We start from the raw sequence: 288,358 nt of genomic DNA, 5'->3' as shown, positions 1-288,358 counted from the left end.
TACTATATTCACCAGCAACCACAATTTTAAAACATTTTCATCATCCTGAAAAACAATCCTATACTCATTAGGAGTACATTTCCTCCCAGTCTTCCCTGTCTGGCCTTGACAACCTCTAATCTACTTTCTGTCCAATTTTCCTGTTCTAGACATATAAACATAGATGACAATATACAGTAAATAGGCTTTTGTGAGTGGCTCTAAAAGTTAACATAATGTTTTCAGTGTTCATCCAAATTCCATGTTGTTTATGTGTATTTTCAGACAATAATATTCTTTCATGTAGATATATTTTTAGACATTAATTAGTTGAGAGACATGTGGGTTGTTTCTACTTTTTAGCTATTATGAATGATGCTACTATGGACATTTTGCAAATGTTTTGGGTGAGCATGATTTCATTTCTCTTGAATATACCGAGGAATGGAATTGTTAGGCCATGGTTACTCTATTCTAAATACTGGAAGGAAGCACTAAGCTATTTTCCAATGGGGCTGCCCCAGTTGACCTTCCTACCAGCAGCATATTAGCATTCTAATTTTTCCATCCTTGCCATCACTTGTTATTATTTGTTTCCATCTAAGTAAATATAAATCAGAATCATATTATGGTTTTAATTTTTACTTTCCTAATAACTAATAATGTTGAACATCTTTTTGTGGACTTTTGGTCACTTACCTATTTTCTTTGGGAACATGTCTATTCATATTCTTTCCTTATTTTTTAATTAGTTGACTTTTTGTTGTTGAAGTGTAAGAATTTTATATATTCAAACTGTAAGTTACTTTTTAGATGTATGACTTACTAATATTTTTTCCCATTCTTTTTTTTTTCTTCTCAATTGAGCCTTTCAATTCATGAATATAATTTACCTTTTTAGATCTTCTTTAATTGTTTTCACCATCAACACTTCTTTTTCAAATTTATTCCTGGAGATGGGGTGTATCTTAGTGGTAGAACACTTGCCCAGCTTGTGTAAGCCCTGAATTCGATCCCTTGGCACTGAAAAAAATAATAATAAATAATTATAAATAAATGACTTTATTCCTAAGTGTACTATGCTTTTGGATGCTATTGTAAATGAATTGCTTTTCTTAACTTCATTTTTACATTGTTCCTTGCTAATGTGTAGAAATACTATTGATTGTTATATATTAATCTTGTATCTTGCTGAACTTATTCATGATTATTCCAATTTTTATGAAATTGAAGCAGTATGTTTGGATGTGAAAATCTGCACTCTAATATTTCAAAAGCTGCTGATGACCCGGACTGCATCAAGGACACCAAGTACACTTAGTGTGTACTTTGCTCAGTTTTAAAATGCAAACTGACGTTTTTACCAAACAAAATAATTTTCATGTAAGGGATTACATTAATCCTCAACTAATCTTTTAATGAAAGAACTAAATCAAAATAATAGTACATAAAGGATAAAGCTCCCTGGCACATAGTAAATACTCAATCTTAAAATATTAATTCAATATTAACTAAACATAATTATCATTTTTCTCACAACAGTTTTACTCCAGGAGGTTTCGTTGTTGTTGTTATTTTTAAAATATTTTCTTAGTTGTCGATGGACTCTATTTATTTGTGGTGCTGAGAATGGAACCCAGTGCCTCACACATGCTAGGCAAGTGCTCTATCACTGAGCCCCAGCCCCAGCCCAAGTTGTTGTTTTAAACTCACCTTTATGGTCTATTTCTACCCATACTCCAGATTAGATCTTTAAAAAAAAAAAAGAGGAAATGAATTTTTAAAACATGACTAGTGGGCAATTCCATTAGCAAAGACCATTCAGTTTATTATTACTTCTCTAGTTCATTCTTTTATTTATTTGACCATTTCATAATCATCTATTGTGTGCCTACAACTATGGTTGCAGAAGCAGAGATGAGAAAAAGTTGTTTTCCTTGAAGATCCCCCAGTCTCCTCTCTGGCTGTACCTGCAAACATCAAGATACTATAGCTAATAAGTTTCTAACGTGCATAAATAATCACGAATGTTTGTTGTTTAATATCTCTTAATATTTTAAATAATGTACAGAATATCTAATAATAATATCTCAGCACAATTCCCTGGACATTTGAACTAGAAATTTGGTAAACACAATCCACAAATAAGAAAAAAAAAAGAGTTCATAGAACAATCACATAGCTTTGGAATTGTAATATCATGGGCATTCTCTATAATTGTTTAAATGAAAGAAACAGAAATGACAAGAGGGTCATTCCACCAGGCCATCTAGCAGTAGAAATGGACTTCGAAGAAGGCAGATCTGATTCCATCTGTAGTTTGGCATAATCCAGACAGTAGGACTAAAAGATCCTTTTGAGATTTCCTAAACCTTTGTTTTTCCTCTACATACTATTTTTGTGTATTTTCCTATAGTGAATAGTAATAAAACCCCTAAGTGATAAGAATCATGGAGGAAGAGGAGTACTTTGTTGAGGCTGACCCAAGGGATGTGGTACAATGAACTGGGTTGAGGAGAAGAAGCCAGAGAAAATGTTCTGTGGTTTGCCAGAAAAAAAGAAGGGCAAGGAGGGGATTTAAAGAACCCTAAGACTGTACTCCACTTCCTGAGCTCCTGCCTATTTCCCTTGCATATGTTCCCTTCTCCCAGAGGAAAAATATTTTGGCTTTTCAAGAATGTATTTCCATTACACCCCTTCTCATATATTATGATAAATATATTCTGATAAATTTATGAAAAGCAAGCAAACTCCTTCTTTCCTTATGGAATAGATAACACTGGATTACATACCAAAGGTAAACTCTGATAGAGTGCATATCCTGTACCACTCTGTGTGCCCTCATTTAATCTAAGAGGAACTCTATAACACACACCTTGCAATTAACCTTAAATCACACTTCCGTGCTAGCAGTTTACTCTCCCTATCCTGTAGCCACTCAGTGCTGTGACTGGGAATCACAGGCTCCAAAGTCTTAGATCCTGTACCTGCTTCTTTCACCCTTTACCTAATCCTGTTTTCCTAATGACTGTGCTGTTTACTGAATGCTCAGTACTGCACTTTGTCTTGCTGGTTAATGTGATTTGCACCACAAGTGTTCTCAGCCGTAAACCTCCTGGCTTCTGGTAAAGCATTCATGCCAGGGGACCCATCCGACCCATCGCATCACCAGGCAGCTGTGTTATCTGCTCAGGTCACGAAATCCACGCCACCCCCATCCCCCCTCCCAGGCCTCTGGGAAACTCAGGAGATAGATTTGATTATCTTTGAGCTCCAGGCCTCTGTTGTTGATTTTCCATTCTGGTATAAATTATAGACATCACAGATGCTTCCAGAGTCTAATTGATTTAATCTCACTAGATCATTTTGTTCGTGAGGAAGGTCCAGAAAGATGGTAATGAATGTAAGTTAAAGAAGGGAAAATATGTCTTTTTTACAAATTTACTCTGAGGCAGCTAAGAAAATAAAGACATGAGGCTGAAGAGCAAACATCAATTTTTATGGTTAAAAAAAAACATGTAAGATGTAAAATGTACGTTTTGACCACGGAAGGATACAGATCTATGACATTCAATGCACTCAGACTGCCCTGTGGCCACCACCACCACCATCCTTCTTCCTTTATCTTCTCCACTGAGTTAAGCAGTCATTCCCCAATCCTCCCTTCTCCAGCACCTGGCATCCATATTCTACTTTTTGTCCCCATAAATTTGACTAATTTAGGCATCTCATAGGAATCATACAGTCTTTGTCCTTTTGTGACTGATGTACTTCATTTAGCATAAGATCTTCAAGGTTCATCCATGTTGTAGCATGTATTAAAAATCTCCTTCCCTTTTTAGACTGAATAATATTGTGTGTCTATGCATATGTTGTATGTCTATATATATGTGCCATATTTTGTTTGTTTATTTTTCTGTTGATAAAAACATGCATTTCTCTCTATTTTGGCTATTATAAATAATCCTACTATGAACATGGGAGAGAAACATCTTTTCAAGTTCTTGCTTTTCATTCTTTTTTTTTTTTTTTTTTTTGGTACTGGGGATTGAATCCCTCTGAGCTGCATCCCAAGTCCTTTATTTTTGAGACAGGGTTTTGCTAAGTGGCTAAAGTTCTTGTTGGTTTGCTGAGGCTGGCCTCAAACTTGTGATCCTCTTGCCACAGCATCCCAAGTTGCTGGAGTTGCTAGTGTGTGCCAAGAGAGTCCTTGCTTTTCAATTCTTTGAGGAATATACTAAGTGCAACTGATAATTCTATGTTTAACTTGTTGAGGAACTGCTGTAATATTTTCCACAATGATGGCCATTTTACTTTCACACCAACAACACCCAAGGTTCTTGGTTTCTCTGTGTTTGCCAAGACTTGTTATTTTCTGGGGTTGTTTGTTTGTTTCCCTTTGTTTGAGTAATAGTTATCCTTATGGCTGTCAAGTAGTATCTCTTTGTGGTTTGCATTTCCTTAAGGAATGGTATGTTGAACATCTTTTCGTGGGTTGGTGACAATTTGTAAATCTTCTTTATTATATCAAGTCCTTTACATGTTTTTAAATCATAATCTTATTTTTTTTGAATTGTAGAAATTCTTTATATACTTTAGATATTGTTCCCTTAGGAAATATATGACTTGCAATTTTTTTTTCCATTCAATGTGTGTGTTTTAACTCTGTTGATAAGGTCATTGATATACAAAAAAATTAATTATAATGAAGTTCATTGTGATTGGACATCCAAAAGTAAGAAAAAAACTTTTTTACTCACTTTCTGTTTATTTGGTGTCACATCCAAAACATCATTGCCAAATTTAATGTCACTAAGGTTTTTCTTTTTCTAAGGTTTTCATTGGTAGCTGTGAAATTTAGATCTTTGGTCCATTTTGAGTTAATTTTTGTTTATGGTGTAAGGATCTAATCCAAATTATTCTTTATTTTTATTGTTCACTTATTTTTTTGCATGTAGATTTCCAGTTTTTTTAACATTATTTGTTGAAATGATTATCCTTTTCCCATTGAATGTTCTTGACACAATTTTAAAAAATCTTTGACCATGTAAGAATTTATTTGTGGACTCTATTCTGTTCCAATGGTATATTATCTGTCTTTATGCCAGTACCACACCATATTGATTAGGGTAGCTGTATAGCAAATCTTAAAATCAAGAATTATGAGATATTCAGTTTTCTTTTTCTTTTTCAAGATTTTTCGGGCTATTCAGGAAATGGTAATTTTTAGTGAGGAAATAAACAGACTTACATGTATTACTAAGATAAACATTGTATCAGATGTAATATAAAATAGTTTATATTAAACTGTCTTATCCCTGAATTAATAAATATTCATTGTCAAAGAACTATTTCTTTGGTAGGACAATGAATTCTTAATGAGACTCAAAGTAAAAGAATAATAAAAGAAACTAATAAATAAGCAAATTTCAGGGAATGAGGAATTATTTCTGGTGAAATTAATAAAGAAGTTAATGGAGGAGGTACAATTTGAAATGAGTCTTTTTTGAAAGGCTAAGATGGGAAGGTTATATTTGTCATTGATTGGCTCTTCTACCTTATACTTCTACCTTGATTCCATAGACCATGTTGGATGGTTCTAATGTGCTTTTACATTATTTTTAAAGCTGTAGTTAAAAACGAAAACTCAAACTGGGCAAGGTGGTATGAGATAATAATCCCAGCAACTCAGGACACTGAGGCAGAAGGATTGCAAGTCTGAGGCAGCCAGCCTGGAAAATTTAGCAAGACCCTGTACTGAAATTTTAAAAAAGACAAAGGTCAGGGATGTAGCTCAGTGGTAGACCTACTCTGAGTGCAGTCTTGTTATTCCAATATGGGGGTGGGGGAGAAAACTCAACCACTACTTAAGCAATATACTATCATTTGTTCCATTATATACTTTCCACCCTTCAAGGAAGGGCTTCACGAATGTTTCAACATGATTTTAGAACTAATGATTTTAAAGGTCTTATTTTAAAAGGCCTTATTTGAATTTCTGTTTGGGATGATGGAAAAATTCTAGAAATATATAGCAGTAGTGCTTACTCACCTTGTGAATGTATTTAATACCACTGAATTGCACACTTAAAAATGGTTAAAATTATATTTTACCACTGTTTTTCATAAAAGAGAACTTTTTAATGTCTCAGATATAATAAATGTTTACTAGAGAAAACTCTTACAGATTTTTTCCAGAATACACACACACACACACACACACACACACACACACACACACACACACACATCTACATCAACTACCTGCATGGATGTGTGGGAAGTGTGAAACCTATGATAAATGGCATAGAAATGTTGGGTGTATGGTATCAAACTAAAAAGCTTCTTCATAGTAAAGGAAACAATCAAGAGCAAGAAGAGAGAGCCTACAGAAATGGCAGAAAATTTTTGCCACCTGCACCTCAGATTGAGCATTAATCTCCAGGATATACAAAGAATTCAAAACTCTTAACACCAATAAATCAAATAAACCATTCAATAAATGGACAAAGGAACTGAACGGGCACTTCACAAAAGGAATACAATTGGTCAACAAATATATGAAAAAAAATGTTCAATATCAGTAGTAATTAGAGAAATGTAAATTAAAACTACCCTGAGATTCTCTCTTTCTCTCTCCAGTGATAATGGCATTATCAGGAATATAACTAACAATAAATACTGGTGAGAATGTGTGTGTGGGGGAGTTTCATTCATACATTGCTGGTTAGATTGCAAATTGGTGCAACCACTATGAAAATCAGTATGGAGATTCCTCAGAAAACTTGGAATGGAACCACCATTTGAATTAGTTATTGCACTCCTTGGTATATACCCAAAGATCTTAGAATCAGCATACTACAATGACACAACCACATCAATGTTTATAGCAGCTCAATTCACAATAGCTAAGCTATGGAACCAACCTAGGTGCCATTCAACAGATGAATGAAGAATCTGTGATGTATATACACAATGGAATATACACAAATATACACAAATCTCAGCCATAAAGAAGAATGAAATTATTGCATAGGCTGGTAAATGGATGGAACAAGAGACTATCGTGCTAAGTGAAACAAGCTAGTCCCCAAAAGACAAAGGACAAATGTTCTCTCTAATATGTGGATACTAACACACAGTAAGGGGGGTAGGAGAATAGAAGTTCATTGGATTAGACAAAGGGGGATGAAGGGAAGAGAGAGGGATAAGAATAGGAAAGACAGTATTATTAACAAATAACCAGTGTAACTCCACATAATGTACAACCACAAGAATGGGACCCTAATTAGAATAAGTAATACTGCATGTATGTATAATAAGTCAAAATACACTCTATTGTCATGTACATTTAAAAAGAACAAACAAGAAGAAATGTTGGCCATTGTATGGGTTGATTTAAATTCCATGGTAGGTAAACATGTGGTCTTTCAAAGAAACAATAGGGCTGCCAGAAAATTCTGGTAAGTAAAGTGGATGAATTTTTAATTTTAGCACTAAGTTTAAGAGAGAAATGCTCATCTAATTTCTCAGGATAAATTCCAGATGATATACATGAAAGTTGGAAAGTCAAATAGTCCAGGTATATTTAAAGTAAAAATAAAGAAAGAGCACCTAATAGTGCCCTTTCAATTTTTTTTTTCTCTAGAAATCCAGAGGATTAGATAGGAAAGCTCAATTCAGTTCTGGGAGTCCAACCAGAAAGCACCACGGAAATCTGCAGCATCTTCTCACTGGTCAATGTGTCTTCTCTCCCTCATGGCTCCTCTCAAAGAAGAGTGATGGGCCTGTGCAACACATTGCCCTTCCGTGGCAGGCCTCCAAACAAGCATTCTAGATCAAGCATTTAAATCAAGCAATCTAAATCAAACATGTCACAAGAAGCGAGGAAGATACTTGGGTACTTTAAAACAATGCCAGGCTGCTGGAGAGGTTGGAGGCTGGGGCCTCTCATTCCACTCCATGATGGGCCTTCGGAATTTGCTCCTTCACACTCCTTACTGCTGAGGTCCTGATGTGCTCTGGGCTTGACAATATTAAGAGTATACTTATATTTACCAAATATTGGTTAAGCCCTATTTTATGGGTTGAAGGGAAGAAAATGCATAAGATAAAAGGCCACTAAAGGTCTTTCAGCCTAAAAAGGAAAACTGACATAATCAATCTCTGCAACACAGCTCAATGTTAGACTTACGGTATGTTCATTCAATCAGTGATCTCTGACTAAGCACTGCCCGTGACCTCTGATAGTTAAAGGATACCAGATGATCTAGATAATATTGGGCACGTGAGCAATGGAGGAACCCTGGAGGATGGTTGTGATCATGGAACATAACAGAAGCAAGGGCTCTGGATAACATTTAGCATTTGTTGGACTTCCTCATCCATATTCTAGTCACTTTACCAAAAATTTTGCTTTTAACTCATCTAATCCTAATCAAACTTCTTTGAACAGAATTAATAGCCTCATTTTACAATTGCAAGCACTAACGTGTAAAGAGGTTAAGTAATTCACCCTTATAAGTTCATAATTTTCAGTCACAGTATTCCTGTCAAATAAATGCGACCCTTGGGGCTAGGGCGGTAGCTCAGTGGCAGAGTATTTGCCTGGTACATGCGAGGCACTGGGTTCTAGCACATTAAAATAAATAAATAAATATAATAAAGACATTCTGTCAATCTAAAACTGCAAAAAAATTGTTAAATAAAATAAATGCAACCCCTTTAAAAAAATCATCCACCTGATGAAAAATTATTTTATATGAAAAAAGTCAGTATGGTCATTTTTGTAAATATGGTTTCTTCAGGACCGCAAGATAAAAGGTAATTTTTACTCTTTATTTCTTATATGTGATTTTACTATTTTTATTACAACTATCAGGCATTATTTTGTAATAAAAATGTTTTGTTGGAGGCAGAGTTCAAACCCTGAGTTATCTAACTGCAAATATTATACTCAGGCACCATTTTGTTTTGCAACCCATGTTCAGTATAAAGAGAAGTCTTTACCCCTCACAGCCAACCTCGTGGGACAATTCTGCCTTCTCTCTCATGTGTACTTGTTTGTTTGTTTGTGGTGCTTGGGATCCAACCCATAGCCTCACACTTGCTAAGCAAGTGCTTTACCTCTGAGCTATATCCCCAGCTCTTTTTAATTTTTATTTTGAGACAGGGTCTCACCAATTTTGCCCAGGCTGACTTCCGGCTTGCTATGCTCCTGCCTCAGCTTCCCAAATAGCTGGGATTATGGGTATGCACCACTGTGCCTGACTCTCTTTTGTAGTTCTTAAGAAGAGTAGTTGAACCTGCTGGGAAAGCAACACCCTGAAGTGCAGGAGAGCTGGCTGGAACACCTGGCCTCTGATCCAGCCCCGGAGAATGGTTGGTCCAGGTAGCTTTCATTACAGTGAATTCTGGCCTTCCATTGTTCCTTGGGGCTCCTCTGTGAGCAACAAACCAGATTCAGGTAACTTGCATGAGTGGGTGTTCTAGCTCATCAAACTCAAGACACGTTACATAGGCTTAGTGAATCTGCTTGACACCCCTTTTGGAATAATTCATCAGAGAAACGCTTCAGGCCCCTATTTGACCACAAAGAAACCCTGTTTGTTGAAAACAAAGGAGAAAGTTCTTAGTCATGTTCAACCATGTCCAAATGCGCCCACTGAGCCTCCAAGACCTCTGGTTGTGGAGAAGATTCTACCTTTTAAGAGACAGTGTGGACATTATGGTCTGAGTGACATCACGCACGGTGTCTCTTTTGTTGTTTATGGTTTGGTTTGGTTTTCTTGACATTAGGAAACAATCTACATAATTCTCAGGGAATTATTTGCAATCACTTCAGAAATAAGAGAGACCTAGAAAAGAAGAAAACAAACATAGCAAGAAACTTTACATTTGCAGAATTACGCCCTCTGTACAAAAACAGATGGCTGTTTCTTTTGTCTCCTCCATCTAAGCTAGGTTAGAATCATCTTCCCTTAGAAGTTAAAATAATGGGGGAAATCAAACAATTAGCATACGATTGCAGAGAAAAAAATAAATATATGAGAAATCCTTTCGTTGGTGCTACCATAAAGTCATTCTTTTTCTCTCTTCAGTTGCTGAAGAAGGATTTTCATTGGACACAAAGAAACTATCCAGAGAAAAAGGTTTATTAATGGTAAAAGCCAAGCTAGAGGATTCAGGGTTCAGGATGTGACTCAAAAACAGTCATAATATCGTTCTTTCATGGTAAACTTTTTAATGCATTTATAAGCTTAGAATTATAATATTGTAGCCTAACTTCTATTCAGTGTCCTTTCTTGGCTCAAGTAAAAGCGATCAGTACATCCATTTTCTCTTTCCCTTGAGCTTGCCTTCCCTAATTAGGGGAGATAGTAATGGCACTTGGATTTCATCTCATCTGGCTTTAGGTAATTATGGTTCATTGCAGCAATTACAAGTTACATTTATAATGAACAGTAAAGGGAAAACCTTTCAAGTGCTGTTTATCGGGCTTTGAAAACCCGCAACAGAATGAACACTCCAAATATATTTACTGGGCAATCAAATTCTTTAGTGAAAATGTTGAATCCTGTCTAAGAATTCACATCCGTAGCTCTCTTTACACTGTAACTCCCAAACCATTTCCTCCTCAATCCTCCACTAATTAACCCTAAAATAGCACAGCCATTCTCATGCTTCCCGGGCATTCCACATGGACAATCTACAATATTAATTTGTATAATACGGTCCTTTTAAATATTTCATGCTTTTTTTTGGAATAGTCTTTCCACTTATATGTAAGTTCTGTGAGGGCAGAAATTACCACCTTTAATTTTTTTTTTCTTTTTGCAGATCTGTGCCATCTTTCTTGTCCCTTTACTTTTCCTCACTGGGACCCTTGGTCATCTCAGAATCCAACTAGGACCCTATTCCTTTCCTCCTGACCATTCTAAGACCAGCAATTTCTTCTACTAATTACCCACATGCCTTAATCTACTGCTTATTTTCTCTTATAATATATTGTCTAGTGTTATTAAAAGTTGTAGTTACTTAAAAAGAAAAATATTTTTCTTTCGCTTATCTGCCCTGTCATGAATTATCCAACCTTGCCCATCCATTAAAAGAGCATTAAATTTGTATGCCAATCTTGGACTCCAATCTTTTCATGCTAGACTTTGTATCTGGCATAATCTTATATAATTTAAATCTTTATCTACCATCTATAGGCCATCACCTTCCAATGACCTCTGTTCGGATCTTTCTTAAAAGATACACACACACACACACACACACACACACACACACATACACACACACATATTCACATATACATATATATTACATATATACACATAGGTATGTAGTTTACTCTCAGTATTTTCAGTTGAATATTCCATGAACATATGAAATTTAACCAATCAAAAACTGAAGTAATCATCTCTGCCTGCTCTATACATCCATCTCATTGTTCAAGTTAGAAACTCAAGATTCAACTATCACTTCATCTGTCCTGTTGTTTGACCAAACATATCCAAATCTGACTAACCTGTCCCAGAATTTCCCTTTTTTTTCTTTACATCTGCTACTGCTTTAACCCAGGGAATCAATATCTCAGACAAACTACTATCATAGATCCCTAACTCTTCTACCTCAGAAATATATAAAGATCAGCATCCTTAAAAGACCCTATAGCTGGGCAGAGTGGCACATGCCTATAATCCCAGCAACTCAGGAGGCTGAGGCAGGAGGATTGTGAGCTTAAAGCCAGCCTCATTAATTTAGTGAGGCACTAAGCAACTCAGTGAGAACCTGTCTCTAAATAAAATACAAAATTGTGGCTAAGTGCTCTGAGTTCAATCCCCAGTACCTCCTGCCCCCCCACCAAAAAAATGCCCTATAAAAAACCTCAGGTGACCACACCCTTTCCTACCTTTCTAACCCAGTTTTTGTCACTCTCTCCTTTTATAATTGTTGTCTAGCCTCCTTGGACTCTAATAAGCTTGGTCCTTCCCAGCCCAGAGTTTTCCACATGCTAGTTCCATACCTGGAAAGTTCTTCTTCCCCTCTGCTCACTGAGCTGGCTCTGTGAATGTATTCAGCTCAACATTCTCCCACACTAGGTTATTCCCTCATTGGACACTTGCTAATGCTTCATGGTACCTATCATATTTGATATTATATATTTGTCTATTTCTCTCTTCTTCACTGAGGACCAAAAAGCATGGCTATGTAGCTCACTGCCATATCCCCAAGCCTCAAAAAGTGCCCAGCAAGTAAGAAGGGTTCTATAAGCATTTTCTGAGTCATTAGTTAATAAGTTAACCAACTATTTGATAATTTAATACTATATCTGCTATTTTCTGTGTTCCCCAAAAGTTGTATGTTGAGACTTAGTAATTGGTGTTATAGTCGTCAGAGGCAGGGCCTGTACAAGACAATGGAGTAGTAATGGTACAACCTCATGAACTGGATAAAGGGCCTTAAAAATGAAGTGTGCCAATCTGCCCCCCCAAAAAACAAATTCTGAGTGTTTTCTTTGATTTAAGGAGGTTGACTCATAGTGAGGTAGGGAGGGAGAGCATGGGAGGAACAGATGAATTCTAGATAGGGCAGAGGGGTGGGAGGAAAAGAGTAGGGAAGGGGATTAGCAAGGATGGTGGAAAGTGATGGACATCACTATACAAAGGACAGGTATGAAGACTTGAATTGGGTGTCAACATACTTTATATACAAATATAGATGCAAAAATTGTGGTATATATGTGTATTAAGAATTGTAATGCAAAAAAATGTACATGTATAAAGGCATAAATTGATGTGATCATACCTTATACAGAGATACAAAAAAAATTGTGCTCTATTTGTGTAATAAGAATTGTAATGCATTCCACTGTTGTTGTATATTTTTAAAAAATAATAAAAATCAATAAAAAAGAATTTTAATGCAAAAAAAGTACACGTATAAAGGCAAAAATTTTAAAAAAAAAGAGTAGCATAATCTTAGATTACCTTAGATTAGGTAGAGGGAAGTGAAAGGAGGGGAAGGCAGGGGATGTGGAGATAAGGAAGATAGAAGAATGAAACAGACATTATTACTTTATGTAGGTAGGTGACTGTATAAGCAATGTGATTCTACAATATGTATAATCAGAAAAATGAGAAATTATATCACATCTATGTATGATATATCAAAGTATATAAGTGCATTCTACTGTCATGTATAACTAATTAAAACATAAAAATTTTAAAAATAAAATTACTCACTTAAAAAAATAATGAAGTGCGAGGGTGCCCTTCTTCCCTTTGCCTAGCCATCCTTTCCACCCTACATGATGCCATCTGTAAGGAGTGGACCTTCACCAGACACCAGACTTACTGGTACCTTGATCTTGAACTTCTCAACTTGTGGAACTGTGAGGTATACTTTTCTTTTTTGGGGGGAAGGGAGACTGGGGATTGAATTCCGGGGCACTCAACCACTGAGCCACATCCCCAGCCCTATTTTCTATTTTATTTAGCGACAGGATCTCACTGAGTTGCTTAGCACCTCGCTTTTGCTGAGGTTGGCTTTGAACTTGCGATCCTCCTGCCTCAGCCTCCTGAGTTGCTTGGATTACAGGTCTGTGCCACCACACCCCGCAAAAGATACTTTTATATTGTTTTTAAATAGCCCATGTATCCCAGACTTGGTTTCAGCAGTATAAATGAACATTGATAATACCCTTTAATTCTTTTTATCAACCTCATCAACAAAATGCAGCCAAAAATAGTTGCTAATGCAGGGTGTTGTAGTGAACAATACCTGCCCCATATAAGCACTGTGTGTCAGCTCATGTTTACTACTAATGTTTATTTTATATATATTAAAAAAAGAACAAGAGTTGTTTTGAGTATTTTAATCTAAACTTGGCCACTTTTTAGACACCTAACTTAGGCAGATATTCAATTTTTCTATTCATAGATGGATGATTGATTGCACATGGTGACTCTTTATAAAATTATGTCTGAGTCCTACTATTTTCAATATTTTTTGTGCTCAGTACTCTTAGCATGAGTTCTACTCCTTTTACAACGTTTAAGGAAATAATACAGTACAGCTAGCCACAGAAACAATGTTATACAGAAGAATTCCAAAATTAACCATCTTGCATAACTGAAAGTTTATATTCATTGTTAAAAGATCAGATTTGGCATATTAAATTTTAAAAATGTTTACTTGAGCCGACAAGACTCATGAATTGGAAAGCTCCAAAGTGAAAGTGTTCAGGGGGTCTGCCAGTGAGGCAGGAGGGGAGGTCTTTTATAGTGTGAACACAGTAGCAAGACAAAGAAAGCATTTGATTCATCTGCTGATGCTGAGTTGGGTTTCCACTGTAGGAATCCAGGGCATTGGAGTTAGCTAATTGTCTCTCAGGTATTTGAACACCACTTAACAGCAATTCCTTGTGTTCCTCTGCTCCTGTCTCTGGTAAGTACCATTCTACCCTGTTTCTATGAGCTTGACCACTTTAGAGAACTCATGAGAATGGAGGCATGCAATATTTAATCTCCCATGTCTACATTGTTCCATTTATCGTAATGTCCTATAGGTTCATCGGTGTCGCTGAACAGTATTCCATGGTTTGCATGCACCACATTTTCTTTATCCAAAATTTTACATAAATTCCTGAATCATAAATTTAAGCTCTGAGTGAAGCATTATACTAGGAATCTCTTCAGCACTTTGCCTATTATTTTGCAAATATCTCAAAATTGATGAGTAAACTTCTGAAATTGTTCTAGTAAAATTTTTCTGCAGTATATTTAAATCATTACTGTGCTATCCACAAGAAAGTATAGTTTAGTATTTTCTGTCTCTACTATATGTTCTCCTGCCAAAATATTGTTTTTCATTTTTTATATTAAACATAGTTTAAGGAACAATGTGTTAGATGCCATCTGTTTGGGGCAAAATTTGGCTCTGGTTTTGAAATTTGCAACTAAGATATTTATCTTTTCCTACCCTTACATGCCAAGAACTCACCAAAATCTTATATCTTGGTACAAAGCTATCCCTATTTTTCAAAGATTAACATCTTTGTTAATTAAGAGATATAGCTTTATTATGGCAGCTGGTTATTGATTGAATGAAATGAGAATATGCCACCCTGTAACATGCCACTTTGGCAAAAGATTACATTAAGCTGTAGGCAACTGGGAATCAACAAATACTGAAAAGAAACCTTCTGCTTCCCTTATCTGACCAAAAGCTGCAAGCGCTAGAAAATAAATTCCTACAGATTCCCTCTTCAAGGTGGATCTAATTACAGAAGGAATGAAGTAAATAAAATCTATCCCAAAACCCTTTCTTGAAAGAAGTCTATATCCCTAGTGAGGGAAAGACTACTCATACATGTATAGACAAATGTTATCGCAAATGTTTTTATTTCTAGTTTGTTCTCCTAAAATCCATTTGTCTTTCAAAAAAAAAAAAAAAACCCTTTTGTGTTCTCATGAGTGTATTTTCTTCCCCCACCTTCCCACCTTTCACCTACTAAACTAGGTATAAAAGTCTCTAACCTTAATCATTTTGTGAGCTGACTACTTCTTTGATGGCTCCTTTCTGCCTACTAATAACTCTCACCTTCCTGTTAATCTGTCTTTTGTCAGTTTGATTCATGGACCCCCAGGAAACAAGCATAATAGGATAAAGAAAAAAAATTGTTTTCTTTTCCTGTAAAAAAAATATTGTTACATTGTCAAATAATAAAGCCAGAGACTTGTAGTCGTGCTGACCTCTTAAGCCTTACCAAGTGACCTTCTTTTAGGAGAAATCACTTAAGAAATCACTTAAAAACTAAATCCGTCTATCTGACCCATCAACAGATGTATTAACAAAGTACTCCTGGATAAGGCCCGACATTAATCAGTGAGATCAAAGTCTGTTCTGTGCAGGAAATGTTAACACGGCCGTCCTGATATCTCTTTTAGAAATGTGGTGCTGAGGTAGGAAGGTCTGTGTGATGGCCTCGCTCAAGGCTGTGCCTGGGAGATGTGTCTGGCAAGTGCTCCCTCTTTTTAAAGCAGACCATGCTCTGCCTACCCTCCCTCACCAAGTTTCTGCTGTTTCTTTAGCCACCATCCTCACCCACCTTCAAACATGCACTCAGTCTTGTTAACCTATTTCCTTTTACATGTTTAATGCCCCCAGAGATCTAATAAATGACAAGTATCCTTTGAACATATTTGACTTTTAACTCGTTTGGCCTCTCAAGCGAGTTAATATCATGACAGATTTTGCAGATCAATTAGGGAAAATTTGTTTTTTTACAGTTCTAGGTAGCATTTCCCTCTTTCTTCCTGTCTGAGAAGGGAAATTTTACAATAAACAGTGTTAACTTACTCCTGTTAATTAGGTCTTTTTTTGTATTCTATGAAATTAGTGCTTCAAACACCAAATATTTGGGCTTGAATGTGCTGTGTTTTGTAATATTAAAGAGGCAGAATCAAAATTAAATGTGAAAAAGAACTCCTGAAAAGCATCATAAAGAAGTCTTATTTCATTATTTTCTTGGGCACAGGAGCGGGCAGGGTTTGGCATTAAACCCAGGAGTGCTCTACCACTGAGCCATATCCCCAGCCCTTTTTATTTTTTTGAGACAGGGCCTTGCTAAGTTGCTTAGGTTCTTTCAAAGTGCTGAGGGTGGTCTTGAACTTACAATCCTCCTGCTTCAGTCTCACAAGTTGCTGGACTTATAGCCTTGGGCACCATGACTGGCTTCTGTTAAATTCCAACAGCACAATCATTTTGGCGATGGTTTGGGACTGCTTATATGATATGACTTCAGTAGGATTTACCTACGAGGCAAATTGTCAAATGATGAAAATAAATGACTTTAATAAATAAAGCATCCTTAAACCTGTAAGATATTTTTGAAATTTTAGTCTTGCAAATGTAAATTTTTTCATCTTTTATTGACTTTATTCTTTTTAATGCATGACAGCAGTGGAATGCATTACAATTTTTATTACACATATAGAGCACAATTTTTCGTATCTCTGTATATAAAGTATGTTCATGCCAATTTATGCCTTTATACATGTACTGTTTTTTTTGCATTACAATTCTTAATACACATATATATACCACAATTTTTCACATATCTGTTTTTATATAAAGTATGTTGACACCAAATTCAAGTCTTCATACATGTACTTTGTAAAATACATTGAAATTTTTATTACCCTCCTACTTTCAAAGAAATAAAAGGACTTGTATCAACCTATGTCATACAACAAAATTGTTCATCACTTTTCTATCAAGAATCCTTTGATTTTCAGTTAATAAGAAGATATTTCTTCAATCACTATTATTTTACTCACAGCATAGCTAGTCATGCAGAGAATCATTCCTTGGGGCCCCAAATTCCAGTCCTCCTGATAGGATAATATGATTTGAAAGTTGGTGTCCCCTTCAAACTCCATATTGAAACTTAATCCCCGATACAACAGTATGAAAAGATGTGAGGCTTAGAAGTTTATTAGTCCATGAGGGCTTTGCTCTCGTGGATGGAATTAGTCCTCATAAGAAAAATGGAGGAAGTTGGGCCTTTTGCCCTAGCTTGTACAAGAATATAGCAGGAAGGTCCTCATCAGACACTGAATGCTGGTGCCTTGATCTTGGACGCCCCAGCATTCAGAACTGTAAAAAAAGAATTTCTATTCTTTGTCAATTAGCCTCGGGTATTTTGTTTTAGTAACACCAACAGAGTAAGATAAAGGCGCACTAAATTGCAGTCTGACTCAATCTTGGCCTTTCATTCTCTTTCCTTGCTTTGTTTTGTTTGTTTTGTTTTTTAATTCCTCATGAATTAAGATTCCTAGAAGTCATCCTATGAGCTCACATGCACCTTGCTGGACATCGGTGTGCATGTCCCTCAGGAAGAGAGTCTAGTTTCTATAAAATTTCATTATATCTAACCTAGGACACATTTATATAATACACTGACATTTGTACTTATATCCACTGGTTTTATAATTCCATTCAAAAACAAGAGCTGAGAACTTTTGTACAAAGTGTGCTTGCAGTAAATGCTTTAGAAGTAAAACAAACGGGTCCCACACTCAATTGCCTGTGTCCTGCCAGTGTAGAACAGAGAAGGAGAGCATGCCTGGCGGTGCTGAGGTACAGCAAACCTCACAACGGGGGTTTCTTTTGAAATGTGGGGGGGCTGCGTTTTGCTCTGCAATCTTAAATACCCTGCAGAAGGTCAGGCTCTCATTTGCCAGCCTTTCATACCAGGGTAATTTGAAGCATGCCTCTCCCAGTCCTCCCTTCCCCCCATGCAATGACTTTTAGCCCACAGAGCAGATTTCCCTGAGACAGGGACGTCTGTAGCTCTGCCATTACCCAGGCGTCACCTCAGCATTTCTTTCTACCTACCAAAAACTTTTTGAAAAAGGAATTCATTTAATCCCTTCTTAATGTGACCCAATATGTTTTCACAAACGGGAGATTTTCTCAAAAGTGGCTTTCATAACCGTCTGCGTGGTTTTATGTGGCATGAGTAAATCAAACAGGGACCTCACCATTTTGACAGTCTGATTTAACTGGACCATTTTTAACGCACTGTGAGTGGCAAGAGCAAACAGACACAATGACCAAGGAATTTTTAAGCTGGCCCAGTTGAACCACATATTTGTTCACACAGACAACCTCGATCACCTGAAAAACTCTGAATTTAATTATATCCCATGATTTTAGGGATTTCATTAGAGATTTTAAAGACAAGATTTTACTCTGTGCCCTACCAAAAGAAATATTGTGGTTAGCATGTGCCTGCATGGTCTAGATCCATGGCTCCTACTGCATCATCTTTTCAAAATGCTCCAGAGAACATGTTTGGGCCAATACTATTCATAACTGTTTGGGTAATTCCATACAAAGCTTGATTGAATTTAATTTGAGCCAGTCAACAGGATTGATTTTCTTTTGTCTTAATTGTTTGATTTTAGTTATACATAATAGCATAGTCTATCTTGATATGTTTATACAAGTATAGAATATACCTTATTCTAATTAGAATCCTACCCCTGTAGATGTACACGATGTGGAGATTTACTGTGGTGTATTCATATAAGTACATAAAAAATTATGTCAGATTCATTTCATTGTTTTTTCTATTCCTATTGCTCCTCCCTTCCCTTCATTCTCCTTTGTCTAATCTAATGAACTTCCTGCCCACTCTTATTGTGGGTTAGCATCTGCATATTAGAGAAAACATTCAACTTTTGGTTTTGAGGAACTGGATTATTTCACTTAGCATGATAGTCTCTATGTCCATCCATTTATTAGCAGATGTCATAAAAACATTCTTCTTTATGGCAAAGTAATATTCATATGTATATATACACTACAATTTGTTTATCTGTTCATCTGTTGAAGGGCACCTAGGTTGGTTCCATAACTCAGCTATTATGAATTGTGCTGCAATAATAATTGAGATGGCTGAGTCACTGTAGTATGCTGATTTTTTTTATTGGTTGTTCACAACATTACAAAGCTCTTGACATCTCATATTTCATACATTAGAATCAAGTGGGTTATGAACTCCCATTTTTACCCCAAATACTCCTTTGGATACCGAGGAGTAGGATGACTAGTTAAATGGTGGTTCCATTTCCAGTTTTTTGAGGAATCTCCATACCCATACTGCTTTTCAGAGTGGTTGCACTAATTTACAACCACTCATACACCAGTGAGTGTACCTTTTCCCCTACATCCTCACCAGCATTTATTGTTACTTGTATTCTTGCCACCTGTACCTCAGACAGGACATTAATTTCCAGGATATACACTATTGGTTTTCTATGTAAGCACCAAGAGGCAAATAATTCAGTTGTGTTTTATGTAGAAAAACTAGTTCATACTTTGCTCATTTAAACAGAAGACTGACTTAGACCAGCTTTACCAGGTTGATTCAACCCAAGTGTGTGCAACCTCCATGCCAGTCCTACAATTTGATGACTTTGTATTTGAGGCTACAATTTGTATTGCCAGGACCTAATCCTGTGAAGATGTACTTGGGTCTACTTGAGGACCCCAGAGAAATAATCAAGAACACATGTTCCCTCCAGAAGCCAGTGAGCAATCTTCTGGTTACTTAAGAGAGAGGAGAAATTCTCTAGACCTTCCAGTCAGCTCTTAAAACTTTGTGGTTTATGAAAAGGGAGGAATTAGTTACTGAGAAATCAGTCTTTTTACTGCGGCTATGTGTGCAATAAGGAAATCTATAGATAAATTATGATGAGAAAATGTAGACCTTTCAACTCCATAAAAATACTAAACAAAAAAAAGGAAACTTTGTTGTTTCGTTTTGGGGGAGTGGGGGTATACCAAGGATTGAACTTAGGGGTACTCAGCCACTGAGCCACATCCCCAGCCCTCTTTTGTATTTTATTTAGAGACAGGGTCTCACTCAATTACTTAGCATCTCACCTTTGCTGAAGCTGGCTTTGAACTCATGATTGTCCTGCCTCAGCTTCCCAAGCCACTGCATTTATAGGCATGCACCACCATGCCCTGCAAAGGAAGGAAACCTTGGACAGAAAAATTAAAAATTACATAGAGGTTAAAAGAAGGATGAACATATTTTACCAAAGGGAAGAAAAGAAAAATCCACTCCAGAAATATTTGATATAGAAGAGAATTCATTTCTTTTACATGTTAGAAATTAGCTTAACGGGAAGCCACAGCAAGAAGAGTTTTTAAACATTGTCCCCTTTTAAGAATCCAGGCCTTTATATTTAAGCATGATATGATTGACTCAATAATAGTTTGGACAATTTTTGCACCAATTAAATATATGTTTTGAAAGGGATTACTATGTGCTCAGTTCTGCTTATCTTTAACAATATATTACATTTTTTCTTTATTCTTTTTAAATATACATGACAGTAGAGTGTATTTTTTTTACCTATGATACATACATGGAGTATAACTCGTTCTAATTAGGATTCCATTCTTGTGGTTGTACATGATGTGGAGTTTCACCCGTCATGTATTCATATATGAACATAGGAAAGTTATGTCCAATTCATTCTACCGTCTCTATTTTCATCTCCCCTCCTTTGCCTTCATTTCCCCTTATCTAATACAATGAACTTCTATTTTTGAAAGTGAAAGTTCTTGTTATCCTATTCCCTGAGAGTTATGATACCTACCTTATGCTTTAGTCCACTTTATACCTATGAGTAGTTATGTCACTTATTTGCCTTGAAATTCCATTTCCTTTATACTGTTTTGGGCTCAGGACCTAAAGCCAATAATACCCAAATTTGAACCCTGTTCTAGATATTTAATACCTCTGTAACTTAAGGCATAATTTTTAATGTTGATAAGTTTCAGTTTCCCCAGCAGCAAATGATGATAATACAATAGTATTTTTTTTTTCTTATACGAAGATTAAATGAAGCAATCCTGGAAAGCCTTTATAAGGTGGAATAAATGCAGTAATGCAAAAGAAATTTTTTGATTCTTATATACAACTAAAAGCATATATGTTTTCATAAAGCTTAGGTTCTGTCCTCAGAGAAGTTATATTTTCATGGACCAATCAGTGGATCACATAATTCCAGGTAGTGAAAAGTCCTGGGAAGAGAAGTAAAACAGGATAACGACATGAGAGTGATGTCAACCTACAGGGTAACAAGTCAGAGTCCTAAGTGGGGTGCAATGTTAGCTATGCTTATATCTGGGAGGAGCCATGGAAAAGCTGAAAGGGCAGGATATAGACTTCAAGGAGGAAATGATCTTGGGGGAAAAGTCCCAGAGTCCACGGTGGAGGAGGAAAGGACTTTGTAGAGGGGTCAGGTGACCTCACAGCCATAGAGGCTTGTTTTACTCAACCTTACAAAGCCATTCTCCTGCTGAGAAAGAACAGGACCTGATCTAAGATGGCTCTGATGACTTCCTTCCTTCCTTAGATTATAAAAGATTATAAAAGACAACTGTATATTTTGGGGTGTTATTTCTTTCATTCTTGTACCTTAATATGTCTTTTCCCAAGCACCTATTTTGTCTCCAAAAAGACCTCTGATTCTGTTCCCAAAACACTATAAAACAAACAAACAAACAAAAAAAAAAAACCCATATTTCTGACTGGGCTATCATGGTCTCAATTCAGTGTGTCTTTAGATGAAATGGTAACTTCTTAGATGAAATATACAAAACTAATGTTTTAAAATGAAACCTGTAATTTTAGTTATGCAAATAAAATCTTTTTCTAAGTTTTCTCCATAGTATCAACAGTATTTACAATCCTTATGAAACTCACATGAATGTATTGATCAGGGTGCTACTGGAAGTAAATTACTATAACTGTGTATGTAAAAATTATGTGTTTTCAAATTAAGATGTTGCAAATTTATAATTGTTTTAACATTAATGCTTAAAGAATCCATTTTTAATGCATACTTTAATACTGTTCAGTTTACTGAGCCTAGATCTAGATCCAAGAAGTCACTTCAACCATGCTAGCTAGCTATGTGACAGAAAGCAAATGTCTTACCCAAATATGACCTTGATTGCCTCATCTACAAAATGAAGACACGAGATATGTAATGTTAGGTTTTTACCCCATGAATGTTTTTCTTAGTAAGTTGTAAACATTTGACTTAGCAATTATTCAGCATGTTTTTTATCCGTTTACTTGGTATCTTAGTTCATTTTTTGCTTCAATAACAGAATACCTGAAGTTGAGAGATTTACTCTGACCTATTCAGAGTCTCACCTTAAGTTTGCAACACATGAACTTGAGGGACACAACGCATTGCACTCCTTTAGTCTTCTCATTTAGTCTAACTTTCCAATGTGTCAGTTAAACTATTCATTATTAAATTTTTATATAGGTTCTTATTTCTTAAGTAATACCTGACTAATTCCATGTCAAGTAAAAATATTTTTTAAAATTAGTATTATTCATTTATGAGTTTTTCTTATATTTCTCCAAAATTAGCTTTCTTGATTTTCCTACATGATAATATATTTCTTATAAATTCTCAATGGAAACTCATTTTGAGCAAATTCTTGAGAAATGATATAATGGTATTCTATCCTCATTGAACTTTTTCTTGTTTGCCTGAACTTAAAAATGTCTTATATGCTATGTTATAAACCCTAAGCAAAGTGACCCATACTTCAAAATACAAAAGAACTAGTATTTTTAAAGTTAAACCTATTTTAATTACTTATATTACAAATCATATATTGAACATCTTAATAGTATGTCTTCAAATCTTGTGCCTGGAAGATTTTTACTGCTGAATTTCTTCTCCTGGAAAGCTGGTCTTAATTTGCATTGAATTTCAATGACTTCCTTAAGCAAACACCTGGAGGTCTTCCAGTCTAATGGAAATGCATGTCCACACAGACAATTCTGCAAACACAGTGAGCTCTTTGGCAGTTTTAGAAAGGTTGAGGGTTGGCCATCTTCCAGACCTCAAGCTGTCCACACTGTTATTCCCAGACAGAAAGGGCTAGCAAGGTACAATATGCCTCTCTTGAGCAAAAGGATTAGAGCCCAGATACTGCTAAAAACAGGTATTTGTACTACAGAGTAGTTCCATTGTTGTGATGGGTAGTGTTCATGTCTTGGGAGGCTCCTAAGCACTAAGCACTGTGCCTCTGGGCCTCTGCCACGTCTCCCCTGAAATGCCACACCTTCCAGAGGTATTTGGGTGGTCTGACTGAAGGACTGTTTAAAGAATGGAAGAACAGAGCACACCCCAAATGCTCTGTTTTTCTGCTCCTATTTAAAAAGCCTAGGTCTAAGGCTATCTAATTTTCTTTCTTCTTCTATAACAGACCAATTCCAAAAGTTAGAGTGCATCCAGAGAAAAACAAGCATTGGTAGTGGATTTAGAAAAAGGAGAATTAATAAGGTTAACTGCTCAATTGCAACCCAAAGGTGAAATAGAGTAATGCTCCAAATGGAGAATGTTCACTGTATGCCTGAAAAATATTAAATGATGCAGAACAATGAGAAGTTTAGATCAAGTTGAAAAAAAAATAAAAGCATAAATCTGGAGAAAAGAAATGGACATAATCAGACTAGATTTTAGATGAACATTTCTCAATTATAACATTCTGTGTCCCATCATGTTACTGAGAATATTCTGGGAACTTCAAAGTACTTTGTGGAGTTCTTTCAAACTTTATAGTGTGTAAAATCATTTCTCTTATAAACACACCTATATAATATTACAATGTGAACACAAGTGAGTAACTTGACAAAATGAGATAAAGTTGGTTCTAAGGAAAATATCAATATATTGTCAAGTACAAAGGATGTTAAAGAAAAGTCATGTGTTTACAGGGATAGGCAATACATTTGCTTGGTAAGCATAAGACAGAGATTCGAGCAGTGAAGATTTTTTCCTCAAAGGCCCAGTTCAGCAAAGGAATCAAATTAACAATGTGGTGGCTACAGATATTTCTAAACTGTGTATTGTTATAAGCATGAATGTTTTTATTGTAAATTTTCCTTATTTGTTTGGAGGCTTTCAATTGTTCAAAAATTCCAGCAATATTTTTGTTTCAAAAGGGTGTCCCAAGTACAAAACAGTTGTGAACTAATGACCTTGATTTTTATTTTTGAATAGGGCAAAGAAGTACCACTCTAGCCCATTTCTGACTCAGCCACCAAGGGACCAGGCTACCAAGACCTTTTGCAAAAGAGTTTACACAGGCTAGAGGAAAAGAACAATTTTTAATTGAAAAAGTCTTTTCTGAAAAATGTTTCTAATTTGTGACCAATTTGATTGTGATTACCTATCCAGTCTTTTAACACATCAAGGAATTGTGTAAAATGAAACTTACGGGATCTCTATACTATATGTTATGGGTATCAAGTTAATAAAAAATAGAAGCCAGTTGTGGTGGTGCATGCCTGTAATCCCAGCAACTCAGGAGGTTGAGGCAAGAGGACAACAAGTTCGAGGCCAGCATCAGCAGCTTAGTGAGGCCCTAAGCAATGTAGTGAAACACTACCTTAAAATAAAAATTAAAAAGGGATAAAGATGTGGGATGTGTTTCAGTAGTAAAGCACCCCAGATTCAATCCCTAGTACCAAAAAGAAAAAGAAATAGAAAAAAAGAAATGAGTATATAAACTATAACTTTTTCCATAATATTGAAAGATAATTTATTTTTGGACTTAATTTTGTTATTTTAGGAGTTACAAAGTTATTAAAATTTATATCAGAGCATTCATTATTTTAAGTTTTGTACTATAATTAACAGATAAGCTTTGTAGAATAAAGTGAATTTCTTTGGGAAGCAAACAAATTATCTGGAATCAGGTGATAAAGGAAGTTTTATTTCAACCAATTTATACTGGGTCTTCTATTTTAAAAAAATTAATTCTGAAAGAGAATTTTTCATGAGGAAAAAGAGAAATGTATTAAAATTGCAAATTTGAACATCCCATGTATCCATACAGATTTATCATCTTTAATTGCTTAATTTGATTACATTCTAGAATACTTTTAAATGATTAACATTGTGAAACTCTCATATTCTGAATGATGAAATGGTATTTTAAAATATTGCCATTCTAAATGAATCTTTTACAAATGTTCAGTGCTTAATAAGGTTTCAAGTAAAGGAAAAACTATACAAGGGGAATGATAATAAGAATGGCTGTTCTGTTGAGAAGTATACATGATCCAATTTAGATAATACAGTGAGTTAGTCTTAATTTGTTCCAACATTCACTTGTATATTAGAATGAACAGCTGGTTAATTTAATAATTTCTGCTATAATTATTTGCTTCTTGGTTATGATTTTCATCTTCCTATTGTTTGTCAGTTAGTACTATGGAAATGTTTAATTCAAAAAAGATTGCCCAAATATTCCCTCTTTTGACAAAAAAAAAGGTGGTTCCTAATATATGGATTCTTCTCATGTGTTTGCAACTCTAAATTAGATTATAATTTTAGATTTCTCAAACAGCCCTGCTAAAAAATACAAAATCGGGAAAAGTCCATTCGATTTGTTTCTACAATTTGAGTTCTAAAACTATGTGCTCATTTTATTTTGTCATTTTGGTAGTGACAAATGTCAAGACAACCCTTTTAAGAAAGCCTCTTCTATTTCTCTGCTGAAACAAGCTCATAATAGTTCTTCTCTTTCCTTTACTCTTTTAAGGTACCTGTTGAAATTCTGACTCTTTCAACACTGAATTATTGAAGGATGAAGTCCTGCATGCTGGAAAGCATACACAAAGTGTGACACATCAAACATGATTGTTTGGAAAAGAACCATGATGAACTTAGACGTAGAGGCACAGAGAAAACACTGCTGTAATCCTGGTGGTCCACATAAGTAATGGGAAACTTAGAAAGTCAGAGCTTGTTAGAAAATGCATATGAGCCCTTTAGAGATATTTCCTGTGGCTACCGCTCTATAGGTTTGCATCTAACTTGTTGAATCAGTAAAATCATGGGTGCCTCTAAGGAAAATCGTTTTTTAAAAAAAATGATTGGCTAACATGAGCTTGCTCATCTACAGTGCAAATTAATATATCTATAATAGATAACAGGTTAATTTTTTAATGTAAATAAACCAATAAGTAGAAGAATGGCCAAAGATCACCATCAGACTATTAAAATGAGAGTTAAAAATAGTGAATAAGCATGCAAAAATATTCAATGCCACTAGTAATTGAAGAATCGTAAGCCACTTGGAAAAGAGAACAAGTTAGTAAATTAAAAGGGCAGGACATTCTCTATTGATTTTGTGAAAAAATGTGTCTATCCTATGTTATGTGGAAATTCTTTTGTCTCCTGTCTTTATAGGAATTAAAATCATTGCTTCAAACTCTCTGTTTTGACTGGTACATTTTGGTCTTTAACAATAAATATAACAGGGATAAAATGAATTGAGAAAGTTTTATTTTGGATTTACTTTCTGCTTTAGTTTTTGAAAATTCTACTAAATATGCTGTGTGTTTCATTTATTAGGCAGTAAAAGAAAAAATATATATAAACATTTCCAGTGAAAATAATTAAGAAATTAGGAAATGATTAAAGGATCTGGCACAGTGGAATGTTTTAAAAAGAAAAGACTGTTCAGCAGACTACGTATCTTAATAGAAAAACTAATTTATTGCTTACATGTTTACATTCAGACTTTCTTCTCCAAGAAATCACAGAATGTTAACTCTCAGTGAGATCATAGAGATCTCAAAGGTTTACTCTTCATCACTTAAACATAAAAACTGAAATCGTGAAGGCTAAGTAATTTGTGCAAATTTTACAACCAGTTCCCCGTCAATTTGGCACTAAAATATCATGGTCTTTTCACTAAACCCCAACTTGATTGGGTTGATTAATTAATTTATTTAAAAAGAGGTGCAATTCTGTTTTGTTTTGTTTTTCACTCATCCCCATGTTCCAATTTTCCAGGAAACCTTGCTTTCCTCCCAGTAAGTCACTCAGGATACCTAGGGTAGGTTTCAATAAACTATGCCTCTCTTCCATCTTATGCTGGAATGGGACTGTCATGAGTTCTGTCTCAGCTCCTTACCTATAAGCATGACATCTCTTCTCTGAGATCTCTTCGGTATCTCCCAGTGAAATATTGCACAACATTCTGGAATGGGAAAAGCGGGGACTCTATGAAAAGGCAAGATAGTGAAAAGTCTCAAGAAAAGAAAATGAATGAAGTGCAAATAAATGGAGAATATCCAGATGCAATTACACTTGAGACCAATAAATATAAGGCAACAGAAATACATTTGTGTGGATGTTCCTTCTGGAAAATCAGGTCAGACAACTTAGTCCATTAAATCACAGTAATTTATTCAATATTTTGCTTGCTAAGGAAGTAAAAGGAATTTTTAATACCAAACACTCAAGCTCTTCCAGAATACTTCGTAATCATGGTTTCAGTAACAATGGTTCTTCTATCCAAATCCTCTGCTCTTACCATTTTTAAAATTCTACCTTCCTTTTTATCCCACTTCCCCACTCCCATACCAAGGGAACATTCTCTTGGTTTTTTTGTTTGTTTGTTTTTATTTTTTTACCTCTCCTGCTTCCCTTCACAATTCTTTGCCAGAATTCTCCACTCTTTTTCTCCATGCTCAGTGTCAGTGAGGGGTTTGCACCATAATTTCATCCCTGGGTTAACAAGTGCCCATACGTCGTGATCCTTACTGCAGAATAATCCCACAATTTTAGGTGTATCGTGAGCCTCTCCTTACATGAATCACCATTAAACAAACAAAATGGAGCTAGGGATGAAGAAGAACAGAGAAGAGCTCTAACCCCAAAGTACTTAAGATGAGCTAGAGATCATAACAAATAGACTGGCAAAGGATGAGAAAACTATAGAAGACATTGGTAGATGATAAATCTTATTTTACTTTATTTTAATTAGAGCATTATATTTGCACATAGTCATTGGGTTCATTTTGACGAAATCATGCAAGCTGGAGTGAGGTTTCAATTCTGTTCTCCACCCCTTTTCTTCTCCTCTCCCCTCCCCTTATTTTCCTTCCTATAATCTACTAAATTTCCTTTCTCTCATTTACTTATTTATTTTGGATTGGCACTTTCTATATATAAACAAAGGTGAAATTTCCTGTGGCATGTGTGTGTATAATGTGATTTTATTAAATTCATTCAACATTTTCTCCCCTTTCCCATTCCTTCTCTTTCCCTCTTAATCTCCTTCTAGTCCACTGATCTCATATCCTTATGATATCCAATCCCCCCAACACTGCCTTTTTTTCCCTTATTTTGCTCTAGCTTCCACCTCTGTGTGAAAACATTTGATCCTTGATTTTCTGAACCTGGCTTATTTCACTTAGCATGGTGTTATCCATTTCCATCTACTTACTAACAAATGCCATGATTTCATTGTTTATAGCTGAATAAAACTCTACATTTTCTTGATCCATTAATTTATTGGTGGGCATCTGGACTGATTCCATAATTTGGGTATCAGGAGTTGTGCTGCTATAAATATCAATATGCCCATATCTATAATATGCTGATTTTAGTTTAGTTTAGAAGTGGGATGGCTGGGTCTTATGGTGGTTCCATTCTAGGTTTTCAAGGAATCTCCATACTGCTTTCCAGAGTAGTTGTACTAACTTGCAGTCCCACCAACTATGAATCAGTGTACCTTTTCCCCACATTCTTGCCAATATTTATTTTTGTTTGTATTTGGATGATAAAATTTGAAAGGTGAGGTCATAAGGCTGAACATGTTCCCAGGACTCTAAATATCAGTGTACGTATAAAGAGGCGATAGAAACAGAATACTGCCTTCTGTCCTTAGTCATTCATTAAACAAATATATTTAAGGCCTACTATACGTGAGACATCTTCTAAGCACCAAGGCTGAATTTATAACAGTAAAGAAAATACAAGCAGTGAAACTTGCATTCAAATGGAAAAGTCAACAAATAAAAATACATAAGATTAAAAAGAGAGAGAGCATCCTTGTCAGTAAGCGCTAGAAATAAAATGACTCTGGCTGACCTGATAGAGGATGACTGAGGAGATTATATTTGGGCTGAGACCTGAATGTGGAGAAGAAAACAGCCATTCATAAATGGGGAGAGGAGAGTGCATTCTAGGAGAAATCAGCAAGTTCAAAGGCCCCAAGGTCGGGATAACCTTGGCATATTGGGGGGAAGAGAAGGCATCTAGAAGTGGAACACAGTGTAGAAGAGAAAGTTGTAAAGTTGAAACAAAATCCAGATCATTTGGTTCTTTGTCCAAATAAGAAAATTGAATATTGATTCAGTGATGACAGTAACTCGATAATACTTTATAACACAGCTACTGAATATGTCAGAAATGAGATAATCAGATAACTAGAGGGGGGATAACAGAGAGAGAGAGAGAGAGAGAGAGAGAGAGAGAGAGAGAGAGAGAGAAATAGAGATAGAAATTCAGAGAAGCACAACATCTATTAATGTTTAACCAGTATTGTTTAAGGTTCAGAAACATGAAGATAGTCATTAGAGAAATGTGTTCTTTACAGACAGGGATACTTCAGCAGAGGTTACGTAAGTAAAATCCAAAGCATCTTTTGATTGAAGCTTCAGTTTTCCAGGGATTTTGATACCAGGAAGGGAGTTTTCTTTGAAAGGGACTATAGCAGTTTGGGGCCTTAGATAGGATCTCCTGGAATTGGGTTCTTTGGATCAAATTACAAATTAATAAGTTGATATTGACTTTTTATTTTTTGCTACTCTGAATTTTCTTATCTACATTTCTTCATGTACTAGGCCAGTTTAAATCGTATTGAATTAACAAAATTTATTCATATATTCTACAAACGTTTATGGCATTTTTTATATGTGACTGTGGCTATGCTACAGACTTGTTTTACAAGACATAAGTGATGACCCTCCTTCAAAGAGATTATGGTCTGATGAGGAAGTGAGATGAGCAAACTATAGTGTCAGAGGTAAGCAGTGAGCACTGAGTGTGGGAATACTAATATAGCTCAAGAACAACTTGAGATCAAGCCAGAAAGAAAAGGGAATATGAGGGAATATTTGCTTAAAGAAACGAATATTTCAACTCCATAAGAAATGTCATTTATTTTCTTAAAACTAAGAACATGTTGCTATTGATAAGCAAAAATAAGCTGTACTAGTCATCTTTGTCACTGTGGCAAAAATACCTGACCAGAATGACTTAGGGTGGATTTTGACTTATGGTTTCAGAAGACTCTAAGGCCACTGCAAAAACACCATGGCAGAAAGGCATGGCAGAAGAAATCTTCTCAGCTCATGGCTGCTAGTAAACAGAAAAAAAAAAAAAAGTGAGGACCAGGGAAAAGAGGGACCCTTCCAGGTTCTGCCTCTCCTAACATACTTCTTTCAATTAAGTCCTGCCTCCCAGTAGCCCATTCAGCTATCACCAGATTAATTCATCAAAGGGGTTAATCCACTTGATGAGATCAGAGCCCCATCCATTGCCTAAAAACCCCACCTCTGAACCTTGCTGCACTGGGGACCGGTCTCTCAACAAATGTACTTTTGGTGGAACATTCCAGATCCAAAACAAAACATAAATGATATCATGTAATTAAAATTTATATTAGCAAATACACATTTGCAGAAGAAGTTATCCTAAAATCAGTGACATCATAGTGAATGTTAGAGTCACTAACCTAAAAGTATTCCACAAGAAAGGCTCTACATCCTCTTTGCTGACTAGTACAATACATGTCATAGGCCTGTGCCATCTGTTCAGAAGATTATTTATTGCCTCCTGGATCAGTTGTCAGATGGTGTAGTCATACGTGAAAAATTCCCTTTCAAAACCATCATCAGGAGTTGCAAAGGTGTAACAATTGACAAAGATTTATATATTGAAAAACAGAATTTATCTCATGCTTTTATGTCTACATTTTTATAGAGAGCCAGGCAGAAGAGGGAGACATGTGTTTCTGGACAATGCCTTTGAGGGGTTCCAAGGTTCTTCTTCGTATGAGAACCTGTTTGGCTACATTTCTCCCAGGCCTGTCTTCTCAAGTTTTGGCATTGCATTAAGACTGAACTTCTATAGATATAAAAAATTAGATCTAGTTTGTACTTTCCTCATCCTTTTTTCATAAAAAAATTATTTTGTCTTTATCTGTAAGTTATTAAAGAATTTGTTGATAATTTTACAGTGATATTAGAATTAGCTTCAAGATTCTAACAATTAATATGAAACTGAATCTTCCCCCCAAGCTAAAGTAGTTGCACTGGATACAAAGAGGCTTCTAAAATACCTTTAAGTAAATTCAACAAAAATTAAAAATAAGCTGAACTTTTAGTTGTGTATATAACATAATTACTAATTAATAATAATCCTAGTTTTGATTTCCCCCTCAATATTTTATTATAAAAGATTTTAAAGAAAATTAAAAAATAATAATAAATCCTCATATACCCACCACCTAGATTCTACCATTAACATTTTACTATCTGTGACTTACTATTCATTTATCTTTCCAACCAGTAACCCATCTTACACTGTTGACACAATTCAAAGTAAATTGCAAATACTTCAGCATGCATATTTAGGGTTCATTTTTGTTTGTTTCTGAGCTTTGATAAATGTGCATCTTAGTATAACCTAAACCGCACTAAGACATTATTATCTCACCAAAATGTTCTTTGTAATTTTTTTTTCAAGGAATCCTCCATTCACCCTCAAAGGCAAGTATAGTTTCTGCTATGTATGTCAATGTGTATATCATTATTTTTTATTTCTGGGTGGTATTCCATTGCACAAATATGCCATGAGTTCTAAAATATATTCCTGTATACCTTCTGTTTGGGGCTAATATGAATTACATTCTCCTGACCACACTTCTACTAGTATTTTTGTAGACATGTTTTTGTTTTACTTGGATAAATACCTAGGATTGGAATCCTTGGGTCCTATGATACGACAATGAATTATACATGTTTACTTTTATAGTCATCTGTTATCAGATGATTTTACATTACCATGCAAGTTTGAGAATTTCATTTGTTCCACTTGTTTGCCAACATTTGTTATCATTATTCAACTTAGAAGTTTTGATTCTATCTATTCTGGTGAATGTGTAGTGATAGCCCCTGGGGTTTCAATCACATTCCCCTAATGACTAATGATGTTTATACTTTTGTGTGTGTGCACATTCATGATTATTATGTCCCTTTTTTTGCATAAAGTTTTCCCTTCAGATTATTTATCCATTTTTATTTGATTGTTTTGATTTTTTTAATTATTGAGTCATAGGAGTTATTTGTATGGGCAGAATACCAGTCTTTTATTATCATATATGTTTTTAAAATATTTTCTCCTTTATACCTCATTTTTATGATTTGGGTATGTCTTTTGATGAATAGGTTTTAAATTTGTGAATTGATTTTATTCTATAGTTTGCCTTTTATCATTTAAAAAACCTTTTCTATGCCCAAGTCACAAAGATATTCTCCTTTGGTTTCCTTAAAATCCCAATGAATTAAGCTCTTGCATTTAGGCCTAAAATATTTCAAATTATTTATTGTCTTTATCATATTACTCAAGGATTTTTGTTAAAAATAAACGACAATATAAAGCATGTGATTATTTGGGGGCATTTACCTTCTCTGTTGCCCTCTTGGTGGACCCTATGCCAATAACACAATGTCTTGATTAGTGTAGATTTGCAGTGAGACATGAAGTCAGGTCATACATGTCCTTCAGCTTTGTTCATCTTCAAGATTGCATTTCAATACAAATTTTTGAATTATCTTGTCAATTCTTAAGAAAAACACAATTGTCTCTGGGGTAATGATTGGTATTTTTATTTTTATTATTTTTTTAGATGTAGATAGACACAATACTTTTTTTTGTTTATTTATTTTTATGTGGTACTGAGGATCAAACCCAATGCTTCACATGTATGACGCAAGCACTCGACTGCTGATCCACAACCCCATCCCCATGACTAGTATTTAATGATGTTAAATTTGATGTAGTACTCGTTGACATCTTTTGTCAAATGTATTGCCATTTATTTTATGTTTCTGACATTATTTAAAAATGATTGTTAATTTCATTATCTAATTGTTGCTAATACATAAAAATACAAAGGATTTTTCATTTTGACTTGTATCTCATGAGATATCCATTACTTCTAAAAGTTTTTAAGAGATTTTGTAGGATTTATAGGATTTTCTTTGTAAATAAAAACATCAGTTTTTGTAACTAATAAGAGCATCTTCTTCCTTTTATGTTATCATCTTCTTTTCCTTACTATACTGGAAAGAACTTCCAATGTAATGTTGAATAGAGATGTGAAGGTGAACCCCTGACTTGTAAGATAGGACATTTCAAAACTGATAAAACAAAAAAGGGCGCAAGGGCCAAGAGCAGAAGAAGGGTGAATGGACCTGTCAATGTGTGATGGATTCATGAGGGAAATAGCACAATAAATCACACTAATGTGCACAGTTAATATGTATTAATAATTATTATTATAATAAAAAGAAAATGGAATAACCTCAGACTAGAAATATATTTCCCAGAAAACAATATCATAATTTTTGCTTTAAACACTTACATGTAGCTTAAAGAATTTAAAGAAATATTTTATACTTACAGTACACAATACCTTTTTTATGTTTTATTTTTAAGACAGGATCTCTCTAAATTGCTGGGGCTGGTCTTGAACTTATGATTCTTCTACCTCAGCCTCCAGAGTTGCTGGGATGTCAGGTTCCTGACAGGGTGTCAGGGCTCATTTTTATTTTTAAAGGATATTGTTTTTATTGGTTATATAATTCTGAGTTGACATTTTTAAAACTGTTTTAAATTGTTGTTTTAACACTTTCAAGAAGTTCTTCCAGTGTCTTTCTGCCTTCATGGTTTCAGATGTCAATAGTTGTTTGAAGCAGTGTTAACCTAATATAATATGTCCTTTTTTTTCTTTTAAAAATATTACCTTATATTTATGGTTTCCAGCAACTTGACTATGATAAGCAGAGGTTAATTTTTCTATACATTCATCCTGCTTGAGGTTTGTTGAAATCTTTTGATTATAAAACTAGGAAGAATTTTGAATATTATTTCCCTAAGTATGTTTCACCTCATGATTTCTCACCTCTCCTTCTGCAAATCTAGTTACTTGCATATCAGATATTTTATTGTTGTATCATAGTTGCCATTTAAAAATATTTCACTCTTTTTCAGATTAAATAATTTGTATTTATCTATCTTCAAGTTTTACCGACTCTTTCCATTCTTTGTCCATATGGTGAATATTTAAATTTCAAGTTTTATGTCTTTCTACTAGGTTCTGTTTTGTAATATCTGTACTTTTGCTGAAATTTTAAAAATTCAGCAACAACAACAAAAAGTACATGTATGAAGACATGAATTGGCATGAACATACTTTATATACAAAGATATGAAAAATTGTGTTCTATATATGTAATAAGAATTGTAATGCATTCCACTATTGTGTATTTAAAAAATAAAATTAAAAGTTTTTTAGAAAAACTAGATAAAAAAAGAGAAAGAGAGAAGATATTTCACTGACCATAAGTATAATGTCTGCTAATTCCAACTTCTGGGTTGTATTGCAGATGCTCTCTGTTGTTTTATCTTCTGAAAATGGATTACATTTTTCTCGTTGTTTACACCAAGCAGTTTTGTATTAAATTCCAGTATAGAAAATAATATGTTGCAGAAACTCTCAATTCTGTACAGTTTTTCCAAATTGTTAATTTATTTTTCTTATCAACTGATTAACCTAACTGGGCTCAAACTATGAATGCTGTCTCTGTGTAGGATTTTGCATCTCATTTTAACTATTATCTCATTAGTGGAGGTGCTTGCAGTCTGCCTTGTGCACATGTGTTTTAAGGTCAGCCAGAGATTTTAGAAGAATCAATACGTAGAATTTGTGGCTTACCCTTCTATTAGGATTTCTTCTTCCCTGTGCAACATAGACCATGCCCTGCCCTCAGGTTAAGCCAATATAAATAGGAGGCAAATTAACAGCTAGTTACATCTTCCAGTGTCAATCCTCTCCTCTCAAGAATTGTATATGTCTGCGTTTTTTCATTGTCTAGAGCTTTCAGATAGTTGGTATGTGTGTGTGTGGGGGGGTGTTATTTGGGGTTTTGAATGAGAGTTTATAGCTGTTATATGAGAGAACTTACATGGCCATAGAATTAGAAAAAAATCAATGTAATGCCTTAAATGTCAAGAAAAGTAAACATGTATTTAGAAAAGTTGTATTTTCTATTGAATTAGATCCTAAATTATTTTCATAAGTTTGGGGAGAGTCATAAAATTTCCTTGCAAAAAATTATTGTAACAGAATATTTCAGACCTCAAAGGTAATTATCTGCAATTTGGCTAGTGTTGACATTTAAAGGTATATGGCTTTATAAATTAGGACAGATTCAAGTGATCTAGGTAAACACTCCAATTTTACATAGAAGAAAATAAAGACCAAATGATTATGTGGTTAAAACATTAAAATACATTACCCTAAGTTTATTAATGGTTCATATCCAGTATGAAGTATTTGGAACATATCCTTGCGATTTTACTCAGAAATGTATCACTCCATATAACTTCTACTTTCTTTCTATTGGGTGTAGTTAGGACCATATGATTTTGTGATCTATGAAGAATCACAGGGTATTCTTCAATACTACACAAAGGTTCATATAACAGGCAATACAGATATTTATTGAGCATCTCAAAATTCTTAATATCTGCATACAAAAGTACACCTAAGAACAATTGATACAAAGGAAATATCTACTAAATACTTGTTCTTCATCTCCTTTTAACTCCTCATTCTTACTATTAATTTTTCATGTCTCAGAAAAAAAATACTAGTACTCTTACCCTTTATTTAGGGGGATGGATCTTTTAATTAGTCTTTAAAGAAAAATTTAAAGTGAAAGGTTTTTAGCTTTTCATTTATATGTAGCTTTGCCTTTTTTTTTTAAATCTGGTAGTAAAGATTATGATACTTGCCTAAGATGGGAAACTTTATCTGTAAAGTGACATGTAATAGATATTTTAGACTTTCTTGGACAAGACTTTGTTGTCTATTCTTGGTTTTATTTTTTTTTTGTTTGTTTGTTTGTTTTTGACAGGTCCTTTAAAATATGCCAATCTTAGCTTAAAGGCCTATACAAAAACAGGCAATGGACTGTAAATTGCCAACTCTATACAGTAGCCATTCCTACTGTGTAATGTGTTGAAAATCCAGATGGGAGAATGCAAGTAAAAACATATTGGAAATCATGCTACAGATATGCAAGATATTTATTATTAATGGAACTAATTAGTCATTGTTATTAGAAGAAGGACACAAAGGCCTGAGGGAATTGAACAAAGCTAATGTAAGTTTAGATGGGGAAAGAATGCAGGAAAATCCTGGATCTTGCCAGACTAATATGGCGAGAGAGAGAATTTTTCACATAGAAAAGTGTGATCCTAGCATGTATACCATGAGGAAAGTAAACACTACTGCACACATTATTTCACATAATTTCTCTAAAGCCAACTTTTATCAAAAAGAATTTGGTTGCTTTGGGACTAGAGGGGGAAAAAAGCCAAAATCAACCAACCATCTTTATCATCTCTAGCTAGGTATACACTATAATTTTTCTTTCTTACAATTGGATCTTAATGTGTAATTTTTCAGTGATTAAAATTCTCCTTCATTTCCTGTTTTTAACTTTTATTTCATAGTCTTTCAAATGAGTATTGTAAATTTAAAAGTAAAGACTCTTATCTAGAGGCTTTCAGTGCTAATTTTTAATAGACAAAAAAAATAAGAATAACTTTTATGTCTGAATTTTAAAATATTATTAACAATGATTCTCTAGGAGGAATACAGAAGCCAGTTTTCTCAAGAATCTGGTCTTATTTAACTTAATTTTACTGACACTAGCTTACCATTGATAACTTTCAAAATCACCCTAATTTTATTCACTCTTCCTATGAATTTAAAATGATTCTTAAAATAATAACATAGCTGCCACAGTCTGGCTGGGCACAAAATCACGAGCTACTCAAGCAGGAACAAACTTTATTTTCAAAACTCCCGCTAATGCCACGCACTCGGCCTTCTCCCAGGACACACCACACCAACAGGAAATCCCTCCTCCGGAATTCCCTCCTACTGCACTTTCCCAACCAATGGGAACTCTCCGGGAGTCCCATGAGAGCTCCAAAGAAGCAGGCCTAGGCAGACAGCAGGGGTCTAATCTCCAATTGAATGCACATCTTAACATAATCATTATCATCTCAATGGCTTGCTGGGGTCACCTTTCAACCAAAAATGCCATGGTCATTCCTACTTGGCTATGGCTGAGCACATAGCATAATCTCTAGAGCAAGAGACTGAGAGGCCTTGCATATTTGTGACTCACTATGACTGTCAGAGATCAGCAGATTCTGTCTTTAATGTGTAGTGGAAGATCTTGCAGCTGCCACTATGAGGAACAAGGAATGCAGGCACCATGCTGGCCGGAGTGTTAGGTGCGGGAAAGCCTATGCTGGTGAAGTTGCAATTTCACAATATCTTTTAGTCATGCCTAAAGTTGGAAGCAAAAAATTAAATAACAAAATCATGCATCATAGAACAAGCTGGATAATCATGTTAAATACACTGACTAATTTTCTAACTTAACTATTAGATGAAAAGATGGGAAAATTAAGTCAACTGATGATGCATAGGCATAACAAGTACATGAAATTAAGAGAAAGGGGGGAAATGCCCTGGAACTTCTAGCTGTGACCTATAGTCAGAATAGTATCAATAGAATGTGTCAGTAGAATAACGACGTACAGATCAGAAGCACAATCTTAAAACAGTGTTTTATGAGTCACACAACCTACTAACATTTTTTTCTCATGGGAACCTAATTTTTATGACTAACATTAGGATTTTAGAATGACATTGGAAATGAAAGAAACTACTTTTCAAATTATAAATCTCAAAAATAACTAAACTGGTTTAGCAAATCTTGCTTTGTAAAACAGGCATTAAAAATTACTTTTATGAGGGCTGGGGTTGTGGCTCAGTGCTAGAGGGCTTGCCTAGCATGAGTGAGGCACTGGGTTTGATCCTCAGCACCGCGTAAAAATAAATAAATTAAATCAAGGTATAAAAGATACAATGACATTAGAAAAAATTTACTTGTATGACATCAGGACTATTCAAGAGAGAGAGGAAATAACCTTGGAATCAGGTTTAATTTCTTCCCTGTCACTCATGACTATATTATATCTATTAGCATACCTTGTAGATTCTATATCTAATGGTGACTACAATTTAATAAATGTGTATTGAGTACCTACTGTATGTCAGGCACATTTTTAACACTTGAAGTTAGAATAGCAATAAAGAGAAAGAGCCCTCGTTTTCATGGAGTTTAAAAATCTAAAAATGGATTAATAACTAATAAATATAAAAATACAAACTTATTGAGTTTGTTGGGTTAGTACTCTAAAGAATAAAACAGAGGAAAGGGAGAGAGGTGATGGTGGATAAGGTGTTGGAGGACAGGTGCTGTTTAGGGAAGATCCCTCTGACAAAGGGAGTTGGGGGACAGGGATGGTCAGCATGTAGGACAGAGAGCAAGGGCACACCAGACAGAGGGAACACAGTCTGTGGAATGACTGGGGAGAAAACAGGCAAAGGGCTGCCAGAGAGAGTGCCATCAGGTGAAAGGACTTAAGGAGACTGAATTTGACTATGGGCCACTGTCAGCCACTGGTGCCACTGGTGCCCCCTCCTACTTCCCACTTCCATCATATCTCAACATAAAAATGTGACATAATAGTGGGTTATCACCTCATATCTTTTTTCCTGAGGCCTCTTTCTCTAATGCCTATTTTTACTTTGCCATAATACCTATTTTTTCTTAAATCCAGAATGGATCTTGATTTTTCTGTTATAATTATCCTACTGTCCAAAACAAAAGCCGGCCAAATAATTTTAAAGGCAATCAAATCTGTACTGTTAAAATCTCTGAAGAAAACAAACTCCATTTAGAAAAGCTTATTAATGGGACCAATTACAAAGTCTGAACAGGGCTTTGGTTTTGCATATGCCATAGTGCAGTACCCTAGGATTAGAAAACATGGGGAACCGTTATGTCCTGACAAGATGAATTGTTTGTGTCTGTTATCTCAAAAGATATGTAAGTCTTAACCCTAAGGACTTCAGAATGTGGATTCATTTGGAATCAGGAATGTTGCAAGTAGAATTTATTCAGATAAGATCTTACTGTTGTAAGATGGGCTCTTAGTCTGATGTGATGGTATCCTTACAAGAATAGGTGAAGAGCAGGGCTTGGTGGGACACATCTGTAATCGCAGCGGCTCCAGGGGCTGAGGCAGGAGATCACAAGTTCAAAACCAGCCTTAGTAATAATGAGGCCCTATGCAACTTGGTGAGACACTGTCTCAAAAAATAAAAAAGGACTAGGGATGTTGCTCAGTGGTTAAGAGCCCCTGGTTCAATCCCTGGTACTAGAAAAAAAAAAAAATAGAAGAACAGACACAGAGACAGATACTCTGGAAAAGGATGCCACGTGATGATAGAGGCGGAGATTCAAGTGCTCCATCAACAAGGCAAGGAATGCCTTAGAAAACACCCAAGACTAGAAGAGACACGGAAATATTTCTTCCAACAGGTTTCCAAGGGGCACAGCCCAGTCAACATCTTGATTTCAGACTTGGAGGCCCCCAAACTACTATGAGGCAACAAATTCTTCTTGTTTTAAGGCATCCAATTTATTTTAACACTTTCAGGCTGTTACTATTTACAATAACCCTAGGAAACAAATACATTTCCCTTTAGCCCAAAGAAAGAAACTCTCAGAACACAGAGATGGTAATACCCATGGCTTTCAATAGAGGACAGAGATAGCCCACAGTGGCCTGGAAGATGAAAAGCTGGAAAAATAAACACCCCAGTCTCTGATCACCCACTCGGGAGGTTCACTGGTTGAAGTGACTCGGAGGATAGCAGGGTATTGGAGCTCTGGATGTGTGTCTCTGTGGGTCAGCTTCCAGGAGCACAGAGGGTAGACCAGTGGAGAGATAGGATCTAGAAGGGCAAATGAAATTCTGCTGCACAAAGTTCCTAAACAAGTGTGTGTGTGTCAGCTTCTCTTTCCTGTCTTCACAAGGGACTAGGACCTGCCATTTCAGGCAGCTGTCACCACATGTTCTGTCACCACATATTTGCTGACATAGTCACTTCTAAATACTGTCTTTAACATCTTCTTCAACTATAAAAATTAAAGTCCCCTGCCAGGCCCTCCGTGAAACTTAATATGACTAACCTAAGTAGAAATCAGCCTTGGGATGCCACTCTCATAGTGCTAAGTTTATAGTTCTAGATTGCACCCACAAAATCTGTCTGGTTAGGATAAAATTATGGTTAGAGATCTGTTGTCTTGACGTGATTGAAGGATTCTTCAAAGCTTGGAATAAGTTACAGTCCTATGTATTTCAAAACCATAGTGCACAAAATAGGGATTAATATGTATTCATTAAATTGAAAATGATCATTTTAGTATTAAAATGAACCCTAAAGTCATCCAGTTTGAGATACCCATTTTACAGAAGTAAAAACCAGGGCCCGGAAAAGTGCAGGTGAATGGATACTCGATGGCAAGACAAGGCTAGAACACAGATGTCCATCTGCTCAATCTGGCACTTTTCCCATAATTATGGAACAAATATAATTCTCATGATGCTAATAGTTGTAAAATATAACTCCAAAATTATATAAATATAAAAAAATACAATGTGAATGAGTTAGAAATATGTGAATAAAAAGCTTTTTAAGATATTTGCATGTTGAGAACATTTTTTAAAGTATTTGAGAAAAATATTTTGAGTTTTATTGATTCCACAGTGTTTAAGAAACAGCTTGTGGTATTCATCATCCCCCAAAGGCAGCTTGGATCTCCCATTCCAACTTGGTAGCAGTATGTTAAAAGATAAATAGATAAAATTATTTGCCTTAATTCTAAAATAAATATTACTGAATGGCTTATGCTGGTGGCTTAAAAACTTTCAGAATCTGATCATCTTGCTAGATTTTGTCACATAAAATGTCATCACTAATTTCAAGTAGACCTCAAATTGAAATGTTCAGTTTCTGATCTGTGTTATCTGAAAAAAAAAATCAACTTTATTTTGTGACAAGAAAAAGGAAATTTGTACTACAGTAACACAGGCATATCAATGTTCATAGCAGCACAATTCACAGTAGCCAAACTATGGAACCAACGTAGATGCCCTACAATAGATAAATGGATAAAGAAATTGTGAGATATAGTGATATATATATATATATATATATATATATACACACACACACACACACACACACACACACACACACACACACACACAATGAAGTATTACTCAGCAATAAAAGAGAATAAAATCATGACATTTGCAGGTAAATGGATAGAGTTAGAGAATATCATGCTAAGCAAAGTAAGCCAATCCCCCCAAACCAAAAGCCAAATGTTTTCTCTGATAAGTGGATGCTAATCCGTAATGAGGCAGGAAGGGGATGAGTGGAGAACCTTTGGATGGGGCAAACGGGAAGGAGGAATGGGGCATGGGGGTAGGAAAGATGGTGAAATGAGATGGACAACATCATCCTATGTACATGTATGATTGCACGAAGGTGTGACCCTACTTTGTGTACAACCAGAGAAGTAAAAAATTGTGTTTTACTTGTGTATAATGAATTGAAGATCATTCTGCTGTAACGTATAACTTAACTGATTAGAACAAATAAATAAATTTTAAAAAAGAAAAAGATAATTCATTTTCTGTTTCCATACTGAATTGTCTTACTCTTGAATTACCAGAAGCCAAACCTTCTCCATGACATCTTACCACTTGGGATAATCAGGCAAATAGAAACTATGAAGGTAATGGACTTGGCTTTCCAAGTGCTATAATTTGGGAAATTCCCAAGACCGCCCTCAATTTCAATTGCTCTCTGGAAGAACTCACAGAACTCAGCAAAGTGGCTTATTTACAGTTATGGTGTATTACAGTGAAAGGACATAGATTAAAATCGACAATAGGAAAAGGTACATAGGGCAGGCTGAGTCCAGGGAGTGCCAGGCACAAAGTCATTGGTTGTCCTTTGCCAGTGAATCTGAGCAGTCCATGCTTATTTCTCTCTGCAATAGTGTGTGACCATATGCACAGATTATTGGCAATAAGAAAATTCACCCAAGCCTTGGTGTCCAGGGTTTTTACTGGGAGTCAATAACATAGACATAGCTGACCACCCACATAGTTGACCTCAGTTTCTGACCCTTCCTGAAGTCAAGCTGATATCACATGACTCAAAGCCCCAACCATAAATCACATTGTTAGCACAGAGTAGATGGCACGGCCAGAAGACCCCAGGTAATACTCACCCAACAGGCCATTCTAATGGCTTAGAGGTTACCTCCCGGGAATTTGAGGCAATGGTCAAAACTTTGTTCGGTCAAGGTTAAAGCTTTATTACACATGTGTCTCCTAAATTTAAATTTTAAGTTTCTAGAAATCAGGGTCTCTACCTCATAGTTTCTACCCTATGCTTGAGATTTTCAACCAGAAACCAACCAAACTTTCTTGGCTTATGATGCCTTGATGTCTCAAGTTATTTTTCACAGAGCTCTTTAAGCCAAAAGAATTGCTCATAGTAATCAGGTCCAAACAGCTTAGCAGTATATTTGTATAGTATTTGAAAGGATGATGTGATTCCTTCAAGAATTTTGAATATCCCATAGTAATCCTACGAGTTTACTACATTTCAGACTACTTTGGTACACAATTTGGAAACTACAGTTCTATATAATGTTTGAGTTATTATAGAATATTTTTTTTTGTTTCCTTTAAAAATATTTTCTTGGGATCTAAATATATGCAGAATGCTAGGTGCTGGGCTTACATATATAGATCACACCTGCTCTGGATAGTTTGAAGTGTTTTATAAATGTTAACATAGTTAACAATAAGGAAAAAACTGGGAGTACAATTATTTTCTCCTTTGAAAAAAATTAAGAAACTCAATTTTCCAGAGCTTGACACAGAATCTAATAGATATTTGAGAAAAGTTTGAATGGAAGTATAACAAGGAAGGAGGACTTATGTACCTTAATTTGTCATGAACATGCATGCAAATAACCATCTTTAATAATTAACCTATTTTTTTGTTCATTGAGTTAAAACTATTTTACTCTTTTAAAAAATCTTCTTTGGGGGCTAGGGTTGTAGCTCAGTAGAGCACTTGCATGAGGCACTGGGTTTGATCCTTAGCACCATATAAAAATAAAATAAAGGTATTGTGTCCACCTACAACTAAAATATTTTTAAAAATCTTTTTTTGTTCATGTCCATTATTATAGCAGAAATGGATAATTTGCATTGGGTGCTTAAAAGTATTAAATGATGATTAAGTTTAATTGATTACAACACAATTGTAATTAGAAGAGATAAAGAAGAAATTCAAAAGAGATGAGAAAGGGATGCTATAAGAATCCTAACCTTAGTAATTGTTGTATTCTGCTACCTTTCCTATCTCCTACTATCCCCCCTCCCCTCCCCTCCCATCTTCTCTCTCTACCCCATCTACTGTAATTCATTTCTCTCCTTGTTTATTTTCCCATTCCCCTCACAACCTCTTATATGTAATTTTGTATAGCAATGAGGGTCTCCCTTCATTTCCATGCAATTTCCCTTTACTCTTCTTTTCCCTAATTGGGCATTATGTAAAATTGTGGATGTGTAACCGACGTGATTCTGCAAACTGCATTTGGGGTAAAATTGGGAGTTCATAACCCACTTCAATCTAATGTATGAAATATGATATGTAAAGAGCTTTGTAATGTTGTGAACAACCAATAAAAAATTAAAAAAATTAAAAAAAATAAAAAAATAAAATAAAAAAAAAAAAGAATCCTAACCTTAGTAACAGAGAACCATTTACATACATGTTAAATTGTAAATAGAGGAGGATTGAGAGTTAATATTAGATTTATCCTTTTTTATTTTAAAAATGTATCCACTGATTAAAATTGTCATATCATGCATAAAACAAATCTCCTTAGAATGATTCAAGTGCTATCTTATATCCACACTATTGATGGGAAAACTCATGATAAGTTTCTGGGATGATATGTATCAAAAGCCTTCCATGTCGTCCACCGTTTTCTGCAGCAATTTAATTGTTAGGACTTTTTTCCTATTGTATATTAAGAATGTGCACAAAGGTTATGTTAGGTTAATATAAAACATTTAAATGACATGAATGTTAAACATTTTATTAAAATTATAAGTGATCTATTTTTAGAACAGTAGAGTTGGTTAAATAAGTTACCACAATAGTGTATATAGTCAGTGTTATATGGTCACAATTCAGGATCATGTACGGGGATATTTGTAGTATGAAAGGGTTCAGGATATAGCACTAAGTAAGAAAAGACAGAAAAGCAGAAGAAAAAGTATTAAAATTTCATATACATTTTATACATACAGATGCAAACATAAGAATGAAACACATCAATGTATTAAGTGGTTTAAACAGTTATTTAGAGTACTGGAGAATAGGTAAAATCCTTCCCCACTCCCAACCTCCCCTTCTCCCTCCCTTCTCTTGCTGCCTCCTCTTCTTCCTCCCTCTTAGTTTCTTCTGTTTCATGAGCATTTGGACATTTGTTACTTTTAGATTCTGAACAAATTACACTTCTTTGTCAGAGTAACTTTTCCATAAATTTTGCTGTTTGGATTTTTCTTCGTGATTTGGGTGGAAAATAAAGTGAAATGGTATGTTCTCTCTTCCACTTCTTTTGGGATTCCAGGTTTTCTTCTTCCTCAGAAGAAGCCTGGGGAAAAGGAGAGGAGGACTTTTCAGAAGTAGGCCCAGAAGCCATTCTGCTCCTTTATTCCTCTTCAGAACACAGATTTCTTTTAATTAAAGCATTTCTGTTTCTTTTTGCATGTTCTGATAATTGAGGGACTGTTGTGGACAGATAAGTCAGATATTTTCTATACAATGTTTCATGGTCTTAAAATGTTGAGTATTCCTTCTCCTCAACAGTTAATAAGAAATTCATTTTAGCTTTAACATGAAAAAGTAAAATGATTCATAGCTTCTCATACGTCATATCATTTTTCTAAAAGTTAATAAAAATCTAGGCTTTTTAATTGTCTAGTTAATTTTTGCATAAAAAAATATTAAGGGGCCAAAACCAAGCTATGTTTAAAAGCCAAGATAAGAAAGGTGGCAGCAGAAAAAATAGCATTCAATAATGATCAAAAGCAATTGCCTGTCACTTCTAAAACTGACAATTCTAGATCTGAGGTAATCTTCTGATATTGAAGTCTACATAGTTCATTGCAGATTAGGACGTGCTGAGAAACTGGTAGGGGCAGAACGTTATTGAGAGTTGCTATACTAACATTTTATAGAGCCTGCCATCAAACACATTGTTCAAGTTTTGAGAACATTAAGTTTGTGGGAGGTAAGTGGAGTTTTTACTACAGTAACTCTATCTTCAGTCAATCCTTTTTGTTTGTTTGGTATCAGGGATTGAACCCAGGGGTACTTAGCCACTGAGCAACATTCCCAGCCCTTTATTATTTTTATTTTGAGATAGGGCCTTGCTGAGGCTAGCCTCCAACTTGAGATCCTCCTGCATTGGCATTCTGGGTTGCTGGGATTACGGGTGTGCACCACAGATCCCATAAATGCAATCATCACTGGTGCTTTGTGCATTCTAAAGAAACTGATGTTAGAACCACCTTTTTGACCTTATGTCTTTCAACTAATTTCTCCACTTTTGGGATTCTGCATGGCCCAAACTGGATGTCAGGGGTGCTGGGTTCTAAATTCACTGCTGGGTCTACTTGAAGGGTGAAGATAGGGAACAGCATGGTTTTATTTTCACAAAGGGCAGCTAAATCCTGTAGGAGAGAAGTCATGGCAATGAAAAGGGGAGTCCATTGAAACTGAAGTTATTGGCAGCATTCAGGAATCCCAACAATGACTTATAGTTGGTTACGTGTCAAGAGAAGCCACTTCCAGAGAGCTGAAACCTATGGGATAAAGAACAAAGTGGATACTGGAAGATCAAGTTCTCAGAACTCCAGTGACAAGTGTGTGTGGGAGGGAGACACAAAATTATGGGATTTTGAGCGGTTTGATTTTTACAGATGTTGGGAAACATACATTTTTGTATCTATTATTGTTACTCTGGCCTTATTCTCAGCCTGTTCTCATCTGGAAAACGGATTTTTAAAAAAATGTCCATTTGGAAAGAGCAGGGAGAAACGTTTATGACATAGCACAAACAAAAGGTACACCATGTAACTGGGCTTCTTATCTCTATGTTATGGTTTAAATGTGAGGTATCCCCTTAAAATTCATGTGCGAAATAATGCAAGAAGCTTAGATGTGAAAGGATTGGGTTATAAGAACCTAAAACTAATTAGTGCATTAACTCTCTGATAGAGATTTACTGGGTTTTAACTGCAGACAGGTAGGGTGTGGCTGAAAAAGGTAGGTCATTGGGGGCATACCCCAGGAATCTCTCGGCTTCCTGGTGCCATGTTCTGAATTGCTTCCCTTTGCCACACTCTTCTGCCCTAATGTTCTGCCTCACCTGGGGCCTAGAGTGATGGAGTCAGCCATGTATGGACTGAGACCATTGAAATGGTGAGCCCCCAAATAACCTTTTTTTTTTTTGTCTCTAAAGTTGTTCTATTCAGGTCTTTTGGTCACGGCAATGAAAACGTTTACAAAAATAAACAATAAGCACTGGGGACTAAGGGCATGTTTCAGAGAAACACAACAGTTATGAGGAAATCATTGACCAAAGATGGAAAAAAATATTTTCATCTTCAAAATAAGAATTCGCCATTCATGTGTCAGACCAATAAATGACATGGCACTTGGAGTGATCAAATTTATCCCTTCCAGGTGCACCTGAGCATTGGATACATATGATGGAAATGTTCTTTGTACTGTACATTGCTTTATTAGTACTGTACAGCTAGTCACCTTGATGACATCTGCATCTAATTTGGAAAATATTTTTAAAAAAACCAATAACAACTTCAAGATAGAATAAAAAATTCTACACACCTAACAGCTCCTTCCTATCACATGAATGTGTAAATTGAATTCCTTCCCAAGACAAAGTTAAAAAAAAAAAAACAAGACAAAACAAAAAAACTCCCAAAGATTGGTTTCCCAAAAATGTTTTCATTGGCTTTAGGGAACTAAAATACACCAGTGTATGGGTGACTAATACTTCCTGTATAATAAAGATAGATCAACACATAATTAAGTTCTGGCTCAAATATAATTGTTGTCCTGGAAACAGTTTTGGGGATGAATATGGTTATGTTAATGAAACTCCTCACGATTTCCACCAATGATCCAATTTATTAATTAGGCCAAATCATATAGTTACCTTGTGCTGCCCATTTAAAAAAGGTTTAGGAAAAAAAATCAAAGAAACACACATACAAAATTTCCTGAGAGAACACTGGGGAGAGAGAGAGAAAAAAAAAAGGAATAAATCGCTGATCAGTTATTAGCCCTTGTCCTTACTTCCAGCTGAAGTAGATTGAAAGTGCTTCTTGGATTTCTTGTGGGTTTCAAAGATCCTTCTTGCCTCACTGGGCAGAAAACAGTAGTATATAACAGCATTTTGAATAATCCTTAGCATTGTGTCTTCCAACCCAACATCCTTAAGCAGTCAGGGTTTTCTAGTTCCAGCTTGCAATATTGAGTAGTTTGGTAGGAAGTTCTACTTTATGTGTAGCCCAAAGGGGAGTCTGCCTGACCTGAAGGGTTTTGTTGAGACCCAGTGTGAACTCTGGGCGCCAGAGCGCATCTCAGCTCTTTAGATCACACCCACTCGGGTGTGTGAGTGTGTGCGCGGGTGCTTACGCGCGTGTGTACGTGTGGGGAGGTGTGCGCCAGAGGGGTGGGGTGAGGAGTGGCGAGCAGGGCTCTAGGTGAAGCTCGAGGAGAGGGAGGTCGCCCTCTCCGGCCTCTCCCCGGGGGGCCCTGGCGGCAGGCTCCAGCTCCAGCACCTACTGGTGCGCGCAGCCGCGGCGCCACAGGCCCCTGGACTCTCCGACCACTGCCCCCCAGCCCCGCGTCCAGCCGCCGGGACCGGCGATGGCGCGGGACTGACGGCCGCCTCCTCTGGGACTCCTCTGCCCCGCCTGCATGTGGGGCGGGCGCCCCCGCGCCCCGAGCGAGCGGCCCTCCGCGCCCCCGAGGCGGTGCCTGGCAGCGCCGGAGGACGAGAAGGAGGAGCGGCGGGCCGGGCCGGGCTCCCCACGCACCGCGGCCCGGGAGCACGGGCTCCCTGGAGGGAGCTTGGGGCGTCCCAGCCCCGGAGGAGGGACCCGGAAGCAGAAGCGAAGCCGCGAGTGGAGCCGAGCCGCTGCCCCCGCTGCCCGCCGGCGCCGGGTGGGGGTCCCGGCGGCTGGATGGGCAGCGGCGGCGCGGGCCGCGGGCGGCGATGGGCGAGGAGCAGAGCACGGTGAGCGGCGGCGGCGGGCCCCAGGAGGCGCGGGGCCCGGACGGGGGCTCCGCGGGCCACCCTGAGTCCCCGAGGCCGCGGGGGACAGCGCCGGGGCTCCCGGGCCGCGCGGCGACTCCTCGGAGTCGAGCGGCGGCGGCTGCGGAAGCAACTCAAGCTGTGCGGACACCAGCGCCCCAGAGCCCACGAGGAGCCCGGGAGCGCCCGAGTGGAGGAAGAGCCAAGCACTGGGGCAGCCCGCGGGACTGGCACTCACCGGGCCCCTCAATCCCCAGACTTTGCAACTGCAGCTGGAGCGGGAGGAGGAGGAGGAGGAAGCTGGGGACAGAAAAGAGAGAGGGGATGAACAGCAGGAGGCGTCCCCCAGGGAGGAGACGGAGCCCAAGACCCACGCCTTGGCTCCCGATGGAGTGGTCTTGGACGTGCTGGGTCAGCGGCGCCTGCCCCCAGCCAAGAGACAAGTCTTTTGCTCTGTGTACTGCGTGGAGAGCGACCTGCCGGAGGTCCCCACCGCTGAGAAGCTCTCGCTGCTGGCGTCGCCACTTCGGGCTCCGCAGGTGCCCAACACCTCCAACCCCCAGTCCTCCTTCCCCAGCCCCAGGCTGTCACTCCCAGCTGACCCCCTTCCCCCCCCCCCCCATGGCGGCAGCAACAAGCTGGAGTTCTACCTGGCGCCTGAGCCATTCTCTGTGCAGGGCCTGTTAGGAGCTCCACCCTACTCTGGCCTGGGCGGGGTAGGGGATCCCTATGCGCCCCTCACGGTGCTGATGTGCCGGGTGTGCCTGGAAGACAAGCCCAGGAAAGGAAACATCAATCACCCAAAATGCCTATCAATCAGCAGGACCCCTTGGCCAATCCTGGAGTTCAGCCAGCTCCCATGACCAACTCCAGCAGGACAAGGGACCCTAAAAGTCCCCTTTCCTCTCCCAATCCCTTCCCTTCCTGCAGTGAGCCCCATAAAATCCCATTCCAATAGAGCTCCCACCAGGTTTCTCCTCAGACCCTTCTCCTGACCACTCTGTGGTCTGATGGAGTGATATCTCAATAAAGCCTCCTTCGGTGGCCTTTTAAAGTCTGCTTCCTTTGGTGGCTACCTGCCTCGCCTGATCTTACAGTCTTCATTAATGTGTCCTGTCAGCTCTTCCCTTAGTAGGTAGCTTGAAAGGGGACCTCCTTGCCAGAGATTTGAAATGATGAAAGGGAAGCCGAGGGAGTACAAAAAAGGTGACATTACCTGGGAGCTCAGGTAGACTTTGAGGCACTCATAACAAACTTATCTAGGAAGTGTTTCTTTCATGAATTATAAGGGCATCCACCATAGGTGTCAGGCCAGCGCTTACAGGATTTGGTGTATTATGAAGCATAGCATTGCTGAACATAAGTGGGATGAGGTGGCCTGGTTGAATCCAGTAATATTAAGGGTGATGGCCCAATTACAGCCAGTGAAAGGGCAATCGCCTTGACCCATAAACTGAGAGTTGGTGGTGCCATCCTGCTGCCATGTTGCTTGGATGTAGAAGCGCCATCTATGGGTTGGGATAGAAGCTTGAGAGAGATTAATTAGTGATACAAGGAGAGGGTTGGTGAGAAATCCTGAGTTTGGTGGGCCCCAACATGGTGGAAGTCCAGGACTGCACATTTGGAACCGGTGCTTTTTTAAGGCAGGAGACATGGTACCAGGGGGAGTGGCCCAAGAGTTTGGCTGCTGTTGGGATAGCAGGTATGACTGTATGGGGTCCTGTCCAGCGACGTTTCAACAACTGAGGATGGAGCTCTTGAATTAAGACTGTGTCACCCAGTTGAAGAGGGTCCGATTCAATTCCTGATTGTGCTGGGACAGAAGTAACGGATGGTGCAGGAAGACACCCGTCTGCGTGTTCCTTTAGGAGTTTATGTAGAAGTGTGAGATAGGGCAGGGAGGACACAAGGGGAGGAGGAGTGACAGGAAAGTTTTGGTTGATTAAGAAAGGGCACCCATAGAGCAGCTCAAAGGGGCTAAGGCCTGAGGGGGCTCTAGGGGTTGCCTGAATTCGGGTGAGGGCCAACAGCAGGAGATTGGGCCAGGACAGTCTGAGTTCAATAGCAAGTTTAGTGAGATGATCCTTGAGAATGCCGTTAGCCCTCTCAACCTTACCACAGGATTGGGGTCGGTGGGGGATGTGGAGCCTCCAAGTGATGTTGAGGCCTTTGGAAACTAGTTGAACAACCTGAGAATTGAAGGCTGGACCCTTGTCTGACTGAATGGTGGTGGGAAGTCCAAACCTGGGAATGAATTGCTCAATGAGGACGGAGGCGATGGTGTCAGCAGTTTCCCTGGAGGTAGGCAAGCCTTCTGTCCAACCTGAAAAAGTATCAACCAAAGTCAGTAGGTAGCGCAGCTTTTTGTGCCTAGGCATGTGAGTGAAGTAGATCTACCAGTCTTCGACTGGTTGGTGGCCTCTCATCTGATGTGTAGGGAGTTTAGGTTTGATGTCTCCTTGTGGGGATACTGTAGAGCAGACAGAACAAGCCCAGTGGACCTGCTGAGAGTGGTTCTCATTCCTGGGAAGTAGAAGAGGGGTGGTAAAAACTGGAAAAGGGGCTTGGGGTCAATATGAAGAGAGTTATGTATGTCCATCAGTAGGCTGTAAGCTTGCTGTTTAGGGAGGGCAATTTTATCCCCCAGGAAAATCCAGCCATGCTTCCCAAAATGGACACCTTGGGTTATTAGGTCCTGTCGTTCCTGTGGAGGATAGTTAGGCTTAATTGTGGTGGATAAAAATAAGATAGGAGCTGCTGAGAATTTTGTTGTTAGTTTCTATGGCTATAGAGTCTGCTTTGTTGTTGCCTATAGCTATAGGGTCAGAGGGATTTTTATGTCCTCTGCAGTGTATGATGGCCACTCATGATGGCAGTTGTAGTGCCTGTAAGAGCTTGGAGATGAGAGAGGCATTGACCACTAGTGATCCTTTTGTGGTCAAGAATCCTCATTCCTTCCAAATAGCTGAACGAGAATGAGCAATTAGGAAGGCATATTTGTTTGCCTTTGGATAAAGTAAGAGCCCTGATAAGTGAGAAAAGTTCAGCCTTCTGGGAGGTGGTTCCTTCAGGAAGGAAGCCAGCTTCCAGAATTGAGGCAGCAGTGACTACTGCGTATGCAGCTCTACGATGTCTGTCATGACCCATCACTGAACTGCCATCCACAAAAATGGTTAAGTCAGGTGAGGGAAGTGGGTAATCAAAGAGGTCCTCACAGGGTGATCGAAGGGCCGCTAGCACCTGTGGACAGGAATGGTTAGCACTTGAGGGGGGCTGGGATAGTGGGAGGAGTGTGGCTGAATGGAGAGGAGATGAAGAACAGAGGGTAATGGTGGAGTTCTCTATAAAGAGGAGGTGGAATTCTTGAATTCCTGAAGGGCTCAGAAGAGGAAGACACTTATGGTTTAAAAGGTCCTGCAGTTGATGAGTGGAGAATACAGTTATTGGTTGGAGCAAAGTAAGTTTTAGGGCTTCCTTAGTATTTCTGCTGCTGCTGCCAGTGCTCGGAGGAATGGTAGCCATCCCCGAACCACAGAGTCAAGCTGCTTGGAGAGGTATCCCACCATCTTATAGGAGGGTCCAATTGGTTGAGCGAGGAGGCCAGTGGCGATACCCTGTCTTTCATCCATAAAGAGGTGAAAAGGATGGTTAGGGTTAGGAAGAGAAAGAGTAGGAAAAGAAGTAAGAGCATCCCTGAGCTTGTAAAAGGAATTGGCTACTAGGTTAGGGGAGGTAAGGGGCCCGTGAGGAGTCTCCTTAGCTGCCTGGTACAAAGGTTTGGCAAGAAGTGCAAAGTTAGGAACCCAATGCCTGAAAAAACCTGCTAGACCCAGGAAGGAAGGGATGTAGTCCACTGTTTCGGGTGGCTGAAATTCACAGAGAGCTTGAATCCTGTCCGTTTTCAGGCTTTTAGAGGTTGGAGTGAGAAGTACTCCTAAATAGGTAACTCAAGAGGTAGTAAGCTGGGCTTTGGCTGGAGAGACTCTATAGCCTGGGACCCCAGGAAATTGAGGAGCTGAACAGTGTGTTTGGGAAGCCTTAAGTGATTAACTCCATAGGAGGAGGTCATCCACATACTGTAAGAGCGTGCTTACAAGCAGTTAGGTCCCATGCCAAGGCCTGCCCAAAGAGATGGGGACTGTCCCTGAATCCTTGGGGTAGGACTGTCCATGTCGGCTGTTGAGACCTAAAGGATGTAGGGTCTTCCCACCAATGGGAACAATGGGAGAGAGTTTTAGGATTTTCTCTAGCAAGGAAAACTTGGGCAGTAGAACAGATAGAACAGAAGGTGGGACCAGAACAGATGTCCCAAAAAGCCTGAATATAAGGAATTTGTACCCATTTCCCTGTCAGGCTACAGAAGTTATCTAAATCAGTGAGGACTTGAAAGTCAAACGTTCCCCCCGGGGGCCATCTTGACCCATTGTCCAATTCATACTGGGGCCAGACCACAGTAGAATAAAAGACCAGGCGTTTAAGGCGCAGATCTTGAGCAAGGCCTAGTATGGTAAAATTTGTATATAAACATCCCAAAGGGGTTGTGGGATCCAAAGAGGATTTCTTGTTTCCCATGACCTTCCGGGCACCCTTGAGGGTGAGTGGGAACAGAAAAAGAAGTCCCAAATTTGGCTCACACTCACCTGAGGAACGGATAAGGGCTAGGCAGAGGTTGAGGCCTGCCTGCGCCTCCGCGGGCCCAGAAGGCTCTCAGGAGAACTGGGACGTCTCCACAGTTCCCGGAGGAGCCCTGAACAGAACGGGCAGGGCCTATGGCATGTGGGTGACTTATGGATAGACCCGACAGACAGAAAGGGTCTGGAAGGTCAGGGGAAGCGAACTTACCCTACTCCTGTTGGCCCAGAAAGAGCAGCTTAGAAATTTCCCGGTTCGTTTCAAGGGGTAAGGGATGGACTTAATCCCCTGAGGGAGAAGCCCCCAAATCCCTTCCCAAGTGTCAGCACCAGATGTAAGATCACACGAGGCAGGTAGCAACCAAAGGAGGCAGATTTGAAAAGGCCACCGAAGGAGTAGGCTTTATTGAGATATCACTCCCAGGCGGAACTCGATCAGACCACAGAGTGGACAGGAGAAGGGTCTGAGGAGAAACCTCGTGGGAGCTCACCAGCCTGAGATTTTATGGGGCTCACGGTTGGAAGGGAAGGGATTGGGACAGGAAAGGGGATTTTTAGGTTCCCTTGTCCTGCTGCAGTTGGTCAGGGGAGCTGGCTGAACTCCAGGATTGGCCAAGGGGTCCTGCTGATTGACAGGCATTAGTCAGGAGATCCTGCTGATTGACAGGCACTTGATTGATGTTCCTTTCCTGCGCCCGACCTAACAGAGACCTCTATAAAATTTTTATTTCGTAGTTTTTGCTTAAGTGTGTTTGGTTCTCAACGGTTTACTTGACTGGAATTTAACTCTGCTCTGAGCTTCAGGTTTTGGTTGGCATCTGAGGGAGCAAGGTACACAATGAGTTGCCTTCTACTTATTTCTTTTACTACATTGCAAGCAAGAGCTTGCTCAGAGGAGGGCATTGAGACTGCCTCATTGGCCTGATATCCCAGATACTAACAGGCAGTAGGCACAAGATAAACATTTATGGACCCAGTGAAGAAAAGGGTTGGAATTAGTATTTCAGTTCCATGATAACCGATTTCCAAATTGTGTTCCTTTCATATTTTCCAGAAAAGTGAAAGTAAGTATATACATATATTTACTTCTTATATATTTACTTCTTGGCTCTTGTCCACGTTCAGTTTTCTTTTTCTCCAGTGAAGTTGAAGTGCTTTCTTCACTTAAGTTTTAAGCCAGCACAGTACTTGTTTCTTTAAGAGAGAAACAAAACAGAAAGAGCAAAACAAAATAAGAGATTTAACTAAACAAGTACTGGTGGAACTTTCCTTCTCACCTCCTCTTTGAGAGTATGTTTCTTTTCTTGGAAAGCTTGAGAAACAGGGCAGTTTTCCTTTACTGGTGGTGAATGTGTTCTTCCAGCCATTTTCAATTTGTGATGTTGCAGCCAGTGTTTTGCACAATCCATAATGCCCTTTGATCCCGTGTCTGATTGTCCCAGGCCTATTCATCTTTCAAAACCCTGTGTGTTCAGGTGCCAGCTCTTCTGCGAAGCCTTACCTCATCCTCTAAGCCACTGCTTATAGACTTTTCTAAATACTTCTTCCTATCATACATGCACTGAAGTTGTTTTTCACATGTCTGTCTTGCTAGACTGTCTGGACAATGTCTTATAGTTTGAAACTAATAGTTTCATGTGGAGTCCCTTTCACATAGTAGTGTTTAACATTGGTTAAAGTGAACTGAACAGGGTTTCATACAGTGTGGTTTTTCTATGTTTTGTGGTTAGACCATGCCTGGGTTTAGACTGAAAGTGTGTATTCTGCCCAGCTGAAAATGCAGAGGGAAACTTAGACAAAATGGAATGTTACATGAACAGTAACTTGGCCAAACTGCTGAGATTATCCAAAGGCCTATGAGAGACGATGATGTCTCTTTCAGGCTTTATCCACAAACGGATACTTCAAACAGGAGGAATGTCTGCTGCTTGTTGTGGTTGTTTCTATGACATCACCATCAAACAGATATTGCTGCTCTCCACGTGCAAAGCCCTGTGGTGGATTTCAGACATTCCCCAAATACAGGCCTTGCTCCAGAGAAGTCACTGTGAGAGTAGATGTGTACACAATAATAATACAAAGTAGCATATAATGAGATGTCAACAAAATAACAAGGCCAGGTAGCACTTAAATGTTAAATGCAAGATTCAAGTATCAGGGAGTTTAGAAGCTGAAAGGAGGTGGGCGTTGTGGCTTGGGTACTCTGCCAGCCAATTTGATTTACTTGAGGTGGACGTTTTCCTAAAAAAAAAAAAATTGCTTTTTTTTTTTCTTTTTAATCACCCTAAGTTAGCTTTTGGAAGTTAGTTTTTGATTTGTAATGCAGAAGACATGGGCAGGTGAGGGGGGATGTAGCAAGGTGAATCCAGTGGTCATTGCAACAGGTACCCAAAAAAATTCCTTTGAAAGGGCAAAGTATCTGAAACTTGTCTACAGTGTTTATTACATGTATATTCCTGACCTCCTCCCAACACATTTGACAGAAATTTCTATAAAGAAAAATATACATTATCTAAAATAATAAGCAGCAAGTACTGAATACCAGGACTACTTCCACCTCAGGTCTTTTATACTTGCTGCTTCCTGTCCCTAATATGTCCCTCTCTGGTCCCTTTGCTTTCTCTCTCCATCCCTCCCTCCTTTCAACTTTCTTCAAATATCACACCCTGTGGTCTTCACTGACCCTGCACTCACCCCTTATCTCTCTTCCTGATTCTTATTTTCTCCATAGTAGGAATTATGCCCTATCTTGTACTGAAATTAGTCAAGTTCCTTGAGGACAGGAGTTTTCACATGCTTTTTTCACTTTTTTATCTTTAGTATCCACGAGGTTGTCTGGCATATAATAGATGTGCAACTAATAGTTATTGAATTTATGAAGAACCTGAGGTTGCCCCAGAAACCAATGCTGGAAAGTGGTATTCTACCTCTGTACTAAATTCTACCTTGTACTTCTTGATATTTAAGATGATAAGACAAAAACTGAAAGCAGAGAAAATCAGCAGGTTTACTAAATTTGTTTTTTAAATTAGGATTAAAAGTGTTTAGATGATTGGGGCTGGGGATGTGGCTCAAGCGGGAGCGTGCTCGCCTGGCATGCATGCGGCCTGGGTTCGATCCTCAGCACCACATACAAACAAAGATGTGTCCGCCGAAAACTTAAAAATAAATATTAAAAAAATTCTCTCTCTCTCTCTCTCTCCCCTCTCTAAAAAAAATAAAAAATAAAAGAGTTTAGATGAACTTTTGACATAAAAATTAGACTTTTTTAGTTGGATAAAAAGAGGCTTGTGATTTTAAAATTTCTAATTTGACTCAATGCTGAGGTCTCTTAGTATCAAAGGATCTCTATTTCCCTGCCACTTAAACCTTCTATGCCTGAATTTCCTCATCAATGAACTATAATGGCAGGCAATGATCCATAGTAACCTAGGAGCACCAGAGCAAAACAACAACCTCCAACTGCATGGTTGTTTTGCTGCCCTGTTGAACTGAATCAAAGAGGTATGGTGAGCTCTTTCTTTCTCATTATTTTTTTTTTTAAGTTTAACAGAAGCGAATATGTCAATTCTTAATTTTCAAAGTTTTTATGACTGGCATGGGGGTGGGGGATGATAAACTTAAATACCTATTTGACTTTTTTCATTCTTTTGAGTTTGTGCCATGTACTTAATACATTATTTAACATCATTTAAGAAAATAAAGCAGAGTCTCTAGTAAGCATTTAATGCAAACACTTAAAATGCATATTAAATGTGAGTTGGAATATTGCCTGGTTAAATGAATTTCCTTCTAAAAGGAGATGCTGAGTTCTTTGAAAGAAAATATGAACTTGGAAAATAGGAATGCAAAATTTTCAATGATAAAAGTCTATTTCCAGTAGTTCCAGGGACTGACTATATTGTAAAGGTTGATGGGTAGTTGTCATCAATATTTCAGTACAAAGCTAACAGTTGACTTAAATACCTCTGTGCTCTTTTATTTTTTCAAAGCACAAATATTCTCCAGTTATCACTGTGAGTGGAGCTAGGGGAACTTTCCTAGTGGAACGACTTTACACTGCAGTAGTTTCTGATTGCCCCAGTGAAGGGTTGAACTGGTGAATTAAAACTCTGCTGCCACATTAGGTGTTGATTTAGGGGCTACAGTGCATCAAGACAGAGACAGTGGAAGTAACCTTGGTATACATTGCCTTGGAAACATACATCCTTCATACTACAGCCTAGAAATGCATTTCCACAAAAATGGCTGACGCACACAGCCCCAGGAATGTCTGCAGTCTCCTGCAGGTTCCCAAGCTCTCCTGCGGCTGACCTTCTCAGCTGGTGTGGCCTTCCCCACATTCTCTTAGGAAGAATACAGCCTTCTTTGTTCCATAGAATACTATTGCTCTTTTTAGAAATCCTCTGCAAATGTATTTCCTTTTTGAATTTGGTTTAGATAAAAATGTATTTTTAATATGAAATTTTATAATCCATACTTTAGATAAAGGAAAGAACTGAGCATGCTAAAGGGCATGGTAAAGGTAGCAGCTGTTGTGGTTTCACCACTCTGCTTAAAAGTGCCAGGGAATTGGCAGATGGATGTAACTTGGAATGCATACACCTGTCCAATGAGTATTAATAGAGCCGAGCAGAACATTTCTTTTGCAGATTGTGAGCTAAACAGCTGCTGGATGGTAATGTCCTAAAATGACTGCTATTATAGTCACTTCAGAATCAGTGACCTAGGGCCAAAGCTAATATATTCTGTTATTAAGGTCTCTAAGTCATCCAGATCTTCATGCGTAATATGGAGTTTTTTTTTTCACTTCTGTAAACCCTAAAGCAACCTGAATATTTTTAGAAATCATGGCATTCAATACGCATGTGAGTTTATAGATGCTATCATGCCAGGTGTGATTTTGGTAGTCCTAAAAGTGTGAAGAATAAGACTGAAACTTTTTTTAAAGTCACTCTACAAATTTTGGAGGTGAGAATTAAGGTGTACATAAATATATAGTTTTGTGTATAAAATTGATATGTACATGCCTGTGTGTGTGTGTTATGTGTGTGTGTATTGGTCAAGGAGAGAGGTACAGTAACATTTGCTTTTACAACTTCCTTACTCAGGCCACTTTTCCCCCTCTCCTCTCTGTTCTACATTTCTCTTAATAATTCCTTTGCTTTTTTAAAAATCTGGTTTTAATTGGCATTCAATTGCTGCAGAGAAATCCTCTGTGAGCCAGCAGAACTTGATCTTCCTGCTACATGGGATTTCTCTTCCCTACCAGTTGTCTCTTCATGGTACAGAGACACCCTGGTTGTTTCCTAAAAGATTGCAAATTACATCGAAAGTACTACTTACCTAAGGAATCAAATCAATATCTTTAGAGTATGATTTTTTAAAAATTTCTCCCAGAGTAGAGCTGCTTTTATACTTGAAAACTCTTCTAATATTCCTGGTATGGGAGACATAAAAGGAGATCATTAGGACTTGAATTCTCAGCTCTGTATAAAGAGTTTTTGATGGGCAGTGTAGACAGATAGCTGAGGCTAATTATTCATAATTAACTTATTTACTTATTAGTGCACCACTTAGGCATTTAACAAATACTTATTGGGTACAAGTATGTGAACCATCACAAAATACTTTATAACTATATTAAATGTCCTCAAAGAACCATCTTACAGCCTTATTGTAAGTATTTTCCCAGCTTTATCTAAAAAAAGCTTTTCTTAAAGTGAACAGACACCTATTGGATCTCTTTTCTGCTTCCTCTCTGGGAGTTTTTATTAAACCCCTCCTGGGACATCAGCTAACCTTTTATTAAGCACATTGCTTTTCCTCTTAATATGTTTTATCCAAAATAATTAATATGTCCATTCCTCATGTTTTAGTATACATATGGGATGAAGGAAAATGAATTAAGGATAACTTGGGTTTTGAGCCCAAGCAATTAGCAAAATGGGGTCACCATTTCATAGAGTAATATTGTAAGAGGACTAGGATGAGAGGAAGTACAGAGTTTGAAATGCCATTTTAGACATTCACTGGGGGATATTGTAGGTCATCAGTGTTTGGCATTCAGAAGACAGATCTGAATAGAATATATAAATTTGGACATTGATTGCATTTAGATGGAACTTAAAGTCATGAGACTAGATGAGATCACCTTGGGAGTGATAGTAAATAGGGAAGGAGAAATGAGGGTTGAACCTGAGCATATCAGTGTGCACAGATGTGGAATCTGGAATGTATGAAAGAACCAACAAGGTTGGTTAGGAAAAGCAAGAGGGCCAGTTAGGTAAGAAGAGAATGAGATACAGTACTTACCCATAAGTCAAACAAAGGTGGTGTTTCAAAAGGGGAGGAGGAATCTTCTGTGTTCAGTGCTTCTGAGTTCTAACAGGATGAACACTGACATTGGCCAACAGATTCCCCAACAAGGAAGTCATTGGTAACCATGAGCAGGTCTGCTTACATCAGCAGTGTTGGAGCTGGCCTTCTGATTAGAGTGGGTTGAAGGGAGCAGGGACAACTCCATTCTGTATTGTAGGTAGTACAGTGCTATATGAGGAAACTCAAGGCCAGAGACATTCAGTAACCTTCTCAAAGTCACAAAGCTGGGCGACGTCGAAAGTGGGACTTAAATTCAGATCCATTGGCTCTTTTTTACATTTTGGAAATTTATTATAGGAAAGATTAGTATTAATAAACTTCCTTTTCTTTCAAGTTACTGTCTGTATTGTACAAAATCACAAGTCTTCTAATCAGAGCAAGAGAAGAAATTTAATTATGTTTGTCAGAAACTTAATTTCTACCAAACTTAGCCTCATCTAAGAAAATCAACAGAAGTCAAACAGTTTAGAAAAGCATGTTTGGCTTACGGCTCAGGTTTAATGGCAGTATCTGCTCTTGTTTCCTCCTGTACTTTTTGGTTATTATTTCTGTTTTCATTTGAGCTTTCTTAAGAGAAATATGTCTTAAAGTTTGTGTCCAGATGGCCTTATATGCTTTCTTACTTTAAACACTCTTCGTGGGTCATCTCATATTCTCCCATGGTTTTAGATATCACCTGTGAGCCATTGATTCCCAAATCTTCATTTCTAGTTCCATCACCCTCTTTACCTAAGTACCATACAACCATCTCCGATTATGGTTGGATGTCCCACCCACGGACAACTTTAACTTACTTAACCTCTCAAATCTAGTTCCCTCTTCTTCCACACTCCTGAAACCTTTGGGATTTCCTGTTCCTCCTTTGGGATTCCTTGTTGCCACCAGTTTGTACTCAGATCTGAAACCTGGGGTCATCATTGAACTTTTCCTCCATCTCACCACCTGTCTTTCAATTCTGCATCCTAAAAATATTTCTTTATTCTTCTCTACCTTTCTGTCTTTCTGCTGTCATTTCCCTTGCTCAGGCCACCACCACTTCCTGCTTTCTAACAACAACTTCCCCTTTGGTCCAAGTGCTCCAACCTTGACTGTCTCTATTCTGTTCTCCACACTGAAGCCGGAGGTTTCTTTATATAATGCGAGACCATTGTTGGCACTCTTTCTCCTTGCCTTTCACTGTGGGGCTCTGGCTTTGAGGGTAGAATGTAAACTGAACAGCAGTGTTTACATGTCCCTGCGTGATCTGACTCCTTGCACCTCTCCATACTTTGTTTTTCATCAAGTACCCCTCCAGCTTGTAGCTGTTACTCAACTTCTTTTTGTTCTTTGAACACTTCATGACATTCAGAATTATGAGTCTTTCCCTGTGGTGGCATGAACTTCTATCTTAGGGGAATCTTTTTTTTTTTCCTTGTGATTCCAGCTCTTCTTGCCTCTCTATACCTCTTCATTCTTCTAGACTGAACATAAACATTTTTCTGAGAGTTCTCCTTGACCCCCTGTATCCGGATTACACAGGCTTCCTCTGTTCTTGGGTAGCCCTCTTGAGGTTACCAAACAACACAGGAATCTTGCTGTGAGATTCTTTTTATTTCACTGTATGTGAGTGGCTTTTCTTCAGTTCTGTTCTGCATTGTATTCAGAAGCGTGTGTGTGTGTGTGTGTGTGTGTGTGTGTGTGTGTGTGTGTGAATAACTTAGTGGTTTGTTGTTGATGTTGATTAATTTTCTGGCTCTTTGTGTGTTGTAGGTATGGAATGAGTATCGTGGAATGGACTTCTGTTTTCCTTATGTAATTGATACACAGGCTGGTGTTGTCAATATGTAAACTATTGGAGTAGAGAGTGCTGTAGTTTGGATCTTGAATGTCCTCCAAAGGCCCATGTGTTAAAGGCTTGGACACCAGCCTGTGGCAGTGTTGAGGGGTCATGGAACTTTTGGGAGGTGGGACTTAGTGTAAGGAAACTAGACCCTTGGGGGCATGTCCTTCAAGGAAGACTTGGGAACCTGTCCCTTCTCTCTTGCTTCCTCTTCTACTATGAGCTCTAACCATGATGTATTATGCTGCTGCAGGCTCAAAGCAACAGGGCCAAATGACCACACAGTGAAACCTCTGAAACTGTGAACCCAAATAAAACTTTCTTCATTTTAAGTTGATTATCGTAGGTATTTTGTAATACAAAGCCAACACAGATGGCCAAAATGATCAATACTTAATTATCTTGCTTAAAACCCTGTAAGACTTTCCCACTACCTTATCCACACTTCCTACTTCCTAGCGCTGCGGAAAAGACTTGACCTCTGATCCTCTCACTCCCTTCTGGCACTAAAGCTCTCTTTTCTCCAACCACAGTGTGGTAATTGCTCCTCAGCCTTCAGATGTCTTGGATTTAGGTCTCAGGCCTGAACCCGTCCTGCTCTTAATGCTTTTAGAGTCTTTCTTACTCTGTCAGCATTGTATTTTTCGCTTCATGTAATTATATGTTTGGGTGGTGATTGATGTTTGATTAATTTTCTGTGGCACCCCCCTCCCCACTCCATCCGATATTTTCTGAGCTGCTTTCATAGCTAGCATGTAGCACTTAGCCCAGAGCAGAGTTGGTGTTCAGTAAATATTTGTTAAAGACTGAGGGAATGATTAAAAATAAATGAACAGTATGCTTAGGTTGGTAGAAAAAGTAAGGTGAATTATTGAGTATGAACTTGTGACTTCTTATTGCACAGTATATTTCAATTTTGAATGCAATGAAATGTCATGGCTGGAGCCTTTATCCTATAGCATCTCATCTATCCCTGAGGTATGTCTTTAATTATAATCCCTGTTCTGGTACAGTGCCTCCTGTTTAACAAATTCCTTAGGACCGAGGGGCTTAAGGCTACTATTTTATTTTGACCGTGACATTGTGCATAAGGAATCTGGGAAGGGCTCAGCTGGTCCGTTCACGCTTGGGGCTTCTCATGGGGTTGTAGTCAGATGTCCGCTCACTTGCTTGGCTGGCAGCTGATGCTGGCTGTTGTCAGGGACTTCAGCTGTGGCTCTCTACCAGAATGCTGCATGTGGTCTTGCCAGCATGGCAGTCTCTGGCTTCTTCCTTGACACTGGCTTTCCCCGGAGATAGTGACCAAGGGAGCCAGGTGGAAGCTGCATGATCTTTTCTATCTTAACTTGGAAGTCCCTCAGCATCACTTGAGCAGAGCAATCTGCCCAGATTCAAGTGGAAGGACTCTGAACCCCAACTTCTTATGGGCCAAGGGTTCTGGAGCTCTGTTTTAGAACTTCCAATTCAAAACAATAAGGAATGTTGTGGACTTACGTAGTAAAACTTTGAAGCCTTAATTTTGATCTGATTAAAAAATATGTCAATCATTTAGTTGAATGTATTTCCAATTTGTATCATTACACTGTTTAATATACTTTAGTGTTGCATTCTTTTTTGTACTTTACGTTTGAATTATTGTAAGGATTCACTTGGTTTTAAGCAAAGCTTATGTAAAAGCTATTATCTTTTAGAATTAAATGTCTTAGATTATATCATTGTAAATGAAATATATCAGGGTGCCAGTCAGCTTTTAATTATTTTGATTAGCTCCATTTAAAATTATTCTGAACAATACAACTTTCTTTTCATCCTATCAAAATTTTAGCTTAATGGTAGTTAAAATACTATTTTGAAAAATTTAGGAATATTTTCTGCATAAAAAGAGTTGATGTAATGGATTTTTTTTTAAGCACAGGCACATTCTATAGAAAAATGGTATTCCCTTTAATAACACCTTAGAATTGTCCATCCTGGTTAATCTGTTAAATTGAACCGCTGTCGAATTTTTTTTGCTTATGATATTTTAGTTTGTGTGGATGATTTTACCTGTGATTCATGTCTTCTTGAGTAGGTAACTCTTTAAATTTCCACAAGTGTGTAGTTTATACTCAAAAGTTTCTTCCTGATTGAGGATCTGTGAATTCTGAAATAGAGAGGATATATTGCTTTTATGATGTGGGCTTTTTTTTTTTCCCCTTTTCCTTTTTTTCACCTGGCTCAGGTAACTGAATTCTGCTCTAATTCATTTACAAGAATGACTAATCCCTTTTAAAATCTTCCTAAGCCATTTGCCTCAATAATATTCCCTACTATAAGATTCAGAAGCTAATTATAGGCTCCGTAGCAAATTACTTCCCTTTCAGTGGTGCTCATTTTTGGCGTATTTCCTCACGTGATCCTTGCCTGTGCTCATTGTTGGTGAGGCTCATCAGCCCTGAGTTGTATGTGGCAACTTCAGCCACCACATCTTTTCCCACTGGTTGCCTAACAATTTAAAACAGCAGGGAAAATGGAACAATTGACTATAAGCTGTTTTTCCTAATGTTTTGAGTTTAGTTAATCAATAGTTTATGTCTAAGTAAAACTGTTGGAGAAAATCAGAAGAGACTTTGATGTGCCCAGATTGCCATCCCTGCTTTTCTGTATGAATGCGTGACCTAGGTGGAAAATGCAAAGTTTTGTCTCCTGCCAGAGATGCCCTGGTGTTAGGCACAAGCCCAAGAGTTCTCCTTTAACCCTACTTTTAACTAGTTTTTACCCGAAATGTTGATTTTTTTCGCCCTGTGCTATCATTTTTTCCTAAGACTGTTTCTGAAAGAAACACTGAAAATGAAAGGCTCCTAAAATTAAACAAAGAAATATTCTGTGTATGTGTTGGTACTCTAGGTTAAAACTATATGTGTGTACATATGTTTGTGCACACGCACATACACAGGCATTCTTATATATATATGCATACTGTCTGTCTGCCTATCCAGTTTTCAAAGTTATTTGTGTCACAAGAGGAATATTTACTGATGTTGAGTTTTAAAAATCTAAATATATTCATTTCCAATGGAGTTTGTGTTTCAGGTGTAATTTGTATCAACCAAAACAGATAGTCATTGGGTTTACCATTTTCCACATTGTTGTTGTTCTGAGTTTTAATATGTCACTTTGTGAGTCTTTGAGACTTCACCCTGAAGATGAAGAAAGAGTTCAGAAGGAATGCTTGCAAGGAAACACTGAAAGGATAGCATTTTCCCCCTAAGGTTTGCTTGTAATTGTTTTCAAGACTTTAGAACAGAAGTGTTCAGTCATGCTTTTCTCTTTAAAAATCTCTAGCATATCTTAAGACTTCAAAAGCTTGGAAACAGTCTTTTCCTGTTAAAAATCATCCAAATGAAGAACTTCAGAGAGATTTTTAAATCACTTGTATGTAATTTCAAAAGTTAAAAACTATTTTTAGTTGTAAGAGCAGTTGATAATCATCAGGGAAGTTGTGGATCTAGCTGAATTTCAGCAGCAGTCTTTGCATAACTAATAGGTGAGACACAAACATCAGTAGAAGGATTGAGTAAGCATAGGCAACACATGCTGTGTTGCTGTGGCTGTGTGAGGGGTCTTTTCAGTTACAACAGGTGTTAAAACAAATTGTCAAAATAAATATAGAAGCCCAGGATCATGTAATGCTGAACAAAAATTTTCGAAAATAAAAAGCCAGTTCTGTGATGTTGCTTTTACAATGAGTAGTGATAGCAAAATGTTATTATATGACCCGTTAACAAGATGTAATTAAAATTAAGATGCAGAAGAAAATCACTGTAACTTTTGGATTTTTCTTATATTGTTCTTATATCCTTTTGGTGTGTTATAATCTAGATAGATTAAACAGAGCCCAGTTGGTTTGTTCAGGGTGGTAATAAGGCCAAAGTCAAGTAAGCAGTCTGCTTACAGTCTGGGTAACAAATAGCATGCTGATCTGTGGCTGTAGACTATCCCTACCCCCAGCCCCACCCTGCCCATTTCATGAAGTGTCGGCTTTTGATCATAAGACTGTAGGTGAAACATTATGGAGAAATTGCTATTAATCTTCCCACCTTTTCTGGAAAAACAAATTGAAGCACATATTGAATCACTGGTGGTTTGTGAATCACAAACTTGTTACATAGAGAAATCTTTTCTTCCACTAACTGAGACTTACTGTCTTTCACCATAGGCAAGGTTTAGAGAATTGGTTCTTTAATATGCAATTAGTTTAGGGAATTAGAGGGAGGGAGAACTAAAGCATTGTTATTCTATTAAAAATATTTACTGAGCACAAAATATTTGCTTAGCGCCCATTCTAGTTGCCATCAGAAGAGACAGTGTATCTTTACAGAGCAGTAAACTTTCCATCTTCTTGGAAAGTTTTGGTATTGACTATTGATTTAAGTGGTTCTAAGAAGAAAAAGCTGTTTTTGTAGGAGCAGAAAAAGTTGAAACTTGGCTGCCTCTGAAAAGTGCTGATTGCTGTCCAGGGGAGGATAGGAGAAGGGAAGGGAATTGGGGAAGGGAGCTGTCTAAGTAAGTGAGCTGGAGTGAACAAGCACACATAACACACTCAAAACCCACTGGGTGTGCAGGTGATCATGATTAGAGAGGGGTACACATGGTGAGTGTGGCATATACAAATGAAGAGGCAAGTGCTGCCTGGGGAAAGCAAGAGTCAGCAGAACAAAACTCAGTACAGAGCTGAACTCTCCAGGCAGGTAGCTGAGTGTGCAGAGCCCAGAGTGGGCACAGGCATGGGCAGGTTTCAAGAACTGAAGGGACAGTGCAGCTGAAGCGGTGCAGCCCAGCCGATGGAGAGGAGCAGGAGATGGCTTGTGGGGGTTGGTGTGGGTCCGGTTGTATAGCTCCTCTGTAGAATCAATAATTCATTCCAGCTGTGAGGGAAGTCACTGCACATTGTCAGTGTGGCAGAGCTGTAAAATGATCATTAATGCTTTAAAAAGCATTCTGGCTTCAGTGTGGAGAATGAATTGTGTGGAGGGGTGAGAAGGTGTGTTAGAAGGCAGTTGCAATAGACCAGAGCAGAGGCGACAGTGACTTACACCAGAGTTCAAGCAGTAGAGACGTTCTTTCTCACATCCTATTGTTTTCTGGATATTTTGCCTTTAAAAGGTGTTGTCAGGGCACAGCTTCGCTGCAGCAGCAGCAGCAGCACAGCAGTCCTGGCAGCTCTGTATTGTTGGAAGGCCCCAAGTGGGACAGCCACATGCATTGGCTGCAGCCTGCCTTTCAAGCAGCATAGACACAGCATCTTTTCACTTGATTTCTTCTCGAATTTCACCTGTCTGGAATGGATTTATTTTGTTTTGTTTTGTTTTTTAACTGGTTTCAGAGATGCTCATGTGAGGAGTCACTTCTCAAAAAATATGGAAACATCTATTGAAAAGATGTCCATGGATGTTCTTTTACTGATTCCATCAAAAGTAATTTGTCAATAAAGTTGGCCATTTTTCGTGTCACTTTTTTGAAATTTACTTTCTTTTTTTGTTTGTTTGTTTGTTTTTACTGTTTCCTCCATTGGATACAGTTTGCCATGTAGAACAAATGAGTAGGAACTGTCACCTCCCCTTCCCTCAGATAACAAAGGTCTTACTGGCCAGCAACCTTTAGTTCTCAGAGGATGTTATTAGAATTTTTTGGTAATTCTGTTTAGTGCTTGTTCTTACTTTGTTGAATTGTTTTAGTAACTGTCATTTGCTTCCCCGGTTAATTTCTGTTTGATTACGCATATTCCTCTTTTCCTTCTAAATCTTGTTTTTGTAACAGTGTGTCTGAGTTCCACTTCCTCTGCCTTTAGTCACAAAGGCCCTGGGGTCATGGCTTAACTATACAATGGCTGTTTTATTTTGATTGTGGCTATCTTTTTCTTTGTTTTTAGTAAAAGTATAGCAATAAAATAACTACTTAAACAAAGATTTGCTTTGTTGATTTTATGCTGAGTAACTGAGTTGCCCCTCCCTCCCCATGATTTAGTTCATAACTCCTGAAGTTGTTTCCTCTCTTTACATCCGACACTGATCATAAAATCTGTAATATTTCAGGTAGAGGTAATGTCAATGTGATTTTTTTTTAACTTATGAGGAAACCTCAAATATTTATCTAATTTGTCCCATGGTATGTGTTAACTAGATTTTGGAAGAAAATAAATATGTATGTTTGCTTCATGTTTCAGTTTCTCAGCTTTCCTCCATGTAATCCCACTGGAAAATAAGCTAAGGGGAGGTAGTGTTTTGTAAATTGAAAATGCTTTCAAATTAGATGATGCCATCTGTCACAGATTCTAGGTAGTATCCGGAAGTACTTTGGTGTCTTAAATGTATATAATACAATTTGGGGAAAAATAATTTAAAATTTGACTTTAAATTGTTGTTTAGAACATTCATTGAATTTGTAATACCTCCTTCCAGTGCTTTGCAAGGAATTTATGTTTTCCTTTATATTCATCTTTATGTCAAGGATCTTCTCATTTAAAAGGGAAGTCAATGTTTGCAAAAAATTTCTTCATAAGTGTGAATGGATTTAGCTTTTGGATTCCAGCAGCTTAACATTTTACCATAAAAGAAACATTTTTCCTTTATAGAAAAAAAATTTCAGAAGGGTAATACAAGATTTTTTAAAGTGTTTATTTTAACTTTTGATAGATAAAGTACTTTGGTATTTTCTATAACAAAAATGTCATAATTGGTATCTCATGGGAAAATTCAGTAGTCTAAAAACCCACACAAGCCACCAAAAAAAGAAAAGTAGTTTTGCATTTTTTGTGTTTAAATAACACAGTTTATGTAGTAATTTATTATTCATCATTAGTAGGATATTAATATATGAAGCTATGCACAATCCAACATGGAAACAAATTAAACAAATGTTGTACCTTCAGAAGGCTTTTTTAATTTCTAGATGCTATGCAGACACTTGTTTTCTCAATCACCTTTGGTACATCACTGATATACTGATATCATTACTGATATGTATCACTGAATATATATCAAGAAAGCCAAATGTTGACGACTTTCTGGGATGTGAAAGTAAATTACCGAGTTCCTGATGAGAAGATTGAAATGGAATTGCATTACTCATATACTACCTTTGAGCAAAACTGAAAAACTGTGCTGAGAAGTCATTCATCTTTCCTTGGCTGTCAAGTTTGCTGTTAGTTCATGAGAAGATGAGAGAAGGAAAGAAGCAGATATAACTGGTATAGTAAAGGACCACTTTTTAAATAGAAACTTTATTTTAAAAGAAAAGCAGATGTACTATAAGTAGTAGCCCCCCTTTATCTGTGGGAGGTACATTCCAGTGAATGTCTGGAACTATAGGTACTACTAAATTCTTTCTGTACTGTGTTTTTTCCTATACATATGTACCTGTGGTGACTTTTAATTTATAAATTAGGCATAATAAGGTTAACTGTAATAACTCTTAATAAGATTGAAAAATTATAATCACATACTGTAATTAAAATTATGTGTATATAGTCTCTCTCAGTGTACTGCTGTACTATGCTCACTCTTATTGTAATGATTCAAGGTGATGTTGTTTCTGAATGATAAGTAACTGCAAGAAATAAAAAAGCTACAAGAAAAATGATAGTATAGTCCTGTTTGCCTTCTTAATACTAATTTTAAAAATCCTAAATAAAATACTAGCAAATAAAACCCGGCAAATGCATTATAAAGGAAAAAAGAGAACTCCAACATCACAATCAAGGAGAATTTTCAATAAAGTATGCTTTATTTAACATCAACAAAAGATTTCATATTATTTATCACATCAGTAGATTGAGGGAGGAAAATTATATCATCTTAGTAGATGAAGAAAGGCATTCATTTACATATAAAAATAAGAAGATCTGTGGGCTGGGATTGTGGCTCAGTGGTAGAGCGCTTGCCTAGCAAATGTGGGCACTGGGTTTGATCCTCAGCACCACACAAAAAACAATAAATAAAACAGAGGTATTATGTCCATCTACAACTAAAACAAAATTTTTAAAAAGATCCTTTGACTTTTTGAGATGTACTGAAAGATTAATTAAATATTAAACAATATTAAATTAGGAACTTTTCCAATAAATTTAGAAAAAAAATGATTTTTGCTGTCATGGTTTCCGTTTTGCTTTGTTATGGCAGTTCTAGTCAACACAGTATAAGAAAGAAAGACAGACTTGCCGTTTGGAGGGGAATAAAGGGTCATTATTTCCAGAGGATAATACCAAAACCAATTAGAAAAAGAAATTATGTTCAGACATGTTCCTAGAAGTGAATCTAAAGACATAGAAGATGTTTACAAAGAAAATCATGATAAAGGTAAATGAAATAAGATCTGAAATAGTGGAGAGATAGTTTCCATTGAATGGGAAGATGAAATATTATAAAGAGGTGAGTTTTTCTGAATAAATTATAATATAATGCACATATGCAGATTTATTTTTGTGTGCACTAAAGAATGAAATTACAAGATTAACAAAATTCTCTATAAGAAAGTAGGGAAATTTTTCTCTACAAATATAAAGACATGCTTTAAAGTTAAGTGTATCAGTCCATTTTGGGCTGCTGTAACAAAAAGTCCCTAGATGGGATAACTTATAAATAGCAGAAATTTATTACACATAGTTCTGGAGGCTGGGAAGTCCTAGATCAAGATGTCAAGAGATTCTGCGTCTGGTGCAAGTCCATTCTTCATGGATGGTGTCTTCTGTGTTCCCATGTGACAAAAGGGACAAATAATCTCCTTCAAGTCCCTTTTATAAGGATACTAATTCTTCATTTGGCACTTTCCTAGTAATATACCAAAGGTCCCACCTTTTAATTATATTACCTTGGGAATTAGGTTTCAGCATGAATTTTGGGAGGAAACAAATATTCAGACCACAGCTGTGCTAATCAAAATAGTGTAAAATTTTATAGGTATAGGCTGATTACCCCTTATCAAAAGGTGCTTGAACCAGAAGTATTTCAGATTTCAGAGTTTTCAAGAGGTATAGCCTTTAGGAGGTAATTAGGACATGAGGATTTTGTCCTCATGAAAGAGATTGTGCCACTCACTACAAAAGTGGCTTAAGGGAGCTCATCTGCTCCTTCTGGCATATGAGGACACAGGAGGGGGCCACTTGTGAGGAAAAGGCCCTTACCAGACACGAAATCTCCTGGCTCCTCGATCTTCAACTTCCCAGCCAATACAGCCAAAAGAAATGAATGGTATGGGGCATTTTGTCATGTCAGACTAAACAGTCTTAATCCTAAGACAAATACTTTTTATTTTTTAAGTTTTATTTTCAATACTCAACAGGTTCACTTGTAAAGTCAGGGATATGAACACTGTGATCACTAGATTTCTTCCAACTCTAATTTAGTCTATATAATCATCATCCTCACATTGGCTTATTTTGTAAGTAAGCTAGCTTTTTTTTTTCTTTTTACTTGATAGCACACTTTTACAAATCACAGTGTAGCATATTTCAGTAGAGATGGTTGGATTTAAATTCACCATCTTAAGTCTGCTGCTTTCTGAACCTATGACCAATGCTCTGGGGAGTCTCTCCAGTGGAAATTAAGGACAACACTATAAAATTATTCATGTGTGTAATCAGTGCCCTCTGCCTTCAGTTCTTTAATTGCATTTTAAAGCAAATTGAGATAAGTCACAGAAGTAGAAATTGTCATCTCCATTGAGGGAGTTCAATTCAAATTGCATTCCTCAATGACTCCTCTAAGTGCATTTGTTGTTTTCTGCCAGTTTGGCATTATTCTCGATCTTTATTGCTGCTTACCAACTCAAACATGATCATTTATATACATGCTTTCCCTTCTTTTGTAATCTTGTTATTGTCAGGTTGACTTTTCCTCCCAATTTGAGGAGATGCAGTTTCATGGTAGAGGAAGGGGAAGACAAGCATCAGGCAACAGATTTCCTCTGAGGTTATTCTCAAATACTGGTCTAAAGTGTCCTTTAGGTTTTGTACTTTGTCCATGGCTTCTCTTTTAATGCTTCCTCTAGTTGTCCTCAGACTTTCCTTTAAGGTTATTTTGATTATTATACATTGTATATTTGTTCTAGAAATTGTACATTTCAAATAGAATTGTTTAAAGGTCAAATTGAATCATTGGTGCAATAGCTTGCCTATTCAAAAAAAATTTTTTTTTCTAACATCTATTCCTTCTGTGTGCTATTATCAGCAAACATTTCCTGTAAAAGACAAGAGAGTAAATATTTTAGTATTTGCAGGCCAAGAAGCAAAATCACAAATATCACACAGGTAATTACATCATGTCAGAGAAAAGACATAATAAAATTGCACAAATTTTATTAACAAAACTAAAAATCTGATAGTAATACTAACAGAATATTTTCAAATTTACAATGCATCTCTATTAATATATAAAACAATTGTTTCTTTTGAGATAGCATTTTGCTTGATTATAGTTCAGTGCTAGTGTTCCCTATTAATATGGGTTGCAAATATTCATTATATTGATCTGTATTGAAATTTTACATTTTTCATCATGAAAACATCTTTTCACACAGGTAGGTAGGGCTAGATATTGGTAACAATTCGTTGGCTTGTTTGCATATTCATAATTTGAAAGTCCTTCATGGGATACTCTTAGCTGTAGTGTCCCTGTAAAATAAACCAAATGCTTTGCCATCCAATTCTGTAGCCAGATAATCCACACTCCACTCTGTCTTCAAAGCAATTTGTCTTCTTCTTTTGACATATATGTTGATAATAAAAAAAAAATGTGTCACACTCAGCGATATGTGTGGCACTTGAAATGCTGTCAAGTTATAACTGTGTCACTGTGATTCATAGTGAATTGAGCAGTGGTGGGAATCAGTGGTAGGATGTTATATACTAGCTCTGTCATAACAGTTCATCTCTGCTGCTGTAGTACAAAAGCACACATAAGATAGTGAATGAACCATGAGCGTGACTGGGTTCCAGTAAAACTTTATTTGTGGACACGAAGATTTGAAACTGATATGATTTTCATATCATGAACTATTCCTTTGATTTTTTTCTTTTCAGCCACTTGGAAATGAGAAGTAAATTTTACTTCATGGTCTATTAAAAAACAAAAACAAAAAACAAAACAAAATAAAACAAAAACAAGCAATCGGCCGAATTTGGCACTTTGGCCAAATGGTTGCCTGAACTCTGTCCTGTCATTGATTTTTTCTCTTTTATTGGATCTTTCCTATCAGCATACAAACTAGCTCCTATTGCTGTCTTCCTTAAAAAGAAAAGAAAATGTAGACAAAAATTCTTGCTATGGCTTTTTGTTTCCTTGCAGATACAAAACCTTTTCTTAGCTCTCCTTATAATCCAGTTCTGCAAAACTTGGCTGTCCTCCTTCTCATTTCTTCTTTCTATTGTCCCTTGAACCTACTTCAGTTAAGCATTGTCTCTACCTTTCTACTGTGACTATTTTTGTAAAGATCACCATTGATCTTCATGTTACTTAATCAATGCTTAATTTTTGTTTTTATATTACTTGATTTCTCAACAATATTTGACACAATTGATCACTTCCTTCTCCTTGAAATATTTTCTTCAGGTAGCTTCAAGGACACCACAGTCTTTTCCACATTGGATATTTCTCTGTGGTTTTCATTATTAATCCCTTTCTGAGATACTTCTTTAACCTTTATTTTAACCTTAAACATTCTTGGTCCTCTTATCTTTATATGCTTACTACTCTCATGATATTGTTTAATTTCTGTTAAGTATTCTCTATGTGTCACCAACTTTCTAATTGATATCTATATTTAGGTTATTTTATTGAATTCCAGATTTATTAGTCTAAAAAATATATTTCAACTTGGGTGTGTAATATACAACTCTCATTTGACATGTCAAAAACGGAACTGTTTCCATCTCTGTCTGTTCCACCTATGGTGCTACCATCTAAGTTGATAGCTACTCCATTTTTCTAGCTGCTTAGATTAAAATTTCAGAATTGACTCTGACTTTTCTCTTGCTCTTACACCACAGTCCTGTACTTCATGCACGGCTGTTAACACCTTTAAAATATACCCTGAATGAAGCCACTTCTCACTATTTCCACTGTCAACCAAACCACCATCATTTCTCCCCAGGAATTCAGTAAAATCCCAGTCTCCCTGCTTCTGCCCCATGCAGTTGTAGAGTATTGATTGTCTAGAGTAGAGCCCAAGGAACCATTTAAAATTATGTCATGTTTTATATTGACTCTTCAGAGTAAAGATCAAACATCTCACAGTGATCTACGAGGCCTTACATGATACAAGGTGTTGACAGTTTGAATTTGCAGTGTCCCCTAAAGGCTCATGTGTTGAAGGCTTGGTCCTCCATGCAAACAGTGTTCAGAAGTGGATTAATTCACCCATAGCTGAATGGAGAACTGGTAGGTAGAGGAAACTATAGGCAGTGGGGCATCATGGAAGAGTAGGTCACTGGGATATGCCCCAGAAGGGTATTTATTGTCCATGCCCCTCCATCCCTTTACTTATCAGCTGTCATGAGCTGGACAACCTTCCTTTGCCACACCCTTCTGCCATGATATTTTTGCCTCACCTCAGGCCCACAGCAATGGAGCCAGGCTGACCATGGACTGAAACCATGAGCCAAAATAAATCTTTCCTCCTTTAAGATTTTTTTTTCAGGTATTTGTCACAGTGATGAAAACTAACTACGACAATGACCCTATTCCTCCTTTTGTTTCCTTTCTGACCTCTGTGACTCCATCTGCCTTTACTCCTGCCATTGCTCACCAAGAAAATCAGCTTCCTTGGACTCCTTGCTGTTCCTTACTCTGTTCTTCACTCACATCAGGCCTTTGCCCTCATTAGGACTGGTACAGTAGCTATTCGCTCTCCCTGGTGACTCTTTCTGACATTTACATGGCTAACTCCTGCTTGTAGTCCTTGTTCAAATGTCAGATTCTCCTAGTTGTCTCCTTTTAGCATCCCATGTATGAATACTACCAATCTTCATCTGCACACCTGTGATCTTCATTTTCTTTTAATCTGCTCTATTTTTTCCATAGCCTCATTATCTTCAAGTAATGTTGTGTTTTTACTTATAATTCTTTTTATTTTCTTTCTCTGCACCATTGTGAGCTATGATGACAAAGATTTTGATCTGTTTTGTTCAGTCATGAAGGCTGAGTACTAGCCTCATAGTAGGTGCTCAAATAATAATTTAAGTACTCTCTTGAGTACAATTTTAAAAGTCATTTTTCTGTATCTCGAGTTTTGAGACTTTAGAATTGGAAGCGATTTTATATTATAGTCTCTAGACCTGTGTGACTAGCCACATGATGCTATTTAACTATACATTAAAGTTAATTACAATTAAATAAAATTAAAGATGAATTTCTCAGCCCCAGTTGCAACATTTCAGATGCCCCTGTGACTGTGACTGCTACTGTGTTTGATAGCACAGGCAGAGAACTTTTTCATCATCATAGAAAGTTATATTGATTATTATATATGCCTCGCTGTAGGCCCTTGGATTCCACAAAGTCATATAGGTCATAGTCTAGTACTAGCATTGAGCCCAGGGGATCCAAAATGATTTACAAACACTGCAAATCAGCGCTTCTCAAATGAACACACTGGAGGTCTTGTTAAGGTTTCAAATTCAGATTCAGCAATTCTACGATGAAGCCCCAGCTTCTGCATTTCTAAGTCGTTCCAAGATGATGCCAGCCCTGCCAAACTGGGGCATCACACTCTGAGATGCCAGGCTGTGAAGCATTAAAAATGTTAAGGATTACTCTTTTTAGCATTATTTAAGTAGGACATTCTTTTACTCATCTTTATCACAAAGGTGTTCTTTTGTAAGTAGAATAACATTTACTAAGTAAAGCTTCTGATATCTTAAATACTGATCTCCTACAAATTTACATATATTACAACATGTTTCCTATTAAATGAAAACCTCATAATTATAGTGTAGCAAGAGAAAACAAGAAACTGACAGGCTGAGGCTCTGTAACATTCATTTTAAGTATGTACTTGACACAAGATGCTTGATGGTACTTAACGTTTCTATGTAATATGATGTTGTTTTGCTGATTCCTATAGCAAAATAGTGGATGCTGTCTGCTCACTCTAGTTTATAGAATGAAAAGTTTAGAACAGTCAGAGAGAGGGCAGGAGGCTTTTTTGGTTGAAATTGGCTTGGTTTCTTTTGGTAAGAATTTAGTTGTTTAGGAAAGTATTATATTAACTTTTTGATAATAAAATTACATTTGTTGTTCTTCCAAATCTTTGTAAAGAATAATTATTTAGCAGGTCATTATTCTTTGATGTAAAATAATTGGTCAAATTTCAATGTAAAGTAATCGGAATACTTTGGTAAATTACTAATTAGCAAATTTAATAAATTCATCTTTAGTTGCTAATAAAGTTGAAAAGCCATCATTTACCTTCAACAGTTTATTTCTTTGATGATATCATAGTAACATATTATAAAAAGACACTACTGTGGAATCTTCTAATTTCTTCCATTTAATGCACTGCTTGTCCATTTTATGGGCTAAGAAACTAATGTCATTGGATTTGTCTGTGATAGAATTATTGGCAGATTTCTACAGCATCATGATATAACATTAGTTGGCAACAGTGAACTTCAAATTGAACAATGCATATGGTGTCATATAAACTTTCTTTTGCTCTGGACTACTAGGCCAGCTATTCCTAATGTGAGAGACATCTATTAAAAATAGATCTCAAGGTCCTGCCCTGAGAAATTCTGATTCAGTAATTATGGAATGGAGACCAGGAACGTGTAATTTTAAAAGATATCTTGGGTTTTCTGAATAAATGAATTAATATAAATAGAATGTTTAGAACACTAAGGGGCAGATAGGAAATACTAATGAATATTAGTTCTTCTCTTCTCCTTTCTCCCTTTCTAGCACTATGATTTAAATTATCTTTAGACTATCTTAACCAGAATTTGGTTAGTTCTTCTTTGATGAAGAGGCTGAGGAAATATAATAAAATAAGATTATTTGCCACTTGCAAAAACATTCACTTAGGGCTTTTTAGATGCTTCTTGCACTTTTTCTGATCCTGGAAATTCAAAGGTAAACCTGTCCTGTTTCGAAGTCTAGAAATTACCTCTTAGTTAGAGCTACATATAAAAGCACTTGTCTTATAGTATAGTGAGAGCCACGTTGAGTAGGGTGCAGGTTGATGGGTGCAGCATAGACCAAGGACATGGACGCTGTCAGGGAGGGTTTTATGGAGCACCATGAGGCCTCAGGTGAGATATGAATGTAATTAGGAGTTAGCCAGATAAAGAAGGGGCCAAGCCAGATCTGAGAGAACCCTGGCTGCAAGAACATAGCTCCTCTAGTGAATTGAAGTGGCTCAAGAGAAGCAGGGGGAACTCTGAGACATGTGTCAGTATCTGAGCCCTTATTCTATGGCAAGGTGTATGAGCCTTCAGCCAGCCAGCAGTGGGAAGTCAATGAAAGTATAGAAACAACACGTTGCATCTTAGAAAACAGATTACTCTGACTAGAGTGTAAAGAAGGGATTGAAAAGAGGGAAGGTGTCATGCCAAGAAGAGGAGAAAAGAGCCAGTCTAGAAAAAAATTAATTTTGAAATGTTAGGTGAGAGAAAAAAATATATGTTAGCGGTGTGTGTGTGTGTGTGTGTTGTTTCTCCCTTATGCAAAATTTTAAACATGTTTTTAAATTAGCAGAATAGCATGATTCTATCATGCTAAATTGGAGGAGAAAAGTTATTAGTAAGACTTTTTAGATAAGCACAGAATTTTCTATAATCTTCTTTTATATATATACTGAAACTACTATATCTTGAGCTGCCCAGTGTCTTCTGTGCCAGAAATGCTGTATTAGGCAGTTGTATGGTATCATATTTCAAGTTATGCTTTCATCTTTTTAGTAGTAAGAATTATACTTGAAAAACCTTACACCTGTTACTTGACCCTGAGTTTTATAGTTCTGTGTGACTATTGGCAGCCCCAGGGATTTGGAACTCACAGCTTGAAAGAGATAGCCCTGAGATAGTTAAGGATATGATACAAGAATGTTTGATGATCCAGGGGTATACAAGTTCATTTGTAAATTTAGGCTACCAGGACTGTGCTAAAATGGGATGGTGAGTATTCAGTTATTACCAAAAGATAACTTATGATTCCACTTTGAAAGAATTAAAGCAAGATTACTGCTAATTTTTGACTATTGTTAACCTTGAATTGGTTATATGTGGCCTGTCAGTTTGTTATTCAATCACCTTCTTAAATCATAATTTATTAAAAATTGCCTCTCCCTTATCCCTTATTTTTTTTTATTTTGTGAGCTAACATATGTACAAAGAGTATATGGTATATGTAATATCTAGTCAAGAGTTTTTAAAACAATAGTCAAATGAATGCATAACACCACTATTCCTAAGAAATAGAACATTAATTATTTCTGAAAACTATTCCAGTGCCCATCCAAAACATGTCTAGTGTTCTCAGACAGACTTAACCAACATCCTGGATTTTATGAAATCATTTATTAATGTCTGCATTCCTAAATAGTTTTGCTTACTTCAGCCTGATTTTAACTTTATACAAATAAAAAATACATTTGGTATATTCATTTATTGGAAGATTTTTTAAATTCATAGTTGTAAATTTCAGAGATTCATCCCTATTGAAGTATGTGAGAGTTTTCTCATTTTCATTGCTCTTTAGAAGTTGAATAGGCCCCCGTTTCACATAGACCCTGTACTGTTGAAAAACTTGGATTTTTTCTGTTGTTGTTTGCTGTATCCTTCACAGACAGTATATACGCCAGGAGTTTTTATCCAGGAAAGGTATTGCTGCTTCACAAGTCTGTGCATTTTTCATTTAGCTTGGTATTGTCAAATTATTTTCCAAAGTAGTTTTGTCAACTGATGATATTTACTCTCACAGCTAATGAGTGTTCCTTTTGCTCCACAACCTCAATGGCACTTTGTCATACCATACTTTGGTCAATATTCTGGGTAAAAAATGTGTCATGATTTAATATATGCATTTCTATGATTTATAATGAATTTGAATGTTTTTGAAGATGATGAGTCATTTATGTTTACTTTGTTTTTTTCCTGTCTTTAACCTATCCTTTTGTCTGTCTCTTGGATTATCTCTTTTTTTATTGATTCATAGGAGTTCTGTTTTTAATCCCCAGAATACTAAACCTTTGTTAATTTAACCCATTATGTCCCATCATCAAATGTAGAACACCTATGAAAAACAAATTGAGCAATAAACATACCACTTATGGTCACTTTGAAAATAAATATTATGTCTTTAGAGTTCTCTTCTTTTGAGAAAAGTAATGGGTGAATGACTATAGCATTTGAAAATATAGATTTCATGGAAAAAATATATGTGTATATAAATATATATATATAATATATAAGGTATAAATTATAATTTCTAAACAATTTTAATGCACCACTGTCAATATAGTTAAAATATTCAGAGAATCAAAAACATAGAGCTTAATGGGTTAAATATGTTGTAAAGATCATCTTCTGGTTCTCTATTCTTTCTGTGGTGTTCTTTTTATAGCATATGGTGCGGGGGTGCTAGGGATCAGACTCAGGGCCTTATGCAAGCTAAGCATATGCTCTATCACTGAGCTACCCCCAGTCCCTTTTGAAGAGTTTTAATTCTCTTCAATTCATTGTAGTCTGAAGTTCTAACCCATTTCTAGAGATGTCACTCTCCTGAAGTCAACATCTGTAATCTGAAGTAGGTTAGGTTTTTTGTAAATTGAAGCTTCTGTGGTGCAAGAATATTCATTAAGACAAAAATAGGGGCTGGGGACGTGGCCCAAGCGGTAGCGTGCTCGCCTGCCAGGCGTGCAGCCTGGGTTCCATCCTCAGCACCACATACAAACAATGATGTTGTGTCCGCCGAAAGCTAAAAAATAAATATTAAAAAATTCTCTCTCTCTCTTAAAAAGAAAAGATAAAGAATACTGTCATGAATATGAAAATTATGTGTAAAAATAAATTATTAGAATGAGAAAATAAATCATGACAATTAAACATTTAAAAACTGCCAAATGCCATAAATATACTAATTTAAAATATAATATTTCTGTTAACTGCTTTATATGTCTTTATGTTATCTATTACCATTTTTTTTTTACTGTATACAGTCTGATTACATTTGTAAGACAGAAATTTTGTATAGCTTTGAGAGATGGACTACAAGAGGACCAAGATTTAACTCAAATAGTTAAATTATGTTTTAGTAATGATTGTTTACATGTAGGAAACATACCTTCTCACAAAGATTAACTTCTAGTTGTCTTTCAGGTTTGTGTCTTATAAACTCAGACATGCTGATAAATTCTGTTTTCTATAATTTTTTTTAATCAAAACATAATTTTTCTTTTTCTTTCTTTCTTTGGCTTGGTATGTTTTTAATTGTTAATTGTTAAACTGACAGAAGTGAACTTCTGTTTTGACCAGTCATGGAGAAGCAGAGCCTCTTCCTAATTTGTTTTGTGTTGATGACGATTGGAAGGGTTTTTCTACACACAAGTTTTTGGCTGGGTTTCAGACCTTGTTTCTCCTTCAGTGTTCAGAAGCTTCCCACGTGAGCTCTGTGGGACTCATCATGATACAGTCCTTGTACCTTAAGTCGTGACTCCAGACGAGTCAGTACAGAAGGGTACAAGGTATTCCTGGAGCTTATTATCCCTAGGGCTCTGCCAGTTACTTCACTACATCAAAGTGACGTTAAATCACATAGATCCTCAAAACTCAGAGTTAAGACATCCCCACCTCAAATTCTGCTTAGGCAAACCTGAAAAATGCTTCCTCACAGCTGCAGTAATGGCAACCAACACACTGTGGAGGGGAAGTCAGAGCAGAAAATGACCGAGTTTTTGACCAGTTGCAGCTATAACATCTTGCTTCTTAGAAGCCCTCAATGAACACATCCCCAAGTCCCTGGAGAAGCCTATGCAAATGACAGACTCTGCTCCCTCTGAAGCCCTGAAGCACTGCTGTCTTTGTTTGTTTTCTGTACATTCTCTTCATTTTTACTTTCTGTCTTTCCGGAAAGGCCTCTCTTAACCCCATCTTCTCTGTTAATTTATTTCTCCAGTGTCTGTTTTTTGCTTTAATTTTTCTGCCCTGTAAGTACACCTTTCTTTAACTTCATTGATTCCTATCACTTTAGCTGCCCTTATGTGGAGATGATGCCAGAATTTCAATATTTAGCTCTGATGTGTCTCCCAAACTCCAGCAACCCCCTTTTTTTTTTTTTTTTTTGGTGGTGACCAGACATCTCCTAATACACATTCTTCCTTAGATACCTCAGCTATGTCCAAAAGGAAAGCTTTTCTGTTTTCTCCAGGTCTCTCCTCTCTGCCTCCTTTTCTGTTCCTTTCTCAGTTCCCGCCATTTCCATTCTCCCTGCCACTTCCATCTGTCTTGGTTATCTGTGTTGATTCACCATTCTCCATTTTTCTGTGGATTCTACCTTATGTTTCGCTCATACCTGCCTTTCCCCCTCACCTCTTTCCCCCCATTTCAGGCTTCAAGGGACAAACTGCTGTGGGATATGGACAAGAAGAGTGAGGACCAGTTCAATTGGTTTTCTCAAATACTAGTGTAAACCCAAAGTTTAGCTAGATTTTCACTTTGCCCACCACCCCCAAATTCAGAATTCCTTCAAGTACCATTTCCTCCTATACATTGTTCTTACATCAGTCATAACCCTTATCAAATTTGAACTAACCATTTGTCAACATAACAAGACAATGCTTATAAATTTGAAGTGGAAAAGGAATCTATATGCTTATTTTGGTGAAAAACAGTGCCTGACATATAATAGGCACTGAATAAATAGATGATGAATTCATTCCTTCAAAATTGTTTTTTGCTGCTATTTTTTGTTTTCAAATACAGGTTGTGAGCACCCTTAATTTGAAAATCCCAAACTCAAAATACTTCAAAATCCAAAACTTTTTGAGTGCTGACCTGATGTTCAGAAAGTTTTGGGTTTGGGGGCATTTCACATCTCACATTTTCAAATTAGGGATGTTTAAGGTTTATGTAAATACTCTAAAATCCGAAACAAACAAACAAACAAACAAACCTCTGACATCTGAAATACTTCTAGTCCCAAGCATTTAAGACAAGGGATATTCAGTCTCTACGGATATGTCTGTTTATACCTTCCTGTATATTCTAGAGCCTGTAGTTGACTAATGGCAGTATTTGACGTCAAACACAATTTAATCTTTCAAGGTGACTTAGTGCTTCCAATAAATAAGGAATAAATAGTCTTTACTTCGGTGAGGACAAGCAAGGGCTGCCAGGTCTTGTTAGCTCTGGTTCAAAGTCTCCCATTCAAGTTCAGAGAATTGTTGGTCTTGGGATATTTTATTTTAAATTTCCTCTTGCAGGAACATCATTCCCATTTTAGCCTGCTTGTGACATCAGTGGTTAACCGCAGGTGCACGAGGAAGTTGGCACTTGGAGCTGGCAGAGATTCATTTCTTCCTCAGCTGACGCCCCAGCAGATCTCATCTCCAATTTCACTGGATGCTTTCTGTCTTGTGAATACCTTTTAAGTGTATCTCTTCTCTCATTTCTTCTACTTCTTTTTTAGAAAAAGAGCAAAAACTAATGGTCTTTTTTTATCTGTTATTTTTCTAAACTTTTAAAATTGTAGTTCAAATTCATTGTTATGTGTAGTGTGATATTATGGGAAAAGCATTATACTTTAGGTTTACAAATTGCCATTCTGTCAATGCCTAAAGTGTAATTAGAGACCAGTGAGTTAACCCACCTCTGCTCCATTTGCCTAAGCTTGGAAATGCGGTTGAGCCTTATTGGACTCCTCTGGGTAGCAGATAAATGATAAAGACTCCTTTGAAAAGTTTTATGCAGTATTTTTTTTTAATATTGAGAAATGTTCAGACCATCTTTAAAGGGAAAAAAACATACAGATTATCTGGTTTTGACTTAACACTCTAATATACACTAAACATATTTATACTTTTCACATACCTTATGCATATTTCTCTTAAACTGTTATATAGTTATAAAACTGAAACATTTACAAAATATGATAGATCCTAATTATACCACCAACAAATTATCTGCAAATTAACAAGATCAGAGTAATGATGTTTTCTTTTTCCTTCTGAACGTAAATCAGTGCATCAGAGTGTGTCATTGATTGCTGTCATTGATCATGTGATGATTCCTTTGCTCTGAAGTCTCATGTCTGTTTAAGCTACCAAGAACACTTAGTGTATGTAATGGGGTTCATCATTCAGTACTCCCACTCTCCATTTATATCTCTATTCCTTCCTCTTTATTGATTGGCAAAGTATAAAACCTTGCCACATTGTGCCAATATCTTGATCTTAAATAAGTATTTTAATATATTTGAGAATCTAAATGCCAAATATGCATTCTATTTAAATGGTGATAAAAAATGAATAATCACCTGAAAAGTTTCATGTAACTAACTGGTTGAAACAAAAAACCAAAAAAAATGCCTTTGTGACCACAGCTAATTGTCATTATACATTAGAATCTATTTTGAGAAACATGAACCCTTAATGTTATATGATGTGTTATATATAACCCAACATATATAAACACAAGAGCATATGTAACAGATGTCAGATGACAGCTCTGATTTGTTCATCATTCTTTTTATATTAATATAAAATGATGTAAGGAAAAATTTATTAAGTGTTTGAAAATCACAACTGTTCATTCTTTCATTCTTAAATATATAATCTTTCATAATATCCTAAGGAAATTTTGGTCCTTAAGTTAATTAGGTATTCTAGGAAAATGGAATAAATTTCATATTTGTATGCATATTAGAGAAATTGACACTCTAGAATATAATTTATCTAAATTTGTTGCCTGAGATATGTGAGTGTCCGAATGTGTGCATTCTAAGGAAGCTTTTTCTGTTTCTGACTGAGTATTCACACCAGCAGTACACTACATTAATGGAAGGGGGGATAATTCTAAATTGATTACATTAGCAAAAAGATATTTTCAGAATTGAATAAACTCCTTAGTTTTAAAAATAATATACTTATCTTAAGCATCTTTTGTTTTTTATGTTTTATGCCATAAGGTGTTTTCAGGACACCTATACTTAATAGAAGTATAATGTCTAAAAAAATATCTTTGAATTGCATGTTATGAATACAATCTAAAATGAGCTTGGAACATAGAATCTCAATTTTCCAGTGATCAACTCAGAGATTACCTTTTACTTATTGATTTGGCATTTTGCAGAATACTGATTTTTAAATTGGCCTTTTATTTTTTTATTGATTAATATTCACTGACCCCTTATGAGATTTTTTTCATAAGGAAAATAAATGAAGGCAAAAGTATTCTAGGGATTAGAGGTCTATTAGGGAATGGTGACTTCAGTATAATATTAAATTCCATGTAAATTTTCTCATTTTCTTCCTGTTTTTTTTTCTTATCATTCTTGTTGTACCCATATTCCACCACCTTGCCACCATTTATTTTTTAGAGGATACACGTTTGAGGTCAGTGGTGAAGGGAGTTGTGCTTTCAGGCTTGTTGGTCTTAATTTGAGAACTGTAGAATAAAGGGTCCAGTAAAACCTGTGGTGAAGAGTATCCCATATTAATGTTACCCCCATCCGTATCTTATAACTTGGCAGATAAAGATGCAACAGTCAGATTTCTCAACTACTAATTAAAATGTGATAACAAATAAATGGAAATAATTGAGTGGGTTTCTTCCATATAATTCTCAGAAATGTGTCCTTTTCAAGTCTACAATTTTGAACAAAATGTAAGATTTCTCCCCTATGTGATACAAGTACATGGTAATGGAATCCTGCATGCACCACTGCATAGATTTTGTATTATTTGTGCTGAGAGAAGGAAACAGATGATTATGTTCTAATGCTGAGTGGTGTGATTCAAACCAATGATAAGTGAAAAAATTGCACAGCAGCTGAAGAACAAGTGTGACTCCCATCAATTATCCCTGACAGATGGGAGAGCGTGCCAAGGCAGACCTCTAGAATTACTGTTTCCATCCAGGCAGGGTGTGCTCAAGTAGTTTTTAATGTGTAGGTTTGGGTGCTGTTGTATTCTCCATAGGAGACAGGATCTTTAGTTATCGAAACTCTTATAAAGCCCAACTTCCTAATGGATGACACACATTGAATTATTTGGTTTTGTTAAAAGCAAAATACCGGAGAGGCTGCTAATCCCCCCGGTGGCCTACTTTGGTTATCCTCACTGGGACATCTTTCTCTTCTTGTTAAAAGTGTCTTTCTTTCTGGTCTGTTGCTACCAAGTGTTGGGAAGCTTGTTTGGCTGCTGAGGAATTTAGCTTCCACTTTCCAGGCACTGGAACAATGTGCTCATTGGTGGATTAAGTAAACCATGACCTCAACCTTCTAATCCTCCCCATCACAAGTCTCATGGTCTCTAACCGGCCCAAGTCCTTTGAATTACTGTCCTACTTTTGCTTCCATTTCTGAATCTAAATGCTGTCATCGCTTCCCCTTTTCTCCCCTTGAGACTTACAGGAATTGTTTGCTTTTCTGTGCTTTATTTTGGTTTCATTCCTCATTTACTTCCTTTCTTGACTTTCATCCCAAAGGTTATTATTTATCATCGTCCTTCGTTGTTGTTATGACCATGTTATCTACTACGGCTGCCACCCTGTTTTCCTCTGCTTGCTTTTGGTTGTCTGCCTGGGTCTGGCCCTTTTACTTTCTTGTTTGAAGCTTTGCTGATCCCTCCCTCCTCTCCTTTTTCTGCCAGCGTGCACATGACTTTTGTGCCAAAAAAAAAAAAAGTAGCTTAGGAGAAAGTTCATATTCCGTGTTAGAGTGGAACTTTCCCCATGGCATTATTTTTGTAACTAAGTACTAAATGAGTAGTGTGGAATCCATTTGGTTCTCTTATATCTAGGTGAAGGAGAAAGTCCTGTAGTCAAGTGAGAGGAGGCAGGTTGGTATATTATAATGATTCTGGGTCCACAGTAAAAGGCAGAAATATAAACCAGAACAGCCAGGAAGCTGTGAAGTCAGGAAACTTTGATGTAGGAGAAGGGGGAAGTTTTTTAAAAAATTGTAGATGAGATTTAAAGTTGTGATTTTCAACACAAAGCATATGATGTAGTGATTAGCATTGGCTTTTAGTTTACAGTACATTGATTTGAATGAAACTGAATTCTCATGATATATTGTTTTCTTCTCATTTGATTTTTTTTCTGTTTTTGTAACCAAAATGTCCCTTGAGGCACTTAAATACATACCTGTGATTGGCAATTTATGATTTATATTTCTTAAGTGAATTTAAAATGCATAGTTATATGTGATTCAAGTTCAGATCTGTAAGAAGCAGAATGAAGAGGAAACATGTTTCTATAATCTCTGATAAGAAAAGGAGCAAGCATATCATAGTGAAAAACAACATTGGCTCTGGAGTCAGACTGATATGAATTATACACCCAGTACTGCTTCTTGGTGGCCTTGGGAAAAGTTTTTGACTTTTCTAAGCCTCAGAGTCCTCTTGTTCCAATGGAGGGACAGTAACTAGTAGACAACAAAAACTCAGAACTTCTTAGCAACATCACCATTATCATCATCACCCAAGGTGTTAGGGGAATCAGTTTTCAGAATCTACTGCACAGCATGGTTTTAAATTCCAAAATTGCTAAAAGTATAGATTTTAAATATTTTCACCATAAAACATAAGTATATGAAATAATGAATATGTTAATTTTCTTGATTTAATCACTCCATAATATATACATATTTCAAAACATCTCCTTGTTCCCATAATTATATACAGTTATTTTTTTTGTCAAAGGAAACTAAATATAATTGTAGTAAAGGAAAAGGCAAAAAAGTTTTGAATGTCTGTAGCTGTTATCAGATATTGTAGCATGCAGTTTCACTTTTACTGTGTCCTTCAGTCCTTAACATCTCCTTGTGAGGCATGTGGTTTTTGGAAGAGAAACAGGTTCAGAGAATTTACAAAAGGACTGCAATGGGAACTCAAAATGAATTGATTCTAACATCTACGTTTAATTCCATAGCAGCCAAGTGAACCAAGCTCTGCAAAAACAAAACAAACAAAAAAAATCTGCATTTGAAATACCTGTTTTTAAATTAAATTTTTACTCTGATTTCTCTTTTTTAGGATGGTGAATTAAAAGTGTTTTTTAAATTATTATTATTATTATTATTATTTAAAATTCAGTAATCCAATAAGTTTATCTTTCACAGGCAATTCTGAAAAATAAAATGTAGTCAGAATGTTAGACAGTTTCTGGGGCATGCCAGTTATATTCTGCCTTTGACTTGGAGCATGTGTCTAATTTCTAACCTTGTTATAAAGGTACGGTTCAGTTGTGTCCCCAAGGGTCAGCAGACAGCTGGCCCAGGAATGGCTGTCATAGGGTGGTGGCTCCCTCCCTCCCAAGCATTAGCCTTCCAGCTCTAATTGAGTGCCTTTACCTCTGCCCTCCACTGCAGCCTCACCCACTGGCTTCCAATCCGGATAGTTTTGCTGTGGCTGAGGAGTCCCCTGGTTAGGAGGAATGAGGGTGGTTGTTGAGGGGAGATAAGCAGAACAGAGAAAACCTCCCCCTGGGGAGAATAAATGTCTGGCAAATTCAAGATAACCAGAATGATCGTCTTGCCTGGCTAGGGAATTGTCCCCAAAGGCAAGTACAGAAGTGTTCTGAGTCATGATAGCATCATTGGAAGAAGGCAAGGCTCTTAGCCAGGTTCTGGAAAGGCCTAGATCTTTATAAATGGTTGTTCATTGTGTTAACCACTAATCTTTTGTGGAAAGGGAGCAGTAAAATTACAAAGGCAGAAATGTATGCACAAAGGGCAAGGGCCACAGCTCATGGTGAGTCTGATGTTTCTTAATTAATCTTCTTACTCTGTAGTCATACAGAAGCTTAGGTTTTGTTTGTTTGGGTTTTTTTTTTATAGTTGACTTAAGGAGTTAAAAAAACTACTTTATAAAGGCCTATATTGGGATTTATAGCTGCAATAGGACCAATTTTGTGAACTCAGACACAAAGCTTGTGCCTGAAGTCATTTGAGGAAGTCTGAAGCATCTTGACAGTGAAATATCAGCATAGTGAGACTCAAGGGATAAAAAAAAAATTTGTGTGAACATGTTGACTCTGCAATTTGAAGACAGATACATCTTGCATAAGATAAGGGTTCAAGGTGAAACTTCTTAATGCTGATGAGAAAGCAGAAAGACATTCTGTTTTTCAGGCAACAGAATAAACTTGATCTCTGCAGGAATGTCACGATGAAAGCAGATAAATCTAGATTGGATTTTTGGTCACCAAGTGCTCTTGCCTTAAACTTCCTGAAACAGATCTTCAACTATTCATTTGAACCATTTGAGAAATTTTTTCTCTTAAAACTAAATTTTTGAAATTTTGAAGGAACTCTAAATATTTAAGAATTCTTAAGGTATAATGCTAGAAATTTATATGCAACATTACATTCTAAATATAAATGCATTTTTGTTTTTGTTTTTAATTTTTTTAGTCCTCAATGCACCTTTGTTTTATTTATTTACATGCAGTGCTGAGAATCAAACCCAGTGCCACACACATGCTAGGCAAGTGCTCTGCCACTGAGCCCCAGCTCCAGCCCTATTTATTGTTCTTGATTGAACTATATTCATTAAAAAGTTTTAAAGTATAAGTCATAAAGTAACTAAATGTGTTTTTCTATACAAAATTAGGCATTAGAGCTTAGTTAGGCATTACTAGAAATTATTCTTATTTTTATGGGAGATTTGGGCTTGATTTATATCACTCTTTATAGAAATAGCATTTAAAATTCAGGTGAACATCATTTATATCATGTCCTAAAATCTTGAGGAATAGGTTAAAAGTGTTGTCTGTTTGGAAGGACCCAGTAATGGGTTATTAATTCAGTGGTATTGTTTGAAGTGCTGTGCCATCTCTGACAGCTCCTGCAAGTGACAAAGACCTGAGACTGCATATCAAGAGCTCCTACTTTGTCTGAAATGGTTTTGCCCTTAGTGGTGTCATTTAAAGTGTGAATGAAGAGTAGAGCACCACTTGTGTTGGAGATGTTTATGTCAATAAAGAGAAAAGAGCTCAGAAATTTTCACTTAAGATTCCAAGATTCACATTAAAACTGTGATTCAAGAGTTGAAAAATTTCAATTGAAGGTGTTATCTAATGCAGATGATTTAATTAATTCTCTTAACTTCAGTGTAACAGAAAGGACAAGATTTTATAACCTCAATCCCTTAGCATAGTCTCTAGCATCATGTTATTTTGCTTCTAGTTACTTATGTTTTTCTGTGTGTGTTATATAGTTATTATTATTAAACAGAAATTTCCAGCATGCTTTTTCACTTAGATTTATTTCATATACATTTTCTAATGTGCTTTACAGTCTTTCCTTTTCATCAAAGCTTACTATTCAACTAAGTGAATTCATAACAATTTAATAGTCTACTATCAATGGACATTAACATGAGTTCTCAGTTTTGAATTTATTATTAAAATGGTGATGAACATCTTTTACATATACCTTTATCGGTATTTTGCATTTGTTCTGTTATGATACACTGACTTTCCTCATGTTCCAGGTGAGAGAACCATACTGACAAAGAAGCTAAGTGTTAACCAGTCCTGGACAGGTGCAATGCATTGTCATATCTGCCTGGGGTTACAGTGGGGAGTCTCAGGCATCATGAGTATGGACATCTTAGCCATCAGCACTGTCCAGGCTTCTACTTCTTTACCATTGGTCAGGGCTGACACTCTTAATGGGGTATTGTAGTCTGTATCTTGAATGTACCCCCAAAGGTTCATGTGGTGGAACACTTGGTAGGTAACACCAGCCTATGGTGGGACCTTTAAGAGGTGGAGCCTAATCAGGGGAAGTTAGGTCATTGGGGTGTGCCCTTGAAGGAGATATAGGACCCTGGACCCTTCTTATCTCTCCTTGCTTCCCAGCTGCCGTGAGGTGAGTAGGCCTCTGTTGCCATCCACTCCCTGGCTGTGAAGTGTCCCCCAAAAGCTCCAGTGTTAGTATAGAAGGTGAAGTGACAAAATTTTATGAGAGCCGTAACCTCATTAGTAAATTAAGCCATTTGATGGATTAATAATTTGAATGGGTTACTGGGTGGTAGCTATAGGTAGGTGGGGCATTAATGGGGGAAGTAGGTCCCTGGGGGAAACCCTTGGGGATTATGTGTTTTTTCTCTGGCTCATCATGTTCACTGCTTCCTGGCTATCATGAGCTGTGCAGCTTTCTTCTACCATGCCCTGTGCCATGATGTTCTGCCTCACCTCAAACTCAGAGCAATGGAGCCAGCCAACCACAGATCAAACCTCTGAGCCATGAGCTAAAATACATTTTTCCTCCTCTAACTTGCTCAGATATTTTGGTCACAACAACAAAAAGCTTACTAACACATCTAGCATGATTCACTGTGCTGCCACAGGCCCAAAGCAACAGGGTCAACCAACCATGGACTGAAACCCCTGAAACCCTGAGCCAAAAAATATTTCCTCCTTTTTAAATTGATTTTATCAGATATTTTGTCACTGTAATGGAAAGCTGACTAACACAATAGGGTTTTATTTAATCTTGAAAAATGGAGCAACACTTTGTGGCTTTGAGCATTTAACTCAGGTCAAGCCTTCCCTTCCTTGCAGCTGGCCACCTCCTCGCCATGACTTTTTTTTTTTTTTTTGGAGACTTTTCTCTCTTGGTTTCAAGCCTAATTAGGTAGTAAAAAATGTTTTATCTTATTCAGTACTTTGTTTGTGGCTAATGGAGAGATTTTCCTCTAAAATTCAATTCACCATACTGAACTGAAGTTACTAAATACTTTCTCAAAAGGTTTATATTATACTATTAGTAACATATGACAGTATTAATTTTTCTGTATGACATTAGCATTGATTGTTGTCATTTTAAATGGTTCTTTCCCTCTAATTTAATGGTTGAAGATGATACTTTATTATATACATTTCTATATCTCATTATATGCAAGTTGATATCACTCATTCCCAGAGAATAAGGGAGTAGATAGAATGGACCTCCCTGAACAGACACATCAGAAATGTACATGCATACAAGGGGTTTGTTCTTTGATTTGAAACCATTTTTCTATAACTCATATGTGTGAACCTGTTGCTGGTACTTGGGTCAAGGTACAGAATTGGAGAATCAAGACTGTAGTAGAACTGACTTTCTTCTTACCCATCCCCATAAGTCAGTTCCTGAAAGGGATAAGGGCAGGTTTTGCAGAAGGACACACTCACTAGGTTGCAGGAGCCCTTGTGGTTTCTTCAAGACACCTCATAGACATCAAGCCTGGAAAAGCAACTTTTTTTTTTTCTTCTTACTTTTCTTTTCTGGAAGTAGAAGTGATTTTCTTTCAATTGTTGTGATCTCTTTCTAGGAAGAATATAAAAAAGGAGAGGGAGAGAGAAGGAGGAAATAAGAGAATGAAATTTTGCGGTGGATCATGCAGCAGAGTATCATGATGTCTAGGACATCACTGCAGGGCAGCTGATTACTTGTAGTATAATTAGGTATAGGCTTACTTTTCCCTCCCTGCCGCCCCCCCCCTTGCCCTTCCCTTTTTATTTTTCCTTCTATTGTGCAATCCCTCTGAAAGACATGGAGAAATATCAAAGCCTTTGCTTTCTAACTAGTATCAGAGATAAACTGCTGACAAGCTGCATTCCATTTCCATGCACACACAGGGAGAGATTTCTGCAAAAACCATTTAAAGCCTTGCAGTTTTATTTCCAATTGACCTTACCCATGTTCTGTTATAGAATCTTTAAAAAAAATATTTAGATTCCCATGTTTATCTCCCTATATTAAACTAGTTTCATTTAATAGTTTTTTGGTTCATGCTGGTCTTCTTCCACCCCCTTTTGATAATGTGAAGCCAGCTCAGCATTCTTTTTTGCTAAACCTGAGGGTCAGACAAATTTTCAGACTGGCAGGTTTGGCCTTCACAGAGAAAAGAGGAAGAGTAGATGGAGTTGGCAGGCACCCTCTGGGAGTACTGTCTGTTCTCTGCATCTCATCCATTTCACATAATTGAAATTAGCAACATTTTCTTAAGGTATTCTGCTGGAGCATTTGCTGTGAAGGAATGAGGATGGAGTTATTAAGTAGCAGATACACTCTGTTTATTGGGACTAGAAATTGTTTCTTCTTAAGATGGGAACAGCCAGGGCATAATGATTTATAATGATTTTATTTATTCCAGCTTATTAGTATTAAATAAGTCCAACTTTGGTTTCGGTTGAAACTTCTCATTGTATGGTGCTAATCAGCCATAATGCATGAACTGACTTAATTAAGAAGTTATAATAAAACTTTAGATATCTGCATTACTATAATTGTCTTCCAAATAAACGGTTCATGAAATAGCTCAAGGGAACACTGTTTTTTGCAGATTTGAGTGACTGAACCAATTTCTGTTATTGGGATGGAAACTATTTCACATTGAATCTCCAGGAAATGTTGTTCAAAAGTGCTTCAATTAAATTTATTTTAGTCAATAAAAATAGTTCAGGGCTGGGATATAACTAAGTGGTAAAGCGTTTTGACTTGTATACGCAAAGCCCTGGGTTCAATCCCCAGTTTCAAAATAAGAAAAGAAAAGGAAAAAAAACATCAATAAAAATAGTTTGTTATGTAAAAAAAAAAAGTAGACTTTGAGAATTCAAGAAAAAGTACCTGCTTTTGTTTAATATATGTACTTTGACCTAGGCTACTCATTTCTATAAGCAAAATTTAAAGAAAGGGTACTTTGTGTGTTTGGTCCTGACCATCCTTACTTCACAGGTTAGACCAGGGACTTGGAATTCAGTTTCCTTAGTAGTATCCCTGATAAGGCTGTGTCTGATTGCAGTGCAGTGGTTGAGGAACTCAGCAGTGATCTAAATCAGCCAGCTTCAATGACCAGCTCTGCCTAAGGTTCCTAAAACTCTTATATTCAAAATTTCAATATAAGATGTACCTCCAAAAAGATGAAGGGTGAAATTCACCTATAACCTGAACAGGTTAACACACTAAGCCATTGATTGGCTTATCTGACACATTAGCAAACTCTTTAGATTTGATAAATCACTTTAGAAAATGGTAATTTTGAAGGTGGTGTGGTATTGGTATAGGTAACAAAAAACTCAAGAAGTGAATGAAATAAGGATGTTAAAAGGGAAGGAAGCAAAACACCTAAGATAAAATTTTCTTATTTTTAAATTTTTTCTATGACTAACTCCGCAAAAGTGGATCTTCAGGGACAGTAGAAAGCTAAGGACTGAAGTAAATACTGAGTTAACCGGATTGTCACTTCGAATAATATAGATAATAATAACCACCATTTGCCGAGGCTATGTGTCAGGTGTCATCACATTCTCTTACCTTGTGCGAGCATGACAATTTAGGCAATATTATGTTCACCTGAGAAGTCATAAGCCAAAGGCTCCGAAGCTTAATCACTTTCTGGACCAGAATAAGTATTGAGCTGATTTGCAGACCTGGCAAGGTCTGACTTCAGAGCCCCTGGCTTTGCTCCTCTCATTCCATGTATTTCAGTTCTTGATTCATTGTTCTAGTGTGGTTATTGATTTTCATTATGTAATTACTCAAAAGAAAATCACTTGGTTTACAATGTCTTAAAGTTTGTACCAACATTAGTGTGGATGCATCTTCTGTTTAAATAGGTTCAGTAGTTTTACATGAAGAGCAAGGAAGAGTTGGTTCTGAAAAAGTTAACTTTAATTTAAAAAAAAAAACTTAATAGAAATCAAGTATGGTTTCTTTCATGGCATTTTTCTATCTAGTCCTTTACATTTTGTTTTACTTTCCTTTATTCCTTTTCTGTGTATCCACTTCCATCAGTGCTGGCGTTTAAAGACATTCTTTTTGGTAGGATATTAACTGCCAGCCATAGTTTTTAGTGCTGAGTCCTTGACTTTTTCCTTTGTCTTAATAAGCATTTTAGTGTGAGTCAAAGGGTTTACATCAGGAGGTGCTGGCCAAATGCCATTTTTAAATAAAAAACCACTTTCTTCTTTTAAGAGAACAGTCATTGAATAAATATATATTGAATTTAACATGAAGGCCTCATTAAATAAAAGAAGTAGGGAGAGGTGGTTTGGTATCTAGTCATCAAGAGATATAATTAAAAAGAAGCAATAAACTATGAAGGAATAAGAAGGAATTGGGGCATTTTAGATAAGTTCAAATATTTAAAATATAGTAGACATGATACTAAAATAGACCACTTTTCTAAGAGTTACCCTTGTCAGAATAACAATATTTTTCAGTTTGAGTAGCTTACCTGTCAGAATATGAGAAGGGTTTTGGCAAATTAATATTCACTGATAAATATGAGGCAACTACAATGAATATAAGATTTTAAATGTACTCTATAATTTCTTCAGCACATTTTTATTTATCAAGTGTTTTAAAGTTGCATATCCCCATTATGGGTAATGGTTCAAATTGTTTATAAAACTTTTAGTTTTCTATTTAAAATATGTTTTCATAATGATTTTAATTTTACATGGCCCTTATTAATAAAGGTGGATTTACAACTAGGGTATAGTACATATTCCAAATCTTAGTTTTGTATTTTACAGAGATTTATTGTACTCAGATTTTTCATGAATTTGTTTCTCTTTTTCTCTCGGTGATACTTAGCACAATACAGTAGCCCATGGCCTGTGCAATTACTTTCACAGTGTGATGATGTCCTTATAATTGAAATAAATTGCATGTGATGATTTACCTTAATTTGATTTTTGGTTTTATTGGCAATTTTATGACCATAGTTGAATTTCTTATGCATGTACATTATGTTTGTTGATTGTATTCCACTTTCTTTTTAAATCATCTTTCATAAATCCTTAAATTGGAGGTATCATTTCAGAGCCTGAATTAAAATATCTTTGAACCACACAGTGTTTGTCAAGGGTAGTTTTTCAGATACAAAATATTAGTTTTTTTCTGAAAATTATAATTTCTACCTTGATTTTTCTTAAACATTAAAAAGGGAATTAAAAATATTTGAAATATTTAATTTTGGTTTATTTCATTTAGTCTTACTTATTTATGGAGCATCCACTGTGTACAGTATAAACTGTTCATTGTTCTGGGGCCATAGCAAGTAACCAGAATGAGCCCCTACTTTTCAAAGCTTATATTATAGTGGAAAAGAAACAGATAATAAGCAAATATATGTAGCAAGAAAGTAAAAATAATGGTTATTACTAACAGAAGAACAAAAACAAGAGGAAGAAATACTCCTTATTTATTCATCGTATTTCAGCACCATGCACAAGTCATACCATCTGTCTCTGTTTACAGAAGGAGTTCATTTTATTTAAGATTTCTGCTTGTCTGCTTGTTGCTAAATGGGAATGGTTTCTGGACTAAACTCGGGACTAATATGTGCAGAACTTCAGAGGGCACTGTCACCTAGACAGCCCCAGGGAGTTCCATTGGGTTCCCTGGAGTCAGGGGGCAGGGGGTGAAATGGCTGGTCCTAAGTATAAGTGGCTCTTCTCTGCTGTAATCAAAATACTACTGCAGAGAAGGTAGGAAGAGATTGTGAATAACGATTATAGCAGTGACTTACTGAGCTGTGCTGCCTGTACTCAGAGTGCCTTGCATGGTTTGGTTCACTGAATCCTTTGGACAGCACTGTGAGGTGCCTGCAGGTAAGGAAACTGAGGTACACAAGACAAAAATAAAATTATAATTGAGGCAAAGCCCTGATTTCTCCCATATTTAATAATATAATTAAGTTATTTGGTATAGCTATTAATTAAACAATTTTGATGCAGGAACTAGCACAGGAATCCAACTCTGTGCTGATTATCTCTAATGGCAAATGGAATAATTAGCTTCAAGAGGTAACTGAATCTTAGTTATGATCAGAAGCAGTCCAAACTCAAAACACATCAAAGCCCAAGTTTCATTCTTCCAGTGACTCATTCATTTACTGGGGTTAAAATTTTCTGAAGAACCTATTTTGTGGTAAAGGAAAGTTACTTTCTAAATTAAAAATTAATACCATTTTGTGCCAAGTTCATTTCCTACATACTTCATATAGTAATGTTGTTAGGAACTTAGTCTTGTGCTAGATTGAATTTTTGAGCAAATTCAAAGCTGCTTCTTAAGCCATCCTGCTCACAATCTTACTGTTTTAGACCACTGTGAACTGAGATGAAAGGGCTGTGACTATGTGAATATACTAACCACATGTTTTTATTTTCCAAAAAACCCACTATTGTGCCTTTTAGATACTTACCATCTGAAGCATTGCAAACTTTCACCCAACTCATGATAGCCACTTAGTAGTTTTCTTCTCCTCCTTCTTCTTCCTTTATTATTTCAATTTTCTTGGTATCAGTGTGTACACTGTGTAGCTTTTTATTAGAAGATCACCTAAAATTGTTGATATTCTAGAAAGGCAGCAAAGGGACCTATTACTTAAATAGTCCTAAATCACATCTTCATAAAGCTGTAAACCTAGGCTGTGTTGCTTTATTTTCCAAAAAGGAAAAAAAAAAAAAAGCCCTCTTTATAAAATTAGTGTTGATTTTTAAACTAGCCTTTAAAAATACTTATATAACCAGCAACTTTATACTTTTAAGAAAATAATATTATATAATAGGCAAAATGTGGATAGCTGAAATGTTGAATGACAGATTAAATATAGACTGGAACTCATGGGCATTTTAAAATATTTTATAAAAGAAAATTATCGTGATATAATAAATGTAAGTCTCAAGTTAGTACATTTATAGTATGATTCTTGTTTTCCTTACTTTTGTACATAAATGCACTAATCATGTAGAATTATAAATATGGACATTATAAAAGAGTTATAAATATGGATATTGCCATACGTTGTGACATTTTCTTTGTTCTTCAGATTTTCACATGCTTTGAAATAATAATAGTGTCAGAAAGGACATAAGACCTCCAAAAATCATTTATAGAGATGATATTTGGAAACAACCTCACAATGCACCAATAAGAGAATGTATTAACACAATATGGTTTGATAGAATATAATGTAACATGACCACTTGAAAAATTAAACTTTTGCATGTCAGTATTACTAGGTCTCAAAATACAATACAGAACCAGGTATGTAAGTTTTATGTGTGAGTGAATCTTTTGTATAGGAAAGGAAAAGGAGGCTGGCCAAGCTGATGCAGGGGAAGAAGAAATAAGGAGTGAGCAGAAATGGGGCTGGCCAAAGGAGTCTTCAACAGGTAGATTATTAGATGAATAGAAATCTGTAAGCAAATATAGCAACTTGATAGTAGTTAGAGGAATATGCTTCTTTCGTTGTATTCTTTCATTATTTGTGCTTGTGTAGATCTTAAGAAATGTTTCCAAAAACATTGGAATTGAGAAAATAAAGATGAAATATAGAACATTCTTATGAAATTTTATAGTAAAGAAGAGCAGAGGGGGAAAAAAAACCCAGAAGCTTGAGGGGAATAGAGTGTCCATTGAGGAATTTTTTTTTTCTTTTAAAATGGGAGTATAGTAGCTTTATTTTCAAAATGAGTTATGACTCATCAATGGGCTGGCAAATCAACTTAGTGTGTCATTGATACATTTGTTTTTAATGGAATTCATGCAGAAAAATAATTGAGGGGTTGAGACTAGCTATCCTTAGAAAGTCAGACTTGCAGGTTTGGCCCTCAGTCAACATGGAAATATGGCTGGTAAGCTTACAGTGATGTAGTTTTCCCTAAATGGTATGAGTGGTTTGCTGTCTAACTTGTTTGTGTACATGGTATAGTTTATAAGGAAAACTCACCTTTGGGAATCTGGGATTTTGGTGCTTTTTAGGTACAGGAAACTTTTGTGCCCCCCCAAAACTTGGCTTGCTCTTTTCTCTCTCTCTCTCTCTCTCTCTCTCTCTCTCTCTCTCTCTATATATATATATATATATATATATATATATATATATATATATTTTTTTTTTTTTTTTAACATAGGGTCTCGCTAAGTTGCTTAGGGCTTCATTAAGTTGATGAGGCTGGCTTCAAACTTGGGATCCTTCTACCTCAACCTCCAGTCTCTGGTACATGCTAAGCGAACTAAACCAGACCCAGAAAGTCAAGGATCAAATGTTTTCTCTCATATGTGAAAGCTAAACCAAAATGAGAGGGGGAAAAAAGAAAGAAAAAAAGTGTATGTGGACATGGGAGGTTGGGTGTGGGGTGGAGTTCCATGAAAATAGAAGAGAGATCAGTGGAGTAAAGAAAGTAGATTGAAGGGGAAAGAGGAGGGACAGGAAAAGGAAAGAGTGGAATGAATCCTATCAAACTTTCCTATGTACATATATTAATAAACCACAGTGAATTTTACCTTTCTGTATGTATATTCATAATACACTCATTTTTGAAAGTGATAAATAAATAAAGAAACATCAGTAGAGAAAAGGCATGGGCAGTAGGGAGGGAAGAGGAGAAAGAAAAGGGAAATACTGGGGACTGAACTGGAAAAAATTATTTCCCATGCTTGTATAATTATGTTAAAATGAAGCCCAAAGTTATGTTTATCTATAATGAGCTAATAATAATAATAATAATAATAATAAACCCCTTGGGTTCTGCTTCTCCACTGACAACTGTCCTTGGTAGACAGCTCTTCATAGGGCTGTTGCTGGGGGTGTCATGCACATTCTCTGTGCCTCCACTGGGAGAGGACTCCTGGAAACTGGAGCCTGGCTTGACTCCACCCCATGCCCCTTTCCCTTTGCTTATTTTCCCATTTGCAGATCAGTCTTAGATCTGAGTAAGTATAAAATGAAACAAATAAAAAAGACTTGGTCATATGAAAATATGTTTTATAAACTACTTTTGACAACATTGCCTTTCAGGGTATTCAGAGTGTTTTGTATGAAGCATTATGACATTTTCTTTTGAATTTCATGAAGAAAAAAAAAAGTTTCGCTTTCCCAGTGAACTAATGTCCTCTTTGGGACCCAAATGACCACATGACATTGTGTTTTCTATTTGCCTTGGCCCTGGCAGACTGTTAAATGTGGGGATTAATTGGAGTTGTTATCCTTTGCAAGTTTTTTATTCAATAGTATTAGCTCTTTGATGAACTAGCAAGTGTTCTTTTACCTCTGTGTTGCAGCTTTATTATATTTGTCTCTCTTATCATAAGCTGCTATAAGGTTGTTCTGTGGAATTATAAAGTAGGTATAAAAAATGAGCTATACGAACACATAAAATAACAAAGATAACCTATTTCAGGGAAAAAAAGACTTTGTGTATAGGAAATGTTATTATGGGAAGTGTACACATTTCTTTCTCCTTGGTACTAGGATCATATGTTGTATAGGCCTTTAAGCTCAAGTGTATAATCCTGTAATTAAAATAGAGGTTGAATTCCTTCCTTAATTATGTATACTTAAATATCAGTGACTTTGGAGGAACTAATTACATCTTAACTGAGTATATATTTTTACAGTGTGGGCAATAGTCACTTTAATCCTTCTGTCAAATTGCGTTCAGTAGTTATTTTGGCACAAAGATAGTATTATAAGTGCATTAACACATTTGGTGGCAAAGGTTAAAATGAAACCTGTAGAAGTACAAAGCCAGTGTTACAGGAAAGCATTTTTTTTTTTACTTTACAAGTTACCAGATATTTTATTCACTTTACAAAAGAGGTTACTATTTATTTCCATTAATCAGATTTTTTCTCAGGTGCCTTTAAAACATTCTTGGTTACATTCACCCCTCTATTAGTACATAATTGTTTAAATTAGAATTGTTCCAAGTATAACCACTAGCCATCTTTAAGACTGGCTATTCAAAAGTTTGAGCTAAGGTAACATGGAGTTATTCAGATTTATAGAGTTATGGTATGAAGGTGCCTTACTTTGGCATCAACAGAGATTGAAGACGGTATGGAAACATGTAGTGATACTGCTTTACATCTGTATTTTGTACAGCATTTTAATATTTCTTAATCAAACCTCCCACTTTAAATTTCAGGAAAATAATGCTTATCTTTATTTTAATCAGATCAAGTGACATTAAGATCAAATGAAATCCAAGGGGCACTGGTTGAGTGTTTGTTTACAATAATTTCTTTCCAGAATTTGCCTTAATTCAACTCTCATTTTGATACAACGGAATGAGTTCATTTTATTTAAGGGCAGATCTTCTTGAGCATAAGGATTTTCATTGAAAATATAACATCTTGTTTGTTTTTGTTGAAGGCTTTCCAAATACATTAGCATTCATGGAACTTGAATTTAACTTACAGAGACTGTGAAAAAAAAGGGAGAAGACAACAGTAGACCAGAAATCCAGACTTATAATAGGAGAGAAGTAGTTGTAGTGGGATGACTGACTTAACAGAGATATTTAAAACTTACATGATTAAAAATGGAAAACCAAGAAGAAAGGTGTTAGTTCACACCACTGAAGCTCAGAAAGTCTTTGGTATAGATGGTAACAGAATATTTAGGTGAGAGTGGTGAGTTGTGGGGCTAAAAGCAGTAGGATTAGTTGAAAACCTAAATACAGAAAAGGAATGCCATCCCCCATACCTCTCCCTACCTTGCAGAGCTGGGAAGATTACCTCTTTCCCAGAGTAATAAAGACTTGAGGTCTAGCAGGTGGGCTCAGGTACACTGTAATAAGGCATTCTGTAATGAAAATCGGAATTTACAGGAAGTCAATGTAAAGTTGGTAAATTCCCCAAACTCCTTGTGACCACTTGTTCTGGCACCAGCCAATGTACCATTTTATCACAACCATCTGATCAGCCAGTGAGACCAGCTCCCAGATCTTCCAATGACCTTCTTATTACTTCACTCTTAAATAATGGATTTCATGAAAACTCTTCAAGGATCTCCACCAAAAAAGGGGAAATCAATGAAGAGAGTGGAAACATGGAATCCAAGAAGCAGAGGGAAAGTAGCAGGTCTAGCATCAGTCTGAAGACAGAGGCTTCAGAAGGTGTGCTTCAAGAAAGAAAAAGTAGGACTTGATTGACTAATTCATCTAATTTTGTGGGGAAAAAAATCATTTTTAGGTAAATCTTAATTCAATTGGAGGGTCTTAACAAGCATTAGTGATTGGAATATATAAGCTAAAAAGATGGATTAAAAAGTAAATGTTTAACTACTAAGAATGAAATCATAGTAATATAATAAATGTAATGATGATACACTCTCAAGGTAAATAGTTAATATTGCTTATTTAGTCGTTTAATGACCTAGATGTGGATTATTAAGGTATTGGACTATAACTATTAGGAAAATGGATACAAGTAAATAAAATGGCAAGATATGTAAAAGAGATCTAAATTCTAACCTCTAAGAATAAAAATCTAACAGGGGGCTGGGGATGTGGCTCAAGCAGTAGCGCGCTCGCCTGGCATGCACGGGCCACTGGGTTCCAGCCTCTGCACCACATAAAAATAAAAAAATAAAGATGTTGTGTCCACGGAAAACTAACTAACCAACTAAATAAATAAATAAATAAATAAATAATTCTCTCTCTCTCAAAAAAAAAATCCAACAGATAATCTCTAATCTAGGAGCATAAGCACATATGGGAATGAGAAGGTAATACCAAAAGAAGTAGCTAAGAGTTGAAAGTTTTTTTGCCTCTGGGAATAGATGTTAGGATTGGGTCTCTTTTTTATTATCTACTTCTTAAGAAATATTTTGACTTTTAAAAATAATGTACATGTTTAATATCGATAAAAACAGAGTATACAATCACATGTGAATGACCTAAGTTTTAAGTTTCTTAGACACAATTGAATTACTCTGTGACTTTGCTACTTACCTTCTAAAAATCCTTAGTTGTATCATTTGCAAGATGGAGATAATTACAGTAATTATCATAATAAAATAATCCCTAACTAATATTATAAAGAGAAAGCAAAGTGATACATCTAAATCTCTTAGTATAGTGTTTGGTACATCTTACCAGTGTTGGGTATTATTAATATTATTTTGATATTTTTCTTTAAATATATTTGGCACTCTAATGCATTGAATTTTTGTTAGGCTAAGAGAAGTCAAATTATATCTGAATAACACTTATTATCTGTAAAGTAAAAAAATATGTCTTAATATTTAATAAAATTTTCATTAATGGTCCTATCATTACTGCATTTTAATTACAGATTGGTGGATTTAATTGTGACATATTCTCATGTACATAAAAACACAACTTGATAATTTCACCCTCCTATACATTCCCCACCATCCGTCGTTCCCTCCCTCTACACTAATGGGATAACTCTTCTACTTTCATGACATCCCCTTTCCCACCTTTTCTTCCGTCTAACTTCCACCTATGAAGGAAAATGTATGATACCTTTCTCTAAGAGCCTGTCTTATTTCACTCATAATTATGTTTTCTAGTTCCATCCATTTTTCTAAAAATGACAGTTTTGTGCTCATGGCTGAATAAAGCTTCATTGCATACATATACCACATTTCCTTTATCCATTCATCAGTTGATGGATACTTAGGTTGATTCCATGACTTACCTATTGTGAACTGTACTGTGATAAACATGGGTAAGCATGTGTCTCTAAAGTATGCTGACACTAATTCTTTGGGATAAAATAGAAAGGGGTAGTATAGTTGGGTCATACGGTAGTTCTATATTTAGTTTTTGAGGAACTTCTATATTGATTTTTATAGTGGCTATACTAATTTACATTCCCATCAACAATATTGTGTTAGCTTTTCATCACTGTGACCAAATACCTGACAAGAATAACTTAGGAGGTAAAGTTTATTTGGGGCTCAGGATTTCTGAGGTCTCAGTTCATGGTTCAGAAGGCTTCAGAAGGTGACTGATCTCATAGCTCTGGGCTGAGATAAGACAGAAGGATGTGGAGGCAGAAAGCTGCTTGGCTTATGGCAGCCAGGAAACACAGAAAGAGAGCAGGTGAGCAAGGAGCCAGGGCCAAGATATTGTCCCCAAGAGCATGTCCCCAGTGACCTGTTTCTTCTAACCATGACCCACCTGCCTATACTTACCATCCAGTAGTCCATTCAGCTATCAGTGAGTTAATCCAGAAAATGGATTAATCCATTGATAGGGTCAGAGCCCTAATCATTGTCTAAAAGCCCCACCTCTGCACATTGCTGCATTGGGGATTATGCTGTCAAAATATGAGGGTTTTTGGGGGGAAATTCTAGATCCAGATCATAACAAGTGTACAAGAAAAACTCTTCATTGCAAATTTTCTATTTTAAATTGGAGTTAGTTGTATTGCATACTATTTTAAAGTGAGCTTTTAGCTTATGTTTACTTAATAGAATTTCAAAAACTTAATTCTAAGGCAATTTTTAATAATTTCCAGTGTCTTGTGATTTTTTCTTTTTAATCTTGCTTCCTTTTTATCTAGTGCATGGCACAGTGTTTATGCTCATTTGATAGTTAAGAATAGGTGTGCACAGTTACTGCAGTTTCTTTAGCATTGAAAACTCTATTCAGGAGAGGGGTTGTGGCTCAGTGGTAGAGTGCTCGCATAGCATATGCGAGGCCCTGGGTTTGATATTCAGCACCACATAAAAATAAATCAATAAATAAAAGTGTAAAAAATTGTTTAAAAAGAAAAAGAAAATTCTATTCAATTAGTAAAGAGTTTCTCTGTGTTATATATTTGGTAATGCAAAACTTTGGATTATTATGGCTTTTTAGATTGAGTGTGTGATTAATATGATTGTCAAAATCTGTCTCTGAACACTTCTTATGGATATACTAAAGAAAACCACAAGAACATTTAGTGGTAATGTATCTATTTTCTGTAATACTTTTGCTACCTATACTCTGCCTTACATTCCTCAGCTAACTTTTTAGGTGGAATTCTTTATTTCTTCAAGTAAATTAAGAGTATATGGGGGAAAACAAACAAAATAAACAAAATAAAAATACTTGCTGATTTCTGCAAAGAGAAACCTAGGAATGATAAACTAGAAACAATGAAATGGTTAACCAATAGAAGTGTGTGGGATTGAGGTGGAAGGATTGTCTGTATAAATATTGAGTGAACTACATTGAGAAAACTCTGGGTATTCTTTTCATACAGATTTTTTTTAGCGGGAGGGGTACCCAGGGGCACTCAGCCACTGAGCCACATCTCCAGCACTATTTTGTATTTTATTTAGAGACAGGGTCTCACTGAGTTGCTTAGCGCCTTGTTTTTGCTGAGGCTGGCTTTGAACTTGGGATCCTCCTGCCTCAGCCTCCCAAGCTGCTAGGATTACAGATGTGTGCTGCTGCACCCTGCTTATTTTTCATATAGTTTTGATTTTTGAGTCATATTAATGTTTTACTTACAGAAATAAAATGAAATCCAAGTGGAATTTTAAAAAAGGCAAGCCTGAAAATAGAATAAGAACAAACAAAGGAACTAAACTCTTTCTCAAATAGATTGCATAATCAATGAATGAGTTAATTGGGACAACTTTTAGATGTAATGCTTTAACTATGTACTTAGGGAGGTATGTTCTGAGCAGAAAAATAATTTCAAATCTTTATTTTTATGTAATAGTTTTGTTTTGCAAGTTTTCTCATGTGGTAATTATAAAACTTTTATACATATTGGAAAATAAAACAAATAAATAATGTGTTCATATCAGTTTTCTGACTTTTGGAGGAGAGAATTACAAATATGTAATGATGGGAAGTTAAAAATTATACTATTGGGTTAGAATTGGAGGCATATGCCTGAAATTATGATTGAAAATACAGGAAAGTATATAGTTATGTGGACAGGCAGGTAGATAGGTAGGTTCACAAATAGGTAAAATAGCTGTGATCACTGAAAATCCCTAGGGCCATTGTACTCCAGCACAAATAAGTGCATTTCTAAAGCTTTCATCTTGGTTTCAAAATTAAATTTTCCACTTCGATAAATAGGGTTCTATGGAGAATCAGCTGATTATAGCTGTCGGGCAAGGAATTACTCAAGACTAATGCAGACCTGTCAAAAGATGCTAACTTAAAGAGGTCTCCACTGGCCATACTTTGGGGCATAATAAATACCCAAAAAAAAAGGAAATTTAGAGTCTCTAGTAATATTTTTAAAAGTAGCATGAAAAATTTTGCCTTGTGCAAAAGAGTGCCAGTTAATGCAGAAGAAATAGCAGAACCATAAAAACCACCATTATGGATCTGCAGTGCAATGTCTGATGCAGGAAAGACCAGAAATGGATGGTACCGCCACTGGGTAAAGTGTCATTAGTAAACAAGATATGATCCCATCATCAGGTACCAACTGCAGAAACACATGTAATTACAATAGAGACCTGGCAGACCTCACCATGAGAAGTGATCAAGCTTGTCTTGGGCAACAATGAGAGAAAGGAAACATGTGTGCTTCTTGATTGGATATGTGAGAAGGAAACTCATCTCAAAGTGTAACTCGAATTTCATCATGGGGACATAATCAACAAATCCAGATTGTGGGACATTCTACAAAACAACCGGCCTGAACTTTTCAAATTTTTAGTGACAGAATACTTCCTTAAAAGCTGAAGGACTAAAACAGCTGAAAGAGAAATGACAAATGCACTATATGATTCTTGATTGGATTCTAGGTGATTTTTAAAAAAAATCAGCTATAAAGAACATTTTGGAGAACACTGGAGAAATATGAATATGGAATTTATAGAAGGTAAAAATATTTTATCTGTACATAGTTTCCTGATCAGATGATTATATTGTGATTAAATAAAGCAGTCCTACTTTAAATGGCTAGGCAAAAAAGAAAAGAAAAGGTCTTGTGTGTGTATGAGAGAGGGAGATGAAATGTTTCAAAATCTAAAGATGGGAGTAATTTCATAGATAGATTATGGAATCATGACCTTGGTTATGTTGTTGTTCTTTTTTTTTTTCTAAATTCTTTACCAATACAGGGACTTTGTGAAGACTTTTAATTTTGCAAAACAGATATAACTTGGAACTGAAATCAATCAGCGTTTTTCCTAAAGTGTGATCTTATCTAAGTGTTTTGAAAATACACCATTAAATTATTTTGAGAGATTAAAATGAAAATCTAAGTTGTTACTTGTACACTGAAAACTTTGAAACTTTCTTTCTCTTTGGAAATTACCTGTAACTATTTTTTTTTGTGTGTGTGTGGGAGGAGGATGCTAAAATAATATATCTTAAAATAATGTATTGCCATTTTCACATATCAAATTGAAGTTGCAGTTCACCTTATGGCTCCTTCAGCTTACACAGAACAGCCCCACAGGCCTGGGCAAAGGACTATAAGTGGTGTGAAGGCATCCCACCTGCCTTGGAGGACAAGTGCTGTTCTCTCTTCATGGTGTTCTTCTCATGCAGTGCTACTGGTGAGAGTTTGAGACAGAACTATTTATCCTGATGATAAACAGCTCCCAGTACAATTTAGAGACACCCTCTGGCTTGGGGTCAGATGTCTGCCAAGATCTGGATTATTCTATTCCAATTTATTTCAACAAATAAATTCTAAGTGCTGACTGTATGCAGGACAGAATCCTAGTGCTCCCTAGGATACCAAGAAAAATAAAATGTGGTATGTGCCTATGAGAAGCATATAGCCCAAGGAAAGAATGCTGAGACCACTAAATCAATATCTGTTATTAAAAGGTAGAGAATGGAAGTGATTTAAGAGGCAGATAAACAATATGCTGTAAGCACTTGGTATTCAGAGGACTCTTGTCTTTAGTACTATCATGCAGGTCTTTCTCAAAATGGAGGGTTATTTTCCAGTCATCCAGATGGTTTACAGAACCATGATTCATGGATGTGAGATTTGGCTGTATATTTTTTAAATTGCCCTGCTTTCTGATGTTAATTATTACAGCTCAGCTGCCAAATAAACATCTGTTCAGGGTCAGATTCTGGATAAAGACTTGCTGTTTTGGCTTGTCTTGCAGGAAACTCTTCTGACTTTGCATAGAATATTATATAATCTCCATGAATACTTCATAGTGTATTTGAAGCATCAGACTGACAGGTCAACAGATGCTAAAAAATTCACAGAGCAGGGGAAAATACCAAATATACTGATCTATATTGAAGCCTATAATTAGAGAAGTAAACATAAAATAAAATAGTAATATTGCCATTTTTTGCTTGCCAAATAAAAGGCAAATTTTTTGAAGGTTTTCTTATGTTGTTTTTGCTTAGACAGTTGCCTTTTAATGGTAGTTCTTTGCAGAGCAAGATGTGGTAAAATGATCATTGTTATGGAGTATAAGTAAATATGACATTTAGAAAGCATTTTGGCAATACGTGTTAAGAGTCTTGTAATGATCACATACTTTGGCCTAATAATTCCAATTCTGGGAATATATCCTAGGGAAATAATATGAAGTACAGAAAAAGTTTTATAACCAAGTTATTTATTGCACATTATGTAAAATAGTGTTAAATTAGAAGCAGTGTTCATGAAGTTAACTGTGGGTTGTCTACTTTTTGAATATTACACAACATTCAGAAACAGTGACCACACATGGCAATAACATGGAAAAGGCTCACATTGTGTTCCATAGAAAGGCAAGGTAATGAATACAATTTAGAGTACATGCATGATATATTTTGTAAGGAAATACATGAAAATATTCATCTTAATAGTATTTGGATGATAATACAAAGTATGATTTTTCCCCCTTTTCTATTTTCCAAATTTCTTTTATAAAACCATATATCAGCTGTGCAAATAAAAGTTCCCAAATTTTCTCTGTATAACTGAAAAATATGACTAGGAAGATAAAACATTGTGCTGTTGAGTAAATAAGTCTACCTGCCCCCAGGATTGTCATTAAACACTTCCCAATTCTCCAGGCCTCCAATATGCTGGGAATATTTTTTATTTCTAGAGAATGAGACACAAACCAGAACTTTTTGATTTTGACAGGGGCCAGGGAGGGTGTGTTTCTGTTCTCATAAAATGATGAGATTACTCAATAGTTAGATAAAATTTACATAGTTCCATTATGTATGATAGGAATCCAGTCAGGCAGTAAATGTGAAATTAGTGCAGTGATTAAAAAATATTATAACGATCATTTTATTTTCATCTAAGCAGCCTAAAAACACTTCAGGGGAGTTGGACTGGGAAAGACGGCAGACCAATAAAGAGTACTCTTTTCTGTATCTCATCTTTTCCTTTCAGTTAGCATAGTGTATGTGATGGCTGAAGCCGTATTTAGCCAAGAGTGTAGCCATTCCTCTGGGGGCCAAACTTCCAGCATGAGTGAGGTCTTTGTCCTGGTAGCTATGGCCGATTATTTTGTCTTCTTCACAATTACTGATCAAGACCATTTTGACTGTCATCTCTCCCTCCAGAACCCCTTAAAATAGTCTAGAACCCAACACTGACCATTTAACTTACAAGGCCAATGTGTATACAAGGCAAATTCACAAAATCATGTTTTCTCCACTTTAATTGATTTTGTACTTGGACTAGTGGCCTGGTCTCTATTATTCTCATATCTGCCCTCTGTTTGACCTTCACCTTCTCTGGCTAAAGACATATTACCCAGTCATTATGTAGAAAACCTCACACAGGCTATATTAACCTCTTTTTTGAATTTCCACAAATATTAAGAACCTACTCTGCACCATGGGATGAGCAAGGGATTAGACATGTCATAGTAAGTGGTTCCATGCTCAAAGAGCTCACTGGATAATGGGAAAATCAAACAATTATTGAGAAGAGAATAGATAAAATGATAGCACTAAGCATGCATTGCTACAAGAGCACTTATTATTAAGGATCACCTGTTGCAATTTTGAGAGTTTAGGAAAGACCCCCAAAAGGATTTAACATCTAAGCTAGGACCCAAAGGATTTAGGCAAGAAGAATGTGTGTGAAAGAAGTATGTCCTGGGGCTGGGGTTGTGGCTCAGAAGTGGAGTGCTCACCTAGCATGTGCAGAGCCCTGCATTCAATCCTCAGCACTACATAAAAATAAATAAATAAAATAAAAGATATTGTGTCCAACTACAACTAAAAAAATAAATAAATATATATAGGTTCAGATATTCAGTTCATGCTTGGCCAATTCCATAGCTTTTGGGCATGAGGTGAGACAGAACATCACGGCAGAGGAATGTATAGCTCAGGACAGGACAGAAGGTGCACAGAGAGAGTGAGTTCCACTTATGAGGAACAAAATATAAACCCTATAGGCATACACTGAGTGACCTCTTTCCTCTGCCCACACCTTGCCTGCCTCCAGTTACCACACAGTTAACCCATTTTAGTGGATCAAGCCACTGATTAGGTTACAGCTCTCATAATCGAATCATTTCACTTCTGATCATTCTTGCACTGTCTCACACTTGAGCTTTTGCGAAACATGCATATCCAAACTGTAACATTCCACCTCTGTCCCCCCAAACTCATATTCACCTCACAGTGCAAAATATATTTATTTCATTCCCAAGAGACCATAATCTTAACAGTTCTATCGTTTGCCTAAAGTCTAAATACAAAAGTCTCATCTGAGTCGGAAGGCAAACTTAGATTTGAGTCCCTGTAAAGATCAAAGCAAGTAACATATATCCAATATATAATAGCACAAGGTAAACATTTCCATTCTACAAAGGAGAAATAGGGGCATAGAAAGAAGGGACAGTACCAAAGCAAGACCAAAATCCAGCTGGGCAAAGAAATCCCGTGGCTCCATATCCAGCCTGGGCTACATGGCATCGGGATGTTCTCTCGGAAAGTTTTGTTTGCTGGTTTCAGGCCACACGGCCTCTCTCTTTGCTTGTTTCTGCTTGATTTCTGTAGCTTTCCTTGGCAGATGTTCCACATGACTGGCATCTCTTAATCTTGGGAGTCTCCACTTCATCTTTGGCTTTCTTCTCCCATATTCATGAATCACCATCTTAGAAACTGCCTTCAGGGTTGCCAACATTGCTACTCTATTTCTTACCTTCCAGGCTTTCCTTTGAAATCTCAGTGGAAGCCCCCATGACCTCTCAACTTCGGTATCCTGCATTCCTGCAAATCCAACATCATGTTGTTGATTCCAAGGTCTGCTGCAATTTTCAGCCTTAGTCAAGCCTCCTGGGACCATGGCTGCAGCAGCCCTGGAGTGCTTGAGTGGCTCAGCCTAACTTCCTAGGCCCCCCTTTGCAAGCAGAGTGCCCTCATGGTCTCTTCTCAAAGGATGGTTTGTTTTTTCAGCCTTGAGCCTGAGATGGGTTTGGTCTTGCCAATTCCTGAATTATCCTCAAGCAAGCTTTCTTATTGTTTTTAGGTAAAGAACTTCCTTTTAGTGGCTGTAATCTCTTTAACAGCCACACCCTCCTTAACCCCAGTTTTACACTTACTTTTCAGGACAAACTGTTAAGTTTTTTAAATCCTTCAGCTCTGTTTTCTGCTCCTGCTTCTCACAGTAACCTCGCTGAAAGCTTCCAGCAATATCCATGTCGTTTCCTCAATGATGTGCTGCCTTGAACTTTCCTCCACTGAATTAAATAGTCCATTACCTTCAAATTCAGCCTTACAGAAAGTCTCAGGACATGCACAAAATATAGATGATTTCATTGCCAGAATCTTATAAGAACATCCTATAGTCCAGTTTTCAACAGAATCCTCCTCCTCTGGAACCTCACAAGCCCAGTGTTTATTGCCTGAAATCCTATCGGCATTCTGTTCTTCCAAGCTCTCACCAGAATTGTCCATTAAGCTCTGCTTACAACATTCTAAGACTTCTCCAGCCTGCATCTCTAAACCTTTCCAAATTCCTCTCTCAAACCAGTTTGAAAAGTTTCTGAACCACATGGTCAATTAGTCACAACAATGCACCCTCTTTCCAGTACTAATTTCTGTTTTAGTAAGCTTTGCATCACTGTGATCAAAATACCTAACAAGAACAACTTAGAGAAGGAGAAGTTTATTTTGGCTCACAGTTTCAGAGGATCAGTGCATGGTTGGCTGACTCCATAGCTCCGGACCTAGGGTGAAGCAGAACATTATGGCAGATGGGTGTGTCAGAGAAACGCAACTTAGAGCACTGATAAAGCAGAGGGAGAAAGCTCTGCTCACCAGTGACAATATATAAACACTCAAACATGTATCTCCAGAGACCTATTTCCTCCAGCCACACCCTACCTGCCTATATTACCACCCAGTTATTCCTTTTGTGGATCAATCCATTGATTAGGTTACACATCTCTTTTGTTTTGGTGGTGGTAGTGGCGGGGGTTGATCCGAGGAATTGAACTCAGGGGCACTTGACCACTAAAACATATCCCCAGCCATTTTTGTATTTTATTTAGAGACAGAATCTCACTAGTTGCTTAGTGCCTGGACATGGCTGAGGCTGGCTTGGAACTCACAATCCTCCTGCCTTAACCTTCCAAGTCACTGGGATTACAGGCATGCAACACTCTGCCAGGTGAGGTTACACTTCTCAATCAAATCATTTTACCTCTGAACATTTTTGCATTGTCTGACACATGAGCTATTAGAAGATATCACATATCCAAACTATAATACACTGCTTATGCTTATCAAAGTATCATACACAAAAATCTGCCTTTAAAGCATATAAGAATTCTTTGTGGCTGCTAGCAATATGTCATTGTTAGTCCAGGTGGCTAATTTTACAGAGTCTGGGTAGGAATCTGCAGTGGCATAATAGCAATGTGTTCAGGTTCTGGCAGTGACTAGTATGAATTAAGCTTCAGTATGTTCTTTCTAGTAACTGGGGAAGTTACTTGTTATATCCAGGTAGGTCTTGGTCAGGATTAAATGAGATAATTGATGGAAAGTGCTTAGAATAGTGCTTGGTACATATTAAACATTCAGTAAATGTTAGCTGAAGTTACTGTCTTTCAATTCATTGTGACAGTGGCAGAAGTTCTTTTTTTTTTTTAAAGAGAGAGAGAGAATTTTTTAATATTTATTTTTCAGTTTTCAGTGGACACAACATCTTTGTTTGTATGTGGTGCTGAGGATCGAACCCGGGCTGCACGCATGGCAGGCGAGCGCGCTACCACTTGAGCCACATCCTCAGCCCGTGGCAGAAGTTCTTGACAGGTGTATGATTGAACTCTTTAGAGCACTGGAAGCCCAAGGAGATCATCAGATCTGTGGTAGAAAAATGAAAAGTTAAAACTGAAACAAATAGTGAGAAACCTTTCTCTGAGAAAAAGGTATCTGTTATTAATTTTTTTTTCAGTATATGAGGTTTCAGGTTTAGACCCTTCATTCTCCAGAAATCACTCTACTTTCCTGGGTGACCTGTGGCCTCATGGAAGCCAACATGGATGTATGAATGATGTTTCTGCCTGAATATTTCTCCTTTGCTGAGTGAAAAAAAAATGAAAGCAAATGAAATACAACAATGATAAAATCATAGTATGATACTATTATATTTATCATGTAAAGAGTAATAGTGTCTATGACTTAGTGAATATTTATTAAATGGATTTGTTGAATGAACATGCCATCAGCTATCCTATTCTTGGATAGGATAGACTATCCAAGACTAAGTTCATCTATTTATCTTAATCTTCCTTTTTTTGGTTCAGTATCCTTTTAGATATATGATGAAACCTAAGGTTATCTGCCCCCAACAATACAGAGGTGAACAGCACACAGAGATGATTTGAGGACTATAGTTTATGATGTCCTGATATACATACCTGCATTTCTGCGCGCGCACACACACACACACACACCCACTCACACACACACACCTCTTGTTAGTTTTTTATAATGGACCAAAACATCAACATAAACAACTGAAAGGAGAAAAAGTTTATTTTGGCTCATGGTTTTAGACCTTGGTGTACTAGCTTCGTTGCTTTGGGCCTAAGGTAAGGCACAACATCAAGGTGGAAGGCTGTGGTAAAGGAAAGCTGCTCTAGCTCATGGTGGCCAGCAAGCTGAGAGGGTGGGAGAAAGGGGCTGAAGACAAGATCAACCCTTCCAGAGCACTCCCCCAGTGTCCTACTTCCTCCCTAGGTCTCACCTCCCCAAAACCCATGTAAATTATTAAACCATTAAATGGATTAATACACTGATGTTGTTTGAGCCCTCATGAGGCAATCTTCTCCCAAACCCTCACCTCTGGACTTTGGAGACCAAGACTTTAAGTACATGAGTCTTTAGGGGACATTTCAGGTCCAAACTATAACACAGATGTGCACACATGTGCACACACATACAGCATGCTATGCAGTTCCAAAAGGATTTACTTTGTAAGATATGTGTTAAGGAAAACACAACTCAGTATGATAAATGTGGTAAAAGCATAAAATAAAACTGGAAATAATTAATACAAAATTGCAGTATATAAAACACTTAGATTATGTCCTTGTTCTGTCTTTACACTTGTACCTATGTTCACTTACCAGAAAAGGTATGAATTTTTTAAAAAACAACTTAATATTTAGTTTTATTCTCTTGAAATATCAGGTTTCACTGTTCTTTTCCTGTTCATGTAAGTCTAATTATGTTTCTGTTTTATGATGTCCTATATATTTATCTTAGCTAGTTTTGTTAAGTGAATTGTTATTTCAGTGAAGAACCCCACATTTCATCTATCTCAGTTCTAATTCATGAGCAAATATTTATCTTGTTGACCCATAGCAAAGTCAAGAGGTTTTAATTGTATTAGGATCATCCAAAGAAATTACAAAGTTTAGTTACAACAGGGATTTCTAAAATGTATTTACAGTGAATCAGGACATTTTATCCTGAATTTTCTAGTCTGTTTTCCATCTAATCACAGCTTTTCATTTATAGTGTATTCATTCACTACCTATATCTTATTGACACCTTCCTATTACATTCATATTTTGAAGACATTGCTGTACTTCTAGGTTTTCTCCTTACTTTGAAGGCATTAAATTCTCGCATCAAAAGAGAAGACAGTTTAAAAAAAAAAAAAAAAAAAAAACTTTTCTTTTCATGTTTAAGTACACTTTTATTTTGTTCCTGACAGATATTAAGGAAATTTGGTCCTGACCCTCCACTAAACAGTATTTTGTATCTGGAAATAATGAGTAGAAGCCAGGAAGAAGGAAAGTCTGTCATTCTTTAATCTAAAAACTCCAGGTAATGAACAGACTATTCCTAGAACTGGGTGGACGGTGCACAAAAATACTTTGTTTTGGCATGAAAGGCTCTGTTGAAACTGCTGTTTTTAAGTTTAAAAACTATGTTAACTTGGTTTAATGTCTAGGAAAGCATTGATACTTGCCAATTTTTAAAGACCAAAATCTTTAGAGGGAAAAAAAATTGAATAGTTCAGAGTTAAAATATAAAACATGTCTTTTTAAACGTGTCAAACTTGGATTACCTCCAACTTTACAAGTATTATCATAAGGAAAAATTTTGTTGCTCTATTTGTTAAACAAATTGGAAGGACAGTTTTCAGATTTTTTTTAATTAAAAAATTATATTGAAATCAGTTACATAAAAGGCACATTGCTTGCTGTGAATTAGCTGAGATGATGGCATCATTGGGTGGTATTCCCATGGGGGTAAGTCTACTTATGACAGCTGCTTTCTCAGCTGCACCCTAACAAAGGTGGGGACATGGCCCAAAATCCATTGGTACAGAGTCATAGGATATAAACTGAGACCACTGCATATATTTAGAAACAAACTTAAATAATGGTCATAACTTAATTTTAATAAGTGTAATCTGATGATTACTAGTATCTTGTCTTATTTTCAAGATAAATTCAAAGATTTGGTTGCTGGTTTTGCCATCAGTTCTGGATCTATCATAGACTGAGGCCCAGTCTATGATGCCCTTAACACTTAGGCAAAAAGTAAATTGTGCAATCAAAATTTCAACAAAAATGTCAGAACATTAAATAAGAAAAAAATTTTCACATTCTAGAATCAATTTTGAGAGGTTCTTTCTCTCTCAGCTCATGTTTTCTCATATTCTTTTACACTCTTGAAAATATAGCTTTATTATGTTTTCTCATCTAACATTTTTATATTTTTTTTCAAATTTTTTCCACTTAAGACATAAAATTGCCAGATGTTCTCATCAAAATCCTTTTCATTCTTCATGATTTAACTAAAAGCCCTCTTCTTACATGAGCAGTTGTAACGAGTTCTCCTGTGTGTATGCCCAGCCTATGTTATTAATGCCCATATCTGTCTCTCCTGATTAATGGGAAATAACTACAGGGTAGCAGATTAATCATCCTAATATTCCCCATTGTAACTAGTTGGGTGCTTCGCCTTTGGATATTGAATTGAAACTGATCATTTACAGCAAAGTGACTTAGTAAGAAGTTGAAGTAAGAAGTGAGCAAAATCATAGGAGTAAAATGTCAGTGAAAAGAGGGTAAAAGTGGCAGCATTAGTTTCTGATGAAGTAGAAAAATAATTTAAGTGTAAAAACAGCAAATAGGGAGTAGACAATGAAATATGAGTGATAAGCTTGCACGCACTAAACACTGTTGTAATCAAATATATAAACCAAAAATGACTAGAAGTACAAAGATAATTTGAAAAAGTTACAGTAGTAAATTTTAATACTTTTCATTCAGAATCAGATTAAGTCTACAATTTATAAGTGCATAGCAGAATAGACTGAAATAAAAAGTGTGACTTTGAAAACCATCTATATAGCATCTTACACCTCTTTGTTAGAGCTAAAATTTGTAACATCCGGTAAAAAAATTGTTAAAAGGTCATATAATTGGCCAAAAGTAAAGCCTTTTATTTTTTTGTAAATTAAGATTTTATATTATGGTTACCCAATTCATAATCAAATGATGTTGAAAAAAAGATAATGGAAAAAAAGTTAAAAATAAAAAACTTTACCTGCATAGAAATTAACAAACACCTAAGGAGAAAATGAAGACATATTATGAACTTCCCAGAACATAATGAAGAAATGATATTTTATACCCCAGTTTTTTTTTGAACACAGCATAAACTATTCATTGCTAACAAGTAAAAGCAGAAATGAAAGAGACTAAAAAACTATCTAATAAAATGAGAAAAGAATAGAAAAATGAATCAACTGAAAATAGGAAGAGAAATATTTAAGGGTAAAAAAAAGGAAAACAGAAAGAAAAAAGCAATAATACCATGGATAAGCTAGTTCAAAAGCTGGTTACGTGAAGAAATAATCACCCTTAAGAATGAGATTCAATGATTAAAGAAAATAAAAACAGACAAGATGAGTTGAAAAAAGAGAAAACACCAGAGAGAAAAATGGAGGACATCATATTCCATTACAATCATGGTGAAAACTGAGAAAGCAGAAGCTTTCCTTGGAAAAAGATGGGCTCTAATATCTTTGTAGTACTTGGATCACTCAAGTTTTCCACCTCTTCTTGGACTAATTTTGGTAACTTACAATTCCAAGGACCTGTCTTTTCTTTTTCTTTCCATTTTTACCAAGGTTAAAACAGAAAACTTATTTTCCCTCCACTAGTCAGACCACACCTGCACAATGGCTTTGGTTTCTAGTTGTCACATGTATAGAAACCAACTAATCTGAGAAGAAAGACTTAAAATGATATCTAAGAAAAAGTGGGGCTTCACTTTAGTTTGAATTTGAAGTGTCTCCAAAAGACTCATGCTAAAAAGGGATCATCCCTGGCTGTGGCAATGTTGAGAAGTGGTGGACCTTTTTGTATATGGAACCCAGGGGAAGGAAGTTAGGTCATTTGTGGCATGACCTTGAAAAGATATGGAGGCCCTAACCCCTCCTTTCTTTCTCTTTGCTTCTTGGCTGCATATCAGGTATTTGGTCATAGGAAGAAAAAGCTGACTAACACAGGATGTTTACTTTGAAAAGACTGAAGTGGTGTGATAGCTGTCTTCAAGTACTTGAAGCTCCATTACCAAGAAGATGGGGTAAAAACATCTTAGAACACCAAATAGAGAAATTTTAAAAACACCCTGTCATGGGGCTACGGTTGTGGCTCAGTGGTAGAGTGCTTGCCTTCCAAGTGTGAGGCACTGGGTTTGATCCTCAGCACCACATAAAATAAATAAAATAAAATAAAGGTCCATCAACATCTTACAAACATTTAAAAAAACAACAACAAAAAACCACCCTGTCATGAACAGGAAGAGATTTAGAGGAGCTGCTAGATTACTGGCCCAACATGTCTTGTTTTATAATCATTTCCCCTTAATCTGTTACCATCAATGTGCCCATGCTTGAGTCAGTGGTTCTAGTGTGCCTACTTACAAATCCTCGAAACTGCTCTGTATTTACAGAGTTCAATCTCATATTTCCTTGTTCAGAGTTGTTAAGAGAATTTTCTATGACTTTTTCAAAGGTACAGTTATGTTCCATGACTAAACCAATGACTTTCTTTTTTTACACATTGGTGCATTATAATTGTGAATAATGATGGGATTTGTTGTTACGTCTTTGTACGTGCACACAATTTAACAATATAATTTGGCCCATATCATTCCCCAACACGTACTCTATCCCCCCTCCTCCCACTCCCCTGATCCCTTTCCTCTACTGATCTCTCTTTCATTTTCATGAGATCCCTGCCTTTCTTTTCCTTTTTCTTCTGTAGCTTCCACAAATGAGAGAAAACATACAACCCTGGACCTCCTGAGTTTGGCTTATTTTGCTTAACATAATGGTCTCAAGTTCTATCCATTTCCCTGCAAATGAAATAATTTTGGTTTTTTTTATGGCTGAATAAAACTCCATTATTTATATGTACCACATTTCCTTTATCCATTTATCTGTTGATGGACACCTAGGCTGATTCTATAGTTTGGCTGTACTGAATTGTGCTGCTGTAAACATATAAATCAAGGACTTTTACTTTGGGCATTTATAGGATATTTAAACCTATCATAAGGGCCAAGAGAAAGAAACTAATGAAGAAGGAGAGAGAGAGAGAGAGAGAGAGAGATGAGTTGCAGTTTCTTGTGGGTCTATGGAGTCTTTTAAAACTTAAAAGTTGTTTCATGAACTAGTACCTAGCATTTTCATGTGTTCCTATTCACCAAGATTGAACATGTGGGCAAGATGTTTTGTTAAAGCTTTCTTTTCCCACTGAAATGATGTTAATTATTGTTCTGTGGTACTGGTTCAGCTGAAAATATTTCCTATGGTGTACCGTGCTTATTACTGTGCACTATGTAGTTTGTACTTTTGTTTATATGCCTTTAATAATATGCTTTTGGAGGGAGAACACTGAATTATGAATGAGAATACTGAATTATGAATGATTGCAGAATTTAAAATGTTCTCCTAAAATGAGTAATAAGCACAAAAGTGTTTTTAATTTCTAAAATTAATTTTGTGAAATACTTTGTGTAAAATGCCAAGAAAGACAAATCTTTATTTTTACTAAGTATTCCCTATCTACCAGGCACTGTTTTAGGCATTTTACATACATTAGCTCAAGACAGCTCTAATCCTCCCAATTTGGCTGTTTTATTTCCATCCCAGTTTACAAATGCAGATTCTAGTGAAGGAAAGATTAAGGACAGAAGAAGATTAAAAGAGGGTCAGTGCTGGTTTGACTCTGGAATCTATTCTTGTGATTAGATCTTGTGATCTACCTGCAACAGCTTTTTAAGCTAGAGCTAAAGCTTTAGAAGGCTTAAATGCAGTTTTGATTTTGTACTGGACATCTCAAAATTCTTTGATTTTTGAGCTAGAAGGGATGTGTAATAATGAACTAGTCCATCTCTAAGAAAGTTGATTTTTGTGACCCTGGTTATCCAGCACACACAGAACAAAGGCAGCACCAGGACTTTGTGGCTGATTCCCATGTCAGGGTTCTATGAAGAAATGAGCTGTATCATGTCTTTATTTTCAGGTTCTGAGAAATTGGAGTATCTCATTTAGATTAGTGATGCAAAAAAGTATGTAACATTTCAACAAAATGAACTCAAATTTCTTCTTTAAGAAATTTCACCACTCTAAAATGTAACCAAATATCTAGTCTCTTTTTCAAATTCTGCCTTTCAGAAAGTTCATTTTAATCATGGTTGACTATGTACTCATTCCATTTAATCTGAGCACATGCCACACATTCTTGTGTCAGTCTATTTATTTAGTAATTTGCATAAAAATACCCATCATAGTAATATTCTTCATCAATTGCTTAGAATTAGGGAGTTGCCTTCTCAAAGACCCAGTATTTACTCTGAAAAAACAGATTGCTTACCATCTGATAATATATATCATTGTGTTTTCCCCAGAGAAAATTGGATTCTAGTTATGATTCTTTCTAATAATTAAGGAAGAAATGTTTATTGCCCTTTCAATTCTGAATATTAACTTTTTACTCACCTATTAAATAAAACTTTGTAATTTACCTTATTCTTATCATGCCTCTTTACTGTGAGATTTCCAGTTGTTTTTCTTTTTTTTTTTTAAAGAGAGAGTGAGGAGAGAGAGAGGAGAGAGAGAGAGAGAGAGAGAGAGAGAGAGAGAGAGAGAGAGAGAGAGAGAATTTTTAATATTTATTTTTCAGTTTTCGGTGGACACAACATCTTTGTTGGTATGTGGTGCTGAGGATCGAACCCGGGTCGCACACATGCCAGGCGAGCACGCTACCGCTTGAGCCACGGGCCACATCCCCAGCCCCTTTCCAGTTGTTTTAACTGTGCAATGGAAAGCAAGTTAGACCCATTCATTAAAAATACAAACATGATCCTTTGGATCTAGCAATTATGATCTAGAGCAATTCATCTTGTAAAGGTTAAATTTAAGTTTTTCTCTCCTGTTAAGTTTTGCTTTTCTGTAAGTTTAAGTTCTGTCTTCCTGGAACCCGAAACTTATGTAAAAAACAGTTACTTATGTCAAAATGTACCCTGACCCAACACCCCCTGGCAAAACGCATGATTATTCTGTAATGGTTATTTTGTAACAATCCCACTCTCTCGCACCCTAACTGCCATATGAACTTCCCTGTTTAAACACTGTATAAAAACTCTGCTTAAGCTGTACTCGGGGCTCCATTTTCTCTCAGGAGAACTCTGAGCCCCAGCATACTGGTTCCCCCCCCCCCAATAAACCCTTTTCTTTTGCATGAGACAAGTCTCTTGGTGGTCTCTTCCTCCGACGTTTGCCCGACCCTAACAATCTTACTGAAATACTTGTACACATGTGAATAATATATGTATAAATTTATGCATTGCAACATTGTTTGACACAGCAAAATATTGGAACAATCAAAATGTTCATCAAGATAGGAAGGAAGACAGACTGGTTACAGTAAAGTAGAATACTGTAGTAGGCAGTTATTAAAAACAAAAGACAGGAAAACTCATTGTAGGCTGGTATGAAAAATCTCTAAAATATTTTATCAGATAAAGAAAGCAAGGAAAATAATATTTTCAAACTTTATTTTTAGTTTTAGATAGACACAATATCTTTATTTTGTTTTATTTGTTTTTATGTAGTGCTGAAGATCGAACCCAGTGCCTCATATGGGCAAGGCAAATGCTCTACCACTGAGCCCCAACTCCAGCACATCATTTGGGTTTTAAAAAGGACAGAATATATATATGCATGTATATGTGTATGTATGTGTATGTATATGTATATATATATATATATATATATATATATATATATATATATACACATTTGCATTTCTCATATATGCCTTAAAAGTTTCTGGAAGAAAACCCCAATCATTTGTCATGAGTGGGGAAAAGAGAACACTTATAAGACAGACTCACTAATTGTGTATCTACTTTGTACTCTTTGGTATTTGAACTCTGAGAATTTATGATCTTATAAAAAACTGAATTAAAAATTTTAAATGTACATAAGTGTATAAATATTTGAAGCATGATAATTCAGGGTGAGGAAGGGGGAAAATAAGTTTAACAAAAAGGTATGACTGTATGTAGGAAAATACATTTGGACTGGTTGTAGAAAACATTAATACCACATTAATTCTATAGTTATGAACTATTTAAACATTGTTTTGATGAATCTTTAAGTTCTAGGAGAGCTCAATTAATTCATTCCAAATAACATGTCATTGCAGTTTTAATGTGTTTTTGCAGATAAGTCCTGAAGTTGAACACTCTTTCGTGTGTTTACTAGTTTTTTGGGTATTAAAATGCATGTTCAGTCTTGACTGTTTTCCTATCAGGTTAGTTGTCTTCCTTTTTCTTAATATTTTAAAGTTCTTTACATATTCTAGATATGAAAGACTTAGAAGGTATATCAAATACCTTCCCATGCTTTGTATGGGAAGGTATTTTTCACACTCTTGATAGTGTTTGTTGGTGAACAGAGGTTTAAACTCTATTTAGTCTTATTTATCAGTTTGTTATGGTTAGTGTTTCGGTATCATCTTTAAGAAATCTTTTTCTTTCCCAAAGTTTTGAAGATAATTATCTTCATATTCTTCTTGATCATCGCAGAAGTCTTCCTTTTTTCACCTTTAATTCACTTGTACACCTGGTTTGAGGTAGGAATCATGACTGATATTTTTTATGAATATCTAAGAAACCCAGAACAATTTATTTAAAAAAAAGGATCTTCCCCATTGCTCTATAATGTCAATATATCTAATGTCCAAATGTAGGTGGTTTTGTTCTGTACTCTTTTCTGATCCAATGTTGCTTTTTTTTTTTAATAATCTAACCTTGTGCCAGGGTCAAACTATTATAATTATTGTAGCTTTATAATTAGTCGTTTATCTTGTAGAACAAGTTTTACTACTTTTGTTTTTCTAAATCAAGAATGTTATCCTAGTTTATTCAGGCTCCTGCAGCAGAATACCATAAACTGAGTAGCTGCTGTAGTTTGATCTTGAATGTCTCCTAAAGGCCCTTGTGTTGAAAGCTTGGTCCCCACCTTTGGCACTATTTGGGAGTGGTAGAACCTTTAGTAGGTGAAGCCTAATGGAAGAAAGTTAGGGGCATACCCTTTAAGGGGATGTTGGCACGGTAGCCCCTTTCCTTTCCTTTTTTTTTTTCTCCTGCTGGTATTTTTTTGTTTTTTTTTTTTTTTTTTTTTTTTTTTTTGCTGTCATGAAGTAGACAGACCCCTTTTGCCATGTGCCTCAGCCATAATGTACTGCACAGTCCCAAAGCAACAGGGCCAACCTCCTCTCCTCTGTGCACTGAAACCATAAGCCAAAACACACCTTTTATTAAGTTGATTATCTCCAGATATTTTGTAAAAGCAATGGAAAGTTAATGAACACAGTAGCATATAGACAACAAATTTGCTTTTGATAGTTCTGGAGGCTGAGATCAAGACACCAAGAGACTGAGTATCTGGTGAGGATCTCTTCCTCATACACAGCATCTGTATAATGTGTCTTCACATGGTAGAAGGGGTGAGGCAGATCTCCAGGGCCTCTTTTGTAAGGGCACTAATCCATTTATAGGGACTCTAACTTCCTGACATAATCATGTTCCAAAGGCCCAACCTCTAAATACCATTGCATTGGTAATTAGGTTTCAATATAAGAACTTTGGGGAACACATTTAGTCCATAGCAAGAATTATGTCTATCCACGCATATTTTAGAACTGGCTTGTAATTTTGAACCAAATCTTCCTCAAAAATAAAAAAGAGAGGGAGGGAGGGAGGGAGGAAGAGAGAGAGAGAGAGAGAGAGAGAGAGAGAGAGAGAGAGAGAGAGAGGAGAAGGGGGGGAAGAATAGTTGGGTTTACATCTTAGTATAGAATCTACTAATTAAAAAACAAAGAATATCTCTCCATTTATCTGCTGCTTTAATTTCCTCAAAAATATTTCAAGTATTTATATGTGGAGTTATTGAACATCTTGTGTTAGATTTATTCATATTTGATGTGTTTAATATTGTTGTTGACATATTTCTTGTTACTGGTATATAGAAGTACATTTGATGTTTTTATCTTGATCTATTCAACAAATTGGTAAACCTACTTTTAAAAATTCCGATACTTTATCTGTAGATTATTTTGAATTTTCTGCAGATACAATCATGAAGTCTATAAACAATGAGGGATTTTTAAATCCTTGCTTCTAATTGTTTTATTTTCATGTCCTCTTGTCTGCTTGCATTGGCTATGAGCTCTCATCATTGCTGATAATAATGGCAGTTGGCATGATGACCCCATATTTCAGAATTATGATGTTTATTATAGATTTTCTTGTAGAGCCATTTATCCAATGAAGGAAATTTTAATTTGTTCCTATTGTGCTAAAATTTTATCATGAGTTAATTTTAAACATATCAAAAAATTTTTCTGTCTGCTGGGATAATCATGTGGTTTTTCCTTTTATTTTATTAATATATGAGTTATACCAATAGATTTGTAATGTTAAACCAGTCTTGCATTCTTTGTATATAGCCAGATTTATTGTGATATGTTACCTTTTTATGTATTGTTGGCTTTAGATGCTAATATTTTGTTTAGCATTTTTTAGGATTTTTGCATCTGTTTTTATTAAAGAGATTGGTCAGTAATTGTCTTTCATTGTCCTGTGCAGGTTTGCTTACCTTATATAGCAGCTAGTGCAATGGTTTCCTCCTTTGCCTCTTTTTGTCTTTTCTATAAAAGAACTTATGTAATATTGGTGTTATTTCATCCTCAAAACTTGGTAGAATTTACCAGCAATATACCTGGAGCTGAAATTTTCTATTTATAATATGCCTTTTTCTTCTGATTGCTTGTGAATAAGTTTCTGTGTTTGGTATTTGGCACTTTCATGTGGTGCGTCTATGTGTAGCTGTCCCTGTGTTTATCATGCTTAAAATTGACAAAACTTCTGGCCTGATGTTTTTCATCATTCTTTTTTTTTTTAATCAAGGTATATATCACAGGGACCTGTAGTATCTGCTGAGTAGAAAAAAAAGCACATATATCAGTAGAACATCCACCTCCCAATAATCACTGCTGATAAAGTTACAGGGAAAGCTGAACTTGAAAACAAATTTGGCCCTTTGGTGCTTGGCAGAACAATTAGTATGCACTAAGAGCTTGGAGCTGTGCTCTGCATGGGGTAGATGCCATGTGTGTTTCATGTTCATGTTTTTATTGTGGTATTCTCTTTTCCTCTGCCATATGTATATGTTCCATACCTAAGGACAAGAAATCTGAAATCCCTTGGTATTGAGTGAGCAAAAGGCCAAGGAACTATACCTTCTCTTAACCAACCTTATAACCCTGATAAATGTCATACATTATACATTCCACAAAGTGAGTCTTGAGGCCTCAGGTTTATACTTTTCTCTGTCCTTTTCTTTGGAGGATTTAATTAATTAATCTTCCACTTCAGAGGTCCTCTTTACCTGAGTCACTAAATTACTTTGGAGCGCTCCCAAGTTCCAAATTAGCCATCTACCTCAGGTGTTAAGTGGATAATAATGTCTCTTACTGATACCTTGGAGATTGTTTTAGAGTTAAGTAATTTATTCTTACAAGAATGGACATGATTTTGTTCAGCAACTCAGCGTATTTTGCCATAATATAAATAGTGGAATTGATTGGTGAGTGTTCAATCATCAGTTAGCCTTGACCACAACAAAAGTGCAAAATAACTTGGTTTTCAGTATGTTAAGTATGTAAAATTCCTGTAAAAAAGTTAAATAACATGTTTGAAATGTTAATATGGTATTAAAACATTTTGGGAGATATATAGATAGCTTTTTAAAAGACATCTAATTTTTTAAGCCCACATGGAAATACTTATGAATGTGGCATCATGATATCTGGTACCTGCTTCAAAATACTATGATAGGACCAGATGAGTGAGGGCACAGAAAAAATAAGAATGGCTATATATTGACAATTATTAATCTGGAGTATGATTACTTAAGGATTTTAATACTAAACTGCCAACTCTTACATATGTTTATAATTATTTCTAATGAAAGTTTTTTAAAAAATATTAGATAAATATCAAGTAAATTAGTGCCATCAAGTCCCAAGTTGCTAGAAGAGACTACCAAGGCTAATTTAGTTGCTGCATTCTGAGATTCCATGAAGACAAGATTTATGGCATAATATACTTTATATCATGGACTTCTTATATTAACTATCATATTGTAGAAACTCGGTATTTCTTAATACATCAATAATCTTTGTTTCTATTACTATAAAATTGGTTCTGAATCATTTCCAGCAAATATATCCTTGTAAACTGTATTTTATTAGAAGTTTCTCAGTAAGTACCACCTACCAGTCCACAGGCTATTCAAGTCAAAAACCTAAAATTGATTCCTCCCTTTACTTGATTTCTAAATATATATATATACACATATATATACATACATACACACAATATAGTATATATGTGTGTGTTCATGTATATGTATATATAGTATATATATACTATATATATATGTGTATATATATATATATATATATATATACACACACACACTACCATATAGCATATGTATGTGTAGTATATATGGTATACCGTGTATATATATACATGTGTATATATAGATGTATATATATACACACACACACAGGAAATAAAATCAATGTGTACAAGAGAGATTTGCACTTCCATATTCAGTGCACCATTGTTCACAATAGCTAAAATATGAAATTGACCTAAGTGTTCATCATTTAGGATAATAGAAAAAAATGAGTTATTTATGCACAATAGAATAGTAGTCTTTAAAAAGAAAGAAATCCTGTCATTTGTGACAATATGGATGAACCTGGAGGCCATTATGTTGAATAACATAAGCAGAATGATGTCAGAACCATAATTATATTGGAATCTAAAAACATTGAACTCATAAAAACAGGAAGTAAAATGTTAATTACCAGGGGTTTGTTGGGGTGGGTTGGGGAAGATTGGGAGAGGTTGGTCAAAGGATTCATACTTTTACTTAGAAAAAATAAACTTGACAGATCTGTTATACAACATAGTGATTAGTTAATAACAATGTGTTATAAGCTCCCAAGGGTTTTAGTGTTCTCACTAAAAAAGAAAAAAGAAAAGAAAAATAGTGAGATAATGCATATGTTAATTAGCTTAATTTAACCATTTCAACTTCACAATATATACATATTTTAAAACAACTTGTTACATACCATAAATATACAATTTTTATTTGTCAATTTTAAAACATCCCAGTTGGTTCTCTGGGCACCTCTTGCTACCAAGTTCAGTCATCCATTATCTACTACTTGGACAACTGGTGGTAAGAGAGTTAAAATCCGAGAGCCACTATTCTTCCAACCTGCACTTCTGCTCCTGCACAATGCATCCTCCTAGAAGAGCCTGATTCTTTTTTTTTTTAATGTAAATCAAGACATTACTCCTCCCCTTAAAACCTTTGATGATTTATATTGAACTTAGAATACAGTGTAAACTTAATCATTGCCAACCAGGCCTGTGTGATCAGTCTCCGGCCTGACACTCCAGTATCATCTCATGCTGTTCCCTGTCTCACTTAATATGTTTCAGTCACTCTGTTCTTTGCTTTGAGCACAGATATATCAGGCACATTCGGCACCTTTTTCCCTGGGGCCATTGTCTTGGTTTGCTTTGCAGGCAGTGTCTTCCTCTGCATGTCAGGCCCAGACACTTTCCCAGACTCTCTCCCTATGTGTATGTAGTTCATGGTAACACTGGTTACAATCTTTTTGTTTGTTTGTTTACTTATAATGCATTTTCTCCAATGTGATGTTTCTCTCTCCTGCCATCTCACCAGAAGTTCATATCAATGCCTGATCCATAAAAATCACACTTCATTGAAATTTAAAAGATATGATCAATTGTAGGATGCAGTATCATGTTATGTACCACTAAGAAAGTAAAAACAGTGCAAATTAAACTGTGACTAATGACTATTGATTCTGAAACAGTCTTGACTTTTCAGATGTCAAATGATTATTTTAAAGTGCATCTTGAATTAATGGAACACTTATTTGTTGACTAAATAAATGAATGCAATTTGCTTAGTCAAGATTTTTTTGTTTGGCAGTAATCTTTTAAGAAAATTATTTTCTAAAAAAAATACACATATAGAAATGAAGAGATCAGACAGATCATGAATAATACTATGCATGAAAAAGGCATATGAAGAAATATGAGAGATTGAAAATATTATGAGAGTGATTTTTCAGACTGCCAATTATTGGCTTATTGGCAAGAATTCCAACTCTGAAAATGAAATTGTCATTTGTAGGGAAATGGATGGAACTACAGACCATGTTAAAAAAATAATAAGTCAAAAAAAATAATAAGGATTGTATGTTTCTTTCATATGTGGAAGCTAGAGAGAAAGAAGGAAATGGGAGTGGGGGCCAGGGATCTCATGAAAATCAAATTGAGATCAGTAGAGGAAAGGGACCACAGCTGAGAAGTCTGGAGGGTAGGGAGAAGTGCTGGCAATTGACATGGGCCAAATTATTTTCTTATATTGTGTGCATATATGAATATGTAACAAAAAAATTCCATCATATGTACAACTATAATGTACCAGTAAAAAAAAAGTGGAAAGGAAAAAATACTTAAAAAACCCAAAATACAATAATTTCAACCTTGAATATGTAAGGTCTTGAGTCGGCCAAGAAACTTGAATTCTCAACAAACATTTCAAGCAATTTGTATGCAGTTGTCCTGGAAGTAGATTTAGCCTTCCACTATACAAGGTAACAAGGAAGAAAAGATGGGGTCAGAGTTGATACACTGATAAAGCTGGCAGTGGGAAGACAGGAGAATATGCATCTGATTTTTGCATGTTCAATAAAATACTGTATAAGGCTATTGGGTCAATAAGGTAGGATAGTGATTTTGAAAGGAAGAGAAGGTTTGGAATAGTCAATAAAAGAGTATGTAAGTAAAGAGGAATTTTCTATGGGAAATAAAATGAGTTTACAGACAAATTTGATAAACATCAAAATAGAAGACAAGGTACTTGTTGGATGTTGAGTGGTAGGTAGCCCAGTGTGGTTGACGAGCATCCACTGCTGAACGAGTGACAAGGTGGCCTGGTCTCTTGAGCTGCAGAAGATGGTAGTCCCTAAACTACATTCCATTTCCCTAAGACATGACTATTCCCAGATGGCTGTGAAATTGCTGCATCAATGGTTATCATGTATTTAGATAAAATAAATAAACTTATAAGTTGAGGGAGTCAGGATTCGAACCCTGACCTGGGAATTGAGAACTCGTTCTCCAAAACCAATAAAGTATGCTGCTCCCCAATAAAAAGGAGCCCTTAAAGTGACTGAAATGAGCAGTGTGTGTGTGTTTGTGTGTGTGTGTGTGTGGTGTGTAATGAAAAGAAACTCTCATGTGCTACAAATGGAATAGTTTTCTAGTTTTATAGGACAAAATGCAGATTCCCAAGGTAGCGATTCTACTCTCATCCTCTGGTCCAAGTTCATCTGCCCAGCCTCAGCTTTCCGTACTCACACACTCGAGCCATTCTTATTACACATCTTTAATCCCCCTGCTAAGGTGATGATCTCTAAATTCAGATGCATGCCCATGTGCTGTTTAAGTTGATGGGGTTCAGGGATGGGAACAATATGACCATCCCTGTTCTGTGTGCTCTGCTGTATTCCCCAGGCCTCCTTTGTGCTGTTTTTTCCGTCTGTTTGAATGCCTTCATCCTTGCTTGCCAAATCTTACAGATCTTAAGATCTTATCTGGAGCCTCCCTTCTACCCAGAAGCCTCCTCTGAGCCTCCCCAGGCGAGGTTCCCATGCTTCCCCATGCTGCACTCTGACACCTGCACTCATCATGCCAGGTGTTGACACTCACTCTGTCCTCACTGCCTCTTGATCAATGGGCACCTGTGAAGCTTCAGTCCCTAACCCAGTAGGAGGCTCAGGATTGGCCTTCAAAAATGTCAACGGAATGTTGAAGGGGGAAATATTTCATCATTTTTGAATATTTAAGTTATATACTTCACCGAGCCAGACTTCTTGTTTTGTAGTTTTGTCTACATGAAGTCTCTTGAGGACTGCTGTCTTAAAATAATTTAATAAATCATAAATAGAGGCCAGGTGTGGTGGTGCACACCTGTAATCCCAGCAGCTCAAGTGACTGAGGCAGGAGGATCATGAGTTCAAAGCCAGCCTCAGCAACTTAACAAGGACTTAAGCAACTTAGCGAGACCCTGTCTCTAAATAAAATCCAAAACAGGGCTGGGGATGTGGCTCAGTGGTTAATCACCTGTGAGTTCAATACCCAGTACCAAAAAAAAAAAAAAATAGAATCAGTATACCATGAAAGCACCACAATGTAAATAGAAAAATTTGAGTCTGTAAACAAACTCATCAAAAAGAATAAAAAACTGGGTAACTATTTTAAAAACAAAGCTCTTTGGACCACATTTTATACAGTAGTAGCATCAAATAAGTATCATTTTGTACTTTCATCAGATCCGTAATGGTTCAGGGCTTTAATCAAAGTCAGACTCTCTTCCTCAGACCCTTCCATTTTGTATCATTTTTTGCTCATATCCGTCACGGTATTAATTAAACGTGTCATTCTCGTGCACCCTTCACCCTCCAACTTTGTAACTACTTTCCTCAAGTTCGTGCAGTATAAACAGTAAAGTTCAAAGTTACTGTGAATGTAGGCTTTTCAAAGTTTCATTGCTCTTTGTGACGATTTTCTCCCATAGAGCCTGTGGCTTCCTCCCCTTCCTGTCTCGGCCATTAGGGTTTGCCTTTCTCATTCAGGTGGATGTGTTTTTATTTCTCAGAATGTCAGTCACACAAGGGAGAATCATCATTTTCCATGTGGAGTTTTCAGTGCCTGCCTTTGCTATATTAGGAAGGGCAAAGAAGATTATTATGCCATAGAGGAGTTCCTATTCACTAATAAAGGAGAGATTCTAGCCCTTCTTATTTGAAAGTTGTTTATTTCATTCAGCTTTCAAAAATCAGTTGTGTTCACATTTTTGTGCTTTAATATTTTACTGTTATTTTCTACTTTAGCCATATCTAGAATCCTGTACAAAATGCTAAATACATGAGTTCCTCTGAATAAATTCATTTTGTGAATTTCATCAGTAATAGCCGATTTTTAAATTTTATTTTGCACCTTTGTGTTTGATTTACTTTTCTTCCTTGCTCCTGAGCTTCTGGAGACATAGGAGCAAACGTAAAATTAAAATCATAAGTGGAGGCCAGGTGGAAGGATCAGAAAAAAATGTTATTTTTTTGGCAATGATTTTCAAACTACAAGATATATTGCATAATATACTTTACAAAATATCTTCTGTCCTTTTAAAGTAAAATATGCCTAAAATTTAGTGCCGAAATATTCTACAGTAATGACATCTGAAACACCTTGTAGTTGGCACATGGTCTGAATGTGGCTCACCCTGCTGTTCCTATCATTGGCACAGGGTGTGAATGCTGGCTCATCATGGTGTTTCTAGGATGGGGTTGAAGTTTGTTTCGTTGGCAAGCCTGTGGCTTAGGTTCACCAATATGATCAGAGAAAACTAAACATCCAATAATAAATCAGTATGAAAACATAGTGATTATTTTGGAACTGCCTAATACAGGTATCAAAGTGATTGCCCCTCATTTTTAAAAATAATAGACAACCCTTTACTGTAATCAAGATATAACAATATTTAATGCAAGAAAGAGAAAGAAATTTAATAACCAATACCACCTGTTCTTTCACACAGGTACAACTTGGCCAAGTAGAAATCAAATGCCCTATCACAGAGTGCTTTGAATTCCTGGAAGAAACAACTGTTGTCTACAACTTAACACACGAAGACTCCATCAAGTATAAGTACTTCTTGGAACTTGGCCGCATTGATTCCAGCACCAAGCCGTGTCCTCAGTGCAAGCACTTTACAACCTTTAAGAAAAAAGGACATATTCCCACCCCTTCAAGATCAGAAAGCAAATATAAAGTAAGCATGTTCACCAGAGTTGTGGGTTAGAATGTCACATGATGGGAGCAGCCCTATTGGGCCAACTTGTGGTGGGCATTAAGTGGGCTTCCTTCCCTTCCCGGAGCTGAAGGTGAGCATACATTGCCTGTGATTCTGAAAATGTGTGGTCTGGGGAGACTGATGCTAAGATGGCACTCTTGAGGATTTAATTAAAGATTTTTTTATTGACTTTAATCATGTTGAAAATTTATCTGGTAATACAGTTGGAAAGATAATCTTTATTAGAGTAGTACTCATTACTATTACCAATACCAAGTTAATACTAGGGATTTTTTTTAAACTATGAGCTTGATATTGAGTTTCCTAGTGGTCCCAGTGAAAATCTCTTCTAACTCTTTAATGAAGGAAAATAATGTAAAATGTTATTCATTTTTTATTCAACAAATATAGAATACCAGTGTATGCTTGGCATTGTGCTAAGTTTAGGGGACACAAAAGTAAAGGTGACATTGTCCCTGCTTCATAAAATCTAATAAAGATGTGTTAGTCAGTTTTCTGTCAGTATAACAAGTAACTGAGATAGTTGACTTATAGAAAAAATGTTTATTTTGTCTCACAGTTTTGGAGGATTTAGTCCATGACTAACTGGGTCTCTCCTTGTGATTAGGGAGCAAGAGAGAGCTAGGGGAAGGGACCAGGTCACACAATCTCCTTTGAAGGCACAGGCTCAGTGACCTGAAGACCTCCCACTAGTCCTCACCTCCTAAGGCTCTACCAACTCCTACTAGTGCCACCCCGGGAGCCAGCCTTTATTTACCATCCAGGGGATGCTTAAAAATCAAACTATAACAGAAGATAAAAGGAGACATATTCTCTAAAATGACAGTTCACTGTGATTAGAAAAGAACAAATACCATCCCCACCACACACACACACACACACACACACACACACACACACACACACACCTATTCATATAGGGTGCTTTGGGGACACTTGCAGGAAGCTGGGCACTAGGATGTCAGGAATAGCTTCGCTGAGGAGATGGGGTCTGGGCAGAATGGAGAGCATTTCAGAGCTCAGAGCAAGGGGTGAGTAAGAGCTCAGGTGCAGAGGCTGAAGCCAGGCCCTAGGAGGCAGCTTTGCAGAGACAATGAGGAAAGAATAGTGAAGAGCAGTTTGGCAGGTAGATTAGAGCAGTCCTGTGGAGTCTTCCACACTATGCTCAGAAGTTTGAATTTAATTCCATGAGCATTACAAAATATCATTGTGGCAGCATTCAGAGGCTGTCACAGGAGGCCAAGACTGAAGGCTGGGAAACCAAGGCAACAGCTGTGGGAGGAATCTTTGACTCATGGCCCTGACTATTGTAGAACTGCTTGGAGAGTTTTTAAGATGCACAGGTGCCCCCAGGCCTACCCCAGAACAATTGTCTTGCAAAGTTTTGAGCCTCACCAGGTGACTATTAGTCAGAAGAACAGGGAACATTTTCAGTAAATGAAGCAGAAAACTAATGAGGCTGTGGCAGTAGTTTTCATCCTTGTTATTACAGTAAATGGCAGGATGAAGTGGTTTCAAAGGCTGTTTGAAATCATCTCCATTTAAGGTAAGTTTTTGCCCATGTTTTGAGTCTTGGAACCAGTGTTCTGTACATTATTCTTCCTGTGGCTTTGAGGGAACCCTGGTGTGGTTTAGCAAGTACCTTCTTCTGCCATTACAATGATGAGCTGGAGTATTCCTGAGTCAGAGCTTCTTAGTGACTAACTGGTCTTTGCAACTGCTTGACTCTCATGGTTAATATTTTTATTTCTGGTTTTTATGCAAGCTAGTGCCTTTTAGGTATAATTGTTAGGAGAAACCTTTTGATAATTTTCTGTAAGAAATGTCATTATTGACATTACAAAAATGTAAGACTAAAATAACTACCTTACAGTGATATTGACTACTGACTTGATATGAAATACTTTTTTTGTTACTATATGTCTTTATTTATTTACTTATATTCCAATTGTATGTTAATTGATTTTATCAGGAAACTTGTAGTTTTAAAAGTATTTGTTATTTTAGAACATAGGATATTTTACTTTTTTCTAAATTATGTTTAGAATTAGAGATAAGTGAGGTTATTTGTGATATTCAAAATGTACACATAATTGAACCAAAATGGGAATAAATTGAATAATGGCAAAATGCATTGTTCTTATTAAATGAGTCAAAGGATCATTTAGAGACAATTACAGCAGCATAAAATGTTATAAGTCTTATTTCATCTGAAATCATCCTGTAATGAGCATTACTTATCACAGTACACATGTATTGAGAATGAAATATGGAAAAACTGCAAATATAAAATCCTGTATGTGTATGATTTTTGAGTGAACCAAAAGTATCCTGATAACATTTCCCAATGATCATCCCCTGATATCTGTCAGCCGGTTATAGGTTAGGAAGAGAAGCAGGGAGCAAATGGATCAAGATATTAAATCTTGCAGATGCAATTGTTTATTTCTTATAAGCACAGGAAATGTAAAGTTGCTCTGGGAAGAAATTCAATACATAGTAAGTGATAATAAAGCATTTAAAATCCTCAGGGGGTAGTATGGCATAGAAATCTAAATATGTGTTAGTCAACTTTCTGTCATGTGGCAAAATACCTGAAATAATCAACTTACAAGGATATTTCAGGATTTCAGAGGATTCAGTTCTTGTTGGCTGACTTCATTGCTTTTGGGCCTCTGGCCATGCAGATATCATGGAGATGAATGGGTTGTAGAGCAAAGCTGCTCACCTTACAGAGGCCAGAGAGCAGAGAGAGCAGAAGCCAGGATCCCAATGTGCCCTTCAAGGACTTAACTTCCTTTCCCTAGGCTCTCCCTCCTAAAGGTTCCACCACCTCCCATTAATGCCACAGGCTGCTGACCACTCCTTTAGCATATGGGCCTTTGGGAGACACTCCAGATCCAAGCTATAGCACAATGTAAAAAGAAACTATAAAGCCATTTCCAACCAAGTAAAGTTACTACCAAATGTGGGGATAATTCCCCTTTTCTACATTGTACACAGTTATAGGTATGATTCAAACACTTCCTGGGTCTATGATGTATACTGTTTTTAGTGTAACCTTTATATAACGTTTATCATCATTAAACTCTAAGCTCTACATTAACATGACCGGATTTATATGCCCATACCTGTATGGATATTATAGGCAAGGAGGGCTCTGACTCCAGCAAACTCCTGTGATGTTCATGGTTAAAGTATAGTACTCTAAACTGGCACTAAGGTCTTTATTCTTTGTGGTGAACAGATGGACATCTTTCGTTTTGCTGTATTTTTTTTTAATTTTAATTCAGTTTCTCCAGTAATAGAACTCACTTCCAAACTGTTATAGCTTATCATAACTTCAAAAGTAGTGAATTCAAGTACTCAAATGCAACAAGCTGCATCCTAAGGCAACTGCCTTATGTTTGTATCCTTAAGTGGGTTTTGTAACTGTTGATAAATCCCTTGTAATGTTTATCTCAGTTTTACTAGTGCTTTTGTTTTGTTTTGTTTTGTTTGGGGGCAGTGCTAGGGATGGAACTCAGGACCTTGCACATACTGAGCAAGAGCTCTGCCACTGAACTGTATCCCCAGCCCAGTGGTACTGCTTTTGAGTCACTGAGTTACAGTATCTTGTTCTAATGTTATTCTTTGAGCATTTATTATTGTTTTTTTTCCTGAAAATTTAGAAGCACTTAATATAGTAGGCTAAAGTTGTTTGGAAATGTTATGATTGAGTAAATGCTTCTCACATGAAGGTTGAGATCTAAAATATTATATTTGGGGATTTCATTTTCATACATAGCTCTTTGTAAAGACCACTTGTTAATTATCGTGTAATCAGCAGATGGGAAAAGGTTGAACAGAGTACAATCAAGAGGCAGTAACCAGAACTCATTTTCACGTTCATTTATCCTTAGAAGCACTAATTCAGCAACCTCAGCTGGAAAAATTTCGAGTAATAGAGCTTTTCATTGTGTTCTGAACATTGTCAACTCTTACTATATCAAATTAAACAAGTACATTCCTGAATTGAGAGATTTACATTGAGAGAACCTTGCCTCTGGTCAAATCCAATTTTATTCTTTCATTCATAATATTTATGTCTTCTCTCTGAAACTCACGTCATGATGCTAAAAGGTTTTATGATCCCATTTCTACAAGATTGACTTCAATTTCCAATTTGAAATTTAATTTCTAACCTAAATAGTTCCCAAAATTTATTAATGCAACACCAACTGCCCATCAACTTTGAAATACATTAGTAGTGGGAAAATTAAAAAAATTAAAACATAATTGTGACTGTTATGTACTCATATGATGCTTAGAGACAGACATATTATGTTTATGTATCCAAAATTATGTATCCAAAGTGTTTCTCCATAGCAACTATCATCTGGGGTTTTATGGCATATATCTATGCCTATTGCTTTACTAGTCTCTAGGAGGCCAGGACCTGACTTGCTTCATTCCCTACTTCATTTCCATTCACTCTACATACAGTACCATGTCCTGTGGAGTATGCATTCCAAATACCTCTGTTGAAGGAACTAATAAATTGTCCAATGTGTGAATGACATTTGGAACTGTAATGAATGTAGATGGAAAATTCTGAGTGTCTAGGAGAAGAAAGGACGTGGAAGACTGGGAGGACTTCACTGAGGGGCAAACACACTAAGCCTTGAAATGCTGAATTGACCAAGGAGGAACACTGGGTGAGAGCACTGGTTTCAAACTAGATTTAAATTCTCAGCCTGCCACATACTAGCTCTGTAATGTTGAGTACCGTTTTCACATCTTCCAATGGGAACAGTAATGGTATCCATGTCCTAAGAGTATAGTAAGAACATAATGAAGTCACACATATAGAGTGCTTGGCATTGCGACTGACACATAAAGTGCTCAATGCATGCTAAAAATTATAATGCTCATTATCACTTAGGCAAGGGGAGCAAAATGAGCATCCCTGGCTATGGAGAAAAGAGTAAGGGGTCAAAATGAACAGAGATCAGTGCGCAGTGGGAATAAAGCAAGGAAGAAATTGTGTCTGGAGGAAGAAAGGTTTTGGGGAGTGGAAGAAGGTTTGGTTTGAGATATGCTCATGGTGTTAAGTTTGAAGACTTTGGGGGGGCATCAAGAAATAGATGTCATGAAACATCGTTCAGGAGTGACCTGATGGAAGTCATCAACCTTGAGGTGGAAGAAAAGGAATTTTGACAAGGAAGTCATGAAAATGAAGAGCATATGTTTTTCAGGGAAAGAACATTGATGGTTATTCTGTTGTTCTTCGTGGATGAGAGGGGAGGGTAGAGGGTTGCACAGGATTAAAAGCCACTAAGTTATTTCACTCAGGAGTTCACTGCGATAGGTGCAGTTCCAGGTTCCTTTCCCATCCCAAGCGTAGGCTGCTTTGCAGTGAGAGTTGAAGGTCATGCCTCTCCACACAGGAACATGGTGAAGGCAATTCTCTTTATGGTTTCCTTGAGGCAAAACTAATAATAATTCCTCCTGTTCTTCCCACAAATGTTAAGCAGAACTGTCATCATTTACACAAAGGAGCTGTGACTCATCGTAAGGTGGAAGAAAAGAACCAATAAAATATCCCAGAGAAACTCTCTCTGTTCTGACCTTATGTCTTTAGCAGTCTTTTATTCTCTTACAATTACAAGCTCTCAGGGTAGAAATCACATTTTATAAAACTGCACAGATGTATTATTTCCTTGTGTAGTAAAAGAATTTTTCTAAGGGCTTTGAGAACACCATAGAGTCAATAGGTTGTCCTTAATTGGTGTGCTTTACAACGTGATAAAGTTTTCTTTGGTAGAAATGATTTGAGAATTTCTTTTCATATATAGAGATGTGTAATGCTTGCCCATGAAAGTGTGATTAGTGTGCTCCTTTGCTCTTTTGTTTTTCCCTGACACCATCACTTTAAATTGACAGTGTTTACAAATTTGAGAATTGGACCGTGATTCAGCTCTGCAAGGTCAGTCTAGTTTATGACACATGCTGATTTCTCTTGGTATTAATGCATCGTCCGTGTCAGAAACCGATAGAAAACAAGTGTAGTTTGTTAAATGATTGCTGCTGTCATAGATTTATGAGGGAGATAAAATGAGTCGTCTAGTCCACTTAAAGAGGCCAGTTAAACAAAAGGGGTGTTATACTCTTCCTTTGACAAAATGTCTAATGCCCAGCTCTGATGCCGGCCTACTAAATTTTATTAAAGTGCATTTCTCCCTATAGTCACTAATGAGGTTTTTTCTAACCATGTTCTTTGTTTTACACACAAACTGGCCATGATATTTTCAGAGTTTTTGCTTGGGCTTCAACTTCTGTTCATAGCTGAATGTTGGAATACATCTGATATTTTAGCCTATATCTGACTCTTAAAAAAAAAAACTAGATAATTGTAATAATCAAGACCTATAGGTCCTACGTATTGGCCTACAATGTTGAGAACTACTGTTTTTGTTTTGTTTTGTTTTTGATTCATCTTGTTTTCCCTTGAGTCTTCAGCATAAGAGATAAGTGAAGAATCATTTCTCTCTGTTGACTAGCTGGAAAGGGAGTGAAGTTAGCCAGTCAGATTCTCATTATAAAATACTCAGAAGATGTTCTGGAAGAAGGTTGGTCTGTGCACTTTTTGTCTACTACCCTCTGTATTTCTATCTTTATGTAGAATCTGTAGGTGCTTAAAGATGACTCCAGGTGGAATGGTATGAACATTGACTCTCAATTTCAGGGGAGACACTGCAGAGAACCCCATACCCAAGTTCCAACGTGCTGTCCTGGAAGAGCATACCTCTCACTTAAAAATAAAAGCCAGGAGGGTGTATTATGCAATAAATAATGTGTTACATATGTAAATGGAGCTAGGAAAACAATATTGAGGGAGGTCTATAAGATTAATTATATAAGTATTCACTGTAACTTGATATACCTTATCTTGTCATATGTTACCCTGCATTGTTATGTGTGCTTTTGGTCCCCAAACTTTAGAAAAGTGTTTTCTTTCCTTTTTTACCCCAATTTTAGCTGTGCTGTGAGACAGTAACACAAGGGTTACTTGGCCACATCTGGTATCTGTTTTAAGGAACAGTGCCTTGTGGAGCCCATTTGTAACTGTGCTCCTATGCAGGGAGAGATCCCAGGTAGGCACTGGACTCCCAGGGAATAAGAGCAAGGCAGGAAGTTGAGCCCATTTTCCTGTGTGGAGACTCTCCTTTGATGGCTGCGCTTCGACTTTAGGATTTGATATTATAAAGGAACAAATGGCTTCCTTACAGGTTTTTGAAGCTGTGCATCAAGACTCCTTTTCTCATCTCTGGAACACCCTACACTTCTTTCACGTCTTCTCCTGTACAGGAAATGCATCTTCAGTTCTTAAATTTCTTATAACTGTAAGATTTCCAAATCATTTACTGTATTGGTTAGTTTCTTTAGGAAATTAGCCTGATAGCTGTGATTTTTTTTTTTAATACTGAGGAATGGAATCCAGAGGCACTCTCTAGCTGAGCTACATCCCTTGCCCTTTGTATTTTTTTTTTTTTTGAAACAGTTTGTAAGTGTTGAACTTAGGATCCTCCTACCTTAGCTCCAGTGCATTTGAGTTTCCAGGCTTGTAATGCCATGCCCAGCATGACACCTGTAATTTCTACATGGTTCATATAAGAAATTTCTGAATCACAATATATTTTGGCAGACAAGCCCAGACTGTAGGTACTTACTAGACCCTATTTATTGGACACTTCATCAAGGTTCAGAGGTGAGCTGGTAAAGTGATGTCTCTGTTCAGGCTACATTGGAACACTTTTTGTTTACACGTGTGCCCTGAGACCTCTGAGTGGTGACTCATGCTGCACCCTCTGCCCAATGTGTATTTTAATGTGTAGAAAGAGTTAGCACATTAATAAAAATATTTAGTAAACATCATCTGAGAATCTAAGAAATGGTAATGCCATCTCAGCTACTGTTTCTAAGTTAGAGATGTTGTTTTTTCTTTGAATTCATTTAATCTACTTTACAAATAACTTACCGAGGGTCCACCATATGTCAGAGGGTCTGTGTTACTTGACTCAGGAAATACAGAATGAATGTGACCCAGCTTTTGCCCTCAGTAAACTTGTAGACTCTTAAGGAGATTGCACATCTACCTGCCCAACGTAAATTCCCTAAGAGAGAACTGCATCTCATAGGGAGGAATAAGGAAGATATCTTAAAGTAAGAAAAAATTATATTAGGATAAGATTACAGACACAGATTGTGTTAATTGTAGTCTTCCCAGTGATAGGAAGTAGAGATGTGCTGTTTCTTGTCCTGCCTCAATGAGTGAGGTTTGTTGAATGCACCACAGGAAGTGGGAAGGACAGGAAACCAGTCTCAGCAGCCACCCAGGGAGGCCTCATGGAGAAACAGATAGTTCTCTGGTGGCGTGAGAGCCCCTCTGTCATCTCACCACAAGTCAATGCCTAATTCCTTCTCCAGTGATCTTCACTGTGGACACTCAGCTCCTCTCAATGGCAAAGGCAGCATGTATATGTGTCCCTATTGCACTTCTCAGGAGAGAAAAAAAATCTGTTTTGGCTAATCTACATTCAACAATGAGCACCTCTGCTGGGCAAAGCTCATGGCAGAGGCCTCTTAGGCAGTTTGCCAACGTGCCAACCAGAGGATACATGTTTTTTGGCCTTTCCTGATTCAATAAATTGTGTACAGGACAAAACCATGGATCACTTGGTATAGAAGAGTGTATTTCAGACTTCAGCATGCATATGAATCCTGAGGACCTTGTGGAAATGTGCACTCTTAATTCAGTGGTTGTGAGGTTTCAGGAATTCTCTGTTTCTAAGGAGCTCTTAAGCAATGCTGATGTTGCCTCTTCCCCTGCTTCTGTATGAATATGACTGTGCAGAAGGCAAGGCACTCCATGTGGCAGACTTGTGGTTGTGAGGTGGCATTTCATGAGGGGAATAAGTGTGAATAAAAGCGTGGAGGAAGGTGTCGTATTGAGGTCTGTATGTGTTTACATAAGGCCAATTTGGAATATAGTTAAGGTCAATAAGGCGTCTTTAGACCAAAAAGTCAGTATTTAAACAATTCAGATGTAGTTTCTAAATACCAATGTTGTTTAGGTTTGCAGTTACTCTTTTCATAATTTTAATCCAAAGCATGGTAAACAGCTGAGTATGAATTTTCCTTATTCATATTCACTTGAGAGCTTGCTGCATGACTCCTGTCAGTTTGTCACTAGTTCTGTTTTGTTGGTGAGAAGGGTGATAGGACATGCAGTAGGACTTATTTATCACAAGCAGTTGGGAGCCACCATGCCTGGTTTAGACACCAAGCATCAGATTCCTTCATTCTGGTACCTTGGGAGAATTGCACACTTCTCATTATCTTTGTTGGAGATCCAAAGACGTGAGTTCAACATTTGTTCACGAGGATCCTTGAACCATAATAATGTCTGATATTCATAGAATGAGTCCATTTCAAAGTTTTATTTCTACTCATTTCATAAATAAAATCTAAGACTGATTTAAAAACCAAAGAGGCCTTTTACACTTTTATTTAATGATACTAGAGCACAGCAATTTCAAATCATAGATTATATCTAATAGAAGAGAACTGAATTAAGTATTCAAGTCCTCCTGACATATTGGCAGGTACAGGAGGAAAAATGATGTCATTTTTTTCTTTGCATTTTATTCACTGTCTTCAGAAGGAAGGCTCCATTGATAGTGACATCTGTTCTTCAGTGTTCAATGGCATAAGGGAATAAACATAATATTTTATTTTCTGAAACACACCCATTTCAACTCATTCTTTTTTGAAAAATGACTTATTTTAATATTCATGGTCAAAAAAGGCAAAAACAGTTATTTTAAATAACTGAATCATGAGATCTTTTTTTTTCTATCCAAGGAAACTTCCAATTTTTATGAAAATCTTGAAAAGGATTTTCATAGTTCACCTTTCATTGGGATTCATGTAGAATTTTGAATTACTGAATAGTTTAACCACTTAACAATCTTTGACTACTATGTTTTAAGTTGTCAGTTATTAAAGAAGGAACACTGCTCAGTGTGAGCAAGTGTTTCTGCACAGTTAGAAAGTGCTGACTTTGGAGTCAGACAAATGTATATTTAAATCTCTTCTTAACACATACCTGCTATGTTACCTTCATACTTACTTTGTAGGATTATCTTGAAGATAAAAAAAATGTTGCATAATATTTCCGTTTAACAGAATTTTTTTTTAAAAAGACATGAAGATTTTTAATTTAATGACAAATTCTATTGTTTTATCCAAAGTTAAAAACAGAAGTACTTTTGCATTTTCACATTTGTGTAGGAAAGCATTATTTATTCTTGACGTAAGTGAAAACTTCAGTGCTTTGAGTTATAAACAGAAGAGCTGTGATTGTAATTGTCAGTTAATTTATGTAGTGGAATCTCCATTATCAAAACGTGGTGATCCAAAGAAGTAAGTGGTGATATTGTGCACAGTTTACCAAAAGAAATTCAAATTTGGTCTTCAAAACATTAGTACATTCACCTATGCTGCAGTGTCCTAATATGCAGGAGCCTAGAGAAGAAAAGTTATAAATGTCATTCAAAGTGATTCATTTTAATCACTTTAATTCATTCATTCAAAGTGATAATTCATTTTAATCAAATGAGGCTGGAGAAAGTCCATTATATATATATATATTATAAATACTCTGTGAGGGTGGCATACTCCACTGCTATTCAGGTAAAGGAAGACAGATAAAATGTTGACAGATAAAACATATCCATGTCAAGTGGAAGACAAATATTTTCAATGAACATGTACACAGATGCTCATATACACCTCCACATAGTGAAAATATGAAGACCTCTTTTTTTATTTATATATGACAGTGGAATGCATTACAATTCTTATTACTCATATATAGCACAATTTTTCATCTCTGGTTGTATACGTAGTATATGCACACCAATTTGTGTCTTCATACCTGTACTTTGGTAATAATGATCATCATATTCCACCATATTAATAATTCCATACCACCTCCTTTCCCCTCCAAACCCTCTGCCCTATTTGAAGTTTGTCTATTCCTCCCATGCTCCTGCTCCCTATCCCACTATTAATCAGCCTCCTTGTATCAGAGAAAACATTCAGCATTTGGTTTTGGGGGATTGGCTAACTTCACTTAGCATTATCTTCTCTAACTCCATCCATTTACCTGCAAATGCCATTATTTTTTCTCTTTTATTGCTGAGTAATATTCCATTGGTATATATGCTACAATTTTTTATCCATTCATCTGTTGAAGAGCATATAGTTTGGTTCCACAGTTTAGCTATTGTGAATTGTGCTGCTATAAACATTGATATGGCATGAAGACCTCTTTTTGATGGTTTCCTCAATACAAGACACAGGGTCACTATATTGACACATTTCTAGTTATTTTATTCTTTGCATTATTTTTATACCTAGCCTTCCTTATATTGGAAGCAAACCAAGGGTACCCATTATTTTGGATGCTGCTTCACAGAAGATGGTTAGTATAGCAGTGTATTGGTTAGTGTGTTTTTCATGTGATGAAGTATCTGTGGGGCTTTGATTTCATAAAGTGAAGCAAGTCATTGTTATGAAGAGCAATGAAAAACCTGGGAAATTGATGGAAGGGAAAAGAGAGTTAAAGGGAGCAGAAGTGTCTGGATCTGGGGCATTGAGAACCATCAGGTTTTACTCGGTGCTTCCATCTGGAGATGTTCATAAAGGCAATTTGATTTCTACAACTTCCCAAGTTTTGAATTCCAGTGTGGTCTATGAACAGCCACATCATCTTTGCTAAAGCAATTCATTCCTCTTTTAATAACAGAATATTCATGTCTTATTCCATCTCTGATCTTGTTGAAAAGGAGGCATTTTAAATTGTAACACTTTTGCTAACTTCCCAAGCACCTCCATTCTTGTTCTTTCAGTCTGTCTACTAGTACTTAATATTATTTTTCTCTGCACAGATCCAGTGCCCCACTTGCCAATTCATCTGGTGTTTCAAGTGCCACTCTTTTTGGCATGAAGGTGTTAACTGCAAGGAGTACAAAAAAGGAGACAAACTGTTGCATCACTGGGCCAGCGAGATCGAGCATGGGCAGAGGAATGCCCAGAAGTGTCCAAAGTGCAAGGTGAGATGACCATTTGGAAGAAAGGGAAGAAATGTGTACGTCTGAATGTAATTGAATAATATCCACGATATTGAAGTGAATCATATTTATGATTATCTGAACACAGGTATGGAGAAAGAGTATTTGCTGTTTTATTTTAGAAGAGAAATTATATCATGTCTTAAACTTAACATTTTATATATAAACAAGATATATTCTTATGAGTTATTATGTATTTGCATTACATTACAAAATTTAAGGAGACTACTTGAATTAATTTAAAGCATCAAAATCTTTATTTTTTAAAAATTAAGAAGGAAAAGTTAATTTGAAAATGATATAAACGTATCATTTCTAGCTTGCCACACTACTGTAATCCCTTCCCAATTAATTATTCAGGCTTTTAATCCTTACTGTCCTTTGCTTTTCTTGTCCTTTAGCCATTGCATATCACTTTAGGATTACTTTAAATTGATCATTTCATTTCTTTGTATATTTTTGAGATAGACACTAATACTCAAAATCAAGACTTATGGATTTTATGAATCCCACTTTAATTTCCCTCTTATAATCTTTCAAGTAACCAAGAGTTAATAGACATTTGAGCTGAAACCTGGATATTGAAAGTTAGCCATGCGAATAGCAAGGGAAGATCCTCCTAAAGAGAGATCACCAAGTAAATTTAGCCAAAACAATAAACAAACAAACAAAAACAAAACAAAACAAAGGTTCTTATAAGATAGGGATCTGTTGAAGTGTTTTTTTTTAACTTGCTTTAGAAAATTTTATGTGTGTATATATGTACACTCTACTATATGTGGTTTTTATTTGTTGCCAAATTTACTTTTGGTTATCATATCCAAATTGAGCTTAATTTTCTTTTAAGAGTAACTCTGCAATTCCTTCTTTCCTGGAGACTTAAAAGTGAAATTCAAATTATCAGAAATACTTAAAATCTTAATAATTGTGAATATAATTTGAAGTAGTAAAAGTATTTTATAAATCCTATTATTGAGAATAATACTAATATATGGATCTACTATTCCAAATTCACATACTGTTTTATAAATACTGTAAGTAAAATGTATAGCATGAAATGATAATGTTATTTTTGGCAATTGGAAGAAATTTTGAAATAGTTTAATTGAACCAGCTTTGTAAAAAGTGATGTATAGATATGTGTGAGCTAAAGCTTTGTCTGTTTTCCCTGTAGGAGGCAAATTTGTTCAGTTATTTATTTATTTATTTAGGTCTATTTCAGCTCAGTGTATCGATTGTTCAGTACCCTTATATTTTTCATCCCATTGAAAAACAATTTAAAAGGAGGATCTTTTTCTTTTTTCTTGCCTTTTATGTTTATTTGAAGCTACTGCTCAGTTTTAAACCACAGGCTAGTGGGAATTTGAGTGCTGTTAAGTCATTCTACTTAGCACTTTGCTCATAAGTATACTTTATATCTTCCTGGAAAACTGTGAAAAACAATTGCCAGTCAGCAGTTCTGGTTTATTCTCTGAATGAACAATACTGCAGCATTATGCCTTGAGGAAATTCTGATTGAAATGAAGTCATACATAAAAACATACGATTATGACTTTAATCCCTTGATCTAACATTAAATCGACCCTCGTGTGTAAAAGAAAAAGCAATGAAACAAGGAATTTTCTGAGCACACTAATAACCTCCCACAGTTTTGACAAATATAGATAATCAGCTAAAAGAAAGCCTGCATGCTGATTCCCTCTTGTAGAAATAGCTCCATGGTCTGGGCTTTAAGAAGAATTACCTTTTAAATAGAAGAAAGGAAAAGAGCCAGGGAATTCATTTACATGACTACATTGTAGCTGAGAACCTGTTTTCTGGTCAAATTCACATTTATGAAATTTATATTCATCTAAGTCACGATTTATGACGTGTTTTGAATGCAAACTTTTTTTTCTTTTAAGTGCAGCATAAAAGATTTTGTTTATTCTGATTTTTGTTGTTGGACCTTAAAATTATGTTCTCCCCATGAAACATTTCTAAATTTATGATAGAAATTGAGATAAAATTAATGAATTCATGTTTATTTTACTTGCTTAGGCTCTTTCCATAAATATATCTCTTAAAATTTATAAATATAAAAAAGGAAGATGGTAGGAGGGTTGGTAAAACAAAACTTTCATGTATTCTCTTCAGATGGACAAAACCAATGTTATTTATTTTCATATAAATGCTTTTTGGGGGCTGGGGATGTGGCTCAAGCGGTAGCGCGCTTGCCTAGCGTGCGTGCGGCCCAGGTTCGATCCTCAATACCACATACAAACAAAGATGTTGTGTCCGCTGAGAACTAAGAAAAAATAATAAATATTAAAAAAATTCTCTCTCTCTGTCCCCCTCTCTCTCTCACTCTCTCTTTAAAAATAAATAAATAAATAAATAAATGTTTTTAATATTAATAATTAAATATATGTAAAATTTTGTTGTGAGCAAAGTATATTTATATTTTTGTACCCTGCTATAGGTATATTATGTTTTAAATTCAAAATTGTAATGGATTTTTATTTTAAAATAATCATTTTAATTATAAAGGTTATAAAACATATACTGGAATTTGGGCAAAGAGGCAGAGTATTCAGTCCTGGACTTTAATCTACTCACTGTGTCAAATGGGGTTTTTGCCCCATTGGAATTACTTTTTGTAGTGTTTTATCTAAAATATGCCAATAATTTGATACATTAGTTTCTTCACTTAACAGCCCAAACAATTTTAAAGCCTTTTTCAAAACATTTCATTAACTGTGTAATATTTGTGTGAATATTTTACCTTTCTACACCACAGCTGGTTTAGGTTTGTGTCTGTATATAATGTGTTGATGATATTTATCTTGAATGTATCTTTTTTCCGTGTTTTGAACCTCTAAAACATGCATAAAGGTAGACTTATTGGTTAAATATCAGTGCTTTTAGTTTTGGGCATGTACTGCCAATTTGCTTTCTAAAAGGAATAAAACAATTTGTAATTCTATGAGAAAAATTTTGAGGATTTGTTTCTGTGTGAACACTTCTTTAATTCTTTAAATTTAATAGTTTTAAAATGCATTGTTCTCACATTTTCTTAATTACTTATGAACTGAATATAACAATTCTTTTAAAATACAATATGTTTTGAAGTTTATAATGCAACCTTTTTAAAGCTTTCTGTTCATATCCTTTGCCTATTTATGTGGCCTAGGTTGGGGCATAAATTTTATTATCAAATTATGTGAACTATTTATTTGAAAATGTTTTCTGGTGTATTTTATTTACATATTTTCCTTTTTTCTTTTTACTCAGATGATAGTGTTTTTTGTTTGTTTATTTCTTTTTTTTTACTTGATAGTCCTTATTTCTAGGTTAACCCTTATCTTTAGGCTTGCATATATATTTTTGAAATTTTTTCAAATTTTTCTTTTACCATATATACCTTTCTCTTACCTTTTGGACATACACATATTTTTTTATATATTTACAAATCTTTCATACATATTTTTCTTCTAAACTTAATCATTTATTATTCATATGTTTGATTATAAAGGTCTGTTTTCTTCCAGTCTTTAAGCCATTTGATTCCAAATATTTGAACTCTTTAATTGGCCCATAATTTATTTTCCTGATTATTATACATTGAGTACTGAAACTAGTTTTTCCATCTTGGAATGGTTATTAAATAATTCTCCCACCAACTGATTTGTAATTTCTTTCTAAGCACATTTTAAGTTTTGATACATAAGAGTCTCTTTTCTTAGCTACTTAATCTTACTGCTAATTTTTCATGAAATTTATGTATCCATACTGATGAATTTTAAATGATTATGCCTTTGTAAAATCTGCCCATTCGGCTGGGGGTTGTGACTCAGAGGTAGAGCTTTCACCTAGCAGGCATGAGGCACTGGGTTTGATCCTCCACAACACATAAAAATATAGATATTGTGTTCACCTATAACTACAAAATAATTATTTAAAAATTACCCATTCAAGCAGAGTTTGATTATCTAAAAATTCATTTAATTGGTACTCTCAATAGAGTAACTCTTTTCTCTCCTTTACTTCTCCCATAATGAGATTTTTACCTTTTTCTAAAGTGGAAAGACCAATTTAATACTTGGTATGGTATTATTAAGAAATTATTTGTGCTAAGAAGTCAAAATTAGTATTATAATTCATTTTTGAAAGATAATAAGTTTTAAAAGTTTTTTCTCACATTTATTAGAAAATTTTATGTTACTGTATTAAGATCAACTTTGGTTAGCATCTTTATTTGAATGTCATTGCCTTCTAATACAGAATTTTCTTCAGTCAGTTATGAAATACCATTTGTTATCTTACAAATGATTTTTTATAAGATTCTTACTCTACAGAAAACCTGTGCTAATATTGAGTTTCTTTTTTATTTAGTTATCAACAAAACTAAATCTAGTTTATGAAATTTAATGTTTAAAATAAATTTAAAGAAAATAAGGAAATTAAATTTTGTTGAAAATATTAAATATCTGTTCATTTTTACACACACAAAAAAATTCATTTTTAGACTATGTTTGATGAGATAGTACAATCTGAGTTAGATGTACACCTAAAAATAACAGTAATGTACAAGATAAAACTATAAATACCATGTTCATAGCTTTATACATACTTAAACTTTAGCTTTTAATTATTATTGGAGTTATTATTTATTAGTAATTTTTTATGTGTATACTGGACAGTGAATCCAGGGGTGCTTAACCACTGAGCCATATCCCCAAACCTTTTAATATTTTAAATTTTAAGACAGGGTCTTACCAAGTTGCTTTGGGTCTCGATTAATTCCTGAGGCTGGCTTTGAATTGCAATCCTCCTGCCTCAGCCTCTCAAGCCACTGGGAATTTGGGCATATGCCACCATGCTTGATTGAATTTTTTTTTTAATTGTGGAAAATTCAATATTTTTTAAAATCATGGTAAAAATCATGTTATATAACTTAGGCTTACTATTTTCAAATGCAAATATGATTTTTAAAAATTTGTATTTCATTTGAAAATTTTAAAAAATTCCTCAACTAAAGTGCACAGTCATTACAATTGTCTTTAAAAAATATATATGTTTTGGGTCCAGGAGATCTAACCCAGAGACACTTTACCACTGAGATACATCTCCATTCCTTTTTATTTTAAGACGGGATCTTACCAAACTGCTGAGGCTTGCCTCCAACTTGCTATTGTCCTGCCTCAACCTCCTGGGTCACTAGGATTACAGGTGTGTGTGTACCACCTGGCCCAGCCATTTGTAGTTCTTTAAATGATACAGTAATCTACCACTGACTAAACTAAAGGAAAGAAACAAAACAAGTATTTCATTGTTTCCTTTCCAGAAATGGCTGCCACATATAGTTTTATTGTTCAGCATACTTTCTAAGAGAAACTTTTAATGAATATTTATTATTAAATATGTCTCAGGTAGTAGCATATACCCATTGGATGTTTCTAAAGGCTTAATAGTATTGCTCAATATGATAACTATCATGAAAAATAAAAGCAGTTAGGAAACCTTCAAGAATGTGGGTAAGGAATCTTTAAGAATAGTTAATAAGGGCTGGGGCTGTAGCTCAGTGGCAGAGCACTTGCCTAGCACAGGTGAGGGCACTGGGTTCCATCCTCAGAACCATATAAAAATAAACAAATAAAATAAAGGCATTTTGTCCATACATAACTACAAAAGAAATATTTTTTTAAAAAAGAATGGTTAATAAGCCATCCATCTGACTCAAAAGGTTTACTATCAGCTAATTAGTATTTGTTATTCTCCAGTTAGCCAGATTTTGACATCTAGCATACCATGTTTTTCCCTATTGAAGTTTCAAATTGTTAAAACACCATTTTTCCAAAGGCCAGACTTCTGAAATCTCAGTATATATTTTTAACACATGAACTTTTAAAATGCAGGTAAAAAATTCAGGCCCTTTTACCTGATTATGTGAGGCAAGCAAAAGTGTAAAGCAAGCAGGAAGTTACGGTCAAGAAACATTAAATATACAAAGGAAGCATTATACAAAGCAAGAATTATCGCTTCAAAAATATTTCTGAAGCAAATATCTCAATATGTCAACATAATTAAATATGGGTGGTGAGTCCCTATGTAGCTGTTACATTGTTATCTATATATTTTTTAAATGTCTGAAACAGTTCAATATTAAAAATAAAATCTAATCAGGAAACAGGAGGTCCATAACATCACAGCTTTTCCAGAAATGTGGAGCTTACAGAAAGATAACTCTTTCGAGATTTGGCTGCTACACACACACACACACACACACACACACACACACACACACACACACACACACTTTTTTTCCATTCTTCCTTGGGTAAAGTTTAAGTGTTGCTTGGAATACTGAACTTACTAAACCAAGGTTAGGGTTAATGTTTCTCAGAACAGTTTGCTTTTTTATTGATTTGGGAAATTAAAAGGGAATTCATCAAATTCTCTTCTCCAAATTATCTTTTTTCTTAATGTCAGATTAAATAAATATTTATTTAAACATGTATATAATGTTTTAGAAATGTAGTCACAATTGACTAGATTACCTGGAGTTAACCACCTTGATTTTCCTCTTATAAATAATTTCACATCTCTATGTAAAACATTTAACAAGACATTGAGTAGAGATCATTAATTAAGAAATTATACTTTTTTGGTTGGGGACTGTGTACTGGGAATTCAGGGGAGCATTATCATGGAGCCACATCCCTAGCCCTTTTAATTTTTTTATTTTGACACTGGATCTCACTAAGTTGCTTAGGGCCTTACTAAATTGCTGAGGCTGGCTATGAACTCATGATCCTCCTGCTGTAGCTTCCTGTGTTGCTGGGATTATAGGTGTGTGCCACCACACCTTGCTAGGAAATTATACATTTTCTTAGGTTAGTATACAAGTAATGTGATTTATGAATTTAAATTAAGTTATTTATTTTATTCTAGGATCAACACGTTTCTGATTTCTAGGTGACAAGATATTCACTTTTCTGTTATTAAAAGAACATCCATGAGTGAGTTTAGCTCAGTGATAGAGGACTTAACTAGCATATGGGAGGTCTTGGGTTCAAGTGTCAGAACCATTAAAAAAGAAAGAAATGCCAAAATACTATTAGGGGTTGCCAAATTCTGATAAGCCATTTTTATTCCATGTTTACAAAATGTCCTTGTCCAGTGATCTTTTTTTATGGTATTAGCACAGCAATAACACTGTTTAATACCTACTGACATTTACTGTATGTCTGTCTCTATTACAGTTATTATAATTATATTTTCCTCATCAGATCCTCAGGTGTGATAGTAAGATGCTAATTCCAGTATGCTATCAAGATCTTAATCATTACTTGTCTTTTGATAAAATTTTGAGATATTACACAGTAAAAATAACAAGAGAGCCTTAATAGTGTGTATAGTAGTCTAATTTAATTCTCAAAAGAAAGTTGTAAGGATAAAATATTTACCACCATTCTAAGACATAGAGCCAGTTTCAGGTCGATTGAGTAACAACCAAAAAGAGGACTAAGGAAAATAAACTATGCTAATTCACAATTTATTGTGAATTTGCAATTAAGGGAAATTACTTGTAGAGATATTTCTCTTTAGATATTTAACCTCTTAAGTCCTATAATAGGATGCTTTGGGCAAGAATATATTGATTCAGAGGAAATGATTAATGTTCTTCTGTTCACATAAGATTAACACAAAAGCTATGACTTTGGTCATTTATATCTGAGCCATAGCTATGTAGCCTGTGGTTACTGGGGAAAAGGTTGGCATATCCATGTTTGCTCTTATATATATATCCTACAGTTCTTCAGTACTTTATTTACTACTGCAAAAGCATAGGGGCTGAGGGTAGCTTCCAACTAGTACCACTTAGGAAATAAAATAGTTTCCACTGGATCACTGATTTACCATTTTTAATTTTTCATATTGCATGAAATATCTTAGTTTGGAGCAGTGGTTATTACTGCTATTTTCCCGGTGTGCCGAAGGATGAACTGTAGACATGAGAATAGCCTGATTGTTTGACAGCAAAAACTTCCTGGACTTAGATTGTGTTGCCTCTAATGCCCTATTTTTAATGCCAAAAAAATTAATGCTTATTTACTATCCCAAGATTTAAATATATAATATGACCACCTGTTACATTTCCTTCAAAAGTCAGAAAATTCTCCTAGTTTGAATATAATATAGAAATAATTAATATATTATAATATAATATATATCATTGTGTAAATACTTAGGTAACATAAAACAAATAATGATGCAATCAGATTTATACATACCCATGCATTTAAGAAATCTTAAAGTGACATTCAAATTCTATTGATACCTGTCCTTTGGATTTAACATTTTAACATAAAGACAAAAAGAACATTTTTGTACATATATATACATATTTATATGTATTTATATTTATATGTGTATGTAGTTGAAGTACTGGAACTGTGTTTTGGGCTGATATATAAAATGGAGTTATGCTCTAAATGCAGTCAATCTTTCCTCATTTTATACAGTAATAGTGTGACAAAAACTTCATTGTATTTGCAAACTATATAAACATTCTTTTGTGTTTATATGTAAAATAAAGTTAGGTTTCTAAGTTCAGATATTTTTCAAAAGATTTTTACCAACACAAACATCTAATGCATTTAAAAATTTTACAGAAAGAGTCTGATTCTTTACTGTGCAGGACATCCATAATGCCAACACTAGCCACCTGTGTGAGTTAATTATCCCCTGACTAAAAAGAAAAAGAAAAATCTGAAACATCTCCAGGGAGTTGAGTGCCCTGTTGAGTCTGTTATAGTTGATGAGGGCTTCTGAGAAGGATGAAGTCCAGTGAACCATGTCCACAGGGGAACATTTGAGTTAAAAGCTACTTACTCATTTTCCCCTTGGAGTCTTATGGGGCTTTTTTTTTTTTTTTTTTTTTTTTTTTTTTGCTAGGGGATCTTAAGCTCTCTTAGATAATGCATTCATTTCATTTCAAGTTTTAAGAGTTGCCGTCTCTGTCTATAGAGCAAATTCAAACAATTCAAAATAGGGGCACTGGGGTGATTCATTGGTATAGCACATGTTTTGCATGTGCAAGGCCCTAGGTTCTGGCACCAAAAACCAAACACCAATAAAAAAAGGAATTCAAAACAATACAAATTTTGCTGGTGGCAGCAGTTGACATGTCGTAAAGTTTTAGGGAACTGTGGGAAAAGGTGTATATCCAAATACTATGCAGCATCTTCTCTGGGCTCTAATAGACTTCTCAAATGCAATAATAATCTTCTCCCCCAAATAGTTCTTCCCATAACTCCCCATCTTTCTAAATAACCATTTAATCTTCCAGCTGCTTGAGCCAAGAACTCTGTGTCATCCCAACTCTCTTTTATAACTCACTTCTAGTCAATCAATTATCTGATTGAAATTTATTCAGAGTTTGAACTCATACCAGGATTCCATCATCAACAGTCTGGGGCAAGACATCATCTTTCCCTTTCCAGGATTCTTACAATAGACTCCTAACTGTTTTCTCCCACTTTTCAATGTTCTTAACCCAGCACCCAAAATGAGGCTGTTTCACGTGAGACAGTTCACATCACCCCTCTGATCCCTCTGATTCAAACTTTGTGGTTCTCATCTTAAACAACGCAAATGCTAGTCCTATGACAACCATGTGACAGTTCACAGCCTGAACATGCTTCCACCCCATTACTCCTCTAGCTGCATGTACTTCCTTCTCTCTGCCACAGCCATGATGCCCTCCATGCATGCTTCAAAACATCTCAGGGTCTCTGCACTTGTTCTTCCCTCTGTCTAGACGTTCTTTCCCCCAGACATCTACATGGCTAGTTTGTTCACTTCACTGTCTTGGAGTAATATTCAGCTTCCCGATAAGGCCATATAATTTCAAACCTCCTCCCCTTCTTCAGTAGATAATATGGAGCTAAAATAAAGCACATGTCATGTTACTTATCTGTAGCCCTCTATTTCTTACTGTTCTTTAAGGTAATGGATGTATTTTCAGCCATGAGAGTAAGAATTTTTTTTAATTAATTTTGTTCTCTTGAGAGATACTAAAGATACTTCTAGTGTTTATAGCACGTGTTGGGCACTCTATAGCACTAAATAGAGAATTATTGAATAAATGAATTTCATTTTTCATTCTTCTTTATATGGACTTCGAATATGGGTCCTTTATATGCTTTGAAAGATGTGTTCCTTTTTCTCATGGATTCACAGAAGGGAGAGATTGTTGTTAGACTGACAAAGATTAAACACTATTGTATTTCAGTAGGGCTTTGCATAGGATAAGGATGATGACTTTGATTTTGCCTATTTAGCCTGGGAATGCCTACAAAGCATACAGATGTGTGTGACTAGCACACAGTTGCTGTTTGAGTCTGAAGCTTAGGAGCTAGGTCTATAGTGGAGATAAAGAAAAAAGATCCTGTGGAGGGGAGTCAAAGCCAGGTGAATGTGGAAGCAATCACCCAAGGAGATTGTGCAACATGATGCGTGTGGATGGGAATAAGGGATAGGTAAAGGGCTAGCAACCTGGGGGAGATCAGAAGAGAACCTGGAAAAACAATGTCACTAAAGCACAAGTCCATCAGAGGTCTGGAAAGGATGGTGATTGACTGATTAAATAATACTGGAAGCTGTAGTACAATAAAAATTACAAGTGTTTTCATTGAATTTTGGAGTTGGGAGATCCTAGATAATGCTTATTTATTATTTTAATAAATAGTAATTGAGAATATGCTGTATATTGGGACCAATGCAAGGCCCTTTATTAAGGAGTGAAAAAGATATGCATGATCTGGGCCCTTAGAGATTTTCTTCCACCCATTGATTAAGTGGAATCTCTATGAAAATAAAAAAACTATATTCCACTTTTATTTTTTAGATTCTATATGATCATTTTATTAAACTAAATGTAAACAACTTGAGGGAGACTGGTACTATTTTATATATGTTCATATGTGTAATGGTTAATTTCTTATTACTGGTTTTTGGTCTGTGGGATGAAGAATATCATAGGCACAAAAATAAACAGTTGTGTCTTTTTATATCTACTACAATATGAACTTAATATCAGACTCTTACTGAAAAAATTTCTGGCATATTCTGAACATTTCATCTCATGACTTTAAGTGTACAGAGGTATCAGCAACATTTGGGTCATAAGTATTCAGTTCTTTAAGTAGCCATCCTTATCCTGATGGAGTGAAGAAAATGTGTGTGTAATAACAAATCAAGTAGCATTTGGGATGGCTGGGGGTGCAACTCAGTGGCACAGTACTTGCCTGATGTGAGCAAGGCCCTGGTTTCAATGCCCAGTAGCGAGCACACACACATACACACATACACATAACATCCATGGCTTGTGAATACTCAGTTTAAGCTAATGAATTAGAAATGCCTAGTCTATTTCCATCTTTTAAGTAAAAACAGAATTTTGATGCTGAATTGTAGTCACTTGGGTAATTAGTTTATTTTTTAGTGAGCTAAGCTGATGAATGTTTTTTGTTTTGGGGAAAAAATGAACCATATGTGAATATAATTTTAATCTATTTTAAAGCTTTATGTTTCAAAAACAAAGATGGCATTGTTACAAGCATGCCACTCAAAGACATACCCAAGGAACTCATTTAGCATGTGAAATTTATTTCCCACTAAGTGTCAGAAGTTCAAAATTGCAATTTGCTTAACAAATGTAAAAAGTTGTGTGTTCTGTTGTATGCTAACTGATGTCATATCTGTTCATTTCTCTATTGGTATCAAATAATAAAATATTTATATATAATCAAGATATATTCAATCCACAATAGTACTAAAGAAAGCACTGTGTACTTCAGAGTTGGTAAATCATGATACCATTTTCCACAATTAAATCCCTGCCTTTATGTGTGTAAAATATTCAAATTAACCTATAGAACCATATATTCCTACAGTGTACAAAATTACTGAACATCCTTATGAGACCTTACTTTTTCAATTCCTGTGTGGTAGGATCAATAATATTTTAGTTTCATGCTATGTTCAGAATATTATAATATAATAACAATATTAGTACTAAGGAAAAACCTTAAAAGAGAGAATAAAAATAGCAGTTTGGGTATTTAAATGGAATAATAAATAGGCCACATAAAGATTTTAGAACTCAGTGAAGCAATATTATAAACCGATATAAAATGACAGAACTGCATGTAAAATTTTGAGGCATATATACTATAAGTGACAAGTTTAACTTATAAGAACAAGTTGTCCATCAGAAAAAGTTTTGATGCCATTTTGAAGGAAGAGCGTGGATCCAGAGAGCAGCAAAAACTAGCAGAAAATCTTAGAAAAGCAGACGTATTTGTCTCATAACCTCTACTGTGAAGATTACACTGTTGATTAGCAAAGAATATTTTGACCCTCTGGTTTTACCTTTAACTTCACAATAAAAGGTTGCATAGCATAAGAAATTTGAAATTTTTCTCCACTCACTAGGATTGTTATTTCAGCAAATCACTTTTATGAGTACCCATTAAGAATAAGAATGTCAATCTCATGGTGCAGTTTAAAGAGCTAATCTTTGTATGTAGGATGCTTGGCACAAAATAAACTCTAGATATCAGTCCTCTTCCCTTTATAGGCTCCATACAACACTGCTGTCTGATGAGGAAATCTGTTAAGTTGTATCATTTCCATTTTAAGATCAAATGCAAAATATAATCAAAAAGTTGAGTGTAAGATGTTTGAGGTGCATAGCAATTGTCTTCAGATGTGTTTCTTAGTGCCCTGATGGTTTAAAGAATCACGAAAGGTTGAAGGGTGGGTCCAGTAGAACTTTGGCCTAGGTTATACCTTCATGCCATCTACTGTGCTGAATTGATATGGACACACAATCACTAATAAACAGGCACAACCAGGAAAGTGCTGTTTTACTAGGAAGCTAAAAAGCTTGGGCTCTGGAGACCCTTACCTACACAGCCCCCATTTTTGGCCTTGTATCAAATTTTTGTTTGTAATTGCACTCTTTTCTTTAAAGAGGGTCCCTGAAATTAAATAACCTCAGGCCCCATAAAACCTGTATTCACTACAGCAGCACTGTCATATAAAATTTTTTTAAAATCAGTATGACTATAAAGGAATAGGGTGGCCAATAGCAAGAAATGTAGTTTTTGTTGCCAAAATAATCATTTGTTTGTAATCCTTGAGCGCAAATGTTCATTTCCTCTTGACCACAAACACCTTGCCTATCTGCAGGTACTCTAGTCCAGTGTCAGTCCAAGAAAGGGAGAGAGACCACCTGGCAAGGAAGAGGTCTGTAGTTATATTACCTAATTATTTGATTTCTCATATGTTTAGGTGGATAAAGGTAGATGAGAACCCTTTATAATGATCTGACTTGGGTGTGCCAAACAATGGGTTCATGAGAGGAACATCATTAAAACTGAGACTCAGGGGAAGTAAGTGACTTCATTTTAAGTAGCTAGATGAGCTAGTACTGACCCACAGGCCACTGGAAGTCAAATCCCAGGTTCTTTCCGCTTTCCTGTGGGGCTGAGAATTACCTGCCCAGAGTCACTGGAGAGAGCGGGCAGTTAACCTACAATTCACAAAACAATTCTGGATACCTGAGGTCCTGCTGGCCACTCCGCTGACTTTTCTTTTGTGGTTCATTCATTTATCCATGTGTCCAGTGCTTGCCTGTAATAGGCTGCCCTCTACTTACCTATTCTTCAAAATTCTCAGATTCACCTAGAAACTCATTGGTAGGTAGATTAGGATATGATAGATAAATTCACATGTGTGTGTATTTTTCTGATGAAAATTTTATCATTGATATCCATTGTTATTTTAGTCTCATGAGTCCTTTTAAAATTCCTTTAAATTGCAGTTTAATCACAAAACAAATGTGGCATGTGATTGGAGATAACAACTTCCAAAATTTTTATGCTCACACCTATAAAATAAGTTACGTTTTGAAATGAGCAATCATTTTCATCTCTTAGCTTTTTCTTTTCAGAGATCTCTTTTACCTGGATGATTTTATCCCGTCTCTAACATCACTGACCAGCTTTTTAAAAATGTGATTCTAACCCCATTTCTGCTAGTTCAGAGAACTGCAGTGTGCATTAGGGGAAGGAGAGCATAATTTCAGATTAAATGTGTCATGTTGTAGATTGGGATTTAAGCTTTACTGACAGGAGTCAGATAACTCCTGGAGGTTTTGACTCTGGTATGAAGGGTGAAGTTCCCAACTGCATTAAAACATTCACTGACAAACAAATCCCAAAACAACATCATGGATAGAAGCTGATAGTAGTAAAAATGGTAATGGGAACAATTGCAATGAAATTTCTAAGCAAATGACTTTTGTGTGTGGTATATTTCATTTTATATAATGGAATGAGAACCCAGTGCCACCACTGCAAATATATATTAATGAGTTAAGATGGCCCTTGAATGTAGTAAGTGCCTACTCTATGGTGAAACTGTATTTTTAGGTGATCCCATTTTATTCACGAGAGTTAGGCAGTATAATGAAAGTATGTGTCTTTTGATGAAATAATATTGTTGTATATTTAGAGTTTCTTTCATGATGTTTCTCCTAACAGGAAAAGTGGGTAACATTGGAATAAAAGATGGCTCCAGGATCCATGGATACAGGATCCACGAGGACTCAGAGTCCAGTTATACCTAAAAAGATCAATATCTTGATTATAACATGATCTTAAGCACCGAGGAGTGCTTAAAACAGTGACTACACATTGAGTATATGGACTGTCCAAAAATAATGTCCTTGTTACATTATGGGTGAAGCTGTGGCTACACGAAGCTTGACTGCAACAGTAGGAGAAGGTTTGAATTGCATAGAAGGCATTTCACAGTCCTATGAACAACATATTTACAAATAATATTAGGTAGCGAAAGGGTATTGCATACACATGTGTATTTGTTACAATTTCTTTGAGCAAAGAGAAATTTCTGCTCCTTGATATTTATTCACAGAAATTTTTACGTAATCGTTTCTTTTAAGGAAAACTCTCCTGTCTTATTCCCCCTGAGTCACCTTATTCTTGCTGGTCATAGCATAAAATAAAAGATAAAAATACTTTCACAGCATTTTAAATTTTCTCTTGCCCATTGAGTTAGATGTGTGCCTGGAAAGACGAATGAATCTTCTATGGGCAGTGTATGTTTATAGGTTGATCAAAATAAGCCAACAACTTGAGTACCTGAAAAATTATTGAAGTTTCCATACACAAAAGTACTTAGTAACAAATTAAACTTGCAGAGTGTTATTATAAGTAAATTGGATGCCTAAGGGATGCCATGTGACACTTCCAATTTGGTAAAAGCTGTGTTGTTCCAATAAAGGTTGCTAGATTTTACTTTCTAAAAACTTTAAAAATCTTTTCTTCTCTTTGCCTCTTTCTCCAATACAGATCCACATCCAGAGAACTGAAGGATGTGACCACATGACATGTTCACAGTGTAACACTAATTTTTGTTATCGATGTGGGGAGAGATACCGCCAACTCTCCTTATTACCTTCCAAAAATACATTTAAATTCCCATCCTAGTGTGAAGAACAACACAAAATTGTGTATAACTTATTGATATCAAGTTACTTTTATCCAGTTACAAAACATTAAAATGACATAAATACCAACCAAATTGGTTATTTCTATATAAATATGAAGGAGACTATTGCTACAGACAATTCTAATTTGGATAACACCAACTTGGTAAAATGCTCTTCTGAGCTTTACATTTTAAAAGGCATATATTCTTGAAGAACATGAATACATTTAATATGCAGAGAAGCCAGTTATGGCTAGGGTCACAATTACACATGTCTTTTACATTAAAACTCAGACAAGACTCAAACAGTTCTCAGAAATACTCATAAAAGTTGTTTATTTAACTTGTTATAAATTAGTAATTTAAAAGACTTTGAAATAGGTACAATCCCTAATCCTTTCAAGATTTAGTTTCCCTAAGTAAAAAAAAAAAAAAACCTAACAGACACCAGAAATTATCTTGATTGATAAGAGCAGATCAATGTTTTAAGGAGTCCTTGTTATTTCTAATCATTGAGGATTAACATATTAAAGGTTAACCTTAGGGAAAAAAAACTTAAATGACTTTGACTGCTTTACTTATAGCCACCTTAATCATATACAAAAACTTTTTGAGATTTATCTTCCACAAACCTTGTGCAACTTAGACATTCTTTTTTAAAAAATGTATTTTTTTTAGTTGTAGATGCACAACTAAAAGCTTGTCTAATGTATAAAATACTTTCTCATCCAGAAAGATTTTTCTTCTAACTTTCCATACTAAAATGTATTTTCCTACCTATAACTTTCTTATCTCTCTCTTTTATCAATTGCTGACTCTTTCTTAAATTTACATTCTGAAATAATCCTTATAAAATTTCTGAATTTAGACAAGTTAGTTTTTAATAAGCTTTTTACAGCACTTTAATTGAAACACAGCTGAAACTTTTTGTACTCTTTGCATATAGAATCACACCTGTTAGAATTTTAACTCACTAAGCTTGTTTTTAGGTTAAGATCTAGAAACAAGCAATTTTAAATCTTTTAAAAATATATGAAAATACATTTAATAGACCCAAATATATATTACCTTATGGAATTCAAGAAGCCAAGTTATTGAATTTATACTTAGTTGATGTTTTAGTATCTTAACTTTGCAAATTAATCAGATATCTTTTCTCACCAACACATATTTGAAGATTAATCTCATTTATGTTAAAACTAATTTACCCATTTCTAACTTAGATTATTCATGAAAACCAAGGTGTCAGACAAGTTTAGTTAACACTTTAAGTCAGTTATTCCTGCCAAAGAAAAATCCTTAAAAGCAATGGACATTGCACTTTAAATATTTTATAGAAATCAGTGCTGTCTTGATTGGTTGGTTATCTAGAAAACTTGGGAGTAGTCTTAAAGAAACCTTTCCTCAAATCTATTTAACCAATTTAAGTCACATGAACTGAAGGGCATTTGGATCCATTCCTTTTTTAAAAAATTATGAATATGCATTTATTTATATGCTAATTTTGGTTCCATGTACATAATATAGACACAGCACATATGTAGATACAACATATAATATACAAGTGTGCACAGATAATACACAAAACAGTAAACAAGGATTTTATAGCTTTTTACAAAGTATTGAATCCCCAGAGGTAGAAGCCAAAAATGCTATCACATTTAAGCTTTTAGAAATTAAAATAGACCCTGAATGACTCAGACATGGGAAGGCCTGTGCTTTCCATGTTCTTTCCCTGTCCCCAGGTCTAGAATTTTTCCTGGAGATTTCTTGTACACCCCAAACTTCCTGCATGCTCATTGAATCCAAGTTAAACAACAGTGTTTCATCATTTTTGGTTTCTTTTTCCCTTTCATCATAGGATATTATTCCAATATTTTATCAAAAGGCCCAGAGGGATATCTAGGGTTATTCCTGTGTCTTGTTCTCCTGCCAGAATTCTCTTTCTCTAGAGTTTTTATTTGGAGGCTCAACCTCTCTACTGGAGATTTCTTGCACTCTACCCATCCTGTTCTCCTGGGTATGATCTCATGTTTGAGAACAGAGGTTCAACCCTGCTCCCCTTTTGGAGGTTTCTTGTACTCATGTCTCGGTCACACTCACACAATCTTTAGATTGTCCTGACTGCCAAGGAAATACTTCTTTCCTGAGAATAGATTTTCCTTCCTTTGTCCATGCATGGAGTTACCTGGTCACCAAGGTCCTTGCTTGGCCCTTTCCTTGCATTACTGATCCACTTTCAACTTGTGGTCTGTTATTGGCCTCAGAGATTGCAATTTCTTTCCCCCCTCTGAAGTGGCCATGGCAGTGGGCTGCTTCTCCTTTGAGGAGGGAGTCCTCATAACCCCTACACAATGTATGGAGCCCCAGGTTGTGAAAAAAATTGTTAGGAATAACAGGGTCCCTCAAGGAATCAAACACGTTCTCATAAGTAGCTCAGCAAGGCAAACTTTACTTCTACAGAAGGGTGTGCTACTGAACAAAGTCTAGAAAGCAATACCCAGACTTTTCTTTATAGATAATTCCTAGGCTGAATGGCCTTGACCCTCCATATCTATTATGTTGTAACAGTTTTGAAACTCATCTTTCCTTCCCGAGATTTATTTTTTTATTATCTCAATGTCATTCCCTGATGAGCGATTCATTGTTTTGTCAGGTCTAGTTATTGGATTATTAGTTCTTTAATGATGTAACTTTGGTTTTCAGGTTATTTTCATAGCTGTGTAGTGTCTCTTGTGGTCTCATTCTGTTGATTTTAATTTTGCCTTCATACTCTTGATTATTGATTTCATGATATTTTTTAAAAGACATATGTTTTTTTAATTGTAATTGCACATAATACCTTTATTTTTATTTATTTATTTTTATGTAGTGCTGAGGATTGAACCCAGTGCCTTACCTGTGCTTACCACAGAGCCACAACTCTGGCCTTGATTTCATGATTTGATTAAGTTCCTTTAAAGTCCAAATTGGTAGCAGGAAATTTTCATCTAAAATGGGTACAAGGCTATCAGCATGCTGGGTTCCTTCTGCTGTGGTACATTTTTATAATTGTACATATATATAATATATAATTGTGTATATATATATATATATATATATATATATAATTTTCATGTTACTTGGGCAGCTCTCTTCACCTTTTTCTATGATTGAATGGGACTAAATTCTCCTTGACTCCCTTTTCTCTGTAATTGAGATATGTTTTCTCTGTATCTGCAGTTTGGAGGGGCTGGGCTTCTGAAGTGTTTTTTTTTTTAAGAGAGAGAGAGAGAGAATTTTTTAATATTTATTTTTTTTTCAGTTTTCGGTGGACACAACATCTTTATTCTATTTTATGTGGTGCTGAGGATGGAACCCAGCGCCCTGTGCATGCCATGCGAGTGCGCTACCGCTTGAGCCACATCCCCAGCCCACTGAAGTTTTATTCACTTCTCAATTTCCCCAAGAGCACAAGGCAGGAGCTGGGGGGGGAGAGGAGAATCTCCAGGAGCTATAGGCAAGTTCTGCTTGCAGGACCTGGGCTCCGGGCTGTCCTCTGGGATTTGGTGAAGTGCCCTGTTTTGTGTTTGCACCTTCTGGTTATGGTGTGACCATTTCATAGGGATGATGCTACTCACAGGCACCAGATCATCTTTGAAATTCAGCATGGGACTTTGGAAGGCCATTTTCCTCCTCTTGTGAGACCCCAAGTTTCCTCTCTGGGTGGTAGGGGCTTTTATCTTGAGAGTTTTGCTATGATATTTGTTTGGCTTAGCTCTCAGTCTGCATCCAGAATAGAAGTTATTGGAGAAAGTCTTAGAACCTTATCTCACCTTTCCCCCCAATTTTGTTACTGGGAGCTGAGGGTAGCATTAGGTACTGACAGAGTCACATCATAAACTTGATTTATTTCTTGGTCACCATTTTAAAAATCTGTAGATGCTTGTGTGTTGATGATTTTTTTGCTGCCCTTATTTTGATTTATTAATTTTGCATTATTTCATGAGGTAAAAGAGGGGGAAATTATGTCTAGCTTCACTTTTACTCTAAATCTCTGACATACTTTATCCAAAGATGATGATTTCCTTTGAGATTTTGAAATGATGATATAAAGAATATATTTTTTTCAAATAAACTTTTCTAGAAAGTGTAAGAAGGGCCTATTTTTATTCTTCAATTTTGACAAATTCTGAGATATAGTAAAGAGTGGTAAGAATAGAAAACAAAAACCCATAACTTAATAATAGTTATAAAAGAATATTAAACAAAATTAAATACATTCAATGACTTTAATTGAATCCCACAATTGAGCCCAGAGTCAATATTTTCATAGATAGTATCATTTAGTTCTAGATGGGTAATAGCCTCATTTTTCAATTGAGTAAAATGAGATTCAGAGACTTTAAATTACCCTAAAGCATAAGATCACACAGCTAATAAACACCAGAGCTGTACTTTAAATGGAAACTTGTGTTGCTCTAAACCTAAATTTCCTTTTCAGTACTGTTCTAAGAAAGAGTTTTAAAGAATCCTGTATTATTGCTTAAAGACAGTGCAGAAGGGAATTGAGACAACAGCTTTACCAAACAGAGAGGACAGAGGGACAGCTCAATCTGTTAGTAAAAATACCCCATTTTTGATAGTTCCCCAAGGGTCAGGCTTCCTTAAAATTAAAGCATGGTCATCTTTTAGTTTGGATTCCACAGGGAGGCTTAGTAGAATTTTAGGGAGCAGAGTTGGGGATGTTTATGCCAATTGTAGGAGACTGCATCAACAACCTATTGTGTAACAAAACATTCCCAACTCAGTGTCTTCAAACCTTTAATCTCACTGGCGTATGTATCCATCAGCTGAGGTGGGCTAATGGCCGCAGGTTGCAGGGTGGATCCAGGTTTATTCCAGATACCTGTCCTCTTCCTTGCTGCATCAGTGCAAGCAAGCACATTGTTTTTGTTCTAGCCATGTTTGCTAACCTCTCATTGGCCAAAGCAGATCACATGGCTGAGCTAAGGTAAAAGTCCTCTAGTAGTTGGAATTACAAAGTCAGGAGGGGTAAAGAATTGAGGTCAGTAAAATAAAGGACAACGGGGACTAGGAAGATTTTTTTAAAAACTTATAAGAAAAACAGCGCAAAATCCCTGAAAATTAAAGGCATGAAATTGACAAACTTTAATTTTGCTTGGGAGGTTGTCCCAGGAAAGCACAGTATAGACTCTGGGTAACTCAGGACTCACTTATTTGAAACCTGCCATGGAATGAAGTAAGAAATGCAATTTTTAATAAAAATCAGACATGACCTATCATCTCAGGGTTCTATTTGCCTTATACACCATTTTGCTAGGTTGCAATCATAAAGAAAAGAAGGACCATTTCTGTCTCACCCCCCCACACTTTCCTGGCACTTAATTCAGTGCTTGTCACATAATGGGTATCCCACAGTTCTTTACTGAATGAATAAACACGAAATACGGAAGCTCTATTGCAGGGACATTTTAAGTTTTTTCCTTTTCCTGTGGCTTGTATTTAAAAATCTGGATAATTGGGCATTAGCAAGTTAGGGTTGAACTGGGATCCAGTATAAACATTAGTTCAAAATATGCCTCCACTTTTAGATCAGAGACCTCACAGTTTGTTGAGCATTAATCAAGAGTTAACCCAGGAGAAAAATGTGTGGGGAAGGTGTGGTCTCAAACAGATTCAGAGAAGAGTTAAAAAGAAAAAAAATGGATAGCGAGCAACAATTCCAAGCAACTACCCTGGCTCAAATCTTTTGTTGGTTAATTTCTAAAACAATGGCTAAGATTTTAATTCCATTTTCATAATATATGTAAATTTTACATCTACAAAACATATACATATAATAATATAAATAATTATAAATTATAAAATAAAAAATTAAGTACATGTAAACATAAACACACTCTTTAAAACATTCTCTTTTATGTGAAAGTTAAATGTTAAATTGTACAGTTAGCTCTTGACATGTGGGCTTGGCTGCAACCTTCGTTTTGAAAGTAAATTTGTATTTGACGGGAATTAATAGTGCTTTCCTGCGTTGGTCTGATAATATCTCTCACCCCTGATTACTACATGTTCCTGAGTTAAATAGTAGATTAGAAATGAACAAGAGCACATTAATTGGAAAAACAAAGACATGGAGCTTGAATTACAAAACTTCTGACATTTTTGGTGACTATTTGGAGCTTTCAAACATCTGTAGAGGCATTTGAAAGTGACTAGAGTGGATCCTAGAGAAAGTAAAGCATGGACAGTGTTGCCATTTCTGAGGTGCCATTTTTATAAATCGCAGCCTACCTTAACATTGTCTTCAGAACTTTTTGTAATGACTTGTGTCTTTGTTCCTTTAGATGAAAAATACTTCTCAAAAATTAAAATAAATTTTAAAAAGTATTTTTTTTTTTTTTTTGCTCAACTCTGAGTGAAGATAGATCGACACATCTGGTTAGGACTGTTTATGATCAGGCATGTGTGAAGATCAACTATGATGAAGTAATTAACAAATTTGTAGAGGTTCAGGCTCAAAAAAAGGAATTGTGATATTTGTATTCATTACTGTGACTGATCAATATGTAAGTACAGGCATTTTGCTTTTAAAAATACATTAAGGCAATTGAAATGTATTAATCTACTGATTTCTTTCATCCCTTTAAAAATTTTAAAAACACCTTTTTTGATGTATTTGTGATGACTAGCACATCAAGGTTGATAAAAGAAAGTGTTCAGAAAATATTTTTTCCACATTTTTATTATTTGATTATATGTTTATTCTTTTTTTAAAATAGTTTTTAAATTGTAGATGGAAACATACCTTTATTTTATTTATTTATTTTTATGCATTGCTGAGCTTTGAACCCAGTGCTTCTATGTGCTAGGCAGGTGCTCTACCACCGAGCCACAACCTCAGCCCCTATACGTTTATTCTTGAAAATAATTTTGTTGAAAACAAGAAGAGGATGTTAAAAATTATTTGCTCTGGGTGTCAAATATGCCATGCATGCCACTGTGACCATTTCATCTATATTTTCAAACATATAAACATTAATCTGCTTATAACTTTCTCTTATCTGTTTGATGTCTTCATCATCTGAACTGATTTTCTTTTCATTACTTTGCTTGGTTATCTGTGCCATTTCTTATCAATCCAAAAAATCAACTTTGGCTTTGTTTCCTTTCTCTTGTATGTTTGTCCTCTGTTTCATTGATTTCTGCTGTTCCTACTCCAAGTTTTCCCCCATTTTATTACCAACATTTGTAGACATTGCTTTTTTATGAATAGAAGCATGTTAAGGCTGATATTTCACATAGATTTCAGTGTATGACATATTTTTATTTTTTTTTGTTGTAGATGAACACAATACCTTTATTTTGTTTATTTATTTATTTTTATGTGTTGTGAGGATTGAACCCAGTGCCTCACATGTGTGAGGCAAGTGCTCTACCACTGAGCCACAAACCCACCCCCCCAGTGTCTGGTATTTTTAACTGTTATTTAGCTCCAATTGTTTTAAAATTTCTATTTAATTTTTTATGACATATGGTTATCATATACCTATCTTAATTTCCAAATATTTGAGAATTTTAAAATGATTGTTTTAGTGTTGTTGATGGCTTAATTTCACTGTGGTCCAAGAACATACTGTGATCTCAGTCCTTTGGTCTATTTTCATAAGGGTGTATGTATATTTGCAAAAAATTATATATTCTGCAATTGTTGAGCATAGTATTCTCTGTATGTTCATTTGGTTAACCCTGCTTTTTTCAAGTCTTTTATATACTCACTAATTTTTTTTATCAATGTATTTTGTCAATCACTTAATGTTGAAATCTCCCTAAATTGTGAATATTTCTTTTTCCTCTGTTATTTTAGTTTTTATAGGATATGCAATTAAATGCACATAAATTTAAAGTTATTTCATTTTATTCATTAATTGACTATTTTTATTGTTTTGCAGTAATAATTTTAAGTCTAGGAATGTTTTTTCCCTTAAATTCTATTTTGTCTGATATTAATATACCTGTATCATATTTCTTGTTATTAACATTTTATGCTATCTCTAACTTTCAACTTTTCTATATATTTATACATTATGCATTTTTGAAAGCAGCATATAGTTAGATTTCATATTTTTCTCACCTAATTTTTCTTTAATTGAAGTATAATTGGCTTGTATTCATCATAATTACTGACATTTTATAATTTTTATTTTATGTATGTTCTATATAAATTTTATGTTTGTTCTTCCCTTTTTATTTTTGCTATTTTTTTGTTTTATCCTCCTAATTTTGGGTGTTTTTATATGTTCTATTTATGTTCTTATAGAAGGTACTCTTGAAAATTATAAAATGAATGTTTAAATTATGAAAAAATGAAGTTAAGAAATTTTATTCATGTTCTTAGAATACTGTTATAACTTTGACTAATATGTTATTTGTATTGGGCAATAATGCCTTTTTATTTTTAACCATATTAGACATAATTATCACTTCTTTGTACAATCAGTATTCATTTACAATTTCCATACATTTTCATTCATTTTTACCTCCTTGTATCTCAGACCTTCAATCTGGGATCACTGCTCATAGAATATTCTTTAGCATTTGAATCCAAGAACTTGTACTAATAATGAACTTTTTAAGTATTTTTCTGAAATGTCTCTATATTCTGTCTTTAAAGATCTTTTTTTCCTCTGCTGGATATAGAATTGTAGGTTGCAATTTTTCTCTTCAGGACTTTGAAAAGACATTCCATTGTCTATTAGTTTCCATTGCTGATGTTCAGAAGTCAGTTGTCAGTTTAAGTGTCTGTAATCTCTCCATTTTCATTTATAGAATTTGTCTAAGGATTGAATTTCTTTTATTTATTGTGCCTGAGATTCTCTGGGAGTTTTGAATTTGTGGATCATTATTTTCAATTACTTCTGAAGATTCTTAGTCATTTTCTCTTCATAATTTATCTTCTGTACTCTTTCTTCTCTTCTGAGTTTTAAATTTTCGTTATTTTAATTTTTAATTTTTAAAAGTTCTTAGTTCTTTCTTAAATTTCCTATGACACTCTTTATAGTCTTCTCTTTCCAGTAGTTTTTTCCAAGTGTTCCTTTCTATTTTTAAACATGAATAACTATGGTGGGCACAGTAGTTTCAAAAATGATGTCAGATGACTGTAATATTTGAAGTGTGTGTATATCTATTTCTAGTGTTTGTTTTATGTATCCATATTATCTTGCATTCATATATGCCTGTTAATTTCTGATTGCTTGGTGGTTATTGCTTTTCAAACATCATTTGTGAAGGCTTCATAAGGGCTAGAATAGTTGTACTCACCTACAGAGAGACTTTGTGTATGATGGCCTGTAGTAGACACTGTTGTCTTACTTAAATTTTCTTCAGTCTTTCTTGGTAGTTCTCTGTGTTTGTCTTCCAGCATTTTAAAAATGCTTTGCTGCTGATTATTGGTACGTATAATATTCTTCAGAGGAATGTCCTTGGACTATTGGTTCTACCATGTCTATTGAAATAGCTAGAAGTTTCTGGGAGTACATCTGGTTAGAGATGCCTGTAGCCAAGCACTTATTGCTACAGTAATATCTGAGACTTTACATTCTCTCAGGGAATCTTATAGAGAATGACTGATTGGTATAGAAGTACAAAAGTCCATTTCTGTTGCTTATAGATGGGGGAACCATCATGTGAAATTTTACTGCAGGATCAGGCTGAAGCTGGGATTCACCTGAGTTTTCTCTCTAACTTGGATTCTTCCTTTGTCACATCACCTTTACATTTTAGTAGATCCTTAGAAAATTTCTTGCACTGAATCCTTGCTCGGGGTCTGCATGAAGAACCTGATTGCAGATAAGCCTGTCTGTCTGTAGCTACACCCTAGTAGAGATGGCTTCTTTGATATTATTTCCTCTTCTGATCTGCTTAGCAAGGCAGCTCTTTCCACCTTTCCCATTGGGCAGATCAAGATAGGTCTGATTTTTCTCTTTTCCCAGAAGGCATATCTCTGTAGGATCATAAGTTAACAAGAAGAAGGCCTCAAGGAAGATTCTCTCCCTGGATTAATTTTGGATTCTGTCTCTTTCTGTCTCTGTCTTTCTCTCTCCAGGCCCAAACATTGATCCAGAAGAAAAGTATTTGTTATACCTGCAATTGCCTCTTCGATGCTCTGTAATGCTGTTAATGTTGTTTGGTTACACCTTGAGTATGTTTCCCAGGGTCTCTTGCAGTTAGGTGGGACCTCTGATGCATGGCAGAATTAACAGATGCCTCATCCAAACCTGGCCCCTAAAAAACTTCTTTGTGATCCTTTGTGCATTTTATTTCCTATTGTCAACAGCTGGATATGGATGACTCTGAGGCTCTAGGAGTGACAGGCACAATAGACAAAAGAAACTTTTCTAAATTACTATGTGGAACCAAATTACCTCCACAGTCCTCATTATCAGATGATGATTATGATGATGATTCTAGTTGTTAATGGACATTTATTTTATTTATTTTTATGTAATGCTGAGAATCAAATCCAGTGCCTCACACATGCTAGGCAAACGCTCTACAACTGAGCCACAATTCCCAGCCCCATCATCATTGTCAGATTATTATGGGAATAATAAATAAATATTCATTGCTGAAACCACTAGAAATTTAGGATATTTATTACAGCAATTAGAAAATCCTGAATGATACACCTGAATATTTTTTGTCACTGGTGATTTTCCTTGTGTCACCTTGTATCTATTTCTTAACTCTAACCTTCTGATTTATGAAACAATTTATTCATTCAACACATTTATTTATGTCAGCCACTATCATAGGCACTGGTGATACAGTAGTGAATGAAAAGTAGTTCCTTTTCTCATAGGACTTACAGTTTACATATTTATTTATTTTTTGTCATAGCAGAACTTTTCTTTCTTACTATCCCATGAACATTGAACAGATTTATCAACCAATGAAATATTAACTTCCTTTTTCCTTTCTAACAGGTACTTTCTTCAATCTAGTACCGTTTTCTCTTTTATTTTTAGCTATTTTAATTCTAATTTAACTTTAGCTTCCTTTTTAAATTTTAGCTACTTTAAAAATTAGGCAGGAAGGAGAATTTCAGAAGAATGAAACTATTTCCTCTGTTTTACTTCACTGAGGGTGCGTCTACTTCCAATGTACCTCGTTTGCCTCTTTATTATTCCTTTAGTTATGTGATGTCTTAATTTATTATTTTTCTTCTTCTTTTTTTATCTTGACACAATTCCATAGGCTTTGATGTTAGAAGGTATCACTGCTTTGGATAATTATTTTATTTCCTTTAAATAGATTACTTCTAAAAGAGCAGTTTTAGGTTCACAGCAAAATGAGCTGGACTCAGAGACATACACCCTCTGTCCCCATGTGTACACAGCCTCACCACGATTAGCATCCTGAATGGGTGTTATAATCAATAAACCTACATTTATCCATCATTATCTCCCAAAGTACTTGGTTTACATTCAGGTTCATTCTCAGTGTTGTACCTTTGGTCATTATAAAATGACATGTATCTGCCTTTATTATAGGGTCATGCAGAATAATCTCACTGCCCTACAATAATTTTACAAACCCTCTGTGCTCTGCCTAATCATCTCTTCCTGCTCCTTAATCCTTGGTAACCATAATCTTTTTTTATGTGTCCATTGTTTTATCATTTCCAGACTGTCACATAGAGTCATACATGATGGTGCTTTTTCAGATTGGCTTTTTTGCATTTAAGATTCTTCCGTTTTTTCCCATGTCTGGACCGCTCATTTCATTTTTTGCATTGAATAATAGTCTGTTGTCAGATATTCAAACTGATATTCAGCAGTTTGTCCATTCATCTGCCAAAAGACATCTTGGTTGTATTCAAGTTTTGGCAACTAGGAGTAAAGCAGCTATAAACATCCACATGCAGGATTTTGTGTGGACACAAGTTTTTAACTCATTTGGGTAAATACCAAAGAGCACTGTAGCTGGATCACATGGGTGGAGTGTGCTTAGCTTTGTAAGAAACTGCTTATCTATCTTCCAGTGTGGCTGTTCTGTTTTGTATTCTCAACAGCAATGAATTGGAGTCCCTATTATTCCACACCCTCACCAGTGATTGGTGATGTCAATGTTTTGGACTTTGGCCATTGTAATGTAGTAGTGTCTACATTCTAACGTAGTGGTGTAGTAGTATCTCATAATTGCCTCCATTTGCCTTTCTTTCGTACTGTGTAATATGGGGCATTTTTCTCAAATGCTTATTTGCTTGCTGTATATCTTTTTCAGTGAAGTGTCTGTTCAAGAATTTGGCCTATTTATCTTAAGGATAAAGATAGTATGAAAGTAATAATGAAGAATTGTTCAAAGAGGCAAATATGAGTGATCAGCCTAGTGATTTTTCTTTTCTTTTTCTTTTTTTGATTTTAGTTGGACACAATACCTTTATTTTGCTTATTTATTTTTTAGCATGGTGCTGAGGATCCAACCCAGGGCCTCACCCTTGCTAGGCAAGAGCGCTCTAACGCTGAGTCACAACCCAGCCCCCAGTGATTTTTTTTTCTTTAAACAACACCAAACACCTTTCTTTCTCCTTGAGCAATGGGGGATACCGAATCCTGATGACATCCGTGAGCCCTGAATCAAGCTAAACTGAGGACTTTTCAGTAAAGTGGTTTCATGAAGTCCTCATGTAAAACCAGCTTGGAAAGGTAGGAGAGCACCTATCCCTTTCTAACTAGATTCTACTCTGTTTCCTCTTGCTTAGGAGAACATGGAAAATGTGCAGGAGAAATAACCTGTGGGGGAAATTGCATGGTTGCAAGCCTTCCCTCGGCCTCCCAGATGCATTATCTATGTCACATCAGACAGTTACAGGCTTGGAAATTTATGAACCAGTGGCCAAGTGCAGCCAGGTCCTGGTTCTATTGCTCACTTACTGTGCAACTGGGGCCAGTTGCTTTCCCTCAAAGACCTCAGTCTCTTCACCTGAAAAATGGAGATTCTTAACACTGTAGAGCCAAGATCCTCACTCAGATTTGGGATTTGTGACCTCAGACTTAAACTCCAGTAGCCAGCTTTATGCTTTATCTCTAAGGTGCCTACTAGCTTTCAATATAATCAACAAATGTTTTGGCAATTTTTAGACAACATCAGAGTCCCACCCCCTACAACTTCCCTCCTCACCCCCATATAATATTGAATATATTCTTTAAATAAAACTTCTTCAATTATTTTCTTTTAAGGTTTTATTAGTTTTTTTTTTCCTGGTAAATTTTCTGTGGGGGAATTGAGTCCTAGGAAAAACCAGAGTGCTTGGGCAGAGTGACAGAGGAAGTGACACCGGCTTGATGTCTACACAGCACACATGCACACAAATGGGGAATTGAAATCATAGTGCCCAAATGCCCAGAATGTTTGGAAAAATGTTGGCTTTCTTCAAAGTCCAAAATCTTGGCAAGAGCTCTGATGGCCGCTTTGTCCCTCTTCACCCTTCTTGTGATGGGCGGCCCAGGGTGTCATCTCCCATGAGAATAAAATCCGGGTTTCAGGAGAACATTCTTAGTCTAGTACAAATGCAGCTCTAACCACTGCTGTGTCTGCCAAGGAGGCAGGTACATCACCTAACCTGGGCTGGGGTTTTGCTGCTCAGTTCTTTACCTAGCTGTGGTCAGTCTAGTCAACTCTAGGAATGTGGACATCTTATTGGGAGTTCTACAACCTTCCCAAACAGGGTGATCTTGGAGGAATCACTGTAATTCAGATTTTCCTCTTTTTCCTGAAGATCCTCCTTATTAGTGATTTTAAGACCTGGGGAGGGGGGAGGAGAAGAGGAAGGAGAGAGAGAGAGAGAGAGAGAGAGAGAGAGAGAGAGAGAGAACGAACAAGAATGAATGGGTACACTCACTTAAGAAGAGGCTTGGACCATGGCTGATTTGAAATATTACTAACCTTGCATTTTCAAATTTGATGCACAACAACCAAGATGCTAATACTTTCCTTACTTTAGAAAAAAAAAATTCTTTCACCGATCTCTTCTAGCCGAAGATTAGGAGAGAGGCTTTAAGAAGATTAAAAAAAAAAAAAAAAAAAAAAAAACTCAACTTCTGAGCAGCGGAAAAAATGGTTTGTGATTCAGGGGCTTTGGGCAATTCATCATGGAAATTGGGTTTCTTAGCAGACATCGTGTGAATCCTTTCGTCCCTGTCAACTTTTTAATACATTACATTGAGAATGTAAATCGCGTTGGTGAGGGAGAGCGAAGGAAAAAAGGGAGCGAGAGAAAAGAGAAAGCTTCCTTATTTTGGATTTAGAAGGGAGGAAGCATGAGGTTTGTAATTCATATTAACTAGATAATAAAAAATCTGTATAAATATATGATATGCAGGTATATTCTGGGGAGGAAGTAGGAGAAGTGAGACAGTAAAATTGAAATCATTTTATCCTTTTGAAGGGTCTTTAATGGGTGCTTCTTATAATTTATTTTTAGTTTTAGTTTTAGTTTTTCTTCCTTTAGGTTTTTTTTTTTTCGTTTGCTATAGAAGTCAAATTATCCCTCTGTAACATCCCCTCCCCTTCCTAAAAAAAAGCAGAGGACAAAGGCTTGGGGCTAGGAATTCCACGAGTAGGGAACAGAGAGGGAAGGTAATTAAATACTTCATTAACAGGGAATATTGGTGACCCAGCTGAGTTTCTGCTTCACCTCTGTCAGGAGCAGGTGGAGCAATTGACTGGCTTCCTCACTATACAAGTTTTGCCCAGCTTTATTCATTGCCTGTATTAAAGGTGTTCCATGCCCTCTAATTCAGTGGTTCACAACACTCAGGGTTTTGAAGGATAAGATTAGTTGGTGCCATGAGCAAATCTCATAGTCATTTTGGCCCCCATATGGGTTGACCTCACCAAAGTTCACTGCAGAATTTCTTTTCTATTCTCCTTTCTAGTTTTTCTGTGTGTCTGGTCCTCTGGAGGAAATTTCAATCTCAATTATTCCTTAATGCAAGGGTTCAGCTGCACTGGGCCCCACCAGAGCCAGAACGGGGTGGTTCTGTGTCTCACTTGACTCCTGAATTCAGGCAATGCCTGTTCTCTAGTGGTTTTCTAAGACTGAGTGTATGGGTGAGAAAAAAAAATGAGCTTGGTGTCTGATGTGTTTATTTTTCCCTTTTAATTTATTGGGAGGGTTTAGTTATTTATAGAACTACAGGTTGCAAATCTTTGCTCCTTAGATTATTAACAACATTGCTTTACTGTTCTCTAGCCTTCAGTTTTGTTCTTGGAGAATAGGTTGTTTATTGGATTTTTATTCCTTTGACTACGATATGTTTTTTTTTCTCCTTTTTCTCTCTTTTTGGGATATTTTAGGATGTCCTATTTTACCAATACCCTAAAATATTATGATGAAGTATTTCTTCATTGTGCTGGACGCTCAGTGAATCTTTTTAATCTGGAAACTTAAGTTTTTTACTTGCATATTTTCTCTGAGAATATATTCTATTTTATTCTGTTGCATCTGAATATCCTGACTTAATTCTCTGATTTCCTCATAATTTCTCTCTTATTTTGAGTTCCTTATCTTTTGCTCTACTTTTCTTTATTACAGATCTGGCAGTCTGGGCTCATTTTCTCCTAGATCACTACAGCTTGCTCCTGAGTTGCTGGTGGGGAGGATGCTTGGGACTGGAGTCAAGGTGGGTCTCAGTTTCAGGGACTCTGCTGATGCTCTGAACACTGAGAGAGAATCCAGGAGGGACTTCTTGGAGCAACTAGGTGCCCCTAGTGATCTGGTCTCTTCTGGGTCTCTTCTGCTGCTTAGGAAGAATTGGTGTGAAGGCTCAAGATCACCTGGCAGAATACATAGGGGTATGCTGAGCAATTCTGCAGAGATGATCTATTTCATCTTCCCTTTCCTTGGTAAAATTTCTGCACATCCCAACCTGGCCCAGAATGCAGTTGTAATTAACAACAAATAAATGCTAACACTGGAGATCTTTGTATTCTCCACAAATTGTTAAAAGTTTTACGTGAAAAACTTAAAAATGATCACAGGAAGTTTTTGGGCAAAGAACATTCTAAACTCTCCCCTTCCCTGACACCTTAACTGGGAAAGTGAATCGGGTAGGGAAGGAGTCCACGTAGGTGACAAAGAAGGGAAGAAGGGATTGTGGCAGCTCCTGGCAACAGCCAGAGTAGCATCTTGATTTCATAAGCCCCATTTCAGCATAAATTATCTCATTTTAGCTTGTCAATTTGGGTAATCTTGGCCCTGGAATGGATTCAGGGTGTCTTAAATGATCTGGTTCGGCTCTTCACAGAGTCTGAATTTGCAGATAATTGCGCAAGCTCTTTTGGCTGTGTAAACTTGTTATCAATTGCCTTTTTAAAAGTCAGCACTAAAATAATCATTCCCATGAGCAAAACCCATTACAAACCTTAAATTCAGGAGCATAAACACATTTCAGTGCTGGGGAACAAATGTGAGAGATTTCATCATTGCTCCATCTGCGAGAGCTTAAGAGGAGCGAGTGAGGCATTAGGAGGGTCCCTGCGTAGTAGTGCCTCAGGCCTGAGCTGGGAGTTGACAGGCTCAGCTGGGAATCAGGCACCTTCAGGAGGCCTTGGACTGGGGGCCCTGGGCATCTCTCACATGCCCCATCCCGTTCAGGCTAGTGGGCAGAGATGCAGTGGCCTCGTGTGTCACCATGAGTCTGAGACCAACCCTGTCCCATCTCCTGCCTCAGCATTTCCCCAGGTCACGTCCCCTGATGTGTGCCTTTCCCTCATCCTCTCTGACAAGGACCTCCCCATTGAAAAGTAGAACCTTAAGATCAGACGGAAAAAGCAATCGATGGGGTCCTGGAACATGGTGGCCAAACAGGCTGGAGCCTGGGTTCCTGCCACTTGGATAGCTCCACTATTCTGGGACCCAGTTTCCCCATCCTTCCTTCCTCCAAAAGAGGGTATCAATACCAATTCTGGGAGCTTTCAGAATAAAAGCCATAAAAATTAAACTTGAAAATTAAAATTATTTTATAAATAGAAAAATATGCACAATATTTATAATATTAATGTCAAGGTAAGTCATCATCTCAAGGTAGGAAGGGGCCCCGTCTCGGAGTAAAATTTGGTTTGTTGAGTCTTCAGGCTGCCCAGCAGATGTGTATCACAAACCCGTGAAATCCCACCTGGTCTCATGCTAAAGTCTTGTTCATTCTTGTTTTTTTTTTTTTTGGCTTTAATCTTGTTGCTTATGGGCAATGGTAATTTATGATACCCATTTAGGATAATATAATTTATAGAATTTAAAGACAGGCCATGTCCCTTGTCTTCATAATTTTTTTTCCTTTAAGGGGACAAGGTACCACTTTGTTCTCCATGTTTCCCCTTGAGCTGGAGCTCAGGTAGACCACCCCAGCCCCCTCTTCTGTTCTCAGCAATGGCTCTTCAGACAACTACCTTCACAGTTCTTGGTGTTCATTTATTTTCCATTTTCCAAAATGCTCTCAGAATATGAGCTATTTCCCCAGGGGGCAATTCCCTCAACTCCCCCTGCGTGTCTGCCAAGGCCATGGGGTAGAGCAGTAAAGAGGCCAGAGTGGTTGGAATGGAGAAGAAAAGGGGAGGACAGAGAAGTCAGGGCTTGATCAGAACACGTCACAGTGAGGACTGTGGCCACAACTTACTGTGATGGGATCCCTTGCAAGGTTTTGAGCATGGAAAAGCAAAATTTTGCTTTAAATTTCAGCAGCTTACACAGCTCACCTTGGCTGTTGTACTGAGAATGGAGGTAGAGTAACAGATCAGAAGAAGAGGCAGATCTGCTAGGAGTCTGGTGTAACAACGTAAGTGAGCAATGGTGGTGGACCTCTCTCGTCCAACTGCTTGCTGTACATATTCCCTGGAGTATCCCACAGTTATTGAAACATCATCGTATCTCCAATGGACTTTCCCTGGAACCACCTGTTTTGTTTTAGGAGAAACATTGTCCTCTGAGTTTCCTTAAGCCTGAGACCTGAACACATCCTTGATTCCTCCCTCTCCCTGAACTCCTACAAGTAATTGCTCCTAATGCCAGCAAGAAGATCCTACTGGTACTTCCTGGTCTTCATTCAGCTCCACTACTTCTCTCTGTTCTGGCTATTGCTGTGAGTGTACTCAAGGACCATTGCAGGAGTCTCCATTCTCATTTTATAACTTCTATTCTCTGCCCCCTCCTACTCCATTCCCTTCTCCAGGACCTCTCCTGAGTTAACTTAACCTAGCCCTAAGTGTAACCTAACCCTAACCCTAGCCCTAACCCTGAACCTAATGCTTGCCCTAGCCCTAACACTAGCTCAAACTCTAATACTTACCCTAAACATAACCCTAGCCCTAACCCTAACCCTAGCCTAATCCTAACTGTAACCATAGCCCAAATCCTAGCTCTAACTCTACCCGTTACCCTAACCATAACCCTAAACCTAATTCTAACCCTAGCCCTAACCCTAACCCTAACCCTAACCATAGCCCTAACTCTAACCTTAACCCTTGCCCTAGCTCTAACACTTACCCTAAACCTAACCCTAACACTAACCCTAGGCCTAATCCTCAATCCTAGCCCTAATTCTAACCTTAATACTAGCCTTAACACTAGCACTGACCCTATCCATTGCCCTGAACATAAGCCTAACCCAAATGCTAACCCTAGGCCTAATCCTAACCCTATCACTAACACTAATCATATACATTATTCTAAACCTAACCTGAACCCTAGACATAACCCTATCCATTACTCTAACCCTAACCCTAATGCTGATTTGAGCCCTAACCCTAAACCTTAATCTAAATCAAACCTTAACCCAGACTCTGACCCTAATAATACACCTAGCACTCAACCTGACCCTTACCCTAAACCTAACCCTTAAACTAGACCTAGCCATAAACTAACCCTGTACATATTCCCTGGAGTATCCCACAGTAGTAATAATAAAAATTAATAATAATGAAAAACAATAATAAAAAAATAATAACAAACAAAACCTGAACTTCTTTGGCTCACTCTGTCAAGTCCCACCTATGCCAAGGGACCCATCTTTGTACAGTCACATATTCTCCCAACACAACCCTACTCTGAGAACCCCAGTGAAGAACATAGCATTTACAAAAGGTTTCCCGGAACAGGGGGAGAAAGTGGGAATCCCACCCACCTGAGCAAATCTTCCTAAAGATCCCTATGAGCACTTTCCTGTCCCCACATCAGCAGGTGGGCTTAGATCTTCTTTAACTTCTTTTTGCAAACAAAACCTAATGACAAAAACCAGACCTCAATAGTTGCTCGTCTCCCACCTCCTGATTCCCCATCCCCATTTGCAGAGGGGCCATGTTTCTGGATATTGTGGATATCATGAATCTTATCAGGATGCTTCTCTGATTAACGAAAAAACACCACAAATTAAAAAACCCATTAAAAGCCTTTTAATGGTTTCCTTCTGCTTCTGGGGATAAGGACCCATCTTAGCCTCAGATCCTAGTTGGCCTGGTCTGCCCTTTCTTCCTTCTCCCCACACACCAGAAGTACTGAAGTCCCCATGAACAAGTCCATTTCTCTGAGTCTATACTTTACATGCTGCTGATTTCCCCTCCCCCTTTGCTTGTTCTTCAGAACTTTACCTCAGGGGTTCCCTGAAGTCTCCTATCTGCTGGCTGGGTCAGGGCCTTGTAAGGTCGCCCTGAACCCGTGTGCTTGTGGATTGTCTTTGCTACTTCATGGACTGTGGGAGAAGAGAAGCAGCATCATCCTGATTGTTGGATCCTCTGTGCCTGGCACAGGATGGGCCATGGATGAGTGAATGAACCATTGAATGAATAAAGTCAGACCACAGATAGGTCACCTTCTAGACCTTCGAACGAAACCCCTTTTCTAAAAGCATTTAAATGGTCTTGTGTTTTAAAAAGCCATCTATGTCACTATAAAAAGTGAAGCACAGTGTGTTCCAGGGATACCTTGTAAACTAGCTTGAAGCTGAAAGTGACTGATTTGTTGCTAATATTGACCACAAGAATGGAGCAGGGGTCTATGGCTGCTTGTCTCAGCTATGCCAAAGAACTTGGCATGGTAATGGGTGAACCAGGAAGGTTTGGAGTCCTCTATTTTGATAGAAAGAAATAGTTCTAAAACACTGGCTTGTGATGGTGAGAAAGTTATGTGTTATGCTTTCCATGTCTTAGTCCACATAACAGAGAGCAAAACAAAGGGTCAGCCTCTAGCAATTGTGGAAACTGTTTTGACTTTTCTTCCCTATTATTTTGATCTCTCAGAATGCAGAAACATGTAAACTCTGGAAATATTATTGATCAAGAACAGATCAGGTCCCAGACATTTTTGGGTAAATGATCTTCATGTCCTTCAAACATGTGGACTATTGAAAACTTAGGATGTGAATAATTGTGGGTCTCCCAAAGACCTCTCTATTCCGGAGAGGAAATTCTCGGCCTATTGTAATTCTTAATAATAGCCTCTCTGCAGATTTCTCTTCCCCTCCAAATTATTCATGCTTTCGTTTCCTCCTTACATCTTTCTTCTAGCCTTATCCTCACTCAGGTCCAGCTTCATCATTTGTGGGGTCCTGTGCAAAAATTATTAAGACATCAAGAGTGACCATAACAGAGCATTAAACCAAAGGTAGGGCCCTTCTGAGTGCAGGGCACTGCACGCCTCCGCAGGTTGCATGCCCAGGAAGCTGGCTCTGCTGTCAATCATTTCACACATTTACTGAAAGAATTCTACAGGCCAGACTCTGTACTCAACACCAGGGATCAAATAAGAATGAGACAGGGTTATAGTCTCCAATAATAGTAATAACAATAAATACAGTGATGATAATGGTGATGAAGACAAAAACCAGCAAGTATGACTGAGCACTTATGTGCTGGGTCCTATTCTAAGTGCTTTGTATGAATCACATTCATGCTTCTTTGCACTGTTTTAAGATGTGGGATCTGGCTCAGGGAGGCCATCTGATGTTTACCTCTTCTTGGCATGGAATTGGTTCCTAAATCCAGGCTGGTCTCTCTTTTGAACTCTTAGACATTGGTAAGACCATATAATCTCTTGCCCACTCTCAGACTATTCCTCATCTCTGGTTGTCTGAGGTTCTCTAGAAAGTTCTGGATATTTTCCTTTAAGGCGTCTCATGTTCTTATAGCCCACAAATACCCCTTCCTAACATTCTCTGTGGACCCACCTCTATTAGTCTACCCCTGATATTGTGGCTTCCTTTGGCCCCCTCTGGATGGTGAACCCAACTGCAAGAAACATCTAGCTTGGTTGGCATTCATGTGATGCCTCTGCTAATACCCAGTATTCTATTATTTGCCCTTTTGTGGTTCTGGATAAAGTGGTGGCTTTATTGAGGTGAGTTCCAGTAGAATGTCTACTGCCTTGCTCATGTCATTTGGGCCATCTCAAGCCATGGGCATGCTTTTTAAAAACTTCTGTTCACCTTCAGGGATGGGTAGAGCCCAGCTGATGTATGCCTCCAGATTTCTGCCTTATACTTTCCCTGGAACACCCTCCCACTCTCTTTCTTGAACACTTGCATACTTGAAGGATACATCCCTGTGAGATCACTTTTTTACATTTATACTGCAAAAATCCCTGTTCAAATATTGGGATAAAATATTCCATGACAAGAGAGATACAGAGGCTTTATAAAAGACTTTCTGGAAGAGTTGATGTTAGAAACAGCTTAAAAATATGCAGGTTGCTTAGGTAGCAAAGAATGTAAATTTCAAATAATACCTAGCCAGCAGCTACTGCTGGAAACACCTAACTGGAGGCAAGATGTCTCTAGGAGTAGAGAAGAAAGCTACTTTCATTGAAGAATAGGGTGAGGTCATGAAATTTTCACACTTTAGTGGCATGATGATTTTCTTTCTTTCTCTGCTTCTGCCAAATGAAAGAAAGGGAAAGAGAGTGGGAGGGGTGGACTGGAGAGGAGGTACTTTTTCATTCTTCTGATGGTTCTTTCTCATAGCTAAGGGAGAAGATTGGGATGCAGAGAAGTCCCCAGCAATTGTAGAACCTGGTTCAGTGGGGATTTTGACGTATACTCTTCTGAATCCTCTGAGATTTTTTTGAGGCTTTGATGGAACTTGAGTCCATGAGAAAATATAAGGTGAATTAAAAGGGGGCTGTGACAATAGAGTCCCATGCTGTTTAACAATGTATTGACTCACAATGGACTGCATATATGACAGGGGTCCAATAGACTCTGATGGAGCTGAGATATTCCTGTCACTTAGCGGTATCACAGCCCTGAGACAGTCCTTCCAGAGATATTCCAGAAGATGGCAATATCCTCATAGAGATGACAACTGCACGTGTTATTACCCCTGAAGACCTTCTACTGGGACAAGATGTGCAGGTGGAAGACAGTGATATTGGTGATCTTGACCCTGTGTGAGCGAATCTGTTAATGTGTGTTTGTGTCTTAGATTTTAAGAAGTAAGTTTAAGGAGTAATAAAATTTTTAAATAGGCTGTACCGTATAGCTTAGGTATGTAGTATGTTCTAAATCTAGATTTGTGTTAGTTCATTCAGATGTTTGAACAATGATGGAATTGCCTAATGATGCATTTCTCACAATACATTCCCATTGTTAAGTGATGCAAGATTATATGTTCTCTGAAGACAGTGCCTTACTATTCCTTCCTTAGCTGGTTTCACCTGATGGCCCTGTTCTTCTCATACCCGGTTGGTCAACCCCCAGGAAGGATATAAGAACCATCAGGCTAGGAAAGGAATTCTCTTCATGATCTTGTTGGCTTGTGCTATTTATGAATTTTATCTGACTACCTGAGGTTCTGACTTGCTCCTTGTTCTGGTCTCTGGGAACTACTTGCCCTTCAGTGTGTGTTGGGCATCTCTGGATCTTTGATTCAAAAGGACCTTTGGTTTTTTTACCAATTCTTTCCACCAAAGTGCCCAGGGCCAGGCTCTGCAGTAGTCAGTAGCAAAGGTGACCCAGAAATGCACTGGGAGACATTGGAATTGATTTTTAAAACATCTTCATCAATGATTATTTAAGTCATCACTGTGCTATATCTAGTTGTTTAACTTAATATAGGTTGAGTATACCAAATCTGAAATCTCCAAAATCCAAAACTTTTTGGGTGCTGACATGATACCACACATGGAAAATTCCATACCACGAAACTTTTTTTCAAACACAAAATTATTAAAAATGCTGTAAACAATTAGCTTCAGGCTATGTGTATATGTTGAACATGAAAAATAAATGAATTTCTGTAAATAAAAAAATACATGAATTTCATGTCTAGACTTAGGTCTCATTACTAATTATGTCAGTATGCATATGCAAATATTCCAAAATTCAAAAAAATTATGAAACCAGAAATGCTTCTTGTTGCAAGCATTTTGGACAAAAGATACTCGACAGGTATGTGTAATTACATCAAAGGGAAGAATGGAAAAATGGTTGTTGAGTTCTTATCTCCATAAGCTTTATGACAAAGGCACCCTTCAGAGCCCAAATCCAGGCTTTTGAGTAATTTCTTACATGACCAACTTTGGAGATATCAATGACCCTAATCCCACTTTCTGCACAAGCTACTTGCTGCACACATGCCTAAACTATTGCTTTCCTCTCTTATTGCCCTAATTTCAGTCTTTCCTATCCTATTTACTCATAGTTCAGACTTCATGAAATGCCATTTTTACCCCTTATGCTGCCATTTTGGTCTATGAGGTCAAGATGAGCTGTCCAGGCTGTGGTCAGATCTTGTGCTGTGTGTCCAAACCAGTTATGTCTATTTCCTATATAGAAACACAGCCTTCAAGAGCTTCAGGAAACCTCATGAGATCACCAGGCCCTGCTGGTTGTCCTTGGGCATCTATGGGCCCCAAATCATTTTACAAAGAGTTGAGCAATGACCAGGGGTTGAGTGACTTGTTTGATGGGGCACAGTGTGGGAGGATTGGAGGTTCTCTAAGAAGGGGTCTCCATGCTCACACATGGACAGGGCTCACACATGCACATGGCTCCTCAGGTGGCTGCACTTTCCTGCAAACATTTTCCCTAAGTCAGTACCTCTGGCGCAGGCTCTCAGCTGATGACAGGGGTTCTGCTCATCCTCACTTCACCTCAAAGAGTTAGGTACCCTGAATTTGCCAGCTTTCTTCATCCGGTCTAATGAATCCCTTTGAGTGCCAGCTGTGATCTGGCCAGTTGTCTTTACATGCCATAACCTATAATCCCAGTGCCGTTGCCTTCTTGCCTGGAGTGTGCCACGTACTTTGCAGTGTCAATCTTCTTTTTCCAAGTGTCCTTAGCTTTGGAATTCAGATCTGATAGTCCTGGTTCAGGATCTCTCCTGTGGTGTCTCCCTGACCAGATATAGGCTACACTGCTTTTCCTATCTCCAAACCCTCTAACAAATCAGTCTTTCTCATAAGATCAATGTTCTGTATGTAGAGGGTTGGTGGGCAAAGGAAAGGGTCTGGGTTGGAGTTTGAATGACCCGGATTCAGATTCTGTCCCTAACATTTACTGTGTGGCCACAGATGTGTGGCTTCACTGTGCCTGGTACATAATTATGGCACTGCTAACAAAAAGCTAATTACTGTAAGGATCAAATGAAATAACCTATGTAAAGCAATCAGCAAGTGAATGGGCTCAGTAGCTGTTTGAAAAAACAAAACAGCCTGTGTCACAAATTACACTGTGCTGATCTCCACTTGCTTTGTATGTCCAAAGCTTGTCCCCTCTCTAACTGGGAGTGCAAAGAAAATGTTATTCAATAGAATCCGGCCAAATGCTTCCCTCACTGTCGCCTTCCCTGTCTTGCCACATTAACAAACTTAATAAATTAACACACACTTAACAAAACACAAAGGTTAACACTCATCTACCAGCGGAAAAAAAATGATTCCTTAATTACACACAAATGATTCTTCCTGCAAGGCACTGAGGGAGATGGGAAAAAGAGGGTATGATTCTCATCTTTCTAATGAAGAAACTGAGGCATCAATTAAGACTATGCTCTTTAAATTATCACATAAAAGTGTGGCAAACTGTTGGAGGATCACAGATCTTCTGGGGTCTGGGCCATGTCTGATCTTTTTAGTTTTGCTGCTGCGCTAGTTAACTTCTCTGTCTGCCTGTCAGCTCTGCTTTCCATAATTCTCCCCTGAGAAGTTATCAGACTCTGTGAGTCGGGGGCCTGCCATCTTGGTGTCTAGCTCTCTGACACTGACTCAATTGTGACTATATCCTTGGGCAGATTGCAGGGAGCTGAGTGGAAGGAGAAATGGAGGAGCTACAGTCCTACATGTTAACCACTCCCTGATGAAGATGCTCAAGACACAGTCCCTTTTCTTGGTGGGTCTCCATTCCCTAATGCCACAGATCCATCCTTCTTCCTGTCTCCTATTCTTTGCCCTTCTGTCCCATTTAGGGAGACATTTAATTATTTCTCAGTACCCCTTTTTTTTTTCTTGGCAATTACAAACAACATTGGGATTATTTTCCTTATAATTAGATGTTGTGTATATTTTAAATGATTTCCCTGGAAAAAATTTTCCCATTTCGTGTTCCCTTCTCATTTGGAATAGGGCACGAGTCTGGGATAGGCTGGTTCAGCACATGGGGTCCTGTGGATGAAAGTGTGTTGGGGACAAAATGTGAGTAGAACAGAACTGAGATCCATACCCAAGTGTGGCAAAATGATCTGCATTCTCCCTAAGGGACAGTGAGGACCAGGAGCCACACGCAGGGAAAATACCACTTCTGCTCTCCCTATTTCCACACCAGGGCACCATGAAAGAAGGAAAGAAAAAGAGGAAGGAGAGCTTATTAGTCTTCTATTGTTGCTTTAACAAATTTTGCCTCAATATTGTGACTTCAGGCTACAACTTTGTGGCTTGTTCTCTTACAGTTCTGGAAGGCTAGAAGTCTAAGAGCAAGTATTGGTCTTCAGGACAGAAGGCATTTCCTTGCCTTCTTCTGGGTGCATGCATTCCTGGCTCACAGTGCTTCTCTCCAACTTCTGGTTCTATTCTTAGATCCTCTCTAACCTTGATCTTCCTGCCTTCCTTTAATAAGGACTTATGTGATTACACTTGTCCTACCCATACAGTGCAGAATAATCTCCCCATCAAAAGATTCTTATATGGGGCTGGTGTTGTGGCTCAGTGGTAGAGTGCTTGCTTCGAACTCGTGAGACACTGGGTTTGATCCTCAGCACCACATAAAAATAAATGAGCCCATCTACATCTAAAAATATTTTTAAAAAATATTCTGATTTAATCATATCTTCAAAACCCCTTTTATTATATAAAGTAACATATTCATAGGTTCTGGGTATTAGGGCATCTGGGAGGCCATTATTCAATCTACCACAGCACTTTCTCTGGTCATTCAAAATGTTATGGCCATTCCACACTCAAAAATATGCATCCCATTCCAAACCCTACCCCAAAGTTCCAACCTATTGCAGCATCAACTTGAAGTTTAACATCTCATCTAAACATTATCAGCTCAGAGACTCCAAATCTTATTATCTAAACCATCTGTTATGGCTTAGATATGAGGTGTCCCCCAAAAGCTCATGTGAGACAGTGCGAGAAAGTTTAGAGGTGAGATGATTGGGTTATGGGAGTTTTAATCTAATCAGTGTGTTAATCCCCTGTCAGAGATTAACTGGGTGGGAATGTAGGCAGGTAGAGTGTGGCTGGGGGAAGTGTGTCCCTTTGGGGTTTATACTTTGTCCTTGTTGAGTGGAGCTTTCTCTCTTCTTCTTTCTCTCTTTCTCTCGTCATGTCCAGAACTGCTTTCCTTCACCACCTGCTGCCATAATGTTCTGCCTTACCTCGAACCCCATAGAATGGAGTCAGCCTTCTACAGGCTGGGCCCCCTGAGACTGTGAGCCACCAAATAAACTTTTCCTCCTTAAAATTGTTCTCGTCAGGTTCTTTGGTCACAGAAGTGAAAACGTTGACCAGAACACCATCTAAATCAGGTATGGGACAGATATTGAATATGAGCCATCCTGAGTCAAAATTCTTCTCCATGTGGGGTTTTTTTTGAGAGAGAGAGACAGAGAGAGGGAGAGAGAGAGAGAGCATTTTTTAATATTTATTTTTTAGTTTTTTGCAGACACAATATCTTTGTTGGTATGTGGTGCTGAGGATCGAACCTGGGCCGCATGCATGCCAGACGAGTGCGCTACCTCTTGAGCCACATCCCCAGCCCTCCATGTAGGTTTATGAAGTGAAAAAAACAAGATATTTGCACTAAACAGGGAGAAAATGGAACGATTAAAGGAGTCACCAGTTCCAAAGAATTTTGTAATATAGCCTAAGAAAACTCCAATATGTTTTAAAATTCTGCAATAATTCTCTGTGATTTTATGCTCTGCCCCTGGGTTCCCTCCTCTACCCATTTAGCTCCACTCTCTGGGCCTAGAGTGCTGTCCTCTGAGTTATCCCAGATTTTCCTTGAAAGATTTTTCTTGTTTTTGAATAGTTTAGTTGGTTTGCTTTTTAAATAAGAATATTGGCATTTGAAAGCCTTCTTTAATTTCATCTTCTCTCTATTCCTTTCTGTTTAAGCTGGAAGTGTTTTTGCTGATATAACATCCTCGAAACCTTGTGGGTCTCTTATGTACATTATAGCATTTCACTCCAGTCTCTATTCCTGGCTTCTGCTGAGATGGCTAAAGGGATCCATGATTCACATACCTAATCCCTTCAAAAAGTCCTCTGTGTAATTGAAAGCTGTTTTCTTTTATCCTTTCTGGGGCCTGAGAAAAGGTTGTTTAGCCACACTCTTAACTTTCCCTTCTCAGTATACTCCTGACAGTGAATATCCTAATTGTCTTTTGCAATCTGGATAGGCTGAAAACTTTCCAAATAATAAAGTCCTAGTTCCTTTTTAATATCTATATTTATTACTTACAAGTTGTTCTTCCACCTAACCATTGAGACACGATTCTGCTAAGCTTTTTGTCACTGTATGAGAATCCACTTTCCTCCCTTTTCCAATATGACTTCATTTCTTTCCAATATTCTTCATTTCTAACCAGAAGCACCTTTAGCATTAATATTCCTACCAACATTCTGCTTATGACTTGGTATTCTTTAAGAGGATGGTAGTCCCTACTACACCCCTCTCTTCCTTCTGAACTTCTGCTGGCAGAGTCCTTAGTATCCATGTTTCTACCAACGATTTCCTCAAGGGAATCTATGCTGTTTCCGTCACACTCCTCAAAATTCTTCCACCAATTCCAAAGCTCTCTCCACATTTTACATGTATTTGTTACAGCAGCACTGCACTCCCAGTTACCACAATATGCATTAGTTTCCAATGGCTGCTGTAACAAATTACCATAAGCTCAGTGGCTTAACGCAACACAAATTTATTCTTTTAAGAGTTCTGAAGGTCAAAGTCTAAAATCAAGTTATTGATAGGGCTGTGCTCCTTATGGAAGCTTCAGGGAAGAATTCATTTCTAGTTTATGGAGCCCACCTCAGAGGGGAAGCCTGAATTGGATGAATTTTTCCTTCAAATAGTTGAGTTGTAATCAGAACTTACCGGTACTTGAATTGACAGGTGTAATTTTCCTCTATTGAAGAAGTGGAGGCTCAGAAGCTAGGTTAAAATATAGATAGATGAAAGCTCTACTGTTATATAACTGATTTTCTTGTTGTGACTTAAAAAAATCTGCTACATGCATACTGCCAAATTATCCTTTGGAAAGATTGTACTAATTGGTGTTTTCTAAAGTTGCTGAGTGCCCCTTTCCTCTGGATCCTTGCCAAAAATAAGCACAAATGTTATTTTCTTTTTGGCAATTTGAAAATAGTACCTCATTGTAGCCATAATTGACATTTATTTAATTATAAGTGAAGTTAAAAATTTATTTAATAGGTACTTGAAGTGTTTTTATTTATTTTCCCATTATTTTCTTGTTTTTATAAAACTTTGCACGTGTCTTTGTTGTTTTCAGAAATTGTACCCCATTTGAATCAAATGTATAATATGTCAAGATCATTGTAATGTTTTGAGCAACTAATAAAAAAATTTAAAAAAAAGGAAAAAAAAAGAAATTGCCAGTTTTCCTCTGAATTCTCTTCTCTTCCTCATTCTTGGCAGTATGACTAAGCTAGAGCATGTAGGTGCCCAGGTATACCACATTGTCAACATTTCTTGAGGGATGGTATGACCACATGGTCAACTTCTCTCCATTGGATGCACATAGGAGCAATGTGTGCCACTTCCAGGACTGGGCCACGAAACCTCCTTTGGAAGAGCAACCACGGCTACTTGGCAGCCATTTGTTGACAATTATTGCATGAGCAAGATTTAAGCTCCTGTTTTGTTTGAGCCAATTGAAGTTTACTTTACCATTACACACTGTTATAACACATGTGCAGGTTTATTTATTCTTAATTGAATTCTTGTCCCTCACTGAACTATGAGCAGAGCCCTTGCTTTAGTTGTCTCTTTAGCCTTATGGCCCAAGGTAAGTTTTCAATAAACACAAATTGAAATGAATGAATGAACTGCATAGTTATTTGAAAAGATTCTTGCTGATTCTCAGAGATATTGTTTATGCTCAGTACCAGGGAAAACAATGAAATCCTACAGGTGAATTTCATGGTGACACCAAAACCAATTCCAAGGCATGTTTCCACTTATGAAATGCAATCCATTGTCTCACCTGATAAGTCAGAGACCAGAAGGTGCTGATTTTATAGCCTCCTGACCTCTCAGGTGATGAGGGAGAAAATGGCTCTGGATGATTGTTTATCATGGTGTTACCATTACCACTTCAAACTGAGTTCTTGTGAAACTTCAGGCCTCCTGCCTGGAGAAAAGTAATTTTTTTTTATCCCACACTAGAAGTTAAATGGGCCCAGTCAGATCCAAAGAACTTTTTAACAAATCCTCTGCTTTGTCACAGTGAAGACTTTTGCCTAATGCAAGGTCTTATCCTGCAGATTGCTTGGGGCCAAAAGATAGCCTGGTTAATCTAAGCTGCTCCCACTTTCCTACCGTGTTCACTGAACTTGGCTTTTTGTCTGTGAATAAAACGGTCCAGATCTGGGTTGGTTGCCATGGTAACTGCATCAGGAGCCCCTGGGCTCTCTATCTTCCTCTGCTGACAGCTCCTGGGCAATGAACATCCTGTGGGGCGTGGGTGCCCTCAGTCCACAACCTCATGGAATCACCTTCCTGAGAAGGTACAGTTCATTATGAAAAAGTAAGTTTGTGTGGGGAAGGGGTTCTTGGCTACCCCTTCTGGTACACGGCTCTCTGGTCACATGTGGTTTGCCAAGATAATGATTTTAGGAACTTTCATTAATTAACTCTCCAACAAAGATCCTTCTGGACCAGGGGACAGTGGCTTTTTTTGACATCCTCATTTCCTTCAACCAGTGGCAGTCAAGGCTTTCTGAGTCTGGGACTTACTATTATTTCTTCACCCAATTCATTGGAATTCTAAGTCCAGCCATATGGAGACTAAGTCCTGCCTCTTGGACCCAAGAATAGCATCTCTGTAGCTGAGCCTAGGTGAGAAATTTGACTTGGTTCCTTGACTCTTTCCAGGGTTCAACCTACTGCTTACCAAGGTCACTCTGGAGGGCCCTCTGGGCCTTGGATGAAGCCTTATTTTTCTGATGGATGGCCTGATCACAATGGGGTCTCAGGACAAGGCTGCAATATGTCATGATTATTTACAGAGACCTGTTCCCTCGCTCAAACTCTGGGCTGTATGCAAAGGATAGCAAGTTAGCAATTTTTCTGCTTTCTACTGTCAAACGTAGTAACAGGAACATTTCCTCCTGATTCTGCATGGTATCTGGAGGTCCAAATCAATGAAATTCACTTATTAATTTATTCACTCCCTCAATATCTACTGATTGATTATGGGTATGGCACAATGCCAGTTCTGGGGGATGGGGCACAAGAAGGAAATGTTATACACACAACCTCAAGAGCTTAAAAAAAATCCAGCTGAGTAGATAGTTATATGCACATTAGACACTTGTGGCTATACATTTTGCTATTAAGAAGGGAAGCATTTGAGCCAGACAACCTGGTTGATTGCCTTGCTCATTATTTATTAGTTGTGGACCCTGGGAAAGTTTCTTTACCTCGAGAAGCCTCAGTTTCCTCATATGAGCGTTTCTCTTCTGTGAATGATAATAAAAACTATGTCATAGAGTTGCGGGGAGGATTAAATGAGGTCATTCCTGTAAAGCATTTAGTATCGTGCCTGGCACATAGTAAAAATTCAAGTGTTATCTGTTCTTATAGAAAAGATAGCCATGTGGGTTAGCAAGGGAGTAGAATGAAGAGCAAAGAATATAGCGGAATTCAGAGAGGGTTAAGATTGATGTGGTTACAGGAAATTGGGGAAGAAAGCTTCTGGAAGGTAGAAATTGAGTTGCTTCTTGGAATGGGCATAAGGTTGAGAAGTAAGAAAGTACGTGGAGAGGGGGTGAGGGTGGGAGCTCTGGGTAGGGGCCAGTGTACTTGCTATTTGAAATGTGGCAAAGCTGCTCACGATTGCCCCCCCACCCTCACCCCTGCTCCCCAGGCCAATAGGGAGGCTGATACTTTAATTGGTTATGTCTGAGAGTCCCCCTCTAACCCTGTATTCAGCAAGTGTGGTGATTTATCATTACGGACCAAATGTTCTAAAATGCCAGTTGCAGCCTTGGGAAGTCTAAATTTAGTATACGAGTCCTGGGTATTTAGAACTTCAAGTGAAAATTCTAGATTCTGAGATCAGGTGAAGACCATTTTGACCCTTTAACTGCAGTTAACATTTTCCTTGAAAAATTCCAACCTTTAAAAAGCCTCTATTTGACAACTTGCTTGCCAATATTTATGTTCCACTCCATTAGCATCGCAAGGGCTGACTCTCCACTTTAAAAGACATGCATTTAGCTGCAAGAAATCATTGCTGTTTGCACATTTCACATGATCACACACACACACTCACACTCACACACACAGACAGATACAGGACATGCCCCCAGAGGACTGTGCACATGCACTTTGTCCTCTGGGAAAGGTGACCTGAGTGACATCTTCTCCATGTGTGACTTCATCTAATTTTATTTTCTTCAAGACTTTGTCTTTTTTTCAGCTATAAGCCTTCTGTAGAGTAAAATGGCAATATATTATGTCTCTCTAATTGTTATTTTTGGGCTAATTGTTTAAATGTATTTTGTTATAAGATACCCTGTAAGCATGCCACAGATTTTAGAGTTACAACTGATGGTATTGCCTTATACCTCAGAGATTTAGACATGGACTTTGAGAGTCACAAGAGAAAAAGAAAAGAATAAAAACTTTGTTTTAAATCTAGGTCCATGGGTTGTTGATGGAAAAAATCCACTTTATTATGATAAACCACCAAATATGAATTTGAGCTCTTGTTTTTCACTAGTTCAGAGCCTACCAGAAAACACACATTTAACTAGGTCAGTGATTCTTAATCCTTTGTAGAGGTATGTGTGAGTGGGCGGGGGAAAGTGTAAGAATCTGAGAAAAGCTATAGATGCCTTCTCCAGAAATTGGCATACAAACACTCTATGCATTTATTCTGTTGCGTTGACACATATCTTTCACATAACCAGAATGTTAGAATAATACTTAAAAGACTCATGATCCTCTTAATGTCACTTTCTGAATACAAAAATTAAGTCACTTCTCCTAAAGTCACCTTGTGCGAATAAAAGCAAAACATAATTTAGTTACTTTACTTCCATAAGAAGATTGCTGTTGTTTGGGTAGAACAAGAGTGTTTAGAGAGTGTTTATTTGACATGGCAGAGTAAACAAACATTTTCACTTCAGATCAGTTTAGACGTTCCATTTTGGTGGTAACAAAGAGAGCAAGTTCTAATTTTCAATAGTACTTGGTAATAAAAGAGTTTTTACTTTTGACAGGTTTTAAGGGTTAGCTTATGTGAAGAAACATGGAAATTCTCTAAAGCACTTTGAGTTGAATTCATATAATGCTATTTTCTTTGTTTTCAATTTAGTAATGTCAACAGTGCCAATATTTGAACCTTAAGTGTGGTCCTTGTCATGAGGGGAAGAATCAGACATTTCAATTTTAAGCTCCTTAGACAGCAGGAACCTGTGAAGCAAAGTCTTTTTGTTCTTGGCTCTGGCTTCCAGGTGCCCTTCCTACCCCCCCCACACCCCCCGCCACCCCAACCCCAGTGGACCTGGTTAGAAGACATTAAAACTTTCCATTAGTTTCAAAAATGGGATCTGCTGGATCTTGAGACAAAAACCTGGCTCATTCAGATGGCCCAAAATATCAACCAAGTCAGCCAAGTCAGGAATGCTCTTGTTTTTGTCAAATTAGTCTGGGAATAAGCTTGGCTAGTTACTTAAGGGATGTAAAGCTTTCGGCTTGAAGATACACAATTGCTTCAGAATTTGGACTTTAAAGCCAGTAAACTTCAGCTTTTATTTTTTGACAAATCCTGGTAAAGCCTCATTCAAGGTTCTGACCTTGTTATGTTGAAGTGAACCTATTGGAGAGTTGTTGTCTGTCTCATTCTTTAACAAAATAGTAAAGCAGGGGGCTTTGTGGAATAGCGATGTGCTCTATCTGTATCATGACACCAATATTTTTCTTTCAAGGTTTTTCTTGGCCAAGACATTTTCATTATTTCTAAGGTATCTATCTGAGACTTCCAAAGGAGGCTCACTGAAGGGGCATGAGCACAGCAAAACTAGGCACTGGCTATGCTGAGAACTGTCAACACATTTATTCTGTTGCAAACTGAGAGGAACTAATCAGGCACAAATACCCCAAGACCTTCCTTCAGCAGGAGAAAAGCAAGTGACTCTGGATAGGATGACACTTCTTGAGGGAGACACTGAGGTATCCTTTTTTTCTCTTCTCAGATGACACATACACTTGGCTGCTTTAGGGCAAATGGCTCCAAGTATGCCCAGTCCCAAGGCTGTAACTTGACTGTGACATAAGCATTGTTGTAGGATGCTCTAAATCCAGGCTGCTTAATTGGTATAAATTTTTCTTAGTTTTGATAAAATCCTAACTTTTTCAAATTGAGCTATCTTCTCATGAAAATGACCCATTTTGAGCCAGCATTCCACAATGGTCAGATGCCAGCTACTCCTTTGATCTTAATTTTTTATTTATATTATTTTATTTTTTATTTATGCTTCTGCTGGGTAAGACATTTGCACAAAAGGGACCATATTTTTGGTGTCCATCACAATTGGGACAGTACCAAAGGAAACATGCTGTCTTCTACTTTGTTTTCTTTGATGTTTTCCAGTGTAAGGTGGCCCACACACTATAAATGGGCGTCCATATTCAAAATGGTACTTATGCGTATAAAAAACAAGTCACAGGAAAGTGCTTTGATGATGATAATTTTTGCTACCTGACAACGTATAGCAAATATCCTGTACTACTTGTACAGTATGAATTCTTTTAGGACAAAATTTGACAGAGCCAAATTTTTCAGAGTCAATTTTCAAACTATATGACAACTTCCTTCCTTAGGACACTGGCTCCTGAAATCAAAGACCTATGGACTCTTTTATTTTTTTAAATTAATTTTTTATTTATATTTGACAATGGAATGCATTACAATTCTTATTACATGTTGACATAAATTGGTGTGAATATACTTTGTATACAACCAGAGACATGAACAATTGTGTACTTTGGATAATGATGTCCATCACTTTCCACCATCATTTCTAACCTCATGCCCCCTTCCTTCCCCTCCCACCCCTCTGCCCTGTCTAGAGTTCATCTATTCCTCCCATGCTCCCCCTCCCTACCCCACTATGAATCAGCCTCCTTATATCAGAGAAAACACTCAGCATTTTGTTTTTTGGGGATTGGCTAACTTCACTTAGCATTATTTTCTCTAACGCCATCCATTTACCTGCAAATGCCATGATTTTATTCTCTTTTATTGCTGAATAATAATCCATTGTGTATATATGCCATATTTTTTATCCATTAAAAAGAGTTGTTGAGAAAATTCTGAGACATCTGAAAGTAAAACATGCAGGAAATATATATTACATCTAGTATTGTTTTTTGATAAAATTCAGGAACTCCCAAAGTCAATTGATTGGCCTGTTTTTATTCATGTTGCTCCTAAAAATGCTCCCATGGAAATATGAGCATGTTCTAGGTTCTGCTGAATTTTTATCTGACTACTCTATCAGACTGGGAGCTTCCGGAGGGCAGGGACAATATTTTTTTCATACTATTGTGATTAATAGTTTGCATGGTACCTGCACATTAGTGAACTTCTATGATTTCTTGAGAGGTGAGTAGCCATCAAACACTCTCAAATTAATTATTTGTTTATAATAAGCTTTTATTATGAAATAATTTATTATTTCATAATAATAACAATAATTAATTATTATTAGTTTAGACTCTTCTAGGGATAGATCCTCTCTAGTACTCGATACATCTGCTAGTTATAAATGCTGCTTGCCTTTGGCCTTTCATCTTGGGTTAATCAGTCTTGCCACTTCTGATATACCAGGGTTTTCTAATAAGGGCCCTGATTCCTTAGAAAAGGAGTGACATGTGATTTCTCCCAAGAAGGTAGTTGTTAAATATGTAGGCATTTCTGCAAAATTTCCAGAGTTCATAGGGGGTGGGGCTTGCCCAATTCAGAATCTAAGAGGTGGAGCTTTGATCATCAGTGTTCTTGCTACCAAGATGCTCATGGCCCAAGCCCTCATGGTTCTTGAAGGCGGTATCTCAGTTGCTCCTATGCCCCACTTAGTTGACAATATGCTGCAGAGAAACATCTCCATCCTATGCAACCTATTCAGCTCTGTCAACTCCAAAACTTGACATAGGTGACAGGCACCTGGCTGAGGCTCTGAGCATTACTCCAGCACCCTGTGGAGGCCTCTGTCCTCAAGGCCTTCAGAACAGAGAGCCATCAGACAAACCAAAGTCTTCTCTCAGAGTCTCCCTCCCTGGGTCTGACCAATGGGCCTATAAGGTTGTGATAGCATATTTCACATGCATATTACAGTTTATTTTCACCATTCAATCAACAACTGTGATGCTAAATCCTCCTAAACAACCCTACAATTTAAAAAGTTGTGATTTTTATTTCTGAATTATCAATTCAAATAATTTGGTGTTTAATATAGATTTAAAGAAACGGAAGTCTAAAAGTTGACCTAGATAATCAATCAGGTAGAATTTTTAAAATTGAAAAGTCTAATACATGAAAATAATTCAATCAGTTGATTAAAAAACAAGTAGATATTTTGGAAGTTAGAAGTAATGGACTGGGCTGGGCATGGTGGTGTGATCACCTGTGATTCCAGTGACTCAGGAGGCTGAGGCAGGAGAATCATGAGTTGGAGCCCAGCCTCAGCAAATTAATGAGAAGGATGTGAGTTTCGGAGGCTGTGCTTAGGGGAGCTCCCCGTCCCTGACCCCACTTCTAACAGGGGCTCTGTTCCCTCTTGCCACCCCAGGGCAGCAGTTTCTTTTCCCTCGTCCCCTGGGGGAGACTCACATAATCTTTTCAACGTGTTCTGGTTTTCAGAACAAAAGCTACGAGGGTCTTCTCAGTCGATTGCCACTTTCTGTCATGCAACACAACACCTCTGAGAGAAGAGAATCCCAAAACTTGACATTTTTGGTGGCAGGGGGATGAGGAAAAATACAATGAGAACAAGCCACAGATTAATCAAGCAATAATTTTCCTGCCATACTCTTGCTGAATCTTCTTAATTGGGTATCAGCTAATCCTGCAGGTCCTGGATCTCACAAATCACCCAGTGTTGGGCACGGTCGGTGCATCCTCAGGGTTGGGACCCTTAGCAAGTGTCTTCCTTCTCCTACAACGGAAACATGCTTGCATTAAACAATGGTAGGAAGTGTTTCCCTTCTATTTGAAATATTGCTAAGGAAAATATAAAGCATCAACGAGAAGGCATTGGTTAACTTCTCCCAAATGTAGCTCCCGAGTCCCACTTGATTTATTCTAATTTTAGTCATTAAGCAATTGACAGTATTCTGGTTAATAATCCTAAACCTCCATTCAAAATATATTTAACTATTATTGCTTTTCTTCTTCTTTTTTTGGTACCAGGGATTGAACTCAGGTGCGCTTAATCACTGAGCCACATTCCCAATCCTTTTTAAATTTTTTAAATTTTGAGACAGAATCTCATTATGTTGCTTGGGGGCTTGCTAATTGCTGAGGCTGGCCTTGAACTTGTGATCCTCCTGCCTCAACCTCCCTAGCTTCTGGGATTATAGATATGTTCCACCTTGCCCAGGGACTATTCCATTCTTTGTAAAAGCAAGTCAGAAGGAATAATTGTTCAACTGGAAGAAGGGTAACTACTTTAAATACTTTTATTTCAGTTCTTTTAAGTATTTGAAAGAAAACACATTGCTCTCTGATTTCTGTCAATTCCTGTGGGATGGCCTGTGTCAACCATTAGAAACCGGGTGTTGCTAAGAAAAAGGACCACAGCCCATAGGAGGGAAAATGTATTTCCTGGGATTATTGCTCCTTTGAGGGGTGGGGCAGGAGGGGTGCTCGCCTTAAGAAAACTAAGAGAGAGCACAGGAGAGCTCATCGAGAGGGAAAAGAGCAGCTGGCTGCAGGAATGTCCATCACACAGGGTCAGCCTCTCAACTCAGCCCTCCGGGCATTTCCCACCACCCCATCAGACCACTGTGATTTCAGGGGAAACATTTTATGGAAATTGGAGTGACATGTTTTAAACAATGCAAGTAAAACACTGATTTTCCCTTCAAGCATGAAATGTAAAGTAAAACAACTCCCAGCTGCCCCCGTCCCATCCCCAAGAAGCAGCAGCAACATTCAAAACCAAAATACCAACACAGGACTAGGGGACCCAGTGCTTTGCGAAATGTGTTTTTGCTGCTGCCACATGGCGGCGCCACTTTAGCTGTCAAACTGGATCTCTGTAGGTCTCACCATGTTTTGGTGATCCCTCTGTTTATAGGCACCTGAACTTCTGCGAGTGATTTTTGGTGGCTGTTGTCCTATTAATTCAACATTCAGTTGTTATAATTTAACAAAGTCATCCAAGCATTCATTAGGCGATGATGTTTGTACAAGTGATGAAAAACATACCAGAAAAATCAATGACTTTGGAGTGGAAGTTAGAGGTGATAAAATACACCAAGGAAGCCCCAGCCACTGCCAGGACACACTATTTATATAAGACAAGCCCTCAGCAAAATATTAGAGCTAATGCTAAGAAAATAAAAAGCAGCATTAGAGCACATTATTCTACAATGCTTGGGGATTTATGTGCCCGTAGAATGCATCCTCCATTTTACAGTTATTTGTAGGAGGAATTAGTCTTGAATTATAAGAGGGCTTCAAGAAGTCATTTTTATTTAAACTGTCCCTCCCTTTTTTTGTTGGAGGACTTCCTCAGGGAAGGGGCTAAGGCATCTTCATTTCTTATTCCACTCTCCAGAAGGGTGCCTGAAATACTGCAGGGGCTTGGTCAAGGTTTGTGGAACAAATAGTAAATAACTTAAATTTATGGAGCATTTTATGCATAATCTTCATTTGTACTCATACGGTCCTAAGGAGAAAGCATGATTATCTGTAGTGTAACATGTGGGAAAGTTGGGCTCTGAGAGTTTCCCTACTACAGCCCAAGGGTATTCACCTAGTGATTGGTGGACACTAATCTCTTAAATTGACTTTCATGCTAATGGAGGGGGGGAAATGGTTGAAAGTGAAAACCATAGTTCACTTTGCTAGCAGAAGTGATCTTTGGGTGATGTCAATCATCTTTTGGATAACTAAATAGGTATAGATGCTCTTTTCTGATCAGCTGATAAACCAAAAGTAGACCAGGGGAGAAGTCTACACAATGATTCTCAAAGTGTGGTCCCCAACTAGCAGCAGGAGCAGAATTCAGTGGCTATTTGGCAAATGTTAGCATAATCTGAGGAAACAGTAGGTCTAGATAGTTCAGGATAAATTCCCATAGAGACCCAAATCTCCTAGATTTTACCCAGGAGCATCTTAGAAATACCTCTTCTCAAGCCCCTTCCAAAACTGCTAAGCCAGTCATTTTGGGTGGGGCCAGCAGTTTTAAAGCTCTCCAACTATTTCTGACACATTGGTGGGTCTGAGATCCACTTGACCGAACACAACAGAAGGGGAAGAGCCATGTTTTGGCATGGAATTCTTGGAGGCAATCGGAAAAGGGGGACCAAGAAGGATAAAATGTTGAAGAGGGAGATAGATATCCTGGAAACTCAGGTCTCTGTATGAGAATCTGTCTTACAATATCTAGACCCACTGTTTCCTCAGAGTAAGCTAACATTTGCTGAATATCCATTGCCTCCTGCATACTGTATGAGGTCTTTTATGTCATTTATTTCATTTGGTATTAATTAAAGCCATGTGAGGAAGTATTCTCTCTCTCTCTCTCTCTCTCTCTCTCTCTCTCTCTCTCTCTCTCTCTCTCTCTTTCTTTTTTAAAGAGAGGAAATAGATGGGAGATTTAAGTGAACTCACTTGAAGTTGAACTGTTGAGAGTGGTAGATTCAGAGTGGGGAATTCAGACCCTAGGCTGAGGTAATTTCTTATAAATGGCTCTTTAGCTGTCATATAGGTATCGGAGGGAGGGAGGGTAGGTGAATGCCAAGTGATAAAAATGAACTCGAATTTAAAACACTTGGAAAAGGATACGTGTGCCTAGAAATGGTGAGGAGGAAAGTTAGAGGTTTAAAGGCAAGGTGCAAAAAAGAAGCAGAGAAATAGTTTTGGGTATGTACTCTGCCATCTTCTTTTCCCTTTATGGTGCAATAGTGTATCTCATGGGCAGCCTACTCCAGTGTTGGGGATATGGCCAATAGATTTCATGTGTTTCCCTAGACAGTTGTGTTGAGAAGGATTCTGAGGCTCAATTCTGGCTTACTGCTAAAGAGTGCTGTGATCAGTCCAATCCAGGCATGGGAGGCAGAGTAGGGATATAGTGTGCTTATGTGTCACTCTTGAATAGGAGTCTCTTGCTTTGTAGGTCTTCTTTGTCCAAACAAAATTAGTTCTGTATCTTTTAACCTTTCACTTGGAAATCTTTGTAGCCTTTTGGGGTCATGATTTTTTTATTTTTTCCCCTTCATGCATTGTCTATTGACATCAAGACAGACAAAAATGAGATTCATATGTTTCTTGAGGGGAAGGGTCACTTATTGTGAAGAAAGAAGAACTGCCCTCGTCTCCATGCTCCTTCAAGTGGCCTCTCACGATTGCTGAGCTTCACAAAACAGCCCTCTCCCTGATGCTGAAGTCTGGTGCAGAGACTCTTTATTTCTTAAAGTACATGGACACTAATTTGTGTTTTGAGAATGTTTAAGAATCTTTCAAAATCCCTTACAGTAAACTGGAAATATCCTGGGGTGTTGCAAATTCAGAGTTGGGGATTATTGTGGAGAAGCTAAAGCTGTAACTGTGTCCATAACAACCAGTGGAGAGTGCTGTCTTGGTTGTTTTGTCTGCCGACTAGCTGCTGGTGGTTATTTTTGCATCAGATAGAGAGAGTGGATCAACACATAGCACATCCACAGACAGATGGTGCTTGTGTTTACATGACACCAAAATATTTGTCTTAAAGACAACATTTGGAACAGCAAAATTGAGGCCGACTGCTTTTATTTCCCTGACTTAACTGGTTAGCTCAGCCCCAGGCAGGCGGAGCTTCAGATGCAGAGCTGGATTAGACTCGGTTTTGTTCCTTGTGAGCTCTGGGGCTTGGTGTTCTGATTTGGAAGATGGAATCAATGAGGTGTAATGATACCAATTTTCACTGTAAATACAAAAACCCATGTATGAGGGCTAAGGAGACAAATGTCTATGAAGCCCCATCCTGCGTCCTAATAAATGCTAGTTAGTTCTCTTCTCTTCCTGCCTCCTCCTTCAGCAGAAGATGGAAAGTGTAATGGGAACAGTGGCCACAGGAAGCGCCTTGGAGGAGGGGGTCATCCCTAGGTGGCCTCAGCAAGTTAATCTGAGTCTCTGTCCCCTAAATAGAGAGCCTGGACATCTGGTCCTGAGGGGAAAAAAATAAATAGGTCGAGGTTTTAAGTCTACTCATCCAAGAAGGAAGACTGCTTTTCTTCTCGTAGCCAAGAAGGGACAGAAAAGAAGGAGAATCCGATCGGGTGAATCAAGATGAAGACAGAAAGCAGGGCAGCTGTGACTTAGGGGAGGAAGAAAATATATTAGCCTCCATGACTCCATCTGCTGTGCGGAGAGAAAAACAGCACGCTTTATTTAGGTCCAGAACGTCCAGAAAGAATGGGTATCTTTCTACAGGCTGAAGGGAAAGCACAAACTGCAGAATTCAGAAAAAAAGGGAAATGATTGGGAGAAAAGCCATTTTTATGGTTCAAGACAGGGAGGATTTCAAGTGGAAGGCATAGCACTTGCTATTGGTCGGTGAGGAATGCAGCCTCAGTCTCAAACTCATCAATGGCTTCTTGTGCACTTATGATAGTTCTTAAGTGTGTGTGTCTGTGTGTGCAAATGGTGTGTGTGTGTGTGTGTGTGTGTGTGTGTGTGTGTGTGTGTATTAACCCTGCTTTAGTTTCTCAGGGCTGTCCCAAAGTACCTCAAACTGGTGGCTTAAAAACAACAACAATTACTATCTCACTTTCTGAAGGCTGGAGGTCTGATATTAAGGTGTTGGCAGAACCTACTCCCTCTGACACTTTGAGGTGGAATTCTTGCTTCTTTCTAGCTTCTGATGATTTGCCAGCAGTCTCCAGAAGTGGTGTTCCTTGGCTTGCAGCCACATTGGTCTCTGCATCTGTTGTCAGATGGCATTTTCTGTGGGTCTTTGTCCAAATTTTCTTTATTTTTAATCTAAAGATGTCAGTCCTATTACATTAGGATCAACCCTAATGGCCTCATTCTAACTTGATCTTACTTCCAAGTAAGTTCCCATTTAGAGATACCAGGCATTAGGATTTCTGAACATCTTTTTTTTTTTTAACAGAGGCTACAATTTAGCACATAATCAATTTCTTATGGGAATCTATTGAAAACCATGGTCTCTCTCTGTAGAAACATGAACATGTGCACAGACTACAGTTTGTGAATGATTTTAGGGAGTTTACAGAGCTTGGAAGCCTTTTGTGGACTCTCTCAGGGATTTGAGTCTCCAAGGGTGAGTCAGCAACATTAGCAGACCTGTTTGTTTTTTTTTTTCTCAGAAATGCAAAATCTGAGGTCCTAACCTAGACCTACTCCATCAGAATCTTCATTTTGGAGAGGTGCCTCACGAGCACATTGAAGTTTGATAAGCCCTGTTCTAGGGGCCTGTTGCCCCCAGGTGAAAAATCACTCCTCTCTCTCTTTCTCTAGTTTCTAGCTGACCTCATCTGTCCAATTCTTGTTTTCCACAGTTCAATGAAACTGTCTCCACCACAGTTAGGTCAGTGGTCTCTTTGTTCCATAAAGAGATCATACCCATCTTCCCCCAGAAAACAGACTGGAAGAGTTACCATGCAGATGTTGTGAGGAACTTTCAGAATTGAAGAAAGTCAATGGTTTAAAGTAATGTTACCTTCCAGAGGCAAAGGACAGTCATGGAGACAGATCTAGGGAAAATGTGGGCTCTCCTTCAGGAGCTCTGAAAACACTTGGGGCTTAGGGTAGCCTAGAATTTGTGGATGGGTACTCTCGAATTTGTGGATGGGTACTCTAGAATTTGTGGGCAGGTACCCCAGAATTTATGGATAGGCATTCAGAATCAATGTCAGATGAAGATAACGAGATCTTACTTTTGTGTCACAGGCTGCTTGATCAGTGATCCCTACATCTTTCCTAAGCTTCCAGCATTACCCTGCGTTCCCAGGGCCTGTGTGGCTGCCCAGAACAATGCATGACTTTCTTTTTCTTTTGCAGGATTTGCCTTTTTTCCATCCTGTCAGCAGCTAGGACAATTTCTGGAAAAGAATGGAGACTTAGCCTTGATTTTCCTTCCAGACTTCCTCCTGGTTTTCTGTAGGAGAATGTGTGAGAGCCCAATGAATACCAGGCCACCGCAGGTTGGCTGCCCAGAGGTTTTAGCCTGCCACATGTCAGCCCAGCAGGGAGGGGGCTGAAGGAGCAGCTGGACCAGGCTGGTCAGGGAGCTCCTGGGAGAGTGAAAACATCTGTTTCTCAGGCTCGTCCTGTTTCCTCTCAAGGAATTCAGTGTGGGAATGTGCTGGCTCTTTTTCCTCTGGGTGAATAGCTGAAGGTTGGGCACCCCTAAAGTGGTGTGTGGCATTGGGCTAATTTAGAGAAGCTGTGCTGAAACTGGGCAAGACCTCTGAGTAGACAGGACCTCTCCTTCAGTGAGTGGCTGCTGAGTCATGGCAAAGTGGGTGGCCAGATGGCAAGGACAAAGACAGAGGATTATATATTCTCATGGACTTGAAATGAAATCTTCCAGGTGCATTTCATGTTAAAGAGGTGTGGAGTCAATTGAGGGACTTAACTGAAACAACTCCATTATATTTTCTTGAGATGTAACAGAGTATGAAATGATCACATGGATCATCTCTTCTTTTTGAAGCATACTTTATATAAGAATCTCAATTCTGAGAGGTTTCATTATGACAGATAATGAGGAAGTTCTTTAATGTCAGGATGAGGAATTCCTTGATTACAACTGTTTAATTTTTCTTTTTCATAAGTAGGTCACAAAAAGCATTCATGTGGGATGTTATAATACCATTTTATAGATGAAAAATATTGAAGATATCTGAGGTTAACTAACTTTACTCATGAATGAGACCAGCTAACAAATAGGTAACAGAATCTTAAACTACTCGTTAGGCATGTGGTTGGCTCTGGGAATATACATTTCCAGCATTTTAAAGTATATAATCTAGGACAATTTACCGTCAGGTAGGCATGAATCAAGGGTGCCTATCAGAATTCCCTGGGAGTCTTTATAAAGAGGCAGTGTTCTGGGTTATCATCAAGACCTGAATTAGAGTCTCTAGGGGTCAGTGTGTGAAGGCATATATTTAAGGAAATTGCCTCGCTGATGTGGAGGTTCCCTGATTAGTATTATAGGTCCAGGAGGTGCGAGTTATATTTAGTGTGTGATAAGTGGCGAGTGTACCCTGGGGATGAGGGAAGGGCCCCTTAGGAAGACTAGCATGGAACTCACTCAGTGATGAGGGGTCAGGAAGAGCTTCCTGAGGCAAGGGCTTCAAGGCTGAGGAGCTAAGGTTGGATGGGAGCTGGGGTGGAGTGGTTTTAGGGAAGGGACTCTCTTGGAAGAAGAAGCAGCCTGCATGGGTGCGTGGGCTCTCTCTTATCCAGCTAGGAGATCCACGGAACAGGGTAGAGGAGAGTGTGGTTGCGGGAGTGTCTAATCAAGACCTCCAGAGACCAAGCAGGAAGTGGGTCTGATTTTATTGTGCAGTTACCATGTGTATATACTCAGGCAGTAGCTAAGCAGATTACAGGCAGCCACCAATACAATTTCTGGCCAGCTGCCCTTGCAGTGACCGTTCAAGGAGTGGGCTGTGGAGTAAGTGCAGGGACTGCAACATGTGGCCTCACGCCCAGGGCTGTGCCTAGGAGGTGAGTGGCCTTCCGTTCACACGCCTAGCGCAAGGGGAGTGGCCTGCCATTCAGATGCCCTGTATGCAGTACTCCATGCACTTATCCCCATAGGTTAGGAGATCAGACCAATCTGAAGATCAGGGAAGCTGCAACTGGTTCAAGAAGCTTGGATTTCATGACTTGCAACGGCAATGGTGGCAGCTGTACAGGCAACTTATCTCATGGCCCAGTGTGTGTCAAAGCCCAGTCAGTGATGTGACCAGGAGGAGCACCCAGGATTGACTTCAAACCTCACTTTATATTTCATCTATGTGCCCTACCTCTTCATGGAGTAACACTCTCCCTAAAGAAAATAAATAGTCAGAGATGATGCTATATGAGTAGGGTGAGATGTGGGATGACGTAATTGTACTGGGTTGTATTATTCCAAGAGATGATGTGTGTTTGGGAGCTCTGGACCCCTGGATTCAAACCCCAACTCACTGGGAGGCTTCACTGCCCATCTGCGCTCATCCTGGTGGTGGTGGGAGGATTAAATGGAGCAGGACAGATGAAGCTCCCTGGAGCAGTGCCTGGTACCTGGAAAACCTTGATGCATGGTAATTGCATTGCTATTACTACTTATTCTAGATTTTCCTTGTGGCTAAAAGTTGGAGTTTTGGAAGCAAGATACTTCAATAGTACATATTCTCATTAACTCCTCATGGAAACCTATGGAACAGGAGGAAAGAAAAAAGATAATCTTAATTGCATTTCACTCTGGGGAGCCTTCTGCCACCCTCCCCCTCCCTGGACCCATGAAGAACCTGTGAATACTGGGTTCTACTTAGGAGCATCTTTCTTGCCATCATTTACTTTTCTTCCAGGCTAGGGCTCTCTGAGGACTTTTAGAGGCACTGGACTGGGTCTTATTAATTTTATATTGTTCTTAGCATCTACCCAAGTTTTACCATACTTTTTTTAGTGACTACATGAATAATTAGTCTTTGAAACAATTTTTCCCCAATTAAGATATTGTAGAAAAGAGAAGAGAAAATTAACCCAGCATTTTCAGTCTCATCCAGTGCCTCATCTGTTTCTGAATAGGCAACTCAATTTGCTTACAAACTATTGCACCATTCCTTTGGTTTTAAGGAAGTGCTCTCTCGGAGGCTGACTTGGAAGGCCTGGGCTGATTCCCCAACCTGTAATAAAGTGTATGTATAAAGATAGCAGTGTTGTTATACAATTTAATTAGTACATCACTCAGACATTTGGACCAATGCTTGGCTCCTTTTTTTTGCATGTTCATTTAGCTTTTAGTCTAACTCCCATGTGAAATAAACAAAAAGGCTAATTGCTTTTGGATTTTAGCACTGGGTGAAATACCTGGATTCATTATGTGAATCATATTTTATAGGTAGATTAAAGGTTCTATTGGTAAATGAAAAATTCCAGATGACAGTTGTAATGCTTAAAGCAAGGCAATTGAAAGGTTTGGGCTCCCAAAGGCAGCATATGAATCCATCTGACATGTTCCTAGTTTTCATAGCAGCATAATATGTTTGCATACTGATGAGAACATTGTCTCAGGATGTTCAAGAGTTTATATCTCATCACTCTAAAACAGGGATGTGCTGGTAAATGTTGAAGAACCAGTTCTCTAGGAAGAAAGAAAAAAACCCTGAATTGTAGTGTACACCAATTTCCATGGTGTAAAGATTCCCACTGGCTAATTTCAAGGACTTGGGAATAGGGGCACATAGTAGACCATCACCAACTCATTTGAGCTGGTTCTAATGCACTATTGCTTGCTTGCTTCAAGTACAAGGTGGGGTTAGACCCAGGCTCAGAAAGTAGAGTGGATTTTAGTAATTTCAGCAGATGTTAGACGTGGGTGTAGGGTTTGTAGTGGCTCTCTTTTCAGAATACTTGGGGGACCAGCAAAATGGAACATCCTCTTCCAACTTCCTTGAGGACACAGCAGGCAGGTGAGAGAGATTTGCATCCATCTTGCATCTTCGAGTGTGCTGGAGGTAGTGTGGTGTGGGATTTATTTGTGACCTCCACTCTCAGACAGATTTTGTTTACTGCTGCCTGCAATCCTCTATAATGGAGGATTGTCTGGGGAAATTGAGGGTGTAACTGTTTTTAAAAATTTCTATAGCTGGTTCTGGAAGCATTTGTGACAGTGCATATTACTCTTTAAGTGACCCATCTTATTATCTGTAAGAAGTGCCTAAAGTATCAGAGAAAATGGGACTTACTTACCCTGGTCCAGTTCTCACTGTACTTCTGTATGCTAAGTGTTCCGTTGGTGTGGATGATGGGGGAAACTCAGGCCTAGGCCCTGCGTTTGGGGACTGGAAACCTACAGAAGGTCTCTTTGGAGCTTGGTTTGCATTAATCACAACATCTGCCTTTTGCTTTCATTTCCTGTGCTAATCACTGTGGGAACATTATAGTCTGATCTGAATTTTGGTTCTAGTTGTCTGACAGCAGATGTGCAGACAACCTGGGGCAAACAAGAATTTTTCTGGTGATCCTCCAGACATGGCAGGTCCTAGAAAGTTCAAGTCCTTCAGCCATAGAACCAGCACCAACATCTGATAGCTCTCCTAACTAATGAGAGTGACATATTAACAAGGTACGAAACTAGGGCCCCACCCAAAGTCTAAGAGGGAATAACAATAACACATATGAGTTTGTCCTGTATCCTGTGCAAAGCTTGGTGCTGGGCAAGGGTCCAGTCCTGTATGTGGGCCAATAAACATGTGTAAACCAATTAAAAAGTTAGTTTTTAACTAAATACTTGGAGAGCTAGTAATAGATAGGGGAATGTTAGGATGTTTGCTTGATAAGACTGGAACTTATTCCTCTGGTCAGGGCTTGGTGAGCATCTCCAAATTAAGACAGGGAGAATGGGGAGAAGAGGGGTGGAGGTGGGGGGTGGAGAGAGAAACAGAGAGAAAGAGGAAAATTTTCTTGCACAGGATATTAAGTCCTAAAAATTATCATTTTTACCCTTTTTGGTCTCTGCTTAGCAGTTACAGCAAGATAGTTCCAACTGATTAAGAAAAATTAAATAAAATAACAAAGCTGTAGCTCTGTAACAAGGCCAAGAAAAAAACAAAGACCTGAGATCTCCTCCTGGAATAATTCCTTCTCTTTGTTCTTCACTAAGCCTCTCTCTTCCCTTCCTTATCCTCTCCTCCACTCTAGTTTTTTTGCTGTGGCCATTTACCATGTGAGCTGCATTTTCAACCTTTATCACCAATCAAAGCCATTGGGAGTTTAGGAGGTATTCCTATCAACAGAGAGCCCCTGGCCAAGTTTTTTGTTTTAACCTCTCAGGATCTACATTTTATAGCTATTGACTGAGCAGTCCATGCAATACAACAGCACAATCATTTCCTAGTCTATTGACAGAGAACTTGACACGTTACCTGGATCATTTCGCATGTCTTACCTTGGGGACATTAGCACACTAGAGGACCCAGCGTTGATTGCAGCAGACGTGTGAACACATGTGCAGTTGGGCATGCCTGTATCATGTGGGCACACATGGACCTATGCTTGTAGGATCACTTTTCTCTCAGTGTAACCAGAAGTGAACTATTACAGCCACAAGATGTGTCTCAATCAGAGCCTGGCAAGACCTTTCACAATACTTTTAAAACAGGTTGTTCCATAATCCTTTTTAGGTGATTGTAATGCAACTGACTGTATTCTTAAATGAATATTCTAAAATCTAGGGTTTCTCAGCTCAGATTTCTGCTTAGTCCACCAGGCTCTCTGGGGCTGGGTGGAGGAGGTGCTGGTGGCTGGGCTGTCTCCAGGGTGCCTTCCTGGCTTTGACAGCGTGTGGAAACCCATGGCCTTTGGGGTCTGGCAGCCTGGACTAGAATTATGGACTAGAATTTTCCATAATTTAACATTGAAGCCCAAGATGTTGGTCTTTCTTCCACCCGAGCCTCCGTATTGAGCCCTCTCTCCATCTCTCTCAAGCCCTTCTTGCCCCCACCTCAGGTGTATAGGCTAACCCCCTTCTCTGTGTGAGCCGATTTCCACAGCCACTATGACTACTTAGCTTAATTAATTAACTAATTAAAATATAGGCATCTCTTTATTTGAACTGTCAGCTCTCGTTGAGGGCTATGTCTTATTAACCTCACTATCTCCAAATACCTAGCACAGTAACAGAACCAGAGAGGAGCTCTGAAAATATGTGTTGGGTAAATGAATGGCACAGAGAAATAGCACGACTGATAGTTCATGTTAGAAAGAAATTACTGTGATACTGTTCAATATCTTGACGGGATTTTTCTCTTACTGGCATGTGCCTTTGTTAAAAATCATGGTACAGTACACTTAAAATTCATGCAATCCGCTTTATGTAAATTTGACTCAGAAAAAAGTCCTATAAATAAACCTTGAACTCTAGTTAATGATAAGCATGGATAAAGTGTTTAGGAGTAAAGGATACTGATAGCTGAGACTTACCATGAAATGCCCCAAAAAATAAGACAAATTGGTGAATGGATAGTGGGGCAGATAAATGTAGAGCAAATGATTAATTGTAGAATCTGGATGGTAGATTAGGTAAGCGTAGGCTACACAATTTTTTCAACATTTCTATATGTTCACAAATGTTCATAATAAAATGTTGGCAATAAGAAAAAAAAACCACCAAAGGATGGACTTGTTGATTATAGATAGGTAGTAAAACCCAGGGTTCAGTTCTGGAGCAACATTGCATGTAAAGATAAAAAAAATCAACTCTTTACAGTCTAATCAACTACTCCACATGGGTGGCTCTTATTCTTTGTCTTCTCAGAGAATAAAGGACAGAGGAGAAGCTAATACAGGACATTCAAAGTTCTGTGTGGGAATTACAAAGGGAAAAGTTCAGATATTCCATGTGAAAAATGTTTACTAGAGGGAATGAATTCTCTCTCTCCCCTCAAAAACAGAGATAAAGAATCTGAAGACAATAAATGTTTTTCTTTGGAAAAGGAATATGGTTTCTTTTATCATCATTTTCTCTTCCTTATATTTTATTATTGGTAGAAAATACTATTATAAAAAATAAAGAGTACCCACATCCCCTCCCCTTAAAAACATGGAATGAATATATTTGGCTGTCTTGGACAGCAATATTTAGGGGAAAAAATTAGGTGGCAACAGAATGCATCCTTTCCATCCCTATAAACCTCAAGTAAGCACTCTTTCAGCTTCCAGTCAGTATTTAATCAGCATACCATAACTTTTATGGGGCTGAAATGAAATGCTTCTGAGACACTAAATTTCAAGTGTTGCTGTAAACTTTGGTCATCTGAGTTTGATTTACATATGATGGTCCCATCCACTGTGATGATGGGGATAATGATGATTGTTGGTGTTGATCATCTGGGGAAATACACACACGTAGACAAACACATGAGCACAGTCACCATCCGCTTTGTGTCTTAGCAGATTGCCTAGGAAGTAAACACAAAGATGAATCGCAACTTTGATCTATTATAAACAAGCATAATTTACATGAATTTCATGTAACATCAGTGTATCAGCAAGGCTCTATTTGAAAGCAATACATAAGCTTCCGTAATAAAGAAAATTGAATAATTCATGTAACTAAAAAGTCTAGGCATAGGGAACATCTGTCTCATCTAGTGGTTCTTGATGTCATGAGGGCCCTAACTTCATGGCTTTGCAATTCTCTGAGCTTTGACTTCACCCTCCAGCTGGTTTTCCATATGGTAGCAAAATGTCTAGAGGAATTTTAAACTTTCTATTTCTGGAGTAGGAGACAAGAGTCCTTGAGCCAGCAATGTCAACAAAAGTTCTGAGAGTTATTTTGATTGGGCTCCCTAAGGGTCATGTGACCCATCAGGTAACGAATCACTGTGGCTGAGTGGATGGACCGTGCTGACCTGTCTAGCCTAAGTCATGTGCTCTGTCCCTGGAGCCAGAGTTTATGGATCTTCACATGAAATGGGGGCAGGTAGAGAAGACAACAGGACGCTGGAAGAGTCACTACAAATTCCAATCTACAAATCATCAACTTCCTTCCTAGGGTTTCCTTGAAGTCAAGTTTCTATAACAAAACCAGATGATAAAGAGGAGGCATTATGTTCTCTTTCTCTGTAAAAGTAACAATCAAATATGCTGAAGGTATAAAAGACACAAGGATTTATTGGAAATAGCAGTGATTCCCCCCCCCCTTCATTCAACAGACTGGCACTTTTTTTTTCTAAAAAAAAAAAAAAATTCTTTTTTTTTTTTACCATAATATTGACATGTATCTATTTTATCTTCACTGGTTCATTGGACATTAACAGGACACAGGTCAATTCATATAAAAAGGAATAAGGACAAGAATGGGGAGGTAGCATACAAGAGGAAATAAGGGGTGGGGAGGTACCTCAGTGGAATAGCACTTGCCTGGCATGCATGGATCCCTGAGTTCGATCCCTAGGACCGGGTCAGGGAGAGGATTCAAACATATGTGGTTAGTTTGGGCTCTGCCTTTAACTGTGGGTTTTCTATGCTGTGGATTGAACAAAAGCAGAGGGATGCTGTGAAAAGATCACTGGGCTAGAAAACCTCAGCTGCCCCTTCCTGGGTCACAGATGCTCCACCTCTCCCCCTTGAAGGGTGATATTCCTTCTCTGTGACTGTGAGTTTCTCAGGGCAAGACACAGTCTAGAAAGTGAGAAGGAGAACTAAATCAATCAAGAGTTCTTTCTCAGAAGGGGTGGATACTCAGTAAAGAAACTTGATGGTGTAGATGACCAATAAGTTGGATGTTCCTTTGGCTCTGTCAATATCTGACTGGCATCTGTGGTGAGGGGATTTGTGAAGTAAGGAGTTCCATGGCTGCTGATCAGCATGACCAGGTGTCTGTCCTATCTATCTGGACAAGGCTGGGAGGACACACCTTTGATCCCACCCCTCTCCTCTCTACTTACAATACATTGGTCCCAAGCAGGTTCACATCTTTCAGCCCAGGGTGAGTCCAGCATTGGCCCTTGGCAGTGTAATCACAGACCCAGAGAGCAGAGTACGTGGAGGCTAGCTGGCCTAGGGCTGACCTTGTTGTTGGTATCTGCTGGAGGAGGGCAAGATCAACTGGTTCCTCGAGGCACCTGTGGCTCTGAGGAATAAGGGGGAGTAGCCATGGTGATATAAGAGAGAAATCATCCAGAAGGCCTTTCCCACTCTGTCTCTACTGAGAGTGACAGAGAAGCCTTCCTCCGGGTGCCCGGAGGCATGCCTTGGGCCGTGGCTTTGAAGCAGCCAGGGCAATGATTACAGAGGTGATAGCGATCTCCCAGAGGGGAAGGTGGCTCCCAGTTGGCATATCAGAGCTGGAGGGCACAGCAGCACCATGGTAAAATTCTTTCCCTTTTATTAATCTTGGGAAAATGAAGTTGGACTCATTAAGGGAGCCAACAGAATCTCTCATAACTGCTTTAATTTATCTCTGCTTAAATGAATCTGACTCTGGGGTTGAAGGTGCCTGTGGAAGCGAGATTATGCCTCATGTTTCTGCATTTCAGAAGTGGGGGCTTGTACCACTGTGAGAATGTACAGGGATGTTTTGGGCTCTCACGGATGGATTACCAGCTCCACTCTCAGGAAGGACTGAAGAAGAGGTACAGAGGGATGATCTAACATTGGAAGAGGAGGGTGAAGGTTTTGCTCTTCCCACAGAATATCTCTAATGGAATGACCTTCTTTTCAGATGCATTATATTAAGAAATAGCCAGAACCTGATATATTCACAAATGTTCCCTCTTATTGAGCAGATTAGGAGTAATGGAATGAGGGAAAAAGTGGACTAAGTTAGAAAGTGGTAGGGGAGGTATATAATCTACCATTTCATCCAGCAGTAGAGCAGCAAGTTAAATGATTCTGGAATATAATCATGTGCAATTTTCAGCTGCCATGGATCTTTTTGTAGGTATTTAATTTTCTCAGATTAAAAGTTTGTTGAGGCCAGGAGCTTGAATTCTGCCTTTGGCAGAGAAGGCCTTCAATAAAACACTCTATTGTTTCCTTAGATTGTTATTATGCATAGTTGATCTATTATATCTTTTAAATGGATTTTAATGATGTTATCTTCTCCTGATAATTTTTACTAATGTTAAATTTTAAATCATGGTAAGCACTGGTTTTCCCTGAAGAAGTAGATCAATAAGTTAATGTTATATTGTTATGTATATTCAATAAGAGGGAAAACGGGCCATCTTTTGTTTATAGATATAAAAAATTGAAATCAAAAAGGTACAACCCATTGGTAATCAAACACATTAGGATTGAGACATCTTTATAAAAATCAATCATGGAGAATCATTTTCATAATAATCAGTTCCTTGATTCCTAAGTGGCCGGCACTTTATAGGCACTATCTTATTTAATACAGCTCTTTTTAGGACATTTTATAATCTCCATTTTGAAAGTGTAGAAATGAGTTTAGGCAGATTAATGGCTTGTCTTGAAATTCAGGTCTGGCTCTAAAGCTCAGTGCTCTAGCTTGGATCTGTCTCCCAAAGCCTCATGTATTGAAAGTTTAAATTTCAGCCCGTGATGCTATTGAGAGGTATTATGGTCTGGATATGAGATGTCACCCAAAAGCTCATGCATGAAACAATGCAAGAAAGTTTACAGGTGAAATAATTAGGTGATGAGCCTTAACCTATTCAGTGCATCAATCCCCTACAAGGATTAACTAGGTGGTAACTGTAGACAGGTAGGGTGTGGCTGGAGGTGATGGGTCCCTGGGGGTGTGCCTTTGGGGTACATATTTTGTTCTTGTGAGCAGAGCTCTTTCTCTGCTTCCTGGTGCCAGGGTCTTGGCTTCTTTCCTCTGCCACACTCTTATGACACATGTTCTCCATCTCACCTTGAGCCTGGAGGAATGGAGCTGTCCTTCTATGAACTAAAACCTCTGAAACCATGAATAAAACCCAAATAAACTTTTCCTCCTCTACTTGTTCTTGCGTTTTGGTCACAGCAGCGAAAACACCGAGTAAAACAGGGGGTGATGGAGGCTTTAAAAGATGGGTCTTAGAGAGACATCTTAGGTCATTGTGAATATGCTCTCAAAGGGGATAGCAGTACTCTACTTCCTTCTTCCTCCCTTGCACCCTGGCCTTGAGGTGAGTCATTTTTTTTTCTCTGCCACACTTTGCTGCCACAATATGCCAAAGCAATGGGACCAGCTGATCATGGACTAAAACCATGAGCCAAAGTAAACCTTTTTTTTTCCCTGTAAGTTGATTATCTCAGGTATTTGCTTATAGTAATGGAAAGCCAACACACCCAGCCTCTTCACAGTATCACATCACTACTCCTTTATACCATAGGAGGTCATGTGAGAATGTTCATGTCAAACAGCATCCATGTTCAATCCTCTTGAATCCATCAGAACAGGCTTGACTTCACTATGGGACACTGTGGTGGCTTAAAACAACTCAAGAACCATTTCTCACTCATGACACATATCAATGCTATTTCATGTTGTCCTTATTCCGGATTCTAAACTGAGAGGACGGGAAAAAAGGGAGAACACACAGTGGCTGTAAAGTTTACATCTGGAAGTGATATCACTGCCATTCAATTTATACTTCTTTGGCCAAAGCACAGCACTTGGCTGTGTCAGATTCCACAGTGCTACGGAATCCCAATTCTACCATGCACCTAGAAGCAGAGCCCTGAGTAGTCCGCCCTCCCTCCCGAATGGCCTTCTGGGTGAAAAATACAAACACAATCCAACTCCTTTCCTTGTATTGCGACCTTGGGCAGTAGTACATGTAGCTGTGTGGCTTTGGGAAAATTATCTAATAATCCCACACAATAACACCACGGAGTTGTTGTGAAGATTAAACGAGAAAAAACATCTTTCTCTTTTCTATGTGCACTTTTAAAAAACAGAATTGAGGACACACTGTATATATAATTTTACATTCTGCTTTTAAAGTTAATGTTATTTCATAAACATTTCCCCAAGTTATTATAAACTCCTTGTAGGGATCCTTATTATAGTAGAATAATATTATAGGACACATTCTAAAATAAGATATACATTGCTATATAAAAGGGCATTTTGCATTTGTAAGATGTTCCCAATTTTCAGTGACTCCTTATCATCCAAATAGGTGCCACCTCATTAAAGAAAGAAGTGGAAGCTCAGGCTGGAATTGCCCCCAACTGTTCCCCGGTGAGATGAATCAAACTTCCCACTGTGGATGACAGGTTCCGGCACACACTCACTTCTCCATATAAAGGCTGGGGAGGACCTCTCCTAAAGAACGTGGAGTGCTCATTGCTGTTTTTATAGGTCAAGGAGAAAGCCCAAAGGTAGATTTTTTAAAAATTGCATTCACCAAAAGAAATAGATACATTGAAACAGTTGCATAGGAAACACTTGGTTACTAAGGTTTGGATACTAGTGATCTGGTAAGGAATGGAGATATTATAACCTTTCAACAAGTTCAGAGGATCAAGAACATGAGAGAGGAAAATTAATGCACCTCCCTTTTCTGGCCATGCCCTGGAATCCCAGAAGAACTGGGCCCTCAACAACTTATTATTAATGCTCTTTTTTTTTTCTTTTTCTCTTTCTCTATTTATTTTCCAATATTAGGGATTAAACCTAGGGGTGCTCTATCACTGAGTGACATCCCCAATCCCCCCCCCACCAACACCCATTTGGGAGACAGGTTTTAATTAAGTTGCCCAGGTTGGCCTCCAAATTGTGATCCTCTTGCCTCAGCCTCTCAAGTAGATAGAATTACAGGTGTGTATGTATGTATGTATATACGTAAAAGCTAGCATTCAACTTTCAAAGTTATTTTTTAAAAAAAACCATTTTTCAGACTCATTGCCATGTTTCATCTCTGACACTGAAGGAATTTAAGAGGTAGAGGGGATGTAAATAATATTCACTTATTTATTCATTAGTTCATCCATGCACTTACTCTGTCTCAGAAGCATTTATTGACAGTTCCTAAGCTAAGACACAGTCTCTGGCTTCAAGACAATTCACTGTCTACAGGTGACATACAAGCAACTGATATTCACTACAGCATGATCGAGAACTCATTACTGGGCACTGTGGGGACACAAAAATTACTCTACCTTGGTAGAGTCAGAGAAGGATTCTAGAGAGGGGACTTTAGAACTAAGACTTAAATACAAGCAGAAGTTGTGACCATGCCTTATGACAGGGCCCTGGACACCTGTCAGCCTGGAGGCACCCCTGGCTTCCTGGCCACTGGCCGGGAGGAGATCCCACACCTGGGTTTAAGTGGGGTGAGTTGAGTAGAGCCCTTGACACAGGGTGGGGCTGGATTAGGGAGCAGGTGGTTCTAACTATCAGACTCTATTGACATTGTGCGTAGGTCCAGTGGAGTTTGCAAGGCCCTTCCAGAATGCTCGAGATATTCTCAACTTGAAATCCAAAAAAACTAACCAAAAAATCTCTATCCAATCAAATTTAGTGTATGCTTAATTTATACATTTCTTATATACTTATACAATTATTTGCAATTTGTACAAAACTATACATTTATGCATCCTTTATTCAGTTCATCATTATATTATTGAGTCAATCACACAAGCTGAGCAGAGCACTAAAACTGTGCTGCGGGTCCCAGCCTCTTCCTCCCCATCTACCCTGAAAACCAGAAATAGCTGTTTCTGGGGAGGCTGGAGAGCAGGGTCTGAGCACAGCTCATTGGGAACGATGAGATTATGGACAACTTCTTGATGTCTGAAGGCTCTGTTTTCTCTTTTGACCCGCAGGAATAATGCCGTCCACCCTGCCTGCTTTGTAGGGTGGTTTTCAAGCAAACTGGACAACCGATGTGGATGTCCTTAGTACGGCACAAAGCCCTGCACAAACGCAGGCCATCCTGCCTGGCTCCCACTCCAGCCCCGGCTCTGCAAGCAGGTGGCTCTGCTCACCGCCGACCTCTGATGAATGCTCCACTTCCCGGTCGACAGTTTCATCTCCCCTAATGTGGAGAGATCAACATTGGGGCTGGTTATTCTGGACTCAATCCTGACTGGCCAGGGAGAGCGGGTTGGTGCCATGGACCAGACACATGGGGCGAATTCCTTCACAAAGTGTTTCACATGCATCACTTCCTGGGCCTCCCGACAGCCCAATGAGCAGATGAGGTTGGCTCATAATTATACATCCGTGAGCTCAGGAACCTCGACTCCAAGCCAGCCTTGCTGACTCCACACCTTGGCTGGGTCCTGCAGGACCCCTTGGAGTCCACAAAAAGAAAAAAAATATCTAGGGCCTAAGGACTGACAGATTTTTTTTTCTCTTTGATGAAAGTATGGGAAGGGAGGGATTTTGATGGTGATAAAGGGAAAGCTCAGCCTTTCCTTGTGGATGGGAAAGGGTCCTTCGGAAATGGGAAGAAGCAGAGCTCCAAACTAGAACTGGAGATGTTATGTTCAGCTAAGAGTGGGCAGGGAGGTGCTGGCCTTCAGGGTCAGACTTTCCTGGCTTCAATCCATGGTGCTGTAAGAGTTTTGTCTTTGAGAAAGTCACTTAACTTCTTTTAACTTCAGGTTTTTTTTTTTCTTTTAGGTGTAGATGGCACAACACCTTTATTTTATTTATTTATATTTCTGTGGTGCTGAGGATCAAACCCAGTGCCTCACATATGCTAGGCAAGTGCTCTGCCGCTGAACTACAATCCCAGCCCTTTAGCTTCAGTTTTATTATCTACAGATAAAAATAAAAATAGTTTTGCTGTAAGAAATAAACGAGATAATACACGTCCAACTGCTAGCCCCAGTTTCTGGCACATAATAAGTGCCGATAAAAAGTGATGATTACTCTTCATATTTTACCTGAACTGAGTCCCACAGAGATTCTTAGGCCACAGACTAAATGTTTGTGGCTTCTCCAAATTCCTATGTTGAAGTGTCAATCCTCAGTGTGATGGTATTTGGAGGGGTGTGGCATTGGGAGGTGTTAAATCCCAGTGGGACAGTAGTGAGATCAGTGGCCTTATTAAAGAGACCCCAGAGATGCTTCACTTTCTCTTTCCATGTGAGGACACAGTAACAAGACCACCATCTAAGAAGAAGATAGTGGACCCTTACCAGACACTGAGTGTGCCAGCACCTTGGACTTGGGCTTCCCAGACTTTAGAATTATGAGCAGTAACCTTCTGTTGTTTAAGTCACCCACTGTAAGGCATTTTTGTTATAGCGGCCTGAACAAACTAATACAGCTTGCCTAGGCCTCTGCCTAAAATAATAATACAGAAATCAGCCGAGCTCTGTGATGATTGTAGTCCTGGGACACCACACATTTCTTAGCCCACAGTTCTTGTCTTGGCCATTTCTAAAAATTTTCTAAGAAGCAGTCTTTACATTTTCCCCTCTCCTGCTCTCTTTATTCCCACAACATAAAGTGTATGCACAGTGACTCTTCTCTCCATGGCCATAACTACCCTTACAGTCAAGGCCTTTGCCCCGCAACAGGTTAACAGTACAGGATTAAACACCTGGGTCTGAGCCTTTACCCTCCTACTTACTAGCTGTATGACTTAGGCAAGTAACCTAACCTCTCTGTTTCCCAATTCCTCATGTATAAAGTAAGGTAAGAATACTTACAACATAGAATGGGGCTAGCTTTTACGTATATACATACATACATACATACATGTGAGATGCTTAATACACTGCCTAACAAATCAATTGCTGATGCTAATAAGTATCATGATATATATCAGCTATTAGGCTTTCAACAGTTTATTGTTTGATTTTCCTGATCCTAGTCTCTTTCCACCACAGTTTATTAAGCCACAGCTGTTGGAATAATCTTCCAACACTTGCTTCTGCACAGCATCCTCTTGCCTGAGGCTATAGAGTGGTACATACAGTGGTCTTGTAGGCTTGAGAACAGACTGCTCACGGGCAAGCAGAGAGAGCCCCCTCTGTTCTCCTATCCACTTTCTCATTCCCCCTCACCCAGCCCCATCAACAGGCCTCCCACCCGCTGCTCCCCTGACAGCCTGTACCACCAACTCCAAGGTGCATCCTTCTCAGGACTCCAGACTTGGTTCACTTTTCTTCCTCTTCCTCTCTCTTCAGGAAGGTGAGTTCAGCTAAGCCCGTGGCTTCAATTGCTTTCCTGTCCTACTCATGCCTCTTTCTGATATGATTTTTTTGTTGTTTCTATGACCCCCACTGATAGTTGTTCTTTTGAGTTAAGCCTGGCTCCTTCTGTAGGATTCTCTTTTTTTGGGGGGTGGGGGAATCTGCAGTGGTAGTGGGGATTGAACTTGGGGGCACTCGACCCCTGAGCCACATCCCCAGTCCTATTTTATATTTTATTTAGAGACAGGGTCTCACTGAGTTGCTTAGTGTCCCGCTTTGGCTGAGGCTGGCTTTGAACTCGAGATCCTCCTGCCTCAGCCTCCTGAGCTGCTGGGATTACAGGTGTGTGCCACCATGCCTGACTAGGATTCTCTTTTAAAATGCAAGTGGTCATGACAGTCGCAACCCACCAGGTCACTAAGTGCCTGGGAAGGAGAACAGCAGAAGCTGCTACCTCACTTGTAGACAGTCATGTTCTTGGGCACTGGGGGTCTCCAAGGGAAAAGACAGTAAAGAGTGGGCGTGGGAGGGGAAATATGGAGAAAGGGATGGTCTTGTTAGGAATGGTTGGAGCTGGGCACAGGTAAGCAACAGACAAAGAAGGCCATTATCTATCAAGGATGAAAGTGACATACTGTCAAACCTGTTAGATGAAAAAGACACTTTAGGTGTTCACAGGATCTCAGGTTTAAATCAATGGGCACAGCTAAACAGACAAACTCTAGAAGCTTGACAGGAGAGACCCTCTGACAAACACTGGGAAAAATCCCCTAAAATTCTGTAGGTCTCATTCCTACTGGTTTGTCCTCAAGAAATATGGAGAGATATGGTCAAAGATTTATAAACAGGAGTATTCTTCATGGTATTATATATTAGTTAAAAAGTGTGAAAATATTCTAAATGTTGAAGAGTAAGAAACTTTCAATGAAATATTAAACAGATTGTCCCACCACTGAAGTATTTTTGCATTCATTAAAATATTTTAAAGAATGTTTAATGACACAGTGGCATAATATGAAGCAAAAAATTAGGATATCACATTTAATAGGAAGTTACAGGTCAGATGAGAGTGTTCCCGTAACTTCTTCCCAACTTTCTAGTGGCAAACTTTTCATCTTTTAAAAAAATCTGATCGAAATGTCAAAGGTGCATTTTGTCACTTTTGAAAACTGTGATATGTGACAGTTTCATATATTCTGAAAATGCAAAAAAAATGTATTAAGATATAGCATAAATATCTACTATTGCTAAGTCCTAAGGCCCACCCTTCTTTGTATTCAATGAAAGACTGGAAATGAACACATTGAAGTGTCAGTGTTCATCTCTGAAAGGTAAAATCGTGGGTGATTTCAGATTTCATCTTTATATATTTTTTAATATTTTCTTCACTTAACAAGCATAGCTTTTTCTAATTACATTGTTATTTTTTCAAATTACAGAGTTAAAGTTTTGTAGCAGGATTGTCTTCATCTTTGAAGACAATCCTGAGTCGTTTTTCAAAGCAATGATTTCCCTTCTGATATGCCTGGCAGGGTTTGTAGAGGTGGTGGATGATTAGCAGGTCCTCTTGGTTTCCCAAACATGGAGACCTCCTCTACGTTTGGGTGAGGCTGAGCAACTATGTGTCTTTAGGGATAGTCTATAGGCATGTGGTTCTATTCAGTCATGGATATAGGAAGAAACTTTCTTCTTGCTTTCTCTGACTCACTCAATCCTGGAGCCATCCACCCACCAGGGCAACATGCTAAAAGGCTAAAAAAGCGTTGCAACTCTTCCCAGGATCAAATACACAGGTCTGTCAGCAAGACCCTGTGGAAAGTTGTCTTCTCCCAGGACAAATAATGGTTTCTTAAATCCAGGGAGGGCCTAGGAGGACATATGTCTCTGGCTCATGTTCATGCTTCTTTTTAAACATTTTTTTCTGTTGAATATGGACACAATACTTTTGCTTTACTAATTTATGTACTTTTATGTGGTGCTGAGGATCAAACACAGTGTCTCACGTATGCAAGGCAAGTGCTCTGCCACTGAGCCAAAACCCCAGCCCCTCAATTTTATGCTTCTTGAATTAATGCTCTAGCAAAGTGTTCCCTTAAGTGTTCTTTTTACAAAACGAAATGATTTATATCCTGAATTATAATCAAACTAATTTGTAAAGAATCTGACCATCTCTCACAATCTCTACCCCATCCCTGCCATGATTCCCATAGCTTTAGGCAGAAATGTCAGGTTCTTTTTCTTAGCGGGAGTGCTCCCCTCTACCGCAAATCTGGTTCCCACCAACTTCTTTAGACTCCTGCCAATCCCAGAAAAACCCAAATTCCTTATCTTCCTTCAACTGTGTCAGACTGTTTCACACTCTAGGACTCTCCATGTGACTTTTTCCTTGCGTCACTCCTTCCTATTTCTTTTTACTAATCTAGTTAACTCTTGTTTGATTTTGAGACTGAGTTTGGATGTGACCATGGTGGGACGTCTTCCTTCTTCTGCTACCTCTACCCTCCCTACTTCCTGACTCCAGTCCTTGATGTTTCGTGGGAGTTTTTGAGAGCAAAGATTGTGGCTTCCTCATCTCTGCACCCAGCACCCCCCGAAACAGAGCCTGGCGAATAGCACCATCAGTGGATATTTGTTGAATGAAGAGATAATGCAAGGGACAGAACATCAGCTATCCTTTGCACGAGGCCAGCAGAGAGCAGAGCCAAGTGCCCATCATTTGGTCAACACAAGTGATCCATTGTCACATGCTTACTGCCTCAAGCTGCCCTTAACCTCAGGAGAACAATCAGCTCAGCCGAAACCCCATTTAGTTCAGCAGACAATTGGAGGTCCCAGACTCCAACTTCTGGTCTCAGGGAGGTGACTGTCTAAATTACTTGCCTAGTTTCTGAAATTTTTGAAAGACAGGGATAGAGAGATCTACTTCATAAGACACTCTCCTACACCTAAGTTGAAGATGAGTGCTCCTTTCAATTCTTAAATGAATTCTGGACTTTGTGGACGCTTTGTCTGGGGATCGCCCTCCTTCTTTTCTCATGTTGCTTTTGAAGACACAGCAGGACCTCCTGGGGGAGACTGGGATTGCACCAACCCTTGCTTCCATCTTATGCCAAGGATCTTGGAAAGGTCAGAAGAGCAAGCTAAGGCTCCTCTACTCCCTCTACTAGAGCTACTGCCATAGACAAGGGCCAAAGCAGCCTGGGGCCTTGGTTCCCTGGGCCAGAACTCCTGCCACAGCACGAGTAGAAGGGAGGAGGGAGAAATGGGAGTAACAGAGATATGTTCTACATGGCCCACTTTCCACGGATGCTGGGCACAGCAACCCTTTCAAATCAGGGCCTGCCCTTGGCTGAGCTCCAGGCAGGCTTTGGGCCCGAGGAGCGCGTGCCCAGATGATGCCAAAAACCTCCCCGAGTGAGCTCCTAGTGCGGAGTTCTTGCTACCATCTCCCTACACCCCCGGCCCCCTCCCAGCCTCCGCTCCCCGTGGTCGCATAGCAGCAAATCCTCCTCGTGCAGGCTTGATTCTCATTGCATGAACATCTGTTTCCATAATGGCTAGCAAGCGCATTGTTGAATGTGTGTTATTCAGGCCACTACAAGCACCTCTTATCACAACGCCTTGCCAGAACATGACAGAATCTGTCAAATTTCATTTCTTAGTCCCTCAAATCCCTATGTAAGTATTTATTCCCGCAGGAAGCTCCCAGCTCCAGTTGCTTGGCCCTCCTCCCTTGCCTGGGCTTCTTCTCCCTATGTCTCAGCTCTCTCCCTACCGGTTCCCCCCTCTGCCTCTCTCCCTCTCTCTCTCTCTCTCTCTCTCTCTCTCTCTCTCTCGCTCTCGCTCTCGCTCTCGCTCTCGCTCTCGCTCTCGCTCTCTCTTTTTCTCCTTTTATTTTCCCCTTTTCTGTTTGCTAAACGTTTTTACAGAAGTGCCCGATGCTGGCAGCTATTGACTGAAAGGGGTAGCTGCCAGGCGCTTGTGATGGATGGGCTCATTTTGCAGCCTGCAGCTAGTCTCACTGAGGCATCCGTGTCATTTGTAATGTCAGCTAACAAAATGTAATCAAAAATTCCAGCAGTTTAATCACTGAGGGCTGCTCAAGAGATGATTGTAGTGTCAATATAATGCTATTTCATTATCTGTTTGTATTTTATATTGACAGTGTCAGATAAACAGTGTGAAAAATTAAGATTAAAAATATGGTAATTTCATTTCAATCACCCAGCTACACTTGCTGGCCCATTATGCGATTGATTACTTGTGAATTAAATTTTGGGCTGAATGTAAAGTTTAATCTTCTTTCTTCTCTGCAATTCAGTTCCCCAAAGGCCTCTTAGTAAGTAAGTACCCATTCCATTTGATCTTTAATGAAAACGAATGGCCTGAATGGATTGTGTAAATCAGCCAGCCTGTGTGCGGAGCTGACAGTGTTTTCTTCCACCTCTCAAAACCTGCTTTTAATTCTCTCTTCAAATAAGAAAGAGGGGGGAGAAGTGATTTAATAGCTGTAATCCACACCTCAGTCAAAATTTCTGCTTGCAAACTTTATTATTCTTTCTATGGGGATCAGGTGGCCTGATCCATTTTCCCTTCCTTCTCCCCCTCCTCCTCTTGTGACAGCCCTTGATGGTAATCCTAATAGTTTCCATGGTTATTATTGTCACTAGAGTATGTAACTCCCGTTGACATCACTTGGACATGCTCACCTTATTAGTCTGGGTTAGGCTGCCCCAGACCTAGAATCCTGATTGGCAGCTCTAAGGTGTGCCCAGAATGCCTCCCAGACTCTGCAGTGGCCCTTCCCCAAGATTCTAAGTGCTAGAAAAAAAAGGGGACAGGCCTGCAAGCTTTCCGTCTCACTGGTGTATCAACTCTGCAGGAATATATATATATATATTTTATGATGAACTTTTCAAGGCTTCCAGGACATAGGGCATGAGGCTGTAGCATCATGAGGCTCTGGTAAAATTTACCCGAAGAAAGTAAAGCCATCTTCTATCAAAAGTAAAGTCAAGATTCCAGTTGATTCCATTTGGTTCCTTGTTTAAACTTGATTACTCACTGTGCAGCCTCTGAGCACCTCATGTTCCTGGGAGAGGCCCCCTTGCCACAGCACAAGCAACACAGGCAACAGCGCTCACGTGTTAGTGTGAGCTTTCTGCATTGGATGCTTCTCTGGCAAACCTAGGATTCATCTGGCTGTGGAGAGAAGGATGGAGAGCAGGCATGGAGGAGAACTCCTCCCCAGTGAATGCAAATAAAAACCTAAGTCTTTACTGAGAGGACTGATCCTTAAAAAGGAAATCTGGACACCCAAATTTGGAAACTGGTGGATTTTTTTTTTTTTAAGACAAAGCTGTTCAAAGATCTTCTTCAAGAAACAAAACACAACAAACAAAACAGCCCACTGGCAAAGCGGAGATGCCTCCTAGAATGTTCCACATGGGAGCAATCGAAGTTGAAAAATGCCTGCCCAGGTCAAGGGTGGGGACAAAGGGACAGCGCAACACTTGATAGCTGAATGCATCATCGGGAAAGACTTTGGAGCTCTGTGGCAAAGATCATGAAATAGAAAGAATAACTATCAGAGCCTTAATTAAAGGAAGAAGGAAAAGGAAGAAGAAAAAAAATTACAATGTTGGGTGTAGATCTCTGAGGCAAAAGGGAAGCTGATACAGACATCCATTCATGTCAAGCAAGGAACCAACTGGACAGACAAGTTCCTTGTGCCAAAGTGGTGGGACAAAAAGGTAAAGCCAAGGGAAGATCCAGAGTCCCACGGTGCAGAGCCTGGCATGAAAGAAGCCCTGGATGTTTATGGAAAGAGTGAATTAACAAGTGCACAAGTTTGAAAGAAGCTTCCCTATGATTGAGTACTGATGGGAGCACGTTTCAGCTTGTTCAATGTTAGGAAGGGCATAGTAAAAATATATTGCTTGCAAACACAGTTTACAATGAAAGCAAACCAATGGTTCCTCCTTCCTTGTAGGAAGATGTTCAAAATCAGCCATTTTTTGAAGAAAGATGAGAGAGTTCTGTGTCTGGGAGAAAATGGCTGCTTTCCAGCCATATTTCACAGAGAACCCAGGGCTTCCTCTGAATTAAACCCAATGTGATCTTGTGTTATTATCAAGCACAGCACACTGCAGTGTTTGGGATCTGCTGTCCCCAGGATTTACTTCAGCTCCTTAGCTATCCACCTGCATTCAGAAGAGCTATTAGCCCAATTTTCTCTTATTTGCATTTATTTTCAATTTTTTCACCCTTGAGGGATTCTTAAAAGTCAACCAACCAGCAATGCTCTTCTATAAACCACTTTGCCAGCATATGGTTTTGTTTTGTGTTGACAAGATAAGGAGCAAATCTCATTTTCATAATACACCTGTCCCTTTGGTGACCAACTTCTCAGTTTACCTATTACTTTGGTGAAATTAAAGATACTTCTGATGATTTTCCTTGGTGATCCTAAACTCCTTCCACTAATGGAACCAACTCCAGAGATCACCCTTCAACCCAAGAAGGGAAAAGTAGGAACAATTTGCCGTCAAACCAAAAAAAAGAGGATACTGCATCTATTCTACTAAGGCTTTGGGCAGCTGGTGAAGTTGCTCTTGAATTTCATGTAAAAAAGCAATATTATGTCTGGGAGAACTCTGGTCTTTAGATATGCAGATATTTAGATGCCAGGTTGTTGGCATGGGCTCCCTGGAGGAACGTGAATGTGAATACACACAACAACATTGAAATCACAGATGCCTTTTGCAGGCTCCTCCAGTACTATAAATAGATGATTTGGGGCACACTTTTGGAAACAAAAATAATGGAGATGGGAATGCATACAACTAAAACAAATTGATTGAATTGATTGAATCCTATGAAGCAGAGGTTGGCTGCAGAAGAGAATCACCTGGTCAGATTTTTAAACCTACTATTGTCATGTGTTCAACACTAGACTAACAAGATACAAAATTCTGAGGATAAGGGCTGGGTTATGGCTCAGTGGTAGAGCACTTGCCCAACATGTGTGAGGCATTGGGTTTGATCATCAGCACCACATAAAAATAAATAAATAAATAAATTGCCCAGCTACAATTAAAAAAATTTCTATAAAATATGAGAATAAGACAGGGCAGAAGCATTTTTAAAAAAAAGCTTTTTGGGTGATTCTAATGAGCAACCAGGGTGGAGCACTACTGTTGGGAACAATAGCACAAGTAAATAATACCTGCTGAGAGGGAAAAGATCAAATGGTAAACAGCGCTGCCCTGGGGGTCCCCTTTTCTTCAGTGGGCTTCTGGGGGACATACCAAAGATATTGGCACAACAGGACACTCAGCAGTGAGTATTCAGTGGCATCAGGGTGGGACCAGCTAAGTGTGAATGGAGCAAATGGAATGAAGTTGGGTAAAGAGTATCTAAATTCTCATAAATTAAAAAGCAGAAAATGATTTCATTTTCACAGAATGCATTATGACATTTCTGATAAGTTTAAAGACAAATGATATCCTTAGATTTTAACTTTTTTTTTCATACAACGAAGCCAGATATCTTACCATTTGATAAGTTCAAGGTCAGCAATAGCTTCCCAACAATAGTATTTTACTGTCATGGCGGTTTAATTCAACTAAACCTCTATTATAGAGTGCCTACTGTCTACCAGAAAATGTTCAACTAGGAATAAAGATTTTAACTAGAAGAAGACAGACAAGACATCAAAATGAAGGTGTTTGTAACTTTCCATTGTATGGTAGTACAAGCCACTTTCCTAATAACTACAGGTTAGTGACAGAAATCTGACCCTTTCCTGGCATCGGCACATGCTGGTTCAAGCCACTGCCTTCTCTCACTGGGATCCTGAGCTAAGGGATCCCTAACTAGCTTCCTTCCTCTACCCCAGCTCCACCCCTCTGCCTGGTTTATTATTCTCAGAACAGCAAGCAGAGGGATGTGTTTATAATAGAGTCACGTCATATCATCCCTCTGTTCAAAGCCGTCGGTAGCTTCTTTTCCACTTGGTGTAAAGGCCAAGGTCTTATCAGTTACCACACAGCTACACAATCTGCCCTATCACTTTTCTGGCCTTGTGTCCACCTGCTCTCCCTGTCTCCACCCCAACCACTCTGGCTTCCTTAGTTTTTCTCAAAAGCTCTATACATACTCCCATCTTGCTTTATTTTCTCTTTTAGCCAACACACTTATTTCTTCTTCTAAAGGGTTTAAAGTACTTACTGATCATGCTTATCGTCTACTGTGCTCAACTAGACTATAAACTCCCTGAGGACAGGGATCTCTATTTTGTTCACTAATACATCTCAAGAATCTAGACCAGGCACCAATTATAAGCTCAATAATTGTTATTTTTTTAAACTTTTAAAATTTGTTCTTATGCATAATAGAATGTATTTTGACATGTGGAGTACAACTTCCCATTCTTGTGGTTGTGTATGAGGTGGAGTTACACGGGTTGTGCATTCATATATGAACCCAGGAAAGTTATGTATAATTTATTCTACTATCTAATTATTGGTTGATTTAGTATAATTTGTAAGAGTTCTCAGAAGTGACTTAAAATATATGTGGTAAAATTTCCACAAGGCTAGAAATGACACCTATCTTGGCCATCACTCTTAGCCCACAGTAAAGGGAATAAATATTCATTGAATGGATGAATAAATGAAACTAAATTTGGCAATCAATATTTCCCCACAAAGGTATCCATTTCCAGTTTTGGTCCCACATTTTAAAGTAAACCTCTTTAACCATTAATACTTGGATGATTCTTTTTAGGTCCTAATATCTACTATGTTTTAAGAAAATTGTTTTCCATTCTGAAAAAGCTAATACTTCCTATAAAAATATTTTATTTTTTTCTATACTGAGCTGAAATCAGAACAGTTTTGGGCTCTGGTTGGGGGTGAGTAGTCTCTAGGACTCAAGGTCATATGAAAGGCAAAATCAGAATAAGTTCAAGTCCTAGAACTGCCACTCCCTGCAGGCCCGTGAGCCCCAGGATGTCCCTCTGGTTCTGCCACCTCCCAAGCTCATCTTCTTGTCTTCTCTGAAGTTTTCACATGAAATCCAGTAAGAGGACTTCCTGGCTCACTTCCCAGGCTGCTGCCTCTATTTATCATGCATTAAAGAAAAAGTTGGCTGTCAGGTGGGAATAAACTGGAGTTTGCCAAAGTATCCAACACAGGAATTGATTTACTGAGCATTAACTCAGTAGCTTACTGGGAGACATTGGAGTAAGGAGTGGCAGAGAGGGTGAAGAAACAATGGCTTTAAGGCAGCCCCTGATGTCGAGGAGTGTCCAGTATAGTGGGTGAGCCCGGGCAGGCCTGCAGGGCCTGGGCCAATGGGGAGGCAATGTGGGATCTGATTCAAGAAAAAGGAGCCAGTCATAGATTAGGCCTTTAAAGGAAGGAGTATATTAAATCTTGCGGGGTCAGGGGACAAATTGAACAGAGAGAGGAAAGGGAAAGGGACAGATTGTTGGAGAAGAGACAGAAGACCAAGTTGGAAGAGCAAATGGAAGAAGGTAATTTCATGTGAGTTTATTCAGGCTTTGCTCTAGAGGTAGCACAGAATGCCCGAACAGGGTCACCACCAGGATGAAGGAAAGGGGACATCTGCATCATGTGCAAGATATGAGGCCCTGTCAAAGCACTCAGTAGTCAAGGTAAACAAACATTAATTAAATATTTTAAAGATCAAATTGACAAAGTTGAGCCAGGCTTTTTATGAATATAGTTTTACTGAAAAGTTTGACTTGGGGAATGCAGGATGAAAGCCCCATTTTGGAATTCTGATCTGGGAAGACCAGTTTGAGCTCAGAGCCTGCCTCTGCCTCTGCAGAAGGGCAGCAGGAGGCCTAGGAGCTAGGGCAGCTAGTGGTCCAAAAGCACCCTCCTGTTGCTCCTGTCCATCTTCCTATTTTTTCCCCTATATCATGCTGCTACCTTTCTGGCTTCTGCTGTCTCCTGTTCTTGAGGGCACGATGGATAATATCAGAATCGAATGGAAGAGACAATTTTGTAAACAGTTATCCACATCAGAACAAAATAAGGGGTGTGGGAGATGTACCAAGAAGTGTAGCAGTGTTGGCTGCTTCGAGCCGGGATGTTCTAGAAGCTGGTGGCATCTACCCCTGGGCTTTACAGAACAATCTGACTTGGCTTTACAGAACAATCTGACTTGGCTAAGCAGAGACAGTGGGAGGACTGACCTGGGCTCAGATCCTAGCTCTGCCATTTATTAGGTGTGTTACCTTGGATAGGTCATTGGACTTTTTTGAGCCTCGTTTTCCTTCTTAGTAAAATAGGGATCATGATTACCCTCTCCTCACAGGATTTTCATGAGGTTTGTATGAGATATTATGCACAATCCTAGAATGGTCCTGTTCAAGATTGTTATTGTTAATGCAGACTCACATCATAGTTCCTCTATCGAAAATAAAGCAGTTCTATGAATGAAGACAATATTGGAAATTCCAGCTATCTGGAATGGAGTATGGCCATTTTCTAGTTAGCAGAAAGGGTTTGAGTAAAATCCAGAGTGAGTTCTAATGTTAGACTTCCCAGATTTACTGAATTTATCAATGAATCAACCCATGTATGCTGATTAAATACCTGTTATTTGTAAGCTAGGTATTGTGGATGACCCAAAGAAATACAGGACATGATCTTGGTCCCCACTGAACTTAGAATCTGGTAGATAAGACTTGATATAAAATTTTAAAATTTTAAAATTTTATTTTATTTATTTGTTTATTTTGTTTCGCAGCCTACTATACATGTATCCCTCTCCTGATAACAACACCTGGATTTTTCCTTGGGAAGCTTTCCCATTCCCTGCTCTCAGCCCTATCCTCTCTCTGGGTTCAAGGGGACCCTTGGTGTAGCCTCAGCCAATTAATGCATTGCCTTTCCCTGGCCACAGTGATTGGTTCAGGGATGGGCACATGACCCAATCAGAGCCCAGGGGACTCAGTGAACCCTTATAGGTCTGCTGATTTTTTTTCCTACTTGACTAGATTGTATGAAGTTGTTATCATTTTGCCATCATAGAAAGAAAAAACATTTTGAAATGGAACCCAGGTACAGAGCCAAGAGGGAGGGGTGAGGAAGGGAGAGGGAGAAATCTTAGTGATTATTTGAGCCACAGAACCAAGCCATATTTGAACTCCAATAATCCAATTAATTTTGGTTTAAAAATTAATTGGATTATTGACATGGTGAAACTTTGTTGTAAGTTTTCCCCAGCCTCCACCACATTCTGACTTCTCTGTGTGTGTCTGATTCTTAACTACTACCTGCATATATTATTTGATATCAGCCTTTTGTCTAGCTCTCCTCCTTCAGCAGACTATAAGGAAGATGAAAAGACCTTGCAAAACATGCCATCTACTTCTTTGACTTGCTTGCAATAAGAATAATGGTTCAATTTAGCACAAATATCCAGATTAATTTATACTGTGGGCAAAAGGTAACCATTGGCCTATAAAAGCTTTAAATTTACAAGATATCACAGTATCACCTTGAGAAGACTTATGAAGTTGCACTCATACTTAATCTCAAGATTTCTTACAAGAGTTTAAATTAGTTTTTTCCTCTTTTTCAAACCAAAGTCACAATTGTGGGTTTAAATAGTGAGTTTCCCCCTTTTTGATTTTATGACTTAACCAGGAACAATTTAGAGGACACTCAAAACAGAAATTTTCCATTATCATTTTTAGGTACCATATCTTGCCAGCACTACTGATTAGATACGTTGGGTCAGCACTGCCAAGTGTCTTATTTGCCACCTTCCAAAGAGTTTCTGGCCAGGCATGGTGGCACACACCTGTAATCCTAGCAGCTCGGGAGGCTGAGGCAGAAAGATTGCGAGTTTAAAGCCATCCTCCACAAAAGCGAGTTGCTAAGCAACTCAGAGGGACCCTGCCTCTAAATAAAATACAAAATAGGGCTGGGAGTGTGCCCCACCCCCCAAAAGAGTTTCTATATCACAAAAACTGCGTGTCTTTTCAGTAAGAGCATAGTAGGTGCAATAATGAAATTATTGGTTCAGGGAAGGGAATTGATAACAAATAACTTTTCTGACAAATGGGGTTCATTGTGACTAGTCAGTGTTGTTAGCATAATTGAGTTTAGCATCACAGCTGAAATCACCCTTTGAAAATTAAGTGAATTTTTGTTCCTGTTAACTCATTGTCTTGTTAGTGTTCATTTCCTGCGGATGAGTTTGAATCTAATTTTGTTCTTAAAAATTTAGAGACATAACTGGGATTATTTCAAGATATTTGGCATGGGTTCATGTCCTGTGCCAATAATTTTCTTGCTGCACCTACAATATGCTTGCCCAAGAGACCCATAATTTGTATGATGCAAATTTCTAAAAGGAGTCAAATAAGAATGTAAGAGATTTGACTGTCTTACCCAATGTGACTAATGAAGCCAGCCTCACCCGAGGTGAAGGGCTCCCACATTCATTGGCCATGACAAATCAGAATGAGAGAACTTGCCCTTTGTGTCCAACTCTGCAGCACAGATTAAGACATAGCTATAAACCAGCACTAGTTTCTGCTCCTGATGGCACCATTATCATTTTTAAACTTATCATTTGTTCATTAAAGCAATCCCAAAGCTTATGAAGGTTGTTGACAGAACATAAATACAAACATAAAAATAAATCATACAAAGTCCTCTGGAGCTGCCTGAGACTTCAAGGATCAATTGGTCCAATCCTCTGCAGCAGCGTTACAGTCCTTGTGTTCTTTACCTCTGTTCCCATGTCTTCATTTCTAAGCTCTCCTTTAAGAGGAAAGACCTTCATGAGGTGCTGCTCTGTGAAGGGTCTTGTTCTTTCATTTGGCTCAAGAGATAACATGTCCCATGATTTGCTATAACTGCGGTATATGGTCCAGCTGGCACCTCTGTTCCAGAGCACATCTACTTAGGGATCTCATATCCTCTGGGCTTCTCAGGTCTAGGCTAAGTATGGTGAGTTCTTCCAGATTTCTTCTGTGTTGGTTCTCTGTTTATTGATATCACCTAGCTGGGCATCTTTCCCAAAATATCCATGCTTACTTTATTGAAATGCAGTACTGGACATGATAGTTAATAAATATATTGAATAGAGACATGGAAATACACATTATGTTTCCTCTAATAAGTGACAACTTCCCTTGACTTCAGTTATTTGCTATAAAATGACATGTTGGACTAGATGATCTCTAGGATCCATTTCCTGGCTCTGCTCTGAGAGATGAAGACTGAATATGTACACTTTCAGAATGAGTATAGAAAGGAATGTTATTTAGATATTCCCTGTCAAATTGATTTAATAGAATAAAAGAAAATAAAAGGCTTGTTATAAATATTTTCCTGAAGCAATTTACCTGTGTAGATTATGAGCCTGATTTACTTTCCTTTAGGAAATGTCACTGGTAGTCTTTGGACACACTTAATTGGTAAAATAAAAGTTTTTGATGAGTTGAATACATGTTACAAAAAAGTCTAGTTTAAATATTTTAGTTTTTGCTGAAATGTTATCTCTGATGTAATTCATTTCTGTTGGTCTTTGATTTTTCCATCAGTAACAGGATCCCAAGCTACTTTATAGAAGGTTTATAAACCAGATGAGGAGTGAATGTGGGTTCTACCCTGTGTAGAGTTAAAAATGTGAAGGTAGGTATTCTGAACTAGATGGCAGCCTTTGGAGACCAGAGTCTGGCTTCCTGTGACTTTATCCTAGTACACAGTAGGACTTAGTAAAGTCCACTGTGTTAGGTCAAGAATTTCACTCTTTTCCAACAACAAAGTTTCTGATAAAGAACTTGACAACAAATATATGAAAAAATGTTCAATATTTTTAGTAATTAGGAAAATGCAAATCAAAACGATGCTGAGATTTCATCTCACACTAGTCAGTGGCAGCCATCAAGAATATAAATAATTATAAATACTAGAGAGGATATGGAGAAAAGGAACACTTTTGCACTGTTGTAGGACCATAAATTAGTATAACCACAGTAGAAATCAATATAGAGACTCCTCAATAGACAATTCACAGAACCCACCACATGACTCAGCAATACCATTTCTCAGAATTTATCTTGAAGAATTAAAGTCATCTTTATCTACAACAATACATGCATACCCGTGTTTATTGCAGCATAATTCAAAATAGCCAAACTAGGGAACCAGCCTGGGTGTCCATCAACACATGAATGGATTAAGAAAATGTGGCATATATATTTTGTCTTTAAATGACTATGAGATTCAACAATACAATGATATAAACATGGAACTTTCTTTGCAGGAATGTTTCTTGAGAAGTTAAACTCATTAAATAGACATCTTAGATCTTTTATTTTTATTGGCTTTTGAGAATTGTATTTTTCCAGAAATTTATTCTAAGTTCTTAAATTTATTTAGGGTGGGTTATTCTCTTAACATATTGCAATGTTTGTAGTGTGTGTTAGCATGTCATGATGTCCCCTCTTCCATCCTTAATGCTGTTCATTTCTACCATCTCTATTTTTCTTGACCAGTACAGCTAAGAATCAATTTTTTAATCATTTCAAAGAACAAACTTTCAGGTCCATCAATTTTCTCTAATTTGTTTTCTAATTCATTAGTTTCTTTCTAATGTTTATTTTTAACCTTTATTGTATTTAGTTTGCTCTTCTTTTTCTAACTTTTTAAGGTGAGAACTTATATTATTTATTTACAAACTTCTCATTTTCTACAATAAGCATTTTAAGCTCTACATTTTCCTCTAAGGACTCCTTCACTTCACAAAATTTGGCATGTTGTATTTTCATTGTCACTCAGTTTGAAATATTTCCTAATTCCATTTGTGATTCCTTCTTTGATTCACAGTTTATTTTAAGATGTATTGCCTAATTGCCAAATGTTTGGGAGATTTTCCAGATATCATTTTGTCATTGATCTCTAATTCAATTCCATTGTCAATAGAAAACCACTCTATACTATTTTAATTCTTACAAAGTTATTAAGATATTTTATAGCCAACATGATGGCTCTGCATGTACTTTTCAACAAAAACCTATAAATGTCAAGAAGGCTGCACTGAAGAATAGTGTTGTTCACATCTTCTATAGCCATGCTGAAGTCTTACCTACTTATTTCATTGGTTACTGGATTCATCCATTTCTCCCATGTTTCTGTCAATTTCTGCTTCATGTCTTTTCAATCTCTGTTATGGTATATAGCTATTTAGGATTATTCTGTCTTCTCAAGTGGCTCTTTAATAGTCATGAAATGACTCTCTTTCTCCCTGGCTATACTTTAGTCTTAAATTTTGCTTTAACTGATATCAGTATGAGCTCTTTGATATTATTGAGCTCAGTAGTTTCATGCTATATCTTTTCCTGTTATTGTCTTTACATTTAAAACATTTGACCTTATTTTAACATCCTATGACAACATCTGCCTTTTAATTAGAATACTTATGCCATTTACACTTAATATAATTAATGATTCTGTTGGGTGTAAGTCTACCACATGGCTACTTGTAGTCTGTCTCCTTCAATTTCTGTTCCTTCGTCCATGTTTTCCTTTGTATTGACAAGTTTTTATCTTTGCCCCAGGATACTTTCTTCTTTTTAATATTTAAATATTTAATTGAGCTACATAAATTGTCAGTGATAAATGCATTCAGAGAAGGAAGTGATGGATGATCCACTGATGTACAGCCTTGAGGTAAGGGATATATTTCATAGTACCTGGAGATTGGAAGATATTTCAAGTCAAGAAAAAACAGTCTCAGAGAATGGAAATTATTTAGGTGAGTAGAAATGCAACACGGACTGATTTATTTTTTTATTCTTCAAGCATTTTCAATTCTAAAACAAAAATAAACAAAAGCATGAAATGAAATCAGCAGAGATCTATCAGAATCTGCTTCTGGAGGGTTCTCAGGTATGACACCTGGATACTCACAATAGAGAATTTCTGGAAGTGACAAAGGGTTTTATCTTAATTAAGTGGGAGATAGTGCTAATGGGTTTCTGTGAGCAGAAGAGCAAGGTTTACAGTGAGTATTTACAGAAAGTTGACCTGGGAAATTATGTGACGTGTGCACTAGAGAAGGGATGTGAGTGTCAAGGAAGCCCTCAGAGACCAGGTGAGCAGCCTGTGTCCCCGTACCATGAAGGCGCTATGGAGAGGGAAAGAGGAGAAAAGAAGGGCTGATGCATGGTGAAGAAAGCAGAATGGCCCAGCATGATCATTTTCTGGTTGAAGGGGATCAATGGGCATCTAAGTAAGGCTAGTTTAAAGCTTTTAGGACTGAGGACTAGAGCTTCAGTTAACAGGGAATTTTAGGGTGAGGAAGAAGATGACTATGGTGTCATGAGCTTAAGGAAATCCAATATGTAAAAGCTCCAATAAAGGTGAAAGTGTCAAATTATAGTTGTATAGTGATTCAGTGTGGTTCTGGTGTCATTGAGTACAGACAGAGATAATTCCTCCCTCACAATTGAAGTCACCTTATTTTGCTGTGTCTGTTTCTAAGATATACCCAAGAACATAGGTCCATACAACTTTTTCCTAAAATTGAGCTTTCAAAAAACTTATTAGAATTCAGATGAGTAAAAAAAAAGACACTGAAGAATATACTGAGCTTCGTGGTTGACATTAACGAAGTTCTGGAAGTCACAGAATAAGGAGAATCAATTAGGATGAGAATGAGGGAAGACTGCAGAGCCAGCTCAGAGGTGTTACTGCTGCCTCTGCTGCCTTCCCTGGCCACCCAAGTCTGGGTACTTTCTTGAGCCACACTGGCTGAATCAACGCCATACTTCATGTGTAATGCAGGGACCTTAGAATAGAACGATTCCATTTATACAACAGTCCATACTTCATGACACTGTTGCCATATATTTCACTTTTAAATATGTCATAAACCCTAAATAATTATTCTTGCTTTAAACAACCAATTAAATTCTAAGAAATCCTGCACACTTAGCAATTTAAGTGGTCTTTAGTTTAGATCTGAATTTTCATTTAGATCCATTTGTTTATATAGTTTATATAGTTTTTTCCTTAGCATTTCTTGGAGCTCAGGTCTTGCATATGTTTGGATTGAGAACTCTAGATAGATTTTTTTTTCTTTCAGCAACACTATAAAGATATCTCCCAACTGTCCTCTGGCTCTGCAATTTCTAATGGGAAGTTGATTGTCATCTTGCTCATCATTGCTGTCTGCACCTAGTGGCATTTTTCTCCAGTTACTTTTGAGACTGAACTTGGTCTTTGATTTTTAGAAGTTGTACTATAAGGTGTTCCATGTCTATATTTGTTTTTAATCCTTTCCTGCTACAATGTTGCTAAGCTTTCTGAATTTGTGTACTGCTATTTTGATAACATTTAAAAATTTTTAAAATTCTCTCTCATTCTGCCTCTCTCTCCTTCTAAGACTCTGATTGCACGTATACCAGGGTGTGCAATCCTGTCTCTCAGGCCATGAATGCTCTGTTCATTTTATCCATTTTTTTCCTCTTTGAACATTAGTTCAAATGATTTCTGTTGACCCATCTTCAGGTTCACAGATATGTGCAGTCTCTGTTGTGTGCAGTCTGCTGTTAATATCATCCAATTAATTTTGTATTTAGAGGATTTTTCAGTTCTATATTTCCCACTTAATACTTTTAGTTTCCAAAGTCTTCTGAAACACCCTCTCTTCCTTCATTGCATCCATATCTTCCTGACCACTTTTTAATATATTTACTCATATTTTTTAAAAGATCCTTGTCTGTTACATCCAACATCTGGGTCATTTGTTTCATCCTTTAGGTCTTTTACTATTGACTGATTTTTCCCTTGACTACGAAGCACATGTTCCCATTTCTTTACATGTCTTTTATTTCATTGTCAAGTGGATGCTGTGGTAAGACTGACTTGGAATCTTGATATCTTCCCCTAAAGAGTGTTGGTTTTATTCTAGCATGCAGTTAAACTGCTAGCAGGTAAACTTCAACTTGTGGAGGCTTGGTTTTCTGCCTTGTCAGGAAGAATCTATTTTGGTTTGCTTTGGTTTCTTTTAGTTTTAGCATTAATCCTTAGGCAAATCCCTTTTCCTGGGACATCATTTTACTTCTAAGCTGTGACCCTTCTGGCATTTCCATGGAAATCCCGCTGAGTGTACTGCACTTCTCTAATTTGTCAGGATTCCAATTACAAACTTGACTTCTGCATGAGGAGCTGAATTTCTTTAAGCTTTTCCAGCTTAAAACTCCCTGAGCTCCTTGTTATCGTCCCTGCCTTTCCACGGGTATTTCAAGAATTGGTCAAGGATCTAAATGGTGTGCATACCCATAGTCTGAAGGTTCCCTTTGTGACTTCTTCCTGTTTTTGGATGTTCCTCCTCAATTTTCAGTTGCTTTGGCAATTCCAAACTCGATCCGCTGACTCTCTAGGTCATTAATATTGAAGCTCCCATGAGGGGAATTCATCTTTCCCAAGGATGGGAAAGGGTTTCTAACTGTGAGCTAAAAACCCAAAGACTATAAAAAGCATTTCTGCATGGCTAAAAAGCACCATAAATAAAGTCAAAAGACAAACTTCAAATTGACAGAAAACTTTTGCATTATGACAAAATGATCCTTCCCGTAGAAAGTACTCTAAAAACGTGATGGACAAAGTATACCAAAACCCTGTGGAGAAAAGGGAAAATGACGAGAACCAGCAATACTTGAACTATATGTTACAGTGACCCCCTCACAGCTGGAAATCCACTTGTAGTCACTCTGTTTAGAGCAATGTGGAGACACCACTTCTCACCTGCCAAACCCAGAACTCAAAAGGCACAAGAAAGGATTCTGCCGAGGAGACTGACAAATAGACATTGCCATTGCCACCCTGTCCCTCTTGCTGGAGTTTCAGGGTTTCAATCTTTATCTCTCACTGAGAAAGGGGAAAAGGTTCCCCGTTACAGGACTTTCAAGCAGCATTCAGAGGGAGGGAGCCTCACATTACTCTGAGGGGGAATTTGGCAATGTCTATCCAAACTACAAATGCACTTACCTTTAGACCCAGCAATTACATCTCTAGAAACCTGCCTAAAACTTACAATTCCAATGATGCCAAAATTTATATCCATAAAGTTTTTCATTGTAACATTATTTATAGTTACAAAATTGAGGGGCGGGGACTGAACACATAATTGAATACATAGGACTTTGAGCAAGCCAAATTATATCCACACACTACATTGCTCTGCAGTTTTTAAAAATAAATAAAGTTGATCGCCATAAACTTATTAGAGTGATTTGCAGAACATACTGTTAAGTGGAAAAAAAAAAAATACAAGGAGTAACACAGTGTTCTATCCTCCATAGGAGAAAGAAGGAAATGTGAGGAGACTTACATGTGTCTGCTCATTTATGGGCAAGAAATCCAGGAGGGATAAACCAGAAACTAAAGAAACTTGCCACTTAGCTAAGAAAAAAAGGAAAGAGATGGAAATGGAGTGGCTAGGGTGAGAAAGGACCTCTAGGTCCCTGAAGGTACTCTCTGTATAGCAAACTTAGCGATGTTTCACATAGCCAAGAAAACTCAAGTGGATGTAGAGGAACTCAAAGTGGAATACACCAATAGGAATGCGTGTTACAAATAAATAGCATAGGGCTAGGGCTGTGGCTCAGTGGTAGAGTGCTGGCCTACCAGATGCGAGGCCCTGAGTTCGATCCTCGGCACCACATAAAAAATAAATAAATAAAATAAAGATATTGTGTCCAACTACAACTAAAAAATAAATATAAAAAAACCAAATAAATAGCATAATCATGCTGACAGGGGGAAGAAAAAAATAATTAAAGATACTTTGGCAATGCTGCTTAGAAGGATAGAGTCACAGTGGAAAATACCGTATTCCAGTTAGCAAACGTGTCTCTCAGGGGCATGAGCCGGCGATTCTGAAACTGCTTCACGTGCATGCCAGGATGAGCAGATAAGAAAGAGGGGAATAGACAGTAAAAGCCAGGTTTCCACTGTCCCAGAGAAAGAGGTCACAGAGAGGACAGGAGGTAGGTGATGAGCCCTTTGCCCTGGACACAGAGCCATGAGCACAGCTCATGATTCCAATGCATGTGACTTCACAGACACACAGGTTGACTTCCCAGCTTTGGACAGTCCCCAGCAGTGACAGTGCTGTGACCAGACATTGGTTTTTAAATACCATTCTCCAAGAGAAGGACCCAGGGCTCCCTGGAGACACGATGGATTACAGGGCTGGCAGGAACGCTGCATAAAGAGCCCCCAGGTGAGCAAATGATCAAAAAAGGCAGGGGCCCCTCCATACTATTAAATTAGAACACAAAGTGCAAGATGAATATCTATGGATACATATTGATGCAAATAATAATGGAATACATAAATAATTGGGGGAGAAAGAACACCTCTTGGTTCCAGTTAATAAATGTGGTAGGAAGGAGGAAAACAGAAAATCTTGGTGGGCGAACACGAGGGGGGTTGACCCAGAAAGATCCACTGACGGCTGCTGAAAATAATGGGTGGGAGTTTGAGGAAAAATAGATATTTGCCATCTGCCTAGTCAGAGCCCTGTCCCACCTTTGCCCTGGGTGACTGTGATCCGGGAGGAAGCCCTCCTCAATCTGAAGGTAGGTCTGACTCAATGACCCGAGGGGCCCTTCCAGCCCCACACTCCCATGGGAACCCTGTACCTCCCATGTCATGATCAGGACTGTGACTTCTTTCTCTGTCCCTTACCTTTACCTCCATTTCCTCCTTTCTCTTCCATTCCCTTCTCAAAATTTCTCTAGAAAGAGGATTTAGGGCTTTCTCTGTGAGAGAAAAATGGAGAAAGTTGGAAGTGAGGGGAGCCCTGGGAACCAACAAGGGCCTCAGCCTGCCTTGGGTCTCCCTCTTGTCCTCTCCTGGGCGAAGATCACCACCTACTCCTTCCTGGGCCACCATGTAGTTAACCAGGACATCACCCTTTCCCCGTCTCAGGAGGGTCAGGATTTGAATCTGATGGCTCACTGAGCAAAAGGAACACGTTCCACATCCAGGACCTTCAAGCACCAGTCAGCAGAGAGGAAGCCTCAGTTCTGCACAAAGTGGCCTCTGCACAAGCAGCTGATGTGCTCTGGAGACACAAAAAGGTCCCTTCCCTCAGGCTTCCCTGCCCCGCTCTGCCCAGGGAGTGAGAAGATGCATCAAGCTCAATGCAAACTGTGAGCTCAGGGATTTGGGTTCTAATCCTTTCTCCTGTCTTTGATGATCAGAATCTGGAACAAAGTTCTTGACATTTCTGTGCCATGAGATTTTTTTTTTGTAAAATACCTGCCATTCAGGTTGTTGTATTGGTTTTTAGAAATTGAACAAATGCAGATTATTAGAAATGTAACTTTCTAATAACTGGCTACTACCACTCTGTCCCCCACACCTACCCTTAAATTCTTCATGGAATACGAGCAAATCAGCTCTGGACTTTCTCCGGGTTCACCCACAACAGTATGTCTCAGCTCCCTCTGAGCCTACCAGCTACCCCCTGACCAAGGCTCTTAAGGACTGACTGAAGGATGTTCCAATGGCCTTTTTTCCTCCACAAGCACCATAAACATGCCTCCAGCTATCAACACAGACATCTTGCATTTTCCACAAATGAGAACTTAGATGAACTCCCAAGCCCAGCCAGATGAGCTAAGTGAAGATACTGTTGCTACAAAGACCGCTGTTTCAAAAGCACTGTGGTTTTAATTTTGTTTTAAAGATCTAAATCAAGAACTTTAAAGTCATGCACACTCAAAGAGTAGTCAGGTCGTCCACTGGCCACAACAAGAACAACTGTAGGTGACAGGAATTTTTCTAAATAGAAGGCAGAATGTTCCATTTCTGATCATCTTATTGCCAGTCTCCACCAAATCCCCTTTCACATCTAGAACCCTGAATAAGGAACAAGCCCCTGGGTAGTAGCAAGCAAGCCAGCACACTGCCCTGGATTTCCATGATCATTTGTGGTGTTCGTTGAAAAGCCCCTTTCCTTTCCCTTGCCTTGTGATTTAGCCTGGCAGGGTGCTGAGGGTATCCTGCTTCAGGTGGCTGTAAGAGACCCTTCCCAGGGGACTCTCACACATGAAGTGAGTAGACAGAGAGTGGGAGGATGTTCCAGGAGATGAAACAGACACGACTCTGCCCTTGGTTGACTGGCTGTTTTCAGCCATCCGCTGCCTCATCCTCTGTCTGATTCTGTCATGCATATTTGAAAATAAAATCACTGGCTAAACGTATTGAATACTGATCACCTTTTTTCTGGACAGATTTTCTCTGTAGAATGACAGAAGTCTCTACTAGGGTGTTCTCAATGTGATGAGCCATGGGTCATTGTTCCCTCTCCCCCACCAAAGGGAAAGTGATGCAGCAGCCTTGATGAGAGGGGGTTTGCAGACAATTTTGGAAAACTGGAGATGCGAGCTTCCAGGGAATCCAGGGAGGGCTCGCTCCATGGCCACCAGTAACCCCAAGGGCAATCCTTGGCCCCATTTTGAGTGACACTCTGACAAGGGGGAAATGCATTCTCAGAGGAGTGCAAGCTCATATTCTTTGGTGGGGACCAGGTAGTTCCTCCAGAATAAGTTGGATTCTAGAATGTTCTTTGAAGGCTGACCTAACTTCTCTAAAGTGAAATGTGCTTTTGAAGAAAGTTCCAGAGGATTACTGAAGAGCTGAGGAGAAAAGCATATTTCTGAAGCCCATTCATATTTTTTTGTCTCTTTTATTTAAAGATTCTGAACCGAATCACAGGGTTATGTTTAGGGGAATGTGGAATTCCAATGAAATCACCGTTCCTTGGACAGCACCCAAAGACTATTGTCCAGACTCTGTTTGGGCCAGATGTTCAAATGCTAAACAGAATCATTTTATTTCACGATACTCCAAAATAATACATGTGGACAGATGCCAGTCTATAGCTAGCTGAGCAAAAAACTGGTCCAGAAATATACACTAGAATATAGAAGTGCACATTCTTTCTCTAACTTTGCAGGTTTTCTCTTAGTACCTATTTCATTTTGCCTTGGGCTAAAACTAGATGTGACCTAGCTCAGGCAGGAGCCTTGCTTAACAATGTCTGCAGTCTTCCCACACCCCTAGCCCTAGAAAATCCAGCTCAATGATACTTAATTGCATTGACCATAAAAATGGTTACATCAATGGCGGTAACTAAAAGAATTAACATGACCATAAGACTCATAGCTTTTTAAAATAGTTTTTTACATGTTTCATCTCATTACATCCATGCAGCAAGTTTGTATTACCCTCATTTTTCTTATCCCAAATTATAAAGGAGAAGCTACAGCTCAGAAAAGGGAAATCCTCATTGATTCTAAAACCCTCATTTTTCCCCCACCACACTACATGCCTGATGTTTATTTTATACTCAGAAAACATCCATGTGTGTGTGAAGGTTTTTTTCTCTTCAAACTACAAAACAGACACTTAGGAAAAAATAAACAACTCCTCTGGTAGGGAAAAACTATAGGTAGAAAATAGACTTCTGAATATTTCATTAGTTCCAATAAGCATCCAATACTATGCTGAAATAGAATTAAAGCAGATATTTTACAGTGGATCTATTTTTCTAGTATGGATAACATGAACATATGAAAAGAATATGATAGATTCCTGAATATAGAGTGTTGGAGAATGTTTTAGCAAAATAAGCATGGAGAGATTTAAACCCTGATATGGTGCTGGGAAAGTACAATTTGGTTCAACATTTGTAGAGAACAGTTTGGCAGTATATAAAGTCTAAACACTGTGCTGTTGAGAATTCAGTATGGCACAGTCCATAATTACTGAAAAACAAGAGGTGTCGGAATCCAATGCAGTCATGTTCTTTTGGCATAAAAGGGCATTACACTATATTATTAAGTGGAAATATTGGTTTAGAAAAAAAATATATATATATAGTTTGTTTTGAAAAAATGTATATCTTAATACTAATCTTGAATCATTTTTTATTTGGGATGCTGTATTTGTTATCTATGTCTATGCAACAAATTATTTCCAAATTCAGCATCTTAAAATAAAAAAAAAAGACTCATTATGTCACACATTGTGTCTCAGAGGGTCAGGAACCCAGGCCTGGCTGGGTGCTTTTGGCTCAGGCTGTCACGTGAGCTGTAGTCAAGTTGTTTACTGTCCCAGTCCTTGTGGGCTCTGAAGAATTGACTAGGGCTAGAGGACACTCTCACAGGATCATTCACAGAACTTGGGTAAGAAGTTTCAGTTCCCTGCTACATGGGCTGCTCATGACATGGTTTTCCCCAGGATGAACTATGGAAGAGAGAGGGAGAGAGGAAGAGGTAGAGAGAAATATAAAAAGAAAGGTAAGAGGAAGACAGAGAGAGAGGAAGAGGAAGAGAGGAGGAGGAAGAGAGACAGAGATAGAGAAACTAAGGCACAAGCCACAGTATCTTTTATAATCTGCTTTCAGCAGATACCCTCTCATCTGTGTGCTCTATTACTCCCACAGACCAACCTGTGTACAATGTGGGGACGATACAAGGGTTTGACTATCAGGAGGAAAGATCTCTGAAGGCCATCTTGGATCCTGGCCATCCTGGCCCACCATGATTCACATTCCTCCAAAAACACATTCACACCTTCCCACGAGGGTTTTATACCACTATAGAGTTAGCTCAAATTCCAGAATCTCATCATCTAAACCCAGTCAAGTGCCATTCCTCACATAGGGTTCCTCTTGCTTTGAACTAAAGAGGCAAGTTACCTGTCCTCCACATGGCCAACATATAGTGGTGGGACAGGACAGGATAACTGCTCTTGTTCAAAAAGAAGGAACATAGGCATTAGTGGCCTATAGAAATTCTGAAATCATAAAAGAACTCAAAAGTCATAGTGGTCTTTTTGCAAAGGACCAGATTATTGTCCATTCCTCAGAAAGTATTAATAGTAGCATCAGCCAGCACTTTTCCAAAATAACTAAATTAGCATTATATCCAACTAAATGGAAATTGGGGGACATCTTAGGATGCCAATGGCCACAAAACATGACTGAAGGTTTTGTCCCAATTCCCTAGTTACAGAAAAGAGGATCTGATTGGCCCAGGCTGATCATCTCTGCTCCAATCAAAATGGACAGCAAATAGCATAAACATGACTCCTGCGCTGAGAAATGCGGAAAGCACATCTATGATGAAAACAGTGTATGGAATTTCACTAGGTGGGGGAAGAAGAGGGCTAGCCTCTCAGGTCATAGAACTTCTGGGCAATCCACAGAGTTTTCACAGCAAACATTAAATGAGTCTGTCTAATTAAGAATCAGTGGGATTTTTATCTGTTGACAAAAAATAAATAAATAAGTTGGTTTTTTTTTAAATTAAAACAATCTGAACTCAGCCAGGCAACTTTCCCTAGTTAGCCCTCACTCCTACTTGGGGGAAATTTATTATCCATGGCTCTTGGCTCCATCCCTGGGCTCTTGGTTCCTCCTTCTGAGGCATCCTTCCTTTTTCATGTAAGGCAGCGTATATTCATGCTGGATGCTCTTCTTAGTCTGCTTCCTGATGGTGGAGGCTTGGTGGCTCACAGGCTGTATTCGTTTTGTACTGTCTCAGCACTTTCCAGCACGAGCTGAAAGAGGCTTGGCTAATACAATTCTCTTAAAAACTTTGTGCATCTCCTATGAATCTTTGTGGAGGTTCAGTCAATTAGGCAAGAGTCACATCACAAATCTCTTTGACATTACACCACTGGAGTATGAATAAGGCTTCAGACAGTGATCTTAATTTTCCTAGAAGCTCTATAGTTGGAGAGGGTCTGTGAAGTATATCTTTAACCTCTTCAAAGGGCCTTTTGCCTGGCTGAAGACCTACCTTTGATGCTTCTCAGTTTTTTAGAAGATTTTTACACTCACACCTGGGCTTTATCTTTAGACCATACATTTCTGGGAATGCCCTAGATTATATTTTTGCTTTGAAGCCATTTAAAAAATGAATATTGTTGCTATTGGTTAAATTGTATATTCCAAAAAGTCATTTTGAAGTACTAATTCCCACTACCTGTGAATGTGACCTTCTTGGCAATAGGGTCTTTTCCTATGGCATCAAGTTAATTAGGGTAGGCCCTGATTCAATATGACTGTGGTGTCCTCATAAGAAGAGACACCAGGGGTGCAAATGCACAAAGGGACAGTCATGAGGGGTAACAACAGGACAGCAACCTGCAAGTCAAGGAGATAGGCCTCAGGGAAACCAACTCTGGACCTCAATCCTGGACTTCCAGCTCCCAGAACTGTGAGAAAATAAATTCCCAGTGTTTAAGGCCGTCAGCCTGTGGCACTTTGCTAAGGCAGCCTGACCTGACTGAGACACCAACTTTCTGAAAATATCTTGTTATTACCTAATATGTATTTACTCATCTTCTTTTCAAAAGTATATTTGAAAATTATTCTTGTGATATACATGCCAATGTATATACAGCCATTATATTTGCTTCTATTCAGAATGTCTGTACTTAGATTTGTTTCTAATCTCTGACAGTAGGCACTTTTACTGAGAGGATTGACACCTCTTTTATTTCACATTGTAACCAATTCTAAACCTAATCCCTACCTTCCAAGGGTGGGAGCTGGAGGGATTTCTGCCTTTCCAGGATGGAAATGAATCAAAGCTTCCTCTCCATGGTTTACTGTGGACTGAACCCAGAGATCATGTTGTAATGAAGTGTAGTTTTCAAGGAATTACCAGATCAATGCAGTCCCAGATCAAATCACTAATCTTCCAGGGCCAGGGAGTGGGCTACTATACTGAGCCAAATTAGAGACAAAGGCACAATTAATGGGAAGCAGATTGGGAATCAATCCTGGAGTAGTTCTCCAGCCAAGGATCTGCAGTGGGAACTCCTGAAGCAGCTCTGAGGACGCGCTTTCTGGGCTGTTTTTTGCAACCCCTCTGATTATACGAACTTCTGGCCACTTATTTATCTTCTTTGCTTCGTCTTCCATGGTGATTTGAAAAATGAGTATCCTGTGTTCAGTATTCATGTTAGTTTTCAATTTAATGAAATATGTACTTTAATCTGAGTTCCTCTAATATCACAGTCAGAATAAAACAAGACCTTTCAACTACCCTGTGATTAAAATAAGAAATTCAGCATGTCTTCACTTTACTTTTCCTCTTACCTTTAAAAATAGGATAGATCCAATCTATTGCACAACCAGTTACTCAAGTTTTTTTTTTTAATTCATTATTTAAAAAAAAAACTTTTTAGCATCTATATTAATTTTGTCATTATTTAAAAACACATATATTGAAGCTTATTATTGATTTGATTTTGATTCTTTTAAATGTCCTATGGAGTAGGTTTTTGAGTAATTTTCTAGAAAAGCCATGTGAGTGAAACTGCGTCTGATCACTCTTTTTGAGTAAACTATCATTCTCAGTCTGTTGCTTATATGATATTCTCTGTTCTGGATTTCAGGGTTTTTCCATTAACATCTGGGATGTTTATACACTAAGAAAATATTTTCCATTATGGCTGTGATGACCGTCTCTGCTCCCTTCGTCTGGACATTTCAGGGTATGTGCCACCCCTAGGCCGGCTCTGCCACAGTTTCATTCTGCGTCTATTTTCTTCTCTTGCTGTTTTAGCTCTGGCTCTCCTACAGTCTTGGGAGGCTAGTTTACATATTGCCTTTTCTTTTTTCTTTCATTCTTTCTTTTTCTTTATTTTTTGTCTTCTTTTTTTGATACCAGAGACTGAATCTAGGGGTATTTAACCACTGAGCCACATCTCAAGCCTGTTTTTATTTTTTATTTACAGATAGGGTCTCACTAAGTTTCTTAGGTCCTCGGTAAGTTGCTGAGGCTGGCTTTGAATTTGCAATCCTCCTGCCTCGGCCTCCAGAGCTGGGATTACAGGTCTGCTCCACCATACCCAGCTACCCTTGCCCTTTCTCCATTGTTATACGAACTTCTGCCACTTATTCATCTTCTTTGATTTGTCTTCCATGTACTTCTCCAAGTACAGCATTTTTGCTTTGATTAAATTCTTCTCTAATATTTGGCTGGTTCCTTGTGTGATAAGGCCAGGGGACATGCAGCCACTTGCACCCATCTGATTGTGCCCTTGTGGTCTGGCAGAGCCTCAGCTCAAATGGATGCCTGGAGGGCGAACTGATTTGCAAGCCCAAAGCCCTGCTTCCAGCAGGTTCTCACCCAGTGTGACTCTGTTCCCCAAGGAACCATGGCTGCTCCCAGGACTCTTCTGCCTCTAGAGTATTTTCTGAGAGCACACCCGTCCCCAGGCATCGCCTACCCTCTCCTTCCTACCCTCTCTGTGCTTGGAAAACAGACAGTGTAATTGATATAAAAAGAGAGGAACCAGAGCAGGAGAGTTGCTGGCACCCAATTCTGACCCCTGGGTACCTGATTCCTGTGCCGAGGGAGAGCAGCAGCCTGATTCTGGCTACAGCATGCTAAGCCCTGGACACAGAGCCAAGACAGACATCGGGTGAGCAAAGCCTTCTCCTAGGGTCTCCTGGCTATTTATGCTGGGGCAGAGGACAACTGGACATTGCTGGGTGGGGTGACCTTTCCTCAGGCCAACCCTGCCAGTACTGCACATGGTGGATATTCCCTCTGGATTCCCACCAGTGCTTATACAAAGGACGATGCTTTGCAGATTCATAGGAAAAAGGGTGCGTGAAACTAAGACGATGCTAATCTTTACGTTACCTGATAACCTTTCCCTCCAGAGAGCAATATATTTGTCATTCGTGTGAAACAATGACTTTTCAATTCAATAAGGGTTTAAAAAATCACCCCACTCGCCACCTCCCAGGGCAGCCGAATGAGGCTGGTAGATGGACCGTAAAAGACACGCAGGGGTTAAACAGGGGCGCTGGCTCCAGAGCCCAGGCTGCCCGCGCTGGCCCTTTCCAAGCCTGTAATTAAGCTGACTCAGCCTCTGCTAAATTTAGCAGCTAGCTCACCAGCTAGGAGGGCCTCAAACACGAGTCAAAAGGAAGAAATACAACATGACTGATCTTTACCTTGTAATAAATTCTGGCCACCAAACACCGCTGAAGAACCCTCTCGCGGAAATTCACAGCCTTCAACAGAAAAGCGAGGTTACCAATCGCGTCGGTGTTAAATGCCAGGAAACTGGAAGACAAATACAATGGCCATCGTCATTATTTTGGTTTCACCAAAGAATTTCATTTGAAAGAAATCGTGTTTTCCATTTTTTTTTCTTCCCCGCGGAGAGAGCAGTGTAAACACACATCCTCTCCCGTCCCTTCTCTCACTGACTGTACATGCACTTCTTTTTAGTATTTTTCTGTAAATGGTTGGTTCTAGTTTATTCTACATTTTTGTTTTGTGGTATAGAGGTTATTTGGTTTTCTGTTCTTACTATTAACCAAGTGTTATAAGTAATGTTCAATATTTGGTATAGTCTATATTAACAGCTACATAATTTATATCAGGTGATAATATATTCAATTATTGATAAGTAAATATCGAAATTGAATATGAACAATCAAATATATATGTCTAGGCCACAAAGCATAACATTTATAAAATACATTACATATCAGGATCTGTGATAAGTATTGGCTGCTAATTTTTTGATAGTATAAAAATTCTCAGATGTGGAAATTATTATCAACTTACAGCTTGTTATGGTTTGGATATGAGGTGGCCCCCAAAAGCTCCTGTGTGAGACAATGCAAGAAGGTTTAGAAGAGAAATAATTGGGTTACGAGACCCTTAACCAAATCAGTGAGTTAATCCCCTGATAGGAATTACTGGGTGGTAACTGTGGGCAGGTGGGGTGTGGGGGAGGAGGTGGGTCACTGGGATGTGCCTTTGAGGTATATATTTTGTTGTAGCAAGGAGAGCTCTCTCTCTCTCTCTCTCTCTCTCTCTCTCTCTTTCTCTCTCTCTCTCTCTCTCTCTCTCTCTCTCTCTCTCTCTCTCTCTCTGTTTCCTGGTGCCATGTTCCTCCAACATGCTCTTCCAACTTGATGTCCTACCTTACCTCCAGCCCCAAGGATGGAGTTGGCCATCTACAGACTGAGACCTCTAAACCGTAACCCCTCAAATAAACTTTTCCTCCTTAAAATTGTCCTTGTCAGGGCTTTTGTTCACAGCAGAAAAAAAAAAAAAAGAAAAAAAGCTGACTAGAACATAGCTCAAGAAACAGAGGCTCAGAAATATGGAGTAACCTGCTGAGAGCACAAAGGCAGGACACCATCAAGCTTGGCTCTGTCCTGGGGAGCACCAGTATTTGACGGAGAGGAGCCCTCCAGGGCTTGGACAAGGGCAAGTTAATGATTCATGGTGTGACTGTCAGCAGGGCATGGTGGCACATGCCTGTAATACCAGCAACTCAGGAGGCTGAGGCAGGAGGAATGCAAGTTCAAAGCCAGCTTCAGCAACTTAGTGAGGCCCTAAGCAACTTAGCAAAGGACCCTGTCTCAAAATAAAACATAAAAAAGAGCTGGGCTGTGGGGCTGTGGGGCTGTGGGGCTGTGGAGCTCTGATTGAGCACTCCTTGGTTCAATCTCTGAAACCAAAAAAAGAAATAAAGAAGAATGATGTTACTATCTTCATCAGGTAGTAATTTCCACTCTCCCCATTTGGCAAATTAAGAAACTGAGTCACAGGGAGTTAAAAGGTTTAATCACAAACAGACTCAAAACTGTCACCCCATGAGCTTTGCCCATCAACTCTGCCTTTTGGGCTAATTTTGTGGCTCTCCCCCTGAACCTTTCAGGTAACGTCTATAGAAAGGTAAGGGGTTAGTCCACATAGGATCCCCAGAGCACAGCCACATCTGTCCCTCCTTTCTCCCACATCCTGGGGAAGTAATTATTATTATAGTACCCAAATAACTTAGGTTCCCAGTCATTAAAAATTAAAGACTCAAGTAGCTGTTGTTGACAATCAGAGGCAGGAGAGAAACTTCAAGAAGCACTTCTGAGACACTTTTGATATAGTGCTTTGGAGAATGCCAAATCCTGAATTAATAATCACCCATTTAGACAGGGAAGGCAAGTAGAAGTTATTTATGTGCAGTTATCAGGAAATTCAAATTACTGTTTGTGAATGCTTATTTTGAATCTGGGCTTCAGACGGTTGAGTTTCTGCTTGTCTATTTCTCAGAAGGCAGAAAGAACTCTTAGTTAATTGAAAAGCAGGCTTTAGTCTTTCTGGGACTGTCACTATGAGACCTGGAGGCTGTCAGTGCTGTTGTTAGGACTGCCTTTGTGTCTTGGGATGCTTGCTGCACGCCAGCATTTGCCGATCTGAGGTTACAAACTGCTGTGCAACAGGCTCTCGCCTACCGGGCCCTCAGAGTCCCGTGTCAGGCCCAACCACATATGCAGCCCTAGGAACTCATCTAGTGTGAAAAATAGGAATATAGCTAAAGGCAACCTCCTCGTCACTGTGTTTTATAAGGAGGTGAAATGACTCTATATTTAAATAAAATTTAGATTATATGCAAATGCATATTATGGGTCATGAGAAAGATGCAAATGAAAGCCACAGTGAGGTCGCAATATACATATACCAGGATGACTAATGACACAGATGTCCAATGTCGCTAGGGATGTAGAGACTGGAGCCTCACACCTCTGCCATGGTAAAGCCCTTCAGGAGAAATTGTCTCTCCATTTCTCATACAGCTAAACAAATACCTATGCCATGAACTAGTGATTCCACACCTATTTGCCCAAGAGAGACAAAACAAGTGTTCACAGAGGCTTATTGGAGAATATCCATGGCTGTTCTACTTACTGTACTGGAACACCTAGTGGGAACATTTCAGGTGTCTACTCATCGTGAGAGAATAGGAAACAAATCCCAGAGAATCATGAAGTAAAATACCACTCCTCAGCAACAAAAAGGAACAAACACACGTGATACCATAGAGAATCTCCAAAAGGATCTTGCGGGGTTCCTGAGCCCACTGTAAAGGAGGTCAGACTCTATGTTCCTCTTATGTGAACTTCTAGGACAGGAAAATCTCACGTGTGATGGGAAAATATCAGAGTGATGACTTCATTTGGAGTGGTGGTCATTGACTGAGAGGTACAGAGAGAACTTTCTGGAGTGATCAGTGATGGACTAGCCCTTAACAGGTGTGTTGGTTATAGAGAGGTGTGCATTTATCAAAATTCAGTGAATGCAGAACAGATGTACATTTCATTGCATGTAAATTTTCTGCAGAAGAACAAAGAGAACCACAGCCAAATGTTGAACTGGAGTGAATGATGTTCCTGCTGGATTATTTAGAGATCTGGCCATGCCTGCAGTTTACCTTGAAATGTGTCAAAAGGAGAAGGAGAATGGACACAGGAGCCAGGGACTGATGCATGGAGAGATAGTCATGTGCTGCATGAGGACATTTCAGTCAATGATGGACTGCCTAGCAGATGGTCCCTTAGCATCAGTGGAGCTGATTCCTGTGGCCTAGTGACACCACAGCCATCATAAGGCTGCATCACATCACTCACTTGTGTGGGGACACTGGTGTAAACACATGTGCTGCCTCCCAGTCCTTTGAAAGCACGTGTTACCATGTGCAGTACCCAATCCTGGATCCTGGTGGGAAACCTCTGGTCCTGGCTTATGGACTTGCTCTCCTACGTTCTCATGGCTGTCTGGGTGCACCATGGAAAGTCCCACCAGCAGGGGCCTCCTGCCTCTCGCTGCCCCAAGGCCACTGCTGGGTCCAGACCTACCAAAAGGTTCACACAGTGCCCTGCTATGTTCACACTACAGCAAGGCTGCCAGCTGCCGTGTTTCTCAGTGCACGTCCTTGTCATCTAGTGGCACGTGACTGTGTATGTGTGATGGTGGTTTGGCAAGAACAGTAGTATGCTCACAGTAGCCTCTCCGAGACAGGTTCCCCCCAACACCCAGTGAAAGACACATTGTAAAAGCCTTTCAACTTTGCTGAATATTTGAAAATATTCATAATATGGAAAGGCCCAGGAGTGTAGGACAGGATCTTGACTTTGCTCAACACTCACCACCTCTTTGGGATCCCTGGGCTGGTGAGAGCAGTGAGGAGGACAGTGGCAGGCTCCCTGGGGACAGAGGGAGGCCGCACTCCCTGGGATGAGCAGGGGTGGAGTGGCACTGTCTGCAGAGTCAGGGACTGCCCCTCACAGGTGCCAAGCAGCACCTGGTCTCATGGGGCCTTTCTAGGACAACGACTAATCCCCTCACAGCCCAAATGAGGGGTAGCCTCTGGGTGGCCCTGCAAAGGGCTGCTCACTTAGAGAGGTTTCAGAGTACAGAAGCTCTCGGCCACCTTTCTTCATTCTCACCGCACATGGGCACTTCTCCTGTGCTTTGTCACTGTGATGGATATCCTGCTGCTCTATGGGGGTGCATGCTCCGGGGAAGCTGAGAGCCCAGGTCCTGCTGTGTCCAAGTGTGGGGCAGTGGCCAGTGGCAGAGAGAGCTGGAAAAGTGTCCATGACAATTCCTTCCTTCACGTAAAAATCAGGGTAAGTAAAGTGTGGGGATTTAAGTAGATAAGCACAGGGGGAGTGAATGAGCAGGACCCAGATGTGTGGGGGAGCCATGTGTACTGTTTTGGAGGTTAATAACTGAGACAAAAATAAATGGGCTAGAACTTTCCAAATATTTACAATTGGAATACTGCCTTTGGCACATCTCAAATCTGTCCTGGAAAAATTTGCTAGGAATATAGATTTGCATAAGTGTGAGAGTATGTCGTGCTTTCCAAATAATGGAAACAAGCCCTTCTCTGCTCTCTGGAAAAGAAATGAAAGAGCAGATGATTTGTGACCAGTTGGGGAACAAGTTTCCTGAAAGGAAGAAACCGACTCTGCTGGAGAACTGTGCGAGTCCTTTGACTCCTCCTACACTGGAAAATTTTCAACCTAATAAGTTGGAGAGAAAACCATTGGTGCTATACAATGCCCACTCAGGGCCAGACATATTTAAAAAGATGCACCAAGTTGCTTCAGTGTGCGAGAACCAATTGAGACATAAAGCTAGCAGAAACGTCAGCAAAATAGTCCAGGGATGTGGGAACTCGTGTTTTCAAGCTTTAAGATAAACCATGGTTGGAATAAACAGAAACATGAGCAGCAACTTTTTAAATAGAAAGAAGAGAAGGGACTACGGATTTCTAAATTTCACTTCACCCCCATGGTTACAAAAAGTCCCATATAAACATTTATTGTATTTTCCATGTTTTTAATCAGGACTGCATTATGGTATTGTCTCATGAATAGATCCTCTGGAAATTAGCTCAATACATTGGGATTGAGAGAGTAATCATTTTTTATTTGCTTCCAAATAAAAAATAATATATTTTTAAAAATACACAAAAGAAACACAGTAAGCTCTCCAAAAGTAGAATAAAAGAGATGACGTATTTATAGATGTAAAAAGATGAAATAGGCAACAAGGTACAACAGAGAAGATCGACAAAGGGAACAGTTGGTGGTGTGAAAAAAATAATAATAGTAACAATAAACCAACACTCATCTGGTGATACTGAGCAGCATCAGCAGAGAAGGGAGAAAGTGCAGGAGATAATTCTATGGAGGACAAAGGGGACGTAGCCACAGATCCAGCACAAGTTCAAAGGATAATCAGAATAGTATGAAAACCCTTGCACCAAGTGGATAAATTCCCAGTAAAGTACAATTACTAAAACTTACACAAGAGAAAAAGCCTAAACAGTTCTAAAATAATGAAATGAATTAAATTGATAGTTTAAAATATTCCCCCAAGTGCAGATCATTTTCAAATAATTGAATTCTTCCACAGAATGAGAAACCACTCCCAAACTAGCTCCAGGAGACTAGTAAAACCTTGACACAAATCTAAACCAGGGACGTTGAAGAATGGAAAATTATGAGCCAATAAGTATAAAACCGCTCCCATTTGAATAAGCCAAGCCCCAGGAACGTGAAGATGATAACCCAGCCTGAGAAAGCCAAGGATCTCCCCAGAATGTCAGAGTAGTTCAGCACCAGGAGACTGACAGGTCATTTATCAAATTAACAGAATACAGAAAGGTAGGATCATTTCAAGAGATGCAAACTCATTTGAAAAATTCATCATCTAGTAATAATGCAAATGTGTTAAAAATAAGAAATGGAGCTTCTTTAGGATAACAAGTGTGTCTAGCAAAAGCTCCAGCCAACATTTTTAACAGTGAAACTCATCTTTTTAAACCAGGAACTAGACAAACAAATACTTTCTCTGTCTACTTCTAATCCAATTGCACCAAAGTTCCTGGCCTTTCAGTAAGATGTGAAAAGGATAAAAGAAAAACAACTGAAAAGGAAGAAATAGAAAATCATGATTTGCAAATGATATGATTGCCTGTGTGTGGGGGGAAACAAAGAATCTAGATACATTTAGAAGAAAATTTTTACAGTCAGATTTATTTAGAAAAGCCAGCTGCAGACAGTCATGGTAGAACTTGCCTATAATCCCAGTAGCTCTGGAGGCTGAGGCAGGAAGATTACAAATTCAAAGCCAGCCTTAGCAACTTGGAAAGGCCCTATGTCAAAATAAAAACTAAACAAATAAAAAGGGCTGGGGATGTGGCTCAGTGGCTAAGTGCCCCTGGGTTCAATCCAGGGTACCAAAAAAAGAAAGAGAGAGAGAGAGAGAGAGAGAGAGAGAGAGAGAGAGAGAGAGAGAGAGAGAGAGAGAGAGAGAGAGGAGGAGGAGGAGAAGGAGGAGAAGAAGAATGAAAGAAAAGCCAACTGCAACAGCAAAAATAGAATTTAAAAAATTCTCTTAACAACAAAACAATGATAAATCTATCAAAAGGGGGCTGGGGTTGTGGCTCAGTGGTAGAGCACTTGCAGAGCAGGCATGAGGCACTGGGTTTGATCCCAGCACCACATAAAAACAAACAAAATAAAGGTATTGTGTCCATCTACAACTGAAAAAAAATTTTAAAGATAAATATTTAAAAAAATCTATCAGAGGATATACTATGTATGGGTAAAATTGTACAACCCTAGAAGATTCTTAGAAGATTAAAATCTTTGAGAAAAAATATCTGTTTTATTTACAAAATAAATAAGAAAAGTATTTACATGTCAAATTTTCTGCAAATCCATAGATTGAATACATTTCAAGGAAAATTTTAGCAAGTTTTCAAAACTGTGGTAAAATAAACATGTGGAAGCATTTGTCATGTTAATCATTTTGGTGGATCCTTCATTCCTTTCTAGGACTTCGTCACTCTAAACTGAAACCTGGATCCATTAAATAATGGCTATGCATCTCTCTTAGCCCCTATAATCAATTTTCTGTCTTTGTTAATTTGAGTACTCTGGGTACTTCATACATGTTTTAGTCATCTTTTTTGCTGCTGTGACTAACAGACCCGACCAGAACAATTGTGGAGGAGGAAAAGTTCATTTAGGGGCTCACAGTTTCAGGGGTCTGAATCCATAGGTAGCTGTCTCAATTCCTCAGGGCTCGAGGTGAACCTTATGGCAGAAGGGTGTGGTGGAGGGAAGCAGCTCACATGATAATCAGAAACGGGGGGGGGGAGGGGGGGTAGATTCCACTTGCCAGATACAAAATATATACCCAAAGGCACACTCCGATACTCCCTCCTCCAGCTACATCCTACTACATTCAGGTACCACTTAGTTCATCCTGTCAGGGCATTCATTTACTGATTGGGTTAAGGCTCCCATAACACAACCATTTCTCCTCTAAACTTTGCTTTGTCTTACACATGAGCTTCTGGGGGACACCTTACATCCAATCATGATAATATACATCCAGTCTTACAACACTGCCTTTAGTATATAAGACTGTTGTTTTCTTTTGGAGGAATTTGACAAACTGATATCAATAGCTATAGGGAAATACAAAATTCTAAATACGTAATTTATATGTGTGTGTGTGTGTGTGTATGTGTGTGTGTGTGCGCGCCTATAGGGAAATACATAATTCTAAGTTGTATTTCAGCTATAATAATGGAGTAATATTTTATCATAAAGACAGGGTAATTATAACCTGTTTGTTGGGTCAAAAATATACAAACTCTCTCTAGGAACAAAATAACCCCCAAATGGACTCCCACATGTGTGGAAATTTAACAAATGCCAAAGTAAGAAAAGTATTGACATGTTAAATTTTCTGCAAATCCATAGATTGAATACATTTCAAGGAAAATTTTAGCAAGTTTGTATTGCCAATAACTAGGATAGGATGGTTAGTTTATTAAATGGTACTGGAACAACAAACAACTCCGAAAATTGAGAAAAAAAAATGGAATTAGATCCCTTCCTCAAAGCACATAAAAATTTTCCAATGAATTCAGGAATTAAACATGAAATGTGAAACTCTCAAGACTTAAAAAAATTAATATTTCATGACAATAAAGAAAGTGTTGAATATCAAAGAAAAGGATGAATTATAGTTTAAAAATTTATAATCTTAACTTAAATTGTTATAATTCAGGAATATGCATTCATCCAAAGATACCACAAAGAAAGTATAAGAAAAGCCACTAACTGGGTTGTAGCATCTATAGTGACATAGAAAAAAGAACCCCTCAGAATCATTAAGATGAGACATACACACACACAATAGAAAAAAAATGGATAAAAACATGAAGAGGCATTTCACCAAAGAAGAAAAACATAAGGAAAATGAAGAGGGGAAAAACACGGTATGCCTTAGAAGTAATAAGGAAAATGCGATTTAAAATCCTGATAGGAGATAATTTTTTATGTTGCATTGAGAAAACTTAGGAAATCTGTTAAGATCAAGTGCTGAGGAGGCTCTACAGAATGTGTGCTTCGGGCAGGAGGGTAGACTTGTAGAACCACTTTGAAAAATACCTTGTCACTGTCTAGTAAAGTTGAAGATTGGCATATTCCACAATAGCAAGCCCACTTCTGGGTGATATCTACCCTAGAGGAATGTTTTTCAAACAACAGGTTGCAAATCACGGATGGGCCATGAAATCCATTTAAAAGATTGATATCCAGTGTTCTAAAAAATAAAATTTAAAAACACCAGACAGTAACATGAGTAGCAGGACAGGCACTGTTTCAGTTGTCTGGGGTGGAGGGCTCTGGGTGTTGTGATGATTGAAATGCATTTTTGACTCTAGATCATGTCAACTACGTTTGAAAGCCCTGTACAAACTCTTGTGGGTTCCCCAGAAAACACGAGCAAGATTTTTTTGTAACAACTTTGTGCAAAATATCAAAATGTTGCTTACACCTAAAGGTCTGAAAATACTGGAGATTAGAATGGATTAGCCAATTACGGTATATACATATGATGGACTATTTTGGGATGTTATGACACTTCTTGGCCACATATAACAACTTGGATAAACCATAGAAACAAAATATTGAGTGAAAACAGGAAGTCCCTGATATAGCATATATTATGCCTTATCTTCAGAGCTTACAGACAATGCTAAGACAAAAAAACTGATTAAAATGATAAAAGCATCCTGAAATCATGTATCCTGCGTGTGGTGTCAAATTCCAGCTCTGCCATTCATTAGCCATGCAACCATGAGCAAATACTTAACCTCCGTGCCTCAGTTTCCTCATTGATGAAATGGAAATAAAAACCTACTTAATGCGGCTTGAGGGTTAAAACCTATAATGCATTAGGCGCAGTGGGTGTATAAGAAAGAAGGTGCATGAGGAGAAAGAAGAAAATCAGCATTGTCTGAATTCTTATGGTGGTCGGAGGTTGCAAAAGCATTCAATTTACATATTCACATTTTTGTGTACATTAGATAGTAAAAAATTTCAAACCAGAGTAAGTTGGGCATGTCAAGATTTTGCAAACTTAGGTTGGATAAAAAGATATTGAAGGCAGGTGACAAGGACACCCTGAGTGATATACATACCTGGTCCTCAGCTTGTCACTCACAGACGCCACCCAGCTCCAGAGTAGGCCAGCAAGTGGTTGGTCTTTGTGCTGTTTGGTGTATTGAGCCAGCAGTTCCCGGGCCACCACCTGTGCAGAGTTCAGTCCTCATCAGCCATGCTCAGAAAGGTAGAGAGGCCAGAGCGCCTATAAATACTGCCGCTGGATAAGGCAGTTTCCCTATGAGCAACTCCTTGGAAGGAATCAAGAGCAAGACCCCTTCCTTCCAGGGACCTCCAGTGCCCATGGCAAATGCCTTGTGTTTACCCACCACTCCGATTCCCCCGACGGCTGATTTCTAACTAGCTCGGCCTCCTGCCTGCCTCAGCCTCAACATTGGTCCTGGAACCGAATACTTTCACTGACATGTCGGATGAAAGCTGCCTGCCTTCTGTAGATCAGATGGCCAGTCTGTTCTCTTTTTTGCCTTTGACATTCTCTGGTTAATTAGGCCTTTAGAGAATAATATTAAAATGTCCAAATTAAGCCATCTCTACCGCCCCCGTCCCATCAGCAGCTTTAAAGATATAATTCGGGCCTAAAATACTGCATGGATTTTGTTCAAAGATGTCTGTGGCTCACTCACTGACAGATTGACACAAGTGAGGCTACCTTGACCCAGCTGCCCGCAACTAGCCTCCCCAACAGCGAGCCCAGCCCAAACTGCTGGTGTTCTGTAACTATGCGCTAACAAACTGTTGTCTCAAAGTACTAAGTTTGGGGTGATTTATTAACTAATCAGTAGAGTGCTAGTTCGTTCTCTTTTGGTTATTATTTTTAGAATTTCCCTTATTCACTGTATAAATGGTTTTACAGAAATTATATAAAATTTTATATATGCTATCATTTAATAGTATATCATGTGAAATTTTGGGGTATTTTGCATTGCTATATAGGATTCTACTTAGCTGTTTAATAGCTATATAGTGTTCTTTGTTTGAATAAATCATGCTAATTAAACATTTCCCATTCAGTAAGACACTTAGGTTCTTTCCAATTTTACACTGTCAATAACCTTGACATCAATATATCCAGATAAACAGCAGGCTAGTGAGAGCCCAGGCCTGACGCAGTGACACGGAGGCTGTCAGGCTCTCCAGTCCCAGGGCCATGGAAAGATTAACTCCCCTCCCCATGAAGATACAGGTGTTTCTGGCTATTCTCTCCTTTCACATTTCCATGGAAAGCTGCAACGTCCCTGCTGCCAAGGGTCCTTAGGCTTGGGCTTTGGTCTGCATTTGAGGTTGCCTTGGTAATCCTGTGTATGGAGGCAGGCACGGGAATGTCTTACCGTGATTTTTCTTTTTGCTTTATTATAAATTATGTCTCTTTGATTTCTTTGAAGTATTGCCTCGAATTCTGAAAATTATGTCACTAGATGGATTTTATGATCCATGATTTCATTTCAGGATAGTAAAGGGAGTGTTACTAGGTATCTCTGGTAATGCATTAGATCCCGTGGGATTGCGCGTCACTGAATTACGCATCAAAGAATAGGAACATTTTTATGGTTGTTGCTATACAAAATAAGTGTGAAAATCAAACACTGCCAACAGTGGGGAAAGTAAGAAAAGGAACAAACTTGAACTAGGGCTGAAATTAACGTGATTTGGCAGTCAAGTTCAGCTTCACTAATTTCTCACCAGGATTGACACGTCCACTTCTTTGTTCCTGCTAATCTATTAGGTGTATAATGCTCCAACCCTTCTCTCTCTATTAAAAAAAACCTCCATAAAAGCAACCTCATTCCAAGCATTGAGCAATGGCTTTCTCTGATTTCTATCCTCCATAGTTTTCTCTCATTCCATTTTTCTTGGTAGCAATTGCTGCTACCTGAGGACACAGCACCACTTCTTTGCTGGTGTGTGGTCTACCTGCCACCCAGGAGCTAAGCACTGAGAGGGCCAAGTGTCCCTCCTTGTATCCCCAGACAGGCACCACAGAGTTGGGAGCTGAGGAGTCTGCTTCCTGTTTTCAGAATTTCATCTAGTACATTCCCTCCCTTAAAATCTCCCTCGTGGTCATTTCCACCTTTCTGATTTAAGCAACTTAAATTGGGAAAATTAGCTCACTCCAACTAGTATTAAAATTAGAATGACATAACAATCAAGTTCAGGGGCTAAATTTGAGAGAAGCTGGGTCCTGGCCTACATGACAAGATAACCCATTGGGGGTGCTTGCTTCTTTTTTAGGTCATGAGACAAGCCAACGTAATTTTTAAGAAGAGGTGTTTTCTGCTGTTGAGGCCCTATCATAAAAGGTAAGTGACTGAAACCATCAGTTACCATGAGGTTTGTGGGTTGCCATCTCTAGACCCAGGACTTTGACAAACTACAAGGAGGAGGCAAAGATAGATCAGGGAGCATCTAGACAGAGCTTGCAATGAAGAGGCATTTGTTTTTAACCTTTTAGATATATTACTGAATATAGCATTATAGCATACTGGTTATACACACACACACATATGTACGTATATATGTGTATGTGTATATATATACATATGTATATATACACACACACACATACATACATACAAACACATATGTGTGTATATGTTAACTTTCTATTTTAAATAATCAGATTTACCAGAAGTTTCAAAATTAAAATATTACAGAGATATTCTCTCTAGCCACCACCACCTAGATTCCACCAAAAGTGATCTCCTATATAACAAAAGTGATTGTCAAAACCAGGAAACTCACTACCATTGTTATTCATGGGATCTTTTAGTTGTAGTCAAGATTTCATGAGTTAAAATGAACCTCCAAGTAAGTCCTTTTTAAAAATGAAACGTCAGTTTTTTTGCAGTGATTACATCCTGAGCAAAGTCAGGGGTCTAGGGCATGCCGGATTTCCTTGAGATGACCTGGGATGCGCTTTCTCTCGTGGCGGCGTGCGGTTTGGGGGATGCCTCTGCAGCTGTTTCTATGGTTTTCTGGTTCTGAACTCTTCATTTTCTGGTCTATCTGCTCAGAAGCCCTTTCTTTTCTTTTAAATTTTATTTATTTATTTATTTTTACTATAAGTAAAAATACCTATAAGGTATAATAACAATAAGTAAAAACACTTATAAGGTGGATACATTATCTTTATTTATTTTTATGTGGTGCTGAGGATTGAACCCAATGCCTTACGCATGGTAGGTGAGTGCTTTACCTCTGAGCCACAACCTCAGCCTCATGGAGCCCTTTCCTTAAGAGAACTAGAGGCCACCTGAGCAACGAGAACAGCCACCACCTTCTCTTGTAAGGAAGGCCCCATCTGCAGGAGAAATCAGGTTCATCTGTAGCTGACATTTGGAAGCGATGAGTGTGGCAACTGTGCAGAATGATGACATCAGAAGCCCACGTTCATAATCAATGTCACATTCATCATGCAGCACGGACTGTGTAACACCAATAAAAGTGGTTTTAAGTCAAATCGCTTTTCAAGACATCTAGGAGGCAACCAGCATTTCTACACTAAATATTCCCCTGATTTATGCCAGGTACAGTGAGACTTGGATTAAGAAGTCCAACAAGGGCTGGGCACGGTGGTGCACACCTGTAATCCCAGTAGCTGGGGAGGCTGAGACAGGAAGATTGCAAGTTCAAAGGCAGCCTCAGCAAAAGCAAGGCACTAAGCAACTGTGAGACGCTGTCTCTAAATAAAACACAAAATAGAGCTGGGAAAGTGACTCAGTGGTCAAGTGCCCCTGAGTTCAATCCCTAGTACCACCCCCCCCAAAAAAAAAAAGTCCAACAAGGAGAATTTTCTTCCAAGGCTGAAACAGGACCAGCTACATAATTGGGGACCCCAAACAAAATTAAAATGGGGAGCCTTTTGTTAAAAAAATGATTGAGCATTTCCAGACTATGAGGACAGAACAGTCAACTGAGCAGGGGTCTGAGCGGCGGCACAAGGCTGGCCCTGTCCTGGGGGCTCCAATGAGATTGCCACAGTAAACACAGGACACCCTAGTAATATTTGGGCAGCCAAATATTGAACAGGACATACACTAATAAATTATTTGTTGTTTACCTGAAATACGAATGTCTTAGGGTGTCTATATTTTTATTTGCGGTATCTGGAACAATGAAGGCAGGCCAGGGGCCAACCAGGGATGCAAAGATCAAAAAAAGACCAAGAGGCATGATTCTCCAGAACCCAATTTAGAGTTAATTTCTCTTAGATGCTGGGTATCCCAAGGAAACAGTTCATAGAAGAGAATATTTAAAAATTCCATAGCAAGAAGGTTCAAGAGAAGGGGTGAGGAAGAAGAGGAAGAGGAAGGGGGAGGGGGAGGAGGGGAGAGAAAAGAGCCCAGGAGAAGAGAAGAAAGACTACTTTAACTTATAAACCAATATGTATGATGCTCCGAGTAATCGCTGGGCCTTAAACATAGATTTCATTTTTAAACAAAGGAAAAAAATGTTTAGGCCCAGAAAAATTTATACATAGTTCAACTGAATTTAAGAGTGGTTAGTTTTTTGTTGCTATTTTTAGTTAAATCTGGACCCAATTTAACTTATCTTTTCAATTTTTATTCCCAATTGGACATTGAAAGTGTTTTCTTTGGGGGTTTTCTACCTTTGTTTTGCTACATTTATGAAGCACCTACTGTGTATAGGCACTCTTGAGCATGTACTAAGGCTGAGCTGTGTTCCAACTCTTTAGATGGAATAACTAATTTAACCCTGTGACAACTTTGGGGAGCTAATAGAGTCACCCTGTGGCCCACAAGAGACAGCTCAGGGCTAGAAGTTAAGCAGGATCCGCACAGCCAAGAAGTGAAAGGGCTGGGACTTAAACCCAGAGTCCATGCTCTTAATAATCCTACATCTAAACTGCACCTACTATATGCCAGGCTCAGTACTGGGCACTGGGGTATGAAGAGAAGGCAGGGACAGACAGCGGCTGGGCAGACAGGCAGGAATAGAGAGCTCCACATGTTCGTGCCATGGTAACAGGTAAAGCCAAAGTGCAGCAGGCACAGAGGGGCAGCTCTGCACCTGAGCAGGGGCAGCGAGGGGAGGACCTGCCTTCAGGGCTGACCTTGAAAGGCACAGAGGCTAACATGGAGGGCGGGAGGCTACTAGATGGGCCACCTCTGCTGTTTCTTGTTAGAGTTACTTTTTATTTTTTTTCCTGTCATAATGAAGTTTTAGGGAACACCACACCACTGGGCCTGCTCATTTCACTGGGTGATGGCTGCTTTCCTGCTGCGGGGCAGACTTAAGTGGTTGCAAGGAGCCCATGGCTAGCACCCACGAAGCTCTCCCCCACCCATATTTTATTGGTGCATTGTAGTTGTGCGTGAGGGTGGGGTTTGTTGACCCTTGTTAGTTATAGCTTTTGACCTACAGAATCTGTACACACCACAAAGTGGTCGTGGCTTCATGTCTCTAGGTCCGGAGGAGAGGCTGGTAGCAGCAGACCATGGGGACAGACGTTCTTCCAGCTCCTTGTCCCTTCCTTGGGTCTCTTCTCCCCTCCGTTCCCCATCCACACACCTGGACCGCATTCAGCAGTCCTCCTGCCACAGCCGGGCTCTCTCCCTCAGCACGGCCACTCCCGTAGCACTTGGCTCCCCTGCTTAGAACTTGACCCGGCTAGTTCATGGGGCACAGGGGCTTGAGCCCTGGTGTCTAGCAGAAGCTAAATCTGCGTTCGGTGTGGAGGAAAGAACTAGTAATCTAGTGCCACAAACAGCTTAATTGTGCCCCTACTATGTGCTAAGCATGCTATGGGAGTGATTATGATACAGGGGTCCACTTTATGCTTGGAATATAGCCCTCGCTGCTCTGGCACTGCGACTTATTTTTAAAATGGACACGTTTCTTTCTCTTCTTCTCTCTCTCCCTCCCTCCCTATCTTTCACTCCCTGATTTCTGGAAGAAACAGGATCAACTTTCTTCTCCATCCTAGGCAGAGTGATCTGTCCTTGAGCACACACTCACCACAGGAACCGAAGTAATTCAGGGATGGCACCCCGAAATCTCAGAAATGACTCTCTTCCAAATTAACAAGTGAATTACACTCCAACAGAAAACACTGGAATGTAGCCTTTGAGTCACCTCTTTTAAAGCCCCCTGCTCCCCCTGTTGGAAGGGCAGAATCATAGCCTCTGGGGCAGGAGCACCCTGTGGTTCTCTCTTGCTAGCAAAGCAAGAAAAGTTCTTTGCCTTTTTCTTAAAACTGCATCCGTAACTGATGCCAATCCAGTAATGAAAACAGATTTTGAGAAAAAAGGCAAAAGAAGGTTTATTGATTTGCCAGCAAAGGAGAAACACAGGGGACTCCTGTCCCAAAGCCTGTGATTCTGCCCATCAGCAGGAACAGGGGCTTTTACAGAGGTGATTCGAAGAAAATAAGATTAGGGAGGAGAAGATCAGGGAAATGAAGATCAGGGAGGAGAATTTTAGAGAAAAGAATATCAGAGATGACCAGGGAGGAGATCAGGAAGGAAAAGTTTAGGGAAAAGAAGATCAGAGAGGAGGTTTGGGAAAACGAAAAAAAAAGTATAAGTTTCAAAGCCATAGTCATATCGTATCAAGTGAACCCCTGTCACGTGTCCTTGTTATTAGAGTGGCATCAGGAACAAAGAGCAAACTTTTGGTAATAATTACTGAAACCCTGGGAGGCGCAATGATGCCCCCATCTTGCAGATGCAGGCTGTTGCCCTCAGAGGCTAGCCTTGCCCGGGACTTCAAGGTTAGTCAGTGTGGGTGACCCCACGTCCTTCCTCCAGCACCTCTGCAGCCTCCTGGAGGGACCAGCCTGGGGACTGCCAGTTATTAGAAACAATCCCCCATGCGTGCTCTGGACCTGAGGAAGGATGGAAACTTGTGAGCCCACTCGTGGTCCTTGCCTCTCCCCAGGGGGCACCAAACCCTCCACAGGTTTCTAGGGCCAAGTTGTCCAGAGTAGGAACACTGAGAAGAGTTAGCAGTCCGTAAAGGGCATGTACTTACTGGGTGCGAGACTCATCCCTCCCCACAGATGTGTTCTGTTTGATCTCCAGGCTCCCTCTGGACCCTTAGCTATTTCCCATTAAAAATAGTGTCCTCGCCTTCTCTTGGAAAAATGGAAATTCTGGGAATCTGAACCCATTTCCCTCAAGGCAGCTGCTGGTGGAGCTGGAGGGGGTGAGGACCCTCTGTTTGTTCAGGTACTCTCTGTTCTCTGAGCCTCCCAGGACTGCCACAGTAATCTAGGGCCCTGCCTAGCCCAGGAGGCAAGTGATTTGGTGGCCCTGGTGTGGGCCTCTTCCAAGGTCCCATACAGCCCCTAAGAGAAGCCTGGAGTGAGCCCCTGCCCCAGCCCTGCCCCTCGCCATCACCTACCCTGATGAATGGCCCGAGCCCAGCACAGGGGCTGCTCCAGAGCACAGCTACCCTCCAACCTCCCACCAAAGATATGGAAAATGTGTGGCACTCACCCAGCCGCCTACACAGTTGGCACCAGAAATCTCTGAAATGACCCCAAGGTCTTCCCTGAAGCCCCGTCTTTCCCCAGGGCTTGCAGCATCTACTCTGAGACACAGATCCAAAAAGCACTCCAGGGTCAGTTCAGTGGAATTGACCTCTGAAAAGAAGCTTGGGCCTGAAGGACAGATGGGCCACCGAGCTTGACTGGGGTCACCGAGCTTGACTGGGGTCACCATGGAGGGCCATGGAGGACCACAGGTGTTCTGGTGGTTTTATCCATGTTACTGGGACGTTACACACTGACCACAGGTCCCCACTGAACTCCCAAGACTGTTGTGCGCAGGTGGTTTCCCCAGCCACCCCCCTCTCCCCCCTGCTCCTTCCCTCCCCACTCTCCTTCACTTCCAGCAAGTTCCCTGGGGTGCATGAAGTGCCAGTCCCCTCCTGACTCCCATGCCCTGGCCGCGGTCACAACACCATCTAACTGCTTAGGGCAGTTGGAATAGATGTTCCTAGAGCACTTTAAAAAAAGTTATTATTGAAAAGAAAAAGTAACTAAAATTTGAAATCTACAACAAAATAAATAAATGGCAATGAGGAACACATTAAAAAATAAATCCCATGAAGTTTTCTGCAACTTGAGTAACTCAGAAAGCCCTCCCCAAGGAGGAAAACCCTCCCCCGTATTGACTGAAGTTGTTTCAAATTAATGTTACTTAAACATGTTCAAATACAAACCCAGATATAAACACCTTGTGTTTATAACTCTTGTTCAACTATAAACTATGAAATTAAACACAAGTGAAACTACAAACCAAGTGAGATTCAGATTAACAGTCCTAATAGTGGATGGCAGGCTGCCCCACACCAGGCCTAGCCTGCTCTTCGTGGGTCCCTGGGGAGGTGCTGGCTCTGTGCTGGGGACATGACTCCCTCCACCACTCCTCTCCGTGGCCTTGCCACCCGCCCTCCAGCAGCACATCCTACCATCCAGTGCCCTTCACTGGGCACACTTTTTTATGGTTCTATAAAATCTATATTTCCCCCCCTCATTGGCTCCAGGTGATCAAGGTGATGTTATTTGGTGCCAACAGCTTATAGATACATAGTCCCCCTTATGCACAGTCTCACTTCCCAAGCTTCAGTTCCCCGTGGTGAGCTATGGTCTAAAAACATCAGATGGAAAATTCTAGTAATAAACAGTTCCAATTAAATAACTTCTATTAAAGTATTTCTATCATTTCATTATTTTTAGTTATTATTATTGCTGTTACTGGGCCTAACATATAAATGAAGCTTTCTCATAGGTGTGTACGTAGGAGAACAAGCAGTATACCCAGGATTAGCACTGCGTGTGGTTCAGGCACCGGCTGGGGGTCTTGGAAGGCAGCCCCTTGGATAAAGGGGGACAACTGTACAAAGACTAAGGCTGGAAGCCCCTCCGAGGTCCTGGTTACTAGGCTCTTATCCCAATGAAAACCCCCTTTTAGACAATTTCTGCTTAGATCAGCATCAGAATTAAAACACACAATTAATGCATTTTTGTCAAGAACTCATGTTTGCCAGTTTGCACAGCAATGCAATCTCATTTAATCTCGTGGCCAAACTCAGAATTTGTACGGAAAAGGAAGGCATCGCTCTGAGAAGCTAGGAGAAGTAAAGATAAACAAGTGGCCCAGATTCAGAAGGTTCCCTTTTTCCGAAAGCTCACACATGGAGGCCCTGATGGGAGCTTTAAATATTTAGATGCAGCCACATCTGGTTTTGAAAAAACTTAGTGTCAGCTCTGCATAGGGGTCAATGGATTCAGAAAAACAGAATGTCTGCTCAAACCACCTTGGTCAGCTTTTTAAAGACAATCCCAAAGTCCACCCAAATTCCCAAATTGAATATTCACATTGTGGAAATGCTTTCAATCAATTCTCTCCCCCAAACAGATTTTCAAGCCCCCTCTTCCCGAGTTTGCAATGCCACTGCCCTGGCTGGGCACCGCGGCTCTCAGACAGCTAGACCTCAGTCCCTACTGCTTGTGGCTGCCCTGTCCCCCTCCGTACCCTGCGTCAACCTCATCACCACCCAGGGCTCTGTCTGCCCTTGAGCCTCCTTCCACACACCTCTGGCCTCCGCCTAATTTTTTTCCGCTATCACTACAGGTACTTCAGGGTGTCACTTCCCACCCAGGTCCTAGGGAAGGTCCCTTGAACTCTTCTCTGGCTCTGCTGGCTTAGGCAGGTCCTCGGGCTTCCAGAAGGCCTGGGGACGAGGGAGGTTGCTGATCTTCCAGGGTGCAGAGCTGTCCCCCAGCCCCATGGCCCTCTGAAGCTCCGCCCTGAGGAGCTGAGCAGGCTCCCTGGCCAGGCATCTGGGTGCCCTGACCTTCATGCCCCTCTGTGGTCCCAGGCACCTGCACAGCCTTCCCTCTGGCATCTCAATATCTCCACCTGCTGATCACTGAGGCTTACCTGCAGCCAGAGGGCTGCGGAGAATGTTCTCTCAGAACTGCTGTGCGGGCCCTTCCTGCTGCAAAGGGAACCTGAGTCCTCCAGCTCAAGGTCCTGCCTCATTTATTGCCATCACCAGACTGGTCCTGGGGCTCATTCCAGGTGCCAGTGTCCTGCTTGTCACGGGAGAACTTTGGCACTCCCCAGTGGTGGAGTGTTTAGACTGGAAGACAAGTGTGTGTGCGTGTGTGTGTGTGTGTGTGTGTGTGTGTGTTGTGTGTATGTGTCTGTTGTGCGGTGTGTGTGTCTTGTGTGGTATGTGGTGTGTATGTGTGTGTTGTGTGGTGTGTATGTGTGGGTTGTGTGGTGTGGTGTGTGTGGTGCATGTGTGTGTTGCATTACTTTGTCCTCTGGGACAGGATTTCTCTTCTTTGTTACTCTTCATTCCTTCTCCCTCCCCTACTTCATATTAAGAAAGAAGCTATGTTTTAATGGCTTCAAATCCACTGATTTTAAAAACTCAAAACCAAATTAAATGGTGGGTCACAAGTAAAAAGCGTCCTGTTCAGCCCCTTGCCTCCAGCACCCCTTCCAGTTTCCAGTAGGTGTTCTCCTAGAAGCAGCAGAGGGTCAAGGTTCTTTCACCCTGTTTTAGTTTGCTCTGTGGTTGCAGCAGTTGGGTTTTTAAAATTTATTTATTTGTTCTAATCAGTTATACATGACAGTGCTATTCGATTCATTGTACACAAACGGAGCACAATTTTTGACTTCTGGTTGTATCCAAAGTAAGGTCACAACATTCATACACATGTGCAATCATACATGTACCTAGGGTGATAAATATCTGTCTCATTCCACCATCTTTCCTACCCCTTATCCCCTTCCCACCTCCCCTTTGTCCCATTCATCCCATGCCCCCCCACCCCATTATGGATGAGCATCCATTTATCAGAGAAATCATGTGGCCTTTGGTTTTTGGGGACTGGTTTACTTTGCTTAGCATAATATTCTCTAACTCCATTCATTTACCTGCAATGCCATAATTTTATTCTCTTTTATTGCTAAGTAATATTCCATTGAATATTACTTAGCAATAAACACCACAGTTTCTTTATTTATTGAAGGGCATTATAGGTTGGTTCCAGTTTAGTGAACATTGATGTGGCTGTGTCACTGTAGTATGCTGTTTTTAAGTCCTTTGGGTATAGACCAAGGAGGGGGACAGCTGGGTTACACGGTGGAGCAGCTGTTTTTGAGAGCTTCTGTTTTTCCTGGAGTCCTGGTGGGCTTTTCTTTCTTTTATTTCAAGAAGAGACATGCATTTTTTCCATCACCCCACCACCATCTTCCTGTTTCCTAATCATGCTGAGTGCTGAATGGAAACCACTTCCTCCTCAGGCCATGCTCCTGACCTCTGAGCCTTCCGGGTCTAATTTGGACTCACGGTTTTCTGCTGCCCTGTGCCCACCATCCAGGTGTTTCTTTATGCAGACTCTTCTTGGGTCAGCTCCAGAAAGTATCTTGTCTCTTAAATTCTTCATTCCTTCTGCACATGGATGTCCAATTTTCCCAGCACCATTTATCAAAGAGACTGTCCCTTCTCCAGGGTCTGGTTTGGCCACCTTTGCTGAGGATCAGTTGGCTGAAGACGTGGGGGTTATTTTGGTATCTCTATGCTGTTCCAGGGCCTGTGTGTCATTTTTATCCTATTCCAATGCTGCTTTAGCTGCTGTGCTCTGTGGATGTACTGACCTCATCAGGTGCTGTGAGGCCTTCACCTTTGTGCTTTTGTTCACGATGGCTTGGGTTGGGCTTCCATATGAATTGAAGCATTGTTTTTTTTTCTAGTTCTGTGAAAAACTTTATTGATATTTTGATGCAGATTTCACTGAGTCTGTGAATTTTTTTGAATAGCATGGACATTTTAACAATATTAATTTTGCTAATCCATGAATGTGGGAAGATTTTTCTTTTCTGTGTGTTTCTTCTTCATTTTCTTTCATCAGTGTTTTGGAATTTTCATATTGTGAATGAAATTGCTTTCAAGATTTCTTTCTCAGCAATCTCGTTATTAGTGTATCAAATGCTACTTATTCAGCTTTGCTGAATTTATTTATTAATTCTAATAATCTTCTGGTCAGCCTTTAGTTTTTTTTTTTCTATGTATAGAATCATATCATCTACAGAGATAATTTGACCCCCATCTCTCACTCTGTATAAAAATCAACTCAAAATGGATCAAAAACCTAACTGCAAGTCCTAAAACTACTATATGAAAACATAGGGGAAAGACTTCAAGACATTGGTATAGGCAATGATATTTTTTTAATGTAACCATAAAAGCAGAGGAATCAAAAAGAAAAATAGAGAAATGGGATTACGTCAAATTAGATACCTTCTGTACAGCGAAAGTAACTGCCTACAAAGTGTAGAAACAACCTATAGAGCCAGAGAAAATAATTTCTATTCATCAGAACAAGGAATAATAGTCATGATTAAAAATGGACAAAACATCTGAATAAACACTTGTCAAAGAAAGAAATAAAAATGGCCAGCAAATACATGAAAAATGTTCAATGTCATGAGCCTCCAGGAATGCAAATCAAAACTGCCGTGAGATACCATCTCACCCAGCTAGAATGGCTGCTATCAAAAAAAATTTAAAAATATATGGATATGGAGAAAAAAGAACGCTCTCACACTGTTGGTGAGGATGTAAATGAGATCACCCACTACAGAGAACAGCATGAAGGTTCTTTAAAAGTTTAAGAATGTATCTACCATATGATCCAATGTCCCTCTTCTGGGTACATATCCAAAGGACATGAAATCAGCATACCAAAAACATAACTGTACACCCATACTTATGGCTGCACTGTTCATAACTAAAATATGGAATCAGTCTATGTGCCCATCAATGGATAAATGGATTGTGTATGCGAGCGTGCAGGCGCACACACACACACACACACACAGGAATAATTTTCATCATTAAAGAAGATGAAAACTATCATTTGTAACAAAATGGATGGGACTAAAGAGCATTTTATTCAGTGAAATAAGCCAGACACAGAAAGGTAAAGGTACGTATTCTGTCTCATACATAGAAGCTAAAAAAAAAAAAAAAAAGATGATAGGAATGTAGAAAAGTGATCACTAGAGGTTGGGAAGGTGGGTGGATAAAGGGAAGCTGGATTTAATCAGTGCATGCTGTATGCATATATTGAAATATCCTACTGAAGTCCATTAATATGTACAATTACATATGTTAATGAAACTACAACAATTTCAAATAAATATATAAATTCTTGTTTCCTTTTCTGCTTTTCTGCAATTCATTCACAAGTAATATTTTTTCAGCAAATTCATGGCAGGTAAACTTCTTGAGCATTTGAAAGTCTGTCTTTATTTTGCCTCATATTTCATTGGTAATTCAACCAGCTATGAAATTTTGCATTTGATATAACTTCCCTCAGGACTCTAAATGTTACTCCAGACCCTTGCCTCCAAAGTGTGGTCCATAGGCCAGCAGTCATGGGGCATCACTGAGGTGCTTGTTGGCAACACACAGTTCCCCACCCCAAAATCTGAACTTGAACAAGATCCCCAGGGTACATTAGAGCTGAGAAGGGCTGATGCATCCTTGGTACTGCTGCTGGGAGGCCTGAGGTCAATCTGACTCTCCCTTTTAAGTAAGTGATCTAACATGACTTGGCCTGAGGCTTGGGGCCCTTCTTTGTCCTTACTAGATGTTGTAAAATTCTCCAGGCTCTTTGATCTTTTCCAGTGGGTTCCACCATGCCTGAGGCTTGTGCCTGTCTTCAGATCTGGGACACTCTTTATTTAGATCTCTGGTTTTGCCTGCCTGGCTATATTCTTGGCTTCCTCTCTCGTGAATGTCACAGATCCCCTGGACCCATCATTCACATCTCTTGCCCTTTCACTCCTTTTCCCTTGTTCTTCCTGGTCTTCAAATCGGGAACTTTTCTCAAATTGGTCCTTTAACCCTCAGATTAGATTTTGTTTTTGTCTGTGTCTGTTTTGCAATTGTGTGCTTCTAATTTGCAAGGCATTTTAGGATTCTCTGAATGCCCTTTTTCATAGCAGGCTGTTCTTGTTCAATAGCATCACACATCTCTACAGGCAGTGATTCGTGCAGCTGCTTTTCTTCCTCTAGTTCCAGTTGTTCTCTTTGTCCATTTGGCACTTTTTTTTTCATGCTGTTGATGATTCGTCATGTCTGATGAATTTATTAGATGATATGGAATTATGTTTATTTTTTAAGTGTGATGATGTTTTATAAGAAAAGGCCCTTAATTTTAGAACACAAATGTTAAAATTGTTAGGGATGAAGTGTCTTGATGTCTACAATATACTTCTAAATGGCTTTGTGTGTGCATGCACATGCACATACCCACACACCCACACCCACACTCACACTTACACTCGTGCATAGATGGTAAGAAAGTAGAAATTTTAATATGACAACACTGTTGACCTATGATGAAAACAGGTGGGCCCAGATTTTGATTGTACTAGCCTCCCAACTTTTTGTTACATTGTTATACTAGTCTCCCAACTTTCTCTTGAGTTTTTTCATTGTAAACATTGCAAATAAGGAAAAAAAATGTATCTGATGATGATTGATTGTTCATTCTCTGAATATCTTTAGGAAAATACCGTCAGGGTTTTAAGATTCCTATATAATCTGCTTTTTTTTTTTTAAATAGAAAATCTGATAACAATTTGGTCTTTTTCCCCCCTCCCCTTCAGTTTAAGTTTAAATGAAACTACAAAAGATCAATGGCTAACACTCCACTACTACTTGATAGCTTCTGTGGGCCTGCTGCAATAGCACAGCTCAGGCCAGCAAGGAAGGCTGGCCTCCTCAGCCCCTGCATCAAGGCCTGTCCTAACACTACATCTTGGCTGAATCTAAGATCTGGAGTTTTAAACATGGAAAAAGTACAAGAGGTTTTGTTCTCATGGCTGCCTGTTATATCTGGCACTAGAATGACCCAGCGCTCACTTGCTTGGAGAAATACTCTTTGCTTTCAGGACATCAGGATTAGTAGCACCTCTGCCAAGCTTCCAGCCAGGAAGCACACATACTTGATATCAGCAGCTCTGAGACACAAGTCTACAACACAAGCACTCTGACCAGGCAGCAAGAAGGTGCCCCTGCTTGATCATTAAGTAAGTTAACAGTAGGTCATTTGCATTTTTGCTTATGTGCACTGCAGGGTGATGAACAATATGTGCAAAGCCTCTGAGTAACATTCTTTAGGAGATCTGCCAGAAAGGATTAGGAGAGGACCTGTCTTGATGTATCTCTAATGAAGCAAAATAAATTTATAATGGGATTTCATGGGTGTAGGTCATAATTGGATTTGGTGGAGGATGTAATTAAATTTCACCAAAGGCTTACAGCCTCTGCCCTGGGAAATAATGGAAGGGTCAGAAAACCTTCTATTTGGCTTAAAAGAAAGCCTGCAGGAAATGTAAAACACATCTTCCCCGTCTTGGACCAGCAACCCCAACATCGCAAGGAACTCTAGGACTGCAAGAGTTTCACTTCAGGGTACGATGTGCAAGCCCTGTAGGTAATACCAGAATACTGTGAAACTCACTCACTATTTTCTGCCTTTAGTCTTCTCAATTTCCCCTCTTGACTTCAGCTAGGAGAGCCAAAGCACAATCCAGGACAGAGAACGGCAGCCTCTCTAGGGTGAGTGGATCCCAATATATAAGAATAAGGGCAGCTGAATGTTGCAGGCTGTGTAATGGTACAGCCCTGCCATGGTACTGGCATTGATTCTGGATGCCAAGTGGCTTGAAAACTTTGGGAGCACAGCAGGGCATACAGTGTGTGTCCAGTGATGACAAGCAACAGGCTGATTCCCCACCCCCATCTCTAAGTGAATGCACCTAGGGATCTTGGTCTCGAGGTACCTAAGCCCTCCCTGGGCTTGAGTGTTCTGCCCACAGCAGGTGTCAGGAGCTGTGGCCAGATGCACTTCCTGTAGTCAGGTGCTTGGATGTGGCAAACTGCAGACCTGCTATTGGGCAGTTCCTGGGTCCAACATCTCTTCAGATAAAGGCCAAGAGAAATAACTTTACCTCCAGCTACATCCCCCTGAATTCATCAATCAATTGTATTCCATGCTTTCGACTCTCTAGAAATTAATCAATTAATTACTCTCTACAAAAGTAAGGCAGGAAGAACATATTTGCTAATGACATGTCCAACAGAGGACTTGGGTCTAGCATATATAAAGAACTCTCAAAATTCGACAGTAGAAAGATCGTAGAGTCTTTCACAGGACAAAAGTTTAAGTTTTGATGAAGTTCAGTTTATCAATTTTTCTAGTTATGAACTATATTTCCAATGTCAGGTTTTAAAAAAAAGCTTTTTTTTTAGCTCCTGGTCTCAAGAATTATTTTCTACATTATTTTAAAAAGTTCTATAATTTCACAAGTTACATTTAAGTCAATAATCCATTTTGAGTTAATTTTTAATAATGTGCGAGACTTAGATTGAGGTTCATTTTATTGTCTCAGGGTATCCAATTAATTCAGTATTACTTGTTGAAAATACTGTCTTTCTTCTACTGAATTGCTTCTCATTTAAAAAAAATCAATAAGTCCCATTTTTATGGGCCCATTTCTGGGGGCCCAGAAATTTCTCTTCCATTTATCTGTGTGTTTATCTCTTCACCATATACCATATGGATTGCTATAATTATCTAATAAGTCTCAATGTTTGATAGAGTAATTCATCTTACTTGATTCTTATTTTTCAGAATTTTATTTTAGCTATTTTAGGTCTTGTGTTTTTCCATGTAAATTTTAGAATAAACTTGTCCACAATAATCTTATTTTGTAATTTTGTCAGAAATTACATTAAATCTATAGATATGAAGAGTACTGACATCTTTCCCATGCAGAGTTTTCTAATCCATGAACATAGTATGTCTTTCCATCTATTTAGGTCTTCTTTGACATCATTTAGCAGGTGTTGTGATTTTCAGCATATAAATCTTATACTTGTTGTGTTAGATTTATACTTAGGCATTTCATTTTCTTTGGAACAATTGTAAATGGTATTGAATTTTAAATTTCATTTTCCATATGTTCATGTTTAGTGTATAGAAAAGCAATTGATCTTTGTATATCAATCTTTATTCTGAATCTTGCTGAACTCAGTAAGTTCTGGTACTCTTTTTGAACATTCTTTGGGATTTTCCATGTAGACAACTGTGTAGTTGGCAAATAGGGATTTTTAAAAATTTTTCTTCCTTTCTAATTTCATATTTTATTTTTCCCGCCTTACTGCAACTAAGACTTCCAGCACTATGTTGAATGACAATGGTAATAGTCAACTTTTGAGCCTTTTTCCTGACTTTGTTAGTAAATTATTCAGTGTTCTACTACTAACCATGATATTAGTTATAAGTTTTATACATAATTTTATTAGATTGAGGAAATTCCCTTGCTTCCTAGTTTACTAAGAGTTTTTAATCATGAAAGATTGTTGGGTTTTGTCAAAAATTTTTTCTGTATAGAGCTATCATATAATTTTTTCTTTTTTAATCTATTGATAGAATAAATTGCATTTATTGAGGCAACTTTGCATATCAGAAATAAATTTTCCCAGGTTATAGTGTATATATTTCATTTTATACACTGCCAGATTCAACTTGCTAATGTGTTGTTGAGGATTTCTGTATCTAAGTTTATGAGAGATATTGGTATATAGTTTTGCCTTTTTCGTACTGTCTTTGTCTAGTTTTAGGATCAAGGGCAATTCCAGCCCCTAAAATGACCTCAGAAGTGTTATTTCCTATTTTCTGGAGGAGATTGTTTAAAATATCTTAAATGTTGGCTAGAATTCTCCAACTAAACCTAGGTCTGAGGATTTCTTCAGGAGCTTTTCTGTTATTATTAAAATTGAATTACTTTAATATTACAGACCTGTTCAGGTTGCTGATTTCAACATTGTTAAGTTTGAGTGGTTGGTGGCTTTTGAGGAATCTCAGTCCATTTCTTCTAAGTTATCCAATTTACAAGTGTTACTGTCTAATATTCTCTCATTATTCTTTTAATGACTATATGAGCTCTAACAATATATACTATTACACTTCTGACATTGGTGATTTGAAACTTTTTATTTTTACCATTCTTTTTAGAGTGCTATCAACTCTATTGATTTTTTTCCTCTGAAAGAACCTGTTTTGTTTCATACATTTCCCCTACTAGTCCCCTGCTTTCAATTTCATGAATCTATGCTCCCATATATATTATACCCTTTCATGTTCTTAGTTTGTACTTATTTTGTTCTTTATTCACTATTTTCTTGAAGTAGAAACTCAGATGACTGGCTTGAGACCTTTCCTATTCTCTAAAGTAAGCCTTTGGTGCTATGAACTTCCCTCTCAACATAGCTTTATCTGTATCCCACATATTTTGATATGTTGTGTCATAATTTTTACTCACTTATATGTATTTTTACACTTCCTTTGAGACTTTTTTTTTGACCTCAGGATTTTTAAAAATGTTTTTCTTCATTTCTATGTATTTGGAAACATTTATCTTTTGGTTATTAATTTTAGTTTCATTCTATTATGGTCAGAAAATATATTCTACATCATTTTTTAAATTTTTTAAGGTTTATTTCATAGCTCAGGATAGTTTATCTTGGTGAATATTACTTGAGTGCTTGCAAAACACCCATTCTGCTCTTGTTAGGTGAACTGTTCTGTCCATGTTAATTAAATCCTGTTGCTCAAATGTGTTCAGTTTATCCACCTCTTTTCTGATTTTCTATCTGGTAGTTCTGTCAGCTGCTGAGAGTGATATGTTGAAGTCTCCAATCATTGGTTACATTCTCTTTTCCCCTCGGAAATTTTATTTCCACTTAGGGTTCTTTACACTCTCACTTTTAAAATATGATTTTCAGAAGTATTTTCTCTATATACATTGAACAATATATCAAAAGGTGTTATAATTATTGTCTCAAACATCAAATATAATTTATAAACCTAATTACAAGAAGGGACAGTATATTATATTTACCCCTATCCATTTCACTGCTCTTCTATTCTTTTGGAAGTTCTAAGCCTTCTTCCATTATCATTTCCTTTTTTCTCTAGAGAACTTTCTTTGACTACTATATGTGTGTGTGTGTGTGTGTGTGTGTGTGTGTGTGTGTGTGTGCACATGCATATGTGGTGCTGGAACTCAGGGTCTCTCTTGTGCTAGGTAATCATTCTACCACAGAGCTACATGCTTATCTCCATTAGCTACATTTTTAAGAGCATATTTGCCAGCAACAAATTCTCTTTGCATTCCTTAATATGACAATGTCTTTATCTCTCCTTCAATCTGGAAATATATTTTCCTCATATAGAATTTTTCACTGATGGTTCTTTTTCTTTTTTTTTTCTTTTTTTCTTTTTTTTTTTTTTGCAGAAATTGAAAATGTTGTGCCACTTTCTTCTGGCCTCCATGGTTTCATATGAGAAATCTGCTGCCACTTGAATTGATTTCCCCTATAATGCATCATTTCTTTTTATCTACTTTTGAATAGAAACTCAAACTTTGGTTTTGAGTTTAAATGAGTCTTGGAGTGAATTTCTTAGGTTTGATCTTTTTGGGGTCCATTTATTGCTTGGTTCTGCAGTTGTATATATTACAACAAATTTGGGATGTTTTAGGGCTTTATTTCCTTGAGTTCTTGTTCATCCTTGGTCCTTCTTTCCTCTCTGAGATTGATACTACAAACACTAGTTCTCTTTTTTATTGGTGCATTATTCTTATCGATAACAGTGTGATTCATACATGCACATAACTCAATCGATCTTCTTCCCCAGTGCCTTCCCTTTCCCATCTCTCTTTCCTCCTCCAGATCTGCTTCCTAAACTCTACTGATTTCTCTTCTATTATTTTAGGTAGTGCATATTTATATGTGAATCCATTATAGTATGCTTATACACAGATATAGCATCATTTGGAAGTTTCATTCCCCAATACTCCTCCATCCTCCTTCTTTTTAAAAAAAAAAACTTTATTTTTATTTGTTTATCTTTATGTCGTGCTAAGGATCGAACCCAGGGCCTTTTGCTCTACCACTGAGCTAATCCAGCCCCTCCTCCCTCCTTCTTGATCCTCTTCCTTTACTTTATTGATTTCTCTTCTATTTTCATGAGATTCCCGTTTTAAAATTCTCTCTCTTTCTCTCTCTTTTTCTGTCTTTCTCTCCAGTTTCCACATATGAAACAAAATATTTGACTTTTGACTTTCTGAAGCTGGCTTATTTCACTTAGTTTGATGTTTTCTAGTTTCATCTATTTACCTGAAAATGACTAATTTCATTCCTCTTTATGGCTGAATAAAACTTCATTGAACATATACACTATATTTTCTTTGCCAATTTGCCTGTGGACAGGCATCAAGGCTGGTTCCATAACTTGACTATTGCATTACCATAAACCCTGATATACATGTATCATTGTAGTGTGCTGATTTTAGTTCTTTTGGATAAATACCAAGGAGTGGGAGAGCTGGTGGAATGGAATAAAATCAAAAAGCTTCTGTAACACAAAGAAAACAACTAGGAGTGTGGAAAAGAGCCTAGAGAATAGGAGAAAGTTTTGTCAGCTACTCTTCTGACAGAGGATTGATATTCAGAATATATAAAGAACGCAAAAACTTTAACAATAAACAAACAAAAACACAGAAAATCTAATCACTAATTGGGTAAGATATTTAAACAGACATTTCTGAAAAGAAGAAATACAAATGGCCAACAAGTATATGAAAAAAAATGTTTAACATCTTTAGCAATCAGGGAAATGCAAATTGAAACTATACTGAGATTTTATCTCACTCAAGTCAGAATGATGATCATAAAGAATACAAATAATAATAAATGTTGGTGAGGATATGGGGGGAAAGGTACACTTAAACGTTGCTGGTGGGACTGCAGATTGGTACAATTGCTTTGGAAAGCAGCACGGAGCTACCTCAAAAGACTGAGAATGGAACCACCAAATGCTAGTTCTTTTGCTATTGTTATACAGGTCCCTAAGACCCTGTTCATTTCTAAGTTCTCTGTTATTTGGATTGGGTAAATTCTATTGATCTTCCCTCAAGTTCATGGATTCCATTCTCTGTCTTCTCTACTCTATTTCTGGGGTCATTCTACAAACTTATTATTTCAGTTATTTTATTTTTCAATTCTATAATTTGTATTTGGCACCCCTTTCAACTATCCTATATTTCTGTTGATATTTTTCTGTTGTTTCTATTTGTTTCAGATGCATATGTTATTATCACCTGAGCACTTCTATCATAGGGACTTTAAAATTCTTGTCATATAATTCCAAGATCTGATTTTTCTCCATGTCAGTATCTGTTGGTTTTCTCATTTAAGTTGTAAATTTCCTGATTATTTGTAATTACAGGTGAGTTTTTAAAATTACATCAGGCTCTTTGCATACTGCATTATGAAATTCTATTCAATCTTGGGTTAGTAGAATGTCCATCTTTCTACTGGGTCTCTCCAACAGTGCCCTGGCAAAAGCAGAGCAGGAACTCTCCCTGTCTGCATGTAGTTGACAATTCAGCCCACACTTGGCCCTGATGATACAGGTGGGTGGGAGGGAGGAGTCAGAATGCCAGTTACTGCCATCTCCCACCACCCCATTATGCTTTGTTAAGGCTGGGTGAGGAGAGAGGCTTCTGATGAAGCCCGGAGGGGAAAGAAAATCACTTCATTCTATTGATGTCAAGTGAGATTGTGGCTCAGCTTCTCATGTGACCCCTTTGGGGCCTGGGAAGGATGAGAGGGAAGAGATGACAATATCCACCAACTCTGGTCACACTACCTTGTTTGGATTCTTATTGCTGTATTGTATGGGGTGTCAGCTCCTTGGTGGGCCAACTACCACCAGGGAGGGAGAGAATATAAACTGTCAACTACCCCCTATTATTCCTGGTTCAGTCTAAGATGTCAGGTAGAGGTTGGGACTCTGCTCTCCACTGGACCCTGCCTGATACCAGGGTGGGCAGTTGAAGCATAATGGTGACTAGTTCCACCTTATATCGCCTAAATGGTGGATGTAAAAACTTGGTTCACCAGAAAGTCCTGCTGATACTCCATGATGGGAGAGGCTGAACATTTCCTGCTGCCACCAGGAGCAAGAAGGAAGATTAGCTCCCTACTCAGACCCACCAACACCACAGGGTGGAGAAACAGGATTGCTACCACCTGGTTCTGCTGACTTTGTTGGGTCGGGGGTGAGACAGAAGATCAGCTCCCAGCTGGACCTGCTGAAATTGTTGGAAGGGTAGGATTGGGAAAGTAGTTAGGTTTTTTCTTCTATCTAACTGATGTCCAGTGGATATTGCCAAGATGATTTTCTAGTAGGCCTCCATCTTCCTGGTCCTTCAGCTAGGGGGAGCAGGCTTCCTCTTAGAGTATATTTTGTTGGCACTTGTTAAAAATCCAGGAGATATGTACCCTGACTGGGATATATGGGAGGCAACAAGGAAACCCAAATCAATTATTATCTCTCCATTCCTCAGATTCTGAAGTACCCTGGAAGCTGCCGTCTCCCTGTCCCCTTTCAGTCTCCCTGCTGGTTTGCTGTTTTACATGCAGATCTTCTAATGGTTGAGAGGGAAGATGCGAGGGATGGGGCTAGTCCATCTTGGTGGACCAGAAGTCCCCATTCTTCTTGTTTAAAAACACAAAGTTTTGATCACATTCCATGTACTATTTTATATCATTTTATGTACCATAAGTTTTTAATTTCTGTTACAAACAGTTCAATTTTAAAGGCTATAGAACTCCCCACTGAGTGGTCAGAAACATGATTTATAAAATTACTTTGCTATTGTTGAAAATTTGGATTCTAACATTATTGCTGTCATAAATAATGTACTGGTGAGAATGTACCTAAAGTCTTGCTGTATTTAGGATTATTACTTTAGGGTGGAGTCCCAGGAGTAAAATTATACCCAGCCCAATAGCAACATGCAAGGAGACCCCTTGTGCCCTCACCAACAATGGGGCTTCAATATGCTTTTGAGGATGAGTCAATATGACAGAGAAAAGAAAACAGTGTTGCAATTTTTCCTAAGATACATTTATTTCATCACTAGTGAGGTTGTTCAGGCTCCTCCTTTTGTAATTTGATATCTTACATCCTTTTCCTGTTCATCTTTGAGGGCTTCCATATTCCTTTGGAAGAGCCTTCTTAGTAGAAAAATCTGACTTAATACATATGAGTAGTTCTCTGAAACCAAAAAATATAATTCAACATTGAAGATAAGCTGAGAGCAATGATCTAATCCACTGTTCAGCTACTGCAAACATCAAGTACCTAACAGGAAAACACCTGCCAATTAAATAAAGACATCAGATGAAGATAAAACATGTGAAGCACTACAGATTGCTGGATAACTCTTGAACTTCAAAATTATGCTGTTTAAAATGAATAAACATTTCCTGAACCTTACCTGAAGCATGACAACATTGTCGCCTTCGAAAGTTACAAACACATCTGCATCACACTTCAAGTCTGAGATTCGGTTTTCCATCATGTAGCCCTATTGCAGAAGAAATAAAGAAAATAAGAAACACATTTTAAATTTGCAATCCCATAATTATACAGGATTAACACTTTCTTTGAAATTAAAAATGCAGAAAATTAATTTTTCTATATTTTTATTGGTGCATTATAGTTTTACATAACAGTGGGATTCATTGTCACACATTTGCACACGCACACAATATAACAACGTGATTTGACTAACATTATCCCCAGCATTTCCTCCCTCTCTCCCTTCCCTCCTGCCTCCCCCTTGTCCCCTTCCTCCACTCTACTGATCTCCTTTGGGGGGAAAAATGCAGAAAGTTGAAAGTAATAAAATAGCCATATTTTTTCTAATCATGATAATCACTGTAAGAATTTTGATCCATCACATTAACTTTTGATTCACAAATACTATTTTGCATATTGTCTTCATCTATAGTAAAAAACATTTTAAAATTATCATGTCATATTTTTCAAAAGAATCTCAATAAGGGATACTGATATTCCTCTCTCTTCCAAATACTATGAATTCTAATACATAGCAAGGTATCAGTGATTATACCCTACCATATACAGGCAAATAGCACCCCCCACATGTGACATACAACTTTCTAAAAGTTGGCAAATAGACCAACAAAAATTCTTGGGAGGCCACATAAAAATCTTAAATTGCCACTCTGCATGGTGACATCATTAAACTATTCTGCACCATAAACTTGCACTGTGGCTAGTTGTTCTTTTTTAACTTCCTGAGATCCTTACTGCAATGGCAGCAGCCCACTGCTCATTTTCAAAGTATTAAGTGTTTCCTCACACAAAGAACTGCCCACTCAAGAGAACACAAGGTTAGGCCCAGGCGAACGGTGAAGGAAGCCAAGCTTGTCTCTGCCCCCCTCCCAGCCTCTCCACTCTCCTTTAGCTTGGTGTTCTCCCCCCCCAAAATCTCCAGAGCCTTGCCCAATGTCCAGATCTGCTTCCATAAAACACCATCAGATCAGCAGTGACTGTCCCGTTACTTCTCCCAGGAGCATCTATCTTCAGGTAGCACAGTGGCTCTGAATTACTCAAACTAAAAAGTTTTTTCTCAGCAAGAGAAACAATAAGAGAGGTAAATAGGGAGCCTACATCATGGGAACAAATCTTTACTCCTCACACTTCAGATAGAGCCCTAATATGCAGAGTATACAAAGAACCCAAAAAATTAAATAAGGAAACATAACCCTATCAACAAATGGGCCAAGGACCTGAACAGACACTTCTCAGAGGAGGACATACAATCCATCAACAAGTACATGAAAAAATGCTCACCATCTCTACCAGTCAGAGAAATGCAAATCAAAACCACCCTAAGATACCATCTCACTCCAGTAAGATTGGCAGCCATTCTGAAGTCAAACAACAACTAGTGCTGGCGAGGATGTGGGGAAAAGGGTACACTTGTTCATTGTTGGTGGGACTGCAAATTGGTGCAGCCAATTTGGAAAGCAGTATGGAGATTTCTTGGAAAGCTGGGAATGGAACCACCATTTGACCCAGCTATTCCCCTTCTCGGTCTATTCCCTAAAGACCTAAAAAGAGCATGCTACAGGGACACTGCTACATCAATGTTCATAGCAGCACAATTCACAATAGCAAGACTGTGGAACCAACCTAGATGCCCTTCAATAGATGAATGGATTAAAAAATGTGGCATTTATACACAATGGAGTATTACTCAGCACTAAAAAAATGACAAAATCATGGCATTTGCAGGGAAATGGATGGCATTAGAGCAGATTATGCTAAGTGAAGCTAGCCAATCCCTAAAAAACAAATGCCAAATGTCTTCTTTGATATAAGGAGAGCAATAAGAACAGAGCAGGGAAGAAGAGCATGAGAAAAAGATTAACATTAAACAGGGAGGAGAGGTGGGAGGGAAAGGGAGAGAGCAGGTAAATTGCATGGAAATGGAAGGAGACCCTCATTGTTATACAAAATTACATATAAGAGGAAGTGAGGGAAAAGGGAAAAAAACAAGGGAGAGAAATTAATTACAGTAGATAGGGTAGAGAGAGAAGATGGGAGGGGAGGGGAGGGAGGATAGTAGAGGATAGGAAAGATAGCAGAATGCAACAGTCACTAGTATGGCAATATGTAAAAACGTGGATGTGTAACCGATGTGATTCTGCAATCTGTATACGGGGTAAAAAGGGGAGTGCATAACCCACTTGAATCAAATGTATGAAATATGATATGTCAAGAGCTTTGTAATGTTCTGAACAACCAATAAAAAATAAAATAAAATAAAAGCAAAAAAAAAAAGAATGTCAAATTTCACCCCTATTAAAATTGTCCAGCCACAGAGGATACAGAAACTCACAGAAGGGTGCTCACAGGGCAGTTCATATATCTGAGCCTCAGGGACCTACTGCCTGGGGGACCTGCTTTGTTGCTGAAAATGGGCACAGGAGTTACGGAAGCCTGAACTTCCAGGGTCCTGCTGCCCTCAGATCCCTGAAAATCTGTGAGGATCAGCCCTGCTGCCTGCCATGAGGAAAACCCTCTAGGGCCTGGCCCTTCCTTTATGCTCCTCAGCATCACAACTGGACAGTATAAACCACCTGTAGTGACAGAAGCAGAGGAGTCTTCAGAAGGCCACCAGAATTCTTAGTTGTTTTCATGAGGTTAAGCCGATTCTATAAATAATCAGTAAGACTCCAACCTGGAGAAGCTCTACCTCCCCCTCCCTAGCTGCCCTCCACAGCCAAGGGCTCCTCCCCTCACCAGGAAACCACAAGAAATCAGGTTCCAACTGCACATCCTCCTGCCTCCTGTGCCCACCCCAAGGCCAGAGTCCCCTCACATCCCATGCAGGGTGGGGGGCTCATTCACTTCACCTCCTCCTCTCCATCCTCAAAGCAGTCCTGTGAAAGGGATGTTACCCCCACTTTCCAGATGAAGAAAGTAAGGTTCAGAAGAGGTGCTGGAATGTTCTAGAATCATCTTTCAAGTTCCCCTGTGGAAAAAGAGGAGCACTAAGTCCAACACCTCAGAGCCGAGAAGTGGTAGTTACACTAAGAATCACAGCGGCTAACACTCCACATCATAATGTTGAAGAAACAATGGGTGTTGCTCCTCTGTCCCCCATGCAGGAAAGGGCAGCAGGTTCTTCTGGTCATTATCTGTCACTGCCCAGGAAACCAGGTGACCAGGGTTTCAAAATGACTGAAGGAACACTCTAGTCAAAGGATGGCAGAACCAGCCCCCACCAACAGGCTAGAAGAAGACCGGCCCTGACAGCCTGGGGCACAGTTTGTCTCCTACCAGGTCTTCAATGCCACATAGTTTATTTTTCCCCCTCAACAGAACTCCACTGTGAAACCCTTGACTAGTTCAAAGGTCAAGAAAGACTGGGGGAAGATTCTGGACTCTGTGGCTCTTGGGAGCTGAGGCAACAGGATGAAGACCCTCAGAGAGCTTTCAGGCAAATGGAAATGCAATAGCTAGCAGAGAAAACCAAACTCCCATATGTGTGAGGCAGCAGTGGCAGTGGGTGGCACGTGGCTTCAATCTCCCAAAATTGCCAAGGATGTGTTTACCATCTAATTTCCTTAAAATAGGCCCAGAAAGCCAGGCATGGTGGTGCATGCCTGTCATCCCAGCATCTCAGAGTGCTAAGGCAGGAGGGTTGCAAGTTCAAAGCCAGCCTCAGCAACTTAGGGAGGCCCTCAGCACCTTGGTGAGATCTAATAGAAATCAAAAATAAAAAGGACTGGGGAGGTGGCTCAGTTGTTAAGAATCCCTGGGTCCAATCCTGAGTATTGCCCTCTCCCCAAAAAAGAATAGGCCCAGAAGGCCCAGCCTCACTGAAGTCTAAATCCTGGGACATCTGTGGTGACTCCTTTAGAAACTAACCAGGCTCAGAAAGTCCAGGACTCTGTGGTTTGGGTGAGTGTGTGTAAGAATTTAGAGGAAGCTCGAGGCTGTGAGAAGCTCCTGAATGGGGACTCGTAGCCCTCTTCCCGAGAGACTTCAATTCTAATTCTGAGCCTCACATTCTTTGGGGACAAGTGACTATAAAAAGTGTGTGTGTGTGTGTGTGTGTGTGTGTGTGTGTGTGTGTGTGTGTGTGAGAGAGAGAGAGAGAGAGAGAGAGAGAGAGAGAGAGAGAGAATCTGTCATTTGGGGTAGGGTACTAGGGATTAAACCCAGAGGCACTGAACCAAATCCCCAGCCCTTTTTATTTTTTTTGATTTGAGACAGGGTCTTGCTATATTGCTTAGGGCCTCACTAAGTTGCTGAGGTTGCCCTTGAACTTGTGATCCTCCTGCCTCAGCCTCCTGAATTGCTGGGATTATAGGTATGGGCCACCATGCCAGGCTGTCATTTTTTTTAATTAAACAGGAAGTTTTTAAAAAATTATTATTTCTAAAAATAACAATACATAAGCAGTGTCCAAAAAAATCCTAGAAAACAAAAACAAAAGGAAAATAAATAAATCAGCATCCAACCTCACAGTGTAGAGGTAAATGATTGCCTAAGAAAGAATAACCCCAACAAAAGGGCTTAGGTTAGAAATTGGAAGTACAAGATGGAAACAGGAGTTGTCAGGGTTGAGGAGGAAGAAGGGGATGGAGCAGAAACAACTGAGCAGCTCTGAGTGGAAGGGAGCCATAGACTGTTCCAGGAGGAGGAGGACATGACAGAGCATAGAGATACAGTCAGAGGAGACCTCCACAAGGGTTCACAAACCAGCACCGCAGAAGGAGCCCAGAGAAGGGACAGCCTGGCAGGCCATTGTGGATCAAGATATTAATGTATTTCTCACTTTCTTCTTGTAGCTTTAAGTTTTTAATCAATTGTAACCAATTTTTACATGGTGAGAGATAAGGGTCTAATTTTATTGTTCTGAATGTGAACACTCAGCTTTCCCACTACCATTTACTGAGTAGATTGTGTTTTCTCAAATGTGTGCTTTTGGCACCTTTGTTGAAAATCAGTTGGCTGTAAGTGTGTGGATTTACTTCTGGACTCTCTGTTCCAAGTCACTGGTCCATGTCTGTTTTTATGTCAGAATCCTGCTGTTTTGGTCATTATAGATTTGCAATGTCGTTTCAAGTCCTGTACTGACATGTATCCAGTGTTACTTCTTTTGGCTAAGATTGCTCTGACTAGTCAAGGTCTTTTGCTGTTCCATACGAATTTCAGATTGCTTTGTCTATTTCTGTGAAGAATGATGTTGGAATTCTGATACATATTGCATTTAATCTGTAGATCCCTTTGGGAAGTGTATGATCATTTTAACAATATTAATTCTTTCAACTCCAGAACACAAGATATCTTTCCATCTTTTGGAATCTTCCTCAATTGCTTTCATCAATGCTTTACAGTTTTCATCATAGAAGCTTTTCATCTCTTTGGTTCAATTTATTTTTAGGGATTTTTTAAACTATTGTAAATGAAATTTTCTTTTTCAGATAGTTCACTTTTAACATATGGAAATGATACTGGTTTTGTATGCTGATTTTGTCTCCTGTAACTCTACTGAGCTCATTTATGAATTATAATAGTTTTTTTTTTTTTTAGTGAAGTCTTAAGGATTTTCTACATGTAAGAGCATGTCATCTACAAACAGGAACAATTTAACTTCCTTCTTCCCAATTTGCATGCCCTTTATTTCTTTGTCTTGCCAATTGCTCTGGCTAAGGCTTCTCGTCTATGCTGAATAGAAGTGGTAAAAATGGGCAACTTGGAAGATTTTAGAGGAAAACTTTTCAACTTTTCCCATTCAGTGTAATGTTAACTGTGGGTTTGTCATATGGCCTTTATTGTGTTGATACATTCTTTCTGTACTTATTCGTTGAGTTTTTGTTGAGAAGAGATGTTAAATTTTGGCAAATATTTTTCTGTGACTAGAGCAATGATTATATTTTTTATTATTTTAACAGAATTATAATGTGATGTGCCACATTGTTTGCCTATATTGAACTATTCCTGTGTCCCTGTCATGAATTACACTTGGTCATGGTGAATAATGTTTTAAATGTGCTGTTAAAGTTGGTTTAGTAGCATTTTGTTAAGGGTTTTTGCATCCTAATACATCAGGTACATTGACTTGTAATTCTGTGTGTGTGTGTGTGCACACATGTGCATGCGCAGGGTCTTGTCTGGTTTTAGTGTTGGGATTATGTTGGCTCCCTAGAATAAGTTTGAAACAATTTCTTTCCTTTTTTATTTTTATTTATTTTTTTTTTCTTCTTGGAAAATTTTAAAAAGCAATTGGCATTTCTTCTTCTTTAATTGTCTGGACAAATCCAGCGGTGAAGCTATCAAATCCTGGGCTTTTCTTTATGGGAGACATTTGATTACCAACGCAGTCTCCTTACTCCTTATCAGTCTGTGTAGGTTTTCTGTTTCTTCATGGCTCTGTTTTGTGAGGTTGTATGTGCTTAGGAGTTCATCCATTTCTTTTAGGTTTTTCTAATTTGCTGACACTTAACTGTTCATAATAATCTCTTGTGATCGTTGTATTCTGTCTATTAGTCACAATGTTTCCTTCTTCATCTCTGATTTGTTTATTTGTTTGTTTTTTTATCTGTAGGCTCTTCTTTTTACACTCCTAATTGCTTCCTTGGCCAGGCAGAAGCCTTTTAATTTGATGCCATCCCACTTATTGATTCTTGGGTTTTTTTTCTTGGGTTTTGGGAGTCTTGTTGAGGAAGTGATGCCTATACCAATATGATGAAATATTGACTTCATGTTTTCTTTTAGCAGTTGCATAGTTTCTAGTCTAATTCCTAAGTCTGATCCGTTTTGATTTGACTTTTATGTAGGGTGAAAAAGATCTAATTCTTTTATATATGGATATCCAGTTTTCTCAGCAACATTGGTCTTTTCTTCAACATAATATTTTTGGTACCTGTGTCAATTAATGGATGGTTGTAAGTATGTGGCCTTGTCCCTGTGTCCTCCTTCTATTTCACTGGTCTTCATATCTACTTTGATGCCAGTAGCATGCTGTTGGGGTTACTACAGCTCCATAGCTACACTAACACACATATATGTATCTATATAAACACTCACACATACATACATTTACTTATCTGTTTACACAGTATATGTGTTTGCTAATGCCATTTTGTGGGTTGTTTTCTAGTTATAGAGGAGAGCCCTCCTTCCTCTCTGTCTTCCTAGATAGGGCCTCACTATGCTGCCCAGGCTGATCTTAAACTCATGGAGTCAAGTGATCTGAAAATGCAATGTCCCCCAAAAGCTCAGGAGACAATGGAGCAGTGATCAGAGATGAAATGATTAGATGATGAAATCCATAACCTAGTCAGTGGATTAATCTATTTAATGGATTACTGTGCTAAGTGATAACTGTGGGCAGGTGGGGTGTGGCTGGAGGAAGAGGTCACTGGGGGCATGCCCTTGGGGATTATATATCCTGTCCCTGTCCCTGGCTCTTTGTGCTCTCCTTCTCTCTGCTTCCTGGTTGTCCTGAGCTGTGTGGCTTTCTTCTGCCACACCCTTATGCCATGATGTTCTGCCTCACCTTGGGCCCAGAGCAAACCACTGAGACCAAAATAAACTTCCTCCTCCAACTTCTTCTTCTTCTTTTAACCAGAGATTGAACCCAGGGGTGTTTAACCACTGAGCAACATTCCCAGCCCTTTTTTATTTTTTATTTTAAAACAGGGTCTCACTAAGTTGCTAAAGCTGGCTTTGAACTCATGATCCTCCTGCCTCAGCTCCCCGAGTTGCTGGAATTACAGGCGTGCACCATCATGTCTGGCTCTAAGTTGTCTTTTCAGGTATTTTTGTCACAGCAATGAAAAGCTGACGAAGACATGATCTTCCTGCCTCAGCTTTCCAAGTGTTGGATCGTGATTGATCTTAATCCTGTGACCACTAGTCAGCATTTGCACATTGAGTTCAATCTTTGCAGTCCAGCTTTGTTAGGAAGTGCATTTCAATAATAAAGCCTGTCCAGATATTCAGAGCAGGTCACTAGCAGAGTCCCTAAGCCTGTGACCACTTCAGCTATTGTAGCACTCGGAAGTGCCCTAAACTGAGAACACTGCAGCTGGAAACCCATGATTGCCAAGGAGAGGGTGGCACTGGGTCCTACCTAAACCCAGAGCCACCGATGTCAGTGAGGTGGGACGTGGTCTTCCCGGGACACATGCATGCAACTTCTGCTGCTGAAGTTTATTCAGGGCCTGAGGTCACTATGATCAGCCAGTAGTGGTGTAGGCTAGAACCGGAGCCCACCTCTCTGGGATTGGGGGTTCCTCTCTGTCACTAGAGTGGATCTGGAGCCTCCATTCTGGTTCTGGCCTGGGAACAGGGCTGAGGTTCTTCTCGGGGCCGAGTGCTCCTGTGGCAGGCATGGTGTGGATTCCAAGGCCATGTCCCAGGCTCACTTGTCTCTCTCCACACTATGCTTCCTAAGGTTGGGAGAAGGGTGATTGAGCAACACAAAACTTCTCTTTTCCTACCCCCTCATTTATCCTTTCTTGTTATGTCAGAACCAAGTGCTCTGATTCTTCACCTGGCTTCCACAGCTCCTATGAGGGTATCTGCCTACAAAGACAGTTGCCATCTTGCTCCACCACCT

General features: G+C 38.2%; 2 protein-coding genes and 1 long non-coding RNA gene across 12 annotated transcripts in view; 1 reads left to right on the top strand and 2 right to left on the bottom strand.

The window, feature by feature from the left end:
- Nucleotides 1-3,025, bottom strand: part of LOC144372329 (uncharacterized) — a 6,219-nt gene extending 3,194 nt beyond the window's left edge. Inside the window, exons 1-3 of the long non-coding RNA XR_013432339.1 lie at nucleotides 2,772-3,025; nucleotides 1,693-1,729; nucleotides 873-1,002 (exon numbers count right to left, since the gene is read on the bottom strand). This is a non-coding gene — a long non-coding RNA (uncharacterized LOC144372329). The remainder of the gene's footprint in view (nucleotides 1-872; nucleotides 1,003-1,692; nucleotides 1,730-2,771) is intronic.
- A 45,497-nt stretch (nucleotides 3,026-48,522) lies between these two features.
- Nucleotides 48,523-244,933, top strand: LOC144372321 (E3 ubiquitin-protein ligase RNF217-like). 10 transcript variants are annotated; one of them, XR_013432335.1, is made up of 5 exons: nucleotides 87,707-87,856; nucleotides 130,591-130,824; nucleotides 142,863-143,027; nucleotides 174,214-174,301; nucleotides 180,849-185,061. XR_013432335.1 is itself a non-coding variant. In XM_078035701.1 (4 exons), exons 1-4 carry the CDS (start codon nucleotides 49,046-49,048, stop codon nucleotides 158,609-158,611), a joined length of 558 nt encoding a protein of 185 aa, XP_077891827.1. In that variant the 5' UTR covers nucleotides 48,523-49,045; the 3' UTR covers nucleotides 158,612-158,626. The 10 variants fall into 10 exon arrangements, 6 of the variants coding, with proteins under 6 accessions (XP_077891827.1, XP_077891828.1, XP_077891826.1 ...); XR_013432334.1 differs by lacking the exon at nucleotides 180,849-185,061 and adding an exon at nucleotides 176,359-180,842; XR_013432336.1 differs by lacking the exon at nucleotides 180,849-185,061 and adding an exon at nucleotides 180,626-180,830.
- Nucleotides 244,823-279,767, bottom strand: LOC144372322 (acyl-coenzyme A oxidase-like protein). The gene is made up of 3 exons (XM_078035707.1): nucleotides 279,683-279,767; nucleotides 256,289-256,398; nucleotides 244,823-246,540 (listed from the first exon to the last, which is right to left on the bottom strand). The coding sequence occupies exons 1-3, from the start codon at nucleotides 279,764-279,766 to the stop codon at nucleotides 246,372-246,374; spliced, it is 363 nt and encodes a 120-aa protein (XP_077891833.1). The 5' UTR covers nucleotide 279,767; the 3' UTR covers nucleotides 244,823-246,371.
- Nucleotides 279,768-288,358: the final 8,591 nt, after the last annotated feature.

Source organism: Ictidomys tridecemlineatus (genome assembly GCF_052094955.1).
Source record: "Ictidomys tridecemlineatus isolate mIctTri1 chromosome 12 unlocalized genomic scaffold, mIctTri1.hap1 SUPER_12_unloc_4, whole genome shotgun sequence".
Taxonomy (NCBI): Eukaryota; Metazoa; Chordata; class Mammalia; order Rodentia; family Sciuridae; genus Ictidomys; species Ictidomys tridecemlineatus.
The sequence above is the reverse complement of the archived record's forward strand: the minus strand, read 5'-3'. Positions and strand labels throughout refer to the sequence as shown.

Coding starts and splice junctions, on each gene's coding strand:
- LOC144372321 (XM_078035700.1), top strand. CDS start 87,827: ATGCACAAAGGGCAAGGGCCACAGCTCATG. Junction 87,857..130,590: donor GGCAAGGGCCACAGCTCATG/GTGAGTCTGATG, acceptor TCTTTCACACAG/GTACAACTTGGCCAAGTAGA. Junction 143,028..158,473: donor AGAAGTGTCCAAAGTGCAAG/GTGAGATGACCA, acceptor TCTCCAATACAG/ATCCACATCCAGAGAACTGA.
- LOC144372322 (XM_078035707.1), bottom strand. CDS start 279,766: ATGATGGAAAACCGAATCTCAGACTTGAAGTGTGATGCAGATGTGTTT. Junction 256,399..279,682: donor ACAATGTTGTCATGCTTCAG/GTAAGGTTCAGG, acceptor AACTCTGCACAG/GTGGTGGCCCGGGAACTGCT. Junction 246,541..256,288: donor AGTGACAAGCTGAGGACCAG/GTATGTATATCA, acceptor TTTGTCTTCCAG/TTTCCTGGCATTTAACACCG.